Raw genomic sequence first — 233,668 nt, forward strand, 5'->3', positions numbered from 1 at the left:
AGGCAAAAAAATGACCAGAAAGCTGGTGCCACCAATCAAGGAAAGAGACAGAAAAAGAGAATGGGTGGAGGGGGCTATTGCCAACATGGAGAGAGAGTGGCCTAGGTGCTCAAGGTCCTTCCAGGTGAAAGGGTAACTTTCCTCCCATCAGTTGGGAACCTCTTGCTTAAAATTCACTTAGTTAAAACTTAAAGGCATCTAGGATAAAACCCAGAGACCTATCATGAAAACCATCCACATGCAAACAAGATTCAACTCCTTCCTGCCAAGGACATGAGTGATAGGACCTGAGAAAGTAGAACTGCTCTTCTGAGAAGTTGGGGTCTCCCAGAAATCATGCAATTTGTTTCTAATTTTACAAATTAGAAATGAAGGAGATTTATTCAAAATGGCACAGTTACCCGTAGACGCCAAGTCTTCTGATTCCTTCCATTATGTAGCCCTACCTCTCCAGGACTCGAATTTCTGAGGAATAATGAGGCTAATGGAATTAGATGAGTTGTAACCCAATTTCTCATTTCTCAATGAGATCAGGAAAGGAAATATGAAGTCAGGATGTGCGTGACAAAAAGATAGGGCAGCTCAGAGGAGACCAAGTGTAGACAGGGTTTGCATTGATATCCATCAGCGAGGCGACTTTTGTCCCTGATCTGGGAAGACTGCAGAGGTGCAGAAAAAGCTGAGAATTGCAGGCAGGTGTGCCAGAAACGATGCTAAGGTCAACGATAGCAGGTGGGACCAATCTGTTCAGAAATGGTGCTAATGGGTGCATTATTTACTCATCCTGAGGCTCCTCATTGCCCCAGTTTCACATTATTCCTGATATGAAAAAACTCAAAACTGTTCTAATTTGGAGTTTATCCCAGGGAAAGGCAGTGCCTCACAGGTTCTGATGAATGCTACCCAACAATTGGGTATAGGTTTCTATGAATGAGAATTGGAAAAATCTATAGACTTTGTCTAAAAAAGCAATTAAACTATGTTTAATTATTGAGAAGAATATATATTCCCTGGGCCTCTGGATACAAGTAACAAAACTAATTAGAGCTACTTTTCATCCAAAAAAGGAGGAAAAAGGAAATTTATTATCAGTACACAAGCTGCTCTGTGGAATTCAAGGTTAAGAAATCCTCAGACTTCAGAGAGAACCAGGAATTGCCACAACTCTCTACTTGCCACATTGCCTCTGCTCTGTAGATGGCTTTGTTCCTCTCTCCCTCTCTGCATTCTGGTGGCCTCTCTCTAGCTATCCACACTGGGCAGGGGGCAGTTAACCCATGGTTCCCAAGTCCACAGGTTATGACCCAATCATAAGCAAATTATAATTGTCAGGTCCTCAAGCCTAACACCAAATACCTGGAAGAAACAATGTGCTCATTCCAGCTAGATTCCAGAACCTACCTCTGGCCTAAATGGCTAGGGTACAGGAAAAGTTGCAATGCCAGATGGAACTGGGAGCTGAGCAGACAGTTCCCAGGAAAGAGGTGATGGGAGAGCCCTGGGGCATCTAATATATCTTCATTTATGGAATTTAAGGCTGAGGACCTTGGACAGCTTCCAGACCAAACCAACCATTTTGTAAATAAAGAATTTGAGGCTCCAAGATGAAGAATGCTCGTCCAAGCTTAACAATCTTATAAATTGTGAAAACAGAATTAATTGAAATCTTCCTGTTTCATCACTTATTTATTAAATTCATGTGGACCTACTATCTCTCAGCTTGCCACTTATCAGGTTCCTGGAAAGAGTCCAAGAATATGGCAGCATTCAGTCCAGACATGAGTTCCATCCTTTTGGAGTGAATAGACGTTTGTCAGAAAAGTCACACAAAGAAGCATAAAGTTTTAACTCTGATCAGAACTAAGAAAGCTAAATGGTGCCAATTCCTTTTGGTCATTTGGTGTCATTGGCCTACTCAAAAGAGTAGTTCCCAGCATTGGGCACTAAGAACAAAGAGGGATTGCACCCAAAGCATACGTTGACACTTTATAATTCCGTCAATAAACATAGCTTGTGTGGACACAGTATGCCCTTTTAGGGTCCTGAGAAATGGTTAGGAAGCACCCATAACTCTGGCACAGTCCTCAAACTGTGTGAGGTTCACCAACTTAGAGCATTTTATCACTCGATCTTTATTTTGTTTAATTGGCAAAGGCTGCACATTTGAAAACAAAGCAGTTACTTTTTCAACTCCAAATATACTGTCTTTTTCAAAGACTCTCATAGTACAACCATCCTAGATATTTCTTTTTCAGACATTTGTGACTCTTCAACTAAGATGCTGTCATCAAAAATGTAAAAGCCTATGAAAAATTAAAATGACTTTGGTTTGGCTGAGGCCCTCAGCTGGAATAATATCATCACATGTCTTCACTTTTCTTGTATGTATGGAATTGTACTTCAGGGATTTTATTTTTTATTTTTCTTTTCTTCTTTTTGCTAAAACCATGTCAATTTCAAAGTATCCAGCTGACTTTCTTCTTAAGGAAGTACTCTTGATTCTCGTGTGTCATTATTCTCTCCTATTATAATGCAGCTCTTTCTCTAAACAAGCTGCATTCCAAATCTTTTCTTATATTCCATGAAACACAAACTGAATTGGAAAAAAAAAAACAACCACCAAAATAGCATCCTTCTATTTTTGCCATTTTATATGATTATAACATGCTAGAAATGTCACTATAATTATAGCAACAAATTATTTCAACAATCCTCACAAGTGATGCTATTTATAGACAATCGCGAAAGTATAGAAAGAATGAATCCACCCTGGCAGAAAACCTGCTAATGCCTGTGCTTGAACCTAGGTCTGGGACTTCCTGGCACTGCATGATTTAATGTGAAGATGAAGGGTACCATGGGTCTTTATTCAAAAACAGAACATGAGAAATGGAATAAGCAAAAGAAAACATTTAAATGATTATAGCTTGGCATTTACTCTGCATTCCTAGTATGTTAGGGACTATGTACAAAAAATTGTGATCACTGTGTACCTCTCCTTTAAGACTTAACACTGATGGTCTCATCAAAGAGACTTGCAGGTTTGGAAGACATAAGTGACAGGAATGCAATGTTTAGGTCAGGGGAAAAAATGGCCATTTTCTGTGATCATGTATAGTCTATTGAAGCTGAGAAAATGCAGTCAGTTATCATGTGCTGTGCTTACTTCCTTCATTTCATCTTGAGCAGAGGAAGAGAGTTGGCTGCAATTGCTTGTTCGTTATTGGTTTTCCCTCTTTTTATTTTTAGCCTCTTTAGTTTTATGGGTTTTATATCATTTTGCTTAACAAAGTTGTAAATTCAGGGGTGAAATAAATTTCACAGTGGCTCTTTAACCTCCACTGTACAGATGCATTTGTAGAAACTTCAACAGCTCAGAGAATTCTGCTCAGGATGGGATTCAGAAAGGATTTAAGAAAGCATTTAACCAAAAGGAATCCCTCAGTAAATCATAATTGGCTCCAAATTATCTGTGTCTTTTGCATATTGGTTAATGTAGCTCTTTCCCCGGGTCACTGCGGAGAGCTGATGGTGCTGTCATTCTGAGGGTATGGGTAAGTAGCTTACCATCGCTGCCCAGGAACCTGACCATGACGATCTGGGATGCCTCCCAGGGAAGTATGAACACCAGCTGCAGTTGCTGATAATGACAACCCTGTGCTGACTCTTTTTAGCTAACAAAAAATATGTCCCTAATTTTCCTAACCTCTTCATGGGTTTCTGCCTTTGTGTCATTAAATGTTCACCTGGCATATTTCAGATTCCATCAAAGATTGCTTTATTCCCCATCAGTATTTTTCCGGTGTGCATTATGGCCTCAAGTCTCGAAGGGTAAATTTGCCATTAGTTGGCTGTCATTATGTAGTGGGAGCATACATAACGGAGTGAAGCTTAATGCGGGGCACAAAGCAGAACTTCCAATGACTATCGCCTGGCATCCACACGATCTGAGAACTCACCTCACGGGTAAATGGCAAGAGCAGAGCAGTATCTTAAAGACAGAGGACAAAGATCTCAGGAGTTAATTGAGGGTTGCTTTCTCTGATCCATGTGAAGAACCAACCTAGAGAAGAAAAATAATAACAAGGAAACAACCACACTAACATGTGTGCAGCAAGGACTGCAGCCACAGCTCCGTTTGGAATGAATAAACATGTGTTAATCATTAGAGTTTGAAACTGATCCCAGAGAATGTTGCATTATAACTACAGACGTGAAAAATGAATCACTGCACAGACAATAGCTATGCATGCTTAGATGGCGATAAACCCACCCCTTGTAGTGCAGAGCTCAGGATGGGCTGGGGAGGACAATGTGATGTCATGGGTCATATTCAAGGAAAAAGGAGACGGATTTTCTTCGGAGGCAGCAAGATGTTCTCTGGCACACAACCTACCAGCTTTGTAAGAGGGCTCCAGATGGATGCTGAGAATAAGATACTAAACACAGCAACAACATGCTAGTTGGACAGCTACCTGACAGCATTGGATGACGCCTGCAAAAAGGGTCCCTTCATTAAGCTAATAATACACTGGCTTATGTGGTTAACTGAAGCCAAGGGCTGGGGATAATTTCACAAAAAGGAAAAAATTTAGCTGCCATGGTAACCTGGACAACGACAGATCTTCTGGATGTGACAAGATTCCAGGCTGAATTACACAAAGTCACCATAAGCCCAGAAAGCAAAGTGGATTTAATTAGTTGGTTAAGTCTGCAGCACAGGAAGGATGGCAACATTTGTCCTTTATTCTCTTTCCAAACTAACAACCCGTCACTAGCCTGAGCGTTCCTAGAAAAGGAACATTTTTAGCTGAGCACATGATTGCAAAATGATGCTGCACATGGGAAATCCCCAAATTTAAATTCCCTCAAAATTCCACGTCCAAATTAGCCGTGACTACTTGAAGGATGCACAGAGAACAGGTTCCATTATATGTCATTTCTAAACATTGAGTCTTCAAATGTTTCTCCCCATAGTCACAGATGCCAAGATTAGCACCTTCTAATTTTAACAGTCTATTAAGATAACTTTAGCACAGGAACCTTCTTCATCTTATTAATCGAAATATATTTGGTGAATACATATGGCATTCTATTGAGTATTAAAAAAAGCAAATTTCAACAGAACAGATTCCCATGGACCAGGATTTTACTATCCAAGATAACATTCATGTTATCCTAGACAGATCTAGGGAGGCATATTAAGGACACGGAACAATTTTCTAAAATGGAAGGATTGGTAAGACTGTTGCATATGTGTCCTGCCTTTCTGTAATTCTCATTTACATGTCGCCTTGGCTGTATTTTGGACTATTATTAATTTCTTTTTTAAAAAAAACTTTTTACGATGGGAGTGCAGCTTAATCATAGGGTGTTTCCTTAGCATGTCCACAGTCCCTCGTTTGATCCTACTGCAAACAAACAAAAACAAAAGAAAAAAAGTAAAAAATTTTCACTACCTCTGTCTTGGACCACTTATGGTCTCATTCGTGGCTTTTCTTCATTGAATCCTCCCTTTTTTCCCTCTCTAACGTTATTGCAGACACCTGCGCTCATCATTCTGCAACATACCATTTCGTGTTTACATTTCTCAGTCTTCTCACTTATCTTCTCTCTTTATTTTTTTTTTTTCCGTTTTCCTGGTATCATTATTTCAGGACTTTCTAGCTTGGAACTCCAGATTTAGTTATTTTTATGTCTCATAGCTAATCAGTCACCAACTCTTGTCAATTATTCCTTCAGATTTTTCCTCCACCCTACCCACATATTTTATACTTGTCAATAGCAAATAAATTATAGCTCTGTAAACAGACCAGAGTCTCTCAGGTCTGTATGCCTTGGAATAGATGCTTTATTCAAACATCATTAGGTAATAAGCAATAGAGACACAGAGTAGTTCATAATAGAGGGATATTGATTGTCAAGATTCAGAGAAACCTCACATATCTCCAGGTAAGAAGTAAAGTTCAGCTCACAGAACGAAAACTGAGAACAGAAAAGTGGCAACCAAGGTGGTATCTCTCTTTACCCAGAAGAGGCTTTGTTCCTTCACTTTTCTGAAGATCAACTTCTGTATTTATTCATCAACATGCAGCTGGTCACCAGACATCAAGTCCTACCAGCTCCAGTGCCTGGGACCACCTGGCAACACGCTGGGTCTCTTGGATGAGGCTCTCAAAGGGAACAATAAACTGGACTAACTCACCTGTTTATCTCAGACTGCACATGTGTGTGGTTGCTGGGCCATTGACTGGGATTTTCTTTGTGTCAGGTAACAGGTGTTCAAACTTACAAAACCATCCATGTCTCAGGAAACAGGTAGGTAAACACTGCTATTATTTTAAGAGAGTGTAGGTAGAGATGACCTTCAGCTATGTCCCTGGGAAGGACAGAGGATGCAACAATTCTTGTCAAAAGTGCTATTTCCTAGAATACTCTTTCCTCACCCATCCACTCAAAATATTCCTCCTATTCATTCTTTGAAATCCTGAAAAGGTCATTGTTTTGTTCTACATTTCACTAATCTTGCTCACCATGGCAGCAGAAACCACCAACCCCTGCTCTGTGCTGGAACTCTTGCCTAAGCTCGTATCTATTACTGCACATAAATCACTAAATTATAATTATTAGTTTGCATGATTGGGTCTACCATCGGACTGGGAGTCTCTTATGGTTGTGTTTTGAACCTTACTTATTTCAGTATTCCCAGCATTAAACATGATGTCTGGTAGTAAGTGCTCAACAAATGTTTTGTTGACTCAGTTGCTTTTAATATGGTAATTGCTTAATTAATATTTATAAATGATGTCTCCCAAGCCTGTCCCTCGCTTTACGGAATTAATTGTATAAAATTGAAAGGGCAGAAGTTGGAGTTAGAAGCAATGAATTAGAATCATCCACAGAAATATGGATGAGTCTTTAAGAAAATACAGTCTTTAGAGAAAAAAGTAAGAAGATTCATAATTAATATCTTTTCCATAAATTAAAATTATATGCACACAAAATGACAACAATTTTTCAAAAACACATAAAAAAATAAATTTACTTCAAACACACTGAAATTGTTGCCTATGGAAAGATGGTAATGGGAACAAGGCACAGAGATTTTTTTAAAGGTATCCTTTAATAAATAAATAAAATAAGAAAAGGGTTTTGCACAGATTAAAGAGAATAATGTATTTTGAACTGAGGAGAATTGTGATAGTAGTATCAATTCATGGAGTTGTCTTAAAAGTAAATTTAAAAATACATAGAGAATACATTTCAAAATATAACTAAAGCAATGTCCCAACATAGACTCCTACCCCTACTGCTTGCACTTGTCTGTGGATTATTCTAGATCAAATACATCTGGCAATAATTCTATCTTCGAGGATATCATATTCCTTCTCAAAATCTACCTCTTATATTATCTATTTCCCAGTTTATTGGGAGTAGAGTATACAGTGGTGGCAAGAAAGGGGAGTTAGAATTGATGTCTTGAGCCTTGTTTAATCAGTAAGTTCCATATGGTTGGGGAAGAGATGACTGACGTAGCTGGCATGAGAGGACAGAGAAAGATTGTCCCTGGAGCACAACTCTGAATCATGGAGTTGGCTACTAGATCACCTCTCCCTCTTCAATCATATGAGTGGCCTTAGCTGTCAACCTGATGATCCATTAGTCCATGCTTACTGATTCAAGGCCTCATCCACTTTCTTTTCATAAACCTTTTGCTCTAGGTAAGATGATTTTGCTGTCATTCATTCTGCAGGATCCATGAGATTTCCTAGGGCTGTGGCTTTACCGAAGATATTCCACATTTGAAATGTCTTGTTTTCTTGCCTCCTTTTTCAATTTTATCAATTCTTTGGGAACCAGAAAAAAAAAAAAACTCCAACTTTTTGTATAAAACTTTCTTGTATCGCCCACAACTTTTGAGTAATTTCTCTGTGCAAGATGACCACACTTGTTTGACATTATCTATGGCCTTCTCATAAATTTGAGTCACTTATTCAATTTGAATTAGATATGTATTAAGGAGAGAGAGAGTTTTATCTTGATGGTATCTCTGTGCTCAGATATTGAATTATATGTAGCACATCTTTTAAAATATTATGCAATAAATAAGCTCCTTCAGTAGTTTACAAAAATGCCATGCTCAGGTAAGTTAACTAAGGATTAAATCTCAATTTATTCAGTCAGGAGAGGGTAGGCAGAGGAAATCTACCATATCTGTGAGTCAATGAACCTGTGAGTCAACTTTTTTGCTTTGAACTTTTAGTTTCCCTCCCCATGTTTTTCCTAACCTGTAAAGGTTTATGGGTTTGTTCCTTTAGGATAAGTCACACCATGGCCCTCAGTTTTGCCATTTATAAAATGAAAGTGTTCAACTAGATCTTTCTTTGATTGAAATCCTAACATGGAAACCCAACCTATAATACAGAAAAAAACAAAAAAGAAAGAAAATGTAGCTCTGGTGATTGAAGTTGAGGGTGGCACTGAAACCCCCATCTTCTAGTCCGGGCTATATTCCCTGATCTCTTTAAAGCTTAGTTTGAAAACCCAGGGTGAAATACTCTGCAAAAGCTCTCAGATACCTCTCAGTTGCTGACTCTGTGAAAGCAGGCAACTGAACACCCTCTTGCTTCTTCTGTATCACCTTTCCATTAGGCTGGCTTTCAGGGTACTACAAATTATATACTGGGCTCTCAGAGGTAGGTGCCTCACTATTCTCCCAAGAGTCTATGAAGATCCCTTTGACAGAGGTCAAAGTATTTGCCAACCGTAAATCTTAGCAGAAAGGCATAATGTCATTATTCACATCATTGTTGCATTTACTCTTTCTATTACTGCTTGGTCACACTATGTAGAGATAGTTATCCTTGTCTTTACTGAAAGATGAGAAAAGGAGGGCCTCAAAGAAGCGAAATACCTCAAATCAAGCAAAATAAAAAGTAATAAAGCACTGATTCTAGTTGCAGAATTATTTTTTACTCCCAAGTCCATGATGTTTTCAAAACACTGTTCTGACTCAAGCTGACTTGAAAAAGGATATCAGAAATAAAAGATGACTTTTGAAAAAAATAGGTTAAAGGAATACAACTTATAGGCTCTACCAGAACCCTGACTGATATCTCTGATGAGTTTAGAGAAAACTCTGCTTGGATCTCAGAACAATGCTGAGACAAAAGCAATGGCATAAGAGCCTCCTATGATCTGGATGAGGGACCCCAAATGGTCATATATTAAAGGACTGGTCCCCAGAGTGGCGCTATTAAGAGGTGGTGGGACATTTAGGATGTGGGACCTAGTGAGAGATCCTTAGGTCATGAAGGGTGTGCCCTTAAAAAATAATTGAGGAACCATACTGGTCATCTCAGTCTCTCTTTGCTTTCTGGCTCATCCTGTAAGCACTTAGTCCCACCATGTGCTCCCACCATGATGTTCTACACTCACCAAAGACCCAGAATCATAGGGCTGCCTGATCTTTGGAAACTCTGGAACCATGGGTCAAAATGAACCTTTTTTATAAGCTAATTATCACAGGTACTTAGTAATAGTAATGTGAAGCTGACTATGACAGAGTGTCTTCATGAGCTTGGTTACAACAAAATATATTACAGGCCAGAAAAGATCTACCAGTAAAATTCAATCAGCATAGGTATATTCTATTACTGGCTCTTTCTCTGGGTCCTGATCTTTATCTCATGTTCTTGTCAACAACTTGACATATTTCCATGTTTGGTTTCTAGTCATTCCTTTCATTTAAATCTCAGACTATTATCTCTCAGGGTACAGATAAGACCTGCACACAGCATACATTTTCCACTTTGGGGTATCAAACTTATGCACTTGATTTTATTTTGCCAGCTCAGGGCCCATCAGCAATGACAGGTGGGGCAGAGATGCCACCTACATTACTGAGATGAAGCAACTCATACAAGATCATGTAGATATGACAAATTGAGAAGCCAAACCCCAAATCCACTTCAGAGCTTGTGGGTGGAACATTAAAAACTGGCCTGTCTGTATAACCATCTGATGCCATTAGGGACATAAGTTATGTGAAATTCAGCATTTTTCTCCTCAGGAAGCCATTTAATTCTCACATAATCAAACACTAAAAGTGTTATGTTTCATATACTTGGAATCAATATGTACTATGATAGAAATATAGCATGATATTTTTTCTGTTCTAAGAAATGTCTATATGAGGAGTAAAAGGGAGCAGCTGCTAGCTTTTATTCATTTGCTTGACCCTCTTTCCGTTTGCTTTCTTTTTAAGTGCTTTTAAAATTATTAATAATGCCCAATAAATGATCCTTCCTTTTCTCTTTATTTATTTTCCCTCTTTCCATTGCCCAAAAGATTTTCATTCAAAGAATAGAAGCCCAGAGTCATAGAGGGGTATGGGTTTCAGGAAGGCCTTCAGTACATACATGCCTTCTCATAGGGAGCTGAGCAGTTCACTACCCTTGTGCCATCAGTTGGATTTTAAATATCTCCCAAAACCCACATGTTCAAATCTTGGTCACTAACCTGTGGTACTATTGGGAGGTGGTGTAACCTTTAGGAGGTGAGACCTAGTGGAAAAAAAATTAGATCATTAGGAGTATGCCTTGAAGGGGATTTGAGGGTTCCTACCCGTCTCCCCCTCCACTATCACCTCTCTCTTTTCTTTCTGGTGCCATGAGGAGATCAGGTCTGCTCTGCCATTCACTCCTGCCATGATGCATTATGTGTCCACAAACCCAGGCACAGGGCCAGGCGACCACTGACTGAAACCTTTCCTCTTTATGAACTGTGTATCTCTCGAGTATTGTTTACAATGATGCAAAGTGAAGTTTGCTTTCAGGAAATGCTGGCACTGGAATTCAAACCCAGGACAGAAACCAGAAACCTCCACTTACAACCTCTGCTCTGCTTCCAGTAAGGCTAGGTCCTCCATCTAAGTTTCATCCTCAGACTTAATACTTACACTTTCAAAGAAGTATGTATCTTAATATAATTCATAAAAGCCAATTACCTTTGGTAAATTGTTACTAAAAACTAAATAACTAAACTTTAGTTCAACAACATTTGAACCCAATCTCACTAAATGCTTTCCATTTAGAATGTATTTTCATTACCCTGATTAAGGATCAAACTAACACAAAATGTAACTATAGCTCATCAAATTAAATCTTGCATTTTAATTTTGTAGGAGAAACAGGGATTAAAGAATGAAATAAAATAATTACAGTTCCAAACCTCTAAAAATATCCAGTCCTAGTTTGTTTTGTTTGAAAAAAAAAATCTTGATTTTTCAGTTCATTCAAATCAGCGTAGGCACTGCAAATAAAATTTTAGAATGTAGACAGAAGGTCTGTGAAGCATAAATTATAGGTGTTTTCCCAAATGGTTTGTATGAAGGACTTGCTAGATCATAAAAGTTTAATTCACTTAGACTCAGTTCTTGTGCAAAGTAGAACTTAACTTGAAGAATCATGTTCATTCATTTAAGAAACATATACTGGGTGCCTAGGAGGTGTCAAACATTGTGATTGGCACCATAAAAGACACACAAAACAAACAAAAAAATAACCCCCCCCAAAAAACCCACAAATCTCTAACATGAGAAGGTATAAGGCTTATAAAGTTTCAATTATTTGAAGTAAAGGAAAAGGACAGAATGCTGCCATCCACTACATTCGAAATATTGGAAAATCCAGTTTTTGTAAAGAGTGATTACATGTTGAATTCCCTTGTGCTGTCTTGGTTGTGGGTACTCTATTTACAAAAGAATAGCTCTCCAGTGCTTACGCACAAGTGAAGATAAAATGATGGATAACCCATAATCACTACACTCAAAGAGTTTACAGTTCTTAATCATGTGATGTCCGTCCAAGAAAAAGGAAATGTCTCCTGTCCTCCCAGTGAAAGAATAGACAGTTCTGCATAGAGGGACTGGGGAGTTGAAAGAACAAGACAAAATCTGAGCTGGAGTTTGTAGAAAGGGAGTGATGTTGAAGAGAATGACAAGTGACTTTTGAGAGTGAAACTTAGCACAAAAGAAAAAATAAACTTCAGGAAGCCAATTCAAATTCCTGGGCCAAGAACTGACTGTGGTTTGGAGAGATGATCTAGACCAAAAGGAATCTATAAGAATGGCCTGTATTGATAACAATGCTGGAATCTTGTCTAGACTGTGTACCAGCATGTTCTTTTTAACAAGGAATTGGTACCTATGTCTAACTATACTAAGAGATGCAAGATTGGGTCTCAGAAGCAAGAACTGCAGGATACACACCCTTTTCACCTGCTTCCCCCCTTGAGCTAAGCAGCATTAGTGCCTGGTTTAGCACAGAAAGCAGCAAAACTAGGTCATTGGAAGGACTACATCATTATCAACAGTAACTGAAACAACCAATTTAGACCCTTATGACTGTCATTCTGCCCTTTTTCACTATGCAGAATATAGATGAAATAACAAGTACATCACAGATGAGGTAAGTGAGAAAATGACATCATAAACTTGGACATTAATTTTATATCTTAGTGCAACTTTTAAACTTTAGTATTAGACATTGTCTTTCTATCCATAAGATATCACCAAGTAAGATATAAGGAAATCTTTTTAAAATTTGGAATGAAAATTTTTCATATGAAGTAACATTAAGAGAATTGAAATAGTATCTGTGACAAAGTTCGATCCCCAAAACCCTTGAAATACTTAAGAAAGGAGCCTATACAACCATAGGAACTGAAATTTGAAAGGACTTGGGAAGTAACATCTGTAATTGATTAATGGATTCTCTTGAGAATTCTCTATTTGGAAGTGCCCAGGATATTGGTGATTCTGTACTTGAAGCTAAAGGTTACTCTTCGTTTGATATTCTCCCATTATTCTTAATAAATCTGCCTATGTAAAAACTGTACTACTCATATTTTTTTAAACTGATTTCCAAAAGGGCTTATCTGCTTGCCTCCAAAAGATAGGACAACGTAACTTTCACAAAAACAAAGTAAAACAAATTTGAATTTGAATGAAGAAACACATGAAGAAATCTTGCTATTCAAAGCCATAAAAGGAATGTTGGAAAAGAATATTTCTCTTTCCTCAGAAACTTGAACTTCTTTGACTTTGTTCGTTTTTTTCACTTCTCAACCCCCATATTCTGTTTCCAACTATTATCTTTTTCTTAATGTCCTTCTCTCCTTATTTAGATCCAAATATGGAATTATTTATAAGATGTATTTTAACAGAGAAAATTTGGAGGGCATATACAACAATAAATCCAACATATTATAAATTATAAAAGTGAGGCATAAGAAATTTAGTGACTTAATTAAGATCAGATAGTGAATTTATATTAAAAAAAATAGGGTTCCAACTTCTAGGGCGATCATAGTCAGATATATGTGGACTCTGGGGACAGAATAATAATGAGGTAATGCTTACAATGCACTTACTCCAAACACAGCATATAGCAAATTCCTAATAAAGATCATTATCACAAGTTTCTCTCTTTAACAACTGGAGGGTGATAAGTGCAATGGGGAGAAGATGGAGGGTGAGGAGAGGGCTGAGCACAGAAGCACTGGTAGTTTCATTTGGGGGATCTCATCCATACATTCACAATAACCTGCCTCTTGCTTCCTTAACAAGGTGCCTTTTTATCATGGCTCTTTGATGTAAGTTCATTTGGGCTCTTATTTCTTTTGCTTTCTCTGAAGGCTCAACTTTGAGTGTCCCTTAACATAAAAATATCAGCTCTGCAATCAATAACATGGAGTTCAATGATGTAGATACAAAAACTTCTTCTGCAGACTTCCTAGAAGAATAGAAGTTCGTTGGATTAGACAAAGGGAAATGGAGGGAGAGGAGGGGGTGCTAATACAAAAGACAGTAGAATAAATCAGACATAACTTTCCTATGTCATATATGACTACACAACCAGTGAAACTCCACATTGTGTTCAATCTCAAGAATGGAATCCTAACTGGAATGGGTTGTACTCCAAGTACATATATTACAAAGTGCACTCTACTCTACTGTCATATATATCTAAAAACAACAAATAAAATACATATGTGTGTGTGACTATATATGTGTGTGTGTGTGTGTGTGTATATATATATATATATATATATATATATATATATATATATATATATATAAATTAGCTTAATTTTTGTCAATGCAAAGCCATAATGTTTTCAAGTTTCAAAAAGACAACCAAAATGTGCAGAACAGCCTAATTTTGTTGAAGGTTCCATCCCAGATCTTCCTTTTATTGGGGGTTGAGTTTCAGAATGACAAAATCCTCTCAAAGACACAGAGGTCCCTACAGCTATATTTTCATGGAAGCTCTTCCTCCTCCAAGCCCCTATGCCAATTCCTTCCTCTCCTTTCTTGCTTTCTTAAGTGTTCATTGGATATGATCCTCTATAGGCTAAAACAAAAAAGAATTAAAGTCAAAATATCAAAATAACCTACTAAGAAATCCTTAAGTATATGGCAACTGCTAATTTCCTCTGTAGGATAAAACTAAAGTGATTCATGGGCATCTACTATCTCCAAACCTCTGCTTTCTTTTTGAAATAACAGCTCATTTTTTATAATCTCTCTTTCAAACTACTCTTCTGTGAAAAGAGAATAGATATACAATACTTTTCAATTCTCAGTCAGGAGAATAATGGTGGAATCAAATCTTTAAAGAGGACTTTAATACCATTCAGGAAGCAATTTCATCAAACATAAAATGGCAGCATGAAGTACTGAAAACATCTTTGCCCTGAGACATTGGAGGAAAAAACAAACAAGCCACAGTTTCTAGAACCAAATCTGCTGAAATTTCAATTTCCTGTATGGTCTTTTAAAAAAAAGAAATTCCTTCATGTTTCCAGGTCCCAAGTTACCTCATCTATAAAATGATGAAGTTACATCTGCTGCTTCTAAGTTCAGCTTTAGCATTCTGTGAGACAAGGTGGTTGATTTTATTTCCAAAATATTTTCTCTTCATTGCTTTCTACCCTAACCCAACCAATGTCATCTCTCTCATAATGGAAACATTACTCACTCAGGCAGTCAAACCAATAACCTAGAAGGCATTCATCTTGCCTTTCTTTCTCTCACAACCTACATTCAATCCATTACAAGTATGCTCCCTGGTTTCAAAGCACCCCAAGTTTGACTCTCTCCACCTACACTGTTATTGTATTCCAAACCACCTCACTTTCTCTTTCTTCTTATTTTCTGGCTCCCACTTCTGCTCTTACAAGGTTTACCTTCTGCACAGCAGCCAAAATGATCCTTTAAAACATCAATCAAATCCTGTCCCTTCCCAGAACAAAGTCATCTTAGAACACTTGTGAAATCCTCACTGTGGTCTGCAGGGGCCTACATGGTTTATCTCACCAACTACATCAAGACGCTTGTATTGTTTATCATCCTCCAGCCACACTGACCTCTTTTTCCCATTCATGACCTTTGCGTATACTTGTCTCTGGCTGAAACACTCTCTCTGGATACCCACGCCGCCCCTTTCCCTACTTCACAGCTCTCTGTTCCAATATCATCTTTTTTCAGACAGGCTTGTCCTGACCTCTTTATCTGAAATAACTACCCATTACTGCCCATTATCCACTCCCTCATTCTTCCTTTTTAAAGTACCTCCTACCACCAATATGCTACGTTGTTTCCTTTGATCCCCAATGAATCATGCCTTCTCTCATCCATCCCTGTACAAAGTTCCCCCACTCGTCTCTAAGCATTGTTGTGACTTTCTCCAATCTGTGGGGCATCAGCAAACATGATGCACACAGAAACTCAACAAGAACTTGCTCATTTGTCCTTGTTCCCATGGAACCCTAAGACCACCCAGAGATAAAGACCATGTGGACAGAAGAACCCAGCCCTCCCATCTCTCCCAGCTGAGCCATGCCAACATGATGACCTTCTAGTTCAAAGAAACGGCAGGTGTGAACCCTGATCAGGGTAGCAGAAAGTCATTCAACTCATCCACAAAACTGTGAAAAAATAAATAAAAATAAACTCCTGTTGTTTTAAGACACTCAGTTTGGAATGTTTTTTTATTACTAAAATATAAGCAATTCAGTTCCCGTGGCATTCCAATGAGAAAATATTTAAAAAATGATATTTTTTTAAATATCATTTTCTCATTGGAATATAAACTCCATGAGGATAGGGTTTTTGTCATGCTATAATCCCACCACTTAGATCCTTGCATTGGGTATACACTCAATGGTGTGGAGTCGATTCTTAGTAAAAACTTATCAAGTGAATGACTATATAAATGAATGAATAATTTCATATTTTGGAGAAATATGCTGCTTAGTCCAAGCAAACTTTGTGGAACATGTTGTTTTAAAAATATCTTATTACAACAAGAAGAACAAAGATGACATTTCAGAGAATTTTTTCTCTCATTATTAAACCTTTTTGAAAATGGAATTTCACTTCTTGGAACCACTTGTAACTGGGATTTTAAAAATTGAATTTCAGTCAAACCTTTTGCACTACGCACTGCTGTCTGTCAGGGACTCCTCCAGTGGGTTTATAGCTTCAAAGTGTAAGGTGCCTGTATATGGCTAATACACCATTGCAACAAGCTAGAAAACTCGTTGCCATATTCTGTAAGTGACTGAATGAGCTACTCTGGACAAGTGCCTGTGGGAGCAGGAAAGGTACCTGCAAAGGTAAAACAGACCAGAATGAGTGCAAGACATTTGGAGAGTAACACAGTAAGTACCCATCACCCAAACCATATGGTGTCCGTCTGTCTTTCTGGTGAATCCAAACCATTGGGAGCTTGGGACTCATGAGCTGAATGTTTAGCTCACTGCACTATTGATTTCTAAACATACCATCGCTAGACCGGTGTACAAAGAACAAGTAGCAGTTATTTTCTGTAGGGCATAATTGTCGTTGTAGACCTGCCATTGTTCCCACCACATCAGAAAAATGGCTTCCCTCTGCACTAGCAGCCTCAGGCCCTGATAAATGAAGGAAGCTTGGTATGCATAAGAGCTCAATAAATTCTATAGATGACAGATTGAGAGGCCAGATCTAACATCCTGTCCTCTTCACAGTAGGCTGGCTCTGTTCTTCCCAATTAGACCAAAACTGAAGAAACCAAACAGAATATGATGTGAAACTTTTAAGTAGAACTTCAGTTTCAGCTGAGCCGAGAAGTGAGTTGAATCTATGTAGACAGTAGATAGAAGAAATCCTGCGTCCTGATGTTCTGGGGTCATGCCCCTTCAGGACAACCTAGTGTCATAGAAGGCAGACCTGTGAACTCAGTGCCACCTGTTTATAGGCTGCTCTTGGGGCTGTCCCATTGATTGAGTGGCTTGGATAAAAGTTTATTCAACTCCCTGAGTTGCAGTGATTTTTGCTTATTTGCCAGTTTTAGTTTTGTTTTTTTTTTTGGGGGGGGGGGCGGGGCGTATAAGGCATAGTTTTTGTTTGTCTGTTTTTGTTTTGTCTGAAAGAGGAAAAATTTGTACTATATAAGCCTCAGGCTCTTTTAAGCTTAGAATCTTATGGGCTTAAATCAGTGAAGCCCAAAACATGCCATCTTATCTCATTGCAAGAGGCAAGTGGTAAAAATCAATATTTTTACCAATTGTTAAGCACAAACGACTAGTTCTATGAAACAACAGAAACTTTTTCAAATGAAACTGCTTCCTAGATGTTATGTTGTATTTGTCTCTAAAACAAATATCATGCATTGATTTATTCTGCAAATACGCCTTGAACACTACTCATAGGAATGTGTACCACACACTGGGATTAGCCTAGATGTCAAAACTCGAGGTCCCAGAAGCTCATAGAAGGCTGTGGCCATGTCATAAAGGCTGTTACATTGCAAGCCAAGGAGTTTGGATTTGAGTCCATAGAGCATTGGGCCTCTAAATTCTTTTAAGTAGGCATTCCTTGTCCATGTGGTTCAAAGGATGATCATTTTGGCAACAGGGTCCCTGGACAAGGAAGAAATAAGTGGCAGTGAGGTCATCAAGAAAACTGCTACAATAGTGGAAATGGAAAATGGGAAGATCCCTCTGCATTTTCTGCTGCAAGCTAGCTGTTGTTGCCAACAGACCAAATGTATCAAAGCTCAACACAAGGGGTTTTGCTCCAGGCAGGCAGACAGGACGGTGGGGACCTGTCCTTCAACACAAGCTCTGCCATTAGCTGCTCCATTACGCCACAGGCACCATCACTAGGAACACTCAGCCAGCAGAAGATGCAAGAGCTTAGAAGACAAAGTGGTAGGTTGTCAGGGGCCAGGCCTGGACGGGACACATGCCATTCCTACTTTCATTCCATTGACATGGCCAGGCTGATATCGCAAAGCTTGGAGATGATGCACTCCTTGAGATGCCAAGAAAGTCAAGAAAAATAGACTCTGGATAACTTTTGAAAGTTTCTGCTATGTGACATGAGTTAAGAGAAATAGACTAAGAGGATGAAGATGGCAGGGTAGAATTAGGAGACCATTTCTGTGACATAATTACAGAAGAAGGTGACAGTTTGGAAGAAAGCTGGGAAATGAAAGGGATACCTTTGGTGATGACCCACAAGTTTCTAGAAAACTGAAATGAAAAGTATTGCAAGTATTATAATCTTTTCAAGGGCAAGATGATAGTTTTTTTCTATCAAAATTTTTAATGGAGCATACCTTTCACATAAACATTCCACTTTAGGAATTTATCTTTTGGAAAAATTGAGATAATATGTATGCCAAAACATTACTCGCATTAGCCAAAATAGGAAAACTATATAAATATCCATAAAGAGGATGAGATATAATAAATTATAATATGGCCACATAAGTGTGCAGTCATTAAAAATAGCAAGATTGATCTATATGTATTGACATCAAAAGATATATGAATTATACTGTCACATTTAAGAAGCAAGTTGCAAAATGATATATATGACTGTGTTTTGGGATAAAAATATATGTATGTATATTCATTTAAGAAAAGCTCTAAAAAAGAGTATACCAAAATCATTAGTGGCTATTTTGAGAGTTATATATTTCTTAAATTTCTTAAAGTTTCTATCTTCACTGGGGTAGCCAGGGAAATGTATAATTTTGCTTTATTTTTTTTAAACTGATTTTTAAAAAATAAACAAGGTCATGCATGTTTAGGCTTAGGAAAAGGGGCAGAATGTGAGTTTCTAATACTGTATATGTGTGTTATTTCTGTTGTTGCTCCAAAGCTCTTTGTAATGTCTTCAGTTTTTCCCATTTTAGAAGAGAGAAAAAGGCTCAGAGAAGCTAATATCTTCCCCAAGATCACAAATATCTGAAGGCTTCATGTACAATATGAATAAGCCTCACTCTGCCTTCTGCTCAGCAGAGGTCCCTGCAGGCAGACATGCTGGTGGGTGGGGCGGGGGCAGGAGGAGAAAGGCAATGAGCAAAATAAAGAAAGCTGCATGTTCTTCCCGGAGCTCAAGGGGAATGTCAACTAAAACCACTTCTACTTTCACTTTGCCCAATCCTGTCTTCCTTCTCCTCTGACTTTCCTACTTTTTTTTTTCTTCTGGCTCTTAACCAAAGAAATAAGAACAAAGACAGATACTAAAGAGAGGAGATGTGAAAAATCAACAGATCTTTCCACTGTTTTCCATATTTTGCAAATATACCCATAGGATCTTGTTTTTTGCATTATTTTATTTTTGCCTCTAATCATAATACCCTTGGGAGACAGGGGCAATGTAATTCAGAGCAGTTAATACTCTGCTTCCGATTGTGATATATTCACGGTTATAAAGTTCTTATTATTAAGCTCTGAATCACAGGTGCCATTTGAGAAATAACTAGCAATTGTTGATTTTTTTAAATTATATATCAATGTTAGCAATGAATCATTTTTTTCCTTTTTGTTTCAATTCAGTCATCTTTCTCTAATGTGTGTAAATAAAATAAATAACAAGCGTACATATGGTTTAAAAGTTTTTTGTCTTGATTTTGACTTACAAGTGAATTCATATTAAAGAATATTCTATATGTAAGATATTTCATTAAGAGCAAACCTAGGGGCTGGGGATGTGGCTCAAGCGGTAGTGTGCTCGCCTGGCGTGCTTGCGGCCCAGGTTCGATCCTCAGCACCACATACAAAGATGTTGTGTCTGCCGAGAACTAAAAAATAAATATTGAAAAATTCTCTCTCTCTCTCTCTCTCTCTCTCTCTCTCTCTCTCTCTCTCTCTCTCTCCCACTCTCTCTTTAAAAAAAAAAAAAAGAGCAAACCTAAAATGCCATACATATTTGTATATGCTCACAGAGGCTTATTTCCCTATAAGAAGACATTCTATTAGCTATACATGAAATCTGTTTTTTTCCCTTTATAGTCACGACATACTTACAGAAAGGGGAGGAAGGGAGAAATAATGAAAGGGAGACACAGAGAAGAACTTGGCTTAGTATATATCACTAAATAACCAGCATCATCACAACTTCATCCCTATTGTTTTATTTGCATAAATAAATTTAACCATATATATTAAGTAAAAATGTTTTTACATTTAATGTAAAAATAAGTTTGTTATAAATATGATCATTAGAATACAGATGATGATGTTTCATTTTTAAATAAAGTTAGCAATAATTACTGAAAATGGTTTATTGGGTACTTTTTTTAATAAATGGAGATAATAACCTTCATCATGCAAGTTTTACTTGAGTATAATAGTGGAAGACTACTTCAAAGTTGTTGAAGAGCATTTCAGATGAGAAAAAAAGTAGGTACATTGTTTTAATTTGTAATAAAAAGCCATGTAATATGCTTTTCAAAAAATATTATTACATGTGAATATTTTAAATGGTTATTCTTCCTAGACATTGTCTTCAGATTTCTCTGCCCTGAAGAAAATCAAATAAATTAGACTAGACCAAGCATTAATTGGTTGCCAGGATTCATTTTTGTAAAAATGATTTTGGAGTTGTAGATGTTCACAAAAAGACTAATTGCAAAGTGGTTTAAATTATGATTGTTATGATTTAATTGTTCAAAACAATTTCCCCTTAGGATTATTTTTTCCAAGTCATTTATTTCACTTTACCAAATAACCTTTTAAGAAATTTCATAATAGGCATACTCTGTCAAGTCAAAATAGAAAATATGCAGATACACAGACAGATACATGGGCACCGTAAGTTCTCCTTCCTCCTCCTTCTCTTCCTTCTCCTCCTCCATCTTCATCCTGATTTTTGTCTTCTTACTCTTCTTTCTCTTCTGCCTCTCCTCTTCTTGCCTTTCACCTTATTAATCTTTTCTTCCTCTTCCTCTCTTCCTCCTCACTTCCCCCACCACAAAATCATGCAAAACCATGTATCATATTAAATACATACATATATGAATAATATACCTTTATGTTTCTTTTGCATAAATCTTTATTTTCCATTAGGCAGATCTTTTTGTTTTTAAATTTTTATTTTCAGTTAAGCATAGGATTTCATCTTTAGTCTCCCTTATTGGGAATCTTTAAAATCCCTGGAAGTTTTTCCTTTCCTTAAAGTATACCTTGGTAAAGATCCTTCGTGTACAGAGTGGTACCAAAATGTATCAATAATCAAAATAAATATAGAGAAAAGAGAATTTAATCTAATGTATTTACATATGTCTCATGTAAAAAGTTATGTTGTTGATGTCTGAGTCCCTAAAATAGAGATGAGACTTGACTTAGTCTGGCTTGTTGCTTTATCTCCATAATCCAACAAGGATCCACAGTTTTAACACAAAAATAGGGACTATCTGGCTTTCCAATCTTAAATAAACATTAAAAAAAGTAACGACCATCACATTCCCCCATCCTTACCAATATATGTATGAAGATTTGAATTTGGTGTCAACATACCTTGTATATAAACAGAGATATGAAAAACTATGGTATATATGTGTATTAAGAATTGTAGTGCAAAAAAAAAAGTACATGTATAATGGCAAAAAAAAAAAAATGGTAACAATATTATCTGGAAAACAGATAATCTAAAACTGAGCTCATTAAACATTCTTTAATGGCCAGAAACTGGATGTATTTAAACATAATTTACTCTCAATAATAATATTAGTTTTGTCTATATAATAGAAACAAAGTCTTATCTTTTAATTCAAGTTTTATCTTGCTCTCTGGCCTTCAGGTGGTATAAGAGGGTAGTGACCAATACACAGAAGGACTCTTCTACCAAAGAAATAGAAATAAAGCATAGTAGCTAGGCATGGTGGTACACAACTGTAATTCCAGAAAGTTAGAAGGCTAAGGCAGGAGGACCATAAGTTCCTCAGCAACTTAGCAAGACCCTGTTTCAAAATAAAAAATAAAAAGGACTGGGGATGTAGCTAGGTGGAAATTGCCCCTGGGTTTATTCCCTGGTACCACAAAAAAGAAGAGATGGTAAACAGGTTAGCATGCTGCTGTGAACTGAATGCTTGCACTCCATGCCTCAGGCCCCGTCGCCACAGTTCATTTGTTAAAGCCCTAGTCCCCAATATGATGGTTTAGTTTGAGCATCCCTAATACAAAGTCTGAAATTTGAAATATTCCAAACTGAAACTTTTTGAGCACTGCCATCATATGATTGTGGAAAATTCCAAACCTGACTTCAGTGACAGGTCACAGTCAAAATATAGGTGCTCTAAAAATACGAAATAACCTTTGGCGTATGTGTATAAAATATATATGAAACAAATGAATTTTGTCTTTAGACTTGAGTCCTATCCCCAATTTGAGTCCCATCCCCAAAATATCTCATTACATATATGCAAATGTTACTAAATCAGAAAAAAAAATCTGAAATTCAAAACACTTGGCTGGTCTTGAGCATTTCAGAGAAAGGGGATTCAACCTTCTCTGTATTTGGAGATGACGCCTTTGAGTCCTCCTGATGGAATTCATAACCTCAGACAAAGAGATAGGAGAGAACTTGCTTCCTCTCTGCCCTCAGTCATGTAAGGATATGAGAAGATGTCTGTTTATAAACCAGAAGGAAGGACTTCAGAACCAATCATTCTGGCACTCTGATCTCAGAACTCCAGCATCCTGAACTATGAAAAACGAATATTTGTTGTTTGAGGTACCAAGTCCATGGCATTGTTAGAGCAGTCCAAACTATAATGTATGCATTAGCTACTTTTCCAAAATATGTGGCCATCATGGGAATATGGAGGAAAAGGTGGAAACACATGAGACGGGAGGGTTTTGTTATGGATTCAATTGTGCCTCCCCCATTCATATGTTGAAGTTCTAACCCCTCAATGTGACTCTATTTGGCAACAGGGAGGAAATGACGGTTAAATGAGAACATAAGAACACATTCCTAGTCTGATAAGGCTGCTGTTTTCATAAGAAGTGGAACAGACACCAGAGATGTCCCATGCTATGCATGGAGGAAAGGCCACAGGAAGACACAGTGAGAAAATGGCAGTCTACAAGCCAGGAGGAGAGGCCCCACCAGAGACCAACTTTGACATACTTTGATCTTGGATTTTTCGCCTGGAGGACTGTGAGAAAATTAATTTCTCTTGTGTGAAGCCACCCAGCCTGTGGTATTTTGTTAAGGCAGCATGAGCAGATAAATCAGGTTTAAAAAGTGTCTTCATCCACATGCTAGTGGAAGGTAAATGGGGAAAAAAATAGATGAAACACATAGAGGGGAACAATAACTTATGAACAAGGTCCTGGAGGAGATGAGAGGTGATGGAGTCCGTACACAAGTGGCTTCCACGAAATACACCTATCATTCTCGCATCCTTGAGACAGGGACTCAGAGGGCTTCATGAGCATTCTGACTTTTTGTATGCACAGTATTTAAAAGACATTTCAAAGCTGTACCTTTCCCCTTTTTTCAAAAGAAGAAAAGATTCATCTTCTAAAACTAAGCCTTCCACTTGTGCTCACAGTTTCAAAACTTCCCACAGGTTATATGCATCAGTACAATCACGATAGAGAGTGTTATGAAGGTTCCTCAAAAACACTAAAAATAGATCCACCATATGATCCAGGTATCCCATGTCTGGGTATATATCCAAAGGAAATGAATCAGCATACTGAGGAGATAACTGTTGTCCCATGTTTATTGTGGCACTAGTCACAATTTAAGATAGGGGATCAACCTCAGCGTCCATGAATGGGTGAATGGACAAGGAAACTGTGGTAGATATAAACAGTGGAATATTGTTCAGCCAGGAGGAAAGAAGGACATCTTATCATCTGCAATAAAATGATTGATGCAAAAGATATAATGTTAAGTGGAATAAGTAAGGCACATAGTGACAAATACCACATATTCTTTCTCCTATGGGAATATAACCTGAATGTAGAATAGTGATAATTAGAGATTGGGAGGGAGGGTGGATAAAGGAAGGTTGGATCATGTATACCAAAACACAATTAGATAAAAGAAGTAAGTTCTGGTATTCTGGAGCACAGTGGGATGACTGTAGTTCACAATTACTTATTCTATATTTTAATGACTATCTAGAAGTAAGGAGTTTGAAACCTCCAAATATAAATGATAAGAAGATGGAAATACTAACTACCCTGATTGGTTCAGTCCATGTTGTACACATGTGTTGGAATATTACACTGAACCCCATTGTCATGTATGATTAATAAATGTTAATTAAAAGTGTGCTTTAAAATACTTCCCATAACCCAAAGATCTCTTGAATTTGCTCTTATCATTACCTTTCCAACCAGACCACTCTTCTCTATTTCCCCTCAGGACCCAGTCCCATAGACCCTAGTTTCAAGTCCAGCATTCTCCAACCTCTTGTGACTTTCTGTTATTATATCTTGCAAACAATTTCCCCTAGGATTTTTCATGCATGAAAAAAATTAATTTAAACTAAGAAGGGTTTTTAAAAAGTTTAGATCAACATGTTATGAAAGATCATATTATAAAATTTATTGAATATAATCTTCCATAATATCTATTCTATGTATTAAAAGGTTTAGCTTTTTCTCATTTATTATGTGACACATACTGTTTGATTTACTTTAATTATGTAAGAAAAGGGATGGTTTAGTAATAAATTTCAAAATGATACTGTATGTGATTTGGGAGCTAATGTAGATTAAAATTTAATCGCATGTGACATCATAAGGATTTGGCAACTTGAGTAGCTGATGTTTAGAATTCTTGTGTTTTGAAGTTTTAAAAAAAATCAACTGATTCATTTTTATACTTGTTAAGTCTAATGATGATATGAAAGGGTTTTTTAGGCTGTTATTTTTTTTTCAAATTAACAACATTAATTTAATGTGATGGATGATGGTGTTTGCTCAAACGAAATTGCTGTTGGCAAATGAGTGTGCCCCTGGCAGCCTGAGCTTTGACTCGGAGTTCAGGGTGTCCCTGGCTGTCCGTGACTTCTTTGGCTTCTTCTCTTTGATAGGCTGTTATTTTGCAAGCACTTTCCAAACAACATATTTTTATTAGATGAAAGCCAAATAAGATAAGATTAGTACTATATTTTTGTCCTTTTTTCTGCTTACTTTTTAAGCATTTAAGACATCTTGATGAGCTTTGTAAGAATTTTTGATATCTCAGTTGTGGAGCTAATGAAAATGATCTTGAACTATATTTCTAGAAATTTAAATATCATTTACTTCTTAATACTTTATAACATTGGTGTCCCTCACATTCTGTGTTAAAACAAAGTCCTTCTTTTTAGCCCCAATATGTGGCTGGAAAAAAATTCACTAAAGGCTATATAAAGGTGGCAGCCAGTGACGTTTGTCCAAGTAATTCTGATGTCCACAACTGCTGCACCTGCCCATTGGGGATGGGGTGGGGGACTCCTGAAGTGTGCTATCATTGCTCCTCTGGGACACCTTTTTTGATGATGGGTGTTTACAGATCACTGGTGAGAACACAGTGTCCTGGAGCAATGGACTTCAGCCAGCATTGAAGTCAGCCGAAGGGATTGTTGAGACACAGGTCACTGGGCCACACCTCCTGAATTCTCTTATTCAGTGGATCTGGGGAAGGGCCCAACAATTGCATCTTTAATACTTCTCAGGAGTTTCTGATATTGCTGGTCTCAGAACCACACTCAGAGAACAGTACCACTATCCTAGACTGCATTCCCCATTCATTTTCCAAGCTCTATGACTTCAATTTTTCTTCTTTTTACCACTCCTCACACCATACTCTTGAGTTCTACCTGTTGAAACTTACCTGTCCTTTAAGGCAAAATTCAATGCCACTTCATCTTCCTGGCTCTTTATTCTCTCTAGAACTCCCCATCCTCTCTGCTGCAAGATGGCTAGTTTGATGATTGCTTAGTGTGCATACTTGGAACTCAAGCTATAAGATAGACTCCAAGGAAAATGCTCAGAGAACAGAATGTACAAAATGCAGATTTTCTCTTTAAAGAGATTCATTTGCATATTTCACTCTTATTTGCTGACTTGGAAACTCCTTGATAGTAAAAACTATATTTTATTAATTTCTAGATTCCCCTAAAGAGCCCAGAGCACATATAGACATTTAATAAGGTTGCTTCTAGTTTTAATTGACTTATGAAAAATATTATTTACATATTTAACAAATACTTATTGGATGTGCTATGATGAATGAAGGCAGACCTAATTCCAGCCCTCATAATACTACTGACAATCATGATGATTTATTGATTATTTATTATGTGCTAGGTGCTATACTAAGTGTTTTATATTGACTTACTCATTTAAACCTTAAACAATTCTATATGGCAGGTATCATAATTACCATAATTTTGTACTGAGAAAGTCTAAATCATCATTCCAATTCACATACCTAGGGAAGAAAAGAAACCAGGATTTGAAGCCAAGGAAATCTGGTCCCAGAGTCATTTACCATGATGTTATACTGCAGAAATACAGTCTAGAAAGGGAGATGGCATTGAAGATAAATGAATTAAACATAATACCAAATGTACTAAGTATGAGAAGCACAGGATACTATGAACACTGTATTGTAGAAAGGGCAAATTCAGTTTGGATGCAAAGTTTGGAAGAGCAGGATAGAGTGTCAGAAAAAAATATTTTTAAGAAATGATTTCTAAGCTAAAACATAAAGTATAGGCAGGAGTTCAAGTAGAAGAAAGAGTAAACTCAGAAAAAAGCACGTTTAGTTGTAAAATGGTGTGAAATATTTGAGGAATTCAATGATCACTTACATGCAGCTAAAGAGAAACACTGGGGCCACATCACCGAGGGACTTGGAGAGGCTGTTAATGATTCTGAAATTCACCCTAAAAGCAACGAGAAGCTACTAAAGTTACCAGAATAAGACAATTGTTTTATTGGAAGGGTACAGACTGAAAAGAAACAAATATAAATGTGGGAGGTGGCTGATAGGCTACTACTCTAGCCCAAGCAAAAGTGGAAAGTCTCTCCTGTTAGGATTATGGCAGTGGAAACCAAGAGAAATGAATGGACTTCAGTCAGATTCCAGAGAAAAACAAAACTCACTTTTAACTGCATATGAATGAAGTTGAAGCACCAACAAGGATGTAAATTTCTGTCTCACAGAGGGACGTGAAGCAGAATGAATGAAAGAGTGGTTTTTAAATTGAAAACTGAAAGATGAAAAAGAATCAGCCCTGGAGGAATCTAAGAGAGAAATTCATAGGCAAAGTTAAGCAGCACATTCCAAAGCCCTGCTGTGGTGATGAGCTTGGGGAATAAAAAGAAGAGGTATCAGGCAGAATGGCTTGGGGATCGCCAGAGAGAATATGGAGGATGGTAGGAATGGGAGACAGAGAGACAGGGCCTGGAATTCCAGAGTCTCCTAAGCCAAGGCAAAGGGAAGAATTATTGTACGTGCAGTGGGGGTGTGTTCACTGCCCATTGCTGTAACTAAGTGCCTGAGAAAACCAACCTATAGGACGATGGATGTATTGGGACTCTTGGTTTCAGAGGTTTCAGTTCATTTCAGCTGGCTCTGTTGGTTCTGGGTCTGTGGTGAGCAAGCACACCATGATAGAGAGGCATGGCAGAGCAAAGTTGATCACCTTATGGCTACAGATCTGTGGGGATCCAGACAAGAGCAATATCAGTGGTATGGTGGTGACTTCGATGAGGAGAGAATGTGGAGGAATAGATGTTGACACGTTCTGTCCTAAACTGTGTGTGGTGAAAGCAAGAGAAGGGCCTTGATTGTTGGAAATATTTATGGGAAATGCTATGGCATGTTTTGGTGCTGGTGGAAATGGATGATGTACGTTGGGCAGAGGGACAGAATAACTGTAGGACTGAAGCCGTGAAGAAGGCCAGAGGAGATGACAGAATTGGAGGGAATGGCTTTAGATAGGAGCAAGGGTAGTCCAACTGAAATTGGAGGTACAGAACCACACATGATTACAGATGCCATTGGTTTGTTAGGATTTAGTGGATGGAAGATGAATTAATCATTTTCACTTCCTATTTTTATTTTTACAGTGAAGTATGAATTGAATAAGTTGGGGGCCTGAATATAGACAAGACAGAGAGCAAGAAGATACACCATAGTCATATAAATTTGAAAAAAAAAAAAAACAACAACAACAGAGAAATAAAATAATAAAGCATAACAATGTCCAGTAAAGACTATGGTTATTAATTTAAGTGAAACCAGCCAGCACAATTATGTGATGTTTCTCAAAATATATTCAGCAGTTTTGGTGAAAGCATGGGATAGATGGAGAGTTGGTTGAAATGGGGATGGAGCTACGCCAGGCAAGTGAAAAAAAGGGAGGAGGGGCAAAAAATGAAGGAAGTGAAATCAATGATGGGCTATGGAAATTAAGGAGTGTTTTGTTAGCTCTTTCATCACTGTGACCAAAACATCTGACAAGAGTTACGTAGAGGAAGAAAAGTTTATTTGGGGCTCAGTTTCAGAGGTTCAGTTCACAGATGGCTGACTCCATGGCTTTGAACCCAAGGTAAGGCAGCATCATGGGTGAAGGGCCCACAACTGCTCAGCTCATGGGGAGGTCAGGAAGCAGAGATAGAGAGAAGGGGAAAGGGGCCACAGGGAAGATGCACCTTCAGGGCATGCCCCTAGTGGCCCTAGTTACCACCCAATTAGTCCACTCAAACTAGGGTGGACTAATTTATAGATCTCAGAATCTAACCATGTCACCTCTGAATATTCCTGCACTGAGAGGAGCTTTTGGGGGACACTTCATATTCAAACCATAACAGAGATGAAGAGGAAAGAAGGAAGAAAATCAATAGATTTAAAATCTTGATAACATTTTAAAATTGCTGGTGTGGGGCCAGGCACAGTGGTGCATGCCTGTAATCCCAGCAGCTTGCAAGGCTGAGGCAGGAGGATCATGAGTTCAAAACCAGCCTCAGCAAAAGCAAAGCGCTAAGCAACTCAGTGAGACCCTGTCTCTTAAATAAAATCCAAAAAAAAAAAAAAAAAAGGGCTGGGGATATGGCTCAGTGGTTGAGTGCCCCTGAGTTCAATCCCTGATATCCGACCCCCATTCTGGCCCCCACTAAAAACAAAGAATTGCTGGTGTGGAATTCTAGAGTTAGATCACTTCTCTTGCATTTTAGGACAGAAGCAGTTTTCAAAGTTCATGTGGCCAAATGTATTCACTAGTCAGAATTTTTTACATTTCACAAAAGAAATATGGTTCATATGCCTTTTGTTACATAACACTCTGGTGAGGTTCAGGGTACTACCTTCTAATCAAACAAATTAGTATTCCTATAGCAACATCATGCATTTCCACACTGAGTAAGATAAATAAAGACTAGTAATAGACTCCCAACAAATCAGGTCAGTTGCTGTGCCAAATGTGTTCAGATCTGGTCAGGCTTAGCTTCTGAATGAGTGGTCCATAAATATATAAACAAATGAATAAATAAATACACGTGTCAGAGAGTTTTGAATGTAGAGAGTGTAGACAGGTCATGAATATGACAAGTCTCTTTCCCTGACTCATTTGATTTTCATTTTTAAACTTTCCCTTCTTTTCTCTTTTTCTCCTTCAAGAGATTTCACACACTCCCTAAGGAAGAGACCCATAATGTTCAAACAATAGGCATAATTTTAATGTGCTCTTTCTCTGAATGTCACACATGTTTATCGTGGCTCATCCAGAGGAATCAAAACCCACTTCCAAGTTCTACACACAACTTGTGAAGGACTTAACCTTCTGGAAAATATGTGAACAAATGTAGATTCAGTGAGGTGGGAAGGGATGGAGGACATTCTCCCAGAGAATGGCAGCGCTGGAGTGGTCCTGAGGTCAGCCCCAATCCTCTGGTTTATATTTTTAGGGAGCATCCACCCAACAGCTGTGCCTCAGTCATCTTAGAGATGCTCTCTCCCACTCACTGCCCTAAGTTAGTGAATTGTAATCAAAAATCAGAGTTGAATGTGCTGGGAAATATACATTATACTCCATTGTGCAGCTCTCTGATTACTGTACTGTGTATGCCGGTCCACAGATTGACTGAAAACTGGGTCAAACAGAGCTGTGGCTAATCCTGGCCTCCGTCCAGCTCGCAGATGAATGGGATGGGACTGATATTTTGGCAAGACCAGGGCTATCACTAACTACCCTGGGCAAGTGAACTGAGGGGTAAGTAGAAGAATCAGTTGAGTGAAACTTTAGATTAGCAAGCTAATGAATGTGGCAAGATTGTTTGGATCAATTCCTTAGGATGGGCTATTTAAAAAGAAAGAACGAATGAACACCAGAAAACTAACTCTCTGCATCCTTAAGTTTTAGCAATGTTTCCAAGGAATTGATGAAAGTATCAGCCTTCTTTTTAATTTACTGAAGTGAACATATTTTTCTTTGAGAATTATTTTAGCTTAAGATTCTGCTATGAAGATGAAGCTCAGTGGTAGAATACCTGCCCAGTATGTGTGAGGACCTGGTTCAAGACCCAGCACTGCAAAATAATAATAATGATAGTAGTAATAATAATAACAATAATAACAAACTCTTGAGCCACTAAAGAACCAGACTTTGCAATGATGATCCATTTAGAGTTTGATTTTTCACAAATATGGCATAATAAATTCCATTATATGTAATTATAACTCACCAATTAAAATAATTTAAAGAAAGAAAATACAAAACAAAAAAATTGATTTTCCAGGTTGGGGAATATCTCAGTTGTAGAGTAAGTATTTATCATGTGTGAGGTCTTGGGTTCAATCCCCAGCACCAAAACAAAACAAACAACTGTATTTCAAAAATTTTATATTTTGCCAGGCACGGTGGTGCATGTCTGTAATCCTAGCACTTGGGAGGATAAGGCAGGAGGATCAAAAATTCAAAGCCAGCCTCAGCAACTTAGTGAGATCCTTAGCAACATAGTGAGACCCTTTATCTAAATAAAAAATTAAAAAGACCTGAGCATGTGGCTCAGTGGTGAAGCGCCCCTGGGTTCAATTCCTGATGCAAAAAAAAAAAAAAAAAAGTAATAATTTTTTGAAAAGCTTAAGGAAATCATACAATTAATTATGATAAGCCTAAGTAGTTAGTTAGCATTGCAATTATATTCCTGACAAAGTACCTCCCCATAGGAGAGAGTAAACAAAGATAGAAAGACAGAAGACAGGGATGTCCAGAGTGAAGCGCAACTGGACACAACATTTAGGTAGAAGTAATGGGAGGAAAGAACAGAAATGCCTAGCACTGCCCAGTTCTGAGGCTCTTAAATGCAAGCCTGAGGAATTAGAATTTAGTTGGTTTGCAAAAGCAATGCTATTGAACGGGTTTTGACTAGGAGAATGGCATTACATGTTTACATAGCTTTTCCATAAAACTCAAACCACTTCACATTCTTTTCTCATTAAATATGTCTATGGCTGTAGGGTAACATCAAGTTAATTTGAGTGTTTGTCCTAGTGTTCATTGAATTCCACGACCTGGAATCTATAAATTATTGTGCCGGTGACTCAAATTCTCTGAACTTCATTTATGAGTAATATGTAAGTGGGGATGATAATGTTAATCTTATAAAATCCCTGCAAGGATCAAATGAGAGAATATATAAACCACATTTAGTAGTAGATGGCACAAAGTAGATGCATATTATAAATCAGCTCTCCTCCCAGGCCTTCCAATAATTAGGATGATACTATAAAAATGAATATCCTCCTTTTTTTATTTCTTTTTTTTTTCTACTGGGGATTGAACACAGGGTCTCACACTTACTAGGCAAGTACTTTAATAGCACCTTCCTTTATTTTAAGACAGGGTCTTGCTAAGTTGCCCAGGCTGAACTCAAATTTGTGATCCTCTGTCCCAACCTCCCAAGTATCTAATATCACAGGCAAGCACCACCATACCCATCCCTTTCCCTTATTTCTTTGTTCAAGGTAACAAATTTATACATAGCACCTGGTTAGGGTCTGGGATGTAGAGACGGTAAGATCAGGCCCATTTTCTCAAAAATTCTGCAATGTCATTGCCGCAGTCTGGCTGGGCACAAAACCAGGAGGTCACGAGCCACTTGTAGGTTCAAACAGGAACTACTTTATTGCCCGAACTCAACGGGAACTCTCTCGAACTCCCTCGAAACTCCATGAGAACCAACGGGAACTCAAAAGTAGCGGGCACCCGAGGTAGCAGGAGCTGCCTTATTGCCAGACAGCAGAGGTTTATATACATAACTGAATACACAGCTTGTTTCAATTTAGCATCATCCAGTTACAGCAATCAGTCATTATCTTAATAATTATACACAGCTTAACTTAATTATCATCATCTTAATGGCTCGCTGGTGTTACTTCTCAACCACTCCTTCTGGCAAAATGCCAGGCACCATCTTGACTTGGTTGTGGCTCTCAACATGTCATAAAGGAAGCAGAAATCATATCAATCATCAGAACACCAATTAAGAAGGAGAATTAACAAAATACTGGGGAGCAGAGAATTGGGGGACTAAGCCCAGCCAGTGGGTCTGGGAAGACTTTGCAGGAGAGCTGATAGTGTAGTTGGTCTTTAAAGAATGAAGAGTCGACTTATGAACACATAATAAAGGCATGTTCCTAAAAGAAGAGGAGGCTCAGGGTGAGCAAGCACAGAATGGTTCTCGAAAGAACACAAGACCAGGCTGTTAAAGAATGCATTTGTCCCACAGTGGGTGTGAAGTTTATCCTATATACAGGGAGAAACCATTAAAGATGTTCCAGGAGATCTGTGAAACAAAGGTAGGAGAAGAGGAGAGACAATGAAGAAAACAGGGACATCCACAGACATTTCCACATTTACAGCTTTGATTACAATTTTAGTGAAAATTATAACCAACATGAAGATACCAAGGATAAAAGTTAGGACAAGTGGATTGAAGAATGAGGGGAGATTATTTGGGACCCTTTGGATTTGAATAGGCTGTGGCCCACTGAAATAAAAATATGAAATGGGAGTTCAGTTGAGAGATCATGATGAATTGAGGAATCAGAGAGAGTAGGTGGGAGTTGAAGGCGAGGAAATGACTGAGTTCAACCAGGAGAGTTTAGAGGGATAAGAAAAGAGGGCTAAGGGTGGAATTACAGAAGTCACTGTGGAACATAGCATGAAAATGAGAGATGGGATGGGGGGAGGGGGAGAGAGAGAGAGAGAGAGAGAGAGAGAGAGAGAGAGAGAGAGAGAGATGATATCAATAATACAGTTGGAAAAAGAACTAGGAAAAAGAATATCTTGGAAGCCAGAAAAGACCAGCTGTGCTTTAAGCAGAAAGAAGGTCAAAACATATTTAGGGGAAAAAATAAAACTCACTATATTCCTTTTATAGTCACTTAAAAAACAAGACAAAATGTCTTTTTGAATTTTTTCTTCATGTCTTATTATGTATTGGTTCCAAATAGAAAAACAATTCCTGAAGAGAATATTAGCCTCCCTCACTCTTAGACAATTCTAAAGGCACCAGTTAGTCTTTCTGTGTCTCCTGTTTTATAACATAATCAATCTCATTTAATGACATACATTTTCTTGAAACTCTAAAGAACCCTAGGTTACTCCTTGTTGCTTATAGGACAAAGTATAAAAATTTTTGGCATTAATGACCATTCGTATGCAAGTTACAATCTCATATTCTCTTCTAGAAATATTTCTATTGTCTACTCACTGTCACCAAACAAACCCTAAGCATTTATGCCTAAAATAGTTTACTGACATTTGTCATAATTCCCTCTAGCCTACAAATGGAAGCAAACCAACTCTGCCATGCCAATTCCCACACATCCTGGAAGCTCCTTTCCTACTAAAAGTATACTCTGCTTTTCTAGGCCCATCCATGGCTTCTAGCCTGATAGTAACTCCTAAATAATCTTTGGAAGCATCTCTGGACCTCAGTTGTCTCATCAGCAAGTTGAGATAATTTTTACAGTTCTCAGATTCCAACATCACTTGATCCTATATGCTATGGTACGTTCATAGCTGAAGAGATAGGATTTTCTAAAGCAGAACAGAACCATGATATTGTGTTTCTACACAGATGTGCATGCACACACCCACTGACACAGCATTCCAGTAAGGAAAGGAACTGAATGTGTTCCAAAGAACTTGATGTGCTAATACTAGTATTTCACCAATGACCATGGATTTGTGAAAGAACACACATGAGGGGGGCGAACTGATGGTTACAGTTGTGGGTCAACTGAAGAGTTTCACAAAATTAGAAGCTAAATTTCAGAACAAACTTGAACTTTGGGAAAACACTACCAATAAAATAACCACCTATTTTATCTGACATAAGTGACCTCTTAAGACTCAGGTCATGTTGCTCCCTCTCTTAGCACTCCCCATCCTGAGGTACAGTATCTTCTCAAGTGTTTCTGAGTGTGTCCACTTCAGTTTCTGTTTCACCCTCTGAATTCTCTCTTTTCCTGGGGGATCGTTAATCCTTTCTGTTGTTTTTCTTTCAACAGCAGGTTTCTCTCAAATGTGTGGTGATCCATGTTTTCCCCTTCACACTTAGTAAATAAGAAAGTTGTTTATGTGTCTGTCATATAACAAAATCTTTGAGGGGTAGGGGAGTCTTTTATTTGCCTTTTTTGACTGGAACATCTCACAAACTTGGGAATATTTAGAACATAATAATCAAGTCATTTTTTCAATTTACACCATATTTGGAGTAAGAGTAACATTAAAAAACGAGGAGGACTGAGTCAGTTATGAAATCCTATTTTATGACCAATAGTTGAACAGTTATGTCATTAATCACACAAGCGGAAAGGTTTCACCTGAAAAAGAGTGAGCAGAAGGAAGCAGGGGAATGGGGACTTGAAAGGTAAAAGTCAAACAGGGAATGACTGTTGCAACTACCATTAATTAACATGATGCGTACTTGTTCTATGAACATCAAGCACCATTCTGAAAATTCAATATGTAACTCTCCCAACCCAGAAGGCAGATAGCAATTTTGTTTTGCCATTTTACACATATGAAATCAAAAGTAAAAAAACATTTAAGTAACTTGGTTGAGACCACACTGTTGTAGTTGGTAAAGCCAAATTTGTTATCCAGACTATTTCCAAAATAGTCATTTAGCCCCTGCAGACCTAACAATTACGCATTAGAAACTTTAGAATTTAAAACCAGGAGGAATTTATTAGCAATTAGAATTTTCCTCCAATGAGTTATAAGATTAAATGGCAGGAATTTCAGGAATGCATATTTTTCAATGGTCGAGAAGTTACTCCATCAAGATCTCCAAATTCAGGAATGTTTGACAGTGGCTTTGGATTCATTTGTGTATCTGTTCTCTTCAAATGAAATGTAAAATTCTTGGAGGTACTGAGAAGGCCATAGTTTTTCATGTTCTTTCCATATTGTCCCATGTACATAAGTAAGCAAAATATTTGTTGGTTAATTTTGAAATACTTTCCACTGGCAAGCCTTTTAGAACAGGGTCGATTATCTCTCCTCTGTGATGTTGAGCATGAAGGCAACGGAACAGATTGATGACTTCTAAAGCTCCCTTCTAGGGCTGTGATTTGGTAGGGAACAAAAATAGACAGGAAAAAGCACCAACATCCTTATGTCCTTCTGTGGCACAGTTGGAGAGTGCTATGCCAGGATTTCTGATTTTAAAGGTTGTTTAAAAAAAAAGAGAGAGAGAGAGAGAGAAAGATAAAATGAAGTTCTGAGCAATTCTCAAAATGGCTTATTGATCATGTCATCCGGGTCTTCTAAACTCCATCCTGGATATAAGAAATATCAAGTTGGTGTTTGGCAAAGGAGCTGGCCTTTCTGATGGCCTCAAGGACATAGAAGTCATAAAAGCAAGCTGTCTAAATATTTCTAGACTATAGCATTCAAAGATAAGACAAGAGAAGCAATCATAAAGATTTCACTAAACAATTGTCAGTAATAACACAACTGAAAAATTACAGCAGGATTGGGGGTAATAGTTTCCAAATATCTGCTAGAGTGTTGAGAATACTTTGAAATGATGATTTTTGCCTCCAAATAATGGTGATTTGATATTATAAACAGCACAATATAATAATTTTCAAACAAAAACTATATGGGTCACTTAGCAATTGACTTTATACTTGAATGCATTATTGTTCTATTTTTTAAGGCTAAGTGAAATATTTCTGAGTCATGAAAGGGAGCATATAGGATAATGATAATAGCCCTCTAAATCTATGCTTGACAATTTAAAAAGAGTTTGTTGTACATAAACATTTTCATCCAGTAGCAAAAACACGAAAACATGATTTGAAGAAAAGAGAGATATGTGCCCTTATTTCTAGAGGAAAATGATGAGAGTACATCAAGTCTTTGAAAGCTTCAAATGACCCAATAATATGAAATGTGGTTGATTTAAAAGTCATAATTTTGCCCTCATTGAATAAGACAGGCCCTAACTTCTAAATAAGCCATGTATAAATTAGAATCAATTGCTACTTAACAACTGCTCTCCCTAGTCCCCCAAACCTTTCCACATCCATTGCAGATACCCAGTGCCTATGACCCTCTTCAAATCAATGAGCTCAGTTGTTAGGGCCGCTCCTGTCAGTAGTTATGCACATTGTTAGGACCCCTATCTAGCTATCACTTTATAGCCCAATTATTGAGGACATTCCTCCTTGCAATCCCATGAGAGCAAGCCAGCTGACAAAGACAAAATTTTCAAAACCTACCCCCATCAGCACCCAGTTGACTTGCCTTCCTTACCCCTCTTAAAAAAAAAAAAAAAAAAAAAAAAAAAAAAAAAAAACTAGGGTCACGGTCATAAGAGATCTGACAGCTCAGAGCTGCCAATAATGAAAGCTCAGCTATGTGTGAGTCTAAAATGTCTTAATGGACTGTCCTATTTGGACTATCCTTTGTGATGTCATTGCTGTGGGGAACCATATATACAGTTCTAACCAACTGATTTTGGAACAGATATCTAAATTCCTAGGCCAGGGACCAGGCATAATAATCATCTACCAAAACAAGCAGCAGAAGCTGAAATTATGGAATTGAAAATATTCCACCAGGAAAGAAGAAAAACTAAAATATTGAGAGTGTATATTTAATAGTTGTAGTTGTACAAAGAGAAAACCTATGGGCCAAAGAAAAAAGAAAAAGAAATTAAGAAGGCTTTTAGGTGAAACTAGTAGCAAATAATGATGTCCTGAGAACCCTATAACATAATTATGTTTCTAGTCAGTTGATCCCAGAATCCTTGAGGCTTCAGAAATCAAGTTATTGAGAGTATAGTATCTTTTGTATTGAGAATGTCCTCTTTGTTTTGAGCGGGGGGAAAACTATTGTCAACACAGCATGTTGACAACAAACAAAAAGAAAAGAAAAGCAAGCAAGCAAACAAACAAAGAAATACCTCTCTTAGTCCATCCTTTAAAAGAAAAATGCTGGGGGTGGGGGTTGGGGGTGGGGAATCACAAGGCCTAGTCTCAGTACTAATCTGGCTGGAATTGAAAAGGACATAATAAAGGTCATAACTGTATAGAACATGTGAACTCAACACAAAGGATTTGGAAGCTGTGTGACTTTAACTTAATACTGTAAAATGTTTGTGCTTAATTATGGAAGCCTTTGGGGGTTCTTCCTGTTCCCCTTCAAATGCAGGGAGTCATTGGTAATAAAAATTACCTGGTCGTGATTAAGAAAGACATGCGTTAGATGCCAACCAAGGTCCAACATGGTTCTAACAAATTACAACTGAGCCTCTATTTTAGGGCAGCAGGATATCACTCTGGGGGATTTTTCCATCAGCCAAAGTACACCTATCTGGACCTTTGTAGATGTGACCTTCAATTAAGGCAACAATTTCCTCATTACCCATTTTCTACAGGTTTATTTTACAGAGATACTCCCAGGGAGCATGAAATGGGAAAACTTAGAAAGAATAAGAAAAGGGATCTTAAAACCAGAATAGTCATTATAGCCTCAGGAGGAAAAGGTGGAATGTTTGGGAGCCTTTATAAAACTTTATTTTATTTATGCTGTTTTCCAAGAACAGCTTCTACTAACTGAAGTGGTTGTCAAAATTACAGCTAATACATCTTTTGTCAGATAGATGAAGAAGCTCCACTCTGACTCTCCGCTTGTGTGTCAGAACAGCATGTGGCTCAAGAATATTTTTATGTTAGCAACAAGATCCACCTGCTGGATTTCATAATATTGAGAATGTTTGCTGTGGCCACAGCTTAATCAGTATGAGCCCATCCAATATCTCTGTAAAGAATCAAAAATTGCCCCAAAGCCTTCTTTATCAAAAGCAGGGTACTCTCTATGTAGAGCTTCCAAACTCATGAGCAAGTTGGCTATTAAGTCCAAGATTGGTCTGAAAAATACTCTGAAAAAAATAATATACCTCTGCTACCAAAGCTAGAGATAATATAAAATGAGGGCCACCACCAAAACATGTTATTCTTTGTCTTCTGTTTAATCTAACACCAACGGTGCTTTGTTCCTGGTCTTCTGATCAAACCTGGGAATGAAGAAGCAGAAACCTAGATCATGGCACATTCTACTTTCATTAACAGTATTCACAGAGGCATGATGTTCCCAGTAGCACAACAGCACATGATCAGAGAAACAAAGAGTAATGTCCATGGTTTGACCCATATCTTTTCAATAAATCTTTTTCTTAAAAGTTTCAATTTAGTTAATTTCCAAAGATCCTTCATGAAATAAAAGCTCCTATTTCTCTGTTGAATAGGAATACTTACTGACTTGCCTTATACTTAAAAGTAATCAGGCAGGGAAGAGTTTTGGTGAGGGTTTCTGCATGTTCTCTGTAGATTCTTTGTTTCTTTTATGGTCTTGGTCATTCTCTGTCACTCCTCTAATAGTTCTTTGTTTTGTTATCATATTTTTTTGACATATTGTCAACTCTCAGTATATTGGACATGGTCTCCATGTTCACTTCAGAACTTCATGGTCTGTGTTAGAAGCACAGACAATTCAGAAAGAAAATATACTTATAAGATTCCAAACATCAGAGAGAGTCAGCACCAGTGAGAGCTACCCCATGTATATCCTGGAACTGTACTCTACATATTCAGGGTCTCCACAATATTGGATCTTTTTTTTTTAACTGATCACAAAACAGTGGAATTATTCCATTTTGCCTCTGAAAAGGTTCTGAAAGATCATTTAATTCAACACCTGTCTTTTACAGATGAAAACACTAGAAGTTCAACAGAATGAAGTAAGTTGCAAATTTATAGTTTTATGTTGCTTCAACATCCACTTGGAATGTAAGTTGGATTTCTCATACCAGAAGCAGGGCTTAGTCACTTTGACTTAATTTCCAGCTCTCTGCTTACTCTTTGTTCTTCAAGGTGGTTGATCCACAGATCTACCTTATGCATCCACCTCCTAGTGACCACCTTTCCATAGAACAGTTAAATGCAACCTACTATATTACCATACAGATTCTCTCATCCCAAATAGACTGCACATATATGCTACAGTGACCTCCTCTCAGTCACTGTGGGCCTACATGGAACTCGTGTCTGCCCACTCTACACCCGACAGTTGAAATACCTTGCAGGAACCCTGATTGAGTAATGTCCTGGACTCCAATAAAGGCTGTGGCATGCAGGCCTCTCCTCTTTCTCTTGTTCTCTGCCTACCCGTGGAGCATGCATTTGTATCCTTGACATTTTTCTCCTTCCCAATTGTCTTATGAGTCATGCTGCCCTCTTCCCTCTGGGACCTGTGAGTAATAAAATGCTTCTGTTATTTCATGTATTTTGTTGAGTTGTCCTCTCTGTGTCTCATCTGACTGTCACTCCTGAAACTAACATTCTCTCTAATCAGGGTCCTTCCAGAAATGGCTATTCTTGGTAGGAATAAACTGAACATAGAACAAATAATAGCCATGGGAACATCTACCAGGATAAACCAGTTGTCTATGATAGAGACTCATGCTTAAAGGTCAGATATTTAGACATTAGGCTGTCTACCAAGATAAAGAAATACCTTGTAAAAACCACATATAAATATCCAGAAGCACCACCTCTGGAACCCTACAAGGGCAGGGCTGCTCCAGGAGATACTGCAAGACCAAATTAGAGGAAATACAACAAAACAACATGATCATAATTGCATGGTCAGAGTTGCAGGAGGGTGGGAACCGGACTTCCAGCACAGTGCTCTGAAAGTAGGTTGTGCTTTCTGCTCTCCACGTTCATAGATGAGATTCCTTGATAATGTTCCCATCCCCACTGAAGCATGCACTTTAAAATTTCAAAAAAGGTCACATTTGCAAAAGAATAAACTACACCACAGATGTTTTGTGGGCCTATTTCAAATATATCTCAATATAGCCAAGTAATTCTTTTGTTTCAATAGTTAACATATCTCTAGAAAACATATCTCATTGGCTGAAAAACAGGTCATTCTAAGTCTTTACTTTTACAATTTGATTTCTGCTATTTGGTGAACTTCATACTGGGAGTCCACCAATTGTGGATCCATTCAAAATACTTGTTGAAGAAAACTATTTTATAAATGATTATTAAGCCATAACTGCATGGAAATCTCCACAAACTTCATTTTTTCTTCAAAGATAGTTTAAAATTTCAGAGTTCAATGGTGTGCTCCAACATGAGTATTTATAATTGTAATCCAGTATCCTTATAAAAATTTTCTAGAAATCTCCTTGCCTCTAAAAACCTTCCCCATTTTGCTGACTATGGCACCTAAAATGGGCAAAGTATTGCACTTTCCAGTGATAAATTTCTTCAAAGGCCTTTGTGAGGAGGCAGAGAGGAGAGAATAATAATGAGGACTATACACCAAAAAGAAAATGAAATTTTAAAAATGCACTTTTTTCTGCTTTATAATTTTACTGACAATTGACCCTGAATGAAGTACTAGCCTCAAATATCATAGGTTCATACTATCTGGATTTTTTTTTTTAATTTTAAAAAACACTAAAAGCAAAGCAAAATCAAACTCAGCCTATGAATGCCAACCGTAATAAAAACTAAAAACCAAAAGTTTCATGTATTCTCACTTGAAAAAAAAAAATGAATGATAATAAAGAGAGGGGCCATTGAATTGTGGGCTCTTATGTCTATTGACACCCTGGCATCCCTTCCCATTTCTTCTGGTAACAAAATTCAAATTTTATTTTTTTCTTGGTTGCTTCTCTGCAATCTGTCTACTATGCATTCTCATGGCCACATCCAGGTGGGCTGATCAGAGTAACCCATCTATCTGAACAACTGACTGGTCCAGGAACAGGCACATAATCCATAACTCAAGTGGAGTAAGTCAGAATTTTATTAAAGGTAATTATACATTCTGGGGAAGAAACCATCTTGTCCCCCTAATCCTTTCTTTGTGATCATGATTCTGAAGGACAACTTAAGCATGGAGCTGTCCTTAACCCCTTTGACATGGTCCGGAGAGCACTTCCTTGAGAAGGAAACCAGCTCAGAAGAAAACACGGATGACATTGTGCTGACCGACATCAGTTGAACATTTGACTCCAGCTATGCGTGAAGCCAGTACTATTCCTTGGTTTCCTAGTCATGACCATTAAATCACTTCACTGTTCAGGCTAATCCAGGTTATGTTCCTGATGTACAACCAGCAAACCCTGACACCACTCACTCATGTATCCTGGAGTTTATAAGACCCTTCCTCTTAAGTGTGAAAGTTGTTCTATATATTTGCATAATAATAGGTAGTCACTTGACATGATCAGAACAAATATCAAATACAGAAAATCAGATTTGATGAACCTAATATGAATAACTGTTTTGAAACTCAAAGTGCATATTCTCAAATGAAGGTCCTAAGAGTCTTAGAAATCAATGAGACAGGAGTTTGTTTTGGCAGACAACATTAAATTTGAGTATGTTTGAGTAAATTTGAGTTTGAGTTAAATTTGAGTTATGTTTGGCTACATCTAGTCCATGCCTCAACATAATTACTAAACTTGTGAAATTACAAAGGGGTTTATATTTGCAGAAAAAGAGCTACGTTGGAGAATGTGATTTTGTACAACAGGCTAGACAAAATAACACCGTATTTAAGAATGCCATCTGACCTCATAAAGTACAAACTAATAGAAATTCCTATAAATTTTCAAGAAGATAAACCAATTGTGATATTTAGCTTTATTTTATCATAGTTTTAACTTCACCTACAGACCCAAATTCAAAACATACATTTCTCATATTTTATTCCATCACAGAATTGCTGCATTGGAACTCTCTATAAGCCTCAGTTCTCCCACTTGTGGCATGAGGGGAAGAAACAATGACTTCAGAGGATGGTAAACCCCAGATCTGTTTTGAACTCTGTGAATGAAAATTAAAATTCAAAAGTCCCAATACATGCTTGCTTTTTTTTTTTTTTGCTGTGCATTTAAAAATGCAAACTGATATATTTTGCTTTATCACTTGTCACATTACAACTTTACTATCTCAACTTTTACATTTCTGTTCTTTTCAGGAGCTGCAAGCAATATTTATACTAGAAAAATCAAGAAAAAAATGTTCATGAGTATTTTTTTACCAAACATTTTTCCTTGCTGTCTGCATTACTATGTATCATCCCTGCTGGACTGTTTATATCATTTAAGCAAGAGGAAAATGTACCTGCCAAAAGGTAACCTGCTATATTAACAGGCTGAAGTCTTCTTAAAATATAAAAGTTCCAAAAGAAACTTCTTGAAATATAAATTTCCTGTTCTGTTATGCATGACTTCCTTGGTATAATTTGAATATGAGGTATCCACCCCAAAGCTCCTGTGAACTGTTCAGAGGTAAAAAGATTAGATTATGAGAACTTTAACCTAATCAGTGGATTATCTGTGTGATGGGTTAATAATTTGAAAAGTCTACTGTAGCAGGCAGTAACTCTAGGCAGGTAGGTTGTAGCTAGATGAAGTGGATCACTGGGGGTGTGCCCTGGGGATTATCTCTCTTGTTCCCCTAGTTCTATCCCTTCACACTCTGCTTCCTGGCCACCATGAGTGGAGCATCATTTCTCTGTCATCTCTTCTGTCATAATGTTCTGCCTCACCTTGGGCCTACAGCAATCGAGCAGGCCAACTAAGGACTGTATCTCTGAACCTGTAAGCCAAAGTACACTTTCCTTCTCTACATTGTTCTTTTCAGGTATTTTGGTCACAGAGATGAAAAGGCTGATTAAAATATGGACTACAAAGAAATTGGTACCAAGAAGTGAGGTTGTAGCTGTGACTAACCTGACCATATGTTTCAGAAGCTTTGGAGCTAGTTTGTGGGAGGAGTTTGGAAAAATTTGAATATGTAGTCCTGAAAAGTCTTAGTATGTTGCAAGCAGAGCTTAATAGATAACCCTGGTGGGAGTTCAGAAGACTAAAATGCCAATAGGAATGCAGATAGTAAAGACAGTCCTCATGAAGGTTAAGATGGGAAGGGACTGTATTGGGAATTGGACTACAGGCCATTTATGTTATATTCTGGCAAAATGTATCTTTTGTGAGATCTTTTGTGTATTGTAATTAATCTGGCAGAGGAAATTTCAAAGTAGCACAGCATTTAGTCAGTGGCATGGATATTTTGATCAACTTTTAGCCAAATTTACTGTGATAACCAGCAGAAGCAAAGAGCAAATGAGAAGGATTTTAAAAACTTGCTGCTTGGCAAAAAAAAAAAAAAAAAAACAAGTAAATTGGGAACAAAGAAGGTATGATTTTTGAAGTGATCACAGCCACTAAAGAGATGATAAGTACTTTTCACAGAGATAATATGAAAGACTGAAGGGATCTCAAGAATTGGTAAGACCACAACCTTGCAGTCCCAATGGTGTAAAAGTAAAATTTCTTTCAGAAAAGACTATAGGGGCACCCTGCTCCCATGGGTGGGGGTGTCCTACAAAGTTGTTTCACTGTGCTCAGCCACCAAAACATTCAGAGGCCATTGCTACCATACTCCCAGGGAACCCAGCTGCTGCTCAAGTTGGTGGCAGAAATTGGCATCATCCACATGGTACTGGTTCTGCAGGAATGCAAGATGTTGGAATTGGGTCACAGAGCCTTCCACCAAGATTTAAAAGGAAGGCCTGAGAGACCAGACAAAGAATAACAGGGTCAACGTCCCTGCAGACTGCCCCTGAGAGTGTGATGCATGAATTTATAAAGGTGAAAGGGAAGCTAGAATGGAAACCCCAAGAATTAAGAGATGCCAGTAATGTGCACTATCTGCTGAGGAAAGCTGTGGGATCTGAAGAAAGCCAGGCTAAGAGAGAGGCCACGAGTGCTACAATGGCAAGGCTAAAGTATGGAGTGACTGTGTGTTCCAAGAGCTATATGATGGATTAATAATTTGAAAGGACAATTATATTGGGTAGTAACTCTAGGCCGATGGGTGAGGCTACAAGAGGGTGGTCACTGGGGGTGTTTCCTTGGGGATTTTATCTTGTTTGCCCAGCTGGTTTTCAGTCTCGTTTTGGTATCATCCTTTCTTCTATGCCCCTGTTTCTCACTTTTGGAATGGAAATGTTTACTCTGTGTTATTAATATTTGGATTTATGTAACTAACTTTTTATTTTTACGGAGTCTCATAGCCAAGAGTTTACGTTGAATCTCACATGAGACTTTGGACCTGGACTTTTGGGCAATGATGGAACAGTTAAGGCTATGTGAATTCTTGGAGATGGCCTAAATGCATTTTGCATTGTGAGATTAGACATGAGCTTTTTGAAGCTGGGTGGAATGTTATGTTAGATATGAGGTGCCTCTCCCCAAAGATCCTGTATTAATACAGAAACATTCAAAGGTGAGATGATTAGATTATGAGATCTGTGACCTAATCAATGGCTTAGTCTATTTGATGGATTAATAATTTGAAAGGACAATTATATTGGGTAGTAACTCTAGGCAGATGGGTGAGGCTAGAAGAGGTTTGTCACTGGGGGGGTATTTCCTTGGGATTTTATCTTGTGTCCCTTGCTGCCCTCTCCCCACCCCACTTCCTGGCCACAATGAGTGCAGCAGCACTCCTCTACCATTTTTGGCCATGACTGGACCCAGAGCAATGGAGTAAGACTGATCATGATGTAATCCCCCGAAACTATGAGCCAAACTAAACTTCTCCTCCTCTAAGTCGTTCTTGTGAGGCATTTTGGTTGTAGTGACAAAAGGCTAACATATTGCTCATATGGCATTAAAGCAAGTCCATTGAAACAAAGTATTGTGTGGATGAAAATCAACCAACATTAATTTATCACCTCTTACATAGGAGGAAAGCACTGTGAAAATCTGATGGTTTAACATAATTAATTGAAGGAAAAAAGCTTTATTGAAAAGAATGCCCTATGAAAACCTAACCAAATCCTTAGACTGAATCATCAGGGCCAGAAATCATATAACAATTTTTAAAAAGTCATATGTACCCATGAAAATGTGTGTATAATGATGCCAAATCTAGACTTTACACCATTAAAGAAGTACTTTAGTTCTATTTTGCATCAATTGTACAAATAAAATTAATGTATGGATGTCTGGCATAGGTTATAGAAAAAAAAATTTAATTCTCCCATGGATATTGCTGGGCAGATAAAGAACAAGGAAAAGAATGGGGAGAGAAAGACATTTTTATTGCAAAGAGTTATTTGGGGGACACTTTCCCAGTACATCAATTGATATATTCATTAATTTTTTGTAAATAATTGTTAGAGAAATTCCTTGTCTAAAAAATATGTTTCCTGAAACTCTAATTTGAGGCCTTAAAGCTGAAATAATACTGTTAATATTATTATTACTGCTTCATTATGAGTTAAGCAGATTTTTTGTGAATCGTGTGAAAAACTAGTCAACTTTTCTAGGAAGATATGTTCTACCCAAAATGTGCCACAAACTCAACTTTAAACTTAGAAAATTATCAAAACAACATTGACTGGACTGGGGATATAGCTCAGTTGGTAGAGTGCTTGCCTTGTATGCACAAGGTCTCGGGTTCAATCCCCAGCATCACCAAAAAAAATAAAATAAAATAAAATTGACAACGGCTTCTGTGGAGAGCTTGGTCTCCCTGTCAAAATTTACTGCCCACTGGAAACCTTCAACACCTTTCCTCTATCCTTACTTTCATACATGATGTACTTCACTGGGAAAATGGAAGAGTATAGAGAAATTGCCCCCAACTAAAATAACAAACCTACTTAGAATTATACCCATCAGCTTCTCCTTTCCTATTGCTGCAACAGAGAGATGCTTGTATCTTTTTGTATTCATTCATCTGGGCTTCAGATTGCATATACTCTTGTCTTCTCAGGCTATTTACACCCTGATTATCTTTACTATGCTTTAATCTCAACATTTCCCTAAACTGGACTCTACTCATCAATGTTTAAGAATGTTCAAAAGGACCCCATCTTAAAAACAAGCAAAAAAAATAACCTCCCTTCACATTTATTCTTTCCAAAACTATTGTCTATTTCCTCTGTAGAAACTTCCAGAGCAAATTTTCTCCATGCATTGTCTTTATTTCTTTGCTCTCCACTGATTCCTTAGTGCATTCTAATCTGGCCTCTAATCCTGCTCCTCTCTCACTCTGCTGAAATGACTCTTGGTAAAATCGTCTCTCAGTAACCATCACACCATTAAGTACAATTGCATTTTAGTCTTCATCCAGCCAGAACTCTCAATGTTATTTGCTATGATTTAGATCCGAAATATCCTCCACAGGCCCATTTGCTAAAGGCTTGGTCACCAGCTGAGGCACTATTGGCAGGTAGTAGAACCTTTCGGAGGTGAGGCCCAGTAGGAGGAAGTTAGATGTACCCTAAAGAAGATATTGGGACTCCAGACCCTTCCTGTCTCTGTTTTTGCTACCATGTACCATGAGGTGAAAGGTCTCCTCCCCCATCCACCCATGATATACTGTGCCACCAAAGCAATGCAGCCAAGTGACCATGGACTTAAACCATCAACTTAAATAAAAGTTTACTCCCTTTAAGTTGACTGATTCCGTTATTTTTATCACAAGGATGGAAAGCTGATCAGCACAGAACTCAATTTTTGTCCAGTACTTCCTTTTGGAAATTCCCCTTCCAAAACCTTGGTCTACTGTCCCTTGTCTATGTGAAAGTTATCACTACACATCCAGTTACAAAAACTTGAATCTTAAGGGTCATCTTTGACAACCCCCTTTCATTGGCATGTTTTATCCTGTTACTTCTATTTCCTAAATGCATGTAGTATGCCCCCTTTTCTAATCTGCACTGCCATAGTCCTTGTTCAAGCTCTTATTTAGATTCTACTATTGCTACTTCATAATTAGTCTCCTCAATTCTTCCCTTGATCCACTCATGACCAATTCTCTACACAATAGCCAGACTCATCTAATAAAAATACAACAAAATTAAATTATTTTAGGATAAATTTAACAGTTCTTAATTGTGCTTTTGAAGACTTCATTTGATATTTTTAAAAATTATTTTATTAACTTCTTTCAAGACTCCTTAAAATTTAGTTCTCAATTTACATAAAACTATGGTTAAATTTTAAGAGAGTAGCCACTACCCTATTTTTAATTGCTCAACTTACATTTAAAGATCATTCTACAAAAAGATAATCCTTTAGAAAATCAGAATATGTTGTCTCTAATGATATTTTTAGTGCCTTGCTGTTTCTGTTACTATTATTTTAGTTTTTCTAATTTAAAGGTCAATAAAAGCAGAATAATCTAATTCTTCCAAATAGTATACTGTTTTAAAAACCTAGCCTTAACTTCTGCCACCAACATTTTGAACCCACCAACATGATACAAAATTTAGCATTATCTTCCTTCCTTCCTCTTGTTATTGAACACACTGTATTACAACAACTTCACATTTGTTTTAAAATTTTAGATGGTAGTGTTGTTTTTTTTTTTGTTCAGTGTTTGAAGACTTTTGAAGATAAGTTTTAAAAGTCTAAAAATGAAGAATCAGAAATGAAAGATTCATGTTTATTTTCTTCCTTCTCTACTAATACAAATTAAAGAGATAACTGTGAGACCTCAAAAGACACCTTTTGCATTATAAAAGAAGACAGAAGGGCCATTTTTTACCTTTTCCTAGTTTCACTTCTTCTATTCCTTCATTTCAAATGTTGGTTAGCTCCTCCTAAAAATATGTTACTGTACTGTTTTTCTGAAATGCCTGAGCTTCGTTTTTAAAGCAAACAAAAATTTGACTATACTTGATTCACTTTTGAGCTACCAACATAAATCTCCATATTGCATCAATCTGAAGTACTTTGAGGAAGTTAGTGGCTCAAGTGGCCTTCTGGGAGCAATGGATCTCATCTTATTTCTGACAAATCAATGAGAACTTGATGAAAGAAAGAGAGCATTTACCATCCAGCCCATTCTTATAAAGGACCAGCGTTCCAGCCCTCCTAAGATGTGCCTTACTTCTGTAGCAGCCCCTGAACTGGAGGCAATAAGGCTGGGTATTCACCACTAAGGACCTCTGCTGGGCACTGTGGGGGAGAGGGGTAGATCAATCTTCCCTTCAATGAAACTGGGTTCTATCTAATATGAGGAACGGTGATATTAAAAAGAAGTGATGTTTTGGGGAGACCAAAATAAATTTAATTTGGGTATACTGCCAAATTCTTCCTTTGTCTATCACTTATTCTTATGTAAAGTCGGCCTGTCTCCCTTGCTGGGGAATTACAGAAATCTAAAACTGACCCTTTTCACCAGTTACTGGAAACCAACAGCAAAAGAAAGATGTAAGCAAGAACAATTTGCTCTGTACCAACGCAACAAGCCAGCAATTATCAATCAGTGTTGTAGGGTTTCATTACTTGTGTGTGGAAACCAAAGCGTCCAGGAAAGCCGCAGATAACTTAAGACCAGACAATCAGAGGAAGAATTTAAATATACCTCTCGGAAAGTACATAGTGTATGTCTTATTAGTTGGTTGCAGAAAGACTGGCAAAAGTGTTCAGCTGGGGAGTGGGAAAGACAGGCGTTTTCTGAGAGGTAACCCGCGGGAGCAGCCAGCCCTTCCTTGGGAACAGCGGGAGGAAGCCAGAGGGGCGAGGTCAGAGGATGTTAGGGCTGGGGGTCTGTCCCTCCCTGGGTGCGCGGTCCGTGGATGTATTTGTTGACCTAGCAGGTCTAGGCTGGGAAATGCACACTCAGCAAGGAAAAGGGAAGAGAGATTGGAGGCAGTTTTCTAAAAACAACGCAGCTCAAGTCTCCCGCTTGTGCCCACTCGCTCACCCCATCCAGTCACAGACCGGAGGAAACTGTCTCCCCCAGCGAGCGCGCCGGGCGCGAGCGCGTACCAGCTGGAAGAGAGCGAGCATCTGTGACTCGCAGACGCCCTGGCCGCTGCTCCCGCCCGGTTCCCCTTCACTGTCAACCTGCCAGGTCCAGAGAGGCGCCCGTTCCTCCAAGCCAAGGACTTAGGTCGCTCGGGTCACCCTAAATGTGACGATGCCCTCGACCCGCACAGCTGGAACGGGCGGGGCTGCACCAGGTTAAGCAGGACGGCCAGAAGGCTGTTGTGTGTGCGGGTCGTAACCAGGCGCCCGGGCTTTACTCCGCGGCGCTGGCTCCCCTGGGTCTGTGCTGGGCGCGGCTGGCGTCCCCGCCTTGCTTCCAGTTAGCCCTCCAGCTCCAGGCCAGGGCTGCCCTCTGCCCCTCCACGATCCCTTCCGCTCGCCCGGGGCTTTTGACCCCCGGCCTTTCTATAAGCCCTTCCCACCGCGCCTCCCGGGAGTGAAAGCTGTTGAGGAGGAAAGTGCTGAGGGAAAGGAGGCGCTCGGGGACTGGACAGGCTCGTGGCGCCCAGAGGGCTGAGTCTCCAGCTTTGCAGGTTGGCGGCTGGGTATCAGGGACTCGGGCACTAGAGGAAGAAGGCTCGACCCGCAGCAGATGAGCGGCGAGTGCGAACTCCAAGAGTGCAACTCGGCACCGCCCCGAGCCCTCCAGCACCCTGAAGGGCACGCGTCACCACGCCCAGCCGCGATAGGCGAGAGCCTGCCCAGAGGCCTGCGCGCCTTGGGCGTCCTTTCTCCCTGCATGACCCTAGTTCATCCGCCAAAACCTTTGACCAGTCTCCTTGCCAACATTCCTAAATCTCCTTTGCCAGCTCTTTGCACCAGGTAGGATGTAGGCTCTGCTTTAGAGGTGTGTACATAAACGCCATTTCCCAGAAGACCTATGACCTTTTCACCTCCCCAAAACTCCTTCAGAGGGGGGTCCGTGGGCATTTAGCCCTGTTAGTGCCTGATCAGTGCCCACAACCTGTTTGTTCCCTGAATTATCCTTGCTATTCATATCCGCATACGCCTCCAGCAGCAGTTCCCGGAAAGCCCTCGGGGATGGAACTGGGGGGCGTCCAGCAGCAACGGAGGACGCGCAGCAGTGGGAGGGCGGTGGGCCAGAGCTTTGAGGCCAGCATATGTAATTGCCTGTGGCCGGGAGAAGGCACTGTGAGGGCCCTGTAAAGATCACCTCGCTCTGTCACTCTTCTCCCTCCCTTGGGATGCACAGAAAAGGGCCACCGGATTCCTGATTTCCAATTCCCTGGAGCTCCTGGGCTCTGAAACAAGCAAGGCTGGACAGTGCCTGGCGGCGGCTGCCCCCTAATTAAAAAGTCCAACACCTCCCACCCTCTGACCCAGAGAGAAGAGCTCCAGATCTCGGGGAACAATGAAGTCCGCAGCACGCGGGGGGCACCCGGGCGCTATTGACCCCCAGCCGGGAGCTCGTTGCCGGGCAGGGAGGCAGAGTGAGGCTGAAGCCGGGCTTCGCCCGGCGGGGCGGTCTGACACGGCTTTACGTGGCAGAGACATTGCCTCCGCTCCTTCGCTCATTCCACTCAGTGGTGCATCTCTCGGTCTAACCAGGTTTCTCCTTTTGGCTCTGTAATCCTGACCTGAGGTGGCCAGGGGCGCGGGCTGCTTTCTACCACAAGTCTCAGGTTGGCACGGTGGGGAGTGACAGGGGGTTGGCACCACTCTCCTCACCGCGGAGGCCACGGGCCCGGATTTAGAGTTTCGAGAAGCAGCCGCCACCTCCCGGGCACTCCTCTCTTCACCGCCGCAAGATCCTCGCCTCCCAGAGCTGCCCAGCTCTCTCCCCGCCCCCCGGGGGTTCCAAGCAAGTACGCCAAGGTAGGCCAGCCTGAGGCTGGCAGCGATCTTGATGCCCCTTACTGAAACACACACATCCTCACGCCCTGGGCGCAGACTCCTAGAGCCTTTCTTCCCGTGGAGATCCCTGCAGGGCCTCCAGAGAGACAGACAGACGGACAGGGAAAGCACACCGAGAGAAACTTGTTCCTCCCAGTCTCCTGTCAGGCAATTACTGGCGAGCCTGTGCGGGGAGAGGGGAGGGAGGAAGCGAGGGAAGGGCTCCAGAAGGGGAGGGGGAGGACGGAGGAGTGGGGGAGGCGGGGGTGCAGTTGGTGAAACTCCTCTGTCTCCCGCTCATCTTTTCATTGCTTGCTCCTCTCCTTCCCGCAGACAACCCGGACCTCCCCTGGGCGCCAGCTCCTCGGCTCCAACCGGTCCAGAAACAAACCGGATTTTTTTTTTTTTTTTTCCTTCTGGAAATTGGCTTTGGTGTACGTCGCCCTACCTCCCTCCTTCCTCCCCCTCCCAGCTTTTTTTTTTTTTTTTTTGAGACATGGCCCGGGCAGTGGCTCCTGGAAGAGGAACAAGTGTGGGAAAAGGGAGAGGAAACCGGAGCTAAATGACAGGATGCAGGCGACTTGAGACACAAAAAGAGACGCGTTTCTCTCGAATCAAGGCATTGCCTCGCTGCTTTCCTTTCCCCAAGACGGACTGAGGATTTTACGGCTCTAGGAGGAGTTGGAGCGCTTCGGATTGTTTAGATTCCCCTCTTTGCTGTGTTTTCCCCTGCACGTTCTCGTTCTCCCGCGTTTGCCTGGGGATCCGGCGAAGGGAGGATGGAGAGGGGGCTGCCGCTCCTCTGCGCAGCGCTTGCCCTCGCCCTCGCCCTGACCAGCGCTTTTCGCAACGGTAAGTGACAGGCGGAGGCGCGTGTGACAGCGCGGTGCCCCGGGCTTCCCAGCTGCCCGCGTCCTGCCTGGATTCGGCTTCCCGCCTCAGCTACGCGACTCACGCAGAGCTGCTGCGAGCGTCCAGGAATAACCACCTCCCGGGCGTAGGAAACTTTTATCTGGGCGGAGAAATAAAGAAATAAGATCAGTCGGTTTAGGGCAGGAGGATTCCAGGTCCTCTGGCTCCCTCCTGAACTTGGTTGTTTGGCTGTGGGGGTTTTCCTGCAGAGCTGGAGGTAGGCAGAGCTGCCTACCTTCCCAGATCAGCACACCAATTATCTTAATAATGTTTCCTCCCAAAGGCAATTAAATGAGACTCCTTTCAAAAATCTGATAGCTGTTGAAAGTTAATGAACACTTTTCCCGGAGAACTTCCTGGTTCTCTTTCAGTTTCCTTAAACTGTTTCCTCTGGTGGGCGACTGCAAGAGATAGCGGTTTGTCTTGTCTGTTGCTGGAACTCCCCCGCCTTTGTAAATCGTCCCTGGTCCATCCGCAGTATGAATGAAAGTTACATAGTGTCAATAAAGGAATTTGATATATACAGTGTAAGTCACCAGCATATCTGAAAATCCCCAACCTAGTTGCCGCTTTCACTTCGCTTTTAAAACCACTCACTGTTAAGTAAATGAAAGACTAGGGTATAAGCAGTACCATGTAACCTAAATAATATGTTTTAAAATATGATCTGGTTGTAAGCATGTTCGATTTACACTGCAAAGTAGGTGAGAGAGAGAGAGAGAGCATGAAATATCTTTACAGTAAATCTTCAGCAATTATTATTAACTAATGATCAAATATTTACTTTTGTCTGGCTTAGATTTCAATCAAAGTAATTAGAAGCAAAGAACATCCGCTACTTACTATAGTATATTGTTTTAATAAGAGACTGCAAGTGGAGAGGCTCATAGCAAGAGGAATTTAAATCACATCTTTATGATGGAAGTTAATCTCTCTAATGTGCTTTTTCCTTGAGATTTTGTGATTTAAGCAATAGATTCCCCCTGCACCCAGAGGTAACAAGCAGTGTTCTAATAGATAATAAAAAAGTGAAAGTGGATGGAGCTCAATTTATTAATGAACCTAAGTTGGAGGCATCTTTGTGTAATCTGGCAGGGAAGCAAACACTCAAAAAATTGTGAATGTGGAGTTCGATTTATTAATGAACCTGAGTTCCTAGCATCTTTGTATAATGTGGAGGGAATAAAATAACATTCCCTTCCAACTGAACGAGCTCAATGGTTAAACTTTTAAAATTATAGCAATCTACTCTATATCCTACACAACTCCTGATATTACATTTATAGTGGGGGTGGTTCACAAGATGGATTTGAAAGCTAGCTCAAAGAGATTTTACATTCTGACCTACACACACACACACACACACACACACACTTCTTAATTTCCTTAGCAGAAATCTGGGGAATGCTGAGAATCTGGGCTTCAGTCAGTGAGCTTGACTAGCTAAAGCCATATTGCTCTGCTTGAAGTGACCAGAGCCAGTAAATGCCTCAATAAGTTAGCAGTCCTCCTAAAGCCATGTCCACCTCCTCCGAGTACCAGTGACTGCTAAATTAATTCATTAACCTTATTTAGGACTAATGGTCTACAGTCATTAGAAATTGCTCTTTCTTAATCAACTGTTAGAGAGATTTAACAGAGCCAGGGAGTCTAGCAGTCCACATTATCTTATTACACTGTCACTTTCTCAGAAGTCACAGATTAAAGAGCTCTGGTGTGGTACCAAGTCCACCTAAATGTCTTCTGAAGTGACTCTGTCGAGTGACTAGAAGCAGTGCTGTTTTATGTCACTCTTCTAACAGATGCCAGACACTGCCATGATGTTTGTACAGAGCTGGAGGAGACTTAATGAGACAGGTTCACTTTCCAAGTTTTCTGCACATTTAAAATAATGCACGAGTCTCAGTAGAATCACGTAACAGAGTCCAGTATGATCATTAGCTGAGATTCTGAATGCCAGTTGCAACATCATTTCTTCTTGGCAAACCTAAAGCTTTTAAAAGCCAATGCAAAGGAAACCAGTATAAGACTATCCCCAATCTAAGAAACAAAGTCAGAAACATCTAGCAAATGAAGAAAACAATATAATTTATATTGTCTTCTTTTTAATTTATGGGAAATGACTTCTGTAATGCATGTAGCTTTATGCATTTTTGATGTGCACTTCATCTTTCATTTCCATTTGACCTGGTTTTCCTGTAATAAAATTCTGTAGATTTATAAATTCATGCTGAGAGCAAAGAATGCCATTCTCTTTCCACAGGGAATCTATTAGATGCAATATTAAAATCTATATATACCATTACTGAATATTTGTGATTGATAGGCTTATATATTTCACTGCTTTCATACCTGTTCCTCTTACATAGTTTATGCACCAAATTTTTATTGCTTAAAATTAAGCATCAATAAATGTGGCAGCATTCCAGGCCGAGGCTCTCCAGTATGAAATTCATCATAAAAAGTGACAATAGGGATCTACGCTGAACAATAAACCAACCCAGAGACTGGTTTATTTGGCTCTCAGTGAATCACTTCAGCATTTTTTTTTTTTTAAATGAGGACTCAAAACTAGTTAGCTCACCTTTTCCAGAAATGAGAATGTGGCTCACTCTATGTGAGCCACAGACATCAGTGTGGTGGGGATTTTTTCCTCCTCCAACATTTAGGTAATTAGAATTAATGCTTTGTGGCTATTTATTTTTCTTTCTGCCCCATTGCTTTGATCTGGCCTCCAAGCCTGAGCAACTTGGAGAAGTAAAGCAGAATTATTTCTGCTTCACCAACTATACTTTGTTCTCTGTTGATTTGGATCTCAGGAGGAGAGATAACTCAAAATCACTCAGATTTATGGGCAGATAAAACAACAACAAAAAGGGGTTTGGCTTTAAGCCAATCAAAGTCTTGGAGGACAATCCCCACTGATCAATGACATAGACCAGGCTTATCATCAAAAAGCAACACAAGGGGTCGAACAGCTTCTTTTAGTCACCTTCCACTTAGAACTTGCTACTTAATGTGATTACACTTCTTGGGGGATAATTAGGTCTAGCAGAAGCTCCCAGGGGACCATGTTAACATCAATTGAGGGGATTTAATGTTTTTAATGCTAGAAGACCTTTTTCTTGGGCAGAAACTTTGGGGGTGGAGAGAGTATTCTCAAATCTCAATTTGCTTCTGCTGGAGCCAACCTCCCTGAGATCAAAGAGTGTTCCTTAGTGGAGTGTTGCTCTCAGGGCCACCTGAGGACTTGTGGGGACTTCTTGGAGTTCCCTTGAAAAAGTTATGGAATGTTTATTAACTGTTAATGTATATATAAAACTAAAATACCTAACTGATTGTCAGGGAGAGCTCTACTAAAATGTTATATTTATTACAGATAAATGTGGCGGTACTATAAAAATTGAAAGCCCGGGGTACCTTACATCTCCCGGTTATCCTCATTCTTATCACCCGAGTGAAAAATGTGAATGGCTGATTCAGGCACCGGACCAATACCAGAGAATTATGATCAACTTCAACCCTCACTTCGATTTGGAGGACAGAGACTGCAAGTGAGTGAAAACGTGTTTGAACAGGGCACCACAGCGCCATCTAGTGGTCTTGCATGTCCACGGGGGAAATCCTGTGCAGTAAAATGTAGGATATAAATGGATCCAGAAGGGATTCCAATCTAGGCCAGATCATTTGTCTATGGTATAGAAACTAAATTACGTTTCTGAGTTCCTAAAACTAGAAAGATGATGTTTAAACGTCTAATCGCTCATACTATTTCCTGTTAACACTTTTGTTTTTGGAAATCTTTTAAGAAATGTGTATGTGTGGATCTTTTCTTTCTGGAAAGGACTTGGAGAACTAGAAAGCCAAACTTCTGCTTACATTTTTATTAAACATCATGGGTCACAGAACACATTATCCACAGATGGTGGGGGTTGCATATTTTTAAAACGAATTTGTGACACTTGATACAATGTAAGAACTGTATTTTCTTATTGAATTTGATATGGAAAAAAGCAAATTGTCATTGAATCAAAGTCAAAGTGTATAGGATCAATAAAATGAGGGTTTTTAAAAAATGGTAGATTAATGACTGAAAGACTTCATGAAAAATGCTAGAAAATAATTAAGGTACATTGAATATAATGAGAACCCAAATATACCTATTTTTCATCTATTATCCTCTCTCCTTCTATTGTTAAATTACTAAGCATCACTTTGTCATATTTTGCTATTACAAATACACTTTTCTATAGAGAAGCCCAAATTATACTTTTTCACTTTATTTGAAAATACTAGTGTGTTGATGTTGCTTTCCACAGTATGGAAATTATGTTTTCACATTGCATGTGTAAGTCCACTCAGATCCATTTTTGCTAGTCTCTCTTGTTGTTCAGCACACCAGCTGTCCATCTTGTCCATGTAATTCCATTCTGCTACACTAAACATGGTGTAGTCCCCAGAAACTTGAACCTGCATAGCGATATTATGAAGTTTATATGTGTATATATGAGCAGTATTATCAGAGGAAAATAATTTCTTTAAATCTCAGTTCTAAAATATTCCTCATGGACTTGTTTTTGCAAGTTTTAAAATGGGTCACTTTGATTTAATCATATAACAGTGTCTATAAGCTACTACTTCATTGAACACAAACATTATCATGGAGGCATATTCATTATTAAAATATTCTATCTGCACATACTTCATTTTAGGAAAGAATAGAATAATGTGAAAATATTCCCACCTGTAGGAAGTATCCAGCAATCTGTTGAGTTGGTAGAGTAAACTCTCTGTAGTCAAGGAAATTAGGTCATCTGGTTAATTCAACAATTTGGTGTCTGGAGAATTAGTATACAAGCATAGACTGATAATCGGTTTCTAAATAATCAGCATATATTACAATGCAATAAAATTATGCTGATTCCAATTTAATCTTTATTCTGTGATTCAAAAATGCTTCTGGGCCTAGTGTTGATTTTTCAATTTTGTGTGGAAATTGCCATTAATAGAGTGTTCCAATGACTACTAGGAAACAGGGGGTCCGTCGTATTTTCTTTTTCTTTTCCACAAATTCTGTGTGTGTATGTGTATGTTGCTTGAGATTGAACCCAGGGCCTCACACATGTTAGGAAAGCACTCTACCACTGAATTATACCCCTTTGTCAACCGCATATACAACCTGGAGACTTGTCTTCTATTTTAATTAATTAATTTTTGCTTTTTGACAATGCTTTAACTGCTACAGGAGATATTTTTAAGAAATTCTGGTAAAACATATTTTTAAGAAAATTGGGTAAAGCCAAAAAAAATGAGGTGCTACTAGATTTCAATAAACTTATGTTTACTAATTCCTACTCAAGAAATTATGGCCATGTATATGTGTAATAGTATAATAAAGAATTTTAAATAATCACTAGTTATAAGCAGTGGTGTGCTGGTAAATGTTTAGCACTTGGCTCTTGGAAAGAGTTGACTCAAATTCTGAGTTATAACATTTGCTTCTTTCCATGGTCTAAATTCCCACCATGTGAACTCCTCATGTGATGTCATCATACACACACTTGAAAAGAGACATTCACAACTGGTTCTCGTGACCTAGTGCAAACCAGGTCCAGCACATAACTGGGATAGAAGTTATAGAAGGCAAGCCAGTTGCATGAGTTAATTATGTAAAGTGCTTACAACAGTGTCTGGTGCACAGTAAACCATAAATCATGATTTGTCATATGGGACAGGAGAGGGTGGGATTGGAGGATCATTGTTTTCATTTTAAAGATAACATAAAGGATGATGGTAATTTATAGAAAGACAATTTTAATGATATCAACAAGGTTTTAGAGAATGTAACATAACTAAGAAGATTGTTTCTATAACAATCGAATGATGATGAGGTTTGCTTTGTGTTTTGTTTTTTTGCGAGGTTTTATTTGTTTGCTTGCTGTGGAGTAGAGTGGTTTCTTAGTCGTCCTAACTGAGGCTCTGCTTTCTGTGAAGCTGCCATCTCCTGGCCAGGGGTGAAAGATGGATACATTTAGTCTGATGAAGTCAATAGAGATTATGCTCATGGAAAATGTTTTGTGTCATATTTTGAAGTATAACTACCTGATCTTTTTAGTCAAGAAAAATTCCAAGAGGATATAGGAAGACTGACTTTAGGCATCACCTCCACTGTCTTTCCAAGCGGATCCACATGACTCCTGGTCATTGTTGAGGTTGCAGTTGAGATTCTTCAAATGTGGCCCCAAACTTACCTCCTTTTGTAAGACTGTGAGAAGTATCACAGCTTTCAAATTTACAGGTGATTAAAATTCCATAGAAAAAATGAAAATAACAGAACCTCTTTAAGTGACAAGTTTATAGAGTCCAGTGTTTATTTTAGATGCCACAAAACATAGCCTTTGTTTTCCCCTTTTATTTTATTGGGGTGTTTTGTTGTTTTTGATTTGGAATTTGTTTGTAGTGTAAATTAGGTGATTTACAAAAATAAATGCGCAGTGACACAAAACTTGACTCAGTATATCACATTTAGAGAGCCACATTTAGAGAGCTGGTAAGCTTTTAGTTACCACTCCTATTAAGAAGAAGCTGTTTATCTTATTTGAGATGTTTAATATTTTACCCTGTTGCAGCTACAGTATATGTCTAATAGTAGCAGAGAGTACTTGCAGTACTGATGTCACTACTTTACTGGTAGGATAAAATGAAGTAACAGATACAAAAATTCTTTGAAAAGTGAAAAGCCGTCCACCAAATCAGTTTTCATCATTACTATGATGTCTTTAACAACTTGGTTATTGTTAGAGCATTTGCAAATGTGAAACTAAGCATATGTCAAGCTGAATATATTGATCCATTAATGGGATGATTGCCATAGAATACACTCTTCATTTTCTCTTGAAATTGTCAGTATTTGTTCAGTCAACTTTCACTGTGAGAAAGCTCAAGAAATCAATTTCTTAGCACATTTCCTTATTGAGAAACATCCTTGAGATACAAATAAGTGATTTTCTTTCCCAGGGTATAGAATGGCTAACATTATTAAATAGACTAGCTGAATAGTTCTGGAAGAAAAATATTTTTATTTAAAAATTTATTGTTTGGGTTATAATTATGAAAAGAAATCTTTTCGTGACTTCAACAGTATAGTGTATAGTTAGAGTTTTTCATGTGAATAGTGTTAAGACCAACCCAGTTCATAGGTAAACTATAAGCCCTACTTTACAAAATGAGTGTTAAATGTTCATGGTGGCTATGAAGGTGGGACATTTCCTCAGCGGAAGTAAACGTGTGAGTTATGTAGGATAGTTTGAAAATACAACAGTTGGTGTTGATGCCACCACTTAATCAGGCTCATCCTAAATAAACATCAAAACCATGATAATGTGACCCCTTCAGTTTTTTTATTGAACAAGGTGTGCTGTTAGTCAATCAATCAGTAGAACAACAGAGCATCTGTCCACAGGGCCAAACTAGGGTGAGGATTTCTATAGATATTGTTTTGTTGACGTACAAGAAAGCACTAGAGAATGTTCAGGGAAGACATGGATGATTTCTGTTTTTTGTATCAGCAAAATCCTGCATGCTCGTGAAGTGTGAAAGTACTGTGATAAGTCCAAAAGAAAGAAAAATGCGGAACAATTGAGTGTTTCTCAGAAAGAAATATTCATGGTACACTGTAGATGGCTTCCAGTATTTACATGGAACTCGTTAGCCCTTACTTCACTAAAGTTTTCTTCAGTGGTGAGGCAGACATCTTGATTCTCATAAAACTTTATATCTGTATAATAAACAAGAATGTCATTGATACAGTAGTTAGAATTTATGAAACTTTTCCGGTTTCCCAGCCATGCAAACTATCAGCATGATAATTTATAATGGTTTGTGACAAATACTGCTGAGCAAAGAGGTGTGTGGTTACATTCAGATCATATGTCGTCATCTGGGGAGCAATAAAAATTTCACAGACATTGGGTTAAAAACATTAAGAAAATGAATGTGAAGCTCCAAAAATTTTTTTTTAAAAAAAGTCAAAAAAGGTAAGTAAAAAAACTTAATAATGTTTTTTTAAAATAACCTAAAAATAACCATTATTATGTTTTTTTTTCTATCGACAAGACTCTGACTTCAATGTGATTTGACAGTGTTAGTTAATAGCATAGTGTAGATGCTTTTCTTTCCATAATTTAAGATTTATAATCTCATCTTTGTGTAGACCAATAATAGATGTGTTTTTCTTAATTCAGCGTATTCAAAGGAAGATTTCACTCTTGTAACTTCAAATGAAGTCTAATCACAGATAAATTATAATTAAATAGAGATGATAGTCAAGTTTGGGAATTTTATCAAAATAAATCACACATTGTTTCTTAATGCTACTTTTCAAATTGCCTAAATTATCACAAACATTAAAATACTACTAATCTTCTTCATTTTCATGGAATATAAAGCCACTGAATGAAAATTAATCTGCCGTTAGTTTCTCAAATCTGATTATTCCTTCAAGTTTCATTTTACAATGGTCACATAGTTATTTAATTGGTCATTTTGAGGCTACGCATTCCTTTTTGTTGTTGTTTCTTTGAGTAATATTTTCTAATTTGACCCTTTCTCCCCCTTCTTTTGTTCGGCATGAGGATTTTTGTACTACTTTTATTTTTTAGATGTTGCATTAAAATACTGTTTATCTTGATTTTTGAAGTTTTTGGATTTTGTGTTGAAGGCAAGCGTCTCATTTTAGTCTTATATTTTAGAGCATCACTTAGAATTTTTCTAAAAAAACTCTTTGTTTTATGGCAAACATTGGGTAGTTTAAGACAAAATATTTCTTCATTTTCTATATAAAATGTAGAAGTGCATATACTTATGATTAAAGTATAATATATTTAGAAAAAAAAATATATATATATATAAAATATACAACCTAAATGTACAAGTTGATATAAAATTGAAAGGTAAGCAAATGCATGTAACCAATACAGAAGCAAACTTTTCCATCTTCCAAAAAAACCAGGGGAGACTACTTTAGTCACTAACCTTTACCCTTCGGGGCAAGCCTAACTTGTGTGATTGCATTTGTATGAATTTCAAAATTGAACAAAACTCAACCATAGTCTTAGGAGTCTGTGTGTGCTATGCTCTGAATGGAAACTGTGACTTTTTTTTTTTTTTTTGAGTTGAAAAGAAAAACATATACTGTTCCCCTTCTGACAAAAGAGCAGAGTCCTACTGACGCATTTTCTAATTCATTTCAGTGGCTACTGTAGGAATACCTTGTGTTTGTTTCATATACCACCGTTATGTTTAAACAGACAAAATGTTTTACCTGCTTTATATGCAAGGCAAATCCAGAAAACTCTTTCCTTATATTTTTCCTCATCTTTTCATTCCTGGTTTTGATCTTGAAAGACTTTGCTCTGTGGACAAGCTAGGGGTGCTATCACCAAGCTCAATTCAATTGAACAAGTATTGGGTGGGTAAGAATAAACTCTTCTGGATAACTGCTGGCCAGTGTCTTACCACTTGCAGCATCCTTGGTTATTACTCAAGCAGATTATTATCTACTTTCTTCCTTTGGATTTTTTTCATTAGCACTGATTTAATTTGAACAGAACCCTATGTGTTTAATAAAACTATTTTTTTTGTTATTCTTTAGTCTAAGTAGTCACATTTGATCATGATAAATTTTGAGTGTGACAAGGTCACTCTGTCTTAGGCATTTCTGTAATTTAAATGAAGCAACCTTTATGAGAAGCTAAAAGGAGAAGGTTATTTGATATTTTATCAAATTGAATCAACATGTGTATGACATTTCAAACCAGACTTCTTTTGAGGGTGCAGGTACTTAAGAATTGATCCAAGTGAGACATATGCCTTCAGCTGACATGCATATTCTCAGCTCCTTTCTTTCCAGCATAAAACTTAATATTCATGGGCATGATAACAGGCTTCAGCAAGAAGCACACACACCAACTCATACGTCCATGTAGAGGAGGCTAAAAAATAAACTTAACTAATTGCACTCGAAGTATCCATCAAGCCTGATAATTAAGCACCCCACTCCCCCAAAAAAAGACAAAATCAGTGTTCAGATCAGGTTCCAAATGTCCCTTAATTGGATGTTTGTAATCAATCCTGATTGTAAGAATCAGTGATTTGGCAGTATGTAGCACTTCAAAGAAAGGTTTGTCCTGCTATTCTGTGTTTGATTAGCGTGTGTCTAATATCTAGGTCAATAACTACTGTCTTATGATTGAAATAATCCAGAGTCTTTGCAGATAGTTTAGGAAATGGAGTGCATTTGTTCAGAACTCTACTAAATTCTAGGATGAGCAGATGAAAAATCAACCAACTTCTGGCTTCTGTCCATTCAGTTGCTTAAAGAGGTTCAAGTTCAGTGGGGAGAACTTTTGCCTTACAACATGTTTTTCCTACTTCTCAAGCCTAAGTCTGTATCACTGTATCTTATTTGGTCATTGTGGTTTTATTCCCCTTTAATTTAAATAATTATAGAATGTTTGGAAAGGAATGATGTTGAAGGGTTCTTACCACTGGGTCCTCAATATGTGCCCACCATGGTGCTAAGCACAGGGGCACATGATATCACTTAATCTTCCTGTCATACCTATGTTAGTGATGACAGCCCTGAGGTTTGAAAAACTTAAATGCCCAAGTTCTCACCTTCTGAACCTTTCCACCTTTGTGGCCAAAGACATACTTGGAATGTGCCTTTTGAATGAGAGAATTTTCATGAAACGTTGCTGGCTTATTTTTTTATTCAAATAGCCATCTTCCTCCACGAACTACCTCACATGAAAATTTAAACATAAACCAGCCACTTCTGAGGGAGAACTTAATTATTCAACTTTTGGTTCAGATTCAGTAAGCCCTTGTGTAAATGGTGCACAAAAATTTCCAACCAATTGGTGGTGATTTTCCACTCAATCAAAATTTGCATTAACTTAGAAATGGAAATCCCAGGTGAGAAATATCTAAATTCTGGTCCCTCTGGTTGATGGAGCTTGAAAACACAAAGCACATATAAATACGCTATTTATTTAAAACCTGACAACCAAGGAGCACATGGGTTGAATTTATACAACTGGTTAAAAGGACATATGAGATGCCAGCTGCATCCAGCACTTAGTTCCAGACCCAGAAGTAAGGTGTATTCCCTTCCAAGTGCTGCTCATTTTCTTAATCTAAGGAAAGTATAGCTTCCTTATTCCCCAAATTTTAATGCTGGTACTCTCTGCTGTGGTTCTGTAAGGGTTAAGAGGGAATGTTCGCTCAGGCACTGGGTTCCTATGAGAGACAGAGGAGTGTTTTTTGAGAAAAAACAGATGCTGCGAAGTATTTTGTTTTTATCTGGGTAGATACTTTGTACAAGCAGCCAGGCCAGGTTGGAGGTGATTACTTGTAGCTTCTGTGATGGACTGGCATGTCACCAAGACAGCTTCCAGTCCCAGCCTGAAAGAGGATGCTAAATGTCTCATTATTCAAGTTCTTGAATTTCTTTAGAATAGACTGTGATGGCAAAGGCCAATCTAGTCACAATTCCAAATCCTTGTCTGATTCTCCAACCAGTAGATACTATGTGCAAGGCAGCTATTATGCAGGATACAAGCTAACTGGGAAATAATGTGGAAAAAAATAAGATGTGAGTAAATATTTTAGTGTGATGAAATAAATGTAAACATTTTTAAAGCATGAAACTCCCCAAAATAAAGAAAGAATATAATTTTAATGCTAAAATAAAAGGCCCCCACATACTCCACAAGCTTGGTAGCATTTAAGCTCACTTGGTCTTGTAAGGAGTTGTGTTGGTTTTAGATGGATAAATTAGATTGATATTTTACCTTTTTAAAAAAAGATCTTTCAGTACTGGGAATTGAACACAGGATCTCACTCAGGCTAGGCAAGTGCTCTACCATGGGGCTATATTTCCAGTTGTTTTTAAGATTTTATTTTGAGAAAGGGTATAAGTTGCCCAGATTTATATCAAACTTACAATCCTCCTGCCTCAGCCTCCCGGTAGCTGGGGTTCCAGGAAGCTGCTGTTACTCTTTTCTCTTTATTATCTTAGTTCATCCTTGTCTATCCATTCTTGAATAAATTAGAAAGTATACGCTTATTTGTTAAATGTTGTTATAGAAAAGATAATTAAAATAAAAGAAAATTAAAATTTCCGATTGATCCACTCTTTTGGAAAAATGGCAGCCAGTAAAAATGACAAATACCAATTAATTTGATGGTATGCATCCCCCTCCCCCATAACACTGTATTTGCACAACTGGACTAACACCCATCTCCGGAGGTTCTCCATTCTAACTGTACCCGGTAAGCATTTGTTTCCTCATTGGTAGAACTCCACAAAGACAGTAGCTATGTTTTCTGTATGTCTCCACCCTTCACAATCCCAACAGAATGCTTTGCACACACTAGGCACCAGTGTAATTCAACTAAACAACTGGCACTTTCTATTGACATAGAAACCTGGTATATGAAGAGTAGAAGTGAAAAAAAAAATCCACATATTTCACTGAGAAGAGTCTGTGGTTCACAGTAGGCAATATGGAAAAGAGATCAGTAAAGTTCCACAGAAAGGATTAAAGGGGAAATTTTGGTAACTGCTCAAGGGCTGAGTGACACTCTTTCAGATAGGACTTATGGAGGCTGCTCCCTGGACCTAAAGGCAGTAGCTGCATTTCTGCATCCAGAAAAATCTGGTCACATCCATCCCTAGCAGCTTCTTTCCTTCCACAGTGGGTAGCTCAGAATTGTATTTTCACTAAGGGGTTCACTAAGTAGGCTGAGAGAAGGTTGAGGGTTTTGTTTTGTTTTGCTTTTTTAATCACTGATTAAAATTCCGCCCCACCACCCACAGGAAAAGTTTTGCATTTTCCTTACCCTTTATTCCAATGCCAATTTCTTTGTCCATGAGGCTGGGAACACAGCTGATTAATAATTAGGATGTATTGGTTCAGTCCTCCACGGCACACCTGCCTTTCCTACTGTCCTAGCATCATATTTGATGTGTGTGCTAGTTCATTAACGCGAGCTGGGGATTCCTGATTATCAGGGGACTGTGTTCCCGGCTCCCTAGGAAAACGTGTTCTGGTGAAAATTAGGGACAAGGGTTATAATTGCACCTCTGCCATTCATTCCCATCTGTGAGACAGGAGATAGGTCATATGGACTAGGTCACAATTATATGAATGGCATAATTATGGCATAGTTAATGCTGCCACTCTGAGAAAGTCAACAAGTGCAGCTTGGCAAGGTGACACAAAGACCAGGATGCCTACTTCAAGGTTGGCGGAGAGACACTACCTGAATGCAGCTTTTATTTCACCTTTTCTCCTTCTTTCTTTTTGAAGCAGTGCTGCTTTTCTTGTCCTGCCTGTCTCAGTAATTCAGTGTTGCTGAGATGCTGTAGGTGGAAGTGTCTTATGAATACAAGACAAATAAGTGAAACAAAGCCTAGGTATCACAGGAAGTGCATCCTCAGGGTTTGTTCCTTAAAATAAATTTAGACTGTAAACAATAACATCTGCATCCTCAGGAGTAGACACAAATATTTCAAAAGCACCATACATGCCCACAGTAAAGATAGCATCTAATGCTCAGCATGTGTTCAACCAACCAGCATTTCTGAATGTCCTTGCAATGAGTTGACTGTGTTATAATCACCATCTTCTAAAAATCTGGATGGGTGGAGTTTCTGGAAATCTCATGGAAGATACTATCTCAGTGTCACAGACTTGATGGTAATAGCATGAATGACTTTAAGAAAAAATCATTCTTTTCCCATGTACTTGTAAATATGCTCAGCACACTCCGAAAGTAAACCAGCCTGTGCTTGAACAGCAAAGCCGTAGCCAATAGCATGGTGGTTACTCCAGAGGAAGATCAGTCTAAGTAGTATAACCAAATAGCAGCATTATGTTCGTTTCCAAGAAAGGGGAAACACATGGATTTTTGTAGCATCCATTCATTGGGAAAGGCAACTGGGAAATAAGTATTTTTAAACTGATAGTACATAACATTCTATCCCTTTCCCTCTTCTTTTTTGTATCTCAAGGTCTTCTTATCTCTTTCTCCCATTTCTGGGTATGACAGACTGGACAACAGTGGTAGGGGGAATTCCCAGTGGTGACGAGCACGTTTTCAGGAAGGACCTTGGAATTATAACAGAGAAGAGATTACTATTTTAGTCCCTTCTCCCTGTTTCACCCTCATGAATAACCTTTGATGACATCAATGATGTCTGCAGCCCTTCAGAAGTACTCTGAGCTCTGTTTTCATTTGATGACTACAGGTGTGCCTGGGATATCCAGCAGAAGGGATTTGTTTTCCTTTTGGGGGAACCATTGTGGGCCTCCATGGGTCAAATGGATTCTGTAGGTCTTTCTTGTTCATGAGGAAAAGAATTCCTCCTTTGGCATTGTTAACCCTGCAATAAGTATTTCATCTCTCTCTCTTTCCTCTCACTGCCAAGAGTATCCTTATGGTGCTCCAAACCATTGGCCATAACTTGGCCCTCATTTCTTCAGCATTTGTGCAACTCTGTGCATAGCAGGCTGTTTGCCATCTATCAGAATCGCTGCTCCCCTACATCTCACAACATTGCACTTTCCCCCATCTCTCTGACTGCTTTTCTTTTACTTCTGCTTCTCTTCCAACACCAAAATACAGGATTTCCCAAGATTTTGCCTTTGCCCTGAATTTCTCCTCCTTGAATAACCTTTTTGATCTTAGTCTCTTGGCTTAGATAACACCTGAAATTTCTGGCCAGCCCCATATCTGACCTAATGGTTGGACTCAAATTTCCAAATACTTTATGGATGATGTGGACTACCTAAATGATCGACCACATCTACAACTGAAAACAGTCACACTTTGCAGCTGCCCTTGCAAATGTTTTTCTCTTTTGCTTTTTCTCTTATTGATTCTTTCATTTCCTACTTATCTGAATTTGGGACTCTGGAACGTCTCCTGATTCCTGTTTGTCCCCACAATAGTCAGTTTAAAGGCCTTTAAATTGCATATCGGCAATCTTTCTCCTGCCTTTTCTGTTCCATTTCTGCTGTAACCATCTGAATTTGAATGCGTCCTAGTCTGTCTCTGGTACTATTGCATCAGCTTCCTCAAAGGGCTTTTTCTTCCTTGTCCTCTGCTTAGAAACAGCCAGGGCCCCACACTTTGTCTTACATTAGCCTTCGCTTCTCAGTCTTCCCCATGGTAGCTCCCACCTGTCTCTCTGGCCTTATTTCCTGGGGTTTCCCTGGGTCCCTGTGCTTTCAAACAGTCATCCTGTAGCTCTTCACACTCACCTATGTTTTTCCAAGGCTTAGACTGGTTTCTTCACAGGTATTTAAAGGCTATATGCCCTTTTTTTCAATAGAATGGAATGGAACTAGGATGGTGCGCCGCAGTGTTTTGGCAGGGAGACACAGGTGTGTAGCAACGTTTTGAGGGGGAGACACAGGTGTATAAAGGGCCACACACCTATGTTTCCCTGTCAGTGTTGCACAACATCCTAGTTCCATCTGAAATAATGCTTTCTTTCTAAAGCCATTTTTTAATTTTCTTGGGTAGGAAAGTAAGATTTTTATTTTGCCTTTAAAAACCTCTATTTCTGAAAGCCTGAATTTCTATCTATGAGTAACTAGTTAAATTTCCAAAACTTTCCATGCAAAGGTAGTGCTTAACTGAGAGCTTTTCTTTCTCTCACAGTTATCTCCATAATCTGTTTTGGAGTTAAAGAGATAAAATGTATTGACATTGTAAGCACATACCTTGATTGCTGAGTATTTTTTGACATCCCCACAACTCTTGGAACTTTGTGTCACAATCCTATAAACTCGGTCTATTGTATATTCATATCTGGGCTCACATCCAAACCACCTTTACATAAATTTAACACAAATAAAATTGAGAGCCTTCTTCCGTTCCAGCTGGCAACCTCAGTCAATGCACATGTGAACTTTGGAGCAGGCTTGCCAGAGAAGATGTACAAAGTGACCTTCTCTGTTAGAAAAGGTAGCCTGGGCTGTATTTCTTGCAGAAAGGTGTAAATATGTCAATTCATACCACCAGGAAAATACCAAGACTCATGTCCTAGGGAAAGATTCTATCCAGAGACGTGGTGACTTAGCTTGTCCCGGGTGGCTGGAGTGGGGTGTCTGAAGTGGACAGCAGTGGGGTTCATCTGCCCACCTGACTGATGCCCTTCCCACCGCAGCATGTCCTAAGGCCATGAGATACTGCAGGTGGTGTCAGCCCAGGAGGAAGACGTGAAGCATTGGCACATGCACCATCACAACTACAAGAGCGAGTAATCTTGTCACTATAGTATTTTTATCTCACTCACTGGCTCCCCCAGGTCTTTCTCTCACACGTAGTTTTCTGGAATATTTCCAGATATTTCTGTTAGACTCAAACAACAACAAAAAAGAAGAGTGCTGCCTCATTCTCTTAGCCCTTGTAGGTCTGCAACCCCAGAACAGAATGACTTAGGGATAAACTTCTCTGTTTCTACGGAGATAAAAGATTAGCTGGGGCAGTAGCAGACACATGGCCTAACCAGACTCTTAGCTTATTCTGCTCTGGACCATTTTTCGGTTGACCATGTTCATAGTTCTCTTGAGACTTTTGTGGTTAATGGTGTAGTCCATGGTGATGCTGCAGATAGTCACTGTGACCCTGAGTTCTGGAACTCGCCCCCCTCTGTGAGCTGTGTGACTCATGTGTTTCCTCTTTTCTGGCCTCTGTATTTTTATCTGTGAAATAAGAGAAATGGGCTCTGTTCTGTTAACTCGGCTTTTACAAAGGAGAATCCTGTTGCCATAAAGCATCTTCCAAAGGTGTCTTCATGGCAGTTTAGCCTGGGTCGTCTTTGGCCTTTGTTAAGTGCTGTCTCACCACCACCACACGACCACGCACACACCCTGATTTTTCTTTCTTCTCTGGATCTACTACTTTATCCCTGCCTTTTCTACCTCGTCCTCTACCCCTTCCTATTCTCTTCTGTTTTCTTAAACTCTTTGATTTTAAACTTATACACTAAAAACAAAAGACTTGCACATATTAATGGGGTATCGTGTGATGTTTTGATACAGGGATATATTGTATAATCTTCAAATCATGGCAAACATATCTTTCTTTTCAAATATTTACCATTTCCTTGTGTGAAAACATTTCAGAATTCTTTCTTCTAGCTTTTTGAAATATAGGATGCTGATGGAATTGAAGAGTCACCCTCCTGTTCAGTAGTGCACCAGGACTTCTTACCCCCCCACCCCCCATCCAGCTATAACTTAGTAGCCATCAACCAACCTTGCTCCATTCCTCCCACCTCCTTCCTATTATTTCACCTGGACACTTTTTTTCCCTACTAGAGGTTGAAATCAGAGGTACTTTACCACTGAGCTACATCCCCAGGCCTTAGTTTTTAGATTGAGACAGCGTCTTGCTAAGTTACATAGGGCCTTGCAAGTTGCTGAGGCTGTCATTGAACTTGGAATCCTCTGGCCTCAGCCTTCTAAGTCCTTGGGATTGCAGGTGTGCAATTATTTATGCAATCAGTTTATGTCAGTTTTCTCCTCCTGAATTGTATCAGATATTGTACACTGTATTTTGTCAAGATCTATTCAAAGGCATCATCCACTTTTTTACCTAGACCTCAATCTTACACATGATTACATTGTACCTAATCAGTTATTCAGAAGAACAGAGAATGTGGCCCTCAGACATACTTGTTCTGCTGTTGTGAAATATAACATTTTCAGTCTCGAGAGTCTATGTAGGAATGAGAGGTTTGGTCTTGAAATGTGATAAGCTGTGAGCCAAATTTTAGGTATAATTTAATACAATATGCAGTTGATAACCTGAGTATTAACCTAAACTCTTTTGATCACTAACACAAAAGTAGCTTTTACTTCATCTTTTTGTGCAACAAAACATTAAATTAGATTGTAAAGAATTGAAATTACATTGGAAAAAATATAAAGGTATGACAACAGGGATTTTGTTAATGAATCCCACCTCACTCTTTATGTCTCCAAGGCAGCGTACACCATGTAATAAGCTGTGTATCTATTTGTAAAACAGCCTCAAATTAAGGAGCTTATTCAGATGCCATTGTAAAAATAATTTTCCGAAATTGTGGTCTATCAACAGGAGATAAGATGGCACTTTGTTGTCGCCTGCCGAGGCCCATTATGAATATTGCATTTCAGAGGCAAATCACACTGTAAATACAATGTTCAGATTCATTTATTCCCACAATAGCATTTTTGCAAAGGTGCAATTTCATAATTTGACTTAGCATTGATAGCACATCATCATTTCAAAGCTCTTTATAACCACTGGTTAATTCACACTTCCTTGGGAAATTGTTTATTTGTTCCAAACCCATTTCTAAATGAAATAACTAAAATGCATAAAGATAAAGCAACTTTCTAAAGGCTAAACAAGGACAGAGAAGTGTTTAAAACTTGACATCTTTCTAAGCTGATCCTTAGCACATCTGACTGGGCACTCCTAAACAATTGAATATAGATGTGTTACCAATCAAGATTAAAAAGTCCTATTAATCATTCTATTACAGATATGTGCAGATAGATGCAAAAATAAAAAGACTGTGAAATGAATGAACATATTAATTGTACTTCCCTCTATTTGGTCCTCCTGAGTCATGTTTTCATTAAAGTGAATGATCAACCATGGACTAGCAGCTAAAGTTATTTGGGTTATTCCCAGCATTAATTGGAAAATGTCTAGTATTTCCAAACACCCGGATTAAAAAAAAAAAAGAATTTGAACTGTCAACCCACATTATTCTTGTTATTACATCGTTCCTGAGACTAACCTTGAGATTTAAACTATTCATGTTTCTTATCAATGTTGTTTTAGGGATTGCTTTATGTACTGAATATTATGCAAACCCTGAGATTGATGGATGGTGAACATGAGTTCACTGTTAAACATTCATCACAGAATATACTTAGAAAAAAAATATATGCAGTAATAAATTCAGAACTCATGAACTTGGAACTTGGAGGAGACTTCAGGAATTCTCCCAAATGTTTTTGCTTGGGTCACCAAAATTTTTTCTCTGAAAATGTCAGCAGCTGCCTCCTATCAAATTCATTCATTCATTCAACAAGTATTTATTGACCACCAAGGCTGTACTAATCACTATATTCATGATAAAGCAGTGAACAAAACAGACATTCTTCCTTGCCCTCCTGGTCTTTCTGTTCTAGAAAGAGAGTGATAAACAAAATAAATCTATTATTCAGGGTCTCTTCTCTGGGCTTCTCCCATGCCCTTCCAGCTTGCCGATCCTCATTATCTTCACCTGCAGGTGCCAAGTCAGGCCCTCTTGGGACCTGGATCTTGGTCTAAACAAGATGTATAAAGAATGTCTGGCTGAGGCAATTGCGGGCTGGGCATCCAGTTAGCTCCTGGTTACTGGGGCTCTCTGTGTAACCCTCTACTGGGGTTCTACCCCTTGGCCAGGCTACTTTTGTTTCCCAAGTTCATTTTATCCCCAAACCCTGAATACTCGACTAGCATATGCTTATTCTCCGCATCTGACACTCACGGAAAGGTCTAACTTCAGTTCTTGTCTTGTTCTCCTGTAACTGCAAGTCCAGTTAACCCTCTTTCATCTTCCCACCACTTACTGTGTGCTCAGCCCTCATCTCGCAGTGGGGAACTGAACAGCCAGCTGTCACTTTTCAGCGTTGGGTTGTAGTCTGGAAGGCCATGTTACTGACTTTTCAAGTGGCATAAATCATACCAAAAGGTTAAAAGGAACCATGGAAATATTTTCTTCCTCATATCCCCAGCCAGGGTCCAAGAATAATAATTTTCAATAAATATTAATAACTAAAGGAAAGAGTAGGATGCTTTATTTTACCAATCCATCTTCATCTGCTCCCACCAAAGACCCCCAGCCACTCTCTAAAGGTAAATGGCAGCAGTAGGACCAAAAAGAAACATCTCAAGAGATGGAGACAAGGATGTTAATGACTATATGATGTCTCATCTTTGAGTCTGAAAGAACAGTTTATCAGTCACATAAACAGCAAAAAAGCAAGACAAGCAGGTCTGATTTCAGACATTTTGAGATGCTTTGAGGCATTTTAGAAATGTTCAAAAAGAGCCAGGCACAGTGGCGCACACCTGTAATCCCAGCGGCTCAAAATCAGCTTCAGCAATGGCAAGGCGCTAAACAATTCAGTGAGACCCTGTCTCTAAATAAAATACAAAATAGGGCTGGGGATGTGGCTCAGTGGTCGAGTGCCCCTGAGTTCAATTCCCAGTACCCAAAAAAAAAAAAAAAAAAAGGAGGAGGAGAAGGAGGAAAAAAGTTGAGAAAAAAAAAATGGATAGCATTTCTTAGAATGGCAAGAGCAGAGAAATAAAAGAAATAAGGGCCTTGAGAAAAAGTTACCTTCCTGAGTGGGTGTTCAAAGAAGAATGGTAGGGAGTTAAGAGAAAGTTGCCAGAGTTAGAATAGTGACTGGCTAAAATGAGCATTCCAAAAAGGGAGACATACTTTACCATATCAGACTGTAAAAATAGATTGTGGACATGGTAGATTCAGGAACTGGGCTCATGGGACTCTTGAGAAGGTGGTTTTACTCAGCTCTTGGGGCAATATGTGCTAACACAAAGCATCAGGCATTGAATGCATGTGAAAAAACACAGACCATGACAGTAAAAAAAAGAAAAGAAGAAATGACTTACAATTACTTTGTATTTGGAAGAAATACACTTAAAACATTTTATTGTTTTCAAAGCAAGCTGATCAAGTTCAAATATGTTTCACAGAGCTGGGCATAGTGGTATACACTTTTAATCCCCGCTACTCAGGAGGCTAACATAGGAGGATCACAATTTAGAGGTCAGCCTCAGCAATTTAAAAAGACCCTGTCTCAAAATAAAAAATGAAAATGGCTGGGATGCATGCAGCTCAATGGTAAAACACTTGTTTAGTATGTGCAAGGCCCTAAGTTCAATCCCAGTTCCATAAAGAAAAAATAAAGTAAACGTTTAACTCTTTATTTTTGAGAGAAGGAGGGAAACTAGACTCGACTTACATATCTAGGTTTGGTACCACAAATAGGTTTGCTATCACATGGTACCCTTGATTTCTTAGCAGTGGCCATTTGTAATACCTTTGAGAGAATTGCTCAGAAAAGAGGTTCATAATGGATTGCGATGCCTGCTATGAACCTGAGGGGAAAATCATAGCATAAGCATCTCAAATCTACCATCTCTAATTCATATGCAGAAGTGACCTCTTTTGGAAACAGGCACACTACAGAATGGTAAGAAAGATGTTTATTTGGAATAAATATTTTTGTAAATTAAATAAAAATGCATCTCTTTTTCTAGAGCATGGAGTTATCAGAAATAAATTTTAAAACATATTGTTATCTAAGTCCAATGACAATTTGTTTCCTTGTTGTAAAACAAAGTCTAAAGTACATATTCTATCCCATCACTTTTTAAACATTTAAAAAGTTACGATTTTTAAGTTCTAAATAAAAATCTTCCCTGTGCTTTTGCAAATTCCTTATTTTGCACCACAATCATTTTATAGAGACATAATATACACACCAAGGTTGCATATGTGCAATGGAACTATGCTGCATTTGTTCCCTAACATAAATATTTGAAAACTATAAGAAAATAAATCACCCACAACCCTACCACTCAAAGACAACTATGTATATTGTGTACTACAGTTTATTTTCTTTGCATTTGGGAATAAGCATATATTTAAAAGACTGAGATAATTCCCTTACTAGATAGACAGCTTTTATCCTACCATTGTCTCTTAAAATGACATATTAAGCATTATATTAGACTCATGAATAATTTTCAAACTTGTCTTTTGTAAATCACATTGTCTTTTCAAAACAGTTATTTTTATTCGAGCTTCTTAGGGTCATTATAATGTTTTCAATCATTAAAAAAGTACAAATATGTCAATGATGGGATGAACATCTGTATGCAGCAGTCTATGTATTTTGGAATTTCTTCAGAAGAATGTTCTAGAAGAATGGGGAGGGCCAAAGAATAGGACAGATGCAAATCACTCACTTGCTTTAGGCGGCAACTCCTGGGGGTAGAAGAGGTTAGTAAAGTGTATGTTAAAACTGCATTTATGTTTTCAAAGAAATCGATAAAATTTTAATGGTATAAACTGATATTTTAAATCAGGAATTAGCACACTTTTAGAAATAAGCTAGGCTCTACATATTTTAGGCTTTGCTGGCAAGATGATCTCTACCTCAGGTGTTCAACGCCACCATTAAAGGATGAGAATAGCCATAAATAAGAGGCACATAGATGAACACAGTTGTGTTCCAGTAAAACTTTATTTACATATAAAAGCAGTCAAGTTTGGTCCTCTATCTTTCGTTTGCTGACTTCTATCTTGATTGAAATTTCTGCTGTTTTGTAAAAACATCTGAATTTGTGGGTGTTGAGAATTGGGAACCAGGTTTACAGTGTTCCCTTTATAAAGATTTGAGCCTATGGAAGTCTGAATCCCAGTTACAATGTAGGGAAGGGAGGAAACCTGCTTTTGTTACAAAGTGATTTGGAAACTGAGCAAGGAAGCTATGAATCAGCCTGTTGTTTCAACATATGTAGAGTATGGAGAAGTCTATGAAGTCAGGCTTCTGTCTGCCTCTGGCAGGCAGCTGCAGCTCTGCCCCAGTCTTTTCTTCTTGTGCTTTGAGAAATTCACTCCAACTCCCACAAAATTGGCTGCATCCATGTACGCAAACTAATCTTATCTAATATTTATTCAGTCAAAGCCTCAGTCACTCATTAATCCCAGAATCTCCACACAATTCCTAGGAACACAAAGCTTGAAGCTGGAAGGGGAAAAAAAAAAAAAAAACTCTGAGAAAGAACTTTGTTCTCATGTAACCTTCCCAACAGGAACTATTTTTCCCAGATGTTAAGCATACAATTGCTTTTCCTCAGGTGACCCTTTATAGAACAGCTAAAACTCATCGTTGACTACCTTTAGCAAACATGTGAAACACAAAGGAAATAAAAAAACAAGTTATACTTTTCTAAACAATGCCCACCAAATTGTCAATTATTGTCAATTATCTCTCAAGGACATGTGTATCCTAACCATGGGCATAAACCATGTTTTACCATATTATTTTAGTGGTTGCTTGCCCCCTTGCTCCTTGTTCTGTTGTTGCTTCCAAAAGAACTTGGAATTCACACTCTTTATATCAAAATAGAGGGTGAGGAAAATTGCTGTCAATGACTATAGGCTGAATGGACACACGCACAGGCACACACACAAACACCCTTCTGAACCCAGAATGCAGAGGCAGCTGCCTGAGTAAATACTGAATTTGAGTCCAGCAGTGATTTTTATGCTTACTGTTCCAGCTTGATTTATTTATGTTGGACAAACAACATGAACTGGATGTAGACAGCTCTCTGCCAACAAAAGAAGTGTGTTGGTGGACTAGCCCAAGCAAGCAACAAAGAGTTGGGAAAAGATGAATTTAACCTTTGCAAATTAATACAAACAACAATTTTCCTTCACATGCACGTGTGGGTGCATGCACATGCACACACACACACACACACACACACACACACTGCTGGAGTTGAAATTTTGGTTAGAAATATGTTGTTACTAAAAGACCTCAAATTGTGTTCCCATCATCATAAGCTTTTAGCCATGATGTACATTTTTTAAATGTATAGAATTTTATAAACACACATACTATTTGGTAGCTAGTAGAGAAGATAGCTCCAGATTTGTACTCTAATCTCTGCATTTGGAGGATACAGAAGCAAGTTTGGGCAGTGAGGGACTTATACAGTGAGTGAGTCTATAGTGAGAACTTGGTTCTCAGGATTCCCAGGACCCTGATCTCCTCCTCAATCACACTTCCTCTTCAACCACGCTCCTCTTCCTGCTTGTTTTTTTTTTTTTTTTTTTTTTCCAGGTAGTGCATATTCATGATTTGGAATTTTGGATGCATGCACCTCTTTTGTAACTAATCCTCCAGAGGGTTTATAACTTATTCTCTATCATCCTTATGGTACAGAAAGGACCAAAGGATAGAAATTATAGTCCTAATATATCATGACAAACCTTCTAACTTTCATAAAATATTATTTCCCTGGGATGTTCAGATTCAATGTCGAGGTATTTCCACTTGAGAGGGACCGAAATTTCTTAAAAATGTTTTCAGTAGATGATAAATGTTTGTGCAAATGCAGTTCAGCTCATTATAGTACTTGTTATCCACCTAAACACATGAGAGCAAACCTTCAGAACTGAGGTACAGCAGATCACCCTACATCTGGATTGACACTGCCCTTCCTGCGTGCTATGGATTGGTCCACTGTAATAGCACAGGGTGCTCTTATGTAGCCTGCCAGAGTACACAGTCAGAGAGCACATCATTCTGTAGAAAATCATTCTTCAAAGACAAAGAACTGATTTGACTGTTTATGTTACTTTTGGTCAATCTGGTTGTACAGATGCTTTTGCTTTTGGGGATTCATTGCATACACTTAAGGCATGTGGTTTTCTACTCAGTTTCTACCCTGTCAATGGACTGCCTCAAAAAAGCAATGCGCTCCCTTCTATCAGAAGCTTTCAAGCTTCTGATGGCCAGATGCCATCTAAGCAGAGTACCATGCATTGCTGTGAAGACTTAGACCTAGATGGAATTGGATTCATAAATAAATGGGGACAAGTAGATTATTGAGTGCCAACCACATGGCCATTGGTTTAGACGGAATAATTTTCATTTCATTCCCCAGGGTACCTAATGAAAGACACAGCTTATCTCAAGGCTAAGTTTGAATTGGATAATATTATTGGGATAGCTGCTAGGGGACCATCATTGTGCCCTGGGTTTCTGGTGCCCCTGGATACTAAAGACAAAAGGGTCCAGTGAGGTAATAACTGGCAGTCAATCAAGCAAGTGCACCTCCCAGCCAACAGGGTCTTGTGGAGCAGGGCACAGATGGCTGACAGAGGACCCATAGAAGGGAAATGTGTCCCAGATTCTCTTCTGGTGTTCGTTTTCTTCCCGGCTGTCTCCTTAGCTTTATCCATTTTTTTTTCCTTTTTGCAATGATGATATGTTACTTCTAGGGTTGGGAGTTGCATTCAAATAAATAAAAAGTAAATCAGAACAAGAAGAAGGAACTGAGACCAAAAATAGGAAGAATTTTAATGAGAACATATCTTGGGTCAACTCCTAAACTAATTACTATAATGTGTTTCAGTTATTTTCAAATGCTTGGCTTTGTTTATGTGTTAATCAAATTACATTTAGTTATTTCCCAAGGACAGCTAAGTACTTCACAGGAAATACTTGCTCCCCCATGTAATTTGAATCCCCCATTTGGATCTTGAAGGAAACACAGATGATCAAGATTTAGAAAAATCAGAATCTGCATTTTTTTCTTTCTAATTATCATGCCAGTATTATTTAACATTATTCAGAAAACAATTTTTGAATTTATATTATATGCCAGTGCCACAGTGGGTTCTGGACATAGAAAGAAGAACAATGCCTTGTTTGTTGTCCCCGAGGGGGTTGCAGTCAATGGGGAGACAGACTAGTGAACAGATCCTTCATAGCTTATGGTGGTAACTACTATAATGGAAGTATAAATAAAATGTTTTCTAAATGGTACCCAGTTTGGTTGTGTGTGCCAAACACATTTTAACATTTATTTTGTTCTCATTAATCACCAATTTGTGACTTAGAAACACTAGAAGTTAATATCCATTCACACCATCAAGAGTTGACCTCATTATTTCATTTTTCTTTTATGATGAATTAAGACCCTGATCATTGTCAACTGGAAATGAACTAAGGTAGAGTTTAACCATGAAACTCACAGGGATCTGTTAGTACTTATGGAGTGTGGAAGGGAAAAGACAAAGAACTCTACTGTAATTCGTGGAATTTTTAAATATACTTTTTTTTTTAAAAGGTGGAGTTCATTTCAATAATACGATAGACAATGAAAGAAGCCAGTCTTTTAAGTGCCTGCTTGATTGGTGCCCCAAATCTTGAGTGAGATATGAATTTGGGACTGGGGATAAAGTTCAGTGGTAGAGTGCCTGCCTAGCATGCACAATGCTCTGGGTTCAATTCCCAGCACTGAATTAAAAAGAAAAAAACAATTCAAAGTACCCCTTTTTCTTGTCAGGTAATTAAAAAAAAGGATGAATTCCCAAGATAAGAACATTTATACAGGAAATTTTTTTAAAAAATTTGTTTGTTTGTTTTGCTGTACTTTGATCTATTTGCGTAGTTTAGAAAGAAGATAAAGGATAAGCTTTGATGGTTCTTGCTTGCTTCACTCTTACAAGCTCAGGTTCTCAGACAGGTGTGACTAACTAGAAAAGAATGACAGATTTTCCCTGAATTTGATAGTTCTAATGAAATCACATGAAGAATATTAGCTGCCTTGGACAAATAAGCACACAACTTTAAAGTATGAGCTATAACTATATAATAAAAAAGTTAACCTTGAAACAGACATAACCAGTACTTTTAATGGAATGATGTCTTCAACTAACGAATCATTGACTATGCTCCCTTTTCTCAAAACAAGCTACTCACTAATCATGGGGAGAAAACCAGTCCTTTTGTTGAGGGTCATTAATCTTATTTTCAAACCCTGGCATCCTCAAAGTTGCCAGAGAACCTCATGTAGTTCTCCTATCCCCCTCCCAGACTCTGAACTGAAGCCTGATCTACTTACCTTCCCTGACTGTTAACAAGGAGGGGACCTCAGAGGCAATCTTTGTGTTTCTTCAGCCCTACCTCCTCATTCACAAAGCTCCAACTTATGCCTACAACTTCTGTGTGGCCCTCAGACTCCTGGCAAGATGTCAACACCTCTGCCGTGGATACCTGGTGATGTGCCCTCCAAGAGAGAATCTGACCTGGAAAGTCTAGTGGCTGACAACTGGGGGAAGTCCTTATCCAAGAGCCATCTTTTGATCAAGGAGGGGCCGACTACCTCAGAGGAAATCTTTCCTGTTTACAGACTTCTGGCTTTGAAAAGCCCTGGCAGGCTGGGGGCCAGGCTCCTTAGCTTTTATGCAAAGAGGCCAAACAGGATGAAACCAGGATGGAAACTGCATATCATAGGAACCCAGAAGGACAGGAAGTAACCATGTTAGAAGGAATTCTTGATTAAAAGTATAATTGGAAGGTTTGTGTTGGGTGGGGAGAAGATAATGACATTAAAATATGACTCGTTTTTGTACATGTTGCTATAATAAAGCCGTTAGTCCACCTTTTCTCCTTCAGTTATGTTCCCCATATCACATTTTTCTTCATTTTGAAAAACCTAAAGTATTTTTTCGGGATAGAGATTTTTTCTAGATCAATTTGAAAGAAAAACAATCAAAACTTCCTTTTCCTTCACAGGAAATAAAACCTGGGGGGAAACCTTGTTATCCTTCGTAGGATTAACTGTTCTAGAACTAGTAATTAGAAAATTGACAATAAGAGAAAGGGGTAAAGAATAAAGTTGCTCTTTAGTATGCCTTTTCTACACTTAGTCCCCAAGAATGACAAAGATGTTTGTGAATATTTTTTTTAAATGATCAAAAACTAGGCATTGTTATGAAAAGAACAATTTTTCTTACTTCAAAAACTTTTGGATGTATATGTGCATGTGTGTGTGTGTGGTGGCTGCTGTTCATATCTCAATTGTGGAATGGGGATTTCCACAAAACACCCTCTCTTTTATTTTATTTTTGGTGCTAGGGGTTGAACCCAGAGCATCATGCTTGCCAAACATGTGTTCTACCACTGAATCACGTCCTCAGCGCCATCCTTAATCCCTCTCCTGACCTCACCCAGGCTTATGTGAATGGCTGAGCCTCACCCACCAGCTCTACATCCACATTACAGTGTGAGCCCTGCTCATCTGTTTCCAGACAGAAGTCAGTAGTGGCATGCTTTATAATTGCAGTCCTGTGCCAACTAGAGGATAAATTGTCATTACCAGATGGTTCAGTGTTGCGGAAAACGTGTTAGTACAGAATTCCACATCAGCCTCCTTGACTTCCACCCAGCAGGTGATATTTATGGACTGTTTACAAGTTGCTCACATATGGCATTCTAAGAGGTTTGTAACTTTTATATGCAGTCATCCAGTTTATTTATTTTATGAAAATCCCACTCTAAAGGTCAGCCTCATTCCACCTACCTCCTAAACATAAGACTGAAGGGAAAATCCTGAATGAAATCTTAGGTCAGAGGAGCTAAACAAAAATGGTCCAAACTTTTCAAATTTAGTGCTCCCCATGCACATATCCCTGACAACCTTGCTTGTTCAGCTGCAGGCGTTAACTCAAATAAGAATGGTGTGGAGCCTCTTCTCTATGCCAATAATGCAACATTCACGTTCTTTCCTGTACAAACTGCCTCCTGCACTGGGCTCTGCTCAGCTCACGTAGGGGAGAGAATGATATAGCGTGTAAGGCCACACAGAGCTCATACTCAAAAGCTGGCTGTCGTATCCTCCTGTTGGATGTGTGTGTTAGCTTTCTATTACTGTAACAAACACCTGAGATAATCAGCTTGTGAAGAGAATGGGTGTTTTTAGGCTCACAGTTTTGGAGATTTCAGTTCATGGTCAGTTGGTCCCGTGACTTTTGCCTGATGAGAGGCAAAGCATCGTGGAAGAAGCTGAACTGCTGCTCATCTCGTGGCCAGAGAGACAAAAAGAAGGGAAGAGGCTGGGGTCCCTAATAACCTCCAAGGACACTCAGTGACCTGAAGACTTCCCACTACCCCAGCTCCAAGGTTCCACCACCTCATTTATTTTCCTCAGATATCTTGGACTAAAATCTTGGGATGGTGCTCAGGCAAGGATCAGAGGCAATTCTGATGAGCAGAACAGATTGAGACACCCTATTTCCAAGTGTCTGATTCCATTGGCTAGTGTGTTGCACCATGTCTGCAGGGCTGATAGAGCTGGTAGTTCTGGAGGGATGATGGATACTACTTTGTGGAGGGAGGTGGGACAGGCTTGACATATTCTCTAGAAAAAGAATAACATGGTTTTCAATTCCCATCTTTGGGGTAGACAAGACCCATGGTCAGTCACTTGTTCTGTGACCTTGGCCAATGAAACTTCATTTCTCTCAACTATAAAGTGGATCTAAAAATAGTGCCCAATTTATGGGGCTATTGAAATGTACAAGTGAGATTGTGCAGCAGAAATGCCTAGTAAACTTTCTGACACAAATAAGTGCTCAATGAACAGCAGGTAGTAGTAGTACTAGTTGTGGTACGGTGGGTATTTTGATTAGTGGGAAGAATATGGAATTTACATTCTGGCAGATTTCCAGCCAAGACCTAGAAAAAATAATAGCTACAATTTGTGTGGTGTCTACAGTGTCTAGTGGAATGTTTATAAATATAATCTTTAATACTCACAAGCTCACTGCAAGATTTGATCATCTCATTTTGCAAGAGAGGAAGCAAAGAATAAAAAGATTAAAGATCTGCCTAAGAATGCAGAACTTGATATGGCAGAAAAAGAGCTGGAAAACAGGTCGTTGTGATACCAAAACCATCCCACTTCAGAATGGTGTCCAGCCAGCAAAATTAAAATCATAGTCCCTGTCTATATAACTGAAACTATTGTGATTCTTTTCAGAGAGTAAGTGAACAGCACCTGGGAATCTGGGGATTCAGGCATTATATACACAGTTAGGACATTACACGGGCCCTTCAACTTCAAGGCTGAAAATTCATGAGGCGTTTCTCCTGGCAGAATAACTGTGAAGAATGAGACAGGCTGCATGGAGGGGTGGGACCAAACTGTGTATACAGCGCATCCTTCACATCCATGAGACTTTCTTCAGCCTGGGCACTAAGTCCCTATGAAGCAGAGACTATATAGGTCCACCTGCATTTCTGAATGCCCCCAGAGTGTTCAGTCTCTGGAAGTAGATATAAGTTTATTGTGACTTTCACACACTGTTCCTGGGACCCAGTGCCGAAAGAAAAATATCATGCTCTCCTATAAATTCCCCTTTACCAACTGGTAAAATATTCCCAAAGGATCCCAAGATCTTGAAAACCTGCTTGGTTTCATACAAGTGGATGTTCATGCTTGCCAAAATGAGCAAAACTAATAGGATAACTGAATTTCAACTGTGATCTGTAGCTGATAGAGTGTATTATCAACAGAAAACATGGCACTTGTTTTCAAAGGATAACATAATTCCAAGGAAATTTTTTTCTTAGAATAGCACCTCAGAGTTCGATTTCCTAGGGCTGTGAGGACATATCCCATCTGACTGCGGGATCTCAGCAAATTACCAAGGGGGTGCAGTAAATCTTACCTTTTAGCCGCAAAGGGTTTGAAGGAAAAGCAGTTTCCTTGGAAGTAGGTGTGCTTTGACCACAGAACACATACAGTGGGGACTAAAATTTGCAGAGGCCCCAGCAAGGTTCTGGGATCATTTATTTGATCTAAATCTAAAGAAAGGGCTGGGGTTGTGGCTCAGTGGTAGAGCACTTGCCTAGCATGTGTGAGGCACTGAGTTCAATTCTCAGCACCACATATAAATAAATAAAGTCCATTGACAACTAAAAAAGTATTATAAATAAATAAATAAATCTAAAGAAACTGAGAAATTCCTAGTAAATGGCTTCTTGGAACATCCTTGGAGAAAACCACTTGACTCATAGGTTATGAATTAAATATACCCCTCAGAAATGTGCTGCTGCTTATAGTCAAGCACGCGGTTCGTGGCCTTACTGAATTTGCCATAAATTATTTGGCATCAAGAAGAGAAATGAGTGTTTTGTATTTGGTTTGTTTTAGAGCTTGTGTTGGCTTCCAACTTGTGATTTATAATCAGTTTGTAATTATTCAAGTACTAAATGAAATATTTTTTGTTTAAATTGGATTATTAAGATGAAAATGCTAATCCTGTCTGGGTTTGGTGGCCCAGTGCCTTCCAGTGAGTTCACTGAATCTCTTAAGCCAACCACTGTGTGAGGCCCTTAGCACATGGCTGTCAATTATCTGTTTCCTTCCCACCCTTCAAATTCACAGTTCTTGCTCAGGATCCACCCTTCCAAGTGCTCTGTCTGCACCCAGACCTCCTGTGAGGACCCAGAAACATCTTGTCCTTTTTTTCATCAAAGAACAAGTCGATTCTGAGGATTCCAGATGACTGTAGGCTGCCTTGGGTGTAAGGAGCAGGATTAAGATGAAAAGGGCCATTTTTCATAAATCCACTTAAAGTAACTCAAAGCAAAGGAGACCACAGAGTTCCAGAACAATCAAACTTGTTAGCAAGGTCAGTGGACCAGGAGGCAACCTGGCTTCAAACAGACTCTTCCTGTCTTGCTGCTGGTTTTTTCCTCACTGATGGGCCTGAGGATAGAACCAAAAGAAAAGAAAATGCTTCTTAGATTTAAGGACTGTACAGTGCTCTTTGAAAGGAAAACATTTCCAAGGACCTGTAATGTTGAAAATCATTTTTTTTACAATCTTACTTATTATATGTACACAAAGAAATTCTCAAATTCACTTATGCCTTATTTTAGTATTCCCATAAAACAAATAAAGAAAAGCATATTTGCATGTTGATACCAACATAAATACCAATCCAAAATAGATAACACCAATTTGATAGGCTTATTGATGGCATTTTGTAGAAACACAATTCCTGTTGCTTTATTTCCTTGAGTTTTAGCAGAATTGGCAACCCTTTTAGCAATTATCATTGTCTTTGCTGCTTTTATTTTAAGTTTATTATTGTCATTTTAGCCATTGATGGGTCAATATAATGGTATATCTCCAAAATATAATATTGGAAAAAAATAATTTTCATGAAAACTTCTTCACTGCCTACTTCCACCTCAAGTCACTATTAATGAGTTACTGCTTATCAGTTTCCCCAAATACCTGAACATGGTAACAATAGCCAGGATGCTGATTCTTCTGAGTGTAGTTTTCTATTAGTCCTGTGTTCTCATCTCTCCCTCCATTTTTTTACATTTCAACAACTGGGAAACCTTTCTTCATCAGGTTCATGCTTTCCTATGACCTTCACTTGACACTCATTGAATCCTAAACACAAATCCACCTGTGGCTATATAAGTCACGGCAGTGTTCTGTGTATGGTACTTATCTAGGGGGTCCACAATGTATTTACATTGTTGTGTCTTGAAGAGAATCATCAAGATGAAAAGCTAAAATTTTTGAATGCTTTTATAAGCACTGATCACTTAAAGAATGCCTGGCTTGAGTTCCACTGCCCAAAATATCAGGGCTTGTCAAAAACTCTGGGCTATGAGGAATAGCCATGATGAGACCAGAGCTCATTGAGACTTTTTGAATCATGATGTGTTGTTAATGGAAAGGACCTTAGAGATCTTCTAGGACAATCCTCTCAGGTGACAGATGAGGAAACAAAGGCTCAGAGAGGTAGGGTGATGCCAGCATTATCTACCTGTTACAGTGGTAGAGTCTGATCAAGATCTCTGCTCTCCTGATTTCTCGGCCACAGTTACACATAACAGTTATATGCTTCAGCTGGGCAGTGAACCCTGCAGCTTTGCAGATTGGTAGCAATGGCTCTGAGGAAATGGTACTTGTTTAATGCTATTGTTGCTGTTCAGATACAAAATGAAGATCGGTTCTCTCCCAGGTTCATTTATGCAGGGTGAACCCTTCAGGATTTCACAAAAATGACATATTAGTTCTTCCTCATTAACATTCAAATACTTACTCTTCTGGCCCCTTTGTATCTCTCAGTACAGTGATTAGACATAGGGTTTGCTGAGCATTATTCTGTAAAAATACCAAGTCCCCCATGAGGAACCACGAAAGTTAGTAGGAAGCCAAATGTCACACTAAACTTGCCACATTCTTACATGGTAAAGGCCAACACTCACCAAACAATTTGAGGTCTGTGGGAACTTCCACTGAATAAAACTGTATGTACACATAAAAATCAATAAGGAACCACTGCTTTAGTTTGAAGAAAATGCATTGATTTTAACTAAGATTGCAAACCCCTACGTTCTACTTAGGTGAATGTGCTCTCACATGGCATTGTTTGGTGGTAACATGAAATAAAGAGCATATTTAATTGCTATCAGTGACTTCCTTGGGTTATGCTATAGTGAATTTTGAAGGAAGAAGATTATTGAAACTATAATTGACCAAAAACAAAGCAGGGAGTGGGGGTGGGGAGAATGCACATTAGGAATGGAAAAGTGAAATCCATTTATTCTCGTGGCTATGCAAAAGTTCTAAGTCCACAGTGTGGTAATAGTGCCACATCTTTTATTTGTTTAATTAATTATTAATTAATTCATTTGAATTAATTTTTAACTGATACACAAAACCATAAAATTATACATATCAATGGGGTGATGTTATCAAAACCATGTAATATTTTGATACTTGTATACACTGTGTGGTATTTAAATCAGGTGAAATATATCTATGTCCTCAAGCATTTAACCATTTCTTTATGGTGAAAACTTTCAAAACCCTTTCTTCTGGTTTTATAAAATGTACAGTAATTATTATCTATAGTCACTTTACTGTGCAATAACACACCAGAACTTCTTACTCCTGTTTATATCTTAGTACCCACTGACCAGCCTTTCTTGATCCTTCCCTGTCCCCCACTCTCTGTGGTCTCTGATAACCACCTATGAGGTTAATGTTTTGTTCTGGGGATGGAACTCCCAGCCTCAAACGCAAGTGCTTTACCACTGAGCTACTCCCCCAGCCCTGAGATCAATATTTTTAGATTTCATGTGAGTAAGATCACAGGGTACTTGTCTCTCTGTGCCAGAATGCCACATCTTTATTATGCAGATAAACTGTGTTTTTAAGAGCAGATGGGTTAGGAGCATGTGAGTGTGCTTCTACTAGATGCAAGCATTCTTCCCTCAGTGATAACATGTTTTTTGTTTTCTCCTCTTTTTGCTGAATATCGAGTGAACATGTTTTAATTTAAACTCAGGATTCAGAACAGAGATTCCAAGAGTCTGTACTGACTTTGCTTCGGACTGCTGGTTGCCCACAGAACTCACCAGGGGTTCTGCTTCTTTATTGGTAACATTTAGGCATCAGAGAAGATGCCTTTCAAATTCCCCTCTGTAATTCTAGTTCACGATAGTTTTGTTTTTCTACTACTATGGAATTAATTGTATGCTTTGAATTCTTGAAAAGAAAGCCCTGGACTGTTCCTATTATAAAGACGTAATAGTGCAAATAGTAGGATCCTCAGGAAGCATCCTGTTTCGTTTTCCTCTGCCTTGGATGCCAAGATGTGTCTTAAATACATTACCAGTTATGTCTGTTGGGCCTAAAACATTTCAGGGAAGAAAAGTCCTGGAAAAAGTCCTTGCTGGATTATTGTGTTGAAGTTAATATGCAATAAACATTTCTTACTTTGTCTGATAGAAACAGGTAATCTAAATATTCTGGGGCAAAAACAGATGATGCTGTGTTAGTACACGTGGATACATGCCTTTCCACAAATGGAAAGAAACAGGAAACAGTCTCAAATTGAAACAAGACAGATTGGAACTGTCTCCTAAAATCTTCCTGAAAGTAGGGATATGGAATATAGGAATGTTACCAGGGAGGCTCTGGAATTTCTTTCTTTGGCGGGTTTTAAAAACAAAACAGACACAGTCTGCTCATCTGCCTGAACTGGATTAAGATGTAAAAGTGAACTCTCAAGGACCTTTCGGGCCTGCTGATGCCATGATTCCCACCAAAATGCTCAGGATCCTCTCTTTTGCCTGTCAGTGGCCAGTGTCAAGGTCAGCTCAAGGGCTCCCACACAAAAAAAACTTACTTTCTTCAGTACCTTTACTTGAGCCAAGTCCATCAGAACCTCCTGAAGAGTGTGTTTTGTTTAGCGAAGATTTTAAAAATCACTTTGTTTAGTGTTCATAATAGATCAGAAAGACAAGAAGGCCCAACAATCAAGAGTTTGACATTGTTGAATTCTGTTTTTCAATTAAAACTAAAAAGTAAGTAAATTAGCATAGAGATATTGCATTTTTAACTCATACATATGGGAAAACGTGTTTTGGAAAATTCATGGAAAAGTATTAGGTTAGGGGAGTTAAAAGACCTGGACCTTTTGACATTAAAACTAATTGTTGGGCCACTTGGCCTCTCTAAGCCTCAGATTCCATATTTTAAAATAAGCGTATTGAACCTTAGTGCATTTCAAGGCCTATGACTCTTCTAAATGTTCCCTCATTTAAATGATTCTCTGCTTCCAGGAAATGCTTAATCTGTGCTTTAAATGTTTATTATAAATAAGTTTACCATCTCTTGAGCTTGTGTGTTTTATTTGTGATAATTGTGTATTTGTATCCACTTTATGGGTGCCTACTTATTTATTAACTGCAGTCTAGATTTCCACAACACATTTCTGTTTCAGTATGGAACTTGGTTGCCATATATGTAGTTGTCTGGAAAAGTCTTGTCTCCAAATATAGTGGCTTTCTTTTTCTTGCCTTAAGGCAACAAATGATGAGAGAAATACGGGTTTGTTTCTATTCTTCAGAGTCAGAGCTGCCTCAAGCATAAAATTCTTGACCCTACAGATTAATCCAAATGCAGTGAGTCACAAAGTAAATATGAACCATGGGCTGAATTGCTTGGGGATTGTGCAGGTTAAATTAATTGTTAGGACCAGAATGTACTAGTTAAACCTGGGATCCTAATTTGTGCTGACAAAAATGTCAAATCAGCCTACCAAGGTGCCTGAGACTTACTGCCCAGATAATAGCAGAAAATTTGAACTTGGTAGTTTTATGGATTGGTTTGCATCTAAAATGCAGGTAGCTTTTAAAAGCCCCAAATAAAGGTTGCTTTCTGTGGATACCTACGGCAGGACAATTTATAAAAATACCCAGTAATTTTCCCCTCCTACAAGTGCTATTGACAGAATGAGGCTTGGTATTTAATCCATAACCCACTATGCACTGCACCCTACAGTGGCAAAGAACACACAGAGCCAAAAGAAAGAAATCAAGAAAGCATTAAAAATGTCAGGCCACAAGACCATGTTTAAATTATTAGGTGAGATGCTGTCTTGCATTTAACAATGGCTCAGTACACCTCGAGGCCAACTTCCTCTCCACTTGGATGTTTTGACGGGCTATTGCAATCTGTTCTAAAATTGAATTTCGGTTTGTTTCAATAGCATTTTCCAGTAAATAGGAGTGACTCTGGTATCTTGTTTGTGAATCTTGATGTAATAATCAGAGGTAATTGAAGCATGCACAAGCCACAGAGACTTATGACATGTTTTTAAACAAGTATTGACTGATATGAAACTAATTTAACAAAAACTGGAAATTGGACTCCTCTGAGAAGCTGAGCACAGAACACAGGATCCGTCACAAGTGCCCAGAGTTTGGCTTTGAAAATGGTGCATACAAGTTTCCTTACCATTCCTGAAAGTGTTTAGGTGCAAGTTACTGACAAGCAGGGTTGTGACCAGATGACTACAGCTAATGATCTGATGGCTGGAATTAATCACTTGTCCGTCCTGTGGTTTGGATTAACCAAGGTCGGTCATTGCCTTGTGCCTTGGTGGGCTGTAGGGATAAGAAAATCTCTTAGAAATAGAGGCACACAAAATGAACTCCAAATAGCAAAATTTTGTGCAAACGAGCACATTTTGGAATCTTTGTATATTGTAAATTAACCTTCTTTTGACAGAAAAGATTGTAATATTCTGCATTAATGTGCAGGTATGCATAAATATTTATAGAGAGAGACATATCCCACATAAGCATTATATATCCTCAGGTTTCAATGTAACTGCTGGATTTATATCCCATTTAATGGAAGCTAAATACTAAAAAAAGGAGAAATGAAAGAGTGAAACATGTAATTCACATCTCTAAACTGTACAAAAGACAAAGATTAGTAGAGCAGTATGCACAATTTTCCTTAAGCTTTGGATTTTCTAAAGAAGTAAAAATCATTCATGGAAAAGAATTTGAAATTTAAATGATGGAACAAGTAGTCAGTCTAAAATGTTGGCCTCTGTAGATACTGACCTTAAGTACAAACGGTGGTTTATTTTTATTTTCATGCACTCAAGAAAAGAATGGATTGTATGTAGCACACTCAGAAGATGAAGGATAAAGATAAAGCAAAGGAAACTGTTTGATGCTTTTTGCCTAATTGGAGGAAGTAGAGGAGAGTGATAATTCAGACAGCACACATTAAGGGGAAAATAATTAACAGCTTCATTAGGCAAAATTTACCATTTGTATGTGTTTCTAGCACACACTAATGTCGGTTAGATTGAGACTCCAACGTGGACCAAATTTCTATAAGAGATAATGAATTGCAGTTCTTCAACATACGATTATGTATAAATGTCACCTGTATCTATAATCCTGCCAGAAATGAACAGAAAAGTTGAGATCTAAACATTTTATTTTCTAAGCAGAAATCTTGAGGACATGGACCTCATTAGAACTATCATTCCACCTGTGGAAACTGAAACAGATAGCATTGACATAGGCATCTAGGGATTTATAGACGTAATACTTATTATCACTAATAGGCTTTCAGTACCTAAATCCCAGGACATCTAGCTGAGACTATGCCCCTAAGTATTTGGCGTGCTCTTCTGACGAGATGTTGTTGTCATGATGACTATTTTAATAAGTTTAATGTAATTGGAACAAAAGCGGCACACACAGTGTGCCTTGAGTTTTCCCAAAAGTGATCTACATGATTTCTAGAAAAAAAAAAAAATTCTGAAGGTACAAAGGGTTGTCTTCCATAACTACTTAGTAAATAATTTAGAAGATTTGGTTTAAATGTTTTTAGAAGTATGAATATAAAACAGTTTGACTCCCCAGGTTATGAGATATCTGTTCCAGTTTTTTCTTGTAGATTCAGTTTTTTTCCATAAGTATAAATGCATCTCCAGGGAAACAGTATTGGTTTTGATTCTCAGAAAAATACAAGGTAAATGTATAGAGATAAATCCTATCAACTAGAAATATAAATTTTGTCAGGAAAATAAGTAAGTTATGGCAGTACCTAAAAGTTAATTCCAGTGGAATATTTGGCAAACGTAATCAGTCCTGAGCTGCTTAATGCCCAGAATGTTCTGAGAAATACATCGTTAGGTGATTTCATCTTCGTGTGAGCACCACAGAGTGTATGCTCACCAAACTGAGGTGCTACGGTGTCATCAGGCAGTAGAATCTTTTGGATCTGCCATCATACATGAATGTTGTTGACTGAACCATTGCTATGTGGTGCATGACTGTAACTGCTCAGTTTGTACTGACTGAGAGCTTCACAAGTTCAAGCAGAGGCACATTTAGAAGTGATTAAGCACAAGAGAAACTTCACAGAACAAATGAATCTTGAGTTGAGCTTTGAAAGAACAGGATTGGAATCAGCAGGAAAAAAAATGAGAAACTTCTAGAAAAGAGATGCCAGAAAAAAAATCTGTGCAGTTATCCTTAGTTGAAAGACATAAAGGCAGTTGCCTCTGTCCCTCAGAAGTACTAATTCTATCCCAAGGATGGTAAGATGGAAACTTGGCACAAACACTTGACTTCCCAGAGGATGGCTTTTTATTTGTGCTTTAAAATTAAAATCCTGCAGCTAATACCTGGACATACATTTGACTCTAAACTGCTCTTTCTAATTTTATTTCTTTTTTTTTTTTAAAGAGAGAGAGAGAGAGAATTTTTAATATTTATTTTTTAGTTCTTGGCAGACACAACATCTTTGTTTGTATGTGGTGCTGAGGATCAAACCCGGGCCGCACGCATGCCAGGCGAGCGCGCTACCGCTTGAGCCACATCCCCAGCCCCTTTCTAATTTTCTTTACTCTTTCATGTACACACTAGGAACCATATTTTATCTTTTTTTTTTAAACACTGTCCATCACAGTTCATTTCAAATTTAAATTCCATTTTGTTAAAGTCTGAGCTAAAATAAGAAGGAAATTCTCTGTGTTGTAAGCAACCCAGAAAAGCTTAGCTTACACCCACATTGAAACAGTTCTGCAATTGTGAATGAGCAAGGGATGCTCAGTAGACCACAGGCAGACATGTTGCTAGAGAAATGTCCTAAATTCATCTTCAGATGGCACAACTTCTACTTTTTTTTACCTTCTTTGTTGCATCCCTGCTGTTGACTCACTTCCTAGACACTGATAGGGATGTCCAGACCCAAAGATGAAGAGTCAGCTCTATTATCACTCAGGCCATTCATTCCAGTCCAGGCACCTGTGGGAGACTGGGTGAAAAATTCAGAAGTTAATTTAGTCCTGTAAAGAATTGCCTGTGGAACCAGTGGTTTTACAAAATCGACTAGCCATTCCAGTAGCAGGGTGGACACAGCTGCAATAAAGACATTGCCAATGTAACAAGACACTACCTGTCTACTCTTTTTAAGTATGAAGTGCTCTCAGCTTTTCAGAAGAGAATGTTACATAAATATAATTATTACGCTTTTTTTTCACAGAAAATTATACATATAATCACACATGCTAGGGATATTTTCCTTCTTAATTGCAAACCACAATGGGAGCAAAAAATCAAAGCTTTTACTAATGGTCTTCTTCCATTTGTCCAGAGAATTTCCACAGAAGAGATCAATATTATTACTGTTCCAACATTTGCACAGCCTGTGTTCAACATGTCTGTCACACATTAAGGAGAAAGTCGTTTTTTGAAGATATTGGATGTTAAAGAAGAAAAATTAGAAAAACATCAAGTTGAAGTTATTATTTTTAATGACTGCCAAATCCAACATTACTTCTGCTTCAGTAGTATTTAAACTATTAACCTGTTTCTGAGTGTATATTCATCCGTAAATAATTAGGGGGATTCTTTAGCAAGTAATTGATATGAAGGCCATATGACTTCTAAATTTATAAAAGCCTATTTTAAGATTTAAAAAATTATGAAGGTTATGTGTGCATTTAATTAGTGAAAATGGGTATTTTTCCTGTGTCTGGGAAGGAGGATTATTATAATCTGAGTCATTTAAAAAAGGTATCCTGAGTCAATGACATTTTTACAGTGCAGCAATAATCTTACTATATTACACACAGAAAGAAATGTTAAAGGGACTATAGGATTTGGCATGGGATTTTATAATAGCATGAGGAGAGAGACAGCAAGAGAAAATTCAACATACAAATTAAAGTTACAAAAATAAAAATGTTCTCCATCCATATTTTGGAGTTCTTGGCTACCATACCTATTTTGTAAAAGAAATCAGCAGAATAAGTTAATTTCTTTCTTTGGCATGAGAAGGACAAACCTCACGATAGACATGGCCCTCTGCCTCCTGGGCCCATCTATGGAAGACCTGGACACAAATCCCTGCTTCTCCCTGTATCTCTTTCCATATCTTGGGTCCTTGCTCCAAAGAGTGCTAGGCATATCTTTATTCTCCTGAGGAGAATTGATTGCTTATATAGATTTCTTAGTTCGAAAATAACAAGAAGGGAAGAGACTGGAGGGGGAAGGAAGGTCCAGAAGTGTTTAGAACACAAAGCAGAACAGGATTCCAACTATTTAGCTGCTCTTCATGGCAAATTCTCAGCACAGATTAAAGAGCATTTGAAATACTTACCATTCTTTTAAAAAAATTTTTTAAAGAGAGAACTTTAATATTTATCTTTTTAGTTTTTGGCGGACACAACATCTTTGTTTGTATGTGGTGCTGAGGATCGAACCCGGGCCGCACGCATGCCAGGCGAGCGCGCTACTGCTTGAGCCACATCACCAGGCCGCTTATCATTCTTTTTAAAGTGCCCTCCATCCCTGTCTTGGTTAAATAATGATACCTCAGTAATCTTTGAGCAACCAGAGGAACAATTCCTTTACTTATCCATATTTGTGCCTGTTTTTTAGGTGTCATTCTAATAAATTCATGATTTAGTTTTTTCTCTTATCACAATATCCAAAAAGAGACTTATCAAGGGGAAGTAAAAATTTAGATGCAGTTAACAGAAGGGCTGTCAGATGGAAGAGGAGTTACAAGTGGTCCTAGGATCGACGAGTGGAAGTTTCACTAAACACTGAAGAAATATTTACTGAAGGAACAAATTCAAGGCAAATAAAGAAGACTTGGAATTATGACCAGGGCATCAAAGGGAATGATTCCCCATCTGGATTCAGGGCCATTTCCATTTCTTGTAGGTTTCTGAACAAGGCTGAGCAATCCCTTGGTAGTAATCTCAAATTAGAAGTGAATCCCAATGACAACAAAGATTCTCCACACTATCTTCTAAAAATGAGCTGTAACGGTTGATCTTTCTTGTGAGCAGTGGATAGTGCTAGTTTTTCTAGTAACTGGATTTGAAATATTGTTTCAGTCCCTTAAAGTGTTTCGGGCTTCCGTTTTCTCAGCTATAAAACACAATGTGGGTCTATTATATCTTCCCAGTGTGAAATGTTGCTTAGTTCTCTTCACAGTGGTCGCCTTGACTCTAAGTGGTATAACCAAGGCATTCTTTAATTCCTGCTCTGAAAGAGACAAATGAGAGGAAGCATGCAAACTGCATTTGTCAGCCGTGATTGAGCCATTTGACCAAGTATATAGGCAGTCTTAGGTATCAGCATCATGTTTGTTTAGCCAGAAAAAGTTGCTTTTTAAAACAGTTTCTAAAAGCACTGATTCAAATTAAATTCCTAACATTTAAGGCCAAGTAGGAGAAGAAAGTAGGTTCCTAAATTTATCTCTGTTTTCCAAAATTTATGTCATCATTTGCTAAATTGATTCCCTCCTTAAATTATTTTTTATTGCTTCTCATCTGTGCTAGTGAAAAATAAGTGACTTTTCAAAATAGCACATAGAAAGTCCCCTATGATGCACACTAATTTCATGAGTATTATGTAATAAAATGGCCTTTGATCAATGGGATTGACATATGTTGAGTTAAACCAAGTTGAATTGAGATATCACAGCTGTAAGACTTTTTTAGAATCTTTAATATGCTGATATAAATTGTGAATATTCATGAAAGAATATTATATGCAGAATTTCCCAAATTATTTTGCAAAATAAATAAATTTTCCTTAAAGCGTTTTATAAGATTGGTATTCTGGGGAACACATTTTAGGAAATCTAGTTCTGTATTATTTCTACTTCCTACTTAAAAAAGAAGGGAGGGGCAGGAGTTGTGACTCAGGGGTAGACTGCTTGCCTAGCATGTGTGAGGCACTGGGTTTAATCCCCGGCACCATATAAAAATAAAAATTAAAAAAACTTAAAAAAAAGAGAAGGGAATAAAGTCAACTGATTAGGAAGTGTCTAAAAATGATAATAATATGATCTACATTATTTTCCATAACTATAGGAAAAGAGAATCAAAGTTATTGAAAAATCTGAAAAAGGCCTATTTTTAAAATTAATATGACAATTCCAAGAACCTAAATTGTTTTAATAATTTTCCACTGAAGGGATTCCCCAAAGATCTGGTTTCCTGTATAATTGTAAGTAAGTGCTCATTTGTCCCTAAATAATTCAAGAACTAAAATACCCAAAGCCAGCTTATTCCTATTTCTCCCTGTGACTTTTTATCAACCCTATCAATTGTCTTAATAAATTTTTATTCAGAGATGAAATACAATCACCTATAGCCCTCCACATTAAAAGAGTTCAAAGAAATCAATTCACTAAGTAGAGGGAAAGGTTAAATCATTTTCTATATTATGTTTTAGTAAAAAAAAAAAAAAAAAACCCAAAAAACCAACAAAAATAAAATAAAGTTTCCCCTTTCATTATGGAACAATTGGTCAAAGCACAGTGTTCCCTCTCCTTTTAGCCTGTCTTGCTTTTATAGCCGGGCCTTCAGTATGATGGAGGGAGGTTTTTATACTTTCTTCTAACTTACGTTGTGCTTCCTAGAAGAGTGCATTTGGAAAAACTCATATTTTAGCTAACTTGAGCATATTTTCTTCTCCCTTGTTTATTTATTTGTATTTAGTTTTTTTATTTGAGGTATTAGAGATTGAACCAGGAGTGCACTACTACTGAACTACCTCCCCAACCCTTTTGTTTTGTTTTGTTTTGAGACAGGTTCTCACCAATTTGCCAAAGCTGGCCTCTGATCCTTCTGCCTCAGCGACTATGTCTGGCTTCCCTTTTTTTTCTAGTAATCTTGCCATAAAGATCTTGGGACTGATGAGTGCTTTAGATAGTAGGATAGGGAGTCTGTGTTCTCATCTTTGAGTTGAATCCGTGCTCTGATCACAGAGCCTATTTCAACAAGCTGACCTGGTATGTAGTCATATGGTTAAACTTAGCTAGGAAGGTGCCCCCATTTGGAGGCTACCAGTAAGGTTTATGGCCACTGCTTGCCTTTCTTCTAAACACACAATTACTCCTTAAGTTCCATATAAATCATGAGGCCACCTAGGTCATTAAAATTCTTTCTTCTCTAGCTTGTCCCTGAGACAGAGAGAGTTAAAGGTTTGTTCTACACCAATTAAGTACTCAGTCTGAAGGCAGTGAAAAGAAAAACATCACATAAACTAGTGGTTAAAGGATAACCCATGATTCTTTACTTTGTCTTCAACTAGTTTTATTCTATTATATAGGGGGAAAAACATTTCTGACATTTGAAATAGATCTGTCCACAGAGATACTTCTCATATAAATTATTCACCACATTATGAATTGACAGTGCATGGATGATCTGGAGCTTATGAAGAATGTTTGTCTGGGTGGTAATTAGACTACTAGTGGCCCCTTTGTCTACCAGATGCACCCACCTTCTGACTACATAGAATTTCAAATAAGGTAAAAATGAAAAAGAAAAAAAATACTGTAAGCATGAATGCATGAAACCCTAAAGATGATTTACAGCAAATGGTATGCTGCTTTCAATAAACATTAGGGATTAAAGAAAAAGAAAATCTCTCTATGACATGCTCTATTTTGCTCACGTGCATTTCATTCTAGCATCATAAATACATTAGGCCCATATCTAAAAGATCCCTGTTCCATGGCTGTGGTTAGCTCAGTGGCTTTTACTTTAAGTAAACCTGAAGGATCTGCTGAACAGAAAGACACAGTTTTGGCTTGACTCAGTGATCACTGCCCAAACCTAAAATTCAGCTTAACCTTTTCTATTTATTTATTTTCTAATACTGGTGTCACTGAAAGGAAGAGGCCTCTAAGCTATGTCGGTAGACCTATTTTTCTTCAGCAGTTTCTGCCTTCCACTTTTCCAAGAAAGGTGGCTGGTGTTTCAAGGTAAGGAACTCCTCCCCCAAAATCCCCCACCCCCCACCCCAGCAGAATGAATTAATCTCACCTACTTGGCTCTGAAAAGGTTCTGCGGTAATTTAAGGGGGTGGTGGAGGGGGGAAACCCTAAGAAAACAAGTATTTGCCAACTTTAGTTCCTGAAGCTCTGATTAGCAAACTACCTAGATCCCCACTGAATAATTACTAATTAATCAGAAGGATTTTTTTTAAGCTCTTAAAATTAGCACATTAGCTCCTATAGTCTGGAACAGAATTATTGCTTTATTTCTTCTTTCCAAAGAATTAGAAAGAAAATTTGAGGATTATGATTTCGTGATGCTGTAAGCCAGAGTCCCTGCCTTTCCAGAACTGGAAGTTGCACCCTGGTGTTTCCACCCATACCAATTAAGGGGCTTTGTGAGCAAATTCAGCCCTGCACTCTAATAGCACTAGTGCAACTGCAGATCATTAAATCAGTCGGGTTCATGAATGGAAACACTTAACGGATTTAGTGATTTTTTTTTTTAAATTTAAAAACCAACATACTGTGGTATACATAAATTGCTTTCTTTAACTCCATTACTGACTATGGCTGTAATTGATTTCTGGCAGTAGTATTGAGGCAAGACCACTATCATATTCCAAGTGATATTTTTCAGAATACCAAGTTAAGGTCATCTTTTAAGAGTTAGTCATCTAGAATTGACAGATGTCCATGGGAGATAACAATAGCTAAATATCCTGGACTAACTAAAGTGTGTGTTAGGCCTGTTTTGAACAGGGTAGTATAGTACACATTTTGGAAAACAAACATCTGCTCCATTTAGTTTTCTGTGTATTTATCTCTCCTTTTTTCCATATTCCAACCATACTTGGAAAGGGAATTTCAAATCCCTACAAAGGATATTGCATATATTATTTGATTTTTTCCTATGATTCTGCAAGTCAATTATCATTTTGCCCATTTTACAGATTAGCAACCTAGAGTTAAGTGACCTGGTCAGGGTTCCCTAATATTCCGTGGCAGAGTGTGCGGAAGAATTGACTCACATCATAGTCATCCAGTTTCACCTAAATTGACCACCTGATGCCAGGCAAGTGTAATTTTCTTGCCTCATTGTTCCCTTTGAAATGTTGTGGGATGTTAGAAATGATGACAGTTAATCAGTTTTCTGAGACTGTAACAAATACCTAAGATAATAAACTTATAAAGAAAAAAAGGCTTATTTTGTCTCACAGTTGTAAAGGCCTGTTGCTTTGGGCCTATTGAGAGGCAGCACATCATGGTGAGAAGGTGTGGTGAAGCAAAACCATTCACCTCATGATAGGAAGTGAAAAAAAAGAAGTGTCCAGGGCTCCACTATGCCCTTCAAGGGTACACCACCAATAACCTAAAGACCTCCCACTAGGCCACACCTCTTAAAGGTTCTATCTCCCAATAGCACCAGGCTGGGGACTAAGCTTTTACACATAGTCATCGGGGGACATTCCAGATCCAAACTATAGCAGTGACCATTCTTGATAGAGAAAACTCCTTTTTAATCAAAGGTGCAGGAATGGCTACCAAACTTCAGACAGGAAACAGTTCATACTGCCCCATCTGTCCCCTCAATGGACCATGTTAAAAGCAGCTCAGTTATCTTAAAAGAAAAATCACTTTGGAAGGCTGTGCAGAAAGTAGCAGACAGAAGAGAATAGTCTTCATAGAAAAAAAAAAAAAGGCAAGACTTAAATTAAATAAGAGGTAAAAGTGTCCAAAATGCCCCACTGTCCTTTCTTGATGGCTTTAACCAGTATATAAACCCAACTTGAGGCAACCTATGAAAACTTTTGTCTTTTTCCTGGAGAACAGTGGAAAATTGGCAAGAAGTAAAAATTCTCTATGAAACAGGGAGGTGAACAAGTTGTAAATGATGTTAATATCTTCCAGATGGTACAGTTTTTCTTGGGAACTGAATTTATTGTAATTAAAGGCATGTGAATTTTTTATAAATACTGAACCTTGTAGGGTGGACACTGGAAGACTTCATCACTTCTAGAGCAAGTTGTTTTAAGGGAAATGTTCTTTCCCTCCCATTTAATATGTATCTTCAGGTTTTATAATCTGAATTGGATCAGAGGAATAGTTTCCCATGTGAAGAACTCAAAAAAACCTAATACCAAAAAATAAGAATTACCCAATTAATAAATGGGAAGGGCTTTTTGTTTTTTAACTTTTAGTTGTGGACACAATACCTTTATTTTATTTATTTTTATGTGGTGCTGAGGATTGAACCTAGTACCTTACACATACCAGGCGAGCTCTCTACCACTGAGCCACAGCCCCATCCCCAATGTGAAGGTGTTTTTTTTTTAACCTTTCTTGTCAATAAGATGTAATTATGAAGTGAAATTCCTCAGAAACAATAAATTAAAACTCCAAATATTCTCTTTTAAAATTATATAGTTTAATTATTATTTTATACCACATGTTTTGAATTCTTTTATACCTGTTTTTTTAATTGTCATTATTACTTTTTAGTTTCTAGATATGTGTCTTGGACAATTTTTGGAATTTCTGCTTTTACTTCAATCCAGGAAAGTCTGAGTCAATTAAGGAACCTGCTTTCCCTTTTACTGTGAGTGACTCCTGTAGGCTTTGAGGTCCCCAAACCCACAGCCTGTATGACACAAGAACATCAAATGGCCTTCACCATCACTTCCCTTCCAACTTCTGGGCTTGGCCTTACACTAGACCCTTCTGCTCTCTGCTCTGTCAGGATGATCCCTCCTGCCTCGGGCACCAGTTGCAATGTCCTATCCTGATGTTTCTACTAGAGCTTGTCCTATTTGGTAGGCAAAATTCTAAGTAAGATCCACAGCCCCTAATCCCCTTTCCCTGGTGTGCACACACCTTCTCCCAGTTATTCAATCAGATACTAATCTCAGTGCTGCTTTAAAGGGATCTTATAGGTTTAATTAAGGAACCCACTGAGTGGACCTTAAGAGTGGGAAATTGTCCTGGGTGAACAGGACTTAATCAGGTAACCCTGAAAAGGCACTAAGCTTTTCCTGAAAATGTTTGAAATGAGATGGGAAGAATTTAACGTGAGTGTCTCTGTCACTGGCTTTGAATATGATGAGCCCACATGCAATGATCACAGGTAGTTCCTAGGATCAGAGAGCAGTCCCCATTGGCAGCCAGCAAGGAAATGGAGACCGAAGCCCTACAACTGCCAAAAAAAGAATTCTGTTCCAACAGGGAGAGTTCTGATGAGGATACCAAGCTCCAGTGAGATGTAGCCATATGACACCCTGAGCAGAGATAGAGTTGTGCCAAACCAGACTTCTGACCCATAGAACTGTGAGCTCATAATTGTGGGTTGCTTTAAGTCACTAAGTTGATGATAGTTTGTCCCTCCACAGTAGAAAATAATAGTCTATTACCTGCTAGATGTTTATTGTCTCAATTTCTTTCCTTCTTGACAGGTTATGACCCATGGTAGTCCTCATAGTCCCTCACACAACCAATATCTCTTTTAATTTTATTCCAGTAAAACTTTTTTCTTTCACATTTTCTTTTTTCAATTTTGTAAGAGCTTATTTCCTGGGACTGTAAACTCATGCACCTGATGTGTTCCTATCTAAACTATTAATCATCAGTCTTCTATAGCTGCAATGAAATTATAGATAGTCATTATGACCCTGAGGCATTACAGAGCTTAAAGATTAAATTTTTAGTGTGTGAAATTAGCTTTGTGAGCTTCACTGTGTTTTGATTATTAGAGAACTAGTCATTTGAGTATGAAACATGTGGAAATCTTTCCTAAGCTTCCTCAGAGGGCCCATATTGTAAGAACAACATCAGGTGGACTATATGGTATTAGAATTTCTTGGAGGAAAATTATCTGGAAGCTTTCAGACAAACTCAAGAATAACACTGTGTGGTCCTTTAATAAGGACAATGACATTACAAAATGACATTAAATGTTTCTGCAAACTTTTTTTTTTTAATGTTCCAAGACAAGTGAGGGGTTAGCCTCCCTATTACAATCAGTGAAGTTGGTTGAGGGTGAGAAGATTTGGCTTAGGTGTATCCAGCAGCCACCGATGAATGCAAAGTTCCCTGATCTTTTTAGCACTGTGTGCTTCACAGTCCAGCCAGTCCAGCAGATCATCCCTGAACTAAGAATTTGTGCTTGTTTTGGAGTTATGCAAATAACACAAACCTTAGACCCTCAGGCTTCTCATGGATGGAACCTGAGTTTGTTGATAAGAGTGCTAGGAATTTAGTGATAAAGAAGTGAAAATGCTACTAAAATAACCTTGTCTACTCAAATGAATGAGGTTATCAATGTGTGATAAGTAGTTACCCCAACAGAAAAAAAAAATACATGGACAGCAAATTATTTAGTATAAATATGCATAAACACACAATGGGTGTAGAGATAATAATGCAATGGTTGAAAATTCAGATTTGTGGCATGTATTGAAAGTACCACTAGAAAAGAAATAAGAAAAAGTTAGTGTCATAAGTAAAAATGATCCCCAAATTAGAGATTAATGTCCCACAATTCAGATTATAACGCACAGAGCGTATATAGAAACATACGAGTTTAAGAAAAAGAAATGAATAAAAGACATGAGGAAACACCCGAATTTAAAGGAGGAAAATTGGTTTCTAAATATAGAAACAAACTTTAAAGGGGACTATGACAATATAATAAATGAGAGTAGATTCTGTAAATAACATGAAGTTCAAATTTTGTACAGATTTAGAATGGTTTTCATAGAAATGTGGCCACGGGCTAGAATCTGAGAGGACAGCAGCCAGGTCACACCCCAGTCTCTGTTTTGCTGAAGAAGGTTCAGGGAATCCCAGTCAGGGCTCCCAGGTGCAGCCCCACTTTGTGCTCCAAATCTGGGGCATTGCCACCCTGGCTGGCTTCCGACCTGCTGGTGGTCAGAGGGTCCAGCCCTTTCCACTTAGGTGATTATTGTGGATGGGGCATTGGTCTGTGTGGTCCAGGCTCACCTCTGCTCTGCCTGTGCTGGGGCAGCCCGTGTTCAGGATTAGTCAGCTGGAAGCAGGAAGAAAACTAACTTGTATCTGCCATTCAGCTCTCCTCTGGCACCTACCCTGGTTTCATCTCTATTGCTCAGGTATCATGTGGTCCCTGAACATCCAGCCTGAGCAAGAGGACCAGGACAGCCATGGCAGGAACCCTATTCAATGACTTCCATCAGTTCCACTGAAACTTTCAGCGCAGGTGTCTCTCTGAAGGGCAAGCGGTCTCTGTCTCTCCCTCTTTTTTTCTCTCTCATCCACACGTGCATATCCATCTTTGTACACACCAAGATTGCTATAATCCACATCTTGAGGGTGTCCCAGACATCTATTTGATAAAGGCTTGGTCTGCAGGGTGGTGCTGTTGGGAGGTAGCACAGCCTTTAAATGGTGGGGCACAGTGAGAGGTCTTCAGGTCATTGGGGTTGTACCCTTGAGGAATAGTGGCAGGACTTTAGCCCTCCTTTCCTCTTCCTCTCTTTTGCATCCTTGTCTTTGAAGGGAGTAACTTTGTTGAACCATATACTCCTGCCATGATGTGCTGCCTCACCACAGGCCCAAAAGCAAAGGGGCCAACCCACCATGTAGTGAAGCCTCTAAAATTGTGAACCAAGATAAACATTTTTTCTTCATAAGTTGATTGTCTCAGGTATTTGTTACAGTATTGAAAAGCTCACACAAAGAGGTTTGTTTAGAAAATTCTAAGAATCATGAAAAAAAAAAACAGTGAACTATTATTTAATGGGGGTACTCTCCTAGCAACAATAAACAACTGAACAAAAGACAACAAATTAGTCATTGTTAATGACTACTATTTTTAAAAGCCATCCCACAAAACATGTAAGAAAGGTAATAACAAAAGTACATATTGGATGGAGCTGGAGAATATCATGATAAGTGAAATAAGTTAATCCCAAAGAACCAAAGGATGAATGTTTTCTCTGATTTGTGGATGCTAATTCACGATAATGGAGGAGGTGGCCTAGGGAAGAATAGAGGTACTTTGGATTAGGCAGAGGGCAGTGAAGGGAGGGTGGAGTGTGGGGGTAGGAAGGAGAGTGGAATGAATTGGACATTAATACCCTACATGCATATATGATTACATGCCCATGTAATTCTACATCATGTACAACCAGAAGAGTGAGAAGTTATACTTCATTTGTGATGTGTCAAAATGCATTCTACTGTCATGTGTCACTAATTAGAACAAATGAGAAAAAAAAAAAAAAGAGTGCATATTGGAGTCAAGTTTGCTCCAAAGTAAGCAAACTCCCTCCTCTATGTGTTTCCCTCAGGTCAGCTCCCCAGCTCTGGGCTTCTTCTGAAATGACACTACCTGCCTTCCTGGGATCCCCATCAAGACTAAATTAGATAATATATATGAGAAAATTTTGTAACATGGAAAATACTGTACAATATCAATTATTATTGCCAACCTTTCAGAAAGTATGCGATCAAATCCAATTCATTTTAACTTTCTGGAACATAAGAAAAATATATTACATAGAGAGTCTCGTTGATTCAGTGGTTTAAAAAAAAGGCAAAGTCTTTGATTTACTTTCATATAAGACATCATAAAGATAGCACTTTCTGACCAAGCAATACAAAATTGTTAGCAAGGCAAACAGATATTGATTTGCCACTTCATACACTGGTAGTTAGTGCTTTTCAAAATAACTTTTATCTGATTATAAAAAAAACATTTGTCCATTGTAAAAGTTTTAGAAAAATGCAGAAATAATATAGGAACATAACGTCACTACCCCAGAGATCACCACTTGTAACAGCTTGGCATATTTTCTTCCAGTTCTTTTTTTTTTTGCATATCAATAAGAATTGAGGCTATCCTGTATATAGGGGCTTATATTCTGATATTTTACTTATAATATAAACATTTTTCCTATGTTCTAAAGAAAATCTTTTGTTGGACATGCTTTTTAATGGCTACATGTTATTCTATGTTGTGATTGTATATAAAAATTTAATATTATTAATTATTTACTTAGAATAGATTTCTAAAAAATGTTTTTACTAAGTAAACCATTGTTAGGTTTTTCATATATCTTGATTAGAGGAATTGCAAGCAAGCCAGAACTGTTAGGGGATGAATCTCATATAAAACTGCTCAAAGCACACATGCAGACAAATTGATTCTTCCTACATCCATCATTATGTATTTTTATTTTCAAATCCTCTTTCTAATACTTTGGGGAAGATCTAAGACAATTCTTAGCAGCACAGCAATTGTTCACAGGCATTTAGTTGGGATCGCTATTAAATGCCTTGTGCAAAATAAACCAAAGAAATACATTTCTGCAGGTGAAATTATGTCAGTCAACATCATTTCTTACTCTAGGGTATGATGTCAGGTATCAAATTTCTCCATTATGAATGTTCATGTGTCGATGAGGGTGGATCCCCTTGGAAGGAGATTAAAAAGACGGCATCACCTAAAAACTTCCTTCCTAATAATTTGAGAATGTCCAGAAGCCTTGGGGGGCTTGGTACGGTAGCTTACTATCTCAGACAACACCCTGCAGAGGATTAGCTTTCTTAACATTTCATCCTCTCCACCAAGAGAGTCAGGGGTCATTCGTACTCACAAGAGAAACCTAACTTAAGTAAAGTACGCTATTCATCTATTCAGCACCACATACCTATAAAGTGTCCAAAATGGCTCTTTAGTGACTAAATACATTTCCATTTTCCCATCACTTTTCCCCCTACTTGGCCATTTTCCTAAAACCATAATTCAAACTTTCCAAAAGGAAAAAAAATAATCTCTGGGTAATCCTTTCAAGAATTCTTAGAAGGAAACTTTTATTCTTTGATCACTCTTATGGGAAACCTAACTTGTGATTATTATTAGGATTTAAAATGTTTCAGCACCAGCATACACCTAGGTGCTGTGGGGGTGGGGAAGCAATATGAGCAAAAGGCCACCTGTTTTGCCATCGCTGCTCCACAAGGGAAAAGCTTGAATGTAGAAGACTTAAGAAGTGGGAGGATGTCTAAGGGAGGAGGGTTGGTCACCTTCCGAATATTTTAACTACCCACATTCTATTTACTTCCCATGATAAATGGGGAGCATCTTTCCTTGGATGGGGTCCATCTGTACTATGAGTAGGGACAGGAAGAGGCCCAGCTTCTAGACCCCTGCCTAGAAGGGTGATGATGGCTCTTTGGACCCAGGCAGGCACCTTTGTCACCCAGAGCATTCTTTTTCCAGAGCAGGATCCAAAATGGAAGGAGAACTCCCCAACTTTATAAGCCCTCCTGTAGCTTTTATGAAATAGATTCCTTGGATGCAGTTCCCGGGTCTCCTCCAGCAACTGGAGCAGGGCTGTTTGCAGTGAGTCAGACAGGTGCCTTCACTTTCACCTTTGCAGGCCTCCGTTGTCGCCTCTGGGGATCTTAATGTCACAAGCAATGCGGTGTTTGCCACACTGGCAGCAGCAACAGAGCAATGTGCAGCCGGCTGGGGGATCGAAATTTGCAAACTCAGTATCCTGGGCCTCAGGCCAATGCAGGCTGGGTGCGTTGCTGTGGTGACACGTTTAGTCTCTGGGGAGGGATGCTGGCACACCAGCTGCATTCTTGGCACTGCGTTTGCCAGTGAGAAACTTGTGGAGTGGAACTGGTATCAACTCCAGAGGGAGATGCAAGCTGCTTCCTTAACTTCTTTGGCAATACTATCCTTTGCAACTTGTGCGTAGTACACCCTCCTGAATATTTACAAGAACTACTATTCGTGATACTCTTTGGGGTCTGGTTGGATGATACTTTGAAGGCAAGTGCTAAAATGATAGCAGACTTCCAGTTTACAAATGTAACTATAGCATCCCTGAATAATTCAATTTCCTAAAATTGGCACCTAACTATGCAATGAATTATCTTTTGCTGGGAAGGGATTCTAATTCCCCCTCACTTTTAAAAATAGCTTTTCACTGTTGCCAAGAGGAGAGCCTAGTATTTACTATCAGAGGAAGATATGTGAATTAAAATACTCGCTTTTTTTCCCTCTTACATTTCATTGGCATTACATTCGCCGAGCTTGCTAATACCTGAGAGAAAGAAATGCCCTTAGTTCTTCAGAATGCCTGACCCACCTCTCTTATTTGTGCCTGCAAGGCAACATGCACTAGGATTTGGCCACTTAGTATTCAGACCATGTCAAGATTCAAGTAAAAAGCCTATATTGCAAAGCTGGATGCACAGTTGCCAGACCAAACACAGTCAACAGTTCAAATCACAGTTAGATTATAAGAAAGCGTGGGGCAAAGCATGCAGACCTGTCTTGTCAATGAAGCAGTAGAGATAAAAGGAATTACTCTATAAATGCCAACTTGGGAGGCTTTAATGAATACAGAGATGGTGTTCTTTCCAGCTGCCCCCAGTTGACTGTAAAAGCTGGTTAAGATTTTGACCAGAAAGCTTTCTTCTTCTTCCTCCTCCTCCTCCTCCTCTTCCTCCCTCTCTTTCTTTGTCTTCTTTTAAATGCAAAACATCTAAGTATTGAGAAAGGAACAATTCCTCTGTGTATTCCCATAGTTTTGCAAATGGACAGCCATGTTAGCAGGCCAAGTGATTACTACTGGAAATATCAGATGTAATAGAGGAAATGCAGTTTAGACAATAATTCACATATGTTAATGCTTAGTTCCATCAATGTCAGCTTTATTTTCTTCTTGATATACACAAAGCTGGCACACAATTTTAACTGATGAGGTAATGTCATTTTTAATTTAGAAAGCCTTAAGCTGTCCACTCAAACCAGTGATATCATCTTTGCAGTTGTCTCCTGAGACTTTATGTAAACGTAAGTAATGTGTCCTGGGCAGTTTGAAAGAGATTGTTAAGGATGACATCGGTCATCATGAAGATTTCTCCCCACTTTGATTTCTTTTAAATTGCTAGATAAAGTTGATATGACTGCCATATTTTAGCCATTCCTGAAATTAATATATACCAGGATTTTTGAACCAAGGGAAACAGAGAAATAAAATAAAGGTTTGAAGTGAATGGGTTGTAATGTGTTCATGTTAGTTCTAGGAGAAAAAAAAAATGGAAACAAATCAGATCCTCTGGCTCCTATGTGACTTGGCAAATAAAAAGAAAGAAAAGAGCAAGATACTAAGAAACAGATAACACCAAATAAACAAAAATCTCTTTATTTCCCTCAAGGACACTAGTGATGGTTTCTACCTTTTAAAGATAAATAAGTTGCAAGCATATCAGTTATCTCAGTGTAATCTTTAGAATAATATTTTATTGCCAGTCTATCATTTGTCTCTTCAGTGTATCATTATTAAACCAGATTTTTTTAATCATATCACTTTGGTGATTTCAAGTGTGTCATATTACCTTTTCAAATGCTATTTCTCGAATCATTCAGCCTGGTGAGTATAGACAAGGTTATTTTCCAGTTTTGAATAAATTTATTTTCTGTGAATAAATTATATTCTATGATCCACACATAGAGTGGGGAAGATAATCTGTGTTTGAACTATTGAATGTGGCCACTGAGAGAATTTTTTCTAAGAAGTCTGGAGTTAGAATTGAGTCAAATAGTAAAGAATCTGTTTATTATTCCGTGGCCATATGTTTAGAGGGTCGCTCACAGAAATCAAAGTATTGTTCATGGAGAGCTCCAGCTAAGGAGACATTTTGAATTCATAAAAGAACTTCACAGTTTGAAAAGAATGCATAGCATTATGTATTGACACCCCACCACCATAGACAAAGGAACACAATTTAATAATAGAGAATTGTGCTCATGAGATTTTTCTTTTTCTTGTTAATTGGTTACTTTAACTGACATTGTCTGCAAGTATAATGGACACCATTATTCTTAATAGTTCTGTGTTGCCAGATGATGTATACAGACATGATGTAGTCCATTTTAATTATTTCATTTTGCTAGATATTTTTTTCCTCCATGTAAAGCAGCAGAGAACGCAGAAAGCACTTTTTCTCTTGACAGACTGTGCTGCATAATGTTACTTTCTGAATTATTGAAATTAAAAGGGCATTTCTTGCCAACCTAATGTTTCCTTCCCTGTTTTTGTGCTAGGTATGACTATGTGGAAGTCATTGATGGAGAAAATGAAAATGGACGTCTATGGGGAAAGTTTTGTGGAAAGATTGCCCCTTCTCCCGTGGTGTCTTCAGGGCCGTTTCTTTTTATCAAATTTGTCTCTGACTATGAGACGCACGGTGCAGGATTTTCCATACGTTATGAAATTTTCAAGAGAGGTGAGTGAGTAACTGACAGAACAAGGATGACTAAAAGATAATGTAACATTGATTTTACAAAAGACAAAGTCAAAAGAAAGATGGGGGTGATGCTGTTATTCTTTCCTAAAGAATATATTTGCTCCTTATAACATGTTGAAAAATGCATTAAATAAAACTACCCATTGTGTAGAGGAAGTTTGTTTAAAATTGAACAGAAGCATTTTAAGAATCAAAATCGCATTATTCTGATGTATTCACCAGTGTGTATAAGGAATACACTCCATAAAATTCTTTAAGAGTATTCTTTTTACTCTGAGAGTTTGATTTTTTTGTGTGTGAAAAACATATTATTCCCTCTTAAAGCCATGTACATCCTGTTCCCTTTAATTTATTACAAAATTTAAAACTGGTAGTTCTCAAGAAGAACAAAACTGCCCACCAGCCTCATAGTTTCCATCACTACTTGGGGAGGGGGTGTAGGAAGAGGCTTTCTACTCATGGGAGGATAGTTGGGTGAGGAACCTCTTATAGAAAACAAAAGAGCAATGTTTTTAGTGGCATTCCCCCAGGAATGAGATCTCAGTTACCCTCTCTATTACAAGCATTTACTTATCTTCTGTTGCAGTGGTGTATATTGGGTTGGAATAGAATCTGACTATTCATAGGCTCCCAGACTTGAGGTATTGTTAGATAGCCTTCTGTTACTGTAACAAAATACCTGAAATAAATCAACTTAAAAAGAGATTTCATTTGGCTTACAGTTTTCAAGGTTTTAGTCCATGGTTAAGTGACCCCAATTGCTTTTGGGCCTGTGGTGAGGCAGCACATCCTGGTGGCACAGCGCACAACAGAACCAACTATTCACCTCTTGGCTGGGACATGAAAAAGAGAGAGGAAGGGTTGGGGTCCCATAATCCCCCAATGACTGGAAGACCTCGCATTAGGCTCCATTTCTTAATGTTTCTACATCTTTAATAGTACCAAACTGAGGACTAAACCTTTGTCATATGGACTTTTGGACGACACTCCAAATCCAAACTATAGCAAGACAAGGTAACTTTATTTGAAAGTCACTGTAGATTCCTCTTCTGTATTAAGTTCAGCCTTTTGTATTCCATGCATTTTAAAGTTAGTGTTAATGTGTTGACAATCCAGGGATAGATGCCCAGGTTTTGAATATATTATACTGAAGTATAATAGGAAGTGCCAAAGTATAGTTGAAAGTTGGCTTAACAGAAAAAATCCAGCCACACCAGTTTGAACATCTCAGATCCTCTGGGTCAGTATCAACTGAAAATAATGAAAAGTCGAGTCATTGGGAATTTGGGGGAATTTCTGATATTTGTTTCTGCCCCCATAGAGAGAGAACTTTCTTCAGAAATTTCCTTAGAACAAATGCCATTAGTACAAATGATAGTATACATATGACATCAGTATAAACAGATGTTTATATATGTACATTTTTTCTTGTGTTAAAAGCTGTTTGATTCATTACATGAAACATATTACACATGTATGTATATGTACATACACATGCATGTCTACATCCTCTTGCCTTCTTGCCTGGAGCACTACCAAAGAGAAAAGATTTCAGAAAGTCTTCAGTTTTTCTCATGAAGATGCTCAAAAGAAAGAAAGAGAGAGAGAGAGAGAGAGAGAGAGAGAGAGAGAGAGAGAGAGATCTTTCAAAACCAATATCCCTGAAATTTGAAAAAATACCTCTATTTCCAGAAACTCCTGATGATTCTACTTTTCTTTATTTTGCTCCTCAAGAATTCTTCACTTATGCTCCAGAGGAACTCAGTTCCTTATACTCTTTAGTCTCAGATGACCATAATTCCACTGTCCAGCTGTCCAATAGCATCCTTGGGAATCAAAGCCTTCCTTTCTTTCTCTTCTGGACTCCCTACATCTAGCATGACTTTTAGTTCTTACTTTTTATCCAAATGTCTCAACAAATCACAGCTTCCTATATGTCCCACTGCCATTAACCAAATAGGCACAGACTGTGGTTCTCCCATGTTACTTAGTGCTACACACAGCTTGTCAAACAGGCATCAAGTGCAGTCCTCAGAACACCTATAATGTGTCTCCATTGCCTGTTGGGTTAACACTCAGTTCCTGCTTGAGGCTGGATGCCAACTACACCTGCACTTGGACTTGTCCACCTGCGACTCTCCCAGATAGCCTGTCTTCCTGCTTCAGGACAAGGCACTGGTTAGTCCCAGCAGAACAGAGTGTGAATTTGAATTTTGCTGCTGGCTATCTGTGTGAATGCACAGAGCCTTAGTTTCCTGATCTAAAAAAAAAAAGACCCAAAACCAACCACAACAACAAAAATGCCAAACAAATGAAATATGGAGAGTATACCCAGCACAGGCTTATTGTGAAAATCAGATGAGAACATGGAAAATATGTGGCCAATGCCTGCCACTGACAACATGTTTGCTAAGCAATACTGTTAACAGTGATTATGGATAAAGATAGTGCCTTCAAAATACAGAGCCCTTGTTCTCAACCAGTGTAATCATTCCCTTCTTAGGAATTTGACTCTGGTGTTTTTTCCCTCAGGAATCTCTTTGTGATTAATCTGATTTTTTAAAAAAATGTATGCACTCAAGTTGTCATCTATGTCGTATACTATGTACTATATACAGTATGTGGAATATTTTTGTATGCATATAAGCATAGAACACATACACACACATACTCCACTCACTAATATTTTCAAATTATTTCATATCATGTATGTTTTACTTCCCAACTAAATGTATACTACTTGAAAAATGCAAATAACACACATTTTTACTCACTGCATACACGTAATTATATATATCATGAATTTTTTATGCCCAGAAACTATTTAATAATATTGCAGAATCTGTAAATCTCTGTTCTTTTGAAAATATGCCTCCTCTTTCAGGGTGCTGCCATTTCAAGTTTCCTCAAAACACACAAATTATGTTAATCACAGTTTAATACAACCAGGAAATTGATCTTTTACCTGATGACCTTGAGTTTTTCAAAAGATTACAGTTCGAGATTTAGACCATTTCTGAATCCCTAGGGCTGCCTGTCTAGAGGCCCATTTTCCTTGACAGTCAGCAAGGCCAGTTCCCACCTCTTAAACCATTCCTCCTGAATCATCCTAGACCACCCTAATTCTTCCCCAAAAGCCTTATAGTTATCCCCATTCACCTAATGAAATTTCTCCAGGAAACCTGAGCCTCCCTACTTATCAGTCTATCCCTGTCCTTCTCTTTGGACTGGGTCATCCAGTCTGTGATGCTGGAAGAGGCTGAGCAGTTTCTGTGGGTCTCAGCATGCAGGATGGGTGTCATTTGTTGAAAGCAGGATTGGCCACTTGATATACATTATACAATTAAGAGTCTATGTATTTAAGCTGGATGCGATGGTGCATGCCTGTAATCCCAGTGACTAGGAAGGCTGAGGTAGGAGGATCACAAGTCTGAGGCCAGCATCAGCAATTCAGCAAGGCTTTAAGAAACTTGATGAGATCCTATCTCGAAATAAAAATAAAAAGGGCTGAGGATGTGTCTCAGTGGTTAAGTGCTCCTGGGTTGAATCCCTGATAACAAAACAACAACAACAAGAAAACAAACAAACAAAAAACCCAGGAGTCTATATATTTAATAATAATTTCAAACTATTATTATTATCTGACCCCAACATCATTAACAACTTGTGGCTATCCAAGTACTCTTGATCTTACAAATAACATAAAAAGCATGGTATCTATCACTGGCTCCAGATGTGCACACGAGCAGCCCTCACAGCTGCAGCATACCTGCTCCTGCTGCATACAGGGCTGCTGGCCTCACTCTTGGGTACTCACTGCAGAATTCCTGAACCCGTTCCCTCCACTGTCCTTTTTGGAGGAAGCACTTGTTCATCTGTGGCAGTAACTAATATATATATTAATATTAAAACAAAGTTTGATGTACAATGGAGAAAATATGAAACTATAGAATCTTTAAGTTAGAAGAGATTTTTTTTTTTTCAAATCCAAAACCCAACTCTTACATTATACACAGAATCTGAGAACCAGAAAGATTAAGAGGCCACCTGAGGCTGCACAGCATGCTAGTGGTAAAGGCAAGGCTGGAACTCAGATCTCCTGACATTCAACTTGGTTCTCTTCCATTATCCCAAGAAATTGTCCCCACACTGTATCAAGATAACTAGAAAACCTGGGATAGCTTTCAAAGGTATGTGATGTGACAAGGACCCAGTGGAAATGTTGAAATTCACTTAGTTTTGAAAGTATGCTCGTAGTTCCTGTCACTTTCTTTTCTTTTATTAAGTCTTCATCCCACATGGATGAGTTTATCTTTTTGAGAAGGAGGGAATTTTCTTTTTTAATACCTTAAAAAATACCTTTATTCTCTGAACAGAAATGAAACAGTTCTGCTGTCCTCCTGTATTATTTCTTACTTCTAAAGTGTAACACAGCAGAAAGCCTTCCTGAATAGTGGCTTTTGTCAGTCACATGTTTGGAGAGGCTGAAGAAGTCATTGATATGTCATTATTCCAGAAACACATTTTGCATTAAATGTGACTTGTAGTTCCCAACATTTGTTCTACAAATTGCATTAGAAGGTGAGGGAGACCATGGTAGGGTTCAGGATGTAGAATAAGAGATAGCTTCAAAACACTTAACTACTAACACCCTGACTAGGTATTCAACATTTAGAGACTAAAAAGATTCTCAAATGTTGTTTTTTATTATTAAAGTATGTAGATAACTTGACAAATACTATACTGACAATATGGATGAGAAGGAGGGAATATTAATACTTGCATTAAACCTTGCTGTTTGCTTTGCCTTACAAGGCCAAGCCAACACATTTCCCCCAGAGAGAAGGATGGAGGTGTCCAGGGTCACTGTTACTATATCTTGAAAGCGAAATTCTAGGCATTCTCAATATCCTATAGATAGATAGATAGATAGATAGATAGATAGATAGATAGATAGATAGATGTATGTATGGATGGAAGGAAGGATGGACCGATTGATTGACAGATATTCTTTGTGAATTAATGTAAGAACAGTGACTCAAACTGGCAAAGTCACTGTTATCTCAGGAGCCCCAGAGTAATTTAGAATGGATTTTTAAACCTTTACCTAGAACTGGCCTGGTAAAATGCAATACATTAATAACTTTTTAACCAGAATCAAACAGATAAGCATTTGAGGCCATCATGGTGAAGCATGGGCCAACAAGGTTTGGGAGTTATTTTGAACCAGTCAGACTTCTGCAGGCCAGGATTTCTGCACCCATACAGCAAATACCATTCTTCTGCCTTTCCAGTGCCATGGGTAGCTCATATGTGTGCAAGGAGAGAGGCACTGTTTTGTTTTCTCAGTACACTGTCAAAAGCACCAAGATGGAGATTCAGCTTACTGACCTGAGCCACTAAAATCAGAGATCTGTAAGTTAAATTTAATCTGCCTTGATGCCTGGTAATTTACCACTGGTATTTACTTAAGAGCAGTCTCTATACACCACCTTACTTGGAGTTCAATCCTTGCACGCCATTGCAGGAGGCCCATCACTTCCACCTGTGAGCCATAGTGAGAGAACGAGGTAGGAAAAAAATAAAATTGTTGAATCAAATACCCTCAGGCTTGATCCTGAGATTCAAAAGGGTCAAGTCATCTTTGATTCACAGTCTTCAATGTAGCGATTTGAAAATCATGGCAGTGGTGGTAGTAATAAAAGGCAGAATGGATGTGCTCATGTTAGTATAGGTAGGTGGTCTTTTGGAGGTGTGGTCAATTCCACCCTACTCAGTGCTAGATACCATGAATTGAAATTGGGCTCATTCATACAGTCATAAGGTCAACCTGTACTATGTATGAATGCTCTTGATCATTTTCAATTACAAGTCACCATAATTGGTAAAGTCTTTATAATATTGAAAGGTCATTAAAATTACACATTACAAATATGTACATACACACACATTATACGTATAAGTACACACACATTATACACATACCTCCATTAACATGCAGTTTTAGAAAGGTATACTGTACTGTAGCTGATACTTTGGGGAAGGTTAGGATGTCGACATTGATATCAGGTGACTGACTTCCAGCACCGTGGCCTGTAATCACAGTTTATCGTGCCCTCACTAACAGCCACACGTTACCAGCACACCTGTGTCAACACCACTCAGAATGAGTCACTCGCCCTGGGTACATGTACGAATTACCTTTCACATTTAGTTTGTCAAAGAGGCATAGGTCACATCTGGCAGAGTTACTGAGTCACTGGTGTAGGAATCTGAAACCCAAACTCCCTCTGCAGAATTCTCTCCCTCGCCTTTGTAAATGTTCTATTTCACCAATAAAGGGCTGTCAGCCTCAAGATTTAAAGATTTAAGCTTGAAGGGGCTATAATTATTTCTCTAGGGCTCTGTCGAGATTTCTGCAGCTTACTCATTCATTGTTCCCACATGATTTTATATTTGTCATTTTTTTTCCTCCTGCAACAGCAGAAGGCTTTAAATTGCTCCACATAAATGGAAAACTAAGGAGAACACAATAAATCTGAATTTGACTTGCCATACCTATCACTAATATGAAAAGGCTGAGTAATGCATGATTAGGAGAGTGATTATAATGGTGGGCTTTCATTAGAAAAATATTCTGTCTTTGCCCAGGTTATTTCTCAGTGAAGTTATTTAAGTGGGATTTTCACTCTCCTCCTTTTTTTTTCTCGTTTATTCATAGGTCCTGAATGTTCCCAGAACTACACAACATCTAGTGGAGTGATAAAGTCCCCTGGATTCCCTGAAAAATATCCAAACGGCCTTGAATGCACTTATATTATCTTTGCACCAAAGATGTCCGAGATTATCCTGGAATTTGAAAGCTTTGACCTAGAGCCTGACTCAAATCCTCCAGGGGGGATGTTCTGTCGCTATGACCGACTAGAAATCTGGGATGGATTCCCTGATGGTAAGAGCCAAGATCAGTACGAAGCATTCCCCAAAGAGGAAAGACCTGGGGGAAGGGTATGGGGATTCTTTTACAAGTGTCATGATACATGCATCTTTTTTTTTTTCCATAATAGCTCAAAAGGACAAGGGAAAACAAAGCAAAATGGCAGCTCTCCACTGAGCCAGAGATGAAGTATTTTATCTCAGAAAGACCTTAGCAATTATCTGTGCAAATCCTTCATTTTATAGATAAGGAAGCTGAGGCCATGAAGGATTATTCAAGGTCTTTAGAGCAGAGATCAACACATACATTTCCCGACTAAATCATTTTGCTCATTTCACTGTCCTGCCTACTGGTAATTAATTCATAAACTGTCAGAGAGCACTGAAATAAAACCACTTGTTTTACAAAAAAAAAAAAAAAAAAAAAAACAGACTAAGAATCAGAGAAGTTAAATACGAATTTAAATTATTTTTAGACATTTAGGAAGAGAAAGAGATGATTTGGGCATTCCTCATGTAGATAGATTCCACACTTGCTATTTAAGGAATTTTCATCTTTGGCAATTTGAGTCACTACGATCTATCATTTATATTCTTTTCTCCTATCATCTGAATTATTTCCTACATCTAAAAAATATTGATTAAACACCTGCTCTGTATTAGGCCCACTGTTCTAGCCACTTGATAAGCAAAACAATCAAAGATGGCTGCCCTTGTGGAGTTCATATTCCTCCAGAGGGAGTCAGACAATAAACAGTGCCCAGTAGAAATAAAGTGATATGTGCATGGGATGTTAGAAGTGGACAAGTGGTATCACAAACCAAGAAGGAGAGAGAGGGGAGAGGGAAGGAGAGAGATGTCACTGTCAAACACCACGGCAGGAAGGAAGGCCAGAGGAAGGGAGAGAGATACAGGGATCTTTTTTTCTCATAATAGCTCAAAAGGACAAGGGAAAAACAGAGCAGAATGAAAGGATGAGAAGTTAGGGGAGGAGGAAGTAAAGGTTAAAACTTTAAATAGGGTGGTCAGATTAAGCCATATCAAGAAAGTAACACTTGAGCATTAAATATTTGAAGGACATAGGGGAAACTATCCATGTGGACATCTAATGAAAGGTTTTTTTTTTTTTTTAACCATTCAATCCTAGTGAATTGGAAGATTGAATGGCAAAAATATATACCCAAATTCTGAATGGAGGGAGGTAGCATCAAATAATGTGTTGCAGCTGCATTGCTTGTCTTGTGATTAGCTCTGGTTTAATATTAAGATTTCTCCAGTGCACACACACTACACAGATCAGAAAGGACAACTTGGAAGTTCTTAGTGGTCATTCAACTAGAGAATTATAACCATTTATGAAACAGAATTGGAGTTATTCTCAAGTAGAAGGAAAAATTGTTAGAATAAGTTGTAAAAAAAAAAAAAAAAGAACATATAGAGGGGCTGGAGTTGTGGCTAAGCACTTGCCTAGCATGCTAGCATGCGTGAGGTACTTGGTTCAATTCTCAGCACCACATATAAATAAATAAATAAAAATAAAGGTCCATCAACAACTAAAAATATATATAAAATTATATTTAAAATATATATAAAATATATAATTTTTTTAAAAAAATGGAACAAGTAGAATGAGAAAGAGATTGCCTTGGTCTTTGAAATAACATTACAATTATAAGTAATTTTATCTGTAAATTGCATTAGAGAACAACTGATTTTAGAGATGCCTTATATTCATTGGTGTAAATGGGTGAGTAAACCCTAGTTTAATATCTTCTTTGGTCTTTTATCTATAAATAGGTTTTTGATGATCTTAGCAATTACTTCATTAAGTAATGAGACTTTTTTTTTCTAAACAGTACTGACTGATTTCCAAGTATGCAATATGATAATTAGGAAAACAATATTATAATAATGTTGTAACAATAGTTGGGACACTTAATAATGGGTTTATTTGTTCATAACCCAAGTTTGCATCCTTCCTTTCTAGAACTTTCATTTAAATTGACATCTGAAGAGAAGGTCCAATCAACCAACTTATTTAGAATATTTTCAGAAAGAAGCACATTGTTATTAGTGTCAAGGGTTTTCCAAAGTAGTAATTTTCTGGCTCTAGAAAATCACTGAGTTGAAGCAAAGAACAATGAACAATAAGAATCATCAGCCTTGCAATTCACCCATGTTTTGAAATATGGTGTGTTTCTCACTTATTCCTGGGGAAACTGGCTTTGGACTATGAAAAAATGTCTGTATCTTTGTTACTGTTTACCTGGCCTCATCCAGCTACACCTGCATAACAGCTCTTTTTTTAGGCAAAATGAGAAATTGTCCTCCTGTGGTTTATGTGTCACTAGAAACATTTTGTCATAGTAGTTCAACACACACACTTCCTCTGCCAACAAAATTGCTGTTAGTCTTTGATATCTTTTCCAAAAACAACAAGCAGAAGGCGCTGAAGGCTTTTAACCATCAAGTGATTTTATGTTGCACTTTATCATAAACAGTGAATTAAATGACTAAGTAATTGAAAGCTATCCATTGATTCAAATTGGCTTTGAAGAAAAACAGTTTACTCCAAAACTCAAAATTCAAGGCATGCATGTTGTCAATCACACATCTCCATCTATCTCTGTCTTTGAAACTCTATGGATTCTCAAGTAACTACTCTGGAGGCATTGGTGGAAGTTTACATATGGTTTGAGCCAACAGTAGACATGCTGCCCTGGTGGACATTGCAGGAGCCTGTGCTAAATGTTGGAGCAAGAGATGAATGCTTAGTTCACAGGACTTGTTAGCTCACAGCGCTTGGGGGCAGATGCAGTCAACCTTCCACCTAAGCTGATGTCCCTATGGACAGAACTGCCATTGTTACCTACCTCCCCAAATAATCAACCATCTCAGGAATAAGTCTCATAAAAGGAAGAAGGGAAGTTTTGTTTTTTATTTACTTTTACCTTTAAATTAACCTTCTAAACCACAGGGATAAACATGAATATGCTATTGAGTGTAAGTTCCAAAATTTATTGTTAGTACTGTAGATATTTTCCATCAAAAGATTTCTTAGTTTAAGTAAGGCGTAGATGGCCTATCTTGTGCCTTCAAAATGATTCCCTTTTTTATTTATTCAAAATATTTCATTTCAAAGGATGATATCACAGTCAATCTTTGCTCCCCCCACCCCCTCATTAGAAAGCAGTAGAAAGCCAAATTATCTTGGTTCTAAGATAGGGTTGTAATTATTGTAGAAATTATTGGGAAAAATACAAACAAAAATAAACAGACAAACAAAAACAGTGTGCTATTGCCACCCCCTGTTGCCAGTGGATCTTTTAAACATCACCAATACTCTATTAATTTTATACCTTCTAGTTCTGTTCTCCTCCAAATGATAGCTTGGTGCATCTTGCCTGCCTACATTCTTCTATAATTCAATTTTTGAATTATCCTTATGGTTTTTGTGAGAGTTTTCATTCATCTCCTTGGCCTTTAGGTCCCTGGTAACAAAGAGGAAATCCAATAGCTGCGTTCATGTACATACACAAATGAGCACACACACGAGCCGGATAAGAGTACTTCACCCACTCTGGTTCAGATCAATATTGCATTAGCTTGCTAGGCTAAGGTCTCGCTGTTGTTCAGGAAAATTCAATACCTCTTTGTATTATCGTGGCAAAAGCCTTTCACTCTCTTATCTTGAGGGCTCCTAAAGAGAGTTGCATGCTGCTGTCTGGGGGCAATGTTCTAAAGGACAGAAGGCAGATTTACCCAGCATGTCTTAAACATTATAAACCAGTGAGTCATGGAGACTCTCTAAATTATGAGTCTGCATTAGACAAGTTCTCTTCTGTTTCCTCTTTCAAAGAGACTCCCCCTTCCACCCTCCCCAAAGGAATGGGGTGATAGTGGAGGGGGAGGATCAGCCGTCAGAACTTCCTTGGGATGTTCACGGCCTCCCTTGCCATATTCTTGAGAAGGTCAGTGGCTGTAGTGATCAGAAAACAACCCTGAGGATTAGGGCTTTAAAAGTTTGCCCACAAACTAAAGAAAAAGATTATGAAACCACACTAATGGAATTTAAATGAGGGAAAAATGTGAGGGAGGATGAATAGACTCTAAGCTCCCATTTATAATTACAGACAAGAAGTGGGATTCTATTTGAGGGAAGGAAAGACCTGAGTTTGTGGCCTTAGCAGGATATTTTCCTGGATATGTTATGGGCAACATGGAAGTCCTCAGGGAAGGAAAAATATATTGGATTCATGATAGGACCACATCCAGAATGAATCAAAGCTAGCAAAAATTAGCATTTGTAGAAGAATTTGAGGCCGAGGTTTACCTGAAAAGAAGCAAAAGACAGTAAGTTTTATCTTTTAGAGATACTTTTTCTGAGAACTGGGAAGCCTGATTTAACAAAATTCTCTTCCCATAATGCAAAGTGATTGTCCATGACAGTGATGCTCCTCACATATTTGTTATCAGTCCCCTTCATTGGGTGACCCTCTGTTATTGTTTTCTTTTTTTTTTTTTTTCATGGTAAAGCATTCTGTATACACAAGACATTTGGTTATCAGAGAGGATTTCAGAGAAAGAAACAGTCTTTGAATTCAGACATATTAATTACTTTGAATGCATAGAAACATTTTCAGGGATTCAATATAACTATTTTGCAGGAACTCAAAGATATGAACCACTTCAGATTAGTTTAGTTTAGTTTAGTTTTTCTTTTGTTAGGGGTAGGGAGTTTGCTTATTTTAAGAGAACTGGTTGAGCTGCAAAAATATCAGCAAAAGATCTACACATTCCAAAAAGGAAAGTGTTCGGGTTAGCTGCCCATTAAGAACTCAGTTGGTACACTGGGCCCCAGGAAGATGGGTTCTTGTGGGGTTTGCTTTTGCAATCACACTTGAAACATCCCCCAGCTCTTATCAGCTGTCCTGTGCATCCGAGTTGCATACACAGGCCTTGGATCACTATGCCCCCTTGAAGGCCTGTTCCCCCAGGGAAATATCCACCTACTGTGCTTTCTTAAATGAAGCAATAATTCTTAGTTGAAATGCATAGAACCATGTATTTCTGGGAGGGGAAAACAGTCCATACCAGATTGTCCTTCTAAGTCCAAACCATCTGGTGTGTTTTTTTACCATATGTGCAATGAAAAAAACCTAGAGAGAAAGTTTTTTTTTGTTTTGTTTTTGTTTTTGTTTTTTTGTTTTTTTTTTTGTCTTGCTGCTGAACTGGGCAGGGAGATGGAAATATTCTCCTAGTACAAGGGACTTCTGCATTATTCATGAGGAAACTTATAATCACTCATTGCCAAGGTTTGTCTAAAGCACTTTAACAAAGGTGTGACCAGCTTAAGCCAAATAACAATTTTTGACTTTAATACGCATTTGTCAATGTTCTAGATTGTCCATTGCCTCAGGTACACTTTTTCTCCTGTTGTGCATACTCAAATGGCTGCTTTGGGCCATTTCTTGGCCACCAGACAGTAAAATGTAGTCACTTCTCTTAGGCTTGGAAGAGAAAATAAAACAAGCTACAATGGCGCAATTTCCATTCAGTTTGATTATAACTTACTATTATGTATAAATCATTAGCATCTATAGTTTTTAAATGTTTAAATCATAGCAATTATTTTTTGGTCTTCAAATGCAGTCCTGAGTAGAACATGATCCTTTGTCTTTCACCTAAGTCTATGATGTGGATTATATTTAGACTCCAGGGCTGAAAAATGGAATGAGGAAGGAAATTGGGCTTTCACAGTCCTAGAGCAGACCCCTTGTATTGCTCTGTTTTTCAGGACATAGGTCTGTCAGAGGATCTCCTCCAAGGACGGAGAAGTGAGGACAGGCAAATCCAAGAGAACTCAGTGAGCACAGTCTAGCTGGAGTCTCTCAGTGCTGGGCTGTGCCTACAACTTGGCCCTGGAAATGAATGCCAAGGTGCCACTTGACAGCCCAAATCTCATTCTTTGCAATTGAAGCAAGCATTTCGATTCTGTTCCTGAAAATGATCCTGCTCACTGGGGAATGTGGTTATGCCTGTTACTGCCCTTTTGAGTACACTTTAAAATCCTCTCTGCAAACCTGATCCAATATGTTCACTGCAAACCAATTAACTAGGGAAGACTTGCTTTGGGTTAGAATAGACTTCTGGATTCTGCTGGGACCCATGTTTGTAAATGGTTATTTTTACATCTGCTGTAGAAGAAAAGACACTTTGACATTATCTATATTTCTGCCTTTCCAGTTGGCCCTCACATTGGGCGTTACTGTGGACAGAAAACACCAGGTCGGATTCGTTCCTCATCGGGCATTCTATCCATGGTTTTTTATACTGACAGTGCAATAGCAAAAGAAGGCTTCTCAGCAAACTACAGTGTCTTGCAGAGCAGTGTCTCAGAAGGTCAGTATTATTCATCTTGCAAAGCCCTGTGGTAAATATTCCCTGTTATTCGTCTTCACACACCTGCGGCCACATGAAACGCTAAAGCTATGTTTTGTGAACTGGGGTGCTAAGTGTTTGTTTTTCTCTTTAAAAATTTTTTGTATGTGTGTTTGTGTGAATATCAACAGGAAAAACTATTTGGTGTGCTCTCTCCATAAAATTGTGGATGAGACTCTGAAATTGTGGTAAGAAGTGGAAAATGGCAAAAGAGTGCCTCAAAACAATGAAATATGACCAGACCACCTCCCTGACACCCTCACATGAATAATAGACTAAGAATCATAAAAGGAAAGGCTTGGATCCCAGATGATAAGGACAAATAGGAGGTAGTTGATGAGCGGAACAGTCACAGAGTGAATAGTGTGTGGCAGTTGGTTGTGAAGGACCCTGAGGGAAGCCATTCTATTTTCTTTCTTACCTGAGTAAAAGGAGATATTCATGTAAAAGCAGCGCATTTTATATTTTGTTAATGCCTTGCGATCAAAACAAGAAAGTAACATTTTTATATCCTATTAAAGTACTCAACTAACTCAACCCTTTCTCAAAGTTTAGGTGGTTTCCACCTCTTTTTAGAGTCTGAGAACAAAATTGGAAGAACAAAGTTACATTTTCGTATTTCATCAGTTCTGGCCACCAAGTCATTTACTGAGAGGACATAGGGTATTTGGAGACCTATTCCAGAGATGCTAGTATCTTCTCAACAAGATCTTACTAGAAAATAAAATGACCAATAACATTTGAATATCTAATTTGTACTTAATTTGACTAATTAGTTGAGCTATTATGTGCCAATAAATATTGTTTATATTACAAATAGTGAACCTAACTTTAATGTATGAAACCAGTGGGGAATTTTTTTTTTATGTCATAAAACCTTATCTATTAGGTTAGAAAATTCAGACAATACAAAACCTTGATATGTTAGTCTACCTTACTATGTTAGTCTGCTTTTCCTTATGGTCAAAAATCCCTGAGATATAATACCTGAGATATAAAGAGACCAAAATTATAAATAGATTGTAAAGAGTTTTAGAGGTTCCAATCCATACTTGTTTATTATGTTGCTTTGGGGACTGTAGTGAGATAGTACATCATGGTACATCATGGCAGGAGTGCATGGTAGAGAACAGCCACTCCCCTCATGTTCAGGAAGCAAGAGAGTAGAAAAGAGATCAGGGTTCTATAATCCTCTTTGAGGGCACATCCCAAATGACCTAAAGACCTCCCACCAGGCCCCACCTCTTAAAGGTTCTACCACTTCCCAATAACACCTCCCTGGGAACCAAGCCTTTCATACATCAACCTTTGGGGATTTAAAATTCAAACTATGAAACTGGAATTTTCTGGATGGTTGAGAAACTTCCATTTAAATCATAAAGCTTTGTGTGCTTTCCACTTTTGAATTGGAATTTTTCTAAAATTGATTACTTTCTTCCCAATATCATTAAATATGCGAGGCCTAATGGAATACACATTTTGATGATTTGTGGTCATTGATGTGAGCATTATTATTTTATGTTATAAAACTGTGATGTTCTTTGGGCCATATGATGCTGTAGTTTAGCCCTAATGGATACTTTTATGTTTTAATAAAATAACTAAGAATGTTAATAATTATGACCATTCCAGGATCAAGGGGCATGAGAACAAAAGGAGTCAGGGAGAGGTGGCCGAGGTGCCAATTGCCAGGAGTCTGAAAGACAAGGGACTTCCAGTCTACTGTCTACTGAATATGAATTGCAAATAGACATAGAGTCTTTTTCAAATTTTCAAGATAATTAGAGAAAATAATCCAAACTAAAATTTTATTTAAATACAGTTTTTGATATATACTTGTCTGACAGACGCACAGCACACATGCATGCAGATTCAACGTTGGAAATAAATCAGAATCTTCACCCTTTCCTAATGTCTTTCAAATATTATTTTTGTCAACCTAGACCTACTTGAGAAAATCATTAATCACTGTGATGATATTCATGGCCTTATTTTTAAATGATGCCTATGAAAATACATGTATCAATGCTATATTTTATTAAGTTCTTTGCTGCTAACTTTTTGTAAAACTCTGAGTGAATGAACTCTTTAGTTTGCCAGATTCAAAAGAAAATTGCACTTTGATCCCTTATGTTTTGATGACTTTGGGTCACATTTTTTTTTCCCTCCAGATTTCAAATGTATGGAAGCTCTAGGCATGGAATCAGGAGAGATCCATTCTGACCAAATCACAGCTTCTTCCCAGTATAGCACCAACTGGTCTGCAGAGCGCTCCCGCCTGAACTACCCTGAGAATGGGTGGACTCCTGGGGAAGATTCCTACAGAGAGTGGATACAGGTATGTAGCACAAGACCTGGCCTAGCTAACTAGGGTAGAGGATGGATGGTTCCAGTTGCCTTGAAAAGCTGCTGAATAGAAGCAATATCAGGTAAAGTGCCTTCAGATGAGAAGAGATGGGAAAGGCCCTAGGCAAAACCCTGCAGAATGATCCCTCACTACACAGTCAGGAGGGCATGCTCAGAAAGCCCCCTGAAAATCCACTGACCTTCCCAGATCCTCATACACTGCTCTTCACACAGTTTCAGTACAGATGGCTGATAACGACTAAAAGATCTGATCTTTTTCCAGCGACTATATACTTTCCTCACATTTCCTATTTTGACATATTCTGATTCCCTTGATGAAATATATACATTCTACTTGTAGCTGTGCATGAAATTACTGTTTCCAACCTTAGGGTTTTCTGGTTGTTCAGAGCTCAAGAAGGGAAAGTAGGGCTGCATTGCATTTTTCACATAGGTCTATGGAGCACACGCCCAAGAAGGGGTTTAATTGAGGGCTCAGCTCTCTGTTAGTTATTATTCATGTATATGTATGGACTGTATATAGGTGACCTCATTCATGATGTTGCTTCTGCTTTTCTAACTTTGCTCTGACATGGCCTTCCCTGCCACAACTATATACCCCACTGATCCCTCCTCATCTTCCCCCTTCCCATCCATTGTCACCATTTTCTAGCAACCTAACCTACCCCATTCTCATCCCCAGTGCCATCCCCAATACCTGATCTTGCCCAGATTTGACATCTGGATGTTCCTACTAAGTCCTGATGTACACATTCTTGAGTTTTTCACCCACTTTCAAATGAAACGTGCGTTATGTATCTGGATCTTTGGGTTAAACTGTGAATTATACAAAAAGGTATTTGCTGAAGGATCCAGGTTTCCTATCCAGGAGAGTATCCAGAGCCTGTCTTACATTCATGCCAGATATATAAAAATGACTAATTCTCAGAGAGAGTTTCTAAGCAAGAAAAAAAAAAACCAAGATGATTTATCCTCTCCTTTCCACATCTATTGCTATTTCAGTCTTTTGAGCACAAATACCAGATTTTGTTTTACTTTGGAAAGGTCAATATTAGTTTAACATACACTTAAAATGAAATAGCCTATTATAGGAGACTGAACTCACGCTAACCTCTAAATGATAACACTGAGAAATGTGGAGAGGGTGAGAAAAGATGAGACTTGGGGTTGCTGAATCGGGCTCTAGATTAAGCCAGAAACAAAATGAATTTGCCTCTGTCAAATAGCTCTTGGTAACTTGTTTTTCCACATCTCCAAACCAACAAGCAGTTCAGTATGATTGACAGATGTGCCTCTAGAGGAAAGCTTACATTTTGCAGTGCTAAGCATGTTTGCATGGTAATGTAGTCCTATTCTTGGTAATGCTGAGAGCGCTCAATAATGTAGGGCCACTGGTCTTGCAAGAGTTCTGAAATTGCAACTGTAGCAATTCTTCTGTGCAAGGCAATTCTATACCTGTAGAAACATGGAGACCAAATGGGCTTTCACAAAGCATTTGTCAAGAGGACAGGATTTTACATCATTCTTCAGAGTTAGGCACAATTTTAGATTGCTGCAGAAGAAAAAAAAAATCTCGATGCATCCAACTCTTTCTGTTCACAGAATAGCATGGTCAGGAGAAGTGAGGTAACCCAAATACCTCCAAAATGAAGGTTTACTTCTTGCTTGTGCTATTCCAGCACTGGGCCAGCTGGAGGTCTGCTCCACATCTTCTCACCCTGCCACCCAGGCTGAGGGAGCTGACATCCTCTGAAATGGTGCTGCCACCAAGGCAGGAGGAGAAAGAAGGTGTGGACAATCATGCTGGCTCTTGAGGTTCCCTCACAGAGCACTTCCACGTATCATTGCCAAAGCACATTACTTAGCCATACTTAACCAAGGGGCAGCAAGAAGGCACAGCTTGACATGTGCTGCAGGGAACAGAGAGGGGAATGCTTGCTGAACAGCTTGAATGGCAATTGTACCATTCACAGACCACTTACCATTTATTGAGAGCTTATTATGTGGCCTGATATGTGCTACGTACTTGACATATTTTTTTTATTTAATCCTCACCACAGTCCTGGGTAGGGAATGTAATTATCCCCATCATAAAAACGAGGACACTGAGATTCAGAGAAATTAGTGAAAGTTCAAGGTCACAGATGATGACAGCATTTGGAAACAAGATTGATTGGACTCCAATGCGTGTTTCTTTAAATGAGATTGTGCAGTATCTTTATCATTCGTTACCACTCTTACAAATTCAAGTATATCTTTGGATATACTCTATGCTTTTCCTTAAGCTGGAAAGTCTCACACTGAGATGGGTTGGGTGCTGACCCTTTCTAAATCTAGAAGGTAGGGATCTTGCTCCTTGGTTGTTCTGAGGAGCAACCATCACAAAAGCTTAGCTTCTGATTCACCTTGTGTTAAAATTATCTTCATTTCCCTTTGGGGCTTAGTGGCTTCATTGACATGCTTGTTGTGTCTGTGTACATAAGGAACTGTTATCATCCACCGATCACCTAATTATGAATAATTTCATGTGTTTCCAGTTTTTCTGAAGCTCCTTGGAAGTGGCTGGCTGGTTGTTTGCATTGGATAGATGTTTTAGAAATTAACCAACAAGTACTACAGTATAATTTAGACTGAGGGCAAGAAGCACATACCTCTAATCACAGGAATGTTAGCACACATACATTTCTATTTTTATGCACAGAAGTATGCAGATGACATTTGTTTTCTTTTCCAGCCTTTTCCCATTTTGCATGAAGTATACCCCACAAAGATTGTTGCTGTAGCAACAACAAGGACAAATACTTGCATGTGTTAAATTAATATAAGGTAACGTTGGAAGCTGACTTTCCTTCAAGACAGGAACAGTCTTTGGTTCCCATTGTTTTCTCTAGGAAATTACTGAGTGACATAAAAAAACAATGCCTCATTAGCTGTGGATCTGAATGTCCACATTGGTGCTTCCTGTGAGATCTGTTGTCTGCCAGGAAGCTTAAAAACAAGCCCAGGAGCCAGGCGTTCGGTATGAAGGGACTCGAAGGGAAGTCCCAATCTGAAGGTTTACACATGGCCACATCCTGCTTAGAAGGCCACCTTATGTCCTGAGTGACTACAAAACTCTTGTCAATGAACAGAGTTGATCACCCTGTAAAACTTGCTCATTTTGCCCCCAGAGTATTCTATCCTGTGTCCTAAAGCTGTTTATGTTATTAATTTTTTTTTTCTATTTCGTTGTTTCTAGTTAAACAATCTAAGATTCAGAATAAAGACTCAGTGTACCCACGGTGCAATAAAAACTCTTCTTAAGTACATTATTGGAGCCCATGCCATTAAACTCATGGAAACTGAGTTTTGCTTCCTATAAAATAAAGATAATGTAGCCTTCACTCCAAGTTCTAGCAGTCTATGATACTATGAATCTCAGAAAAATGCAGGCTCAGTTCTTTCTTTTCTTCTCTAAAACCTAAATGCATAGCATACTCTAACTGTTCAGAAGACATATCCTCAGAGATCCTAAATGTAGCCATTCACATCCAAAGCAGAATTTAATTCGTTAATTATTCCAATGTTTTATTAATGATAGTGGTCACCACACTGTAAACGGATTCATCCTTCCAGCTTTAATTAAAGCTCTTGGGAGTGCTTTCCTCCAAATAACTGTGACTTTTCCCTGATTAAAATGCCAGGAGACAAAAAAACAAAACAAAACAAAACAAGAGACACAATGCCTGGGTGGGATGTGAACTTTTTGATCCAGAGAAATCAAAATGGCACCAGGGACTAATCGATTTCCACACCCTCCAGTGACTTTAGAAATAGATTTGACAAACCAACTCAGACTGCAACTCCACTGCTCCTCAAATTTGAGGGCATTGTCATTTGTGGAAAAAAAATTGTACTAGATTATTTATGCCTCCACTTATTTCAGAGGAGCACAAAACAGTTGGCCTCTCAACCACATCCTGTTTGGTTTGGTAAATCAGCCCTATTATGGATTATTCATACAGAAGAAGGGAAACCTCCAGGAAAACAGTCTGCAACTGCAAGAATATATGTGCAGACCCCTGAAGCAAAAGTGTCTTCTCTCTGTTACATTTTCTAGAATGGATATTCATTCTGAGGTGTGAGGAAAAGGAAAGTTCCAGAAGAGAGTAGCTAGCACTTTACCTTCTGAGGACACTAGTTTCTATGTTTTCCTGTTGTCTGATAAGTATTTCTCAGATAACATTCAAATCTTCCACAGTTGCTCTTTGAAGGTTCTTTGAGAGCAGACACAATATCCAAATCCCCTAGTGTAGTAGGGAAGCAGAACACTAACAGGAATCACAACATACCCACAGCAATGCACACACAATCATGTTCACTCCCTTGAAACGACACTGTCAAAAAAAGGAATGATGGTAGAATGAGTTAGACATCATTACCCTAAGTACATATATGAAAATATGAATGGTGTGAAAATACAATCAGTGACTTGAAAAATTGTGCTCTATATGTGTAATATGAAATGAATTGCATTCTGCCATCGTGTATAACAAATTAGAATAAATAAATAATTTAATAAAGAAAGTAGAAACTAGATATTTGAAAGCAACCCAAGAATGGATCTATTTACTCCAAACTGGTCTCTTTTTCAAATCTATTTACTAAAGTGGAAGGCCATTTCTGAGGGTGCAAGGGATTAATTACTCTCAGAAATGTTCATGTTTTTCTGTTTATGGTCCATAATAAGATATTGTCCTTTATAGTGATCAGATCCTATGGACCTTGATTTGAACTTTTAATAGCAACTAAAATAAAATCAGTTCCACTAGGAGGAAATAAAAAAGTAAGTGCCATCTTTATAGATGCATCATGTGAAGCTGGTCACATCCAAGTAGACTTTTGGGGGCCTTAGGGATTTTAAAATTGTGAAACATGTTCTAACAATACAATCTAACATATCTACAGCACTTTCCTCTACAAAAGCACCTTTTCGTGCACATCCCATCTTAGCTTTAGAAGGTGAGATAAGGACAGATGATTCTTTTGTCCCTGTTCATGTGAGACAGCTGAAGTCCAGAGAAGTTACAAGGGTTCACTGAAAATCCCAACTTCCCACCTTGTGGGAAATCTCAGTCTTACACAGTTGACGTGGACTTCCTTCCTCATGCTTGTGAAGCAAGTCAGTGGGCAGTGAATGAGAAGTCCAGACCACAGACAGCTGGTGAATCACCACTTGTGTTTGGATCTGACACAGACCCGGGGTGTGGCTGATGCTCACCTGGCTCTCCGGCCATTCTTACCAGGGTTTTCCACCTCAATGCTCTTTTGGCTGAGGTATGCTGGATTGATGATACCCTCATGCCAACTGTTCAGGGAAAGGATGACAAAGCCGAGTGAAGTCTTAAGGGCTCATGCATCACAGAGGAGACTCTGACCCTCATTTCCCAGGCTCCTTTCTGTGGCCAGCACTCCATCAAGATTTATGACCTAACCACTCCCCCATCTCCATCCAGAGCCATGTATTATTGCTACCAGACACTTCCAAAGTAGCCTAGTCACAATTCAAAACTTGCCTCAGTTACAACTTGTTGAGATAGGAGGCCAAAGATAATTTAAAGCCTGGACCTGATTTCATGAGCTAAGATGGTACCTGGTAGACCTCCTTTAGCCTCTAAAGAGAATAAATAACTCATAAATCTTTGGAAATAGTTCCTCTGACAAATAATATTATTATGTCATAGCTTTTATCATATTTTAAGTGGGAAAGTAATGAATGCTTATTTGATTAGAAGAAGTTTTTTTTTGTTGTTTTGTTTTGTTTTTACTTAAAACACTTGTTTTTAATCTTTACTTTCCCCAAACTGAAAGTAGAAATGGAAGTAATTCATCTTAAAGGTATAAAATGTCATTTATTTTAAATTTCATGTAGTATTTTCTCTCCTCCTAGACTTTCTAGACAAACCTTTCGTTCTCTGATATTTAATGTGTTTAGTGTAGAGTAGGCATCTCCTATAAAATGACTTTTTTTTTCCATTTTCCACAAAATTTCCAGTTTCTAGCAGTTTATAATCTGTAATGCTATATTCAAAATCAGTTCCATCTGCTAAATTGACTAATCCAGAAAATATATAGAGCCAGGTTATCCTGATTGTAAACACTGTGTGTTTATAAACCAGACACTTTAGGGGATGCATTAACTCATTCAGATCATTAGTAAATTGCTGAAATTACAATAAAATGATACTTTATAAATCTGTAACTAGAGAACTGACAAAAATAGCTCCCTGGTTTACCCAAATGTGGAATGATACATGTAAAACATAATGTTGGCAAATTTCAGAAAAATACAGCTGTTCAATTGAATGTGTTTCCAGGTGTGCGCCTCTCTCTCTCTCTCTCTCTCTCTCTCTCTCTCTCTCTCTCTCTCTCTGTATGTGTGTGTGTGTTTATGGCAACTAATATTAACATGCTGTTTTAGTTAAGACACTCATCTGAAAGGTGTATGATTTGCTTTAAAATTTTCCCAACATGAGTCTGGTTATCTTACCCTGATTCTGCACTGACTTATACTTCTTCCATAAAATAGATGCTTTATATCCTACTCCTTAGGACATCACATCTCTGTTACCTATGTTTCCACCCAGGAAGTCTGTGTTCCCAAAGTTTGCACCTCATGAGGCACTTTTCCTAATAATGCTGTCTCTGGGACATTGGCTTTTCACATTTCAGAAATTCATTTAGAGGAAACATATAAGGACAGATTAAATTTAGAGTTTGGGGTTTGGGGCGGGGGGTTTCAATGTTTTTAAGGAGAATATGATTTGGGGAAATCAGAAGCACGTGTGACAAGTAATTACTTGGATATTTTTAAGCAATTGTTTTGTCATGTAGAAATTACTAAAATGATGTTAACCATTTGGGTCAAATAAATCACCTAATTCAGTTTTAAAAAGCATCCAATGGTTTTACTAATTAATATTTCATGTTAACACACCCTAAAGGAAATATATAACATTTGAAAACAATATTGAATGAACCACAACTCTTTAGATAGAATTGCACTTAAAAATGAATTATCTTTATAGCATGAACATTCAATTTTGCTTAGTTTTGGCTTCTCATTAGTTTATGCCAGTGTCTATTTGTAATCAACATTCATAGTTATATACTAGAAGAGAATGGTTTTTCCCCTAGGAGATCTCAACTTCAACTGCAATACTAGTTGGATGCAAACATCTATGTCTAAATCCCTTAGTTTGCATAGGTTCAGAGGTTAAATGATTTGCAAGACCACATAGCAAATTAATGACAGAACCAGGGCTGAAATTTTAAAATTTTTGTTCTCACTCAATTGTTAAAAAAAAATGTGGAAAGTGGATTTGGGTTCCTTTTGAGGGTGCAATCCTGAAGACCAGTAAACAGGTTTAAATCCCAACCTCGCCTTACTTAGTTACTGAATGGCAGATGATGTCTATTAAATTGAACAGTTGTTACAGAAGCTACCATTTAGTAAAATAGACTATATCTGAAGTAGTTTCTTGGTCTGGACAGTGTTCACCTTCTGGGTTGGATAATTCTTAGCTGTAGGAACTGTCCGGGTATTGTAGGATGTTGGGGAGCATCCCTGGTCTCTCCCCAGTAGAAGCCAGAAAAAATACCCAAGCTCATGTACACCCTAGTTAGAACTACCAAAAATGTTTTCTGACATTTATATCATTCCCAGGTGAAAACCACTGCTGTAGAAGATGCCCTAATCAAGCCATTTTTATATAATCAGTCAATCTTTTAAATTAAAAAAGTAACTTGTTGTTTTTTCTTTTCTTTTCTTTTTTTTTCCCTTGGGTAGTTGTTGCTTTTCAGCCACTTGTAGCTATTATTTAAAGAGAAACATAGTTCTTTTGTTTTCCAAAAATACAGATATATTTGTTTACCTTATGCAGGAAAATGGCATCATAAACCTCCCTGCTGATTTATCTTAGGCTTCACTATTTTTAGCTTTTAAAAATGAGCTATTTTTAGTTAAATAAATACAGATGTTATTTTAGACAACTTCGAAATCAGCAAAGATAAGGATGGGATTAAAAAAAAGGAAACACAAGGATAAAATTGCAAGTCATCATTAACAAGAAGGCAAAATAAGACTGAAATCAGCTCTTTGACATGTGATTATTGAGAGTCACCAGCCTTTGTGGATCTATTTTAGTTTTGATGCAGTATGAAGTCAAAGGTGTATTATTGTTGTTTCTTAATTTCAAATGTAATCAAAAACAAAAACTGTGGTTGAAAAGCCAGTCTATTGCTTATTAACTTATCTTTTTATGGGAAAAATAATATTAAGTTTCCATTTCTATAACCTAAAGAACAACACATTAAGAGCTATCAATTACCAGCCAGTTTCATATCTGTGGACCAATAAGAAAGCAAGGTTGACTGTTTCACATCTGTTTTGGGTGAAAGGCTATTCCTGTCTGTGGTATTTAAAATTTAAAGAACTTCTGTTATTATACAATTGGGAATCCTCAGGGAGTAAAATGTTAATGAAATCCATAACATGCACAGATTTTATGATAGCAGTTTTAAGAAATTCCTTTGGTGGGGTTTGTTGATTTCTGTCCCCGTGGTAATAATTGTACCTTTTACAGAGTGCATTAATGTTCACATTTAGGAGCAATGGCTACGTTTATGCTGCATGTAATGTAACACACCCACTCCTAAGCTTTAAATAACTTTCATATTGCAGTTTGAAAATCCCAGAGCAAAAAAAAAAAAAATGTATTCTTCAGAATTGGCAGAACCCATAGTTTGAAACTTCTAGATTACCCACAGCAACCTTTTCCAGCAGGGAGAAGTGTACACCCTGGAAATTCCAAAGCTTGGGAGTGGACAGAGAACCTGTGCCCTCTTATAACTGTCAGTTAATGCATGATTTGAAAGCTCTACATTAGAATGGCAATTTTGATCCACATCAAAATAACAAGTTGGAATGCTGACTTGAAAATGAGACAGACAGACACACAAGTATATGTGCACGCATACACACACAATTTCCTTTCTCCACCCTCTTCCCTCCCTCATCCATCTAATCTCATTCAATTCTCGGTTCAAATAAGGAGAGGAAAGTAGATTAAATTTAAAAATGCTCTATAAATCCCAATAGTAATAAAATGCATTATGCTTTTGCATTTCTAATTATTGAACAGAGTAAGCATTGGAGACTAATTGCACATGTTATGACTCAGAATAATCGCATATATACTTGTGCAAGTGACTTGTGCATTTTCTTCTCAGCTCTCTTTGCCTCAAGGGGTTAAAAATGCATTGATTGCATACTCTTAATTGCCTCCCTTTAGGAGGATGAGGTCTTAATTCTACCACACTTTTATTTTTCTCACAATTCTAATGCTTGAAACTTCTAAGTACATTTTATGGATTTAATCAAAATAAAATTTTTTTAAAAAACAACTATTTTGTTCTTTTAGCAAGCCTGAGAGGGCTATCTATGAAATCCTTCAGGGGGTAGGTGATTGGACGAGACAGCTTCTCAGGTTCTTTCAAGCATTTTAAGATTCCCTGATTCTATTAAAAATAAATGTACTCTATCAGCTAGTGCCCTGAGCTTGCCTAAGATAAAACATAAATATATGGAGCATAGCTGAAATTCATTTTAAATACTATTGATAATCGTGTGAGGCAGCACATAGCAAATTTTTTTCCATTAAGAAGGTTTCTCTCTTTTTCCTTAGATCAAATAATTGTTTGGATTGGCTTCACTATGCATCTTATCTGAGGATTTTACATTGCAACTTCACTTAGTGGGGCCTGTTTTCCTTGGTTCTTTTGTGCTAGCTTGCAGGGAAGTGCAGCCCACTAAGAGAGATAAGAAAAGGCCCAGATAGTTCATCTTTCATGTCTCTCAATCTTTGAAGGAAATATCCGTAAGGCAGGGACTTACCCACCATGACAGATGGTTCACACCTTAAAGTCCTGCCAATATCCAGACTTTTTTCCTTTCTTAAAATGACAAATATCACATTCAATTCTAAGGATTTTATAAACCGCAATACTACTCAGAAAAAGGAGCACCAGAGATCCAGCTGTCTGAAGAAAGTCATTACAGTTGTCTTAGGCTTCTAGACTTGGTATGTTTACTAAGGGCTAATGTTGATGCCAGTAGATCCCATCATAGAAGAGAGAGAAAGACCAAGAGCCAGGTAGGTGCACAGGTTAATAGCTACAGGAGCAGGAAATTTGACAGAGCCTTAAGTTTGAAGATCTGGAAATGAAATATCAAATTTCCAGTGGGAAATACTCATGATAATGAAAAGAAGTTAGAAAATCATATGAAATCTGAAATCCTGATGGCATTTCTTAAAATATATATTTTAGGGGGCACACAGAACTTATGAGGAGAACAGAAAATAATATTTTAAGTTCCCAATCTTAACAAAATGAAGTTATAGTTGGCCAAATCTTATTGAATATTTGAATACTGTTTTAAAAATCCAGACTTGTCATTCTTATTCTCAATCATTTTATAGCACACATATTCTATGATTTCTTTAGTTTTAACAGATGTTTCCAAATAGTACATATGCATTTATAAGTATGTTGTTATTTACTTGGAAAGCTTCAATGCCAAGATGAAAGAAATAATTTATTTAACAAATATTTACCATAGGGAAAAAAATCAATCAACACTTTTGTGCCTTTAATATGATATGTCTTCTAAAATCAATCACTAATAATAGACAAATATAATTTGCTGAAACAAACAAGGAAATCATTTTACATGACCTCAATTTCGACTTTCCCTTAGTCTTCCAGGAAATAGAACAACAAGGAAAAGTGGGCAGGCAGAGGTTATTCCAGATTCCACCTGTATATGGAGAAATTCAGCTCCAATTATCAGTAATAAAATGATCCAGTTCCCTTAGTGGGACAATGTTGCTGCTTTCAACAAGAGTGTATAAGAACATCTGTTCATCTACTTATTGTTCTTTAGAATGTCTAGTTTAGAATGTGTGTGTTTCTCATATAAGATTCATCTCAATTAAAATCTTTTTATCAAAGTTAATTCGAACAGATTAAGAATCAGCCCATTCCATTTCTTTTTAAATCCTGGCAATGGTATTACCAGCATGCAAATTTCTGCGCTTTAATTCTTTTTTTTTTTTAATTTTTTATTGTTGGTTGTTCAAAACATTACAAATTTCTTGATATATCATATTTCACACTTTGATTCAAGTGGGTTATGAACTCCCATTTTTACCCCATATACAGATTGCAGAATCACATCAGTTACACATCCATTGATTTACATATTGCCATACTAGTGTCTGTTGTGTTCTGCTGCCTTTCCTATCCTCTACTATCCCCCCTCCCCTCCCCTCCCCTCCCCTCTTCTCTCTCTACCTCCTCTACTGTCATTCATTTCTCCCCCTTGTATTATTTTTCCCTTTCCCCTCACTTCCTCTTGTGTGTACTTTTGTATAACCCTGAGGGTCTCCTTCCATTTCCATGCAATTTCCCTTCTCTCTCCCTTTCCCTCCCACCTCTCATCCCTGTTTAATGTTAATCTTCTTCTCATGCTCTTCGTCCCTACTCTGTTCTTAGTTACTCTCCTTATATCAAAGAAGACATTTGGCATTTGTTTTTTAGGGGTTGGCTAGCTTCACTTAGCATAATCTGCTCTAATGCCATCCATTTCCCTGCAAATTCTATGATTTTGTCATTTTTTAATGCAGAGTAATACTCCATTGTGTATAAATGCCACATTTTTTTTATCCATTCGTCTATTGAAGGGCATCTAGGTTGGTTCCACAGTCTTGCTATTGTGAATTGTGCTGCTATGAACATCGATGTAGCAGTGTCCCTGTAGCATGCTCTTTTTAGGTCTTTAGGGAATAGACCAAGAAGGGGAATAGCTGGGTCAAATGGTGGCTCCATTCCCAGCTTTCCAAGAAATCTCCATACTGCTTTCCAAATTGGCTGCACCAATTTGCAGTCCCACCAGCAATGTATAAGTGTACCCTTTTCCCCACATCCTCGCCAGCACTTGTTGTTGTTTGACTTCATAATGGCTGCCAATCTTACTGGAGTGAGATGGTATCTTAGGGTGGTTTTGATTTGCATTTCTCTGACAGCTAGAGATGGTGAGCATTTTTTCATGTACTTGTTGATTGACTGTATGTCCAGAAGTGTCTGTTCAGGTCCTTGGCCCATTTGTTGATTGGGTTGTTTGTTCTCTTATTGTCTAATTTTTTGAGTTCTTTGTATACTCTGGATATTAGGGCTCTATCTGAAGTGTGAGGAGTAAAGATTTGTTCCCAGGGTGTAGGCTCCCTATTTACCTCTCTTATTGTTTCTTTTGCTGAGAAAAAAACTTTTTAGTTTGAGTAAGTCCCATTTGTTGATTCTAGTCATTAACTTTTGTGCTATGGGTGTCCTATTGAGGAATTTGGAGCCCGACCCCACCGAATGTAGATCGTAGCCAACTTTTTCTTCTATCAGACGGCGTGTCTCTGATTTGATATCAAGCTCCTTGATCCATTTTGAATTAACTTTTGTGCATGGTGAGAGAAAGGGATTCAGTTTCATTTTGTTGCATATGGATTTCCAGTTTTCCCAGCACCATTTGTTGAAGATGCTATCCATCCTCCATTGCATGCTTTTAGCCCCTTTATCAAATATAAGATAGTTGTAGTTTTGTGGATTGGTTTCTGTGTCCTCTATTCTGTACCATTGGTCCACCCGCCTGTTTTGGTACCAGTACCATGCTGTTTTTGTTACTATTGCTCTGTAGTATAGTTTGAAGTCTGGTATCGCTATACCGCCTGATTCACACTTCCTGCTTAGCATTGTTTTAGCTATTCTGGGTCTTTTATTTTTCCATATGAATTTCATGATTGCTTTCTCTATTTCTACAAGAAATGCCGTTGGGATTTTGATTTAACTTTGCATCTCAAAGTACAATGGCAAGGTGGTAGAATTCTCACTGTTCTGAAAGCCTGCAAAGTTGTATGGAAAGAATGTCTTTTTCAGCATTTTCCAATATGTGCCTTAGCTCTCTTTTTTCTGCCAAGAAGATCCCTCTCAACCCACCTGATGACATATATACAACAGCGTGGCCATGTTCCCCAACAGACTTTTCACCTCTTGTCACTGCCAAGTATGTGGTTGAATTAGATACGTCCAGCCATGTGTTAAGGATGGTTCCAGTGGATAAATGCAAGTTACCGCTTCCATTGTGTGATGGGCTTCAGGCCGTGCAAGGGAAGCAATGACAGGCTGTGCTGAGGGTGACATCTGCGCTTATGCTCTTGTGGTTTGAAAGTTGTCACGCAGACACATTCTCCCATTGTGTGACCCAGGCTGCAATGCATGAAATTAGCAAAATGGACTTTTTTTTTTTCAGAACATGAAAACAGTTTGCAATTCTGTCCACTGACTGATAATATTTAGATGGCAAAGAGTCTTTAGAGCACAGAATGACACCATTCTGTGTCTCTCTCTGTCTTCCGGGAGCAATGAGAAAATCACAGGTCCTTGCTTATTGCTTCTCTCTCCCTTGTTTCCATATTGCACCTCCATCCATGGAGCACCTACAGGATTGTCTTCCTCCTGCTTTATGCTGTCCTTAGCTCAGTTCAAAAGTATAGATCACCAGTCATGAATTCTAATACTTTGAAAATGCATTTCCCCATCCCCCTTATAAATGATTTTTTAAAAAAGAATCAGTGTATTGTACCAAAATGCATCATAAGCTTCCAACAGAGAAAACACAATTGACCAAATATTAAATTGTGAAGCTCATTTCACCTATTCTCAGGAATGATTGGCATCCCTTTAGAGACTAACTGTTTACACACAATTTCTGACAACCAGCTGTACCTAGACAGCCTGTTCTTTCTCTTCTTTTTCTCTCTGGGGTAGCATTCCTTATAACCTTAGGCGGGTAGCCGACTTTAATCTCAGTAATCCCATCAGCTTCTTGCAGGACTTTTAATGCCAAGTAAAGAAGTTTTCTTGGACACCTGCACTTCCAGATTCTACATCAACACATGAAACTCTCATTATCATGAGAGGCCCACCTAGATTACTGAGAAATATATGGAAAACTGGTGTACAAGGATGCTGTCAAAGTTTATAGGCCAAGTGACTGATTTAGACCATCACCCCCATCTGCAAGTCTTTAGTTTCCAGAAATTCATCCTGTGTTTATTTTTAAAACCAAGTTTTTTAGGAAGAGGGAGAAGAATTAAAGGCATGACTTACTGAAAACGAATAATCAACAAGTCATTTGTCTGTGCTAAAGCAGACAGATGGTATGTACAAATGCACGTTTATCTTGAGTCATTAAGGAATCATCCCAACAATGCAGACAAAACTTTTATGGGTAGAGTAGAACAATAGCTTTTAAAAAAATTATTTTTTAGTTCTAGTTGGATACAAGGCCTTTATTTTATTTATTTATTTTTGTGTGGTGCTGGGAATCAAACCCAGGGCCTCAAATGTAGTAGGTGAGTATTCTACCACTGAGCCACAATCCCAGCCCCATAGAACAATAGCTTTTGAAAAGAAATGTACCTTACCTATGCATACTATTTAATATTTTCTTGGTCTTTTAGGTTGGAAAAATCTCTTTAAATTGCCAAGACACAAAAAGATGTCTGTATGATCATAATTGCACCTTAGAAAGGAGTCAACCTGCTTTGCCAAACCTCAGAGCCATCTGTGCCTCTGCCAGGGGTCTTGCTTGTGGGCTGCTTCTCAGGAGATGAAGAAATATTAAGATATTTTAGGGCCTGAAATCTGCACTTATGTCTTAGCCACACAAAGTTATAATTCCAACTCTTTATAAAGATTACATGTGACTCAGGTGAAGCCGTGGTGACCTATAGTAATGCAATTAGATGATGCTAATGCTGTTTTTCTGGTGTTTTTTAAATATAGGAAGGGGGCCTGGCAATAGTGGTAGAACACTTGCCTAGCATGCACCAGGCCCTAGGTTCAATCCCCATCACTACCAAAAGCAAAGTTAAATACAGGAAGGGTATGGAAGAAGCTTAAGATCCCAGATACATAAACATCTTGTACGTAAATATCCTGTGGACGTCATGCTTGCCATTAGTTTAGCTTTAAAATAGGAAGGTGGAGAAGAAGTTAGACTGAGGTCTTGAGACTATGACAGATAAAGTGAAAAATTATTTAATATATGCTGCCCTGTGGGGTAACTTCCAAGAAATGAGACATTTACCGAGTTAATGAGAGGTCATTTGAAAAATAAATAAAAAGGAATACTTGACACAGGGTGGACTTGACCAATGAAACTCAATGAGACTCCAGTTTTAAGTAGTGGCCCTTTCAAAAGAACTGGAAACTTTATGACTAGTTATAATATTTGCAGTAAGAAATACCAGGATAAGAATAATCACATTTTTGGTTTAAGAGTGCAAGTTAGTTGCCCAAACACTTTAATGTTGACTTTAATGACAGGCATTTGGCTTTTGTTTGGAAGAAAGGAGTTTTAGATCTTGCCAGCAGTGCTGGACTTAACACAGCATTGAATTTAAATTCAACAAACATTTATGGAGCATCTGCTAAGGATTAAGGATATGTGGGGATAGGTGAATTTAAAGTGCAGAAAACTCTGTCCCTTCTTCAAAGGAATAATAATTCAGGTATTTCAGACAAAGCTTTCTCTGTGTGTATGCATGTGTGCAAACACACACACACACACACACACACACACACATGCACATTCAACTCCAATTACCCAAATGACTGGGGAGGAAAAAAAAATATTAAGTCACATTCTCATGGTTAATGTGTGTATATATGCGTCATTGTGATCTTTATAACAACCCTAACAAATAACCTGAATGGGCTAGGCATTGGTTTTCTGTTGGAGAGAGGAAGAATCTAAAGCTTAAATTGGCTAATTAACTTGCTTAACACTATCCAGGTCACTCTTTAATGTCAAAGCTACAGAGCTACTTCTGGGGCCTGTACTTTTCAGCCACCACATGCTGCCTCTGTCACCCGTATTGTCTCCCTGTTGTACCAGAAAGCACCGAGTAGTTTTAACACAATCCATTCCCTTTATGTAGGGATTTATTTTTTATTTGACTTCTCCCCTCTTGACTAGAGGACAAGAAACTTGTAACCTTCTCTTCCTTTCACCCAAACACCTAGCACTTATTTTGTTATAAATGAATAATTGCCAGTCACTATCTTCCCTCCACAATGGGATGGGTATTCAAAACACAAACACCTATCATTATAAACATGTGTTCCCAACTCACGCACCTCTTCTTGGATGTTTCAGGAGCCAACGGTGTGATTTTGATGGCAATGAGAATCCCTGAAGAAAACATCACACAGTTTTTATGCTATTTCATTGGACTCCTTTATTTTATTTATTTTTTTATTTTTTACTTTTGTATTATATTTTTTGAGGTAGGCATGAACACAGGGTAGGACTGTGGAGTGTCATGAAGCTCAAGTGAGTAATCTCTCTGACTCATGCAGATTGACGTTAGTCTCATTCTCAGGAATGCCTGAATTCCCAGAGGCAGTAAAAGCACACATTTCAGGAGAATTATCTCAGCAGTGCAGTGTATGATCGTGAGTTTAATTACAATGCAGATTTCATTGTCTGTCACTAGCCTAACACTTCATGATCTAGACTCCTGGATTGCATGAAGGCCCAAACAGAGGGAATGTGTGTGTGTGTGTGTGTGTGTGTGTGTGTGTGTGCATATGGTGGTGGGGAGGGGAGGGAAGGTCACTTATCCTTGTTCCCTAAAAGAATTTTGCCAAGACATATGAGATAGAAGTGAAATATTCATCATATCAAGTATTTTCAAATGTAGGCAATTGGGTGGGATTTTTTTCCCATTCCTTCTGCCTTTAGCTCATAAACCCTGGCTACTTCCTCAGCCAAAGTCTTACCCCATCCTATGAGGTCCAATCCATCTCGTTCAAATGAACTTTTTTCCATAAAGCCCTTTCTATCCCCTTTCCACAAGTAACTCTCCCTTCTCCTGAATCCTACAACACCTCATTGCTCACCAGCACTTTTTACTTTCAGTCTGATAATACCATTATTGCTTTATAGGCCTATGTGTTCCCAAGGCCTGGCATTCATAAATGTGGATTGAATTTAATAGATTAAATGCTTTTATCTGGACACTTGATATCTTTCCGTTTAATTTTACACTTTGATTTGAGCCCATATGATGTGAAGCACTATGAGGGGGCTTTAGGACACAGTTGTGCAAACATGCACCTGACTACCTAGTTTATTAGTTGTCAAAATCTGAGCAAGGGTCATGCTTCCTCTGGGTCTCGTCATCTACAAAACTTGCCTTGTGTGACCGATATGAGAATTGAAGGAGATGACGTATAGAAATTTAGCACTTAGTATAACACCTGGCACAGAGTAGTAGTCCCAAAGATGTTTTTAATAATAATGACAGCAACAATAATAATGATCACTATTTTAGCTATAATACTGTCCTACTGAAAAGATGTGTAGACACAATGAATTCTACTGTAGAGATATAAAGTAGTTGTCACTCAGGCCAGTCTTTCTCTATTCCTCCATTTCTGTACACTTTCTTTTGGGGCAGGAACAGATATCAGGAGCTAGATACCTGTGTATACAATCTGCTTGGCCTTCCAGAATATCTAGAGCTGCCTCTTTATGGTCAACTACTACACCAATAGCTTTTGACTCATAACCTTGCTCATGCCTTCCTTCCAACGTAGTTCCTAACTTGTAGGTCTTCTGCTAGGAGAAAACTTTCCTAGTTTTCATGGGAGTTGCATATATACAAAAATAATGTGGAACTGAGAATTAGGGCATTATAGGATTTATCAGCCATGACTTCCATGCAGTAGGTGCTCACTGTCTCTTTACCATGTAAATACAGCCAGTAAGAGCACTTGCTATGACTCCCCTATGAGGCACTTGACTAGGAAATTTGCATGCCCCTTCTGTAGATTTGAGGCTGGTTACGATTGTTTTCAATCTAAAACGTACTTGCTGCTAAAAAATTTCAGCCAGATGTGATGGTGCATGCCTGTAATTCCAGTAGCTCAGAAAGCTGAGGCAGGAGGATAGCAAGTTCAAAGCCAGCCTCAGCAAATTAGTGAGACCCTAAGCAACTTAGTGTGACCATGTCACAGAGTAAAAATAAATAAATAAATAAATATTTTAAAGAGCTAGGGATGTGGTTAAGCACCTCTGAGTTCAATCCCTAGTACCAAAAAAGAAACAATTTAGTTTGATGATTGTTAAAATTTAGATGTATATTTTAAGCTAATGTATAAAAATGTAAGAATTGTATGTAACAGAGGAGTGATGTTTTGACACATATGTATATTGTGTAATATTTAGTTCAGGACTAAGTAACTTGTCTATTTCCTCAAAAGAAAATATCATTTGGGGAGTGAAAACATTCAAAATCCTTTCTTTTGGTTTTTTGAAGTATCACTACATTATCCCTGCATATAATCATCCTACTGTGTAATAGCACACCAGAACTTTTTACTTCTACATAACTATGCAGTTAGGCCATTTTTATTATGAAGCTTTTAAGTTAAATTATTAGCTAATTTCTTAGGGATTACATTTGATCTGTTCTGAGTCCTTGTCCTCATTCCACATCAAAGGATTAGACTCAGGTTTGAAATTAAATGTAACTTATAAATAATCATTCAAAAAAAATGTTCATTAAAAGTATTAAGTCTCTGAAATTTTTACTGTCCAGCCAGAGCTCTTTGAGAGTCTTAGTTGGAAGAGGGGACCATTTAAATGTCATCTTCTTGAACAAGCTGTTAAAGGTTTCTGAGGTACCATCTGCAAGTTAACAGTGCCATTGAAACGAATTACTTCATTTTAAAGGAGAAAAGATGTGCAGAGTGGGTGTGAACTTGTTTAAAACAATCTTTTCTTCAGCATTGAGACTTAATCAGTCTTTCTTTTCAACTCTACACAGGAGTTTCAAGTTACCTTAAATGCTGATTACTTGTGTCCCAGAGTCTATAAAAGCTATTTCATTTTCTCCTCCTTTGTTATCAGAATGTATTGTGTCCTGGTGTCCAGAGTTAACAGGTTTATCAAGAAAGAAAAAAATTTAAAATGGAATATTAGTCTAGCTTTTCTGAGTACAATTATATCTGTATTGAAAAAAAAAATGGAAGAAAAAACCTTAGGTTTTTGCAGAGAATATCTGAAGATTCCCTTTCCATATTTATCTTAAATATATTTACAAAATAAGCATTTTATGCTGGGTTGTCATGGTATATGCTTTGCTCTAAAAGGTCATTTGAAGCCTTAATTCTGCATCCATCAAACTGAGGAAATATAGACCAGTGGTAGAGTCTCCACCCCAGAAGAACATTCTCCTCCACATTTGATCTCGAGCATTTCCATATTTGAGTGATTTGTATAGCTGGATTCTGGAAACATCTCCCTCCGGCTGAGATGCTAGAATATTAACCTGCTTCGTGGAGTCCCTCTTGTTTCCTTACAATTTTAACAACGACGGCAGATTTCAGTATTCAAACAAACCAGATGGAACTCCAGTTCAAAGAACATGTCAGAATTAAATATTTCTTTTTTAATTAGTTGCTTCTGATTTATGCAAAAGAAATTAACATGAAAATAGTAGAATGTGCCATGAATCCAGATGCCACTGGGAGCCCACAGGAGCATTATCTCCTTTTATCTGACAAAACAAGCAAAGGTCGTCCCTTGTTAGGGGACTTCATTTTTCTTGCCTCTTTTCTTATTGTTCTTTTTCTGTTAGGGCAGTGGCAATCAGAGAAGCCAGCCTTTCCCGCGCCTCTGGGCCATAACAGCCTTATCTAATGTTATTCTAACTGGTGGGTTCAAGTCTTCTGGTAGGAAAATTCATCTATCCTTTCACTTAAAATTGTTTTACTATCAGCAAAGGGTTTTCTAGCAAACAGTAGTCTGTTTCCACCTGGGGAAAAATACTTTATTTTAATTTAACTGTGGAAAAAGGATTAATTCAAACAATTAAGATGAGAAAAGAAAATGGATGAGATTTTTCCCAGTGTTGCACTTTTCTCATACTTGGGTATTTTCATTCTTTACTAGAATTTTTAAATGTTTCTTCATAGCTTTTTGCTAAAAATGATCCATAACCATCATCTTTTTTCAACCATATAATCATTTGCAAAGTTGTACTTTCCAATAGCTGGTATACATTTCAAACTGATAAACAAAGTAGTCACAAATGATTTCATACTTCCTACAATTGTGAAAAACATTTAATTTCCAAAAAGAAGAGCTATTGGATTTCATGATCATTGACTAAGAAATTCTAAATTGCTTTTCTAGTAATTATGGTTTTAAAATATGGACTGGGGGACACATGGGTGCAGTGGCTCATTGCACCAGGCCACTGGGTTGACCTGGGATATAAGTCCCAGCTCAGTCACTGATAAGTTATGTGACTCTGGACAAGGTTCACATATCACTTTATTCCTCAGTTTATGTGTCCATAAAACCTGTCTTGTATGATTGATATGAGAATTGAAAGGGAGAATGCTTATAAATTTAGCCTTTAACAAAATGCATAATATAAAGGTTGCCCTGTGCATTTTCTATTAATAAGAGTAATCTTAGTTATCAGCATTTTTCGATGTAGTACAATAATGACAAACTACATAAAGAGAAAGAAAATTATGTTACTAACTCTGTAGTGATTATATTCTGATTCGTAACTGTTTAAGTCCAAGATCCCAAATTTTAGAAACACAAACATCAGGTTCTATGAATTCAGCCCACATAGACTAGAATAGCACCGATGCTTACATGCTCAGACTCTGTCAGAAAACATGTGTTTTATCTAAGGAAATGAGACAATTGCTAAAAAATATTTTCTTTAGCTTGTAGTGTCAAGTGATGAATTAAACAGCTCTTTGAGTCATCAAAGATGCTCTAAAGAAAATTCAACATGCCCCCCCCCCAAAAAAAATATTTTCCTGTTTTTAATCAGAGCTCAGTTCTTTGTCCTTTATTTTTTCAGGCTCTTGTATTGACCTGCCTAGGGAGTGTTAAAAGCGGGTAAATGCTCCCTTGCCAATGCAACCTCAATGGGCAGTATTTTATTGAGCAAGACAGATTTTCATTTTCGAAATGAGGCTTCCCACATTATGACATTACCAATAGCTGGTTATGTATTATTATAGGAAGCAATGATATTCATTTCATGGCTCAAAGGCTGCATGCTGCTGTTTAACCAGCAGTTTGCGAAGATTTGTTGCATGATTTACTACACAATGCTAAAACCTGCTGCTTTGTCCCCAAGTGATTCTCAGTAAAATGTGTGCTCCTCCTCATTTCTCTTTATCTGGGGAATGTGTTTCCTGCCTCTACTTGGACAATGCCACAGCCATAAAGTGCATTTGGACTGTTCCTGTAGAAATCTTAGAACAAAGAGCAAGTCAGGGGCATGGTCAAGACCCAGAGGCATGAAAGGTCCTTAGTGCACAGGACCTGCTATAGCACCACCCCCTGCCCCTGAAAGTAGACAAGGATAACTGTCTTCTACAAGGGTCCTTCTTCCCACCTACATGAAGAGCTTGGGATGTCCTCTTCTGTGTCTTTAGCAGTGCCCTTTCTTTGTGTGTGGAACACAGTGAAAATGAGATGTGGGTGGACAGTCTACATCAGCTTAGGATTTTATATTGACATTGGAAACAAGGTGTCACATGGGTCATTTCTGCTGATGGTGCTGTTTAAGCTAACTCAGAAAGCTGCTACTGGAACTCCAAAGAAGTTTGATCAACTTCTCAAGATAATCTACATGCCATCAGATAAGTACCAGATGTTTATGTGAGTCACACACACAGAGGGGAAACGTTCAACGATTTGAGAGAATGCACTTGATGTTTGGTTCCACGTGTCCCCACTCCTGTCTTCACACCCCCTCACCACCACCCTTCATGTTAAACAGAAGTTATTGAACTCAGATATGAAATCACAGCCATCTTCTAATTAAAAGTAAAACAGCTGGGAAATAATGATATTCTTTCAAAATCAGAAAATGGTGAGTGGAGAAGAGCTGATTGGGTTTAGAGAAAGCAGGTTACTTAATTATGGTTATTGTATGTCTGGATTTTTATGGAAAGAAAGGAAGTATTGTTTAGTACCATGAACGCTGCAAAACACAGAGTGGTGTCATTACGTAGAGCACTCTGGGGTCATATCTTTGTGTTTCCAGCTGCTTGTCTTAAGTCGCCAGTCACGTCTACCAGAATGTGAGGTTGGTGAGAACTCATCATAATTCAAAGAGCTAAACCACCAAGAGGATGGTCAGTGGTTGCTTTTGAATGGTTTTCAGGACTGCTGATCATTTTGACTTCAAGACAACCACAGCATATGCTCTTTCAAGATCAATACTTTTTTTGACATGTCTACTAGTCAGGGAAGCATGGTAGGTTGCTTAGTGTGCAGTATTTCATTTATTCATTTCCCCCTGCTTCCCTCTGCACTTCTCTTTTCCTCTAGAAGATTCTTTCTCTTTGTGTCCACTTGCAAACTCCTACTGTGCATCCTCTAGTACACCTCTTAGACATGAAAGTCCGCTCTGTAATGTCTCCAATTCCCTCTACCTCCAGTTCTCTGATGAATTGTTTAGTTCTTCTTCTGGGCCACTTTATGTGCACCATCCCATACTATAATCATGGGTTTTCTTCTCATACTATTACTCTTCTTTATATCCTAACAGTCCAATACAGAACTGAGCAGAGAAGCAGTAATAAGTGTCCACTGAGTGAAAGTCAATCTAGTTGAGCAAAATTCAGTACCTTAATAGACTAAGTAGACCATATTATGTCAGTTGTAGAGTGGAATACCATGACACCATTTAAAATAATAATGCAGAAAAATGTTGTTGGCATAGAAATTTATGCATGAAACTAAACAAAAGGGCAAGTTATCAAGCATAGAAGTCATTTGGCCTCATTTTTATAATCACAACATATACAAGTATTCACATATATTTTACATATGTACCCATGTATGTAATTCGTAATTCAAAGAGCTCAACCACCAAGAGGATGGCCAGTGGTTGATTTGGGATGTTTGTCATGACCAATGATCATTTTGACTTCAAGAAGACCAGGGTAACATGCTCAGGTTGGAAGGTAGGTACTTGGGATCTGCAAATTAAAATGACAAAAGATAGATTAACCAGAGATAAAACATAAAAATTCTATTAATATTTTAATTTTATGTCAGCAGGGCTTGGTAGAAAAGAACAAAACATCCCCCAAAATGGTTATATTTGGGTGCATATACAACATTTTAATAAAGGGGGATAAACTATAGAGAAATGACTTGACAAAAGATGGGGGATTGGGGCTTCCAGGTCTGCTAAACTGTGGGAAAGTGACTAGTGTATATATGAAGGGGACTAATGGAAAATGAAAGTTATTTTAGTAAGGTTTGTTCTTGCAAACTCTTCTCAGTTTTCTCAGTCTGCAGTGATAAGGGTCATGTTCCTCCTCCTGGTATGGGAGAGAGGGGAAATTCATGCCATCTTCACAAGGGGAAATGAATGCCCTGCTTTTAGGCAGAGAAAGGGCAGGGTAGAAAACTTTTCTTGTATCTGTTCATTCTCAATTGCCTTCAGTTCAAAATAATCTTTACACCAAAGTGGCAGATTTTGGGGTGGCCTACTCTGAAACCCTTCTGATATAAATCTTCAGGCCTTAAGTCCTTCTGGGTCCCCTGACAGACAGCAGCAGTGTAAGCAGTGATGCTAATAAGGCCGGACAGGCTCTGTCCCCTCCCAAACTAGCTCAGGCACTTCAGAGTGGATGTGGGATGCCATTCCAGAGAATTCCCTAAAGGCACTGGGAAAGAAAGGAGTTGGATTCTCAAGTGAGAATCCACAGTGCCGGGAGACTGGATCTTTTTAGAGTTTTGGGTACCATCCGATTTTAATTGCATTGGTTTTGGTCCCAGCCCTAATCATTTTATGAGGTTGTCATCCATCTTTCCTAAACCCAGTGGCAGTAATGTTAGGAAGAAAAATGAAATGAAATTTCAAGTGTCCCAGTGTGGCAAATAAGAGAATCTGCAGAGTTTTAAAGCACAGCAGGAAACTTCATGCAATTACAAGGAGATGTTACTAATGCATTTCATTGCTGTTGAGAAAAGAAAATATCTTCTCTTTTTTCAAATGATTCATGCACATGTTTGGGGGAGGCTTTGTAGCTGGAATACTGGGCATTTTCCTGAATTGAATACTAGTTAATTCCTGTCCATTGCTCCTTACTCTAAACTTGACTCTTTCTTAGGCTTAGGATTCTTCTATTTGACCACCAAATAGCTTCTTTCTTACCCACCAGCTAAATCACACATAATAATAATAATAATAATAATAATAATAATAATAATAAAAGTAAGAAAAAGACAACCAGGTAATGAAGTTCTAGAGTTATTTCAAATCAACTCAAGCTGAGTTATGCACTCCTGGGAATTTAATCTTTTCCAAACTGAAGAGCCATCTGTAAGTTTGACAGGAAGGGTTTATTTAAATAGCTCTGCTTCATGCTCCTTTGAACTTCAAGATTTTAAGGACCCTTCAGCTTGAAAGTGGATGTGGCATTGGGCATGACTCAATGGACAGTCAGTAACGCACTAAGTGTTCTGAGAGCATTTGAAAACAGTTGAAATTGTTCAGCCCAGCCATGTCTAGAGTGTCCTTTACTTTCAGATTGCGGCATTATGAAATCAGTTTTTGCAGCAACTTGAGATCACCTATTTCTGGAATATAGTGAAATTAAAGTGGTCAGATAATATTCAGAGCACTAGTTAAATATGAATATGAAGGAATGAATCAGTTATTAGTATAATTAATGTTTCAAATATTGCAAGGGCATAATTAAAATGTTTTTAAATCTGAAATTCAAATTTAACTCTTATATCTCTGTTTCCTAAGTGTGACAATCATTGATCATCTCTTAGTTTTGAAATTTGTACAAAATGGTGATGGGAAATTTTAAACATCCAATCAAGTTACCAAGGTTTACTCCTGAAAAAAAAATGCAAATTTCAAATTTCAGTAAGCAAGTATGTACACTTGATAAAATTGTGTTGAGTAAATATTTATTTGTTAAATTAAAATTCAAACCATCTACCATTATCATCTTAAAATATCAGTTTCTAGTGAAATTGTGATTCATTTTCTCTTAAACCTGGTAAAACCATGTAAAGCATAGAATTCACATCTCTAAAATCAAGGAAATGAAATAAAAAAATTGTTTTGCACTGGATGTCATCCCCCTTCTTCCAAAGGAAATCTACTATTGTATAATTGTGTAGCTTAAAATTTGCTTCTATGTGCTGTTTTTCCTGAATGTAACTCATGGTTCACTTTGGAAATGAATTGGCAACTCCTTGATTTAACTATTCCAAGGGCCTTCAGGAAAAAAGCAATTCATGAAAGACAATAGTCATTCTTCACAAGGCAGGCTGTGCATGATATGGAAATTCTTTAGGTGTTCATTGCCTGTAGGCACTGGAGGGTTAATTGAAATATTGTTTTCTGGAAATTGGGTTGTCAAGTAGCAAGGAGAAAGCAAGATTCAGAAACTAGGGCTGAGTTTGGGGGTTTTGTTTAGTTTTACTTTGTTTTTGTTGCCTTTTTTAAGGACGATGGCATTCTATTGCCTTTTAATGATAAATGTAAATGTGCTCTTGAAATATTTTATCAATGCTATTCAGTTGTACTGTGTAATTACTTTCTATACCCTTTAAAAAATATTTGCTGTAGAGTTGTATTTGATTTCTTTAAACACAGTTTGTTCCTTTCTGTAAAATCCTATCCATATAATAGATGAAGGGAAACAATTTTTGTAGGAACAATCACTGTGTTAATAAAAAGACATGAAAATATTTATAATGTATAGAAACTTGTAGTGACTTTAATTTTAAGATTTTATTTATGGGCTGGGGATGTGACTCAGTTGTATCATACTTGCCTAGCGTGCGTGAAGTCCTGCATTCAATCCCCAGCACCACACAAATAAAAAAAGAGATTATATTTAGCTATTAATGATGGACATAAGGAAATGTAGAGAAAGAAAAACTATTTGACTTTACCGGAAATATGTTAGGCATACAAAAAAAAATGAATTATATGAAGTCAGACTTGAAAAGAATCTTCCATTTGTGTTAGTCAGCTTTCTGTTATTATAACAAATAAAGAGATAACTTATAAAGATAAAAGATTTATTTTGGCTCACAGTTTTAGAAGTTTAATGATTGACTGGCCAGCTGGTTTGGGGCCTGTGGAAAGGTAGCACATCATGGTAGGAGTATGTGGCAGAGCAAAACTTGTCACTCCATCTAAATGGCTCACCCTGCAGGGTTCTGAAGTAAGTCAGTGAGAGATGAAGGTGAGGCTGTTGTGTTGAGTGAGGAGCTTCTCCATTGGAAACTTACTGGTAGATGCTCACAAGCCCTGGCAGTTGTTGGACAGAGACATTATTTCTTCTCAGATGATGCCTTGGGGTCTGCCTGCTTCTCAAGCTGAGCTGAATGGAACAAGACCACAGGAAGATATGGGGAAGGAAGGAATCTAAAGATGAAACAAAAGTTCTTACTTTGCCTTTTTCCTCTCCACCCCATTCCAGATTCTAAGTCTGTGGCCTGTTTCTCAAACCAAAACATTCCTAGTGGTGCTTTCAGATCAGTATTGTTTCAGTCTTCATTTTATTGGAAGGAGGTAGGATGCTACAAAAGATTGAGAAATTTGATCCTATTAAATGTGAATTCTAGTACAGGCCTCTCCAGTGGTAAATGTGGGTGTTTATCTTGTTGTCTTGATTTACTATTTGTAAAATGCCAATATTAATGTGCTATTTGGAAAGTATGTTTCATGTCAAAAACATATAATGACACAATATTAATCCCAGTTTTCTCCTTTGCCCCGAGCTATCTTGGTTGCAGAAGTAAGACAAGTTTCTTCTTCTTTTTAACAATAGAAAACAGCCTAGGCAACTGCTGTCTTTGCCTTTCTGTAGAAGGAACAGAATGGGAACTTGGGGCCAGATGGAATAAGGCCCCGTTGGTTCCTGGTGGATCAAAACAACGTGCAACACCAGCAAAAGATGCTCCAGGTGATGGTGGTGCAGGCACGGCCCACTGACCACAGTTTGCAATTTTCTCGTAGGTAGACTTGGGCCTCCTGCGCTTTGTCACTGCTGTCGGCACACAAGGTGCCATTTCAAAAGAAACCAAGAAGAAATATTACGTCAAAACCTACAGAATAGACATTAGCTCCAACGGGGAAGACTGGATCACCATAAAAGAAGGAAATAAACCTGTTGTAAGTTTGGCTGCCCCCTCCCCCCCGCCCCAGCAATTCAGTCTCTTAAATGGATGATCAATTTTTACTTGTTTGTTTGGGAGCTTTCTGTCTGGCCTGGTTTATTTTTGAATTGATTTAAAATGAAAAGTGCAATTAGAGGTTTAAATCTGACCAAGGGGTCTCATGTTCCCAGATCCAGAAGCCAAGAGGAAATTATACAGATGTTTCCAAGAAAAGTCAATACCAGGCAAATTAAGTGACAGTCTCAAGAATCACTTTAACCCTCCCCCGGGAACACAGACAATGCATAGGATAAACACTGTCCTCTTAGAATCTTAAGAGTTTTGTCACTCTTCTTTCTTCCCTCTCTTTCATAGGTTAGGTTCATTCTTTCTCTCTGTAACAGGCACTTTTTAGAAACCACCTTTTCATCTACATTAGTGGTTTACAAACTAATTTACAAGTGCATCTGGCTGCATCTTGTAAGAAGGGGTAGAACTAAAGGCATTCGTTGTGTTCCCTCAGATCACACAAATGACATGCTGCCCTCTTCATGCTTTTAACTGAGGAGGTAGCTCAGACCACCCTGTGTCCCCCAGCTCTTAGCACTCAGTCGTTTGCACACATGGTCTGTTTTTCTCAGTCTATCTGTTTATTTGAAGTTACACTTCCTCTGATTTACTAATCAAAAGATTTTTGAGAATTCATATTCACTGTTTCTCCCAAATTAAAATCTTCCCCTGGAGGCTGAATAAAATACAAAAACAAAGACCAAAAAAATTTATATTAGGGATAGCAGCAAAGATTCAGGTAACTTGAGATTATGGGCTTGGAAAGAGGCCAGTGAATATGTCCTTGTCTCACTTTTGAGCATTCTTGGCCTGGAGTTTCTCCTTTTGGATCTGGAACTGAGAAAAGCCTCTGGAGGTTGAAGTGAACGAAGAACCATTAATTCCCTTGATTAGCAGCAAAATCCCCCACTCTTGGTTGGGCAGGCAAGATGGAAGCAGATATCAGTGGACAACTGCTCTGTGGGAGGAAGCCTCTGTGGACAGACAAGGTCAAGGCCTGTCTAGCACTAGAGGTCGTGGAACCTGTTCTCCATCTGGGGAAGAAAACCCCTCACCATCAACACATATGGAGATGTCAATTATGTCCCTAAGTTTGAACTCGTTATTTTAGAGTAGATTTTTGAAGAATGTGCGTTAGTTAAAAATAAACAAAACTCCAATAATGCCAAGTATGCATTTACAAACAAAAGGAACCCAGAGAGAGGGGTTAAAAAAAACCTTACACACACACACACACACATATATATATATATATATATTAAAAAGGGCTATTTCTCCCAGTTGTCCTCTTCAGCCACTGTCCACTGGTTGATTTTTTGTGGTTCAGAGGGGGTTGTCAGAGAGCCCACCCAGACTCACAGGGGATGTCTCAAAGTTCACAGGGCTCACACTAGGGACACCCTGGCACACAGCAGGGCTTCTAGGGTTGAAGGCAGAAAGAAATAAGGAAGGATTCAACAGAGATGTAGACTTGCCACCTGGATGAGCAGTTTAATTGAATCTAAATGAAACAAAAACATCCAGTTGGAGTCAAATTATTGCTACCTTTCCTTTTTTTTCTGTATTTTGGGGCTTTTCAGCCAAAGGCCTCTACAACTTTTCCTATTTTCTCAGGGAGCATTGGATGGACCTCATCAAGATCAGCCTTCACCCAGTAACAAGTCCAATAGGCCCCTCTCAGCTGGACAGAATGTGTGTGCTTATGGGGTTTGCCACAAGCCACGTGAAACTCCCTCAGTGTGAGCAAAATGTGAACCTCCTAGATGAGCACTTAGCACTCCCAAACAACTTCTGGTCTCTTTGGCAAGGGGGCTCGTGGACCTTGTAAGGAGAACTACGACTTTTGGGGCTCTTCCCCTTCCAGCAGCTACCCTTTATTTCCTGCCACACAAAAATTCTCCCACACATATTGTTTCCAGAGGGGGAAGCTGCAGTAGGACAGGAATCTAAAGGCCATCACAGGCTAGGATAAATTCTTATGTTAAATTGTCTCTTGAGAGGCTCATGCAGATAACCAGCTCTGTGATGCATTTGACTGCCTTCAGTCAAATGCTACTTCAACTAAAATGAAGCAAAAACGCCAGCCCAGCTTATGCAAGCCCTTTCTCCTGGGGAGAAGAGCAAACTTTGGGAAACACAGTTCTTCTCCATGTACTTATCTGGGAGGCTGGAGAGAATCTGCACACCCCTGGTGGGCCCATGCTCTTAATGATGCCACCTAAGAGGTTGTACAGAGAAGCACCGTGCTACCTACACAAAGCACAGGACTGTCCTTGACCCAGAATTGACATTGAAATCTCAGGAATGGAGACTTTCACTTATATCCAAGACCATTCTAGTGCCAGAATGTTCCACGAGGCAAACAGTCTCATTCCTCAGAGATCTTTTGGGGAATGCTGCCACTGCCTCATGGCCAGAATGGCCCAATGGATACTTGTGGGAAATTGGTTCTTGCCTGGCACTCTTTACATGTGCAATCCCGTGTCTCATCTTTCTTAGACTAAAATGACTTTTTTTTTTTCTTTTTGGTACCAGGGATTGAACCCACAGGCATTTAACCACTGAGCCACATCCCCAGCCCTTTTTATATTTTTATTTGAGACAGGGTCTTATGAAGGTGCTTAGAGCTTTGCTAAGTTGCTGAGGCTGGCTTTGAACTTGAGATCCTCCTGCAGCAGCCTTCTGAGTCATGAGGACTAGAGGCATGAATCACTGTGCCCAGCTAAAATGACTCCTTTTTAAAACTAGAAGCAGAAACCCTGAAAAGGCTGACTTAGTTAAAAAGCATGTGTAACTCCGTTTTGACTTTGGCCACTAAAACCTAATTTTACCAAGGTTCCAAAAGACTTAAAGTCATTAATTCATGTCTGGGGTGAAATCTCTTATAAAGGGACAGAGTCAAAAAGGAAGATAGTACCTGACTTACTATGGTAGTGTGAGAACATAACCTACAACCTCAAAAAGCCATACAGCTCACTGAATTCAAAAAGCATTCTTTCTGGGGGTCCCTGGGAAAGGAAATGTCTGCAGTATTCTGCAGTCCTCTGAGAAAGTTAATAACTTCCCACTTTTTAAGATAAAAGCATGTGCCTTTTAATAAATGTCATCCTTTCTGAGAGGCTGTAGCCTCTCAGAAAATTGAATAGATAATTAGGACAACATTCTATATTTGACACGGTTCTTTCTGATTACCATCATTTGGAAAAATAACATGACAAGTTATTAACGCCACTTCAACTTGATAGACAATGCTGAAATTGTAAATAATTTTTACAAGCATTTGTGAAAATACATTTTTATTTGTTTTGAATACAAAATTTCTGTGATTAAAGGACCCTTTCTTCTCCCTTGAAGATCTTTCAGGGAAACACCAATCCCACCGACGTTGCTCTTGGAATTCTTCCCAAACCACTGATCACACGATTTGTTCGAATCAAACCCATGACTTGGGAAACTGGCATATCTATGAGATTTGAAGTATATGGCTGCAAGATAACAGGTAAGCTCCAGCTTGAAGATTGCCTGGTTTTGATTGGTGCAAACCTTCACAGGCAAGGAAAATAACTTGGTATTAATGTGATCACTTTTACTTAGTAGTTAAGAGTATACACTTTGGATCCTTACTACCCACTATTCTGCTTCTTTGTACAATATCCTTACATTTCAAAGCCTAAGTTATCTCACTTGGAAAATAGTTGTAGAACTTAAACACCATGCAGGTGACTTGTGATAATGGATATGAAGCATTTAAGCCCAGTCTGGCAGGTGGCAGAAATTTTTTCCTGGTACCTTTTCCACTAGGCTGTATGCTCCATGAAGACAAGCTTCATGCCTTCCATCTCTGCTTCCTAGGTGTGCACTTCACTGATGGGTACTTGGTAGATTTATAGCAAATAACTGTTCCATGAAATGTTCTCCACTGACTTTCTCTTTTTAATTTTGAAACCCAGTGATGATGGCCTAGGAACTTAACCAATACTGATAAGCCTCAGTTAAGGAATTTAACTGATGAGAATTTCTCCTTGTAATCACTAACTATCCAGACTCTCCTATTTTTTGTTGAATGAATACATTAAAATACTTAGATTGGAAATCAACTCATAAATGTTTGGGTTTTTATTTCAATTTGTTTCTTCAAACATCAATAGGACTTTAAAAGTCCCTGTTAAATGTGGAATACATAGGTGGATTATTCCCATTTGAGAGATGAAAAAGGTGAAATACAAGAGATCAAGTAATGGAAGAAGTAGGTCAGGTCAGGACAGAGTGGTGTGACTGGAATTCTTACTGTGTTTTCATGGTCATCAGTGCTGCAAGGGCTTGTCCATTGATCTCATTGTACAATTATTCTGTATTCAGATGTAGATAACAGTAATGTTGGAATTCCTTGCTGCTTAAGTAAATACATTGCAAAACTTTCATTTAAAAAGCAATGGCAATCCAAAAACCAATACAAATGTAATCTTTATAGTAAGCTTCAAAGTTTAAAAACAGATCAGTAGACGATCCACTCAAAGGTAATTAAAATTGAATTAACTTCCAAACTTCTGTGAACCATCTTTCAATATTCTACCAGTGTACTTATTTAGGATATTTAACTTTTTATTTCACTTTTATATTTATTCTCTTAATATGATTCTTTTTAGAGAAAAAAATACTGACTTTTGAAGAGGAAAAAAAAAAAGGAACCCCAGAATTTTCCATGAAAGTGCAAGCAATTTGAAGATGAGCTAATGAGGGGAAAATACATTGTTCACAGTGGAGTACATTTCGGAAAATAAAAACCACATCTGACTCCATACCAAATTTTTATTTATTTCCATCTCAGAGGCAGACTTGTTTATTGTCTTAGGATCTAAGAATTAGAAAGTACAAGGACTTGGAGGCAGGAATTGGGTGGAGAGAGGTTTGGAAAAGAAGAAGAAAAAAAGAACACTGAAAATTAGACATAACCTTGGCTTTACTTTTGATCAGCAGTTGAATGTCAGAAAGTTCTACATCATTTCAGAGCATTACAAATTTGAGAGACTACCCATAAATTTGTAGGATTAGGGCCAATTGAGGTCTACATAGAAATTTCTGGCCCATTTCTCCAACCTTATCTCATATCATTATATTCAATAAATGAAGTAAATTTCATAAAGACTCCAGATATGTTGGGCTGAACTCTGAATTTCCAACCTTTTAAAGGTTTATGTCACATTCTTTTACTTATATAAAATATTTATTTGAACCCAAGTTGTCCTTTTTAATTTTCATAAAGACATTCCCAAGAGGAAATTCTAGGAATGTGAGCAAAGAAGGCAAATAATTTATTGGATTTTAAAACTGGCTAAATGACTTAGTTATTTAAAAATAGATGTCTAAAATAGCATATTCTAATATTTTTAAACATAGTCTATTTTATAATTATGGTAAATAGCTAATTTTGTTTTTCAAATAAAGTACTGCCTGTAGGCTCATAGTGCTATCTTTTAAACATGACCCCTCGTGTAATGTAAATACTTTCTCTCTAGTAAGATAGCTAGAATCTCAAAGTAACTGATCTGGGATGATTTTTTGAGAGGCCAGAATATAGTGATGGCCACATGAATAGAGGGTATATAATCATATCCAGGCTTGACTCAGGACTGTCCACTTAGCGAATGTCTGACCATGGGAAAGACATCTTGTTTCTCTGATGTCCATTTCCTGATCTATAAGATTAACCTTAATGTAGCTGTAAGGAGAATTAAATGAAAGCATATTTGCAATATACCTGGCTTTGAGTGAGTGCTCACTAAATGGTACCCAGTAATTTAAAGTAGGATGTGGTATTCCATAAAGTGAAGCCAGAATAAGCCCTCGCATGGAGACCTTCTAATAAGGCAGTATCAGGTAACTCTCTTGGTTATGAGAACAGAAAATTTTCTTCTTTTGAGGTCATGGTCCCCTTAGCATGGAGATTAATGAACGAGTAGAACTGAAGTATCCCTGTTGGACTAGAAAATTCATGAAAGCAAGGCCTCGGTTACCTTATTTTCCATTGTGTCCTTTGTACCTGTAACACAAGTATACAGTAACACAATAAGCACTCTACGGTTATTTTTGAATGAATATGCAGTTCTATCCATGCCTTCTAACAAGGAAGTGACCTCAAATTTTTTTACCCTGTCCTATTGAGTAGGCAGATCCTAACAGACTAGATATGAAAAACAAAAATCTACAAAATTAAAAATTACTCTGTGAACACATCACAATGACCATCTTAGATGCCGCAGCTAAGTCACTGAGGAAAGAGTAGCTTATTCTCATTTAGGGCCTCCCATCAAAAGCACCTATTACTTTCTCAGTCTTTGAAAACTGGTTAAATGGATATTTGATTTATCAAGATGTCTCAGTTTTTCCATTAAAGCTAAGTACAGAGATGTTACTGTAAAATATATATATATATATTTTACAGATATATATATATATATATATATATATATATTTTACAGATATATATATATATATATATATATATATATATATTTTACAGATATATATATATATATATATATATATATATATATATATATATATATATCTCACTGGAAATATCCACCTCAGTCCCCTACTATAAAATTTTTTTCTCCCTCTCATCCAGGATTGAATGTTCATTTTCCCAACAGGTTGCTGGGTAAAATGCAGAATGTTCAGTGCAGATAAATAATGAATATTTTTTATATAAGTATATCCTCAATATTGCATGGGATATATTTTTTAAAGTATTCATTACTTTTATGAAATTCTTATTTAGCTGTGCATCCAATTTTTTCTTTTTTCATTTGTTTGTTTGTTTGCTAAAACTGGCAACTATTTCCAAATGGTTTGTAAAGTTAAGCTAAACTACATCTGAACCAGCCTACCTATAGAAGAATGCAGTTTGAAACTAGCATCTCAGTCAATTGAATTAATTGCTAATATAATTTTTCTCCTAATTATTAAAAGTAAGTAACATAGTTATTGGTCAAAGGCAGATTAAGGTGGCCCTTCATGGTTGTTTTGGATGAGGTGGACATAAGGAATGAATAGCAGGTCAACTTTGCACTAGGAATATTATGTTAGCTGAATGGTGGCTCAGTAGCCCACGGTTTGTGGAGATATAAACTGTGCCTCAGCCAGCTCAGCATTAGAAAAAGGGCATTGATCTGGTGAAGGTTCTGCTGTCCTTACAATACTCAAGTTAATTATGTTTTTCTACAAATGGTAACATCTGGTCCCCATTACCAACTGAACATTGACTTTTATAATAGCTGGTTTTGAATCAGGCAGGTGTGACCACAGTGGCCAAAAAATGTGACTTCTATTTTTAACACTATATTTTCATAGTCCCTCAGTAACATACCTTTTGTAAATCTTTTTTTAATCCCCACTGAGTTTTTTCTTGGTTTCCAGATCCCAGCCTGGAGCAAATACTGTGACTGAATTACAGGAAAGGGTATTTGCGAAAATGACAGCTGTCTTTTATTGTATTAATAAGTTGATTCATTCAACAAATATTTGCTGAGGACAACATCGTATAAAACAGTCAAAGAATGAAAGAAAAAATAAACGATTTGGTTCATGCCCTCAACAAAATTAAAATCTGAGGAGGCAAAAAGCAGCAATTTAAAGAACTGAATATGATTGTCAACATATGAGAAATGCTGATGAAGTATTGTGAAGAATCCCAGAGAAGGAAAACCATGTCTAGCTGCAGAGATTCAAAATGTTGAAGAAATGATTTGGCATTTGAAAATGAGTCATTATTTTTATGCAGATCAGATAGTGGAAATGGCAAAATAATGGGGGAATTCTTAGTGGAGAGAATGAATGAGAGAAAGCTTTCCCTAAGGACAGGAAGTACTTCATCTCAACTGGCTCATGTAAAAGGGGTAGATGAGGAGAGGCCTTGTATGAATGTGAGGTAGAAGGTCTGGCATGCCTGGTTGAAAACTACATGCATAATTCCTAGACTAGCAGGCACTGAAGAATTGACATGATCTGAACTGTCCAACTCATGTGGAAAGTATCTGAGTAATTAATTCTTAAGGGTCAACTGATAACATGAGTGTAGTTTAATTGCATTAGAAGCGTGCCTCTTGCTCAGGAAGGTTTTATTTTTAGGCTATATTTTTTACTGTTAGCATGGGGAATTGAGTTGTTTCAATGAAAAGTAGATTATCATCCCTAGGCAGGTTCTTGATTGAGATGTATGATTTTAAAAAGAGAATAATTGAAGCATTGGACACTTTGTTATTAGGCCACCAATCAATTAATCAATAATTGATGCTCTATGCTCAAAAGCTACTTGAGTTGGTGTAGAAGATATGAAAAGGTCTATGATGTTGTTTATTGCCTTTGAGGATCTTAAAATATTGCTGTAGATAAAATCGTAAACCAATACAGTTCAGTGCTAGGCTCTAGGCTACTTTCCATACCTGCCACCATATTTCTGGGGAGGGATGTCTCAAAATGAAGATGAGAGTAGCTTGAGAAATTTCCATGGTAAATCTAAGCTGGATTTTAAAGTCTGGGCAGAATATTCCTGTCAACATGAGGAGAGAGGGGTGGCAGGAACACACTGAGCAAAGGCAGTGATGGGGTTATATCTATAGTACATGAAAACAGAACTAACTGGAATACGCTGTTAGTACTTAGATAAAAATAGACAAGTGAGGTAAAACCACAATGAAGGTCTTGAAACCCAGATAGAAATTTTTGATATTTTCCTAGAAATAATGGAAAGCCATGGTATATATTTTAAAGATCTCTCTTTTTTATTATATGGTAAAGTATATGATGTACAGTTTACCACTTTAACCAATTTTAAATGTACAACTTATTTGTAGTAAGTACAATTGCATTGTTGTACAACTACACTACCCATTTTCAGAACTTTTTAATCATCCTAAATTAAAACTCTACCCATTAAACACTGATTCCCATTTTCTCTCCCTACCCCAATGGTCATTCTACTTGCTGTCTCTATGAATATGACTATTGTAGGAAACTCACATTAGTTGGGATTATGCAGAACTTGTCCTTTTATGTCTGGCTTATTCTTTTTGGTAGCGGGAGATTTTTGAGCATGAGAATGACATGGCAAAATCAACATTTCATGAAAATTTCTGTACAGCCGTTAGTGTACTCTAGATGGAGAACTAGAGTGTAGGAGGCCAACCACCATATTATTTAGCCCCTTAGCTATGGCTTCTCAGATCACGATGATGCCCAAAGAAACAGAAACTGCAAGAGGCAACCTCAAGCTTTTTCTTTTTCTTTTTTTAATGAAATCATGACAGTATTTGATAGCAAAACAGAAGTACAAAATAAGAAAAGAGAAGATGACCAGGCAGAAACTAGGTAATTGGTGATGCCACCAATTAAAATTCAGGGTTCAGTAAAGGGATGCAGTGTCAGTGGAAAAGACTAGTTTAGTCTGCACATGGCATATTTGAGATGACAAAAAGATATTCAGGTGGAAAGTTCCTAACACAATTAAAAAGAAGGATGAGGAGGGGGAAGATGATTACTGTCCTTCAACACTCAACCCAAATGCCACCTCCCAGAACTCCCCTCTTCTCTCCAAGCTCAATCAAGCTCTGTGTCTTCACCTCCTTATCATCTTCTTTTTATCTTTGTTTGAGCAACTTTCTCAATATGGGTTTTGCTTCTTTATATATCTCCAACTGATGGTTAATTCTGAATTTCTTTTGGGCAGCACCTATCCTTGATCTGGGAGTAACTTCTGAATACTAATGGGACTGAACCCTCCAGAGTTTGACATTAAATGCAGCAGAACTAAAAATAATCAGGGAGAGGAAGTGTGTGTCTTGCTAAAAATTTTCCTTACTGGGATACGAATGAAGAAAGAGGAAATTCTATAAAAGTAGGAGAAAGATTTAAGGGAGGGAAGGCTCTGGTGTAATGTAAAATAATCCAAAGACCGAAAACATATGAATGGGTAGAAGACACTGTCTTTATTCAAATGGTTGCATTTTCTTTCTAGAAACTATTTTCCCATAAAATAATTTTACATTATCTGTTTCGTTCCACCTCCTAGATTATCCTTGCTCTGGAATGCTGGGCATGGTGTCTGGACTCATCTCAGACTCCCAGATTGCAGCATCCAACCAAGGGGAGAGAAACTGGATGCCCGAAAACATCCGTCTGGTCACCAGTCGCTCTGGCTGGGCACTGCCGCCTGCACCCCACCCCTACGTCAATGAGTGGCTCCAGGTGGACCTGGGGGAGGAGAAGATTGTGAGGGGCATCATCATTCAGGGTGGGAAGCACCGAGAGAACAAGGTGTTCATGAGGAAGTTCAAGATAGGGTACAGCAACAATGGCTCCGACTGGAAGATGATCATGGACGAGAGCAAGCGCAAGCCCAAGGTGAGGTCCACTAAGAGGTCCCCGTCGAAGTTCTTCCTCAATCCCCTGATGTAAGTCAAGGACTTCCAGCATTTTCTTGAGGAAGGGCTCATTCTTATTTTGTCAGTGGGACCCCAATTCTAGGGAAAACAAGAGTACAGGAAGGAAAGTGATGCCTGAGGTCAACATGGAAAAGCATCGCCCTTTCCCTCTTTAGAGGGAAAAGTCTCAGCTCAACATTCAGATGGGAGGTGGATAAGAGTGAGGTTTGGAGCTGGGGCTGACTGCAGACTCGACTTTGTCTATTTGGTGTCTTTTCCTCTTCTCTCATCCACCACTGGATTAAGTGTTCAATTTTTAAATTATTTATGTGTTTTTGCAGTGCTGGGGATCTAACTCAGGGCATTGGGCCTACTAGGCAAGCATTCTACCACCAAGCTGCATGCCCAGTCCCTGTTTTAAATTTTTAGTTGTGATAAAATACACGTAATTTAAAATTTATCATCTTAATCTTTTTAAGTGTACACTTCAATAATGTCAAATAAACTCATATTGTTGTGTAGTTAGTCCCTAGAACTTTCTCATCTTGCAAAACTGAAATTCTGTACCCACTAAATAACAACTCTCTGTTTCCCCCTCTCCTCCTTCTGTGGCAAGCACCATCCTATTTTCTGTCTCTATGAATTTGACTACTCTAGGAGGCTAGAGTATCATACAATACTAGAGTAATACAGTATTTGTCCCTTTGTGACTAGCTTATTTCACTTAGCATTCTGTCCCCAGGCTTCTACCAATGCTGCAGCATGTGTCAGAATTTCATTCCTTTTGAAAGCTAAATAACATTCCATTGTATGAATTCACCAAATTGGTTTGTCCATTCATCCCTGGATGGACACTTGGGTTGCTTCCATCTTTGAGCTACTGTGAATAATGCTTAAGTATATTTTTGATGTATCTGGAACCTTTTAAAAAGCTGTTGGCTCTTAATAATCCAGTGAAAACAGAAGGGAATCTCAAGATAAAAATATTCCAATATTTCTAAAAACATGTAGCATAATTCTTTAACTGAACAGATATGCTTACATAATCAACTTTTACTTAGGCTGATGGTTACATTTGCATTTCCTGAGTACACAACACCAACTTGGAAAGATTCCCCAGGAGTCTGCAGGGTGGCCCGGAAGTGGGTTTAGGATTAAAACAAGGATCAACCCACAGGCAATCAGCAGCTTAGTTTCTGTATTCAATATGAGAATTGCATTCAGCTGATGATACTTCTCACACCAACACAATTGGCCTTTTGGCCTTATCCTTTCCATCTCTGCTTTGCCCAGGACCTTTGCAAAAGAAGAAAATTCAGCTTATTGGAGGGAATATTGTTCTTGCTTTATCCTTGCCCCCACTCCACCAAGTGTAGTGTAGTGACTCAGGCCACAGGCATCTCAGGCAGGAAATATAACCCTGGCTAGTGCTGCCAGCTCCCACTCCCTCCAGATGTGGGGCTCTGAGAAGATCTCCCTGTCCTCTACAGGCTGCAGGTCAGCATCAGAACAACTGGCCACCGACAGAGCTGGTACTCTCAGAAGAGTAAGAAATTCTCCACCATCTCTCCCTGTCTTACCTTGTGGGTTCTAAAAATTTTCAGTGCTATATTTACCTTTGTGTGGCTACTTTCTTTTCTGTGTCCATTTCTCTTTCCTCTTTTATGTCTACCTCTCTCATCCTGGTGACTGAGAAAGGAAAATAAACATCAGAACTGGAGATTCTTATAAATTGGTCTTTTCTGAGGAGCAGGGAGCATTATGATTTCATCAGAGTGTGAATATGCTACAGATCAGCAACTTCCTAGGGCTGCTGTCAATGGCAGAGTGTGCTGTTGTGACACGTTCTTCAACACTAGAGTTCTGAGAGAGACAGAAAACAAATCACCATATGCTTTTGATAGGACGCATCATATGCTTGCCTTCTTTGTTATCTAATCCAAGCGTCTGCAATCGAGCCTAAAGCTATCACTTTATTGTAGTAGACCGAGTACAGAATTCCACAAGAAACCCATGCATGTGTTTTAACTTTAACAAAATGCTCAATTCAAGATTGGTTGAATGTGTTGGGTTTTATTCCTAAAATATCCATCATTATCATCTTCCTATGATATTTAAAACCATGAAAGCTTGTAAATTGTTTATGTAGAGACTAATCTATGATTTCTAACATGCCCTTCAAATAAAACCTCTAAAGATGAAAAAGGAAACTGATAAAACCTTCAATTTTAGAGCAGCACATAGTTTTAATTATATAAAGATGTTTAAAACATATTTTATCGTACAAATGAAGGCTACCTGCTTAGGATGCCAAGTACCTTTTAAATAGAAGTAAAATGAGTACTCTGCTTCATAAAATAAAACAGTACTTTGATAGGTATAAAATCCTCTTGCCCTCTCCTTACTCCTACCCACAAACAGTGCATGATGGAGAAGGTATTGACCCTTTAAATTAACTAGACTTTTCAGGAACAGATAGAGCCAAACAAAGCCCTTGTCTTCTAAAATATAATTAGTTGCAGAACACCATGGTAATTCATAAGCAGATTTCTGCTATCAAAATTAGTCCAGGTCCATATGGGTTTGAGTTGTGAGTATTCTTCCCAGCTCACTACTGACAGCTTTTATAATATATTTACAGTGTGTCAATTCTATGCTCAAGTTAAAATTAAGAGAGGAGCCTGGGATTCCATAGATACCAATGCTTTTCTCCTGTGATCTTTGGAGTTATCTTAACACAGACAGACTTTGCACGTGTGCAATGGTATTTTCATTATAATTAGCATCTTACTGACAACAACTTAATTGGGCCTAACAATAATATATGTCAGATTCTCAATTACTGGCAGCAATTGCAGTTGTATCAAGAGTGCAGGACCCTGATAGTGAGACATTCTTTAAAATAATAATAATAGAAGAAAACTAATTGTGAGAAGCAGCTTTATGTTAGCATTCTCAGATTCCTGTGTAGGTTTTCTGAGTTGGAAAAGACCAGTTGGTTTACTTCTATAACTCAGAAACCCCCTGGTCATATTACAGCCTATCCAATGTGTCACCACGTATGTGCTTCCACTCTCTTGTCATAGCATTTCCACCTCTAAAAGATCACATCTTAGGTAGCTCTGTGATGTCTTGACCAACTATTGGGTCTGGTTCCCATTCATGACTGGCACTGCCTTAGGGGCCAACCAGTCCATCTGAGCTACCAGTTCTAGTAGCCAGTTGTCACCAGCTAAATACAAATTAATGAAACTATGGTTCCTTAGGCGTGGGCATTTTTTTGGACCTCAGTGTTCTCACCTATTAAAATGTAGGCCAATTGTGGTGACCTGTAATCCCAGCTATATGGGAGTCTGAACTGAGAATCACTTGAGCCCATGAGTTCAAGACCAACCTGGGCAACAGAGCAAGACACTCTCCTTCAAAAATAAATAGATAGATAGATAGATAGATAGATAGATAGATAGATAGATGGATGAACAGATAAAATAAGGAGTCTAGACTATATGATTTCTAAGAGCAGAGATGTCTTAATCCCAGTTAAGACTGGCTGGGTGCTAATACTAGCTCTGCTCCTTACTGTTTACATGGCTGAGGCAAATTCCTTGTGCACTCTACTGTCAGTTTACCCATCTGTGAAAGATGAGTAATGATAGAATTTACCTCCTGGAGTTGTTTTGAGGAATAAATAGGTTAATATATTTTAAGCACTTAGTGTGTTACACTAATGAACACCACAATAGAAAATTTATTTTTCTAATCTTCCTCCCCTTCTTCCATTCTCAACAGATTCAGAGTGATTTTTGGAGAAAAGGGGATTTTGGAGGTTTATTCATTTCTTGAAAAACAAATGAGGCCTAATCTTCACTCCAGTTTCTTTTGATTCTACCCAGTGATTTTTTACCCTCCTGTTGATGTAACAAGGGAAATAAATTAACCCAGCAATAGTGCTGCAATAGTGGCCTAGCTCCTGAAAAGGGTCATAGTGCCTTCAAACTAGGCATGTATGCATTCCAAAAGGGGTGCCAATGCATACTACATACAATTCAACCAGGAATCAGAGCATTCCTTGGTAGTCAGGACCCGGGTTACTTTCCTAAGATGAGGTCTTTTATCTACACATGACTCCAACAAGTAGTACTTAAGAATCTCAATGGGTTGGAATAATCCACTTTCTTAATAAGTAGCCTTTGCATTCCATTAAATTGACTGTCTCTAGACTAGGGGTGTAGCTCAGTGGTAGAGAGAATACCTGGCATACACAAGGCCCTGGGTTCTATCCCCAACACCCCCCAAAAAAAAATTACTATCGTCTACTTCAAGAATTTAATTTCTCCTCTTCCAGAGAACCAAGTTTTACCAAAACTAGGACCCTCTCATTTAAGTGAATGTAACTGTAGTATTTATTGAAAATGTGGTTATCTACTGTAGACTCTGGAAATGACTAGTTTTCTTCCTGAGTTATCTTCCTCCACCTCAGGGTAGTGATAAAAGTGTTACTTCTCCAAGGCATGTCAGTATATCATTCAGAAATATGTCTCGTTAAATGCTCAGTTTCTGGTACAGCCTCAGTACTTCAGTGTGTACTATGGGGTTCCTGTGAAATGACATCTGTCACCTCTTAGAGAAGGTTTGTTTTTTTCTTTCTCATTTATGAAAGAAATGTTCACCATTTTCAAAGTGGTAGAATGAGGCTTATTTCTCTGCTCTCTGAGGAGTCCTAAAGGAGGTGAAAGAGTTCAGGAAATGCCATCCCCCAAACTCTAGGGCACTTGAGGCACAGAATGTGCAAGGAAGGAATTTCTCTGAACTTCCTTATCTGCCTAAAGAGGTATCTTCCAAAGGAACTCAGCTGCTATGAATACTGTCCCAGGAATCTCATCCACTAAGGAAGAGTAAGGTCAATTACAGAAGAAGAGAACAGAGTCAATATCTCACCCAGACAGACATGTTATCAGCTATTCTTCCAAGAAACTCTTCATCTTTCCCAAGTCATTTACTCACCCCTAAGTTTCCTACATTGCCCCCCTCATACCTATGAAGAGGATATGTGAACTTCTAGATCTTGTTGAGTACTCAGTCAATTATCTCGCATGTTTTACCTTTAAACATGTAATAAATTTGTGCACCTTTTAATCTATCTACTGTTAGTTTATTTCATAGACTCAATTATAGAACCCTTAAAACATAGAGGAAAAGTTTTTATTCTCCTGCAGAGGGTAGAAAAACAATAAAAAAGGAGGTTTCTTTTTAAATACCTTGTGTTATTTATGCTTCACAGTCTTTTGAAGGCAACAACAACTACGACACACCTGAGCTACGGACTTTTCCACCTCTTTCCACACGATTCATCAGAATCTACCCCGAGAGAGCCACTCATGGCGGACTAGGGCTAAGAATGGAGCTGCTGGGCTGTGAAGTAGAAGGTAATTACAACTTCCAGAGTCCCTTCTAGTTTCCTCCTTTTTTTATTTCCTTCCTCATGCATTTCTGCCTCTGATGGTGCTTTTGCAAAATTGCCACCTTTTCATCCAGGTGACCCCTCCATCTCCTTGCCTGTCAATCAGTGAGGCTCAGCATTCTAGCATATACCATGAAGCAGCATCTTCAGAATCTTCCTTTTGTGCTAGTTGTTTGCATAACTCTCCTCAGATTCTATAGAATTGTAGCTCTGATTATAATTATGATTATTAATCATAATTGTTTGAGGCGAAATTTGCATAACACAAAATTCACCATTTTAAAATGAACAACCCCATGACACTTACTACCTTCATAATTTTGTTGTAAAACCACCATGTCTTTCAAGTTCCCAAACATTTCTTTTACTGCAAAGTAAAACTTCTTACCCATTAAACAGTTTCTCTTCTATTACCCTTTTCCTTAACCTACCAAGTCCTTTGACTTTTTAATATTGTTTAGAGTTCTGTATCAGATCTAAGTTTCTGTCTGTGATATTGACTACTGTCACCTACTAGCAGGAAGCAGCATTTGACAAGTAAGACATCAAGACTTATCTTGGATGAATTTCTTAGTCTGCTGCAAATTTCGTAGAAACAAAGTTTTACATGAGATCATGTGTATGAAAGTATGGTTGGATCTGTTTAAAAATATGACTACATACATTTAGATGGTTGTATGAAGGTCATAACAAGGACAAATCCAGTGCACACACTGACCTCAAGTCTGCACTCTCTTTTAACATATGATGATTGAGATGGATGTTTTGAGTTGGTTATTGTACATTTACTGCTTTTGTGCATTAGAATTCCCATCTGCCTTAGATTTGGGCATAAATGAGTAACCTTACACCGGCTTTCCTATCCTCATAGAGATTTTTTTTTTACTCCAGGTTAGCTTGAAGAATGGCTATTGTTGGTACCCAGATGTTAATCAATTGAGCATATGCTCATAGTTGTTTCAAAGAATGCTTTTTAATATCACCTTGTTTGGGTTTCAAAATTATTTGTGTTTTGAGCTAACCAAATGTAATTACATTCCTAAGCACATTAAATACCATGAAACTTTTCCTACACTACAGGATCTTAAGCTTTCTATCAATCACTAGTGAATAAATTCATGGCTACTTTTCTATATGTTTATTTAAAGGTAGGTCATTATCTCCCACTTTTTACTGAGTGGTTGTTTCCTTATCTGTAGCCATGTCCCAGACCTCTGAATTAGCCAATCGTTAGGAGCACAAACCAAGAATGACCATGTGACAAGGCTTTGGCAAAGATGCCAAGAGAAAGAAGGGATGGACAGATAGACCCTCCTTACAGACACATTCATTCTTTGCATGAGAAATGTGGTCATCTAGAAAAGGGAGGCTTGGTGCTACCAGGTGGGTGTTTAACCTAGATTCTGGAAGGCAGCAATGATTTAGGAGGTGGAAAGAATGGACAGTTGAAAACGCTGAGCCTTGTGGCAGTTTGCCAGTGTCAACTCAGTAGTGAGTGAGCTAGAAATCGTTGGTGAAGGGATTTGACTGCAGATGTTTCCAAGCACTCAAGAAAATGAGGAAGTCACCCCCAGTCATATGAGAAACCAATATCTGAGAGTAATGTCAAAGTTTTTTTTTAACACAATTGGTGAAAGGGACTGTTATCTTTTCCCCTTAAATTGATAGACAAGACTTATTAAATATCTGCTTTGCCAGTTGTTCTTTGGGGAACATACTAAAGGGATACAGAGAAGATGAGGTACACAATCCAGCCTTCCATGAGTGTCTTTCCTATTTTGAGGTAGCACTTACATCGAAGAAACAGAACCACAGAAAATAAAATATTTTCAAGTAGGGAAACTGGGGCACAAAAATCATTCACTTTCTACATTTTGCTATTTAACCTAGGCACTGTCCTGGATTACTTTCAATATGGAACTTCTCTCTTTTAAAAAAAATATTTATTTCTTAGTTCTGGTTGGACACAATATCTTTATTCCATTTATTTTTATGTGGTGCTGAGGATCCAACCCAGGGCCTCGCACGTGCTAGGCAAACGCTTTACCACTGAGCCACAACCCGGGCCAAACTTCTCTTTTCTAAACAGCATTAGGAATGCAGAAAAATCAGTAAAGTGAGTAAATAGTTTAAGATAGTAAAAGCAACATATTATCAAGGACAGCTTAGAGAAGATAACTACGTGGATTTCCAGAAAGGGTTCTGCTGATTCAGTGGTGGCAATAGAGCCCAGGAGACATGTCTGTGCATTTTACAAAGTCTGCATTGCATATCTAAATGGCGTGTACAGGATGGTTTCTGAGTTACTGAATTATCTTTAGTGTATGTATTTGGGAAGTTGAAATAGTTGAAACTTAGCTATATTTTTACATTAGTCATAACTCTTCTCTGTACTTAAGCACAATAACAAACAGAATCAAGTTTTTACTGAGAAAGCAGCAGTTACTGGTACATACCTACTAGCCAGAAGCTGTAAGAGAAGAGGCCCCCAACTCTCAGCATCTTGTATGGTTCTCAAACATCAAGGGAACTGTACCTTATCTCAAGTCTCATAAAGTGAAATGCAATCCTGAAAACTGTAAAATATTAAACAGATTGCAAAAATGAGTAACAGCCTGAAAAACAAAAAAGTAGACTGAACTAAATTTAAAGGACTTCAAAAGCAGTCTTTGATTAATGTTGGCTACCTTTCAACTACAAATTCAAAGATATGGGAATACCTGCCAACTCTGGAATGCAGTCCCATGGGAGTCCAGGTAACATGACCTCAGGATATATGAGACAACTCCTCTCACACACCTGCTCTGGCAAGAGGGCTCACAGGTTGAGAAGCTACTTAGAAATGGAATAACTCTTTTAAAAAAGAACAATGTGGTTCTAAGTGTGAATATTGATGCTCCCTTTTGGGGAAAAAGATCATACACCTAACAAATTTGGTCAATACTAAGTATACAAAAGAATTCATGACAAGCGAATTCTCTATCACCTTAAAAATGAAATGAAAAACAGTTCAAGCAAAATCTCTATCATCAGAGTTCTCAACTCCAGGCCAGTGAGAATTCAAGAGCTTTTCGGAAAGAGGATGTTTATGTAGAAAGCAATATATAAAATGCTAAGGCAGCCAGCTCCACTCAGCAGATACAGATCAAATACCAAAGCAACTCTGGTGCATTCTGCAAAATCCAAGTGTATTTAGCCTCCTGAAAGAGAGGCAAAGCATGGCTCTGGCCTTCTTACTACAGATTAGAGTTTTCTGCAAAAGCTTTAGCAGATTCAACAGCCCAAACCTTGAGAATACATTTCAGAGGTGTGAGACAGTAATCCTTGGATCTCATTTCAGCACCTACAGCTGGACCAACCACTCCCAATGGGAACCCAGTGGATGAATGTGATGACGACCAGGCCAACTGCCACAGCGGAACAGGTGATGACTTCCAGCTCACAGGTGCAGAAACCATCTTCATCCCATTGCTGTTCCATTTCAGTTCATGTGGTGGTTGAGCCCAGCTAATGTCTGTGTGTGTTCTAACACCTCATGGTGGTGGACATGAGCATAATGGCAAAGCTTCACTAGGAATAGAGGCAGCCTGACCACATCATCTTCATTTTCACACATCTCCAAGTAACCATTTGAAAGAATGGGTTGAATCCTTTTCAGATCCAAAGGTTAGGATTCTCTTAATTAAATAAGAATTTCTCCAAGACTGAATGTGCTAAACAAATACTCATCTTCAGACCCTAACTCCTGCCATAACGTGGTACACCCATTCAGAGCTACACTCTTCAAAATGTTCATTTTCTTTTCCTAATGAGGACAATATTTTTTTTTGAGTGGAGCTTTATCTAACTAATTGATTCAATTAGGCTTATATTTGAAATGCAACTTTTAAGTGAGGAGGATTCTATAAATCATTTTACATGAAAATTTACAAAGGTAGAATTAGTTGTTATTGCACACCACCACCACTAGCAAATATCTCAGAGATGGTGTGTGCTGAATGCCTCATAATTAATCCAGTATTACCCCAAATTTCTACAACCGTAAAAGCTAGAAAGTGACCTTCTCTTTTACTTGAAATGGCAGAGGAAAATATTAGGCAAGTGGGGAAACAGGATTTGGGAATTGACCAGGGAGCTAGAATTTGCTCTCAATTGTTGCAAAAGGTATCATGGGACCATAACTGCTACCTGGGTCAAAAATGCAGTTTTGTAGAGCATGTGACTCTCCTGTTAGATTAAGCTTGAACCTTTCAGTGCAAGTCTGTATTTTTGCCCAAAATAGACTCAGATAGCCCACATAATTAATTTCCATGGTCAAAACTGAAGTTGTTACCATGTAACTTTATGGAAGAGCCAGGTTATATGTTCATTTATGTTCATTTAAAATTCAGGGAATGTCCCATCATTTCCAATTACTTCAGAAGCTCTTCTCTCAGGAGTCAGAGAACTCTGCACTCCAAAATGAAATAAAGGGTTAAAAAAAATTTCCCCAAAATTTAGTGTCCTATGAACTGGGTTTACCTTTTAATCCCACCTCCTAAAGCCATTGCTCCCCAGATTTCAAGGATTATCACTTACATTCACATAACCAATAAGCATTACATTGCTATGAGCTTTTGACTATAAATATTACATATAAGTAACCACAAGCCATGAAAATTAACTAATGCAGAGGTATTTTTCTATGTCAGATGTCAAGTTCAAGTTGAAAACCCTGATGTAAAAAACTACCATTCCATGAGTAGGTCCTGTGGAACCTTCCCAGGATTACTGTAACACTCTTTCACAAACCTCAGGATTATATAGACCTTGTCACACATCTGTAGTGAAATTCCTCATAAAAAGGAATGATCCCAGAATCACAATATACCCTTTTCAATTGCCCTCTTTTTGAGGGGTTCTTTTCTTCATAAACCCTAAAGTGGTCAGTTAATATCAATTAGAAACAAAGCCTCAGATTTAGTCCTTATATCAGAACAAACAACCTTCTCATTTTTTGCATTAGTTCATGACTGAATCAATTGAAACTGAAGCCTTTGAATGAAATAGGGCAAGTATGTTAGCCTGGAGCAAACTGTGTATGGCGGGGAGTCACAAACCACAGAAAATGGGTCATTTATAGTGGAAACACTGACAACCCTTTAAAAGTACAAGGTTTTGCTTTACCTACAATGTTTAAGATTGTTTCTTGAGTCGAGAGAGAAAAATTTAATTCTATTAGTATTTACATATTACCAATGGGGGGAAGTTTTCTCACACCAGTATATTTGTTTCAACAACTATTCTATGAATATATGCATACATTAAGAACCTCTGATGGTATTGATAATGCCCACCCCACATCCTCATCAAGAAGTAATTTTAAAAGATATTCTCATGCTTCACAGTCATTTCTTGCATCAAGGTCAGTTTTTCCTTTTGTAAAAGCATATTTTGCTTTATGAAGCTATGTGCTATTCTTTTTCAAAAAAAGGTTGTACTCCTATGAATTGTTTTCAAGGATTAAAACCCTCACCTAACCCAAGCACCTTTTTACATCTAAAAACTGCACCTCTGTGCTCACATGCCATTCCTCATCCCTTTTGCTAATTATCTCAGACTTTTCTGTCAGGGCTTTAACTTTGGATGTTCCGTGTAATAAAACCAAATCAAGAGCATTCTCACTTTAACCCTGATAGGTGGGAATGTGGAAATTGGGACCAAAGCTCTCTTTGGTGGTGTTCAGTTACTTAACACAGATGATGTCTATTTAATTTCTCCTCCTGGGGTGACCTATTTGTGTAGAGAGGGAGAAATACTCTAGAAAAAATGCTCATTACTTATTAACAACACTGAATTTTGGGTGAGCTGTACCCAGTATGTAGAAACAGGAGAGCCTTTGCTTTACCATGCTTGCTTGCTAAGGTGAAAATTTACCCCTGAAGTTACTTATTTGCAAATGCCTTTGAAGTCATTAGATAATACAATTGGCTTCAAAGGCATGAGGAGGCCAAATTTCACATTGGAGCTGTGTGTACCCAACAGTGGAATTTGGCTCCTAACCTATAACAAAACTGATAATGCATATCGGATATAAAAGTGAATTTTCACCTTGAATCTTTCTCCTCTAAGACCACTGGGAACAGAATGCTAATGTATTCTGGCCTCCCTCCAATTCTACCATTATAGACTCACCTTCTTAACCCATAATATATATAACTCTTTTTTCCTAGTGCCTGCCTTACTGAGGCCATGCACACGTGTGACCATTCATGCAGCATCTTTACTGGGAGAACTGGGGTAAACGTGACTTGGTGCTATAATTGATTAACTTAGAAATCTTAGACCATTCCAAGAGCACAGTTTTATATCTCTGTATTCATGATATCAGCATATAACGTGATTTCTGATCTGTGGGATCTGCAGGATAAGCTTGGCCTGAATAAATCTTTATTGAATAATACTGTTGGAAGGTGCATAATTATAACACCTTGTAACTATCTCTGAAATTTCCCATAAGTCATTGGCCCACCCCCATGCCCTTACCCTGAATTGGCCCAGTACTTTATCTTTTAGAATAAAAGATTTCCTCCAACCATAATCTGCATGACAGATACACTTAAGTAGAAACAACCTTCTTAAGCACCTAAGTGATAAAAAGCAAACCACCATTTCCTAAATTTGATGGATTATTAGACTCATCTGAGAATCATTGAAAAAGACAAACTTCAAGGGCTTACCCCTAGAGAGTCTGGTTCCTAGTTATGTCTGGAAAGGATGGGTGGAGAGGAAACTGCAATTGCAACAAGCAATCAAGGTCATTCTTAAGGTTGGGCAAGTTTAAGAACATTACAGAGGTTTGATGGTGTGTAGAAAATGGAAAAGCTGAAATGTGGGAAAGGGGGAGGTAAAGTTAAGTCTCCATAAGGTGGTGCCTATCCCCTGACCAGGAATTCCAAAGAAATCCGAACTCATTGAGAGCTTACAATACTGTGGATACTATTTGTTCAAGCTTCTAGTTCCTTGGGATGTGAAGAAACATTTATCTCCTTCCCCTTTCTGTGCTGCTTCCTGCCGCTTCTCCAAACCACATACTGGGTGGAATATTTGTCCTTGAGAAAAATAAACAGCTACAGCAGCAAAGGAAAAAAAGAAAGAGAAAGGGGTGGGAGAAGAGAAACAATTACCATCTACATGAAGCCTCTGATTTCTAAATAGATTGTGGAGACTAGCCTTGCAATGCCCCTACAGGCATACATCTGAAACCTTGGAAACTGTTTGAAGCTTAGAGGTCTAGGTCAAGATACTCAAAGTCATCCAGGACTTTCAGAGGCTCTTGCCTTTCACTGTTGCAACTGTTTGTTGCACTTAGCCTGGGAGTCAGTGCACGCCATTGGGACAAAGTCTCAAACTCCTCATGCTTTACAAAGAAATATGTTATGATATATTCAATACTTGAAACTTGCTAAGATAATGGATTTTATGTGTTCTCACCTCAAAAAAAAAAAAAAAAAAGAATAGGCATGTGAGGTAATGCATATGTTAATTAGCTTGATTTAGCCTTTCTACAATGTGTGTGTGTGTATTGAAACATCATGTTGTACATCATAAATCTAGATAATGTATGTTTGCTGATTTAGTGAAATATTTTAAAACACAAGTGTGTTAGGTGAAAAGTAATGATATTTGCATTTGAAATCATGGTGGGCAAGATTTCAGTGAAACAATTGTTACAGCTGGAATTAAAGGAAGGATTTTCTGTAGCAAATGTTTGCCTCTGATTGATGTAAACATACATAGCTGCACATTATCTTGCATTTTCTTATTTTTGTATGTTATTTCTTTTGTTTTCCAGGTGGTACCACTGTGTTGACCACAGAAAAGCCGACAGTAATAGACAGCACGATACAATCAGGTACCAAATAAATGATAAAATGTGGTAGATTCCATTTGCCTCCTCCAGTGTCCCCCCAAAATAATGCATCATTGTGCTCTGTGTTTTCCGTTTCCCTGAAAGTCCTAGAAGGAGAGATGCCATGCAGCATCTGGTCTCCAAGCATGAGCCATAAATACTGCTTTCCTTTCATCCACATGTATATGCAGCAGGGAGTGAGATTTCCTTCTCCATCAGTAATTGCCAAATGGTGACAATCCCAGCTCTCAACCGAAGGAACTGAGTAACATACTTTGTTTAAACGCAGCACATCTAGGACATGGACTGTGTTTGCAAACTTACAGGAAAAGGAACTCTCACAAGCAGCAGCCTGACTATTTATTTTCATCTCAATTCTGCAAAACCGAGACACGCAAAGTTTGTCAGTTCTGCTGGCCACGGAGTTGGCAGTTGTACAACAGCGTTTGCAGTGGGCGTGCCACGCAACAGGGCTCAGGAAACCAAGAGGAGCGCCCTCAGGAACAGCCCCCTCATCCTTTTATTAATAGAAAAGGCTAATGACTTTTAAAGCCCTGGTGGTGCTGTTTATCAGTGGCCAGCCCCAGTGCCACAGTGACTCGGTGGCCTCCCTCGAGGTCTCTTTTGTTTTTTTTTTGTTAGTATTCTGTGACATTCTTCCCCACAGGCACTCACGAAGGGAAACAGTCAGTATAAGCAATCAGAGGTTTTAAATACTTTAAAGTTAATCATTAGAGTAAGGTGAACAGGTCAGTTTTCCAGCTTCTTCCATTTCCTTTATTGAAGCTCAGTCAGCCTTGGCCTCCACAGTCATTTATTAATGGGGCGTGTGGTGTGTATTAATGTTTCCTCAACAGTACGACACTCCCCAGCGAGGCAGAAAGTAGAAAGGGCCGCTCTAATTAGTATGCTTCCTTAAAGGACGCTGTCACTCTTGGCCCGATTCAACTGCAAAACAAACTTCTTTTTTCCATTGAACTTAATCCCAGATTTCCCTTGGTATGCTCAGGTTGACAAAATTCCTGCTGCCAAGGGGCTCACACATCCCCAGACACCAAAAGGTTTAGCAGAAGAATAAGCACCTAAATTCTGAAAGTTCTTAGCCTTACCCAGGTCTTTTCAAATTATAAAATGTGGTCTTTGGGGCTTGTGCAGCCACCCCTGATAAAGGAAGCGGAGGGAAGTGCTGCTTCTTCCCTCCCGGCTTCCTACCTTTCCTGAGAGTTCTCTGCCCTCAGCATGGTTCTCTGTGGAGAAGTGATAGTGACTGCCAGGTGGCTCTTTCTGTATGACTCTCTGCAATCAGGAAGAGGAGCGAGGTGAATAAATGGAGTTCTGATAATGTCACCCGCATTTTAACTGTTGTTTTAGTTTCTTCTCTTCCCAGAGAAGTAATTAAAGCCACTGTGAAGTTGCCAACTCGTTTGTTTTATCTCATCTCTCTTCTTGCCTATTAAAAATGGTAGGGATTTTTTTTTAAATGAAAGTGAACCACAGCTGTGGAGAAAATGGAAAATTACATCGAATTCTGAGACTGGAAATCCTCTCTAAATGTGGAAGGTCTCTATTATCAGAGCAGGAATGATTTGGGTAACCCATTTGATTTGTGCATGACCTCAAGGTCACTTGTGGGATGGCTTCACCAAGGGGGGGCCAGGCAGACTCCTTATCTAGGGTCTGCTGTGGTTAGAGGGCAGGTGTACACAGCACAAACTAGCAAGACCCATTACTTCCACCATTTGAATGAGATCAGTTCAAACCATGCCGCTTGCTGATAGGGGTGGTCGGATATTGTTGGAATTTCACAGTTGGCCCACAGCCCTTTACAAATGGTCTTGGTTTCCTGTTTTTCCATTGTCTGTGTTATGAATCTCATCTCCAAGCCTTCCTTGGTGGTTAATGGACTGTTGAACCCTTTTTGGAAGCGTTCTGTGCCTTGTCTCCTTCCGGCTAAGTCCATTCTCAGAAAGCTTCACAAGGACCTAAGCAGGCTTTGCGTCGGGGTCCCCTCTGTTGCTGTCTAACTCTGGGGTATTCACCCAGTGACTGGACTCATCTAATCAATACCTTGATTCATGCTGCTCTGCGGACTTCAGATTCTTCTGACATCTTCACAAGCAGCTGCAGATCAGACCCCTAAACTTTCATTATAATTCAATTTTGCTGGAGCCATTATAGATTCAGGCAAAGTTATTATGATTTCATTTTGAGGATTCTTATCATTAAAATAAACTCAGTGGGCACACAATATTCATATACTGTCTGGGTTCTGGTCAGATGCAGAAAAGCCTATTAATATTCCTCCTGAAAATGATGAGAACCCTGCATTTTTTAATCCGGCTCTCTTTGGGGAGGGCTCTTCTTCTCAGAGTTCTTTAGACTCCTGCAGCCCACAGCGTGTTCTTAACCCATGATTACATGGGCCTTGGCACCTATACTTGTTTGGGCTGAAAGACCAGTCTATGTGCAAGCAGTGAACTTACTCAATAGAAGCTTTGAATGCCAGATTTAAAAATTAAATCCTTGTGCATATATGGTGCTAATGATTCATCTGCGGGCAAGATAGGTTCAACAAGCGCAGCTGGTGCTTACAGGGGCTATAAATTCGTTTTAAGTTCAGAATATTATTTCCTGCTATTTTTAAGAGTCAAGAAGGGATTTAGCCAGATTATTCCTATTGAATTTAATGAGAATTGTGTGCAGCTACAGGGCCCTAGTAATATTTTGAAAATTTAAAGGTCAATAGTCCTATATATTTATTCCCTTTGTCCATTTGCCTTTTATTCTTGTCCTTTCTCTGCCTTTTTCTTCTCTCCTTCTAGGCTTGTCTCTTCCTCCCTTTCTGGCTTCCTTTTCTCCTACCTATAAATGTTTACAGGTATTTTGTGTATTTAATTATTTTTCTATTCTGGCCTGAATTCTCAACATTGAGCTACGTATTCCACTGCCCTCCCCAACAAAATGCATTGATTTAATAACATTTCTTTTAAATAAACAAGATGGCCATCAATTATATGAGCAAGGCAAGAAGACATAAGACCAGTAAAGTAGAAAAAAAACAGACCAGTTCTCCTAGTTAAATTCACAGGATTGGAAAGGCCTTTGGAAGATAAAGATGCCCTTCGCTGCAGTGATAAGAAATGCTAGAACTATCTTTCCAGGCAAAGCTGTTCCCTTCTCTGGTCATTACAAGAATATCCAAGTTCATATACTTCATGTAATTAGAATGTTAATAGTCAAAATAATGGACAATGTGGTTTTCTGCACTGTGGTATAAATTTAATGTATTAACAAGGCAGATAGAATCAGAAATGTGTGTGCTGTAATGGCTTTCTGCCCTCCTGTATGTATGGGTCTCATAAAGTACATTTCAGGAGAAAAATCAAAACGGCACTTACAGTAACATTTTCCAATATTAACATTCTCTAATATGAGATTATGCAACAGTACATTCCACGGCCATGGACGTTAACATCCGAAGTTGCTCAACCATTCTTTCACTGTTTAGTGGACTATTTCTTCTGCACAATTCATCTTGTTGCACCAGAGTGTGGTCAATTTGGAGGAGAGTTTCTCATCCCTTAAGGAGACCTGTTTCATGGTTATGATAGACTAGACACGAAATACACCTCTCCCATGACACTATAGCTGCAAAACACAGCCCTTCTGCACTAACTGACCATGCTCACATTAAAAACATCTCATGGCTTACTGCATTTTTCCAAAGTGGCCCTGTCCACCCTTTGGGAGGTCACATTAATACTGGGGAATCCATCCTGTTCATTTTTAACTATCCATATAGTGGGTTCCTTCCAAAATTTGATGTTAGCCTTGAAAAAGGTTCCTTGGAAACCAGAAATGTGAAGTAAATCATCCTTATCTATTTAATAAATCTTTCCATTAAAATTCCTTTGGCCATTGTTAAAGTGGGGGGAGGGGCAGTGGAGACCAGACACAGAGGGGAAAGCAAGAAAATCTGTGTTAAACACTTGGGCAAGTTAAAGAAAGACTCAAAATGAGATCTGGTCTCAGCCTGACCCTAAGGCAGCACTATCCAGACTTCCATTATTGTACATAGCAGTTCTTTTGAGGCTTAAGTTCAATTGGCTAGAGGCCCTCATCTTTCTATCCGTTTCAATGCTGCCATCTTGTGGCTTGCCTGAACTCAAGGAGACGCAAAGGCCCTCCTTCCTGGAGAAAATAGCCCTTTTGTATGCTTCTCTTCCTTTGGGGGGAGGTGAGTGTGGGACAGACAGAGCATGAGAATTTCATCTTTAGAATTATCCTTATTGCTAGCTTACTTTTTACCAAAATAAATTCCTAGTATCAATGATTTTCTGTTTTCCATTCTTAAAATGTCTAGCTCCTTTCAAAAAGGAGGAATAAAAGAATAAAGCTATGAGTTTTAGCACACAACCATAGTCAGCACCTTGTAAAACCCAGGAGTTGAATCATTCCTGTGAATCTATTCATGCTTTCTTTTCAGCTTCCAAAGGAAGCATTCTGAAGATTAAAAAAAATTAAAATGGGTGCCTATTTTAATGTGCTTTGGCTTTTCATGACCTTGCATTGGGGTTTTAAGTGGAGCGAACAATTTATATGCAAATTTAGAAATTCACTAAAAAAGCAGAAACTTATTCTTAAATTAATTGACCTGATGGAAATTCAGGGGGAAAAAATAGTCTTAAGAAAATGCTGCAAAGATTTCTACCCTGACTGACACTAAAGGCCTGAAACATCAGCTGGTGGGGTGCAAACAGACAGCTACCAGGGTGAGGCATTCAACCAATCCTCATCTCTAGGTTTTTGAGATTTGGGGGTCTATCTCTAATAACATTCTTTTCATTGATGGATATCAATTTATATGACTCATCCTCAAGAACAGAATATCTTTCATGTTAAATACTGTGGAAATAAGGAAAATGCTGCAAATGTAATATACGTGCCTTGGAAAGTAGCCTTCCTGGAAGTTTTATGTAAACCCAATTTGACAGGCAGTCCATAATCTTTTTAAAGCTGGATACAAAATAATAGTAATACTAAATGGGATTTTGCAAACATTTTGACATCTCCATACATCAATTGATTTCTTGGTAATCCTGGATTTTGTGGCTTTCCCAGAATTTTTGAACGGATGTGAAGTTATAAAAATCATGCTGTTCGTGATCGTATAAAAGGCCTTTTTGACCCTGAATGATTAAATTTGTCTTTCTCTGCTTGTCTCTGTTTTTCCTTTCCACCCACTGAAGAGTTTCCAACATATGGTTTTAACTGTGAGTTTGGCTGGGGCTCTCACAAGACATTCTGTCACTGGGAACATGACAATCACGTACAGCTCAAGTGGAGTGTCCTCACCAGCAAAACAGGACCCATTCAGGATCATACAGGTAAAGGGGAGGGCACTATGGTCTAAGGGCATTGCAAATCCTTTTTGGTAAAAGAAGATATTACTGGGGGTTGGGGGTGTCTGGTACCTGTGAATTTAGGGGCCTTAGAAAATACTATAATCATTTTCTAATTTTCTGAATAAACAAGTTCTCATTCCCAGGTAGAGAAGAGCTTAGGGCAAATAATAAGAATACGATTGAATTGAGCCACTGACTAGCCTCCTTTAAGAGCAGCAAACTGGGAAAGGATAGGTGAATTCATTCTCGTCTTACACTTTTTCTGAACTTTTTACTGAAACAATTTTAAACATATTCAACTGCAAAAAAATGAAATAGTGAACACTATATGAGCATACCTCTCCTTCAACAATAATCACATCATAAGAATCTTATTTCTTCTCTATCATCCCTGACTCTGGATTATTTATCTCTGTCATTCCCAACTCTGGATTACTTTATGTCCAGGCATTATGTGTTTTCACTGATTTTACAACTAAAGAAGCAAGAAGCCAGTCCAATGCTTACAAAATGGGTGAGATTCTTATTCTCTGGGGCAAGACTTTTAAATCTTTTCTCCTGCCATGTAGGAACCTTACCACACCCCAGCTCACAACCCATCCCCCCTCATCCCTTATTTTTCTCCTAAGATTAATGGGTGAGGAAGGAAGGAATTAGAAAACAAAGAGAGCTGACATTGCTCCAGTGAACTCTTTTTCCACCTCCATCCTGTTCCCCTCCTAATCATTTTATCACTTTTATAACTTCGAGGTACCATATAAAGAATCAGTAGGTTCCTGCCAAGAAGTCTCTCTCAGTCTCTCTCTCTCTCTCTCTCTCTCTCTCTCTCTCTCTCTCACACACACACACACACACACACACACACACACACCACAAACTACACTTAAATAAACACACTTACAACAAAACCCAAACTCCTACTCCACTCAGTGATACAGAAGACTGCTTACTCAAATAATGGCTTCCCATAAGGTACCCCAGAGGGGCATTTGGAGATGCTGAGAAATCTGATTAAGTTCTCTCCGGACTGGTAGAGTAGTTGACTGGGTCTGTGGGCTGACGGCTGGGCACAGGGCTCTTCATGCATTTCCCATTTTGTTGTTCACTTTTTTCTCAGTGAACATAACCATTAAGTAGGTTGAATAGGCCTCCTTCCACCACGGCTACCTCCTTGCCTAATGAGAATGACAAGGAAATTGGATAAAATTGGACTTCTTCAATTCTGAGACACTTTCCATTGAATCTTAAGACAAGCAGTTTTAGAAAACTTAAAATACTTTGACTGTAAATGGCACTGTACATATAAATGGCATCAAATTAACTAAATGCAATTAGCTGAAATGAAGGCAGTAATGGTGGAAAAATTGATGCAAAGTGAAGCAAAATGGCTCAGTAGGATCTGACATTCAAAGGAGGTTAAAAGCTATGTTAGCCAGAGACAAAAGCTAAAAGGCTTGCAGAAGTAAAGTGCTAATTGAGAAAATGAAGACAGAGTTCCTGACCCAGAACTGTGATAAAACCCCTGAAAGGGAAAATATCAGCGCTTTATGTGTTGGAGTATCAGAGAAGGAGAGCTCGTCTTAGATTAACAGCTGAGAAGTGTGATTCAGAAGGATTTGGCTCCTTTGTTCTCCCAGCCACCCAGATTTACTTGGCTGTGGTGCCAGGTCTGCTCTGACTAGAAAGAGCCTCCCACAGCATGAGAAATACAATCGTCTGAGAGAGATGGGTGAGCCTGATGTCTTAAAGGCAGGAACTTGTTAACAAGAAAAAAAAAATCTAGATAAAAAGAGCTATACAAAGCTCACATACACTCACAGATGGACATTGGGTAGTATATAGCAATTTTTAACAATACTATTTGGAACTTTGCAAATCAGACATTGAGGTATTATTATTATTACTACTACTTAATAGTGAAAGGAATCCCACTTGGTTTGATCTATGTTTGATCTCATAAGAATTAAAACTATGTACTTCCTTATAGAAGATGCCTAAAGCTCAGCCTCTTTGCCTCATTCATTGGACAAATGCTTTTGGGGTAACTCTTTTACATGGCAGAAGCTGTGTTGGACATTGTATAGGGTATGTGCAAATATAGTCATAGATCCCTTTATATTCACATGGGATTGGTTCCAGGACCCCCATAGATATCAAAACCTATAAATGCTCAAGTCCTGTGTATAAAATGACATGGTATTTGCATAGAGCCTACCAACATCCTCCTGTGTACTTTAAATCATCTCCAGGTTACTTATAATACCTACCTACCATAAAGTAAATTCTATGTCACTAATTCTTATCCCATATTGTTTAGGAAACAATGACAAGGGGAAAACAGTCTGTACCTGTTCGACTATGATGCAGTTTTCTTTTCAAATATTTTCCATCAGAGATTAATTAAATTTATGAATGTGAAACTCATGGGTGCAGAAGGCAGATTGCACTGCACTATTTTGTACAAGGGACTTGCGCATGGACTTTGTTTCCATGGGATCCTATAAGCAAGCACCCTGCTTCAGATATTTTGAAGGACTGTTGTATACAGAAGGGCATTCCTGCTCTTGGGGAGCTCACAGTCCAGTTGTGTGAGAGAAACCATTACAATGTCACTGAGTGGGGGCATTCAGTGGCAGAGATGAGCCATGATTTTAAAAGAACATGGAAGGGGTCAGAGGAAGAGGTCCTGCCTTAGAAACTGGCTAAGCTAGGCCTATTTTAATGAGTTACAAGTTGGAGTGGTTGGACAGATGCTTCATGTACAGTAGTTAGATTTATGGCAGGCAAGTGCTATGAAGAAATCCGGATGGGCAGAAGGCAGGAGAGAGCAACTGAGGAATTTTAAGCAGAGGAATGACATGAGTGAATTTTTAAAAGACAACAATGGCAGCAGGGCAGAGCTGTGAGGCACTTCTCAGGCAGCCTTCCTCTCCCCACCAATGACCAACTCTCTCCTTCTTTCTACCACCTGTTCTCCAACTAGCCTAACTAAACCCAAAAAATAAGCTCATAAATAGGCTCCATAATGCATTTCCTCTCCGCAGCATTGCCAACTTCAGTCTTCTTCCAGAAGGTTGGGGGAGCCAAGGCAGGGTGGGTGTATTTTTTCCCTGCCCATCTCAGTGGACCAATCTAGTCACGGCACTATCATACAGGCAGGTGACCATGGCTTGGTCAAATAGTGGGGCAAAACAAATCCCAGGAGTAAATGAATCTGCTTGAACACAAGGGAACCTCCACAAGGGCAGAGTGAGAGAGATGTGCTGCAGTATCATACATCCTGCTAGAGTTTTGGCTTATGTACACCCTTCGTTTCATTTACTTGGTTTAAATGAGAATGTTGGGGGTTGGGGACAGGGATCTTATGTAGGCAGTCAGGTAAGAAAAGAAAACTGCCCACTATCACTCACTTCCACCCAGACACTGTTGATACAGGTGATCAGACACAAGGACGTGCTCACATATGCATGGTGAAAAAGTGCCTTGCAAACACATAAGTCTCCTGGGCAGCAAACAAAACATCCTGCTGTCCACTGAGGCTGAGCATCACATTCACACTTACATCAGGTGAGGCATAAGAGTCAGTGATTTCTATTTGCAGAGCAAACAGTGAAACATGAGTTGTGTGTTTAGACCAGGTGGTGGCAGGAGGAAATGTTCCCACTGGGGGTAATTAAAAGCAAAGCCAAGAGTCAATCCTCACCACTCCGCAAGTGTCGACGTTGCCAAAATGGCACATTCTAATGAGCCTCAAAAAATGCAACCTTGCTTCTCCTTGAACCAGAAGTACATCAAATAGAAGCTGGACTCACAGTTGACAATCAGGCTCTTGGGGTGTGTTTAAGAAATTCATAGAAACATTAACATAAGCTAAGATAATCAAATTTAAAAAGAACGAGCAAAAAGAGTTGCTAGGTTATTTGCCAAAACCACAGCTTTATTTTCATCAAGCAGCAATAGTGACCAAAGCATCATCAACCAACCAGAAGTCCCGCTGCTCAGATGATGAATATGAAGACATCAAAACTACTCCATTTGATGTTTGTGTTTACCTAGTTGCTGCTGAAATGATCTTAAAGTCACATTAAAATAAATTTCTCTTAGACAGTGAGACCACTTTCTATGCAGTCTGGGTACAATTGTGCTTCCAATCTACCATCAAAGGTACCAAGGTCAACTTGCATCATAGCTTTGTCTATTTGACAATGCATTCCAGACATCTACTATTCAAATCAGTATGGCTTGGCAGCCTTCCCCCAGTCAAATGTCAACTTGCAGAAGTTTAGAATAGGAACTCTGCGCCTTTCCTGGGCATTTTCTTTCCACGGGATATCTAGGTTCTTCATGCTCAGCTTAGAAAAGAAATGTTGTTTGGTGGATCTTGAAAGGAAAGAAACAAAGGAGCATGTACTTTGGCCACACTCCCTAATGCAGTTCTTTGTCACAGCAGGAGATGGCAACTTCATCTATTCCCAAGCTGATGAAAATCAGAAGGGCAAAGTGGCCCGCCTGGTGAGCCCTGTGGTCTATTCCCAGAACTCTGCCCACTGCATGACCTTCTGGTATCACATGTCTGGTTCCCACGTGGGCACCCTTCGGGTCAAACTGCGCTACCAGAAGCCAGAGGAGTATGATCAGCTAGTCTGGATGGCCATTGGGCACCAAGGAGACCACTGGAAGGAAGGGCGTGTCTTGCTCCACAAGTCTCTGAAACTCTATCAGGTATGACCCCCTTTCCTAGGTTGGAGAGGAAAATAGGTTCAGGAAGCTGGGATAATATTTGGAAGGTTATGCAAATGAGATGCAGGAATTCTTCCAAGAAATGATTTTAGGTATTTCCCAAACCTGAGCTATTGCTGCAGGGATAATTATCTCCATAGCATATTTCACAGTCTTCTAGTTTATAAGAAGAGAAACAACTTGTGGAGAAAAGGGAGAGGCTTCTTTGTTATCTATTTTGGAGCTGTCACAAGATATCATTCCTGTTATTTGCTGGTTTTCCCCCATTTTAAAGTTTGTGTTATAGAAAGAGAATGTAAGGAGAAGTTCTCTGCCATCACCAGGCAGTTGATATGGATTGATGAGCAAAGTGTGTGCTTATGCGATATCTCATGAATTTAATTTATGTGCCATTGCTTTGGCTGAACAAGCATTTGTAAACACTGCTATTTGGGATGAGCATTCAAATACTGTGAAAATGGTCTCATTTTGTTAGGTGATTTTTGAGGGCGAAATCGGAAAAGGAAATCTCGGCGGGATTGCCGTGGATGACATTAGCATTAATAACCACATTTCACAAGAGGACTGTGCAAGTAAGTACAGGTTTGATGTAGAAACAATAGAGCACTTGCCATTGATAGTCACTGTCTTGCTCATTTAGAACCAAAATTCAGTGTAACCTATAGGCATATTCACATGAAATGCATATTCTGGTGCAATGGGTTTAAAATTGAGCCAGTCTACCATACCCTAGCCTCTGACCTAACCTAGTTTATTTAGACTGTCTGATTGGTGCGTCCAAAACTTGGTCAACAATGTGGATTCCAAAGATTTTATCAAAGCAGAAAGACTCAGCTTACAAACTACATATGGCATACCCAAACATTTTGATAAAAAGTGGAAAGCTCAGACATCTGGATAATTCCAAATATCTGAGTGTATAAACAAAACAGCAGGCTTTTGAAAATTTTGATCACAGTGAATTTAATAAGATTATATTGTTAATGAATCACAGAAACCAACATTATTTGCTTTATTATAAATAAGTAGATGTTTCTGACTCTAAAGAAAGCTGAAATGACTTGAAGGATAAATGAATTCAGAGACTGCCTACTATTTCGGAGTTGATCTGTATGGGTCTGGTACTATATGCATAAAAATCTGACATAGAAAACCAATTCATATTCCCTAGTTCTTGATATATAATTACAAATAGCATCACTAATGGCAATGTAATAGCACAGTAATTAGTCTTAAGCTCCATTTGCTACACTTAAACTTTTGTTATATATCATTATATAATAGGATGTTAATTATTCTGAAAATGGAATAAGCCTATTGGGCAAATTTAAGACAAAGGAGGCCTGTTGGCTTTAATAGATTTTTGGTCATTTCATCAACTGCAAAGCTTTTATTATACAATATATAGAATGTATATAATTCCTAAAGTAGCAATAATTTGATAGGGTCAATTGAAGAAATTGTGTGGGGGGGAATTCAGATCTGTTTTTCATTGTGTGTAAGGAAATCTATTTAATGCCATACCCCCTTGCAGATCTTCACACAAATGATACAGTGTAGTATTTCAGTTGCAGCAGTTTTACAAATCACCCATGTCCAAGTCTACTGCAATTAAAATGTGTATTTCATATCGTTACACAGTGCATGTAATATTGTTGCTTTCCCATTCCAAGTTGAGAATAATGCTGGTGATATTTTAGGGATGTGAGCACAAACTAAAACAAAGAAATAAAATTAATTCAGCTCAACAAGCTTTAACTGATCACACACTATATGCCAAGTGCCACTGTGAGTGTAGATTAAGACAATTCTGTGAGCCCTTTGCTTTTTGTGATTTGTCTGCTTAGCTGTAGGTGCTAGCAGCTATTATCCTCAGAAAATAAAAACCAGAGTTCCATTTGAGTACTTTATTTACTTGTCAAAGATAATTACATAATTATTCTTCAAATACATATTCGTGAACATCTAGCCATGGGTGATATTACAGTATAAACTAGTTATTAATTATTCATTCATTCATACAACAAAAATTTATTAAAGCCCCTATTATGTGCATACATTATTCTAAATTCTAGACAGTATTCTATAGCAATGAACAAAATGCTCAAAACTCTCCCCTATACTCAGTACTGTGAAAGATATTGGGACTTCACTTCTTTCAGAGAATTCTATTTTATTTTATTTATTTTTGATAATACACATGATACAGTCTCTTGCCTCAAGAGTTACCTTGCTTGACTGGGGCTGTAGCTCAGTGACAGAACACTTGCCTAGCACATGTGAGACATTGGGTTCAATCCTTAGCACCACATAAAAATAAATAAATAAAATAAAACATGCTGTCCATCTACAATTACAAAAAAAAATAAATTAAAAAAAATGAAAGAGTTACCTTGCTATTTGGGAAGCCAAACTAATATGTACCAAACTTAGGAAACAATCATCTATAAACTATAGCCTGGTAACCATAGGTACAACATCACTTCTCTTCCCTAAAGCCAGATTTTCCCATATTCCAGATGCCCAAACTAGGTCTTTCTACCCTTCTCTCTAAAACAACACACACTAATGATAGCCATGCTACCAGGATTTCCATGTGACCTCTCAAAGGGAGTGATGCACCCCGATGCCACCAACTTTACAGTCATTTCACATGGACTCTGTATTGCTCAACAGTGTCATTTGGTAGATTTAGATTGTACTAAACACTTCATAAGGGGGGGCTGGGGTTGTGGCTCAGTGGTAGGCCACTCATCATGCATATGTGAAGCACTGGGTTCGATCCTCAGCACAACATTAAAAAAATTAAATAAATAAAATAAAGGTATGTGTCCATCTACAATTAAAAAAAAAAATTAAAACTCCATAGGAAGCCCAGCTGAGGTGTGTGCCCATATTTGTGTGTCTGTGCTGTGTGTATTATATTTTGTTGGCAGTTCCAATATCTTTTCAATTTTGTTTGACTTATCAGAACCAGCAGACCCGGATAAAAAGAACACAGAAATTAAAATTGATGAAACAGGTAAATATGTTTTGTAGACAAATTATTTTTAAACTTCTTGTGCCTTTCATTATGTCTGTGAAGAAACTTCTCTGGAACTCTAATACACTGACATATCAAAGAAGTTTGAATAAAATAAACATGTATGCCTGAGGCAGTGAGTTACTAGATTGGGTTGCAGTCACAGAATACCCTTTCCTAAGCTGCCCATAGGACCTTTGGAGCCTCAATGACAGCTTGGTTTATATAAGTGCAGCTCACCCTGGCCTTTACCTGCCTGAGCTTTATTGCTGAGGGATAATCAAGTGAAATGCTGTTATTTTATAATTATAAAGATAGAAGACTAGTGAAGATTATTTTCATACAATAATTTGACACCAACTCAATTTTTTGTGTTTCATTGATATGCAGGTAAAATCCTTAAGAGTCTAGAGCCCTGGCTGTGTACAGTGGCACATATCTATAATCCTGGCAGCTCAGCAGGCTGAGACTGAGGTAGCTAAACTTATAAGAGGATTGCAAGTTCAAAGGCAGCCTCAGCAATTTAGCAAGGGCCTCAGCAACTTAGTGAAACCCTGTCTCAAAAAAAAAAAAAAAAAAAAAAGATAAAAAGTACTGGGGGTGTAGCTCAGTGGTTAAATGCACCTAATTTTAATTTCTGGTACCAAAAAATAAAAATAAAAAATAAAAAAATTTTAAAAATAGAGACTACAGCCCAATTTCTAGAATAATCTATAGCATTTGTTCCATCTTTTGCCATCTTCCTCTACTGGAACCCTGGTTGGTGATGATGATGGCAGTGTTGATAAGGATTTATTGAGGAACCATTATGTTCCAAGCACTTCACATACATTATCCCATTTAAACCTCACCTCAGCTCCACTGGGTATGTTTATCTGCATTTTATAGATGAGACTAAAACTTAAGTGATACAGCTAATTTGATGGTAGCCTTGGACTTTAGTCTGATTAACTCTAAAATGTGTTTCATTTAACATTGCTTTGTGATCAAATGCAAGACATTTGGTCAGAGTTAGGCTTTGCCTGGTGTTATTTTATTCCCAGAAGTTCCTCCTGGCTGGCTCTGGGGGTTGTTGGACACTTGCCCCAACATTACTCATAACTGCTGCAGGCAGCACTGCACCCAGAACATCAGTGTTCATCACCAACTGTTGCCATTAGAAACGTGGTCCTAGATAGCCAGACCTTGTCTCGAGACAAATAAACATGGCACTATGCTGTTGAAAATATTAACACATTTCCAAGTCCACACAGAGACATAAACTTTATTAGACGCTGTTTCAAAACAATATTTCATCAAGGGAGAGAATATTAATATGCCCCCAAGGCTTGTTTTCCCCTGGTTAGGGACTTGCATCTCATATTTTTAGTTTTCGTTGATTGGAATCTTTGTTGATGAGAACATCATTAAGTAAACACCACACATGTTGCACATTAACATTTTAGTCCTGTTCTAGTAGCAGGTAATTAGGCTCAAAGCTCCCATGTTAATAATTTCTCCTGTTCCACTCTAAAGAAAACATGTCCCCAGTGACTCAGCTGCAGAGCAGTGTGATCGTCTCCAGTGAAACTACCAGCATTGTGGAGATGCTGATTATTAAATGTCTTCAATTCAGCATGACACAGACACGGTTTCTTGATTTGAGCCACAAAACCTTTTATACCAGCATTCTTGTTCTGAAAGATCTGTCCTTCTACAGGGAAACTGCTGTAGAATTGGGAAAACCTTGTTTAACTTGCCAGTTTCCCAGGTGGGAGAATAAACACATAGGTAAACTGAGCCTGACTCTGGGAATGGCTCTTGGAAACTCAACACTAAAAGTGTCCTTGTGCCTTGGATTGTAGTCAGAGACATGCACAGGGAACATTTAACACACCCCTCCCCAACCCACTCCTCCCCCCTACACACAGACTAGACAAATGGTGACTGAGTATTTTCCAAAGTGTAATGACCATGTATCTGGCCCAGGATGATAAACATAGATTACAATCTAGTGCAAACAGAGACTGCATGAAATCTGAATTAGATTAGAACATAAACCTCACTGTTGATGCAGAATCCTCTCTTTCCATGTGCTAAGATCTCTGCCTCAATCCCAGTACCCTCACCTCCCACATCTCACTCCCAACAACCAGTCAAAGGTGACAGGCAAAAACTGGAGCCTGGAATTTACTCTAATTTCTTTTCTTTTTCTGGATTTTTCTGTCTGCTCTCATCTGGTCCATCCGTGGTGCTCATGGAGTCAATTTTATTTTATCCCCAGGCAGCACCCCAGGATACGAAGGCGAGGGAGAAAGCGACAAGAACATCTCTAGGAAGCCGGGCAATGTGCTGAAGACCTTGGATCCCATCCTTATCACCATCATAGCTATGAGTGCCCTGGGGGTCCTCTTGGGTGCTGTCTGTGGGGTCGTGCTGTACTGTGCTTGTTGGCACAATGGGATGTCAGAAAGAAACTTGTCAGCCCTGGAGAACTATAACTTTGAACTCGTGGACGGTGTGAAGTTGAAAAAAGACAAACTGAATACACAGAGTACATATTCAGAGGCATGAAGGCGGACGGAGGTGAAAAGACAAGTCGGAGAATCCAAGTGGAAGGACTTACTTTGAGCGTGCTGGGGAACTGTTGATCTGCTTTCACTGTACAGGCTGGGAAGTGCGTTGATGACACTGAGCCAGGCTTTTCTCAGGAGCTTCAATGAGTATGGCCGACAGACATGAACAAGTGAGCTGTGTTAACAATCGGAATCATGTACAGTCAGCTTTCTTCTGTTGGTTTAATTTGAATGATCAGATGCTGGTGTTGAGACCAAGTATGATTGACTTAATGATTCATTTCCACTCCCCCTTCTCCCTTCTCTTTCTCTCTCTCCTCTTCCTTTGATGGATTCTTTTCAGAAACTGTGCAAAATCCAAGATGCTGGCACCAAGTGTATTCAGTGGGGCCCTTTTGATGGACATGCTACCTGTACCCCAGTGTCCAGAATATATTAGCATAACTGCATTTCGGTGGACTCCTGAAGTTGTTCTTGTGTATAATTGCCCACGTCGTGCATAGGCAAAGAAGGATTAGGGTGTTTTCTTTTGAAAGTACTGTAGCCTCAGTACCGATATAGTGTGTCAGCTCTGTTTACGAAGCAATACCGTCAAATTTTCTTGATGTTTTCCAGTGTTGTACTAAGTCTCGTGCTCGTGAACTCCAAACAGGAAACTGTGCCATCACCAAACACTGCTGGCAACTGGGTGTACTGCTGACAACCGCGACAAAAATCCTTGGCACTGGCTAGTCTATGTCCTCTCAAGTGCCTTTCTGTTTGTACTGGTTCATTGTGTTACATTAACGACCCACTCTGTTTCTCACTGGTGAAAGCCCTACCCTTTAATCAAACCTGGTGGCCCACTGACCAAGAAGAAAGTATATTTTAGTGTGAGACGTCAGCCCCCCGGGAAGGCAAGGGCTCTGAAGATTTGGCAACGTGGCTTAATTGTTCTGCTTTGTCTGTAGTTCAATTCCATGTCTCTTGACCCTTTTGTATAAAGCTGCAATATTCTCTCTTATTGTTCTTTCATATGGAATGTATTTTCAAATGTAAACTCTTTGCTCTTTCTCTCCTCTTGTCTTTTTTTCTCTCCTAGAATTTAAGCATTTGCCATTGTCCAGAAAAGAAACTTGCAGCTTTAACCTGCTGGTAATGGCAAACAATTTTACTAGACTTTATGTTTAAAAATAAATAAATAAGGGAAATTCCTAACTTTGCCCTCCAAAGTCTAACTTTGGTTTTCTCGTTAACTGGTTAAAGTGACAGTATCTTTTTTCCTTAAGCCATTTGTCTGTCTATTCTGATCAGAATGAGGTTTGATAGAATGTTTGTATTTAATGGAAGATAGTGATAAATTGAGGGAGGAAATAATACTAATTGGCTTTCAAATGAGACCTAAAGGAAGGACTGAAATAAAATCTTCCAAATATCTAAAAAAAAACATGAAATTTTTACATCCAAATATGCAAGAATGATCCTGTGAACCTTCTTGTTTTGATATTGAGTCAGTCAAGGGAAGTGGAAAAGAGAACAGTTAATTTAAGAAAGAAACTATAAATCTTGTTGTCTGGGGGCAGAGTATTTTAAGATAAGGGGGTGGGGGTGGGGGGACCTAAAGTCAAAACAAATGTTTGACAAAAACCAATCCGAAGCAACTCTAAAAAAATCGACTTGAATGAATGCTTCTAGAAACTTCCAGTGGCTCATAAAGAAAAAGCCTGCCTAGGGCTGGCAAGACCTAAGCCCCTAACAACACAAAGAAATAAATATCTCATAGGCAGCATGTTAATGAACCAAAAGATAATTTGGTTGTTTTGGTGTGTTTTTTGTCACACCATGTGTGGATAAGAATTTTTAGATCTTTCTCCTTTCCTGCAGGAATGTTACTGCAGGGCTCATTCAGATACATTTGTTGGGAGTCGCATTTGCATTGTGGACGCCACAGTCCCATTCATCTTGTTTTAATGGGATGGAGAATGCCTTTTGGTTCCAGGAAAGTATCGATCACCGGGAAAGAAGAATAGTTTTTTTGTTCCCAGAGGCATTCATTCAGTTGTTATAATCATACTAGGAGAAAAGCATTAAGTAAGACTTGATTTTGTTTTTAAGGCAACAGACTTCAAAGTTGTCCTCAGCCAAGGAAAAATGATACTGCAACTTTAAATTTTAAAGTATCTTGCACTGATAAATATATTTAAAAATTATATGTTTATAAAGTTATTAATTTGTAAAGGCAGTGTTACAAAATGTTCAGTTTATATTGTTTTAGATTGTTTCGTAATTTTTAAAGGTGTAAAATAACATATTTTTTCTTTATTGAGATCTATAAAACTTTCTGTAGTAAAATGTTTTCATTTTACTGGTATATTATTGCTTCATGTTTTGTACCATCATAAAACTTTGTGCAAATTTTTTTTACAGAAATTTTTATTTTCTATGACAATATGACACTTGTAAATTGTTGTTTCAAAATGAACAGCAAAGCCTTAACTTTAAATGACATTTGTATTCTAAGACTCTGAGTAGCATAAAAACCACATAAAACTGAACTGTAACTTAAATTCCAAACTATGACTACTACATTCCAAAGAAACAGTTGAATTAAACATTTTCATAAAATATCCCAAACCTGATGGCTTTTATTATATTAGCTCTGTTCTTGTTAAAGAAGTTGGTGTCACCCCACCACCCAATAACTTTGAAAAACTTCTTAAATTTTTAAAATATCCTCATAAGGATCAAAGATTAACAAGACATTTCCTGAAAGTAGAATATGAGACCAACTTGGACACTGTCAAGACAAAGGATTCAGAATTTGACTTTACATGTGGAAATTTTCAATCCCACAATGTCCTATATTCCACTTGGTAACATTTGTTTTATGACATTCCCAAATAACTGCTGGTAAGTTTTGGTCATATAGAAAATAAATGATAAATATTTTTATGCATATATTTATGCTGAATTTAGAGAAGGGAAAAGTTGAGAATAGCATTACAACCAGCTATTTGGTAATTCTTGGGAAAATGTCTGATCCGTCTGGGATCAAAATAACTGAAAAAAAAAATATATAACAAAAACAAAGACAACAGAAATGTTGAGCCAGAGCAGGTGGAGTAGAGTCCTTTAGGAAGTTTATTATAGCAAAATAAACTATATTTTGGCTCGCCCAAACCCCACTGTCCATAGACCAATAATTCTTTCTCTACCCTCCTCTGATTGCAGAAAAACTTAGCCCAGAAAACACAGGGACTCCCTGTGGAATGTACTGCTGTGGATCACTCTTCCCAATGAATCAATATTTCCTCCACTTCCTGCTTTTCTCTGGACACTTCAGGCATCTCCCAAGATTTAACCAAGAATGGAAAATATTCCCTTTTGAGAGGAGTTTTAGGTCTCTCTGCTTTGAGAAGAGTCAAGGATAGAGATAAAGCAAGGTCATCACTTCCCTAAACTTAAATAAATCCTACTGACATTCATAGATGTTTCCAGAAAATATAATGAACCGCAAGGAATCTATCAGAATTAATCCAGGCATACTTTCTGAAAAATGCTGAGGACCAGGAACTAATATTCTTTGTTTCATTGTTTGAGAAGAGTTTAAGCATGGATGCTTTCCCTTCCTTATTGCTAGTTAACTGCTAAGCCAAGCTTTTCTCAGGTTTAACAAGGTAAGTCACTATATAATACTTTCCAAACTCAGGAATTAAACACATCATGAGGATTTGTACATTTAACTTAAAACATGAAAATAATTTATTGTCCTGTCTCCTGTCTTTCCTGATAACTCATTGCTACTGGAGCTGAATTGCACTGTATCTTTGTGCAAATCAAATAGACATTCCTTAATGTTTCCATTCTGTAATGTTTCTGCCTCCCAGTGGGAATTATAACTGTATATGTTGCATTAAAAAGCTGTTCTGCCAAGAAGTAGCTCTTTTCCCTAAACTATATCCACTAAGGGATCTTACGCAGAATTGCAACTTGGGGGTTGAAAAACTTGAATGAAAGGATCATTACATTGCATGAAACTTAGCATCCAGAAGCATGTGAGAACCAGATGATAACTGTTTTGAAACACTGCAAGACAATAGATGGGAATGGATGAGAACATCACATTATCACATACACATAACTTCTAAGCTGGCAAGAAAATCTCTATGAAGTGACCCTGTCATTTTAGGGTAGAATATGGCAATCTTCTGGGGTGATGGCCTTGTCCTTCTTTTTAGAGAGCATTAGCTAATTACACACATCTCTGTGATATAAGTTTTATAATTTTATTGATTCCACCTTATAAATGAGGAATCTAAAGTTCAGAGAGGTTAGGTGATGAATTCAGGATATATTTGGTCTCATCTCCCTTTCCATTTCTCCCACCACTTCATGGCCTGGCAGTAAGTAGCTTGCAAGGTGTTCACTAGGGCCCTGCTACTCAAAGAGTGTCCCATGAGGTAGCAGCAGCAGCACCTGGAAGCCTGTTGGAGAGGCAGAATCTCATACAGTACCCTAGACCCACTGAGTCCATTTTTCTCTCTTATTTTTATTTTTGATGGACACATCACAATTGTACATATTTATGGGGTCCAATGTGATATTTTGACACATGTGTACATTGTGCAATGATCAAATCCAAGCTTAATGAGAGCCCCGGATGACCTGCATTCTCATTTATGTGTCAGAAGTCCCCACACAGTCTGCTGCTGCCTGAACAAGGTGTATGAGTGTCTGCATCACTTGTGGTGGTGGTTTCTAAACATTCAGAGAAAAGGGAGACGCCTCTGCAGTCTTTACAAATAACTTTTTGGGAAAGTCTGAGCAAAAAACAACCAGGAAAATTAATGAATGTGAAATCTCACTCACTTAACCACTGTGTGGTCATTCTGCCTAAGGGCTTGTAAGGGACCTGGAACATGGACTTTTCTGAGAGGAAAGAGATATTGATGCAGTATTTTACTGGATTAAAAATCCTGAAGTGTAAAGAAGCAAAACACTTTTCCACTCATCATAGTATAATCAGGAACAAAGGCAAGCACCAATTTGGGAAGAGCCAAATCCTCCAAAGAAGTTGCCTCAATACCACACAGTTTACCACTGTATGAAGACCAAAATCCTGAGTGGTAAAACTAGACTGATCCCTATTTCCTTGATGATTTCTAATCCCCTTCCTTTGGGTTCATCCAAATAAGTGAGAAAGTATCAAGTAGAACTTTGTGGTTAAATAGTGATTCCCAAGAGCAACTTTTTCTATGGAGAGTGTCTCACCTCCACATCTTAACACAGTGGTACCTATTTTAATATAGGAACTCGACGGGTGGTTAATATTCATAGCAAGAATATGTCACTATTTTATCATCATAGATGGATGTAGCTTGTTCTGGCAAAATGTTGGACCAGAAGCGGATACACTGTCCTGTGTTGGTGCTACTGAATCCTACCTTTTACAGCTTGAATAAGACAGTGACTCAAGAGGACAGAGAGTAGGTTCCTGCATCTTGTAATGCTCCCACCAGTGGTTGGGCATCCCACCTCTTTTTTCAGGGGTGGGGTGGGGTAGTACTGGGGATTGAAGTCAGGAGCACTCAACCACTGAGCCACATCCCCAGCTCTATCTTGTATTTTATTTCAAGACAGCATCTCACTGAGTTTCTTAGCAACTTGCTTTTGTTGAGGCTGGCTTTGAACTTGCCATCCTCCTGCCTCAGCCTCCCAAGCCACTGGGAGGTGAGCACAACTGCGCTCAGCTCCACCTATCATTTGTGACACGAGTCAATTCCATGCTCCTTCTCTAAGGCCCCATCACCATCTTTAAGAGACATGATGCTGTCAGGGCTAATGATCTTGATGTAATTTTGTCAGAAAACCCCTCCATCACCTATCATTGCTCCAATTCTGCCAACTTCTGAAATTTTTCAACATTGATTAAATTGTGTGTTGGCTTTGAAGATAAGATATATTCAAAGCAGATTCAAATCATTATCCTTAGATCTTGCACAATTCTTCTAATATGATTCACACCTTCCTGTTAAAAGGGTCTAACTTTGAGAGTTTTCTATATAATTTTTCTCAGGTTAACTTTCAATTTTCTCTATATTTAAGTCACTGAGTTTCCTATTACAGGTTGAGCATCCTTAATACAAAAATATATGATGCTTTAGGATATAAAGAATTTTGAGTGTCAACATGAGGTTTCAAGTCGAAATAACTTCAGGTGATGGGTCACAGTCAAAATGCAGGAGCACCAAAAATATTACCTTCAGGCTCTGTGTATAAGGTGTACAGGAAACATAAAAGAATTTTGTATTTAGATGCCAGTCCCATCACCAAGGTATCTGTATTAATCAGCTTTCCATCACTGTAACAAATATCCAAGACAAATCAACTTAAAAGAAGGAAAGGTTTATTTTGGCTGTCAGTTTCAGAGCTCTCAGTCCATGGTCACTTGGCCCTGTTGCTTTGGGCCTACAGCAGCACAGTGCATCATGGTGGAAGTATGTGGTGAAAGAGGGCTGTTCACCTCATAGCGGACAGGAAGCAAAGAGGAAGACAAGAAAGGGCTGTCTCAATATCCCTTTAAAGGCACACCTTTCCACTATATGCCCTACCTCCTGAAGGTTCCACCACCTTCTAATAGCTGGGGACACATGGTCCTTTGAGGGGCATTCTAGACCCAAAGTTTAGTGTTCCAAAATCTGAAAAACTCTGAAATCTAAAACACTTCTAGTCCCAAGCATTTTAGATAGGGAGACTCTACCTGTAGTTGTAAATGACAAATCAAATTTCATCTATGAATCAGAGGTTTGGGTGGTTGGAGAGGTCCATGAAGTGGCACCAGTTTGGTCTCTTCTCTGATCCCTAAACACACAGAGCCACTACATTAGCCATGTGTGTTTCAACTAATCAGCGAGCACACTTTGGAACCTACTCTGCACGTATTTCTTAACTCCTCATCATCATGACCAGGAGGAATTTTATGATCCTTACTGGGTACCAGATTTTACTAGATGTCTCAATGAATCCTTAAAACTACCTTATGGTTTGAGGAGAGAAAGAAATGAGATCCAGAGAGGCTAAGAAATGAAACTAATGTCACATAACCTGTTAGAAAGGGTCATTTCCAAGATTCAAACCCAGGTCTGCCCACCACAAAGCTGATCATCCTAATAGCTCCTCCCTGCTGCCTCAGGAGAGTGCAAGAACAGTCTTCTTGTCACAGGTCAATTGAGGAATGCTTTGGAATGTTTTGTACTCCAATCTCACTTGGCCTGATACTAGTTAGCTTAGTTATGCTGTGATAACATAGCTTAACACAGTTAAGTGATAAGAAATAAACTTGCAAATATTAGTGGACTAACCCATAAATGAATATTTTTAAATTTTGTCTTTGAATATTAATTATACCAAATGGATTTCATTGTGGCATATTTAACATGCATATAACATAATCTGATCAATTTCACTCCCCTGGCCCTCCCTCCTCCTTTCATCTGATCTCCGTTTCCACCGTAATCATCTCGTTATTTTTCTCTTTAGCTCTCACAAGAGAAAACACGCGACACTTAAGTTTCTTGAGGCTGGCTTATTTCTCTTAATATGGTAATATCCAGTTCCATCCTTTTTTCTGCAAATGACATAATTTTGTTCTTTATGGCTAAATAAAACTCCATTGTTCTATATAGACCACACTTGCTTTATCCATTCATCTGTTGACAGACACCTAGACTGATTCCATAATTCGGCTATTGTGAATTGTACTGCTATAAACATGGGAATTCATGTATCTCCAACATATGTTGTCTTTAATTCTTTTGTATAAATACCAAGCAGTGGTTCAGCTGGATCACATGGTAGTTCCAGTTTTAGATTTTTGAGGAGCCTCCCTACTGATTTCCATAATGCTTGTACTGATTTACATTCCAACCAACACTGTATAAGAATTTATTTTTTTCCACATGCTCACCAGCATTTATTGTTATTTGTATTCTTGATAATTGCTATTCTGACTGAAGTAAAAGATAAACTCACAAATATTCTCAACAAAGGTAAAAATCAAAGATGTATTTTTTTTTTCCTCACACAAACTCCAATGTGGGTCTAGTAGCACTGCAAGAAGCTCTAGTCCCAAGCAGTGATTTAAGGATTCAAACACATTATCTCTTGCTGCACTACCAACCAGATCATGTGGCTTCTGGTTTTGGTGCAAGAGAGAATTATGAGGTTATCATCCCCTAGATGCGTCTCTTAGATGCTGCAGCCTGAAGTTGACATAGATCCTACCAAATTTCAAGGGCTATGAGCAAAGTAGGGAGTCCCTGTGTATTCTGTGAGAGGTGAGTGTCTCTGCCACAACTTGCAAAGGCAAAGCCACACTTCTGGAGAAGTTACATGAGCTCATAACTATCCCTGTCGTGTAGGGAAGTAAGGTAACTTACTTAAATCCTGTGGTGGGGCTGGGGCTGGGGCTCAGCAGTAGTACACTTCCCTAACATGTATGAGGCACTGGGTTCTATTCTCTGCACCACGTATAAATAAATAAAATAAAGGTCTTATTTCAACAACTAAAAACTTAAAAAAATAGAATTAAAATTTAAAAAAAATCACTGGAGCCTCATTGCAGTCTATCTCCCAACAATTATGTAATGATGAGCTTCCATTTTCTTGGAGAAAATGGCACATAGGGTAAAACTGTGGGATGACAACATTAGGGACAGATTCGAGGAATACAACTAGATCACCCACAGGATCAGTTAGGGAAACAGACCTCTTGCTGAGTGGTTCCAGGATTCCTAAAAGTTCTCCAAACACTTAGCTATAAGCTATAATTCTGCTTCTGATTTTAAATGATAGATTAAGCATAAGCCAACATTTTTTTTCTCCCAAGATTTTATTTTATTGACAAAAATGATATTTTAAAAATAATAAAATTGTGGTACTGGGGAGTATAGCTCATCAGAGTACATTCGCCTATCATGCTAGAGACCCTGGATTTCAACTTCAGCACCACAAAATATTACCACCACCACCACTACTACTACTACTACTAATAATAATAATAATAATAATAAAATCAAAATTAAATTGTAATAGAGCTAAGAAATAAAGTTCAACAACTGAATGGAAATGAATTCGTGCTAAATGAAATAAGCCAATCCCCCAAAACCAAAGGCCAAATGTTCTCTCTGATATGTGGATGCTAACACACAATAAGGCACAGAAGAGAAGAGGGAGGAATAGAAGTTCATTGGATAAGACAAGGGGGAATGAAGCAAAGGGAGGGGGCATGGGAATAGAAAAGACAGTAGAATGAATCAAACATAACTTTTCTGTGTTCCTATAGGAATACATGATCAGTGTAACTCCACATCATGTTCAACCACAAGAGTGGGAATTTATACTGCATGTATGTAAAATATGCCAAAATATACTATACTGTCATGTATATCTAAAAAGAACCAATTAAAAAACTGATTGTTGAAAAAAAAAGAAAATGAGTGAAATAGACTATGAAAATTTCAAGTTAAAATACTGAGTTACAATAGTCCCACATAAGTACAAAGGAGAAAATTAAGATAAGAAGGAGGCAGGAAATGGTGAAAGGCCAATTACAAATGGCAAAAGATAAAAAGAAAGAGAAACAATCATTAAAAAAAAAACCCTACATCACAAACTTTCCTTCTCCTGACAACTATAAAACTGTGATTAGAACAGCAAAAATAATCACCATAAAGATAATGACTACAATCTACTTCAGTAAACTTCAAAATCTAAAATCAAAGGAACCAAAGGGTGCAGAGCAAGCAGAGAGGTGTGGCAAGGCCTGCTTGTCACCCAATTCTGCCCTTAGTGGGACACCTACCACTAGGTTAAAAAAGACTCTTGCTGAGTTACACTAACCGAGAGCATGCCCTCGTTCCTTTCCTTTTCGGACTAAGAAGTGGAAAATTACTGGGAAAACTGATGAGATGGGAGAAGGTCCCCGTGAAGCTCTCTGAATGGGGGAGTCCAATCTGAAGCCCAATTTGAGGTCAAGGTTTCCTCTACCCTGGAAAAGAGCTACAGCCCACTGTTAGGTTAAGGGAAACTCAGTGAGGTATAGCTGTCTGGCTTTCCAATCTCTTCTTTTAATAATTGAATCCCCCAATTTCACCTCATGCATGACTTCCCAGACGAAAGTCTACAATTCCAATTCCCCAAGCTACTGGGATCACGTCACTGTGTTCTAGGCAGTCACATGGAAGAAGCGGTGCTTGGAATTCAGATTCATGCCTTTAAAAGACAAAGCAAAACGAATTGTACCCTTTCCTTATCATTTTCCTGGGTGAATTTGCCAGAAGAAGCTGAGCATGACTCTAACTCATAGAAAACTTGATAAGCAACCAGACAGAGGAATCAAGGGTCTCTGAGACAAGGGAGCTGCCACCCTCTGTGCTGGTGACCTAGACTGCTGATGTTCAGACACTCTAAAACAGGAAATATCAACTTCTTTGTCCTACTTGTCACTATTATTTTGTCCTTTGTGCCCAAACCAGTGTCACATCTAATACCTGATTAGATATCTAATTTAGGGCATTTAACAAAATCTTAGAGAATTGAGTCCAGATAACTTAGCAAACACTGGACACCCCAAGATGATCTTGTTTTCTCATTTCTTACACTATAAATCAGAAGGAAAAGCGTCAAGAGTAGCCCCCTGTATACCAAGCATAGACAAAATTTTTAAAAGTATCCTGGCATGAGGCAAACAAATAATAGCAAAAACAAAAACATCAGGAGAAAAACAAGTAACACAATCAAGAAGAAAACATAAATCCAAGAAACAAATGAGATTTACTCATGATTACTTGATGTTATATAGAAAGCAAGAATACAATAAACTGAAACTTATGATTATACAGTAAAACAATAGGATATGCCAAAATAGGGCTTGCAGAGGAGACAAACTTGAGAAACAGAATAGCATTACTACAGTTTTAATAAACAACTTAAGAGCAAGCAAAATAGTGTTGAAAATAGAATTACTGACATAAGAGGAAAGGCTTGAGATAATTATAATAACTGAAAATAAAGAAGAAAAAGATATTAACAGTACTATAAAGGAAAGGAGCAAATCAACATAACATAAAGATACTTTTTGTCTTTGAATTAAAGAGTCCATCTAAGGAAAGAAGGTGTATTGAGAGATGTAATGTGAGAAAATTTCCTTGAGATAAATATAATACTGAATCTGATGATTGAAAAAAAAAATACTGTGTTTCAGGAAAGTATTGAGCACTGAGCTATATGTGAGTTGGGCTACTGAACTACTAGAATGCTAAATGAATGTTTCAGACATCCAAGCAATTAAGGCAAGTTACTAAAAAGAAGTTACTAAAAAGAGGGAAAAGAAGTTAGTCTAACCCGAATAGTCCCCAGAATGATGCGACTCAAAAACAGTGGAATCAAATCTATAAAGTTTCAAGGGAAAGAAAGTATGATACCAAGAAAACTCTGCCAACCTAGGATGTTATTCAAAAATAAAGGAATCAGGCAGACATTTAAAATAGGAAAAAAAAATCATGAGGTACAATACTCCTGAGCTGCTATTGAAAGAACTAGTTGATGATCAAATTCAAACAATTCAGAGATGAACTGAAAATAAGAAAGCCAAGAATGGAGAATGTGATAAAAGGATGAATATTAAGCTCCAAGACAACCAAATTTGCATTACACAATGTGAATGTAATAAATTTGACTAATGCAAAAATAATAGTATGTCTAAATATATTTACCAGGATGTGAGAAAAATGAGGTGAGAAAAAGTGAGAGTGCTGATGTCCCCTTCCTACAGAGCAGGGACTCAGTCTGTATCGTTTTTAATTAGAACACCTGTTTCTCCTTAGAACTTTGAACATAAACACATTTTCCTAATCTCCTTTGTTGAACATACAGTTATCTTTTAGTAACTAATAGTGATAATAGTGAAGAATAATTTTTGAAGTTCAACATTTCCTTCATTTTTATTTAGTAAGTTTTTTTATTATCATTAAGAAAAATTAATGTTTTATTTAAATTGCCTCTATAATATAATCCCATTTATCTAAAAATAATTCATCCTTCCATTTTCAATCTATATTATACTTCAACTGCTTTAATAATAGAAATATTGATGGAGTTTGTTTCACTTGTATTTTTCTGTACTTTAAAAAATTCAGAGTAACACAAGAAAGAAACTGTTATCAACTGATGGAGAAAACAGATGTGTCAAGGAAATTGATTGAATAGTTTTGTGTGCTTGTTTCACTACATATTTTTCCTTTCCCCCTCATTTTAAGCCAGGCAGCCATCTAGCTTTGTAATTCCTTGCCTCCAGCATTTTTTCTTGATGACAAGCAGCTGAAGTCAACTTCATAAAAACATAAATCCATTGAAAAATCAATGTTAAATATCTCACGATGAGTGAGGAGAGGAAAAAGATTTAGGGAGCAAGGAATGACAGATTGAAATTCTCTTAGACTGGACATGGAAGACAGGTCTCTAGGTTCCATACACTCCCATGGCATTGAGATCCACTGGTATTGGTTTCCCAGTCTGCCTAAAATTCCTGATGCCCAGAGACATGAAAAAATTTAGAATTAGAAAATTTTAAATCAAAATTTAAGCAAGCATGTATTATTATTTTCTACAATATTTATACCTTTCTTTTTACAAATTTAAATTCCACATGTCAGCACTCCTCTTGAAGCATTTGCATTATTAAGAAGATAAGGCATTATCTAATCAGAACATTGGCAGCATTGCTTCATCTCATTATGCTGGTTCTAGCCACAAAAGACTAGTGTGGCTTTTAGAGAAAGAACTTTGGCTTCATGAGATATTCTGGAAAGGGAGGAAAGCAGTAGCATGTTGGAGCAATGGAATCTGGATAACAGGACAAAACACCAAGAGAAGAAAGAGACTTCACCAAGGGAAAAGATGCATGACAACCCAAACCAAATTACCTACCTAGTCATTTCTGAAATAGGTCACACTAGAAAAATGACTTTTTAAAAATCAGTAAGGTGTCAATCCACCGTGGGGTCACATGATAAGTCAAAGTATAAGAACATTGTCCTGGAACAATGAAAGAACTCAGTAAGATGACACATACATGGAGAATGAATGACTGGAAAATAGATTAATCCACAGAATTCAAGGTACTATGGAGTCTAGTTGAGTATCTTTGGTCAACTAAAGCTATCAACGACCTATATCCATCACAAGAAGGCAACAACTGCTTGTAAAAACACTCAAATGCAAAAAAAAAAAAAAAAAAAAAAACCCAAAGACCTCAATAGCCTCTCTGTTTTAGAAACCACCTTAGAAGCAACCACTCTAGAAAGGAAATGTTTGAGTCAGTAAGTCAAGCTCAGTTCCATCTTTCTCTATTGAGAGTCCAGAAACATGGCACCTGCTTCCCATCAGTATACACTTGAAGGCCTATCGCTGGTGCACCTGTAGGCTCTCTCCAAGATAAAATAGGGCATCAGTCAGCCAACCTCACTCCCCATTGATTCGCCTCCATTATTAAATTCTTGGCAGAATTTTGGGCTTCCAATATCATCTTGAAATTCTGGTTTCTAACTCCTCCTTGTAAGTTCCTGCATTTACACACTTTTTACTTATGGGAACCCATAATATGCAAAGCACTTTGAAGTTAAACACCTTGGAAAAGAAACTTTTTAAAAGGAAATATGATGATGATGATAATGATGATGATGATGACGTCCAATTTTCCCATCACACTCTGAATTCCATTTGAAGTTAGCAGAAGCCCTCTGAGGAATAGCTTCAGCACAGAGCTATGCCAACATGTAATGTGTCTGTTTTTCTAGGAAGTCATTCCTCAGTCCCAAGGGATCAGGGAGATGTAGCAATGTTTGTGAAATACAGATCGACATCTGCAAGTACAGGGTAGTCTTGTTTGGAATCACAAGGTATATATACATCCTAATGCAGAACAGCTGATCTGTCATGTGGTTGCAGTCACTTTAGGCCCTGACTCTGATCTCCAGAGAGCATGCTGTGCAAAGTAGATATCAAACATTGCCATTAAGTCCCTCCAACCCATTCTTGGCAGTAAACTAGGAACACACCATAAGAGAAAAAAGGTACAGACCCAGTGATCTATTATTTAAATAGACTAGAGTTCTATACCTCTTAAAGAAATTCAAGTGATTGCATTTACTTCTGGAATAAATAAATGATGTTAGATGAGATTAAAACACTGTAAGGTGTTATTATTTATATAAGCAACCCTTTAACAAATTCAGTCAATTTCCTTACCTAGTTAACTTTAAGTATCTTGAATGATCTGCATTGTAAAAATCTTATTTTTAAGTTCATTCACTTCTGCCTGAGCCATGAAGATAAATTTCTGTATTAACTCTTCATAACTCATGCTAACTTGCATTAACTCTTCATAACTCATGCTAACTTGCAAGCCAACACAGACTGTTTTAAATCAATATGTTCATACTTTCTCATATAAAAAAGAGGATGGGAACCAGAAATGAATTGAGATAATTCAATGTAGGCCTGTAATTTGCATTTGTTCTGATCAATAATATTCCAGATGCTGTTTAATATAGTGGAGAAGACAAAGGCTTTGCCTCTAGAGACCTGAGTATTCATTTAATTCCTCCTTTTTCTTCCTCCTCCCTCATTCCTTCTTTCCTTCCTTCCACCCATTCTTCCATATATATTCATTAAGCAGCAATCTGCAAAAGGTTTTTTGTCATAGAAAAAGATATATAAGATCTGGATCATTCCCTCGAGGGACTTGTAAATTATATGGGAAATGTGACAAAATAAGGAAAATTTTAAATTTAAGCAAAACTAGGAATAAATATCAATATCATTGTTCACTCACTATGTAATGTTCAAATTACTTAACTTTATTGAGCCTCAGTTAACTCATCTATAAAAATGAAAATAATACTGTATGAATCAAAGATTGGTTCTGAAGAAAACATTGGAAATATGCCTAAAACACTTAGAAAGTTGCATGATGATTTCTTTTCTTGAAAAATTCTAGACCAAGTCAGAGAATCTAGTCACAAATTCTGACTCTGCTACATGTTTGACGTGGGGCTAGTCACAAAATGTTTCTGGGTCCCCCAAATCTTCCTCAATATAAGGACAGAGTTAAATGAGCTAAACTTGAACACATCCTCCACTCCTTAATTTGTTTTTATCTATTCCAACAAAGATACACTTGAAATTTTGGCAGAAGAATCACTTAAGCTGATTAGAAAGATTAATTCAGTAGTAGTTTGATTGGGGCACATGTAGAGTTTGTAGCTAGCTAATTTGAAGCAAGAGAAAAAAGAGGGCAATATTAGACATAATAAATTTGAGATCACAATAAAATAATATTTCATTTCCACCTTGACTTGTCAAATTGACTAGAAAAAATAGCAGCCTTATTAGCACTAGAATCTCCAGCAAGACTAATAAATGGTAAGGGGCCATGCAGACGGGACCCAGGAAGACAAGAGACCACTGTGGACATTACAGACACAGCTGATCTCTCAGATAAATGAAGCCCCATGAGTGATCTCAACCACAGCATATGTAGCAGAAGATCCAGCCAAAAATGTGTCATTCTTGTGTTACCAAGTTTGGGTTTTGAGAAGGTTTGTTACCCAGACATGGGTAAACAGAGCATATGGTCTATAATAAGTCCTGCATGATCTGAGTTCTTATAGACACAATAATATAGCTATGTTAACACAATAATAGAGGTTTCTCTTCTCTTTAGCTTCATCTCATGCCATTCCTACCTCATGCTCAGTGAAATCCAGCTACACTGATTAATTAGATAGATAGATAGACTTTATTTTTGATTGACACATTTACATAAATTTGTACCATTTATGGAGTACAATATGATATTTGTATACATGCATATATCGTGTAATAATCAATCTAGGGAAATTAGCTTAACTCCATTACCTTAAACATTTATCATTTTTTTTAGTGAGCACATTCAAAATCCTTTCTAGAAATATAATATATGTTATTGTTAGCTTTAGTCACCTGGGGTGTCATAGAACACTAGAATTTATTTCTCCTGCCTAACTGTAACTTTCTTGTTCCTTTTTTTTTTCTTTTCCTCTTCTCCTTCTTTTTCTTGTGTTGTGGATTGAACTCAGGGCCTCCTGTATGTGCTCTACCACTGAGCTACACCCCCAGCCCCTAACTGCTGGCCAACCTCTCCATTCCTCCGCCTGCCCTGTCCTTCCTGCCTCTAGAACCACTATTTTACTCTCAAATTCTATGAGATCAACTTTCCTAGGTTCCACATATGCAGCATTTATCCTTCTGTGCTTGGCTTATTTCTCTTAGTCAAATAATTCAGGCCTCAGAAAGCACTATATGTGCTTTTTTTCTTAGAAAGTTCTTTTCACTTGTTCTGTTTACCTAGTTGCCTCAGGTCCCAGTTTAAATATCATGTTGTCCTAGAAGCCTTCCCTGATCCCCCTATCTAAATTTGGTCCTCTATTATTCTTTTTCAAAGTCCCTGTTCTTGTCCCACATTCTAATCAATAGTCTCAATTACACATTTATTTGAGTAACCGCTCATTTCTACTCCCTCACTAAGTCACGAGAGCAGGGATCCCATCTGTTGTGTTTTTTACTGCATCTCCAGCACCTGGCACATGGTAGGTCCTCAAAAACCATGGGTGGATGAATAACTCAAAGAAAGTGAGGTCTAGCTGCAGTGGGCGTAGAGCTCAGGATGGGGGGTTATATAAGGAAATGGATTGAAAAGCAGGTGTTCATGCTGGCAGTGGGTGAACCATGTGACCAGGAGATCAGAGAACCAGGAGTATTTGAGAGAGCAAGTGGACCAGGAGGTAGGCGTTTTATATGACACATGCATTAAACACCCTATGCAGTATGGTTGCCAATAAGAAAACCCAGCTTCAGGACTGGGCTGAAAGATAGAAACACAGTTGCCAGGAAGAAACTTGGACCTGGAACAGCCAAATAATCTTCACCTGTGAGAGGTCTTCTCTCCTTGGGTATCACATTAACAGCAGCTCCAAGAACCCCTATCCCACATACAGTGGAATTCCCAGCATCATCCACCTCCTCATCTCCCTTGCCCTTTTCTGGGATGCTTCTCTCTATGATGCAATGTTGCTTCTGCTAAAGTTCTTTCTCTGAAGTTTCATGTCCAGAGCCTGATTTATTCTTGCCACACCACACGTTGCTATATAGGCAACACCACCAAAATAGGGAACACAACACCTTTTCCCCAAAAATAACCATGCACACAGGTTATTCTTTATAATATAGTTACTTAAAGTTTGGAAATAAATTCATACTTTTCAATTATTTTATGACCTCACATTTTCGTGGCTTAAACTTACTTTTCAAACTCACTTTTGAACAATCTGGTAAGGTGCTGTAACCCTTTTGGAGAGAGAAAGCAGGAAGGTGGTAACCACCTGATCACCCAGACCCAGTGGCCCAAGCAGGAAAGAAACACAGATCCTTCCAGAGAAACCTGACCCCTAAAATTCACTCCCACTTATTTAAACCCTCTTTTCACTAAACCCTCTCTCAAAGACTAATCATCCCTATTTCTGCACAGCTCAAAGAGAAATTATAAATGAGACACAGAATCAAGTGGAAAAAAAGATTTCAGTGGGGATCAGAAGGAAAACTGGGGATCTCGCAATATTAAATCATAAAGATGTGATTGTTGAAGTTGCTGGAATCTTGGTTCACGTTTCATTAGCTTTTTAAGAAATAGTAATAGAATATAACACATTCCCAGTGGGGTTGAAACTCTATCATTTCCTGTTGGGGAATGGGTTCATACATAGGGAGCTGATGGAAGAGCTATTAAAAGCTGCATTATTTCCAAATGACCTAAAATAGAATTTAATATGACACATGCATTAAACACCCATAAAGCTACTTCCAATACTGGGGACACCTCAATGAACTTTTTTTCTTAAAAACAAACAAACAAAAACCAAGCTTCATATAACACTTGATGCTACTCCTGTGTTGAGAAGAAACTTAGATCATTTTCTCTTCTTGCATATTCCATACTTTCCTTCTTCCCCATTCAAATCCCTGATAAGTGTTGATATTTATAAGTTATTGATAATATAATTGATATTAAAGAACTTTCCTTGTGCCTGCTACCATTTTAAGCACTTCTTGTGCATGTCTCACTTAATCCTATGTCAATGAATTAGGTATCCTTATCATCACTACTTTTCAAAGTACCAAAGAGAGGCCCAAGCTTAAGGAATGTGACAGAGGTGGCCAGGCAAGCAGGTGGTACAGACAGGATCAGAGAAAAGGAATCTGAGTCTGAGATGATGGCCTATACCTCCCCTAACCAGCCAGACTGGAGGCCATCACACCTTCTATTCCTGACCTTCCCGGACTCAAACTAAAAACTCCTAATTTTTAGTACTCAGCAATTTGGCTTTCTTTCTCTTTTCCCAGCTCGATGCTTATTTAAGGCTAGACAAGCTCAGGCCTTTGGCTGATAACCTTTATTAAATTCTTCTCTTTTCCCTGAATGAATTTTTACTTAATTCTGCTCTCCCTAGCAGAGAAGACTCCTTCTCAAGGTTCCCTGGCCTCTACTCTAAAGCCAGGGTCAAGCAAACAACTACTAAGACACAAGGGAAGTGTAAAGGAGACACTGCAGCCCCTCCCCCCCCCTAACTACGATAAGACCCGTCGCCTGTTTCTATCTCGATGTAAACAACTTCTATCCATGCCATCCATTAATTTCCATCTGAAAAGGTGCCAGCCTCTGTAGTTTACTATAAAAGGATTTGGCCTGTCCCAGCATCTCTTACCATCAGGGAAAGAATCAATGTGCTACAATCGCTAAGCTATAGAACCAACCTAGATGCCCTTCAACAGATGAATGGATTAAGAAAATGTGTTGTATATACAAAATGGAATGGCAGCCATAAAGAAGAATGAAATTATGGCATTTGCTGGTAAATGGATGGAACTGCAGAATATCATGCTAAGTGAAATGAGCCAATCCCCAAAAAACAAAGGCCAAATGTTCTCTCTGATATGTGGATGCTGACACACACTTAGGGGGCAGAGAGGAAAGAATAGAAGCTCATTAAATTAGACTAATGGGAATGAAGGGAAGGAAGGAGGGATGGGAATAGGAAAGGTAGTAGAATGAATTGGACATAACTTTCCTATGTTCATATATGAATGCATGACCAGTGAAATTTCACATCATGTACAACCACAAAAATGGGATCCTAATTAGAATAAGTTATCCTCCATGTATAATATGTCAAAATATACTCTACTGTCACATACATACAAAAAGAACAAATTTTAAAGAAAGAATCAATGTACTAAGATAAAAATAATTGAACCCCACTAATGTTTGTGGCTGTCACTACTTTTCAATTATTTTATGACCTCACATTCTCGTGGCTTAAACATACTTTTCAAACTCATTTTTGAACAACCTGGTAAGGTGCTGTAACCCTTTTGGAGAGAGAAAGCAGGAAGGTGGTAGCCACCTGATCAAGTTTGCCCAGACCCAGCGGCCCAGGCAGGAAAAAAACAGATCCTTCCAGAGAAACCTGACCCCTAAAATTCACTCCCACTTATTTAAACCCTCTTTTCACTAAACCCTCTCTCAAAGACTACTCATCCCTGTTTCTGCATAGCTCAAAGAGAAATTATAAATGAGACACAGAATCAAGTGGGAAAAAAGATTTCAGTGGGGATCAGAAGGAAAACTGGGGGTCTCGCAATATTAAATCATAAAGATGTGATTGTTGAAGTTGCTGGAATCTTGGTTCACGTTTCATTAGCTCTTTAAGAAATAGTGACAGAATATAACACATTCCCAGTGGGGTTGAAACTCTGTCATTTCCTGTTGGGGAACAATGATTTTTATTTATTAAGTGCCAATGTGTCTGCATACTGTTCTACTGTGTCAGGATAAAAATGCACCGGAGGGATCACAGCTATTAGAGAAGACTCAGGAGTGTGTAGTCACCTACCACATGGGAGGCTTGAGTCTCTAGATGATCCTGCAGAGATTCTCAGAAAACCAGCTGCCAGCCATCTCCTCTTGAACACAAAGGAAGGGTAGACAAAATATTGTAGAGGAAACCCTGGAACTGAAATTTACTAAGCTTTATCAAAAGTCTCCTAAGGAATCTTGGTTATTTAAGGTATTTCTATTAAACACATTCTACAGACTAATGTTTTTGAGAAATGCTATGTACAACTGCATCCTTCTTGAAGAATCACATTAAAGTTGCTTGAATATGCTGAAGTACAGGTTAATTTAGAATCCCCCAAACCTATTCACCCCTGGAAAAGTTAGTTTGTTTGCACTACTTTGATAGTGTACCCATTCTGAGAGAAGGTTAGATACTAAGAGACTAAGCAATGTATTTGGTTGTATCAATGAAAAACAGGAACAACATTTCTGATTGGAAACACGGTCCCAGGAGGTGAAGAAGCAATCCTTGAGACCCTTTGGCCCAGGTAAGCAAATAAAAGACCCAAAATAAAAAGCTTTAGAGCAATATTGGTATGAGGAATTCTGATGTAGAAGAATGTCAGGCAAGCTTCTTGATCAGAATTATCACTTGTTTCCCATCCCTTTCTTTTGATACTTTTTGCCTATACTAATGAGTCTGACATGATAGCTCATCATCATCTCTTTGCTTAATCATCATGATTCCCTCTGTTGTGTGTTCATAATTTTAGGCTCCATGGTGCAAACCAGGATTTTCTCCTCCCTGTGTCTGTGTATCATAATTGAGCCATTTCCGCCTCTCTGGTCACCTTTGTATTCCCCAAAGTGCATCCTCTGTACATTAATCCTCTAGTTAAATATTGATAGCAAGCCTCTGCCTTAATATTTGCTTTGTTGTCCCATTATTGCTACATACAGGCTGATTATTTGTTTTTGTCTTTCCAGCCTGTTTAATCAGTATTGAGTCAATGTTCCCCATGTTTAACCTTCTTATCCAATCATTACTGGAGAGTGCTCTGACATCAGCTCTGAATGAATTCTTGTCTGGTGCATGCCCCGTCTTAGCCAGTAGGGGTCAGAAGGGCATTTCTCTCTGGGGTCAAGCAGTTGGTAGTGAGAAAAGAAATCCCTGAGGCATTGTCTTGGGTTGAACATCTCTCCTTGAACCTTGTCCCCTAAATGTAGCTTAAGAGAGAAGTGTCACCAGGACCAACAGGGCAGTGTGGGTTAGAGAATGTTGGCTCTGGAGTTCTGGAGGTCATAAACTTGCCCAAGAGCAGTCAGCCCAACAAGGACTATGGAATGGCAGGAGGTGCCTCTGCCTAACATACCGACCAGGGTGTCATTCCTGGTCTTGATAAATCTATTGGAGATGTTAGAGCAAGTAACTGAGTTCTCTATTCAGCTGCCTCATGGGTTTCTATGGAAGCATTAATTGGTAAGTAGATAGGAAACATCTTTGAAAATGTACCATTCTGTGCAGCTAAACAAAGATGCACTAAAACACAGAGATGTAAATACCATCCCTGAAGGCAAGCAAATCATTCTGCTTTAATCAGAATGGTATGGAGGCAGCCTTCAACTCCTGATTCCCGAACTAGAAGCTGTGACACCCCAGCAGAAATGCCACCATTGCTTTGTAAATGTATATATGTTAGGAAAGGAGTGATGATTAAATTTTAGACACCATTTGAAAAATATCAAAAGAAAATTATTAACTAGCTAGGAGAGAGGATTTTCAAATGCTCCCAACACAAAGAAATTATAAATGTCTGAGGTGACAGAGATGCTAATTACCTTGATCTGATAATTACACATTGTGTACATGTATTCAAATGTCACAGTGTATGTAACACCCAAATATGTACAATTATTATGTGTTAATTAAATTTTTAAAATAAATAAAATTTTTTAAAAGAAAAAGATTAAACAGTTATGCTCTGGGTGATTTCCAAACCCTGGTTCTAGTTTGTTTATCAGTGACTCCAGAAGTCTCCTTCTGCCACTACTCACAGAAGATAGGAGGCAAACAAGCAGTGAATCTTCCAGAAGCTGATCGTCTGGTTTTCAACAATAGGGAATCTTGCGGTCTAGAGACCTTGGGTAACAGGTATCATGTGTAAATACATGGCTTAAAGTTTCCCCAGTGGAAGTTGATAATACAAACAATGACTTCCCTTGGTAAAGTAGGAGGACACAGTCTTAAACTTTTCCAGTTATTTCCAGGTGAGTCTTCCCATTCTCTATGTTCCAAGGAACCTGGAGCTTCTGCGGCAGTAGTGACACCTGTCATCGAGAAACCAGAATCTGAATTTTAGCCCTGAGGAATCTAATAATTTTGTGTTTGATCCATTAGTCAGTGTTTTGTTTTTTTGTTTTTTGTTTTTTGTTTTTGTTTTTGTTTTTGTTTTGAGTATTTGACACTTCCCTGAAACTCCATCTTCTATCAAAGTGTCATACTTTTGTCAAATGCTGGAGTGCTCTCTCTCCTCTGGTTCTCCCTCCCTAGTAGATTGTCTTGGAATTTCTCACCCAAATTCCCATTCAATGTGAAACTTCCTTGTCACCATAAATGAGAGAGAAAGCCACCATCTATGTACCCAAAGGGCTAGAGACAAACTCTGCTTACAGCATTATCACATTAACTTTATAACTATTTGTTTATTTTCTGTATTGGCCTATAACCAATGAAATGAAGTCCTCTCTGGTTAGTTCAACATAAGGCATTTAATGCAATAAGCTAATTACAGAAGTATTGAGAGACTCCATAAAAGTATTGATAAACCACAGAGTGATAATGAAATATCTCAGATTTTAGTTAGGCTTGGGATCCTGTCACGCGTTTGGAATTTGAGTCCAAAAATCAAGGGTCCCTAGCCAGATCTTGTCCATGCAAGCTGAGGCCTCTGGTCCACGAACTGAAACAGAGAGAAATGGGGTAGGACATCCTGACATCTCCTAATATTCATGCTCCAATCTCCAGGCAGTGCTTTCACTGCTATAAACATGGCCCCAAGCCATGTGCTAAGAGAACCCAGGAAATTCAGCTTTGGGGGAAATGTCTAAGGATTAAGTCTACATCAAAAAAGCAAGTGACCTAGACAGATGAAAGAAATTATAGGAATACACATAGGAAAAGAAGAACTCAAATTGGCACTATTTGCTGATGATGTGATTCTATGCCTAGAAGACCCTAAAAGTTCCACCAGAAAACTTCTAGAACTAGTAAATGAATTCAGCAAAGTAGCAGGATATAAAATCAACACCCATAAATCAAAGGCATTTCTGTATATCAATGACAAATCCTCAGAAAGGGAAACAAAGAAAACTACCCCATTTTCAATAGCCTTAATAAATAAATAAATAAAATACTTGGGAATCAACTTAACGAAAGAGGTGAAAGATCTATGTAATGAAAATTACAGAACCCTAAAGAAAGAAGTCAAAGAGGACCTTAGAAGATGGAAAGATCTACCATGGATAGGCAGAATTAATATTATCAAAATGACCATACTTCCAAAAGCACTATACAGATTTAAAGCAATTCTGATCAAAATTCCAATGATATTCTTCATAGAAATAGAAAAAGCAATCATGAAATTCATCTGGAAAAATAAGAGACCCAGAATAGCTAAAGAAATCCTTAGCAGGAAGAGTGAAGCAGGTGGCATCACTATACCAGAACTTAAACTATACTATAGAGCAATAGTAACAAAAACAGCATGGTATTGGCACCAAAACAGACTGGTAGACCAATGGTACAGAATAGAGGACACAGAGACTAACCCACAAACGTACAATTATCTTATATTAGACAAAGGTGCCAAAAACATGCATTGGAGAAAAGATAGCCTCTTCAATAAATGGTGCTGGGAAAACTGGAAATACATATGCAACAAAATGAAATTAAACCCCTATCTCTCACCATGCACAAAACTCAACTCAAAATGGATCAAGGTCTTAGGAATAAAACCAGAGACACTGCGTCTAATAGAAGAAAAAGTAGGCCCTAATCTCCATCATGTGGGATTAGGCCCCAACTTCCTTAATAAGACTCCTGTGGCATAAGAATTAAAACCAAGAATCAATAAATGGGATGGATTCAAACTAAAAGTTTCTTCTCAGCAAAAGAAACAATCTGTGAGGTGAACACAGAGCCTACATCTTGGGAGCAAATCTTTACCCCTCACACATCAGATAGAACACTAATCTCTAGGATATATAAAGAACTCAAAAAGCTAAGCACCGAAAAAAAAAAAAAAAAAAAAACCACAGATAACCCAATCAACAAGTGGGCCAAGTATGTGAACAGAGACACTTCTCAGAAGATGATATACAATCAATCAACAAATATATGAAAAAAATGTTCATCGTCACTAGCAATTAGAGAAATGCAAATCAAGACCACTCTTAAGATTTTCATCTCACTCCAATCAGAATAGCAGCGATTATGTATACAAACAACAATAAGTGTTGACAAGGATGCAGGGAAAAAGGTACACTCATATATTGCTGGTGGGACTGCAAATTGGTGCAGCCAATATGGAAAGCAGTATGGAGATTTCTTGGAAAACTAAGAATGGAACCACCATTTGACCCAACTATCCCTCTCCTTGGTCTATACCCAAAGGACTTAAAATCAGCATACTACAGGGACACAGCCACATCAATGTTCATAGCAGCACAATTCACAATAGCTAAACTGTGGAACTAACCTAGATGCCCTTCAATAGATGAATAGATTTTAAAAATGTGGCATATATACACAATTGAATGTTACTCAGCAATAAAAGAGAATAAAATCATGGCATTTGCAGATAAATGGATGGAGTTAGAGAAGATAATGCTAAGTGAAGACAATCCCAAAAACCCAAATGCCAAATGTTTTCTTTGATATAAGGAGGCTGATTCATAATAGGATAGGGAGGGGGAGCATGGGAGGAATAGACGAATTCTAGATAGTGCAGTGGGGTTGGAGGGGAAGGGAGGGGGCATGAGGTTATTATTAATGATGGTGGAATGTGATGGTTATTATTATCCAAAGTAAAGGTATGAAGACATGAATTGGTGTGAATATACTTTGTATACAAGTGGAGATATGAAAAATTATGCTCTATGTGTGTATTAAGAATTGTAATGCATTCCGCTGTCATATATAAATAATAAATAAATAAATAGATAGATAGATAGATAAATAAAAGCAAGTGACTTGCTCTCATACCTGTCTCCCCCAGTAGACAGTAGGCTTCATTTTGGTATCTCCAGCACAAGAAATAAAGTACATACACTTGTTCAGTAAAATACTCAAAGTGAGACTCGTTTTCCTTATATTCCTGTCAAAGGAGCTTAAGCCTTTATAGAAAAATAAGAGCAACCATCTTAGGCTTCCTTAAGCCATTTTCTCTTTCTCCATCAAATTGAAAAGTCCCTCTCCCTCCCCTTTAATGATGGTATTTCCATCTTGTCTGTTGCCTTCTCACAGTTTCCTCATTCCCAAAGTTCCAAGGAGATGATAAGAAGCTGCTGGTAATCGCCTTTGAAATTTGCATTGAGTTCAGTTGTCTGTTCCCTAGGGCCCTACTCTACAGGCCAGTCAGGCTAAGAAAGGAGAGTCTTTGCTATCAAACACATTTTAAGTCTTTTCATTATCAATGCGTGAGCACAGCATATAATGAGGTCTTGTAGTAGCAGATAGGGAATTCATTTCTCAGCCAAGAGGCTGAACTTGTAGCTTGCCAGATCCTGGACCATTATCTATAATTACTTCATGAGTATTCCACAAAGATAATTTTCTTTGTAAAATAGAAAAGTCAGGTCTTTCTGAAGGCTTTGTAGATTAAGTCCAGGCCAAAGCAAGATGAGCTGGTGTTGATATCTAAAAGGGTGTGTTTCTCCTCTCTAGGATGAAGCCATGAGGCCTCTGCCCAGCCATGAAGCCACTTCCCATGAAGTAAGTGACATTAACTATGGGCATTTATTAGTCTCTGAAACTCTGGGCTTTTTGCCATTTGACAGTTTTCATATGAAGAGTTTATGTCTGTGAAAGTTTCTATCTCTGTCATCACATTCCACAGAACTTGCTTGTAAATCAGCTAGTTACTGGATTCCTTGCACAAATTCAGGATGAAAAAAAAAATCATGAGCTACTCCACGGAAAAAAAGAAAATTCTGGAAAAATCAATGAGAGAAAAAAATGTTCTTGTTTGAGGAAGATGACTAAGGAGGGGGGAGTAATGTGTTAGAGCCAACTCAAGCCAACTTCTAAAAGTCGATTGTGTGCGGCTATTTGCAGCTCTGTGTTCAGTGAAGTCGTACTAGAAGCTTGAAGTCAACCAGAATGGGAGTATTTCCACTACAGACACTGGCAGATACTATAAATCAGGACCTTTTACTATTAATCCTTTCAAAGATTTAGCTGTAAAACTTTAACAGAGAGGGAAGGATCCCATTTTGCAATTTGTGACACCCACCCCACTACCACCAAATTAGATTTATTAACTTGCTGGCACCCACAGGTATTGTGGGGCATCTCACTAAGAGAGAGTTGGGGAAGTCGTTACAGAATTTGGACTTGTGCAGAATGATTTTTAATAGAGAGCAGGGAGAAGGAAACAGCCCTACATTGAGTGCTGCCATGAAGCAGAGGCAGCTGAAGAATTGGGTACATGGCAATCATTATTCTAGTGGAGGAAGACTGAAGTGGAGCTGAGGGAGTCATTGGGAAAGAAGTTGCCATTAGGTAAGAAAGCAGTAATCACTCAAAAGGACAAAGGTTGCCCATCATTTTGAAGCTGTGGTATGGCCTTGGGGGACAGGCTGTTATGTGGCCTTGGCCATGTCACGTTAGAAGCCTATTTCTTTTTTTATTTTTATTTTTTAGATTCTGTTAGAAACATCATGGTCTGATTACTAGCAGGTCTAAGAAATGGACTCAGGGTCCTGTTTCCTTGGAAACTGCAAAGTTTAAGCCAACTGTGGAATGAAGTGTACAAACCCCTTATCGCCTGGTTTGGAAACCAAGGCCACTTCCCTATGTCAAATTGACCCAGGAGTCTCAGATCCTCCAGGCAAAAGTGGAATATTAATTCCCATGGAATCAAATCAAACAGAAAGCTTTCCACTGCATTGGGTTCTTTAAAAAACAGTTTCACTGATGTCAATGAACAAAAGCAATTTTTGCAGGTTCTTACCTTCTACCCACCTTCACCTGCTCCCTGTTGCTTGCTTCAGGCTCACTGATCTCCCTGCTAGATCCACAGGGACCACAGCTACATTTTACCTAAAAGAAATATAGACAGACACAGTAAAAGATTTTAAGACTCTGCTGTCTTAAACTTATCTTTTGTTTCCAGAACCAGGCACAAAGTCTGTACTTAGCAAATGCTCCGTGGAGTGAAATTCTAGGGAATGAGGGTTATTTGGAAGCCAAATGGGACTTTGGCCCTTCTCAGCCAACATTGTTTGGATAACTCACTCTACACATTTATAGGTTGTTTGTTACTGTAGTGATCAAGTTCCTTTTTCTGTAGAAAGTTCCACTTCAAAATGGTACAACTAAGGAAGGAAGGTGTGGTATCTGCAGCTGTGAACCCTAGGTGTGGCCCTTGCTACAAGTAAACATAAAACATGGCCATTCACTACTGTGCAGATCCATCAGGCAACTGGCCACAAGTCACCAGACCTGCCAGGAGGGTTCCTCTTAATGTGAAGCATAGCCACCTGCACCAGAATCACCTGAGATATTCTCTTTAAAAATGCAAATTCTCATTTCCACCACAAATCAACTAAATGGGAAATAGCACTGGAAACCGGAATGTGCGGTTTTCACAAGTTCACCTGCGTGATGCTTGTGTGCATGAAGATTTGAGAACGACTGATTGACATCGTGAGATGTATCTTTGTTTTTTCTGTATGCTCTCCTAATCTAATAAATCCATGAGGATTTTTTGTTGTTGCTTTTGTTTGTTTTATGTTTGGTTTTTGCAGCAATGGGAATGTTTTGATGCTCAACAATCATTTACCTTTCCATTCAACTAACTTTTACTAAGTGCCAGGTACAGAGGTAACCGACAAAACACACTCAAGGTATTTATAGTCTTCCAATAAACCCATCTAACAAGGCTGTTCGTCCTGAATTGAGAGAGATTTTGTTGAACTGTATTTAGACACACACCCCGGCAAAAAAAAAGGAAAAAAATAGCATATGCTTCTTGATTTGATCATCAAAATTACAGATGTTTACAAGCAAAGCTGTGTATAGTGGTTACCTCTCAGATGGTGCGACTAGGTGGGGATAGGAAGAGAAATATGCTTGATGCACCACCCCAGTTTCTGTTGTCCCCACTCCCTCACCCACTCTTTATCTCCTAGGTTCTCAACTGACAGCTCAACTCAGAACCTGGTGCACCTTCACCTACTGCTGCTGATGCAGCCACTCCCAAGGGCTATCACTGAACCTGAGGCAGGAAGAACTGTAGATCCCACACCTTGGCCTTTACCTGATCAGACTCCCTGGAAGGTCTGCTTCTCCCAACACTTCCAGACTTCAAAGATGTTCCCTGTAATGAGTAGGATCTGACTACACAAAGGCTAGTGAGATGGGGATGTCAGGCCACAAAAATGTTCTCGTGGGGAAATATTTAATCAGCAAGGGGAAAGAAAGCAATATCCTGGGCTCCTCTCTTAGATTATTTACTGTCACATTTAAGTGCAGAATGAAGACATTTGCTGATAGGCAGGTATGTAGATATTTCAATTTCCCTACAACTGCTGTAGAATGTGAACCTGCCAAATGAGAGAGGAAATCAAGAACCAGGAAGTCACAGAATCTAGGATTCAGGGGCTCACAAACAGGGTAATGGCAAAAGGAAGTTGAGCCAGTAAACTGAATTCCTTCTCTGCTATGAGAAGACCTCCCAAGAGCTGCATTAAAGAACAAACTGAAAATGCTTTTAAACATGGGTTTGAAATAGCAGAAGTTCTTTCTCATTCTGACTGGCCTACAGAGTAAGACCTTAGGGAACCAATAATCCTACATGAATTCAATGTAGGCTGCAATAAGATTACCAGAATATTCTTATTGATCGTTTGTGAGCAGAGAATTTTAAGTGGAATCATTTTCCCTTGGCATGTTGAAGGCATTGGTCCATTTTCTCCTGGCTTGTTGTATTGCTATTGAGAAATCCAATGCTATTCTCATTCTTAATCCTTTATATGTGACCTGATTTTTTTTGTAACCTTTTAGGGTCATTTTGTTAACACAAGTCTCATGATGTTATGCCCCTGTGTGGGCCTTTCTTCAGACTTTGGTTATTGTTCTGAACATGTCATGGACCCTTTCAATGTATAGACTTTTGTCCTTCAGCTCTAGGAAATTTGCTTGTAGTAATCCTTTGATAATTCTATACTCTGTTTCTCTATTTTCTTATTTTTTGTTTCTAGAACTCCTATTGGTCAGATCTTGAAATTTCTCATGAATCTATAGCTTTATAATTCTTCATCTCCTGTTCTCCATTTGTCCTTTTATCATCTCCCCCCAACTTGAGATGTTTCCTTCTTCTCTAGTCTTTCTAATGAAATGTTGGAAGAGGGGTATTCTACCTTTAATCCCTTTAATCACTTTCTAGTTCTCTCATTATCTTCCTTTCCCAATTTTTTTAAAGTGTTGGTAAAATACACATAACATAAAATTTGTCCTTTGCTATTTTTAAGTGAGCAATTCAATGATATTGAGTATATTTGCAATGCTGTACAAGCACCGTTCCTAACTATTCCCAAACTTTTCCATCAATAAGGCTATTGAAACTTAGCACCCATTAAACAAAAACTCCTCATTTCTCCTTTTCCCCCTAATGTAAACCACCATTCTACTTTCTGTCTGGATAAACTTGACTAGGTACCTCATATCAACAAAATCATACAATATTTCTTTGGACCTGGCTTATTTCATCTAGCATAATGTTTTCAAGGTTCATACATGTAGCATGTATCTAAACTTCATATTTCACTGAATGCTTACAGCACATTTTATTTGCCCATTCATACATCAATGGACATTTGAGTTATTTCTACCATTTGGCTTCTATGACAATGCTGCCATAAGTATTGTTGCATAATACCTGTTTAAGTCCCTGCTTTTAATTTTGTAGCATTGTTATGGTTAGATATGAGGTATATGAGGTATGATAAAACTCATGCTAGTTAATTCATAAATGTTCAGAGGTGGGATGACTAAATGACTAGATTATGAAGTTGTAACCTAACCAGTAAAATTAATCCATTTGATATATTAATGATTTGCATGGATTATTGGGTAGTAACTGTAGGCAGGTGGGGAATGGTGGGAGGAAGTAGGTCACTAAGGGCATTACTTTGAGGATTGTACTTTGTTCCTTGCCCCCAATCCTCATCTCCCTTTCTCCTTCTCTTCCCTCCCTCCCCTTCCTGGCTTCCATGAACTGAGCAGCTTTCTTCTGCCACACCATTCCACCATGATATTCTCCTTTACCTCAAGCCCAGACCACTGGAGTTGGCTCACCATGGACTGAACCTCTAAAACCACGAGCCCAAAATAAACTTTTTCTTCTTAAGTTGTTCTTGCCTGACATTTTTTTTCACAGTAACCAAAAAACAAAACAATACCTACTGACACAAAAAAATGGTACCAGGAGTAGGGTGTTTACTGTGACTTCAATGATCATGTGAATCAGAAGTCTTTTGAGCTGGTTTACATGTAGAGTTTGGAAAAGCATGGAGATACTTTAAAATGTGTAAGCCAAGCTTCATGGGTTATTCTCATGGGAGCTCAGAGTACCAAAATGTCAATAAGAATGTAGTCAGTAAAGACTGTGATAATGAGATTTTAGAAGGCAATATGGACTCTATTGTGAACTGGACTAAAGGCCAACCATGTTACATTCTAGGGGAAAAAAAAAAACTTCTTTACATGATGCCTATGTCCCTTTTTAAGTGGAATCATTTTCCCTTGGCATGTTGAAGACATTGGTCCATTTTCCCCTGGCTTATTGTATTGCTATTGAGAAATCCAATGCTATTCTCATTCTCAATCCTTTATATGTGACCTGATTTTTTGTAACCTTTTAGGGTCATTTTGTTATCACAAGTCTCATGATGTTATGCCCCTGAATTCAAAAGTGATGAAGTAATTAATCTGGTGGAGGAAATTTCAAGACAGAGCAGAATTCAGATACTGGCATGGGTATTGCTGGTGGCTTTTAGCCAGTTTCACTGTGAGAATTGGGAGTGGAAAAAAAAAAAGAATGGAAAGACCTGAAAAACTTCCAGTTTGGGGCTGGGGTTGTGGCTCAGTGGTAGAGTGCTCGCCTAGCACATGCAGGGTCCTGGGTTTGATACTCACCACCACATAAAAATAAAAAAATAAAAGGTATTGTGTCCAACCACAACCAAAAAATAGAATATTAAAAAAAAAACTTCAAGTTTGGCCAGAGAATAAGGATATGTAAAATGGGGGCTGTGGAAGATGTGTTGCTGAAGTCATCACTGCTACTAAAGAGAAGCTAAGTACTTGCACAGAAACAATAGGAAAGATACCTTGAAGGCATCTCAGGAATCAGCAAGACCTCACCCACTGCAGGTTCAATGTGCAAAAGTTAAAACTCATTTTAAAGAACTTGATGCACACTGATCACACAGGGAGGCCTAGGAAACTATTTCTCCAGGATTCCTTTCATAGTTCTTAGCTTCCCAGCCCACACAGAGGCCACTGTAGTCATGGTCCAAGGTGGCTCAGCTACTACTTAAGCTGGTGGCCATTCTTGGTGTCATCCACATGGTGCCCATTCTTCAGGAATGCAGGATTCTGGAATTAAGGAGTCCCAGATGTTTCCACTGAGATTTCAAAGGAAGCCTGGGAGAGCAGACAAAGTATGGCAGGGGTGTAAACCCTTCAGGTTGTGACTAAAAGGGCACTGCATGAAGCTGTGAGAATAAAGCTGAAGCTGGAATGGAGATCCCAGGTATTAAAACATGCAAGTAATGTGGAATGTCTGCTGAGGAAAGATGCTAGTTGCAGACACACCTAGTCTAAGAGAGGGGCTATTTGTGTTGAATCATCAAGGCCAAAGAGGTAGATCTGCTCAAGTCTCTTGGAGATCATATCTTACCACCATGACCCCCATGGACATGGAGCTACATGTCTCATTTGTCTAGCTGGGTTTTTGTCTTGTTTTGTTCCCATTCCTTCTTTCCTTTTCCCTAATTCTTTATAATGGGAATGTTTATCTCATGCTATTATATACTGGATGTATGCGACTTGCTTTGATTTTCATTGGGACTCACAGTCAAGAGTTTGCCTTGAGTCCTGGAGGAGACTTTGGGACAATGTTAGAACTGTTAAGACTCTAGGGACTCTTGGAGATGTCCTAAATAAATATTGTATTTTGAGATAGGTATAAGATTTGGGGGGCTCAGGGAAAGATGTTATGATTTGGATATGTGGAGTCCCCAAAAGCTCATGCAGAAATGTCTAGAGGTGAAATTATTAGATTACAATAGCTGTAACCTAATTGGTGGATCACTCCATTTGACAGATTAATAATCTGAATTGATTACTGGCTGGTAACTATAGAGAGGCATGGCTGGAAGAAGTAGATCTCTGGGGTCATGATTCTGGGGATTATATTTCATCCCTTGATTCTTGTTCTTACTCTGTCTTAGGCTCATTTGAGTCTGTCTCTCTCTCTCTCTCTCTCTCTCTCTCTCTCTCTCTCTCTCTCCCTCCCTCCCTCCCTCCCTCCCTCCTTTCCTCCCTCTCCATCCCAGCTGCCATAAGCTGAGTACCTTTTATCTACCACACCCTTTCACAATGATGTCCTTCCCCATCTTGGGCCCAAAGCAGTGGAGTTGGCCAACCATGAATTGACCCTCTGAAACTATGAACCCAAAATAGACTTTTCTACTCTTGTTCTTGTCATGTGTTTTGGCCACAGAGATAAAGTGGAATTGCTCAATCATGTATTTACTTTAAATTTTTGGAAGAACTGCCATCATGTTTTCCAAAGTGACGTTTTCATTCCCACCAGAAATGCACAATGGTTGCAAATTCTCTACATTCTCACCAATATTTATTTTCTGGCTTTTGTTTAATTTTTTTTGTTTTGTTTATTATAATAGCCATTTCAGATCTTATGATGAATGGAATTCTAGCTCCTGGTGAGAAAAGAGCATGAAGAACTTATCGGGATACCTATCTTTTCTTCAGGTAGATTTTCGACTGGCTTCTCTATTTTAGCACTTCATCTAAAAAGATGTTTCAAAGCCATGTCTTATGCTTTCAGGTTCTGAGCCTCCCTGGATGTCAGAGAGTCAATTTGCTCACCATTCATACTATCTCTTCTCAGAAATCTAGGTTTAGTTCCCTCCATTTTCCTAAATCATTTCAATATCCACAGGCTTCTCATTTCCTGGGAAATTTTTTTTTAATTCCTTTCCTACTATTTTCTTTTACTGCCTTTGAGAATTTGTTTCTTATTTATTCCTAGGCTGACCCATTGATAATGGAAAAAGAAACATATGAGGTCAGTGTAGGCTGTCTTACCAAGAGTCCCTACTGTCTTCTTTAGCATTCCTGCACGTCTCTTTCACTGTGGTTACTGTGGTTTAACATTTTCCGAAGGATGTTTTTGGGAACCAGTGTTTACCAGGGCTGTTAATAAAGACATGTAAAGAAACAATTCCATGACCAAATAAGTAGTGTTAGGTCATTGTTTCAGTCAGCCTTTTCACTGCAATGACTACAAGACCCGACAAGAACAATTAGAGGAGGCAAAGTATATTTGGGGGCCCATGGTTTCAGAGGTCTCAGTCCATAGAGGGCCAGCCCCATTCCTCAGGTCTTGAGGTGGGACAGAACATCATGGTAGAAGAGGTGATGCAGAACATCATGGTGGAAAAGTGTGGTGAAAGAAAGCAGCTCAGGACATTACCAGGAAGCAGGAAGGTTTCACTTGTCAGATAAAAAAGAAGTATATACCCCCAAAGTCCCTACTTACGATCCCCCTCTTCCAACCACACCATACCTGCCTTCAGTTACCACTCAGTTAATCCCTGTCAGGGGAATTAATTCACCAGTTGGGTTAAGGCTCTCATAACCCAATTATTTCACTTCAAAGCCTTCTTGCATTGTCTCACCCATGAGCTTTTGGGGGACACCACAACAGTCACAGACACCTTCCAACAATGCCAATGTCTTTCTAACAATTGAATAGCATTCCAAGAAACACCTTCTGAGCTAGCTTAAAATGCACATAAGAAAACCATTCTGATTGCATTATGGCACACCTCCTTTGTGATTACAAAAGCACACACATGCACACATCTATATTAGATGGAGCTTATATCTACCTTGTTCCCCAGATTGGATGCTAAATTATTTTAGAACTAAGGTACTCAAAACAACATGCCTTAGTCTCTTCAGAGGAATTCCAAGCATGTTTTGATTAACAATCATAGCAGCTTGTGTCTAGAGCCACCCAAGGTAAGCACTTCCAAAGGAATAAGCTGCAAATGAATACAGAAACCCTGAATATGTTTTAAGTCTTTTCATTCAATGGTCACATCTTATGTACTCAAATGAGACATATCCTATAGGGTGGCTTCCAACTTCTTAAAAAAACAAGGATTAATCTCTCCAAATGACCAATGAAGTCTTTTCCCTTGACAGGCATCAAAACCAGCAAGGGTTTGGGCTTCTACATTCTTTATTCTTTCTGTTAAGCTCTTCCTATGAAGTTGTCCCACATTTGATGTGTTCTTTGTTCAAATACCACTCATTCTCTGCCAATTTAGAAAAACATGCTTTAGTTCTACTGCTACAGCTGAAAGGAAGGATAAAAGAGGGTCTGGGAATTTTTTTTTCAAGGGTGGGTGGGGAGAAACCTTGCCAAAGGCACCTAGCGATTTTCTCGATTCCTGATTTTGACATTTCTTTCATGGTTTGTCTCTTTTCTGAGGAAAGACGCTTCTTGTATGCCAAATGCCACTTGTTACAAATGCAGTCAGCGTCCCTGAAACACTCACGGGGTAACTTCATGATCTGCTGAAGTGTCTGGCTGACACATAGTGCAGCTCAGCTGCCAGGACCCTAAGTGAATGCCGATTACAATTAAATGCAAATTAGTTGCAGCAGTACATACATAATTCCTTCAGCCGCCTCCATATTCCAAGGCACAAATGCCATTCCAGGCTGTTATAATTAATTGCCCCTGGATAAGTGTACGGCAAGAATATCCCCTATCATTTCATCTTCCATCACTGATTTACATGTCTGACATGGGGAGTGTGTAGTTAACCAGTTAGGCAGTTTAATTAGGTTAATTGACGCAGCCACCAGCATGCTTTGGGAGTCACTTACACACTCTTTGTTCCTCGTTCACCTTGTCTCTATGCACTCTGCATGATGAAGTGCAGGTGAAACCAGGCACAAATCCTGCCACGTGATAACCCTGCCCATCTGTGGGTCTAGGTCGGTGTTTCTCCAGTGCTCAGCATAGTGTCTAGCACATAGTAGATGTTCATTAAATTTGCTAAATCTGTTAAATTTCACCACAGCAATGCTTTCTTTCCACAGAGGTCAGAGAAGCTCTATAGATGAGAGAGCCCAAGGATATGCAGAGACAATAACTGATGAGGGCAGAACCTGTGATCAAGTGTCCACCTTGTTATGTTTCTGAAGCTGCCACACTGAGCCGAAGGCCTGTTTGGCCTGGCCAGGATCCACTGGAATGTGTTACAGGTGGAGAGTATTGGGATGCCATCTGGGAACCACATGGTCCCATTTTCCTGTCAAGCAGACACTCAAGCGTTCACAGCATGGTGCTGCTTTCTCTGCCAACACCCTACAAAATGTCTTTGCAGATGTCTCCATTTGACCAGGGAGCATTACAATGGTCACATTCATTACATGAAAAAGCTCACAACCAAATAGTCTTTCTACCATCACTGTCACTTTGAAATGGTGGTCCAGCGTGGGTAATATATTCTATCTTATCTTGCATCTAGGTTGCCTCATTTGATTAGTACTGCTGCACATCAACTAAAGACAACCAGTGAAGTCTATGTTTCCTCCCTCTGAATCCAGGTGGGTTGTGAAGCTCATCAGCCCAAATCATGAAAGGGGATGTAGCTTCCCCCGAGTCTTCTTGGGATACCCACCCTGGGAACCAAGCCATTATGCCATGTGACAGCCCAGCAGCTTCATGGAAAGTCCAAGTGTAGATGTTCTACCTATAGTCACACACCAGCAACACCAGCCTCGGACAAGGAGACCTAAACTGGCCAACAACTGCAGTCCCCAGCCAAGGAGCTGGCCCACAAGATACCACATGGAACTGAAGCAAGCTGTTCCCACTGAGCCTGCCGGAATTGTAAATTCATGAGCAAAACAAATGTTGTCATTTTTGTAAGCCACTACATTTGGGGTGATTTTTTTTTAAGAAACAATAAAAAACCAGAATATTCATATGAGTGGAAATGATCTGAGTCACTTCCAGTCTGAGGAATTTTAAGACCCAGGGATGCCTTACTCTCCTTCCCTGAGATCCTAGGGGCAGCTGGACCACAGAATGGCAGGCAACAAGTATCCCAATTGCTACACCATGACAAGTCTTCCATTGATCAAGCTGTTCAAGAGCTAGAAATACTCTCCTAATGCATGAAACCTTTACAAATTAACAGTTTGTATTTTCATGGCATCTAGAATTGCTGGGTTAATTTTTTTCTTATTCGTCCCAAATTTTCTATTCCTTTTGTTTAATTTCTAAATTGTCTGAGTAACACTAACTCTTGTCACTAACTCGAGTTTCTGTTTTATTATTCTCACACCAGTAGATATTTAAAACCAATGCATAGAAACTTTGAATCTTCTGTGTGAGCACAAAGCGAAAGCCAGGTCCGCTATTGTTGTCCCTCCTCAACACCTCAATGACATGAGCACATTAGTCTAGAACAAGAGGAAAGGGAGACAGCCAGCATCAGTCACCAAACTGGATCTCCAAGCTTCGTTCCAGGGACAACCTTGTATGGTGAAACTGAAACCTTTCACATTAACATGGACCTTTTGGAGTAGACCTTATTGACAATGTGGCCATTCCATAACCAGTTTAGAGGGATGGGCTCTGCTGCCAGAGAGAGAGAACTAAAGGATTATAGGTTCTGAGCAGCATCTTCCCTTGGCCCCTAGGCCCCAGGAATAAGGGATCAGTGATCATTTCTTGAGCTCTTCATTGACAAGAACCTTCCAACTTTCCTGGTTCTAAAGGGTCACAGGCCACCAAACTCTCCCCATAATAATGCAACAGCCTACAGACTCATTGCTTACACTGGGAACACCAAAGTAGCAAATATTTGCTCCTTTCTAAATATAAATATGCATCAGTGCTCAGGGAGGTGGATGATGAGCTTCAGGGGGTCTCTTTTAGCATTTCAGAATTCTAAGAGGTCCCAAAGGCCTTGCTCTCTGCCTAGTATTAAAATTCACTTCCTAGACCTGAAATACATCTGGAATAATTGGAGAAATCCTTCTGCAGAGCTCAGATTATGTTCATGATGCCCTGAATGGGGAATCTTGGTGTGAACTGCTGGGTTCCAGGAAGTGACTTTTTGAATGTTCAGCATAAATATCAGTGCCTATGACCTGATACCTGACCCATGCACCCCCCTAACACCAAGGGACCAGTTCCACATCCACCACAGCTTCCTTACTAGTGGTATCCCTCCTCTTTACTACTCATAACTGCCTAAAGCCTTCTTTGCTTAGTTAGGGGGAAAAATTATTTTTATTTTTAAGACTGAATGACAGTTTCCCAAGGAACAATTGGAATCCAATCCAAGATGCAAATGCTCTACCACGTAGGGGAAAACAACAATAAAAATATCCCTGGTTCATGTTTACTTTTTTTGAATTTTAATAAGAACTCATCTCATCAGTGGATTCCAAATCCTCTGAACTCATCATTCCCTGCCATTTCAAATGCAATCACAAAGGTGTGTCTGTGGGCTTTGCTCTTCGTTGCCAACCCTGGAAGGAGGGTCACATGCCATTTCCCCCAAATGACCTTGGGAGAATTTTTTGTTTTTCTAATTTTTATGCTTCATCAGAGACCCCAGAGTAGAATTCCGGCTTTTCACAGTTCATTCTTGAACTGAACAAGCCCCTTTTCTATGGGGAACTCAAGAATGTTAGAGATTCCCTCATCTTTACATGGTTTTGAGCGGGGTCTAATCCCTTATCTCTTCATGAGCTGTTTGGCTCATGCTGTTTTGATTTCACTAGAACAGGCTGAGCCTCTGAGATCCCTAGCTCTGGCCTCCCCTCTTCAATGGGTCCCTTTGGGCCTCTGAGCTTAATGTCTTCAATGGAGATCTTGTGGGATAATGTTTCCAAATTTGTTTTCCAGAGCCTCAGCCCCTGGGAGCAGTCTTGCCTGGGTTTTGTCAGTCCCCTCCCAGCCCCCCCTTTTGCTTTGCTTTCTTCCCTTCCTTCCCCTCCTCTTCTCCTCCACCATCAGCAGCTCCCTCCCTCCCTGTTGGCTCCACACTCTCTGCTGACCTTGGAGAAGCGATAAAGGCTTTGGGTGGCTGTAATCAGCTGGGGAGACTCAGAAGTGCCAAAAGCCAATTTCTCATTTCCAGCCTCCTCCATCTTTCACTAGTTTCTAATGGTTTGGGGGATTTTAAAGGCTCTGTTTATGTATGAAACCTCTTTTCACCCATCCCTGTCCTTGAAGATCCTTCTAAAGAACCAGCCCCTCTTGGCAAGATTTTTTGTTTGTTTGTTTTTTGTTTTTTGTTTTAAGCAGAGAACCAGGCCTGGCACAGTGGCTTCACTACATCCTTAGGACTAAGTGAAACCATTACCTAATTTCAATGGTCCAGTTGGCCTAAAAAAAAAAATATGTGAGAGAGGGGGAGTGATTTTATGCAGTACACCCTCCAGTGCTGCCCTCCCCCTACAGCCATTGGCCCTCTTACCACTCCCTGCATTGCTGAGCAGATTGAGTGCATCTGTCAAAAACACATGAACAGAGATTCTTGAAAAGTCCAGGTTCTCTAGCAAACCAACAGGAACAGGAACGTGAATCAGTGATGGCTTGCACTATGCTTTGGGCCCAGTATTGCTCAGGTCCCAAGCACACACCTATGGGATTATATTAGAACTTGAAGTTCCAATGGGATTTCAGATGTGACCTTCCGCTTACTGACTACTGTGCTTCCCATAGAAAAGCTGTTGGAGTATTGGAGTGACAAAGGAAATGAAGGACTGAGTGTTCTAACAGCGTTATTTCCCAATATAAGCACTCACACACAGAGTATATGACTTGTTCGAAACCACATTGGAGTCATTCCTGCATTTGATTCAGGAAACACTTATGCAAGAGGTGCCAGGAGCCAGGGGATGCAAACTCAAACACAAATTACTTGTCCACAAGTCCAGTCTACTCAGGGAGATGAGCTTGTAACCCTGGGCTTTACCACACATGGCCCCCAGCCAAGACCCCAGGAAAATCTAGCTAGGGCTGGGCCTCAGGGTTCATTGGGTTAGATCCCCCATCATCCTGATACTGGGGGATACTAGAAGTGCACACAGATTGTGAGGGGAGAATAAGGAGCAGCTGGCCTGTGCAGAGGGAAGGAGGGAAGAGTGGGGAGAACCAGGAGAACTGAGTGATAGATTGATTGATTGATTCATTCATTCATTCAGCAGATGTTTAGTGAGCCTCTAGAGTTTCCTGGATGCTGGGTCTTTGACAGTGAACACAAAAGATTTTAAAATTCCTATTTTTATGGAGTGATGGACCCTGATTTTCTAGAGCACCCAGATTGGTGGAGATGTGAGGAAAATGTATCTAAGGACAGGGAACAGCAGTGCAAGAAGAGAGAGCTTAAGTGGCAGTTGAAGAATGGCTTTACTGAGCAAGGATTGGGGGAAGAAGGACAGACTGAAGAGCAAACAAGGTGTCCAAAGACTGTAGCTTCTGCTAAAGATGCAGAGAAACATCTTGGGAGGAAGAGGAAGAAGAATCAAGGGGCTAAAGAGGCTAAATTATGGGCTCTAGAATGCATTGTGGATGATGGAAAGATCCAGGTTAGGACCATGGGATGCTATAGTGAAGTGGAGGTCAAGATCAAGATCCTGGGAACTGGGAGGATTTGCCCATTCACTGAAAAGGAAGTAGCACACAGCACTGTTTTGCGTATTGTAATATGAAAGGATAAATTTCATATCACCTGTGAAATAAAACCAACCATTGTTTTAAGCATTTGGGGTTTGTTTTCTTTCTCTTTAAATGGAAGTAACCATGGGTAGATATATATGTATAGCAATTTTCCACTGAAAACCAAACTGTTGATGAATTTCCTTAACAAAGTATATTCTTTCCCGTGACTAGCATAAAATTGAAAGGAAGAAATTGCTAGAAAATGTCAATTTATTCCATACTTTGTTCCTCTAGCCGAGTAGTGATTTTCTTTTAGTACAGGAATTTCAGTCTTGGTTTGGGAATGTCATACACATAAAAGCCCCTGAAATATACACATTTGCTATTATTGTTTGTCCTGAAAATAATATGTCAATAAACTTTCTTCCCTTGCCCTGTATATTTGTTAATTCTGGTTCGTAATCACAGCTTTGCGTAACAACAACAACCCAAAATAAATGGTTAAATAACTCTTTGCTGGTGTTTTGTTATGCTTTGCTTTGCCTTATTTTACAAATTTGATTGCGGTTTCTAAAATGTCTTGGATTCCTTAAGGGAGTTATGCTATTTGCGTAGATGAATATCTCTATCCAATTGGTCTGGAAGCTGATAGTAAAACTGCTGACCAAAAGCAGATGCATGTGTAACCCTTGTCTCCCCACAAGCTCAGGAGAAAAAAGGAAAATAACTGAAGGACCATGTATACAATCACAGCAACATTTAGTTTCTAGTGCCAGCGTTCCCATAGCTTCCTTGACAAGGATTTGGGACTAACTAAAGGAGAGCCTTCTGTATGTACATGGCAGCACATGGTGGAGTTGGGACAGCCTGTGTTTGCCTCTTAGGTCCACCAATTTGTAAGTGGCAAAGCTTCAATTTCCTCAGATTCACACTGAGAATAGGATCTCTCTCTCCCCTCCCTCATTTCTCCACCAATATGGATGCACTTCAAGTACCCCCAAATCAGAAATGACATTTTTTTTATCTGTTTTGTTTACTGTGATAGTACCAGCACCCAGAAGAATAGCTGACACATGATAGACTCTCAGTAAACATCTGCTGAATGAATGAATCCATCACTCAGCTCTCCTGGTTCTCCCCACTCTTCCCTCCTTCCCTCTGCATGGGCCAGCTGCTTCTCATTCTCCCCTCACAGCCTGTGTGCACTTCCAGCAGTCCCCAACCCTGAGAGAGCCTCAGGATGATGCAGGGTCTAACCAAATGTGCACCCCGAGGTCCAGCCCCAGAGATTCTTCCTGAGGGCTTCACTGGGAGTCCTATGTGGGAAAAGCCCAGGGTTAAAAGTGCATCTCCCTGTTTAGACTGGACTTGTGGACAGGGATTGTGTGTGGGGTGGTTCACATCCCCTGGCTCCTAACACCTGTTGTGTGTTTGTCTACTGTCTAATCATAGCAAGTGGTCACAAAGGGTACCCGTATGCATATTTTGTTCTCAACATCTATGGATCGCCTCCAACTCTCAGCAATGTTAGATCTTGTTGTCCACAACAGAGCTATACTTATTTTACTCCATGGTATCAGGGAATTTCCCCCAGGCTCCTGAGGAGCTGACCTATGGAGGAGGTCAAGAGAATTCCTAACTTCTGCTCCTCACAGTTATGGACATTTCTTTTTCCTTAGTGGCAAAGGCACCCACCAACCTCATCCCCGTGCTGGTACAGGAAATGGAGCCACATTTCTCACTTGGTTCAAGCCTTTCCCCAGTGACCCAAGGGCCTGGCAATCCATCTCAAAGTCCCCTTCACAGCTTCTTCCTGAGAACCCTGGGATCTCCAGTTGCAGAACAAATATTTTCACCCAATACCTAGAGACCCAGAGGTGACATGGTAGCATGCACACTGGGCCCAACTAATCATGGGAAGCATAATTTTGTCCTTATGATCTGCATGATTTTCAGGAAAAAAGGTAGTACATTTCTGAAGGAAAGAACACTAGGTTTGGAGACTGGGGACTGTGGTTTGAGTATGTCTCCTTCCTGTGCTAGCTTTGTAATCTAAAGCAACTCACTTAGCTTCTTTTATTTATAATCCCCTCGTCTGCAAAAGGGCACAGGAGAAATAGCCATCTCCAAGGTTTTTGCTATAAATCTATATAAATGCAAAGTTTTATACATAAACATGGCCCCCCCCAAAATTAAGATAAATCAGAAATAGGTGAATGTCCCTCACTGGCAGCTGACTAATCTGTGTGTTCCTTCCCTCCCTTGCCAGCCCCACTCCACTCCTCGGTCTTATCACTGCACCATTGAACTAAAAGAATGAATAAGAAACACACATTCTTATTGTAAAATTCTGATGGATTACTCAACGGAAGTTAGAGGAGGTTATGTCTATTTGGGTTGAAACCCCTCTGTGAGCGAGCTGCAGATTGCTTAGTTAGCCTGACGGAGCTCCAGTTTCCATGGAGAGGCTGCACCCGGAGCACACACCTGTCTCCTGTCATGTTGTATCTGAGTCAGCTCTTCATTTTACATTAGCAGGCTTTCTCTTCGAAACACTCCCATTTTGCTACTACATGACCCCCTCTTGTGCAGCAGAGTTTGCCACAGACGACTCATCAACATGGGTCTGTGCACATAATTGCATCGTCTCCATGGCTTGGCACATCCACGTAAATAGCTTTGATTAGTTTC

General features: G+C 38.5%; 1 protein-coding gene across 2 annotated transcripts; it reads left to right on the plus strand.

The window, feature by feature from the left end:
- Window positions 1–51,840: 51,840 nt before the first annotated feature.
- Nrp1 (neuropilin 1) lies at window positions 51,841–193,374 on the plus strand. Of its 2 annotated transcripts, none has more exons than XM_027928649.2 (17): window positions 51,841–52,410; window positions 55,850–56,024; window positions 107,915–108,096; window positions 114,839–115,066; window positions 121,297–121,452; window positions 123,663–123,829; window positions 151,065–151,220; window positions 154,628–154,772; window positions 161,343–161,674; window positions 166,976–167,120; window positions 170,496–170,600; window positions 174,990–175,049; window positions 180,296–180,433; window positions 184,902–185,173; window positions 185,667–185,763; window positions 188,163–188,213; window positions 190,477–193,374. In XM_027928649.2, the coding sequence occupies exons 1-17, from the start codon at window positions 52,338–52,340 to the stop codon at window positions 190,764–190,766; spliced, it is 2,772 nt and encodes a 923-aa protein (XP_027784450.2). In that variant the 5' UTR covers window positions 51,841–52,337; the 3' UTR covers window positions 190,767–193,374. The 2 variants fall into 2 exon arrangements, with proteins under 2 accessions (XP_027784450.2, XP_027784453.2); XM_027928652.2 differs by having other exon boundaries at window positions 170,496–170,579.
- Window positions 193,375–233,668: the final 40,294 nt, after the last annotated feature.

The sequence above is a fragment of the Marmota flaviventris genome, chromosome 12 (genome assembly GCF_047511675.1).
Source record: "Marmota flaviventris isolate mMarFla1 chromosome 12, mMarFla1.hap1, whole genome shotgun sequence".
In the NCBI taxonomy this organism is placed as follows: domain Eukaryota; kingdom Metazoa; phylum Chordata; class Mammalia; order Rodentia; family Sciuridae; genus Marmota; species Marmota flaviventris.

Excerpts from the sequence above, each read along its gene's own strand:
- Nrp1 (XM_027928649.2), top strand. The coding sequence starts at position 52,338 with ATGGAGAGGGGGCTGCCGCTCCTCTGCGCAGCGCTTGCCCTCGCCCTC. Across the intron at positions 56,025-107,914 it reads TTGGAGGACAGAGACTGCAA|GTATGACTATGTGGAAGTCA; the intron begins GTGAGTGAAAAC and ends TTTTTGTGCTAG. Across the intron at positions 185,764-188,162 it reads TTCACAAGAGGACTGTGCAA|AACCAGCAGACCCGGATAAA; the intron begins GTAAGTACAGGT and ends TTGACTTATCAG.